The 242,557-nt window shown below is 33.9% G+C and overlaps 40 protein-coding genes, 1 non-coding gene and 5 pseudogenes across 63 annotated transcripts; 36 read left to right on the top strand and 10 right to left on the bottom strand.

The window, feature by feature from the left end:
* The first annotated feature begins 9,024 nt into the window (after positions 1-9,024).
* On the top strand, positions 9,025-14,034 carry LOC8280937 (UPF0613 protein PB24D3.06c). The gene is made up of 9 exons (XM_002517106.4): positions 9,025-9,463; positions 9,556-9,632; positions 9,884-9,989; positions 11,312-11,404; positions 11,520-11,585; positions 12,154-12,299; positions 12,822-12,930; positions 13,294-13,358; positions 13,573-14,034. Exons 1-9 carry the CDS (start codon positions 9,218-9,220, stop codon positions 13,718-13,720), a joined length of 1,056 nt encoding a protein of 351 aa, XP_002517152.1. The 5' UTR covers positions 9,025-9,217; the 3' UTR covers positions 13,721-14,034.
* Positions 14,035-17,381: 3,347 nt separating this feature from the next.
* LOC8271560 lies at positions 17,382-20,685 on the top strand. Of its 3 annotated transcripts, none has more exons than XR_001535080.3 (3): positions 17,382-17,646; positions 17,883-19,967; positions 20,254-20,685. XR_001535080.3 is itself a non-coding variant. In XM_015718056.3 (2 exons), the coding sequence occupies exon 2, from the start codon at positions 17,892-17,894 to the stop codon at positions 19,806-19,808; it is 1,917 nt and encodes a 638-aa protein (XP_015573542.1). In that variant the 5' UTR covers positions 17,382-17,646; positions 17,883-17,891; the 3' UTR covers positions 19,809-20,193. The 3 variants fall into 3 exon arrangements, 1 of the variants encoding a protein (XP_015573542.1); XR_001535081.3 differs by having other exon boundaries at positions 20,240-20,685; XM_015718056.3 differs by lacking the exon at positions 20,254-20,685 and having other exon boundaries at positions 17,883-20,193.
* A 1,029-nt stretch (positions 20,686-21,714) lies between these two features.
* On the top strand, positions 21,715-21,787 carry TRNAE-CUC. The gene has a single exon. It is a non-coding gene; the product is annotated as a tRNA-Glu (tRNA).
* A 770-nt stretch (positions 21,788-22,557) lies between these two features.
* On the top strand, positions 22,558-27,330 carry LOC8259105 (TVP38/TMEM64 family membrane protein slr0305). Its single transcript, XM_002517108.3, has 9 exons — positions 22,558-23,087; positions 23,763-23,824; positions 24,083-24,137; positions 24,444-24,542; positions 24,832-24,918; positions 25,074-25,190; positions 25,801-25,893; positions 26,016-26,046; positions 26,905-27,330. The coding sequence occupies exons 1-9, from the start codon at positions 22,908-22,910 to the stop codon at positions 27,087-27,089; spliced, it is 909 nt and encodes a 302-aa protein (XP_002517154.1). The 5' UTR covers positions 22,558-22,907; the 3' UTR covers positions 27,090-27,330.
* Positions 27,331-27,451: 121 nt separating this feature from the next.
* On the top strand, positions 27,452-29,378 carry LOC8271562. The gene is made up of 2 exons (XM_002517109.4): positions 27,452-28,532; positions 28,611-29,378. Exon 2 carries the CDS (start codon positions 28,622-28,624, stop codon positions 29,072-29,074), a length of 453 nt encoding a protein of 150 aa, XP_002517155.1. The 5' UTR covers positions 27,452-28,532; positions 28,611-28,621; the 3' UTR covers positions 29,075-29,378.
* Positions 29,379-30,325: 947 nt separating this feature from the next.
* Positions 30,326-33,554, top strand: LOC8271563 (probable E3 ubiquitin-protein ligase LUL4). Its single transcript, XM_002517110.4, has 3 exons — positions 30,326-30,999; positions 32,201-32,711; positions 33,220-33,554. The coding sequence occupies exons 1-3, from the start codon at positions 30,488-30,490 to the stop codon at positions 33,331-33,333; spliced, it is 1,137 nt and encodes a 378-aa protein (XP_002517156.1). The 5' UTR covers positions 30,326-30,487; the 3' UTR covers positions 33,334-33,554.
* Positions 33,555-34,915: 1,361 nt separating this feature from the next.
* LOC125371037 lies at positions 34,916-38,153 on the bottom strand. Of its 2 annotated transcripts, none has more exons than XM_048378794.1 (2): positions 37,852-38,153; positions 34,916-34,967 (listed from the first exon to the last, which is right to left on the bottom strand). In XM_048378794.1, the coding sequence occupies exons 1-2, from the start codon at positions 38,151-38,153 to the stop codon at positions 34,931-34,933; spliced, it is 339 nt and encodes a 112-aa protein (XP_048234751.1). In that variant the 3' UTR covers positions 34,916-34,930. The 2 variants fall into 2 exon arrangements, with proteins under 2 accessions (XP_048234751.1, XP_048234752.1); XM_048378795.1 differs by lacking the exon at positions 34,916-34,967 and adding an exon at positions 35,909-35,948.
* Positions 38,154-38,189: 36 nt separating this feature from the next.
* On the top strand, positions 38,190-40,409 carry LOC8271566 (heavy metal-associated isoprenylated plant protein 32). The gene is made up of 3 exons (XM_002517111.4): positions 38,190-38,331; positions 38,556-38,631; positions 38,816-40,409. Exons 1-3 carry the CDS (start codon positions 38,302-38,304, stop codon positions 40,270-40,272), a joined length of 1,563 nt encoding a protein of 520 aa, XP_002517157.2. The 5' UTR covers positions 38,190-38,301; the 3' UTR covers positions 40,273-40,409.
* Positions 40,410-56,208: 15,799 nt separating this feature from the next.
* On the bottom strand, positions 56,209-58,003 carry LOC8271567 (transcription factor MUTE). The gene is made up of 3 exons (XM_002517114.4): positions 57,881-58,003; positions 57,375-57,773; positions 56,209-56,573 (listed from the first exon to the last, which is right to left on the bottom strand). The coding sequence occupies exons 1-3, from the start codon at positions 57,974-57,976 to the stop codon at positions 56,481-56,483; spliced, it is 588 nt and encodes a 195-aa protein (XP_002517160.1). The 5' UTR covers positions 57,977-58,003; the 3' UTR covers positions 56,209-56,480.
* Positions 58,004-60,871: 2,868 nt separating this feature from the next.
* LOC8271568 (dual specificity protein phosphatase 1) lies at positions 60,872-64,462 on the bottom strand. Of its 7 annotated transcripts, XM_048379648.1 has the most exons (7): positions 63,767-64,189; positions 63,166-63,342; positions 62,948-63,083; positions 62,357-62,477; positions 61,438-61,583; positions 61,202-61,235; positions 60,872-61,077 (listed from the first exon to the last, which is right to left on the bottom strand). In XM_048379648.1, exons 2-6 carry the CDS (start codon positions 63,271-63,273, stop codon positions 61,210-61,212), a joined length of 537 nt encoding a protein of 178 aa, XP_048235605.1. In that variant the 5' UTR covers positions 63,274-63,342; positions 63,767-64,189; the 3' UTR covers positions 60,872-61,077; positions 61,202-61,209. The 7 variants fall into 7 exon arrangements, 6 of the variants coding, with proteins under 6 accessions (XP_048235605.1, XP_048235606.1, XP_048235604.1 ...); XR_003078847.2 differs by having other exon boundaries at positions 61,202-61,583; positions 63,767-64,184; XM_048379649.1 differs by lacking the exon at positions 63,767-64,189 and adding an exon at positions 64,351-64,462 and having other exon boundaries at positions 60,872-61,235.
* A 198-nt stretch (positions 64,463-64,660) lies between these two features.
* On the top strand, positions 64,661-66,156 carry LOC8271569 (probable aspartic proteinase GIP2). Its single transcript, XM_002517116.4, has one exon. It carries the CDS (start codon positions 64,790-64,792, stop codon positions 66,023-66,025), a length of 1,236 nt encoding a protein of 411 aa, XP_002517162.1. The 5' UTR covers positions 64,661-64,789; the 3' UTR covers positions 66,026-66,156.
* Positions 66,157-70,066: 3,910 nt separating this feature from the next.
* On the top strand, positions 70,067-71,818 carry LOC8271570 (probable aspartic proteinase GIP2). The gene has a single exon (XM_002517117.4). It carries the CDS (start codon positions 70,099-70,101, stop codon positions 71,506-71,508), a length of 1,410 nt encoding a protein of 469 aa, XP_002517163.3. The 5' UTR covers positions 70,067-70,098; the 3' UTR covers positions 71,509-71,818.
* A 1,143-nt stretch (positions 71,819-72,961) lies between these two features.
* LOC8271571 (probable aspartic proteinase GIP2) lies at positions 72,962-74,458 on the top strand. Its single transcript, XM_002517118.4, has one exon. The coding sequence runs from the start codon at positions 73,014-73,016 to the stop codon at positions 74,313-74,315; it is 1,302 nt and encodes a 433-aa protein (XP_002517164.1). The 5' UTR covers positions 72,962-73,013; the 3' UTR covers positions 74,316-74,458.
* An 837-nt stretch (positions 74,459-75,295) lies between these two features.
* On the top strand, positions 75,296-76,838 carry LOC8271572 (probable aspartic proteinase GIP2). Its single transcript, XM_002517119.4, has one exon. The coding sequence runs from the start codon at positions 75,356-75,358 to the stop codon at positions 76,658-76,660; it is 1,305 nt and encodes a 434-aa protein (XP_002517165.1). The 5' UTR covers positions 75,296-75,355; the 3' UTR covers positions 76,661-76,838.
* Positions 76,839-77,791: 953 nt separating this feature from the next.
* Positions 77,792-79,596, top strand: LOC8271573 (probable aspartic proteinase GIP2). Its single transcript, XM_048378893.1, is given in 1 exon segment — positions 77,792-79,596. A coding segment is annotated over 1 exon segment (1,281 nt). The 5' UTR covers positions 77,792-78,182; the 3' UTR covers positions 79,464-79,596.
* A 488-nt stretch (positions 79,597-80,084) lies between these two features.
* LOC107261110 (probable aspartic proteinase GIP2) lies at positions 80,085-80,694 on the top strand. The gene is made up of 2 exons (XM_025156993.1): positions 80,085-80,233; positions 80,328-80,694. The coding sequence occupies exons 1-2, from the start codon at positions 80,085-80,087 to the stop codon at positions 80,692-80,694; spliced, it is 516 nt and encodes a 171-aa protein (XP_025012761.1).
* A 2,857-nt stretch (positions 80,695-83,551) lies between these two features.
* LOC8271574 (probable aspartic proteinase GIP2) lies at positions 83,552-85,075 on the top strand. Its single transcript, XM_002517121.4, has one exon. It carries the CDS (start codon positions 83,675-83,677, stop codon positions 84,980-84,982), a length of 1,308 nt encoding a protein of 435 aa, XP_002517167.1. The 5' UTR covers positions 83,552-83,674; the 3' UTR covers positions 84,983-85,075.
* A 2,468-nt stretch (positions 85,076-87,543) lies between these two features.
* Positions 87,544-88,798, top strand: LOC112534550 (annotated as a pseudogene).
* A 3,617-nt stretch (positions 88,799-92,415) lies between these two features.
* On the top strand, positions 92,416-94,011 carry LOC8271578 (probable aspartic proteinase GIP2). The gene has a single exon (XM_002517125.3). It carries the CDS (start codon positions 92,517-92,519, stop codon positions 93,828-93,830), a length of 1,314 nt encoding a protein of 437 aa, XP_002517171.1. The 5' UTR covers positions 92,416-92,516; the 3' UTR covers positions 93,831-94,011.
* Positions 94,012-95,280: 1,269 nt separating this feature from the next.
* LOC112534551 lies at positions 95,281-96,070 on the bottom strand (annotated as a pseudogene).
* Positions 96,071-103,098: 7,028 nt separating this feature from the next.
* On the top strand, positions 103,099-104,765 carry LOC8271580 (probable aspartic proteinase GIP2). The gene has a single exon (XM_002517127.4). It carries the CDS (start codon positions 103,237-103,239, stop codon positions 104,656-104,658), a length of 1,422 nt encoding a protein of 473 aa, XP_002517173.3. The 5' UTR covers positions 103,099-103,236; the 3' UTR covers positions 104,659-104,765.
* Positions 104,766-106,111: 1,346 nt separating this feature from the next.
* On the bottom strand, positions 106,112-107,616 carry LOC8271581 (probable aspartic proteinase GIP2). Its single transcript, XM_002517128.4, has one exon. It carries the CDS (start codon positions 107,587-107,589, stop codon positions 106,252-106,254), a length of 1,338 nt encoding a protein of 445 aa, XP_002517174.1. The 5' UTR covers positions 107,590-107,616; the 3' UTR covers positions 106,112-106,251.
* A 1,149-nt stretch (positions 107,617-108,765) lies between these two features.
* LOC8271582 (probable aspartic proteinase GIP2) lies at positions 108,766-110,310 on the bottom strand. The gene has a single exon (XM_002517129.4). The coding sequence runs from the start codon at positions 110,277-110,279 to the stop codon at positions 108,894-108,896; it is 1,386 nt and encodes a 461-aa protein (XP_002517175.2). The 5' UTR covers positions 110,280-110,310; the 3' UTR covers positions 108,766-108,893.
* A 1,206-nt stretch (positions 110,311-111,516) lies between these two features.
* Positions 111,517-113,414, top strand: LOC107261111 (annotated as a pseudogene).
* Positions 113,415-114,150: 736 nt separating this feature from the next.
* LOC8271585 (probable aquaporin NIP7-1) lies at positions 114,151-117,409 on the top strand. Of its 2 annotated transcripts, XM_048379020.1 has the most exons (6): positions 114,151-114,422; positions 114,545-115,986; positions 116,078-116,302; positions 116,385-116,576; positions 116,674-116,735; positions 116,827-117,409. In XM_048379020.1, exons 2-6 carry the CDS (start codon positions 115,795-115,797, stop codon positions 117,050-117,052), a joined length of 897 nt encoding a protein of 298 aa, XP_048234977.1. In that variant the 5' UTR covers positions 114,151-114,422; positions 114,545-115,794; the 3' UTR covers positions 117,053-117,409. The 2 variants fall into 2 exon arrangements, with proteins under 2 accessions (XP_048234977.1, XP_002517178.1); XM_002517132.4 differs by having other exon boundaries at positions 114,151-115,986.
* A 9,491-nt stretch (positions 117,410-126,900) lies between these two features.
* LOC8271586 (stem-specific protein TSJT1) lies at positions 126,901-130,344 on the top strand. Its single transcript, XM_002517133.3, has 5 exons — positions 126,901-127,219; positions 129,084-129,324; positions 129,426-129,546; positions 129,716-129,825; positions 130,047-130,344. Exons 1-5 carry the CDS (start codon positions 127,017-127,019, stop codon positions 130,080-130,082), a joined length of 711 nt encoding a protein of 236 aa, XP_002517179.1. The 5' UTR covers positions 126,901-127,016; the 3' UTR covers positions 130,083-130,344.
* Positions 130,345-132,487: 2,143 nt separating this feature from the next.
* LOC8271587 (nuclear transcription factor Y subunit C-9) lies at positions 132,488-134,600 on the top strand. 3 transcript variants are annotated; one of them, XM_015717992.3, is made up of 3 exons: positions 132,488-132,698; positions 132,862-132,909; positions 133,544-134,600. In XM_015717992.3, exon 3 carries the CDS (start codon positions 133,585-133,587, stop codon positions 134,323-134,325), a length of 741 nt encoding a protein of 246 aa, XP_015573478.1. In that variant the 5' UTR covers positions 132,488-132,698; positions 132,862-132,909; positions 133,544-133,584; the 3' UTR covers positions 134,326-134,600. The 3 variants fall into 3 exon arrangements, with proteins under 3 accessions (XP_015573478.1, XP_002517180.1, XP_015573477.1); XM_002517134.4 differs by having other exon boundaries at positions 133,541-134,600; XM_015717991.3 differs by having other exon boundaries at positions 132,489-132,909; positions 133,541-134,600.
* Positions 134,601-134,847: 247 nt separating this feature from the next.
* Positions 134,848-138,983, bottom strand: LOC8271588 (ATP-dependent (S)-NAD(P)H-hydrate dehydratase). Its single transcript, XM_002517135.4, has 12 exons — positions 138,789-138,983; positions 138,377-138,657; positions 138,196-138,272; positions 137,976-138,085; positions 137,751-137,865; positions 136,890-136,952; positions 136,596-136,759; positions 136,184-136,245; positions 135,894-135,960; positions 135,460-135,525; positions 135,238-135,366; positions 134,848-135,150 (listed from the first exon to the last, which is right to left on the bottom strand). Exons 2-12 carry the CDS (start codon positions 138,636-138,638, stop codon positions 135,123-135,125), a joined length of 1,143 nt encoding a protein of 380 aa, XP_002517181.1. The 5' UTR covers positions 138,639-138,657; positions 138,789-138,983; the 3' UTR covers positions 134,848-135,122.
* A 6,250-nt stretch (positions 138,984-145,233) lies between these two features.
* On the top strand, positions 145,234-149,456 carry LOC8271590 (protein trichome birefringence-like 10). 3 transcript variants are annotated; one of them, XM_015717987.3, is made up of 5 exons: positions 145,246-145,702; positions 145,826-146,107; positions 146,831-147,220; positions 148,126-148,284; positions 148,699-149,456. In XM_015717987.3, the coding sequence occupies exons 1-5, from the start codon at positions 145,665-145,667 to the stop codon at positions 149,066-149,068; spliced, it is 1,239 nt and encodes a 412-aa protein (XP_015573473.1). In that variant the 5' UTR covers positions 145,246-145,664; the 3' UTR covers positions 149,069-149,456. The 3 variants fall into 3 exon arrangements, with proteins under 3 accessions (XP_015573474.1, XP_002517183.1, XP_015573473.1); XM_015717988.3 differs by lacking the exon at positions 148,699-149,456 and adding an exon at positions 148,457-148,691 and having other exon boundaries at positions 145,234-146,107; XM_002517137.4 differs by having other exon boundaries at positions 145,245-146,107.
* A 1,889-nt stretch (positions 149,457-151,345) lies between these two features.
* LOC8271591 (NEDD8-activating enzyme E1 catalytic subunit) lies at positions 151,346-156,015 on the top strand. Its single transcript, XM_002517138.3, has 9 exons — positions 151,346-151,546; positions 151,668-151,831; positions 152,112-152,314; positions 152,668-152,900; positions 152,987-153,049; positions 153,135-153,191; positions 153,468-153,589; positions 154,589-154,706; positions 155,344-156,015. Exons 1-9 carry the CDS (start codon positions 151,445-151,447, stop codon positions 155,629-155,631), a joined length of 1,350 nt encoding a protein of 449 aa, XP_002517184.1. The 5' UTR covers positions 151,346-151,444; the 3' UTR covers positions 155,632-156,015.
* Positions 156,016-158,388: 2,373 nt separating this feature from the next.
* Positions 158,389-159,545, top strand: LOC8271592. The gene is made up of 2 exons (XM_002517139.4): positions 158,389-158,862; positions 159,012-159,545. The coding sequence occupies exons 1-2, from the start codon at positions 158,752-158,754 to the stop codon at positions 159,246-159,248; spliced, it is 348 nt and encodes a 115-aa protein (XP_002517185.2). The 5' UTR covers positions 158,389-158,751; the 3' UTR covers positions 159,249-159,545.
* Positions 159,546-161,128: 1,583 nt separating this feature from the next.
* On the top strand, positions 161,129-163,604 carry LOC8271593 (3-dehydrosphinganine reductase TSC10A). Its single transcript, XM_015718014.3, has 4 exons — positions 161,129-161,865; positions 161,977-162,124; positions 162,215-162,505; positions 163,151-163,604. Coding segments are annotated over exons 1-4 (1,050 nt in total). The 5' UTR covers positions 161,129-161,256; the 3' UTR covers positions 163,153-163,604.
* Positions 163,605-163,737: 133 nt separating this feature from the next.
* Positions 163,738-165,936, top strand: LOC107261114 (annotated as a pseudogene).
* A 92-nt stretch (positions 165,937-166,028) lies between these two features.
* On the top strand, positions 166,029-168,908 carry LOC8271594 (somatic embryogenesis receptor kinase 1). Of its 3 annotated transcripts, none has more exons than XM_025156971.2 (5): positions 166,029-166,305; positions 167,059-167,154; positions 167,233-167,592; positions 167,679-168,073; positions 168,391-168,908. In XM_025156971.2, the coding sequence occupies exons 2-5, from the start codon at positions 167,106-167,108 to the stop codon at positions 168,703-168,705; spliced, it is 1,119 nt and encodes a 372-aa protein (XP_025012739.1). In that variant the 5' UTR covers positions 166,029-166,305; positions 167,059-167,105; the 3' UTR covers positions 168,706-168,908. The 3 variants fall into 3 exon arrangements, with proteins under 3 accessions (XP_025012739.1, XP_025012740.1, XP_015573499.1); XM_025156972.2 differs by lacking the exon at positions 166,029-166,305 and adding an exon at positions 166,323-166,897 and having other exon boundaries at positions 167,236-167,592; XM_015718013.2 differs by lacking the exon at positions 166,029-166,305 and adding an exon at positions 166,324-166,897.
* Positions 168,909-169,611: 703 nt separating this feature from the next.
* LOC8271595 (peroxiredoxin-2F, mitochondrial) lies at positions 169,612-171,483 on the top strand. Its single transcript, XM_002517142.4, has 5 exons — positions 169,612-169,958; positions 170,068-170,097; positions 170,233-170,391; positions 170,618-170,712; positions 171,158-171,483. Exons 1-5 carry the CDS (start codon positions 169,743-169,745, stop codon positions 171,261-171,263), a joined length of 606 nt encoding a protein of 201 aa, XP_002517188.1. The 5' UTR covers positions 169,612-169,742; the 3' UTR covers positions 171,264-171,483.
* A 4,877-nt stretch (positions 171,484-176,360) lies between these two features.
* On the top strand, positions 176,361-178,291 carry LOC125368597 (glucose and ribitol dehydrogenase homolog 2-like). The gene is made up of 5 exons (XM_048379252.1): positions 176,361-176,691; positions 177,020-177,150; positions 177,244-177,533; positions 177,825-178,090; positions 178,269-178,291. The coding sequence occupies exons 1-5, from the start codon at positions 176,361-176,363 to the stop codon at positions 178,289-178,291; spliced, it is 1,041 nt and encodes a 346-aa protein (XP_048235209.1).
* A 1,478-nt stretch (positions 178,292-179,769) lies between these two features.
* Positions 179,770-181,767, top strand: LOC8271597 (glucose and ribitol dehydrogenase). Its single transcript, XM_002517144.4, has 4 exons — positions 179,770-180,139; positions 180,470-180,846; positions 181,107-181,465; positions 181,565-181,767. Exons 1-4 carry the CDS (start codon positions 180,014-180,016, stop codon positions 181,585-181,587), a joined length of 885 nt encoding a protein of 294 aa, XP_002517190.2. The 5' UTR covers positions 179,770-180,013; the 3' UTR covers positions 181,588-181,767.
* A 3,519-nt stretch (positions 181,768-185,286) lies between these two features.
* LOC8271598 (glucose and ribitol dehydrogenase homolog 2) lies at positions 185,287-186,811 on the top strand. The gene is made up of 4 exons (XM_002517145.4): positions 185,287-185,528; positions 185,680-186,056; positions 186,151-186,509; positions 186,624-186,811. The coding sequence occupies exons 1-4, from the start codon at positions 185,400-185,402 to the stop codon at positions 186,644-186,646; spliced, it is 888 nt and encodes a 295-aa protein (XP_002517191.1). The 5' UTR covers positions 185,287-185,399; the 3' UTR covers positions 186,647-186,811.
* A 4,476-nt stretch (positions 186,812-191,287) lies between these two features.
* LOC8271599 (glucose and ribitol dehydrogenase homolog 2) lies at positions 191,288-192,911 on the top strand. Its single transcript, XM_002517146.3, has 4 exons — positions 191,288-191,625; positions 191,768-192,144; positions 192,256-192,614; positions 192,723-192,911. The coding sequence occupies exons 1-4, from the start codon at positions 191,497-191,499 to the stop codon at positions 192,743-192,745; spliced, it is 888 nt and encodes a 295-aa protein (XP_002517192.1). The 5' UTR covers positions 191,288-191,496; the 3' UTR covers positions 192,746-192,911.
* Positions 192,912-194,405: 1,494 nt separating this feature from the next.
* On the top strand, positions 194,406-195,724 carry LOC8271600 (annotated as a pseudogene).
* Positions 195,725-207,234: 11,510 nt separating this feature from the next.
* Positions 207,235-210,563, bottom strand: LOC8271601 (E3 ubiquitin-protein ligase RHF1A). Its single transcript, XM_015718057.3, has 8 exons — positions 210,164-210,563; positions 209,625-209,671; positions 209,432-209,494; positions 209,176-209,287; positions 208,762-209,069; positions 208,270-208,371; positions 207,817-208,177; positions 207,235-207,569 (listed from the first exon to the last, which is right to left on the bottom strand). Exons 1-8 carry the CDS (start codon positions 210,365-210,367, stop codon positions 207,558-207,560), a joined length of 1,209 nt encoding a protein of 402 aa, XP_015573543.1. The 5' UTR covers positions 210,368-210,563; the 3' UTR covers positions 207,235-207,557.
* A 2,954-nt stretch (positions 210,564-213,517) lies between these two features.
* On the top strand, positions 213,518-216,869 carry LOC8271602 (DEAD-box ATP-dependent RNA helicase 58, chloroplastic). 6 transcript variants are annotated; one of them, XM_002517149.4, is made up of 10 exons: positions 213,518-213,924; positions 214,016-214,109; positions 214,192-214,305; positions 214,410-214,511; positions 214,597-214,701; positions 214,861-215,019; positions 215,122-215,190; positions 215,379-215,468; positions 216,056-216,196; positions 216,554-216,869. In XM_002517149.4, the coding sequence occupies exons 1-10, from the start codon at positions 213,632-213,634 to the stop codon at positions 216,815-216,817; spliced, it is 1,431 nt and encodes a 476-aa protein (XP_002517195.1). In that variant the 5' UTR covers positions 213,518-213,631; the 3' UTR covers positions 216,818-216,869. The 6 variants fall into 6 exon arrangements, with proteins under 6 accessions (XP_002517195.1, XP_025012746.1, XP_025012745.1 ...); XM_025156978.2 differs by having other exon boundaries at positions 213,553-213,924; positions 216,540-216,696; XM_015718025.3 differs by having other exon boundaries at positions 213,835-213,924; positions 214,196-214,305.
* A 272-nt stretch (positions 216,870-217,141) lies between these two features.
* LOC8271603 (glucose-1-phosphate adenylyltransferase large subunit 3, chloroplastic/amyloplastic) lies at positions 217,142-220,833 on the bottom strand. Its single transcript, XM_002517150.4, has 15 exons — positions 220,318-220,833; positions 220,029-220,142; positions 219,729-219,902; positions 219,519-219,611; positions 219,245-219,328; positions 219,072-219,127; positions 218,885-218,978; positions 218,694-218,806; positions 218,523-218,595; positions 218,362-218,442; positions 218,153-218,239; positions 217,952-218,056; positions 217,734-217,840; positions 217,570-217,630; positions 217,142-217,388 (listed from the first exon to the last, which is right to left on the bottom strand). Exons 1-15 carry the CDS (start codon positions 220,573-220,575, stop codon positions 217,287-217,289), a joined length of 1,602 nt encoding a protein of 533 aa, XP_002517196.1. The 5' UTR covers positions 220,576-220,833; the 3' UTR covers positions 217,142-217,286.
* A 963-nt stretch (positions 220,834-221,796) lies between these two features.
* LOC8271604 (uncharacterized GPI-anchored protein At3g06035) lies at positions 221,797-224,422 on the top strand. Its single transcript, XM_048379446.1, has 2 exons — positions 221,797-222,082; positions 223,709-224,422. Exons 1-2 carry the CDS (start codon positions 221,986-221,988, stop codon positions 224,209-224,211), a joined length of 600 nt encoding a protein of 199 aa, XP_048235403.1. The 5' UTR covers positions 221,797-221,985; the 3' UTR covers positions 224,212-224,422.
* Positions 224,423-224,682: 260 nt separating this feature from the next.
* LOC8271605 (peroxisomal adenine nucleotide carrier 1) lies at positions 224,683-227,981 on the bottom strand. Its single transcript, XM_002517152.4, has 5 exons — positions 227,444-227,981; positions 226,517-226,748; positions 225,974-226,120; positions 225,421-225,581; positions 224,683-225,238 (listed from the first exon to the last, which is right to left on the bottom strand). The coding sequence occupies exons 1-5, from the start codon at positions 227,905-227,907 to the stop codon at positions 224,959-224,961; spliced, it is 1,284 nt and encodes a 427-aa protein (XP_002517198.1). The 5' UTR covers positions 227,908-227,981; the 3' UTR covers positions 224,683-224,958.
* Positions 227,982-229,196: 1,215 nt separating this feature from the next.
* LOC8271606 (mitogen-activated protein kinase kinase kinase NPK1) lies at positions 229,197-234,689 on the top strand. Of its 2 annotated transcripts, none has more exons than XM_025157001.2 (17): positions 229,197-229,773; positions 229,871-229,912; positions 230,106-230,171; positions 230,251-230,361; positions 230,466-230,546; positions 230,630-230,707; positions 230,792-230,874; positions 230,971-231,052; positions 231,179-231,279; positions 231,480-231,514; positions 231,900-231,964; positions 232,049-232,095; positions 232,180-232,405; positions 232,487-232,717; positions 233,259-233,593; positions 233,686-233,753; positions 234,295-234,689. In XM_025157001.2, exons 1-17 carry the CDS (start codon positions 229,498-229,500, stop codon positions 234,396-234,398), a joined length of 2,031 nt encoding a protein of 676 aa, XP_025012769.1. In that variant the 5' UTR covers positions 229,197-229,497; the 3' UTR covers positions 234,399-234,689. The 2 variants fall into 2 exon arrangements, with proteins under 2 accessions (XP_025012769.1, XP_015573431.1); XM_015717945.3 differs by having other exon boundaries at positions 229,199-229,773; positions 231,480-231,519; positions 231,905-231,964.
* The last annotated feature ends 7,868 nt before the right edge of the window (positions 234,690-242,557 follow it).

The raw sequence follows: 242,557 nt of genomic DNA, 5'->3' as shown, positions 1-242,557 counted from the left end.
TGCTCTTTCATGCTTTCTTGAGGTTCCAGAATCCACATCCCCTTCATATTAAATATGATTGGTAATTAATATTATCAGAAAATTATATTTTAATTACCGCATGTAAGATAAGCTTTTCTTAATATGACCCTCTTTTTATTTATTTATTTATTTTTTTGTAATATAGCTTAAAAAAATGAAAAAAAAAAAAAAAAAAAACTGGATAGACACTTTTGTTCTGGTGGTGTTTTAACGAATAACTGACCAGAGAACGAACAAAGTTTGTTTTACATGAATATAGCGACTCCAATTAGAATCACATAGATGTAGAAAATAAGCACTTGGATATAATTCAATATTAGGGACGGTGGTAAGAATCTTGGAATCTAAGAAAATAACTTTTGTTAAGTTCAAGAATTCTTTCTTCTTCTAATTGTTTATGTCTCTTTTTCCTGTCATTCCATATTCTTTTCTTGAAAATTGGCCTGTATCAGAACTACGGACACTGCTGTAAACCAAGCAACTGGGTTACATAGGACGAACAGCAAATGGAAGTGGTCCAAGGAAGAGGAAGGAAAAAAAAAAAAAAATCTACAACTTGGGTAATATGCCAATTGACAAATAGATAGACACTATTTTCTTTTGAAAACATTATCATCGCTTGCAATGTAAAAAAACAAAAACAAAAACATAATCTTCCAATAAATAGTTGACTATTTTATTTGACCTCCTATTCTCTTCATAAAGGTGATGGTATGCTTGCTTAGTGTATACCATTATTAAATAAACTGTCCCTTTAGTGATGGATATTTCCGCCGTTGAATCGCCGAATTCTATTACTATTTGGGTTCAATTTTTATCTCTAAATTTTAATAATTTAATATTTATTTGTTTCCATATTATACAGTCGGTATTTTATCGTTGATTAATGATAGATAAACTCAACACTTATTTCCGAATAGTGTTTTCACTTGTAATCACAGTTAAGTGTCTTTACTGCATAACCGCCATTGATAGATCGATGATACATCAGCATCACTATGATTATGATGCTAATAAAAGTCTCCGTTGTTGCTCTTGGTGATAAAATGCAGTACTTGGAGATAATAAATTTAGATCACGGACGAATAATTTAATTATCTAATAATTTTCCTCTTCTAGGATGTGATCATTCTTGGCTTTACTGGTGCGAGATGGTGGAGGTTCTCATATTGGAAATAAATATCAATATGAATGCTCAACATTATAAAAATGCAGCAAGTGGGTAATACATATTGAAAAAGGTAAAGGATTTTGAAAAATCTTTTGGCCTGTTACACACATGACCTCAAGTGTTTGATCTCAAATCAAAAATCAAAAGCACCATTGGCATTGATCGCCTGGGGTGTTGATAATAATTAAGAAGAAGAGCATAAATATTTAACATTATCTAAGGCTCCCCAACTTGACAAATAATATTAATATGATCAGGGTCGTACCAGAAAAATGCTATATTGTCAAAAGGACCTCGAGCTATATTTTCATGATAAGTCATTAAAGTCAGCTAGGCATGGATCAAAACTTATGTTACATATTATAATACTAATTGTATATAAATCAAACAATACAAAATTTGCTTTTGTAGTGACTATGATGGCTTTGAAGCAAGGCGTGCGTGGGGCGCAGGAAAAGTCACTTTGAAAGGTAGTTAGCACTTAAGATTAATGATTGATAAAAAGGACATCCACAATCTTTCTTTTTCTTTTTCTCTCTTAGCCAAAGTTTCTTGGTCTATCTTCCATTTAGTTAATGATGAATATTCTAATCATGAATCATCCCTACTAACTAATCATTATTTCCTTAAGAACATCATTGGGGCGTGAACTATAATTTCTCATATCATTGTTTTTTTTTTCTCCATAGTTTCTTATTATTTCACGATGAATATACAGAAGAAGATTAGCCATCAAAACCCTATTGTCATTTCAATCACAAAGTTCACAATTGATGTAATTAAATTACTAATATTTCTTTTCTTGAAGAGAAAAAAGAAAGAAAGTTTATTGTGGTTTTTATGATTTGAAGATCGCCGTAGCTATAGAGCTCTTTCTTTTCTCTCTCTTTATTATCTCATCGCATGACAAGAAAAGAAAACTAAATGCAATCATGGGGAAGTCAAAATAATAGGGTATAATAATAGCATACTTTTTCTTGATAGAATCTAAATAATGATAACTTCATTATAATATAACACTATGGCTAAAGGAAGGCCCTCTCGGGCAAAAACCTTACCTTTGAACTTAATGTATGCATATTTATAGAACACAGAGACTTTTTATAAGAAGGTATAGTCATATATTTCTTAATTTATTCAAGGGTCGTTTCTCCTTCTGAGCCCACATCCTTTTCATAATTTTATTTGATTCCTCTGTTGACCCCATTACCTCTTCAATGCATTTTTTTAAGAGAGGAAAAAAAACAAAGAATTAATTTATGTGGGTCTGAAACTTAATTATAATTACAGATATATTTTAATATTTGAACTATTAATTGTGATTATATTGTTCTGTGGATATGGAGATTATTTTCCATTGGCAAGTAGCTGGTTTGGAGTAAGCTACATATATATATGTCATTACATTCTTGAGTCAACTAGAAATGGAAAAAAGAGAGAAAGAAAGGACTTGTGAAGTCTATAGTTTTTCAACTCTCAGTCATGTCTTATTCATCAATGGTTTTGTCATATATATAAAATTCTTTTTTCCTCGAGTGCCAATCCAAGAATAATGACGGATTTTGGAATTCAAAAATACAATTTGTTTGCATATATATATATATTCCTCAACAACCAAATAAGGACAAGTGAGGAAGAAGTGTGTATCCAACTAGTGCATATCACATGATATATGAACACTAGTAGAACTCCTTTTCTATAATTTTAAATGAAAAAACTGGTAACACTGTCCAGTAGGTATTCTCCCTCTTACTGATAACTAACAAAATATTACTGGAAAAAACTCAGTTTTGCAAGAAGTGTCACAAAATCAGAATGCCCATTTAACGAAACACCCAAATAAGTAGCTTTTTCCCTTCCAACCAGCAATTCCCAAATGGGTTACTGCCTTTCCATTCAAAATTAATTGGATGGCGACTATGTTGAAAGAGTATGCTGTTGCTAGCATTTTCTGAAAAGTTGAAGAGGTTAAAAGTGCATTTTGCCGTAAGGATAATCTCAAACTGTAGGTGAAGAATGGATAAGTTGGAGGCCTATTTGTGCAGTCAGGCTCATTCAAATATGAATTTCGGCGATTTCTGTCATTCTGAAAGATCATAATAAGATTAGACAGAACATTGAATACGGCTACTGTAACAACAGGAAACTAGTTCATAGCACACCACATACAAACACAAACAGAGTCTCTTTTTTCCCTCTTCTTTTTCTTTTCTTCATAAAGCTAAAGGATCAAGATTAGACTAGAATAGTCCTGCATCATTATATCAAATTTGGGTTACAGGTGAAGAAGAAATATACGATTTGTAAGCGACTCAATTTGAAAGTTTTTAAATTCTTTCTATCGCTATCAATGAAAATGGTATTCCAAATTTAAATTACTTAGAAATAGTATTTTTCTCTTTAGAAATCTTATACTTAAGTCTTTCTTCTCTATTAAATGTATTATAAATAAAAAAAAAATATTAATAAAATAACTATTTTTACTGTGCAGTTAACAATTCATAAAATCTCCAATAAAAGAAAAATGACAACAATATAATAAATTCTTCCATCTAGATGAAGAAGACTTGCTCCTAACCATTGTTAGATAGGGAAATAAAATTCAATGAAAAAGATGATTAATTGAATTGAAATATCATATCCACGAAGAATAAAAGCGTATATGCAAAGAATTATAATTATCATATAGTGCTTCCTAAATTTGGTAGGCCACTTTTTTTGGGGGGAGTCAACAGTTTTGACCTACTGCTGGCAGTGGTACCTGTAAGTTTATTTCCCATTTGGTCCTATAATTTCTAAATTCTGAATGCCTAGTTATTGTCCCCACACCCACCCCATCTTAATAATAAAATGAAATAATTACTATATCTTCTTAATTAATAAATTATTTCAATCGAATCAAATCATATCTACCAAATAAATTGTATGTTTTATAAATATGAATCAAATCAAATTTAATCTTGTATATAAGAGATGTGAAATTAAACCGAATTATATAAAAACTTATTTTAAAAATTAAAAATTATATATATTAAAATATTTTTTAAATAAGCAGCGAAAAATGAGCTGATTGTGAAATTAAAAATGAAATGATTACTTCTTGATTAGATTTGAACTTTTTAAGTCTAAATCTAAATTCGATATGATTACAGGGGCTTAATGTTTTTGAGCAACCTAGTTCGTCATAAAAAAAAAAAAAAATTAAACATTTCATCTTATAATTTTTGAATTAGATTGAGCTAATATTTTCTCGCACAGTCTAAAAAATAATCAAACTTTTTTATAGGTTGAGAGCAGACTTAAAATAAAAGATATATGCTCGAGCCTAAAACATTCTCGGATGGTTTGAGCGGGCTGGGCGAGTACCCAAATCACCAACAGGTCTATAGACAACAAATGAAAACTAGCAAATTTAGCGATCCCCGTCGAGGCCCATTTGAAGTGATTTTTTCGTTGGACGAGACCAAACTGGCCCAACGAATCTATTATGTTCCTTAATTCAGTGTTGAAATGAATTCTGGTTTCAGCCATAATCACAGGGAAATTGTAGGAATAGTTTCATTTAGAGTCCATGGGCTTAGCCATATTCTTCACTGCTAAATTAAACTTCTTCTTTTTTTCCTGAAAAGCACTAGAATATTAAACTTTAATTTATCTCTTAAGGTTTTAAAACAAAAATTGTCTCTTAAAATTCTTCAATTTTTGATTTTTTTCTTTATCTTCCAAGTTCTTATCATTCAATTTCATTATCTAATTAGAAAACTCAGCATTATCTATTTAGAAAACTAATTGATTATTAATATATTATTTTTTAAAATTAGAATGAGTGTTTAATTAGGAATATACAAAAAATTACACATAAACTTAAATTTTATATATAAAAAATAGTACACATATCAAAAATAATATTTTATGTACATGTGTCAAAAAATTCAAATTTCAAAAAAAAATAATAATAATATATATATATATATATATATATATATATATATATATATATATAACTATTTTTGAAAAATATTTTTCTTAAAACATTTAAAGAAATCTTTTTTGCATTTTCCTTTGCAGATAGGGGAAGGTTATATGAGATTATACTCAAACTGGTTGCAAAAACTACCTAGTTCTTGCCTAGTCTTCTTCATTTCCCATTTGAGTTGTCTTTGGAGTTCAAGGTCATGGAAAATCTTCAATCCTTCTTTCTGGGTAAGGCTAACTAATTCACCATAAGTGTAGAAATCATAAGGGATCTGGCCATTATGGGCTTCTCTTATGGTATTCCTAACTCTTTCACCTAGTATCTTAGGTAAACCAGCTAATAATTTTTCTTTCCAGAAAGGTTGGTTTGAATCTTCCCTAAGCATGACTCTGGTCAAGAAAATATCTTTATAAGCTTGGAAATTGCTAAACCTTTTACAGGTTAGATTGCTGAGAAGCTCAACATTCTTATCTTTTAGAAGAGAAGGGTCTCCTATAAAATGAAGGGAAATCGTCAAGATTAAGGTTGACACAGTATCCTCAATAGGATTTCCTAGCTCATCTAAGATGGGGGTCCCTTCTATGGTGGTTTGGATGGCACTTAGGATTTGAAGCTCTTTTGCTTGTGTGAGATGGTAATCCCACCATCTTTTAAGCTGGCTAGAAAATTCAGCTATAAGGAGCTCAGCAATGGCTCTATCAGAGGTACCGCTTTGGGTTTTATAAGCATTGGCTGCCATGGTCATCTATTGTAAGAGACCAATGATATTGTATTATGACATTCCATCTACCATTCATAGACGGAAGAGGCATTGAATCTAGATTGGGTAAGGATATTATTTCTATTTTCTATTCCTAGATCTGGAGCAGTATTCCTAAAAGTATGTCAGGTCAATCTAGGGGCTTGCCATCCTAATCTGTTAATGTTGGAAGGTTTTTTAGTGACACTTTCAAGCTCTGAATCATTAGATTCATCGCATTGAGCTTGGTCTATAGCACTAATATTCCTACTGCTTTGAGGAGTATCTGGTACTAGGTTTTTAGAGGACTCAGAAGTGGCTAATTTGCTAAGTTGTTCCCTGACTGCTCTTGCAAACTCAGTTTGCTTCTGAAATTGGTCTTGACTAGGCTTTAAGATTTGGTAGAGTTTGAAGACTGGATTTTTGAGCTTTTCTGTTTGGCTTATCTCTTTTGGATGACCAGTATTGGGAATTGGAGAGGTGAAGACTGTAGGAGGTTTTTGAATTTGACTTTCTATCCTAACAAGCTGCTTCCTTATTGTGCTAAGATAGGTATTCGAGAAATTGTTCTGCTGAACAATATTCTTGACATTTTTCTAAAGCTCTTCTCCTACTAATTTGTAAGGTGTGGCTTCTATTTCGTTCTCTCCATAAGGAGTGGTTATTTTCCTTAGGGGAGGATGTTCAGACTGGATGGTTTGGTTTTCCCCGACCTTCCACTCTGGAGTCTTGTTCCTTACAGTAACAGGATTAATAAGTTTTTCTTTGAAAGGATAAAGAATACTATTTTCTTTGCAATAAATCTGAAACCAATAAAAAATTTGATTTGGATCTTGTTTTGTTTGCAAAATTGGTAGTATCTTTCTTGGATACTGTCCTTTTTTTGTAAAAAATATTTAAAAAACTAAAGTTTTTTAGAATGGTTTTTCTTTGAATAGAAATCTTCATTTAAAAGCTTTTTATTGATTTGAAAATCTTTTGAAATCATGTTGATTTCTGCTTTTAGATTTTGAGTTATTGCAGATGGAGATGGTGAAGAGAGGGTAGAGACAGACTCTATATATCATCTTTCTTTGGTTCACTGTAAACGGGTCTAGGGATATTGCTTTGGTAATCAACATTTTGTAATATGGTGCTTGAGCTTAGTATATCAGATGTTGAAAATCTTAGTTATGTTTGTGATGGGGTTGGTTCTTTGTAAGAGGCATAAATAACAGAAGGTATTTTTGATACCCTTCCAATATCTATGGTCGACGTTGAAGAGCAATCATCAGAAAATCTAGAAGAGGTTGATTTCTTGTTGAATTTAAGCTTTACTTTTCCATCTGGAAACCGGGTTATGTTTCTGAGATTTGTATTTGGCTTTGTTTGCTTTGGTGATTCAGGTGGAGCTGCACCTTCAAGGATCCATTCTTCTGGAAGAGTGATATCCTTCCATTGAATGGTTTTTGGAATATTTGCATTGCATTTGGAAATATCTGTTTAGAGGAATAAGGTTTCTACTTTTGGTGAGTGGAGCTTGTGTTTCGAACCAAAAGCAGAAATCATGGCTTTGTAATGTATTTTGAAAATCAATGCTATCGGAATAGATCCTTCAAGCATTTTGTAATTATGTGTCTTTATTTGAAGAACAATGCTCTTTAAAATATTTTTATCATTTAAAGATATTATAATGTTTGGAAAACAGTTGAAAGAAATTGGTCCTTTGTTAAGGCTTGACTCAACAATACCTAATAAAGAATCATAAAAATTTGTAAACCTAACATCTCTAAGGACTGCTAAGATGGAAGTATCTAAACCTTCTCTGGTAAGGGGCTTTATTCCTACCTGGACAATGTCTATATGAATGTACTTATAGTCTTTTTCTCTATGCTACTAGAGGGTCTTTGGATTCAAAAGATAAATTTCTTTAAAAGGCTTTAAAATTTGAATATCGCTTTCTTCAGTTTTGATAGTAAAATCAGTTTTGAAGAGAGGAAACTTTGAAAACTCATAGATTTGCTTCTTTTGAACCTTGAGTATTTTCCAATCATCAATATGCTTTGAAAAATCTTCAATAGTGATTTCCTCACTATTTACTAAACCTTTAGATATTGAAGACTCAGAGGTAGAAGAGTTTGAGAAAAAAGAAGATCTCAGAAAAAGGTTCTAAATTCATTTTAAAATAAATCAAGATAATTTTCTAAACAAACATGAACCAAACCACCAGATTTGCTGCCCTTACACCAGACGGGACTTACTACTGTGCATAAATGAACAAGTTTGTTTATGGGTGATATGATGCAGATTAAAATGATTTTAAAATCTTCTGTTATGCAGATTATCCTTTCTTCCCTGGAATCCTGTAGGCTCTGATACCAAAATTTAGAGACTAATAAATTTATTTCATTTATGAATCCCAAACAATTCGATTTGAGGTCAGTACACAAAGATTTAAAGTCATTTCTTCAAGTTGTTCTCCATTTTTAAATTTGTAGCCTTTACAGTAGATTCATTAATATTACCTACCAAATAAAAGACCTGCTCAGGTAGACTATCTAATTCTCTGGAAATTATTAATTTAAATCCTCTAATAGTTTCCGCTAAACCGACGTATTTTCCAGGGAAATTCGCAAATATTTCTGCTACGAAAAAGGATTGTGACAGGAAACGCTCAATTTTTCGTGCTCTTGCTACAGTTAAACGAGAGTTTTCTGTAACGTACTCTAACTCAATAATAGCTATAATATCTTAAAATTTTCTGAAACGTACTCTTTGTGCAGTTTTATAATGTTCTTCACCAACAATCTGAGGTTGGAGCATAGTTAATATTAATTAATATATTAAAATATTATTATTATTAGTGTCTAAAGTATTTTAGACTACAAAATGTTAGGAACGGATTTACTGTATAAAAGCAAGAAATTAGGGGTAAAACTATAAGATGAATATATTATATTAACATATATTTTTTTCTTTTTATTATTATTTATATTTCTCAGTAGACATATCAAAGGATTTTCGAGTTGGGATAAAAATATTATTTTCAAAAGTACATGGACGACATTGCGTAATTAAGAAAAAATCCGAGGGAGGGTTTTCGCAATTAAGAAAATAATTATAAAGAAGTTTCTTTTATTCGTCTTCTTCCTCTGCCTTTCTTCTTTACAATTACAAGTGACAATTACACTTCGAAAACTACAAATCCAAAGCATAATCTCTAATCTAGCATAATAGAATTGAAAGTTCAGATCTCCAAACGATAAACAAAACAAAAGCAACAGTTAGCAAAATTCTCTGACTTATAATACTAACAATTACAATTTGATAAATGAATCTCTCTCTATCTTCTTCCACTCTCTCATCCTCTTCCTCTCCATCCGCTTCTTCTTCTGCTTCTGCTTCTTCGAGTTCTTCAGCGACTTCGTGGTTCTCCGGCATTGTTCGCGGCCGCTCTGACCGATCTAGCAGTCTCAAAATGGCTGCTAATTCGTCCAGTTCTGATAACCTCGGTCCAATCAAGGCTAAAAACCAGTTCCGTGGCGTTCTCTTCAAGTACGGACCTAAGGCTATTCAGGTCATTTCTTAATTCTATTTTAATTTTAAATTCTTTTTAAGGTTAAATTGATTTATTGATTGAATATTTGGTTGCTTGCTTGCTGCCTGCAGGTTGCATTTAAAACAGGTGAACATAAACAACAAGTGGTTTTTATTGGTGGATTAACTGATGGATTCCTAGCTACCGAGTATGTAAAATATTCTGTTTCGTTTTTTTTTTTCTTCTTATTTTTGTTCACTAGACTCCTTTATTCTAGCTGCAACTTGTTTATACATACATTCTTATACTGTTAGTTTGCTATTTTTTTGAATACATTATAGATTCAAGTTTTAATTTAGTGTAATTTTCTTCTTGCAAAATTATGTCACTAGTGCCAGAAAATATTCATAAAAACCTATAGTTCTTAACCTCATCCTTTATTCTTATTTTGATATTCAGATACTTAGAACCTTTGGCAATTGCTCTGGATAAGGAGAAATGGTCACTTGTTCAACTACTTATGTCATCATCATATAGCGGATATGGAACTTCCAGCTTGCAGCAAGTAACGTGCTCTTCCTGTCTAAGTATTTGTGCTATGTGGTGAAACGGTTTTAATATTGTTGGGTACTTGTTATTTTCTTTTATGACCCTGTTTGTGTCGCCGAATCATTCTTGAAACTTACATTTTTCAAAATTTATTGACGGAAAATGTGAGTTTCTAAAACCGTTGAGCAAAAATTAAATTTTCGAGTGGGAGAAACAAGCAGATGTAACAGGTTTCTGATTACATCCGTGCAGCTTATTCAAGAAACTAATGCAGGAATACACTTATGCATGAATTATGGTTAATTGGTTGTTGTCAGCAATGATTGTAATTAAAACAAGTCAAGAGACCAATACATAAGGACAGGCGTAGTGTGGAGGTTCCAATGAACCTGGTTATGATGACTGCAGACAGATATGAATATGATAGCACATAACTCATGTGTTGCATTGATGTGTTAATATCTTTAAACTGTTGCATTTAGCAACTTAGTGCATTGTTAATTTAATTGAAAATAAAATAATGTGGCAAGAACAGTACATGAAATTAGGAGTCCTGTAATACCCAAAATATAAAGAAAAGAAGTTTGAGAATTTTTTTTTTCCTTTAGCTATATCATTCGACTTTTGTCATAATTTCTTATTTCAGTAATCAGTAACTATTTCTCTTGATATTTGAGTGCTCTGACTTATCCACTCTTCTCCCTTTCTTCTTTTTCTTTTTTCCTGAAGATTTGTCTTTTACTAATCTGAGAAACTCTTCATACCAACCCAAACTTAACGTTTAACATCGTGTCCCCGAGGCTTTCTTTTGAAATCCTAGTCCTAAATTTTAGTTCATCACTCACCAATAATAATCCTAAACTCCTACTTATTTTTCCTTTCTACTTTTCTTCTGATGATATGCTCTTTACCGACCTGAGTAACTGTTTGCACCAACCTTGTTAGATTAAAACTTGGACATCCTAGCCCCAAGTTTTAGTGCACTACTCACCAGCAATAACCCTAAAATGCTTTAGAAGTTAAAATTTATTTTAAAAATATTTAACAACCCAATCTTGTGATTCTGGACCATTAAATAGCCAATTTTTTCATTAACAAAATATACATCATTCAGCTTGTAAATTGTACTTCCAAACTTTGACACCTTCTGCTCTAACCATAAATCTCTAAGCTCACTAAGCCTTGGTTTATCACAAAATGGAGAAAGCAAACTTAAATTTGTTTCCTTACATTGTTCATAATTACTGTTATTGTAAAAACTTCTTGTCGTAGTTTTCAATTATAAATCTTGTCTCTCAAACTTTAAAAAAAATTCTATTGCACCTTTTTATCTTGAAGGATGCCATGGAGATTGATCAGCTCATAAGTTATTTGATCAATAAAGAAAATTCTGAGGGTGTGGTCCTACTTGGGCACAGCACTGGTTGTCAGGTGAGTTTTGATGGGACTTTGTATTTGTATTAGGTATGAAGTCTAACTTCATAAATCAGGTTTAATTTTCCTACAGATACAAAATTAAAATGCTGTTGTTGCCACATGAATCTAGGATATTGTGCATTATATGCGTACCAATGCTGCGTGCTCCCGAGCAGTTCGTGCTGCCATTTTGCAGGTAATAATTTATATGTGTTTAACTATTTTCAGTGTAGAATTTTAACATCAGTAACTTTCCTAAATGCAACCTGCAACTTCTTGTGTCTTTGAATGTGACATCTTATATGTATCTTTGTGAAGGAATAACTTTTGGAAAATATTAAATCAAGGTATGCTGGGTCGGTCCTCCTAGTTTACATCAAATAATTGGTTAGCCATCGTATAGTTGGAAATCATGATGACATTTTATAACATAATGTTAGATGCTTTTCTACTTGTTTTATTGGTGATTCCACAGGGATATTTTGGTCTGTTTTTCCTTAGTGCATACTTCAGTTTGAGCAGATGATACCACTCAGATGTTCACATAGAAGTTGTATGAGTCTAGGATGGGTGCACTATTTGTTAATAAATGGTGGTATACAACCATTTGTTATAAGTGATATGCTTGGTCATGTCTAAAGGTTGAGAATGCCTTGTAATATAAAACCTTCCTTGTTTGTAGCAACATTTCATTTACTGCACTTGCCTAGATGCTGTAATATTCGCTTTGCAGCTGTGGTCATAATTCTAATTGGAACATTCAGGCTCCAGTTAGTGATCGGGAATACAATGCAACTCTTCCTAAAACAGCTGCTATGATTGACTTGGCTTCAACTATGATAGCAGAAGGTCGAGGATCAGAATTGATGCCTAGGGAAGCAGATCCATCTTCCCCAATTACTGCTAGTAGGTGGGCAATTTATCAAGATATAATCAACAATTTAGTAATCTTATGTTAAACATTATTTCCTTTGGCTCACTGGGTGTGTTGAATCCATGTTGTTGTAGGTCTAGACTAAACTAGTTGCTCCCATTATATAATAAAAATTTATGACTTTAGTTCCTTCGGTCCACGATTCTTTTTGTCAGGCAGCATAGTTGTTTCAACACCTCTCTTATGCTAAGAAATTTTTTGCTCAGACATGGACCTGATACTCTTATTTTTGATACTTTAAAATTACAAGAAGAGGAGGGAAAATAGTTAAGTTCAGTGCTTGGACTTGTATTTTTATTTTAGATGCTCATCCCTAAAATATAGGCAGACTTGTAAACCTAAAAAATTTAGGCTGCTTTTATTTCATGTACTTCTACTTCCAAACACGAGATATTATCTATAGTGTCATTATTTTATCTTTAATGTATCAGAAATTTGCATGGTTGAGAACTGGGATATGTTTTTATTTTTTAATGTTAATAAACACTCTTTTTGCAGGTATCACTCCCTTTGTGCCTATATGGGGGATGATGACATGTTCAGTTCTGATCTTACTGATGACCAACTGAGAATGAGACTTGGGCACATGTGCAACACACCTTGCCAGGTAAAGAATACAGATATTCTTGCTGCGATATTCTTGTTTATTGTTTCAAATGTTCATAATGCATGTTATGGGAAGGGATTCCATGGAACACATTTGCAGCTTAGACTGAGGAACTAGGTCACTTGTGTCAGTGACATGATAACTTCATCAAATTTACTGTAGGAATTCACATTGAAGGAAAAATATCGAAGAAGAAAATTCTACATGGATATTAATACAAACTGCAGCCAACATGTTAAGCTCTAGTGGCTCTGTCTCAAGCAACGGGCATATTGTTTTATTGCCTCAATACTGATTCTACAAGGATTCCATTTTCTTGTTTTGTGCTTTGTTAACAGCTACGATTTTCATATCTATTTGCAGGTTATCTTTTCCATGGCTGATGAGTACATTCCAGAGTATGTTGACAAGAAAGCATTGGTTGAAAGGTGAAAATTGAAAATTGAAAATTGAAAATCTTCGCTTGGATGTTTTTTCCATCAAACCTTATCACATTGCTTATAAACTGCATATATACAAAACTTCTATTGGGGTCTTGCTCTCCATTTTATGCACGTGTCTTTGTGCGACTGGGTGTGAGAAGGAGAGGCATGTGTTGTCACTTAATCATTTGATTGCGTTTGTTCCATGTACTTCTTCCAGATTGTGCAGAGCAATGGGTGGTGCGGAGAAAGTTGAAATTGAACATGGGAATCACTCCGTCTCTAATAGGGTGGGCGAAGCAGTGCAGGCAATAATGGATTTTGTTAAAAGAGAGGGACCTAGTGGCTGGGATGATCCGTGGAACTAATATGGTGCGATTTTTCGTTTCTTTGCATTATTTATTTCTTTTGCTTTTATCTCTCTTCTATTTCTTCATATTGTTTTCCCGCATTGGTTGTCGCTCAGCATCAGTGTGGGCTTTTTTATTATCCTTATTCTAGAGGCTGGGTGCGTTTCCCAATCTATCATTTTGAAGTTATGATTTTTGTGGCACTGTGATCTTTGTGGAGAAAGAGGATATTCCTGTTGCTTCTCTTTCCACACGTTTTAGCCCTAATTGGCATAGCTTTCTAGAGCAGAGATTATGATTCTTTTCTAAATATATTTTATTTTTGTTTTGCATTTCAAAATTATTTATAAGAAGTTTTATTTTTGAATCCTTTTCTTTTCTCTTGAACTTCCGAAAGAAGTTAGACTTGCTAGCGATTTTCAGAAGCTAATTTTACAGAAGCAGATAACTAAAATTTAAAAAGGAAAATCAAAAGAAAATTTTTAAAAAATAAAACCAAAAGGTGTATGGAAAAACTTAAAAATGTAACCATTATTAGATCACTGTGGACGACAATGGTAGACAGGCTTTATTTGTTCTTCTCACCCACATTTTTCCGACAACCCAAATCCTGACTTTTCTTAAGAAAAGGAAAAGAAGTTATTCTAGTTTACTTGTAACCATGTGGTGATCATTGCTCGTTCACCATTAAGCCAAAATACCGGGCCTGTGTCAAACTAACCCAGATATTGGTGCTAACTGCTCCTAATTACTTGAAAGGCCAGATTTGCAAGTTGCTTTTAGAATTTCAAATGAAAGACAACAACAGAAGAGTTTTTTAGTTGCAGTTGGTATTCTCATCATGACTGCATCTTCATGGTAAGAATTTCGTAGCAAATGCTAACTACTTGTCGTGAAAATGAAAGGTTTTGTTGAGCACTTAGCAAATTTTGGTAGTTGGGGTTGGTGGCCGGTACCACACCACCCAACAACATCCTCCATTTAGTGACAGACAGGGTCACAGGCATTGCCGTGTTGGATTTTCCTATTTCCACCATGGAATTATCGAACAAATTTCAACGTGAGCGGTTAGAAAGTTTAAACTGAGTGTCCTTTTCAGAAATATTCAAGATTATGATAAAAGAGCTGTTATTGTTTCAGCAACATATTACCTTTCTTTCTTCTTTTTATTTTTTTTCAACACTTGGATCTCACTATCACTTTGTTCCCCATTAGAGATCACAACTTCTAAGACGAGTTTTGACGGTTGGCACACGTTATCTTTTGTTGACGAATAAAAAGATTTAATCTATACTTGCAATAAAATATGAAAAGAAAAAAGGATGTTGTCCATAATATCCTTGTTGACAAAAACTGGGATGCATCCTTCATTGGTTTCGCATAGTGAAACTAAGAAAATCATGCCGTACATATTATGGTCACGTGCATCTCACATGACGACCTTAACAATTGTGGTTGGGCCATATGATATGACGAACAAACAGGGAAGAATTGGAATTGGAATCTCACTGAGACAAAGGTCAACAAGCATCAATCAAATAGCATAGAAGACCTGTTAGTGCGCATTTGTGTGTTTTCACTCACATGCAATGGGTATCTATAGTGTTATTATATGTAAATCCAAATTAAAAATTGTGTAATAATAATAACAATGTTGTCTGTCTTTGGAATGCGTACCCAGCAGCAGCATTAAATCCTCTTCTGTCAACACCCTCCGCCCTCCTGTTGTTGGCATTGGCAGATGAGAAACCCACCCATCTTCACTTATACAATTAATTTACACCTCTTGTTCCCTCCTTTTATCTCCATATGCTTTCCAATTATTCACACCCTTTCCTCACCCATTTTCTTTAATCATATACTCTTTTTCTTTCTTTCTTTCTTTTTCATTCAATTAACCGTCTCATGGACGTTATTTAAAAATAATGTGTACAATATATACATCAGAAAATAATCTGAATTGTAATTTTTCTTTTTCTTTTTCTTTTTTCTTTATTATGAAAAAACAGAGTTTTGATAGAAACTACTATCCTGATGTAAATTTGTCAACTGCTTTGACAAAAGACCATAACCATTGAAATTTGTCTAATTAATGATTTTGGAAAAAGAAGAAAAAAAGAAAACCCCAAAAAATGTCCTTCTGTTTCAATTTTATGGATGGCCATGCGATGTGGATGTTTCTTTCGGGACGCTTTGGCCGTCCGATCAAAAACATCTCACGTGATATCCACCCACCATGTTATATATATATTCTAAATATAATGATTTGAAATGACATCAATACCCCCACCGACGATTACGCATAATAACTCCTGTGTCGGTGGTGCCACTTATCACCGATGCTTCGTACAGCTTGGCAAGGGCAGTACAGTCGTTGTATTAATCTTGCCCGTTTCTGTTCTAACTTTTTGCGCTCAGATTGGATTCCCTCCCATTATTCGTTTTAATTATTTTTCCACGGAAAAAGAAAAAGTCGTTTTGTAATTGTTTTAGAATGATCTTGAAATTATTATTTTTAATTTTAAAAAACCGATAATATTGAATTTGAACCTAACTTCTCGTAGAGATTATCATGCACAATCACACCAATTTTCTTTTTCTCTCCCTTAGTAATACTGTTATATTAAATTCAAAATTTTACTATTTTAAGTTTTGTTTTAATTCAGTCTACATTCAGGATTTTACTCTTTCAGTATGACAAACTAATTTTGAATATTAAAATTTAGTTAATTTTTTTAAAAAAAATTTATTATATATATTTACTTATTAGACTCTTTTAACTAAAAGATCCATATTAAATTATTTTTTTATATATAATTAATTGTATATCTATTCGTTGTCTTATAACTGTTATTATTATTTTAGTTATAAAATTTAGTTAATAATATAATTTAATAATTTTTTAATATTTAATATTTAATTAATAATATTTGAAATATAATAACAAACTAACTATATTTAAACATTCTCTTTAATATTATTTTAGAATTTTATTAGTATTAATAATAAAAAGATTATTTTTAAGAATATTTATTAGTTAATTTTAGTATTATATAAATTAATACTATCAGTATAATTAATTTTTTATTTTTTAAAATTATAAAAATTATATATTCAAAATTTTTATTAATTATTAAATATAATATTAAAAATTTTATAATTAAATATAATTAATATGCTATTTTTAAAATAAAATTAGTATTATTATCTAATTAAAAGTTATTTATTAATTAATATAATATTTAATATAATTAATATTTTATTTTGTGAGATTAAAATCTATATTTAATTAAAAATATAATTTATTAGTCAATAAATTAATAGAAAAACCTATAAAATTATCTATAAATTTAAATATCAAATGTAAAAAATAACACATATATCAAAATAAAAATTTTATGTGTAAAAATTAAGCACATATAAAAAAATTTAGATTTTAAAAATTAATATATATATATATATATTTGTTAATCTAAAATTATTTTTGTATAATTGGAGAATGATTAAATTCACAAGGAAACTAAAAAAAAATAATTGTTTTAGTGAAAGATAGAAAAACAAAAAATTAAAAGGAAAAAGGAAAATGGATCCTAGTTTCATGGAAATGTTCCACACTAGATTGAGTCATTCAGATAATTGCGGAATTTATTAGACTTCCTATCATTCTATTTTACATAAAAGTTTCTTTCAAAATAACAGAACAATTTCAAACAGTTTTAACCAAAAAAATAAAACATAAAGAAAAGCAAATTCTTGGAAAAAGAAAAAAGAATTTTGTTTTCTGTACAGCAAACAGAAACAGAAAGCTGTAACCTTTTTCCTGAGAAACCACAAAAACAAGGGAGGAGATATCAAGAAACCAAAACTAATAGAATTTATCATCTTTATATCAGCATTTCCTTTTAATCTTTCTCTTTAAAGGAGAATTCTTGGAGCTTATACCAGTAAGTACTTAGCCGCCTGTTTTTGTTGTCATTTTATTTTTATGTGTTTTTCTTAAGGAAATCAAAAAGCTTATTCTTTTACAAGAGAAACTTTCTTGAAATTGGCTCTTTTTCATTTTTTGCTTATTATCTCCATAGAACATGTTACTTTACTTTTTTATTGTCTAATTTGCATTTTCTTGGTCCTTGTGGGTTTCTTGATGTTATTAATTCTGGGATGTGTCTTCTTGTTTTAGTTTCTTGATATGCCAGAAAAAGGTTTGAGCTCATCACCATCACCAAATCATCAATCATGGCTATTCAGGTCAAGTCCTTTGCTTCAATGGAGGTTTCATATTCTTACAGCTTTAGTTTTTGTTGGTATGGTTACTGTTTGGAGCATAGACGGATGCACTATAAAGAATGTTATTGAATCTTGGAGGTTCAGGCAAGAAGAGTATTTGAGAAAAGTTACGTCACAGCCTTCAAATGCCACAAATCTAACCCAAAGCAACACCACTGATACAACTGAAACTAGCAGTTCCAGCTATAATATACTCAACAACGATAACTCTAGCTATGTTCCTGCTTCTAATTATTCAGACGGGTTTCTCGAGAAGCCACTGGAGAAAGAATCAGAAGAAGCTCATGCAAAGTGGGTATCAGCTGATGTGCAGCAAAATATAACTTCTCATCAGAATCTTTCAGCTGGGTTTCTTGAAAAGCCAATAGAGAATGAATTAGAAGCTAATGTGAAGTGGGTATCAGCAATATTAGAGCCAGATTTGACCCCAAATCTTCTTTCAAGGTGGCTTGCTCCTGGAGGTGAGCCATGTAAAGATTCACGTACAGTGGATATTGTAATTCCTGGATTGGATGGTCGAAATTTAATTGAGCTGACTGCTGGGAATAGTCATGAATTTATTTTTCAAGCGGTGGACGAGTTCAAGAATCCGCTGTGTTTAGGTGGGGATTATTTTGAAACTGATCTTTCAGGGGAAGAATGGAAGTCTAGACCTCTAGTTCGAGATTTTGGAAATGGCTCTTACTCAATTTCCCTTCAAGTTCATCCTGATTTTGTCGGTGATTACAATCTTACTGTTATTTTGCTTTTTAGGCATTTTGAGGGTCTGAAATTTTCACCATCAAGATTTGTTTATGATAGAGAATTGCGGAAGGTTCAAATCAGGTTTGTTAAAGCTCATTATAAGTTGCCAGAGCTACAAATTTGTCAAAAATCTGATTTTACTAAAGACCTTTGGTTAGGGAGGTGGACCAGGCATGGAAAGAATGATGGTTGTGAAATTAGTAATGATGGGAGGTACCGGTGCCTGCCATCAGATTTTCCATGCCAAAGTCCATGGTGTAATGGTTCTTTAGGATTGTTAGAGAGTAATGGTTGGGTGTATTCTAGTCACTGTTCCTTTAGGCTGTTTTCAGCAGATTCAGCTTGGAATTGCCTAAAGGGTAGATGGATTTTCTTTTGGGGAGATTCAAATCATGTTGATACTATAAGGAACATGCTCAATTTTCTCTTGGATTTGCCAGATATAAAATCTGTTCCTAGACGTTTTGATAGAAATTTTTCAAATCCAAAAGATGCATCTCAATCGGTTCGGATTACGAGCATTTTTAATGGTCATTGGAATGAGACGCAGAATTACCTCGGATTGGATTCTTTGAAGGATGAAGGATTTAGAAACTTGTTAAAGAAATACTTCTCAGAAGACACTGTGCCAGACACTATAATCCTGAATTCTGGTTTACATGATGGCATATATTGGAAGAATGTTAGGAGATTTTCTGCTGGAGCTGATTATGCAGTGTCATTTTGGAAAGAAGTTGTAGATTCTGTAAAGCAGAGAGGATTAGTAGCTCCAAAGATCTTTTATCGGACCACAATTTCCACAGGTGGGTATGCCAGAGCACTAGCTTTTAATCCATACAAGATGGAGGTATTTAATTGGGTGGTGTTGGATAAATTTAGGCAGTCAGGACTTCTTTCTGGAGTGATTGATAACTTCGATATGACTTTTCCATGGCACTATGACAATCGTTGCAACGATGGGGTACATTATGGCAGAGCTCCAGCGAAGATGAAATGGAGAGATGGCGAGATTGGACACCAGTACTTTGTGGACCTCATGTTGGCTCATGTGCTGCTAAACGTTTTGTGTTTATGATAGCAAATCAAAGGAGGTGGCTGGATTATTCTTTTGGGATTCATTTTAGGAGCACTAGCATATCGACTTTGTGAAACTGGATCTCTCCATGAATTGGAAGCGAGGCTGCTTTGCTGTTGAGTGGAGTTAGATGGAGGAATCTGGAAGCAAAATTAAGAGGTAGTGACTTTTACATATTAGCTCATTTCGTTCTTTCAGCTTGAATCATCATTCTTTATTTGTTTATATTATTACCATATATGGTTTTTGATACTTGTAGATTATGAGAGATCCTTCAGTTTATCATATCTTAATGTAATTATGCCATACGCTTGATGAGGTTTACGCCTTTTCTTCAAGTTCTCCGGCTCATTATATAGTTGCAATTTGCCAAGCATCTAAACTAGGATGAGTTTGTTTCATTGCCTGGATTGATATAAACGCGATTTCAGTGATTGTGTATCAGGTGAAAATGTTCTTTGATTTGATCAATTTCTAAACGCATCTCATGTGCTTTATGGAGGCAAACATTCAGATTCTGTTCCTAGCGTTACCTTGTATCAATTGGTTCAGAGGCCTTAAAATCTTTAAAGAATTTGAGGGGTCAAAAACTTGCTGACGGAAAATCTCCCATGCTTTGAAAAATGTCTTCAGAAAAAGTTGTATGCCCTCCCCATTTTATCTTCTTCATAAAAAATGTCATGATTACTGCACCCTCCTTTCTATAGCATGATCTTGACACCAGTTGCTTTTTCACTTTTCAGCATGCATCACATATGCTTATCAAAATTAGTGGGTGTTTCTTGATTCAATACTGGTTACCAATTGTTGTATCATGTTCAATATCATTATATTCCGAGTATTGATTAATATAAGAAGTTTCCATATTTTGGTTTTATGTATTACGTTTGAACTTTCCACTTATATATGCAATACAGTATCATGAAGTTTTAGATGCATTTAGCAAAGTTTTGAGAGGGAAATGGAAATGGCGACCATAATTACATACATCTCCAAAACTATGCATATTACTCATGTATACTTTTTTTGTTGTATTCTGAAACGTGGGTAGTATTCTATGCTTCCCATATATTGCTGTTATAATTTATAGAAAGCAGACACTTTTTCAACAGAAAGCAAACTAAACTATGTAAGAACTGTTAGTTCAAATAAAAGAGAGACCTTAGCAATTGATGGTTCTTGATTCTTTACTCAAAAATTGCTTTTTTTTGGTCCAAGTTTAATTTTACTTTATAATGATTATGGATTTGGGGTAAACTTGATAGACGTACAGTAGCGGCATGATAGTTTAATCATTGTTTTGGCTCTTTTGGGTGGCATCATAATCATACTTTGAGAGTCGCCAGCAGGCAGCAACACCAAAATGGTATGAAGAACAATTGAATTGAGAAGCAATGGCGCCAATACAATATTTGGGTCCTAGGACAAGTACAGAGCCAACATTCATGAAAGAAGCTTTTAAAACCCGAACTGAGAACATTCCTGTTGAATTTTCTAGTCCCCAGTGGGACATTCCACCAATTTAAAGTAGAAATCTCTATCAGGAGAGTTTTAAGTTTGAATTTGATAAATTATCTACTTCAGAAATGAAACATCAGGAGCGGATATTCATTATTCAGTACTGAAAAAAATGGTATGAATTTGATAAATATACAAAAGGGAAAATAAATCATACTATAAAAGTTACGGGGTAATGACATAAACTATAGTAAAGAGAGAGAAAATAAGGGTGTGTGTCAATGATAAATAGCAATTTTCTGGAAAATGTTATCTTCTTGTGATTACATATATCTCAGTTCTGTTTTTGGTCATTCCTATCAAAATAACACTCAATTTTTATATTTAGGTCTAAATTTAATTTTGTTTAAAAGAAGATAAAATAGAGGTTCAGTGCTCAAGCATGTAATCCGTTGTAGTCTAGTCGGTTAGGATATTCGGCTCTCACCCGAAAGACCCGGGTTCGATTCCCGGCAACGGAAATCTTTTTTCCATCAGACTGACACAAATTATTTTAAATTTAAATTAAATGATTAATTTTATAAATTGTATTAATATGAAAAGGAAGTTATAAAACGTGAAGATGAATTAAGGAGCTAAAATTGATAAAATAGTTAACGAGAAGTTAGTAAATTACAAAAATTAATAAACAGCAAACAAAGGGTGAGGAGTTCTAAGATTTGATTAACTGAGGCAATGGGATTAATTAGCTAATGGAATAAACCTATAAATAAAATTCATGATGTTTGACTAATAACTACAAAGACTCTTTTGTGGAAGACTTATAGCTGAGATTTGTCTGGTAGATAATTTGACTTTTGTAAATTCCTTTGTGTTTAACTGTGAATTTTAGCACATTGCTTAGCTTCCACTAACACTCACTTCCCTTTTAGTAACTTCCTTTTACTTCTTTCTCATTCTTCCAACATTATTTCCATGTCATTTTATCTCTACCCAGTCTTCAATTTGGACTATAGATTATGAATTCGGCTTTGGGTTTCATAATTATATGCTTTTTGAATGAGCTTAGCCCCAAAACTATTTTAGATGAAAACACTTCTATTAGTTAAGTGTTAATTCAAAATAGGATAAAAATGGATAATAAAGTAAATTTAAGAGGTATTTTGTAATTATTATTGTTATTAATTACAGTTGAGTTTAGTCGCGCGATTGGCGTGTGCATTTTTTACGCTTCTCAAAATATGACGCTGACGTATAAACAAAGTATAAAATGGAATGAAATTTAAAGAAAGAAAAAAAGAAACGGAAATAAGGAAAGAGAGAGAGAGAGAGAGAGAGAGAGAAAGGAGCAAAGCAAAAGTTGTATGTATGTATGTATGTACCCATTATCCAAACACCTTCCTCTCTCCCTATCTTTCTCAAGTACATTATTAACCCTAATCACTTCATTTTCCATACCTATTTGACTGTTTGCTACGGGACTTTTTTTTTTTTAATTGTTTTCTCGATCAATTATTTGATGGGCTAATATAAAAATCAAAACTTTATCCGATCTGCAATTTCTTTTTTCTTTTTTGAGAGGTGGGGTTTTGCAAAACCAATTCCAAAAATCTGGCAAATCTTGGAGGATTAAGACCGCGTATGTGCTTGAAACAATCAATATCGGAGTACGAAGACAACGAGGAAGAGTGTAGGCCTTGGCGCCGAAAACTATCTTCAACGATGGCTTCAATGACCTGGGGCTCTGCTCTCAGGATTACTCTCCTTTTTCTTCTTATTGCTGCTGTTGTTGTCGCTTGCTTCACTCTCCCTGTTGAAAAGGTATCGTCTTTATCTGGGTTTCTATTTTACTTTTTGTTTTTCTTTTGTTTAGTTTATGGGGTTTTGATTTCAGATTTGATTTTATGGCGCTTTATATTATTGAATTTGAGGATTCTGGGATGTGGGTTTTTTTTTTTAAATTGGTTAATATGTTGTGGTTTTCATGTATTATCTACGTGATGATTTGTTTTTTTAATTATGGAAAAGTTAGTTTTTTAATAGTTTTGGCAATGTGATCATACTTCAAATTATATACCATTCATTTTAGGTGTATACAATGTTGAAGTAAAATTTGATTATTCATTCAGTGTATAAATTGATCCGGGTGCTGGGATTTCTTTCTATATTGTTGGCTGCAAAGATAGGAAGGCAGCTGCTTAAATTAAGCTCTATTTGTGTTGTAATTATATTGTCAAGATACAGATTGAAGTATATTTAATGTGTGAGTCTATTATCTACTATGGAATCTCTCTGCTATTATCACTGAGATATGTGGTAATATGGTAGAACTTAATTTGTCATGTTTCATTATTTTAGTTTTTTGATTGTAGCAGGAGGTTTTTTTTTTAATTACCTTGTCAAAACATTTACCATATTCCAAGATGATGATTGATGGCTCTTTATGAGGACGAGTCTCGCATTTTTGTTTAGACTAAAGCAGAAGTTTCCCTGCAGATCTTGAAGGACTTCTTATTATGGGTTGAGCAAGATCTTGGGCCTTGGGGGCCCCTTGTGCTGTAAGTCGATTTTATCTTCTGGTGCTGCTAGCTTTTTCTAATTTACTTAGGATCAAATTAGTTTCCTCTCTTTCCCCCCTCTTTCATGAGTAATGTGATTCTGAATCATTGGAATTGAACTATGACAGTACATGTCAAATTTTAAATCTATCACTTCTGTGGAATTACTTTCTGTTTCTTTAGTCATTTTATCAGTCATAGTCTGATTGTATTCTGGAACTGGTTGGCTCATCTATATTGTCCTTGGCTTATTTGCAGGGCTGTTGCATACATTCCTCTAACGGTCTTGGCAGTTCCAGCATCTGTGCTTACTGTAAGCCTTGACAACCTCTCTGATATTGTTGCCAATCTAGCCACCATTATGTTTCTACAATTGATGAATTCTTAATCTTGTAAATTCTCTGGCTTTATTTCATTTAAGTTTCTATTTAACGCGTCACATGAGCAATATTAGGTGTATTTTCTCTATTGTGCTGTGGACAGTCTAAATAGTTTGAAGCAAATTATTGCATGTGGAATGCTTTGGTGCATCTTAGTGCTTATTATATGTTGTTTCAATGCTGGAAAAAGTTTTATAAACAATGTCAAGTTCTCTACTAACTTGGTTATGTTCTATCAGCTTGGTGGTGGATATCTCTTTGGATTGCCTGTCGGCTTTGTTGCTGATTCAATTGGTGCCACTGTTGGAGCAGGGGCTGCTTTTCTCCTTGGAAGAACGGTAGGTTCTTAGTTACTTTTTTATACTAGGAAAGGAAGAAGAGACCTTTTTATTGTTATTCGTTCTGTACTCTCTCTTTATCTCTCTCTTTCTTGAAGCTTATATTCATTGGCCTATACCACGAGACAGTTAGAAAAAGAGAAAGGATGTTTCTTTTTATCCATGTTCCATCTCTTTTAGTATTCTATATCAGCTACTCAGCCGGTATAGAATCTATGATTAATATAATTTGGACCTATTTTGTCTTTTTTTTTTCATTTAAATTTTTTAATTTTGGTATGTTATCCAGATTGGTAGATCTTTTGTAATTTCCAAGTTGAAGGACTATCCTCAGTTCAGATCAGTTGCGATTGCAATCCAGAGATCCGGCTTCAAGGTTTGTCTATTTGACTTTTGGTCTTTAAAATCTCCAGTGTTGCTAATATTTTCAATTATTAGATACATGCTTCTTGTTCTTGTCCATTATTCCTTGTTATAAACTTTCTTTGTTTCTTTTTTAAACTGTTTGAATTTCCTACTTTTGTTTTGCAGATAGTTCTGTTGCTTCGACTTGTTCCCTTGCTTCCTTTTAACATGTTGAATTACCTGTTGTCCGTGACTCCTGTTCCGTTAGGAGAATACATGCTGGCTTCCTGGATAGGAATGATGGTATGCTTGTCCTGCACTATCTGGTTATTTATTCTAACAAGTGATATCTTGTGATGGGATGTGGAACTTCTGGTTTTTATGCATTGGACATGTTTTTAGATATATATGGACTCAAAAGATGGGTTAGGTTTGATAGTTTGGTCACACTATGATATGTGGTGTGCTTGTGCCACATATACGTGAAAGCATGCTTCTAAACTACTGTTCGTTGCTTGTGTGGTTGGATGGAGTTGTTGCTGAATAAGGACAATTAGTTACAGGGGTGGCTATTTTTTTTATCTCCCAGATATGAGCCTGCAGGCATTTAACCATGTGATGCATGTGTGAACTCTCTGTCTCGAGCATATGTCATGTTGAGTCTCTGAAATTTAAAAAACATGATAGTAATATTGATGGATATATCTCAATTTGTAGACTAAATGACTTGATTACTTGCTTGCTCCTATATGAATTCTGCTGGCCAAAAGAAATCTGAAAATTTTTGCTGTTTGATTTTCTTGTTCTTTTGAAGAGGTATGACTGTTGTTCTGTATAGTAGATATGCATATGAGAACCAGTGCAAGAGTAGTTGGTTACATCTTACTGTATCTGACTTCTCATCTTCTTACAGCCAATAACTCTTGCACTAGTATATGTTGGAACAACTCTCAAAGATCTTTCTGATGTGACCCATGGATGGAGCAAGTTTTCAACTACTCGTTGGGTAAGGACATTATCATACCCTTGTATGTTTAAGGTCTCTTTTAATCTTTTAGCTTTCTTATGTGTCTCTCTCTGATACGAGTTATATCTGATTTTTGATGTATTTTCGCTCTTTTGATGCAGGTGTGTATTGTTTTGGGCTTTGTTGTATCTGGTAAGTTATAGAACACTATTCTGCTATTTTCTGGCTTCTTGTATGAAATTGTTAGCTTGTTAACTGCTTAATCACAACTGATTCTAGTTCATAGTCAACTTTTTGAATAGTTGGGCAAAGTGTTTTGGAGTTTTCATTATGTATTCATATTCCATAATTTGAACCGAGTTAAAGGGAAGTGGCACACTGGATTTTTTGGGGCATATGCATACATTTCTCCACTGAATTGATAATTGTGAATTTATCAAAGTAAATTGAGCAAGTAGGAAAGACGTATTTAATTAAGTCATGCGAGTCGTAGTGAGAAAGCGAGCAGCAACATGTCATGTAACTCTGAGCTTATATTATTTTCATGCTGATATTCTAGGTTGAAATTGTATTGTGGTAGTCTTTTAAACTTGAGTACACTTAAATTAGTGATGCTTACAGGAACTGCTGTGTAAATTAAATGCATCTATGTGACAGTTACTAATGGAACAAATTGTTTTTCATAATTAAATTGAGAACTCTACTTCAGAAGCTATACAGCACATTGAGATACAGGAGGTATGAATAGTTATTTCTATAAAGAATCTAATAGACAGTTGTGGAATATGAATTTTTGACAGGCATGTCTCTCTATACTTTGGATCTTTACAATAAATTCAGCATCGCCTTTCCGTTTTGAAACACATAAATGTTAGAACAGTTGTATTAGGAGAAGTTGACTTAGAGGAATAAAATCAGGCATTGCACTTGCAATATCTTCTGGGATTGCAAATCGAAGATGAATGGCATAACTTTTCTTTTTGATCTCATTAGTTTATCTTAACTTTGAATGTTTGGATTGCTTAATCTTTTTCTTTTGGCTTTGTGCAGTGGTTTTAATGTTTTGTGTTACCAGAGTTGCCAAATCTGCTTTGGCCAAGGCTTTGGCTGAGAATGAGGATATAGATACCATTTTATCTACACCTCAGTTACCAATTGTGGGCGATCCTTCCGTGGACCTGAATCAACCTCTCATAATTAAGATAGATGCACCTGAAGATGACCATGAAAAATAAAATTTATACTTCTAATGTAAATTCTCTCCTTGCATCTTTTGAAGGCTATGCTTTTATTTGTTGTCTTAGCATTCGGCCTTGTAATTTGCAATCTGTACAGTACAGTCATTTTACCAAAAAAAAAAAAAAGAAACGAGTAGGTTTGGATAGAAGTGGCTGATCAACATTCGAGATACTGTATTTACAGTGGATTTGACTCTTGGAATGGAATTCAAATAAATACTATAGAATCCTTGGGTTATTGTTTGGCGTACATAATGCCTAGTTACCCTTAATATGACTTTTTATCCTTTCACTCTCTCCCACACTTATAATTGTTGGCATTTCAGTATCATTAACGAATGAGATCTGCAAAATAATTGTAGCCAATTATAAATTATAGGTAGATGGGTCTCCAACTTGGAAGAAGCACGTGTGATGCAGAACGTGCTTAGTTGTACTAATTCTTATCTTTGTCCGTAACTAGTTGTAAGGTGGTGAGTCCGTCTTGTTAAAATTTCCAAATCATCAGAATGTTGAAATTAGGATCTTGACAGCAATGCTATGATTCTGCAGGAGTTACCAACTTGCCATCACCCTTGCCCTTCTGAAGTTTCATTCTCTAGTATTCATTTACTTTTCGTGACCAAAGATTGAAAGGAGACAGAATTTTCATTCTTTGTTGATATAGTGCGGTTGTTGGATATGATCCACATACAACCAAAGATAAAGGAAAAAGAAATCAAGTAGCAGGAAATTGTGGCAGTTGGTGAAAAAGAAACTGAACAGTAACTTGGATTGTTGACTTGTATCTATAATATACCATGGTTCCTCCCTATTGTGTCTGTTTAAACAGCAATCGCGTAAGGTCCTGAGTCCTAACCAGCATGTTAATGTGGAGGCCAAGGTCCACACGCACTAGATGGTGCGATCCAAAATTACAGGCGTAGTTTCAACATATATATTTAAAGTTGGGTTGGAAAAGTTTGTTCAGGACTTGAACAGGAGGGCACTGAAAAGTGATTCCAATGATGAAAGGCGAAGCAAAATCATAGGTAGTCTCATTATGATAAAATTTAAAGGCACTTGAGGAACCAAACGCATTGGCTTTCCTCTTCTTCTTCTTTTTTCCTTTTTTTTTTTTTCAAATACTTTCTCAAACAAACAAAAGAAAAGCCAGAAGCTACCATTTTTATACGTTTTGTTGCCCTTTTTCACCTTTCCCACTGTCTTCTTGTGTGGAATTTAGGGTGTTCGGGTCCTACCATTTTCCTTAGTGAAAATGCCTAAAAATTCTATCATAAAACACATAGATTTTACTATCATACAATCTCATTCTTCAGCAGTTCTTGTTCTCATACAAATGATACAACCAGGATCGTGCAAACCATTCTAGAACCCACCATATAATCATCACAGCTATCCATACAAATACTAAAAGGATACAATCAGTGACAGGTTTTGGTGCGTATCTTCTTATTAGCTATATAGCACATATAAACTTCTATAACTAGCTAACCAAATATTCTGTTCTTTCATAAGAAAAAAGCAAAATGCGAGGATTCAGCATTTTTCCTCTTGGAGGTTGCTTTGATGGGTGCCGAGATCATACACAAACATCAGGATTTGGCAGCAGGATCTGGAACCTGAGCGACAGATCCATCGAGCTTCAAGTAAGGGTAGGCTCAATACTGAAAAAGGTTCATACACTGAAGCCAGGATCTTCCAAGAGACTTAAATGTAAGAGCATATACAAAGCCTATATGCCTGGTGGTAGAAGTGGCAGCGGTAGTCATGGAGGGATGAAGAGCATATTGTATTACTACGACGAAACCTGTCATCCTTACATTTGGGTTCATGACACTGGTGGTGATTTTTCCAGGATGGTAAAGCAGCAGTACATCAGTCTTGAAGACCTGAGGGATTATTCTGAGATCAGAATCTTCAGGGATCATCAAAGAGGATGCATATCGGTTCGCAAGAAACCTAGGCCAGATCTTTGCTGATTTTTACCCTAGAATTTTATTTCCTATGCTTATGTTTTGTGTGGTTAATGGCATTGAAGTTTGTTTGCTTCTCCAGATTTTTCTCAGATCATCTTTTTCCATCTTTTGTTATTGTTCCTGGGTTTGGGTGTACCTGAAGAATTCATCAGAATGTACTGTCACATAGCAACATGTATGCATAAGAGAATGAAACTACAGACTAGTGTAGCTACACTACTGTATATGCTTCTTTAAACAGTTCAGCTGCATGTGTTTATTGTTTAATTGCATGTTAGAAATCTAATTTTCTATATATTCTTCTCAACACTTGTCATGAAAAGGATCACATCAGATGCCATTACCATAACATCAAGAAACAAGAATATAAGCGTCACTTTCTCAATAAGCATCTTTTAAGGCACTCCTAATTTTTTTATGGTTTCATCCAGGGAAATTAATTAGCATATATATATATATATATATATATGAGGAGTATTTGTTGCTTGGAGAGGGTATCTCAAAAATTGACTGAATCAAAAGAAGAAAAAATGAAAAGAAAGGAGAACAAGAAAAGACATGCTTTGGCTACAAGAGTTCAGCTTGATTATTTACTGTAGATAATTTGCTCCATTAATCCTCTAAGCTTGATTAGTAAGCAATGTCATTTGGGAGGCAAGTTCAATCAGAAACTGAGGTGGTGATGGGAAATAATATCAAATTACTCATTTGCAAGTTGGGGTGATAATGTTGCTTACGTATTAAGCAATGCTCCTCCCTACTTTTTTTTATTTTTTATTATACTTTATTAAATGCCATTTGTTTCCATATCCGATTAATTTTGTCTATAAATTATTTGATATACTAAAATCTAAAGAATTATATTGTTTTGAAAGAGAGATGATCACAATTCAATATGCAAAAGAAAATAGAAATAAAATTTATTCTCTTTGCTCTAAAATGATAATATCTCTTCTAAATTATGGTTTATTTTTAAATTATTTAATTTAGTAAATAATTATTAAAAACATTTTTTGTTAATTATTATAAATATTATCACATATACTTAATCTTCTATTTTATATTTTAAAATTGTAGTTTTTTTTTTTTGTAAAAAAATTGAATAAAAATATTAATAAAGTACTACTATTAACTAAAAAAAGTAGAATTCAAATATAGTTTTCTTCAAAGCAACTAGAAGTTTCTTTTCTCAAAGTCTTTAATTTGGTCTATATTTATATTTAATTAATTAAGATTTTGGTGGGAAAATAACCACCAATAAAAAACAGGTAAAAACTAGAAGGAGAGAAAGTCAAGTAGAGACTTTCTTAGTGATTTCTTCAAGAACACTCAACGCGCGATTTTGCAAACAAAACGAAGAAAAATTCAATTTTTTCTTCTTCCTTGAAATCTTTCAATCATTCACTGTAAAAAAATATGGGAATTTCATTTAGCAGCAATAGAAGAAGAAACAACAATAGTCACCCTTATTACCATCATCACCACCACCACCCTCCACCACCTCCCCCTTACTATTACTCTACAGAACCACCCATTTCCCACCCTCCTCCTCCACCACCACCGCCCCCGCCGCCACCACACCAAAATTACTTCCCTCCAACAACAGCAGCAGCAGCTCCTTATCCTACCCCCCCACCTACTCAAATTCACTCTTATTATAGTCACCCTTACCATTCTTGCAATTATGCAAACAGATTCAATTATCAACCTTTTTATTATTCTAATCAGGCTAATGGGTGGCCTCCTGTTAGGCCTAATGTGGGTTCTGGTCAGCAAATTGAGCCTGCTCCTTATATTGAGCATCAGAATGCTAAGAAAGTCAGGAATGATGTTAATGTGCATAAAGATACTCTGAAAGTTGAAATTGATGACCAGAATCCTGATACTTACTTGGTTTCTTTCGTCTTTGATGCTTTATTTGATGGGAGGTTAGTATTTAATTTTGCCTTATTGGTTCTTGTTATAGTTGGATTAGTGACCTGAATTGTGATTGGATGTGTTTGCTGTGTGTGAGATTTTAATTTGTGGGTGTTGATCTATTAGTTATTTGTTAGATGATTCTTGATTTGGGTACTACTGATAGTGTGTTAAAGTAAGAATCTTTAATCATAAAATTGAAGAATTTGAATGAGACTCTTTCAGGGTTGTCTGGGTCGAGAATTTACAATTTCTGACAATATTAGGAAAATTGAAAGCATGTGCAGAGTTGAAATGTAAGGATTTATCATCATGTTTAAAGACATTCATTTGCCAAATGTTACTAAATTCTTGGTTTGGGGCTTTGGGTGAGAATATAGCTTTCATCTTTTATGGCCTTTCCGTGGGTAGGAAAGGATTTAGTAGCATTATACAATGTGACCTTAATCAGAGCCCTTTTACCTCTTTTATCCTTCTGCCTAGGCAGCATTTAAATATAAGATGCATTAGATCATGAACGGCAGTTGTTTATGGGCCGCAAGTTTATTATCTTAACCTAATTCCAAAAATCAGGCTACTAGCATTACGGAACCAGTTCAAAACTGAACTGGATTAGTAAAAAAAGATACTGCAGTAATGCTAAAACCATGATTAAAATATCAAGCTGTTTGTAACATATGCCAATTTTAGAGACTCTATGCTTAGGTCAATTCTACTAGCAAGCAATTAAAATGCAACATTGCATAGGTAATTGATATAAGTCAAATTGTTATGCACACAACACCAGGGATCAAGAGGCCCTCAATGTCTTGATTCGCATATGTTGGATTTTATTTCTGTTACAGATATCATCCAGATCAGCATGATTGCATGATAGTCCACAGATATAATGTAGATTTTGTTTTGTTTATCTTATTTAGCATTTAAGGATGTGTAAGCATAACAGTTCAAGCAGATGCTCATTTTCATGTTAACCTATGAATTCGATGGATTTTGTTTTGTGATCTATCTCTCTTTCAATTATATTAATCTGTGCTGGGAGCTTGAGTGGATGAGTGAGCTATATGGAAGATGTTCTCATTATGTGTGTTTATATGTATTTATCTTCTAGCTATAAAATTAGTAACTTAAAAGTTGCATGCCATTATGATGGTTTTCAAATTCTTATTTGTTTTTTCCCCCTCTAATATCATTCTTTTTCCTATATAACAGCATTACGATTTTCTACTTTGCCAAGGAAGAGGCTAACTGTAGATTTATTCCTGTATTTCCTGAAGCCCATACACCTGTGAGAATACCCTTCCAAAAAGGTCTTGGCCAGAAATTTTGTCAGCCTTCAGGAACAGGGATTGATTTAGGTTTTTTTGAGTTGGATGATCTCTCAAAACCATCACCTGGGGAAGATGTCTTTCCACTTGTTATAGTTGCTGAAACATGTTCGGCAATTCTTTCAGCAAATGAACATGTTGAGGATTCTGGGTCAAACACAACTAACCACATGCAGATTACTCTAGCTGTTCTTGAGAAGAAGAACAATGATCCTTTCCAAGTGAGAGTAATAAAGCAAATCTTGTGGATTGATGGAGTTCGATATGAGCTGCGGGAGCTATATGGAATAGGAAGTTCAGCAGCTGAAGACTTCAACGACTGTGATCCTGGGAAGGAATGTGTGATTTGCATGACAGAACCTAAGGATACTGCTGTGTTACCTTGCCGACATATGGTCAGTGCCCACCTTTATTTTTCCAACTATATTAACAGAAGATAATCTATGAGGTGTATGCTTCTAATTGAAGTTGTATGATGTAAAGAGACACTGGTAAAATAGATTTCAGAAAGGTCAAAGCTCTAGTGGTTAATTTATATGCTTGAAAGATGCATGGTTTGAACTCCAGGGACATGAGTATAATTCTGTTTAGAATTAAATCCTTTTGAATGGATTTTTCTCTCCCTCTCTCTCTTAACCATCCATGCAACCAACATCGAGAAGTGTATCAAATTCTAGACAAGAAGTTATTGATTTCTGGTGTTGTGTACTGGTTTTTCTTACAATTATAGCAAAAATAATTCTTAGTGGGGAAAATATTTGCTTCTTCCTCAGTAAAAAGGAATTACTTTTAAGTAATTGTCTCTACAGTCTTAAATTTATAGAACACTCTTTTTTTTCCTTTTTGCTCTTAACACCTGTATTGCTTTGTTCTGACGTATGACATGCTGCATCTTTTTTCCAGTGTATGTGCAGCGACTGTGCAAAAGAATTGAGGCTCCAATCAAATAAGTGCCCCATATGTCGTCAACCCATTGACGAACTTATAGAGATCAAGATAAATAATGGTGATCAATAGAAGATACTTTGTTTTGTTACCATTTGGATTTATGGTAAAGTTGTCAACCCTTTTTTCACTGTATCTGTTTCCCTCTGAATGTCAATGCTAAATATTTTGTACATTTTCGAGTCTTTATCAGTTTCTCAACTTTCTTGTGGCATTGTATAAAGATAACCATGTAGATCTAATCTTCCAGGGATATTATTTATAAAGTTCAAAATTGATTGTGCCTTTGGTCATGTTTATTACTTTCTTGTTTTTGGCTTAAAATGCCTATCACCTTGATCATCTAGATGTTGCAAGAAATTTGTGATTTTAAATTCTGGTGACTTTTATTTCTTTGATCAGCACCCTTTTATTTCTTTATTCTCTTGAATCTCTTTGATATGGTCCATAACCAAACCCATCTGTCATTGAATTCTGTTTCTCTTTGTATGTATGCACATGTAAAGTAGACATATTCTCTGATGAGTAAGCTTGGACATGAAAATTTAAAGGACAAGAAAGAGAAGTTGTAAAACAACTGGATTGGGGGAACCTACCAACTCTACAGAAGTAGAGCTCTTTTCCTCTAGGCTAACAGCCAAAAAGAGAGAGAGTATGAGTGAGAATATTTGCCACTGAAGTAAGCACTAAAGGGAACAAACTGAGAATCTCTGAAGTTTGTATGTATTTTTAGTGGATGTTACCTTTGAATGGATGAGGATATAAAAGTTGTGCAAGGATACTAATTACCCTTTGGAATCATATTCCTTGCCGGTGAAGGACGCGGAAGTGATTTCTCGTTAATTGCAAAATTATGTATGCATTTCTTTTGCTTTCATTTATGGTTTTCCTTTTGAATTGCTTCTCAAGTTCTGAGAGTCCATTATACTTAATGATCCTTTGCTAATTCAGTTGTGGAATAGCTCCTGAAAACTGTCCATTATAGCAAGAAACAGTAGATTTCAGTTGTTGATGGAAGATATTATTGCTTTTTCTGGGTTCAACCGTCTTCATGCAAACTTTTATATGATAAAGGAAGCTGTAGAATGACAATTAGGCATTACAACGGTGCATTGGGAAGAAAGTAAGTATCTGTGACAGAACATTCACAGTACTAGAGCTGCAGCAAAATGGGTATGTGGAAGAAAGTCCTTGTTGAAAGGCTCATTAAGAGAAACCCAAAAGGTGAAAAGGAAAATAATGAGGTAGACCCTAGAACAAGCAATTATTTTTATCCTATAGTATGCATGCTTTGGACGGTTTTGTATTTGGAATCCATGGATTGGTCTTTTTCCTAGTGAATGGGCTTGAACTGAGTTCGAATCCTATAATTTCATAAGACTAGAAACAACTCCAATTCTAGCAAGTGATTGTTTAATGATAAATTGAACAGCATAGAGCATCATGTCTAGCTTCTAGTAAGGAGGAAATAAAAACAAAATTGAGAGTAATGATGAAGGGCCTTTCCATAGTAGTAAAAACTTCTCAGTATCTATACCTCTATATTATTACTTTCTCATGCAAACTTAGGTAGCAGAATAGGTACCATGTGATGATTCAATTCCATCTACATCCTCCATCCCAAATAAATGGCATCCCTACTTGGTCCAAATTTGCACCTTCTCTTCTCTCATGCATTAATCGCTATCCGCGTACCATGTGATACCCTGAATATAAATGGCAACGACTGTACAAACTTGCTCAAATGTTTCATCTTAACAACAATACAGACAAAACAGATGTAGATTCAAAGCCAGATATGGGTTATAACCCCTTCAATTTTATTAAGCAAGATTAAGGAAGTGTGAAAATATAATTAGGCCATTCACATTATCGATTGGTGTAATAATGAATGACTAATTAGTAAAACTTTCAACTGTGGTTAAGGCAAGTGTCTTGTAGCTTGATTATCATATTGGGGTATGAAAGCCAATTTGGTTTAAGGTAATTTGTCTCCATTCGAGAGCCCTTTCTACAGGTAAATTAAGCTCTTCTTCTAGAGGAAAAAGAAAGAAAGAAAGAATAAAAGGGGGCACAAGGGAGTTTCAGTTTCTAACACGGTTTAGGCTTTTAAGGAAGACGTGAATAATTTGCGTGGAAAAGAAGGGTTCATAGTTAAAAGAGAATAGCCCTACTAACGTGATTTTCTTATGTCTATCTTTAGGCAATTCTCGAGTTGCTTTCTTTACCTAATTATTCCTAAAGTGTGAGATATGATTTAAACCCAAGGACCTTCTTTCTTTTCTTTTTTCTTTTTTCTTTTAAGTTGCATTGCCACTTTGCCCTTCTTCTTTACAAAAGTTCTTCCATGCCTCTCTCTCTCTCTCTATTCTTTTATGTCACATGATAGGCCAAATTTCTTAATTTAGTCTATATAATACCACTCTTTTCAATCGTGATGTAGCCATTTTTCCCAAATTAATTAACAATTCTAATCCTCCTTTTTGTTGACTCAACTCCCACCTCTGTTATGAACTTAAAGAAAGATAATAATAGTACTGAATTTGTTTTCAAAACCGTGAGTAAAAATAAAATAATTGAAGATAAAATTAGGCTTCTTTTTTCTTCTTCTTCTCAGCAAGTTCCATTTAAAGTATGATCTTCTGATTCCTCCAGACAAAGGTTAGTGCATTGATAGCCCATTTTTACTGGGTAATGAAAAAAAGAAAAAAGGAAAGATATTAATGACCTAATAGCTACCCGATGGCCCAACATGGCCAGAAGAATAACACAAGCAAAAGTTATGAAAGAAATGCAAGTGCAAGAGTTTAATAGAATTAAAAATTTAGCAATTACAATCATCAAGCTTTTTATATACCATGAATGGATGTTATAATTTAGTATCTCAGAACCAGCACAGCAACACTTACATTGCTAATGGTGCCCCTGTTTTTTGGTCTTTAGTGAAAATAAATGCAGACTGAATCTCAATTGAATTAAATGTGAATGTGCTTTTCAAAATAATTAAATGGGTATAAAATCTTGCGTTTTTCTTTTTCAAAAGCCATGTTCATTATACCTTATCTCAATTTTTTTTGGATAAATTTCAATTTATTAATGCATGCATCGAACGTATTCTTTATTACAGAAAATAAAAAAAACAGAGACAAAGAACATAAATTTGTCGAGAAAGAACTCATGAACGAGCAAACCGGATAGAGTCCCTGTCTGTAGATTCATGCATAACTACAGGCATTTAATTTTCTTTTTCAATTTTCCCTAATTATGCAAATACATGTGCTGATGTTTCTCTGAATCAAAGAGAAGTTAAAATTGGAAGTTAAAAGGGTTGGCTCTTTGTCGATTCAGGATAAATAATGGTCGTCTCCATCAATTTTCTTTTTTGGAGGGTTTTAGAGATGATGTTTTCATAAATAGTCGTGTGATATTTCTTTTTTGATCAAAGTCATGTGATAATTCTGAATCAATTATTAGAGATATGACACATATAAACTTTAGGAGTTCGATAAATTGAATTTATTGGTACTTGTTCACCCATTATGTTAGCCCTAATTTTGAGCTTTATATCTCTTTGTTTATTTGTTTAAAGAAAAAGATTCATTTAAAATAGTCAATCGGCTGAATTAGTTTTTAAAATACATTTTAAATATTTATAAGCTTATATTCTCTGTAATTATAATTCGGTTAATATTATTCAAACCATAAATTTGACCGTTGAAATAATATTAATTTTGAATAAAAAGAATACTAATAATAAAAAATAATTTGGGTTTGTAGTTTGAATAAACAATAAACAGCAGTGGTGATTCAGGGGCGACACTGAAAAGAAAAGGGAAAGAAGTGAAAGCGCGTGAAGAATATTGTTTTCACAAGAATAACAGTAGGTAGCTATAATGAATGTGGGGAGATAGGTAGAGAGAGAAGAGGATAAATTGGTAATTTGAGAAGACAGGTCCACATGTGGTAAAACTGGCATTGGACCAAAATCAGTAAGCACTTATATTAATTACTAGTGATTTTTGTTACAAGCCAAACATAACCTCCTAAATATATTTAATGTACCCATCTAATTTTGGGAGAGCAAATCTGACACCAGATCACTCACTTCTCATCATTCAAACCTAAAACAATAATTATTTAAATATTATAATTCCAATTTTTTCCAGTACAGTCTTACTAAATTAAGGTGCAAATATTCTTAATAATTCTAAATTATTTTAGCTTTATTTAATGGAATTTAAGAATTACGGTCCATTTTTTGTATATCTTTTTATAAATATATACTTTGAAATATATGATTTCTTAAAGAATATCCATTTAGAAATAAATAAAACTAAACTAGGAAATAAACGAAATTACAGGCGCAAATTATTTCATTTTTGGTAGAAGATTTAAAAAAAGAAAAGGTTAAAAGAAGCCAAGCCAAGCCAAGCCAAAAGAAAACCGTCTGACAAGAAAAATGGCTCAAATGGCCAAGTGAAGTGAGTAGGCAAAAGATTGAGTGTGAAGTACCAAAACCTAAATTAGTAAATGTAAATTTGTTTAGCAAAATTATACCAATAAATAAACACCTTATAGAAAGAGTGATACCTTGCAGCTCCATACACTCTCTCTGCCAGTCTTTTATTTGCTGCTTCTTCTTCTCCTTCTTCTTCTCCACCACCCTCTCTCTCTCTCTTCTCACCCTGAAATAGGGGAAGCAGAGTAACAGAAAAAAGAAAAATTAAATGTATGCCTATCAGCTCTGAATATCTCTCTCTTTCTCTCAAGGTTGAGTCTTGCTCTTGTGCTCGTTCTTGTCTTTTCCCTGTGCTCAGAGACTGAGACAGCACTTGTTTCCCTTTCTGTTTCTTTACCAAATAACCAAAAGAAAGAACAGAGAACAGCCCCATTGTGGTTTCTTTGTAATCTATATATATAAATTTATCTTCTCTCTAGTTTTCTTTAGCAGCCTTTTGTTTCTTCAGATCTATTGCCCACCCATTCATTCCCTCTTTCTATTATTGGACTCTTGTGCTTGTTTCATTTGAGTGAGAAGATATGAGTAAAGAAGAGTTCTTGAAGATCCAGGTATCCTTTATTTCTTCTCACTTCTTTATCCATTTGCTAGCTCTGCCTCATTTGAGCTTAAAGTTTTTTTGGGAGTTGGTTTTGGAAGTTCTTTTTTGTTTTGTTTTAATTATCTAGAGTCTCATTCTTCATGTCAAGCTTAACTTGGTTTCAATTTTGTAAAAATGATCTCTTTCTCACTAGTCATTACTTGGCTATCTTTTTTGGGTTGCTTGTGCATGCAGACTTGTGTTCTAAAAGTGAACATACACTGCGATGGATGTAAACAGAAAGTGAAGAAAATCTTGCAGAAAATTGATGGTATCTTTCGGGACCTCATGTTTATCTTGCCAAATCTTTTTTTAAATTTAATTTTAATTTGGAAGTCCATGAAATTTGCATTCTTTACTTCCTACTTTTTTTTTTTTTTGTGTACCTAAACAGCTTTTCTTTTCATTTCAATTTATAAGTCTGTTTAGTTGATTTTCTTGGTATTCTTAAACAGGAGTTTTCACTACCAGCATAGATTCAGAACAAGGGAAGGTAACCGTTTCAGGTAATGTAGACCCAGCAGTGCTCATAAAGAAGCTTGCAAAGTCAGGCAAACATGCTGAGCTATGGGGAGCCCAAAAGACTAACAACAACCAGAATCATATGGCCAATCATTTCAAGAACATGCAAATTGATAGTGGCAAAGGTGGCAACAACAACAACAACAACAACAACAACAACAACAACAACAACAACAACAACAACAAAGGCCAAAAGGGCAACAACAACAACATCCAACCTAAAGGTGGCCAACCAAACCAGAACCAACAACAGCAACTCCAACAGATGCATCAGATGCTGCAACAACAGCAACAGATTAAAGCTATGCAAGATCTGAATAATAAGATGGCTCAATTGAAAGACATGAAAATGCCTCCTAATAACAACCAGAATCAGAACCAGAAAGCTGTGAAGTTTGCTCCCCAGCCTGAGGATGAGGATTTAAGTGATGATGATTATGATGACGACTACGATGATGATGATTTTGATGATGAAGATTTTGATGAGTTGGATGATCCTCAACATCCATTTAATAAGATGAAACCCGTCATGCCTAATGGTAACATGATGAATGGCATGCATCCGCAACTTATGAATGTTCAAAAGGGTGTTCCAAATGGAGGTGGTAATGGCAAGAAGCCTGGTGGTGGCGGCGCCAATGGTAATGGACCTGTGCCTGTTCAAGTAAATATGGGTGGTGCAAATGGAAATGGTGGTAAGAAAGGTGTTGGTGGAGGTGGTAATAATAATAATAATAATGGAGGAAATCAAAATCAAGGTGGCAAAAATGGTGGTGGAAAACCACAAGATGGCAAAAATGTGAACAATGGCGGTGGTGGCAATAACAAGAATGGTAACAATGGTGGTGGTGGTGGTGGAGGAAATGGTAATAATATGCAAATGAATGGGGGCAAAAAGGGAAATAATGGTGGAGGTGGTGGTGGTGGTGGTGCTGCTGTTAATGACGCACTTGGGAAGATGGTTGGACCCCATGGCCCCATGGGTCCAATGGGAAACCTGAACATGCCCATGGGTCAAATGGGCAACATGCCCATGGGCCAAATGGGTAACATTCCTGCAGTTCAAGGACTACCAGCGGGTGCTGCCATGGGCGGTGGCGGCCCCGGCGCTGGTGGTAATGGGTATTTTCAAGGTGCCGGACCGGATCTGATGCCCGGTAATCCATACCACCACCAGCAGCAGCAGCAGCAGTACTTGCAAGCAATAATGAACCAACAGAGAGCAATGGGTAATGAGAGGTTTCAACCCATGATGTATGCTAGGCCCCCGCCAGCAGTCAATTACATGCCCCCATACCCATACTCTTACGCGCCACCACCACATCAAGGTTCTGACCCGTATACCAACTTCTTCAGTGATGAGAACACCTCAAGTTGCAATGTGATGTGAAGGTTTCTTTTTTCTTTTAATTTTGCATGGAACTTGATGCTAGCTACTAGAAGTTTGCTTAGCTTGTGGTGGTTCAGTTATAGAGTTCATGGGGACTTGATGCCATAATATACATGGAAATGGGTTTTCTTTCTTAATTTTAGTATAACTTTGATCTTTGATTTTTGATTTCCTTTTCCCTTTTTCTTTTTTTTCTTTTCTGGGTCTGTTGAAATTAGGGCTTTTAATTATCATAGGATAAGTATCTATATAGATAATATAATTAAAAGTTTTTAGGAGTAGTGGTGGGCTCTCTCTTTTTATGGACAATGTTTATATGTGTTTATATGTTGCAAAACAAAAATAAAATTTAAGGGAAAAAAAAGGTTGAGGAAGGGCTACTAAAAGCCCATCTCTCTTGCCCATTTCTCTCCATATTTTCATTATCTCCTATTTTTAGATCTGCTTGTGCTCATGTGCCTTCATTTTCTTTTCTTATTTTTTGATTCAGATATGCCTTCAGGTTTTGGTTTCTTATTATACATTTATATCTCTATCAATACCTATCTAATCTTCTTCTTCTTCTTTTGAATGCGAGTGTTATGATTATTACCCACTTAGTGAGAAGTGGGTCTCACAGTGTTGTGTAAGTTAGGTTATTGGAAAACTGGACCCTCCAATTCTTAATAGGTGTGTTTGGTTAAATGGGTTGTATAATGGATGATGACCCTACCATCAAAACACTACACTAAATTATTAACCAAACACTGTGCATTTCATTATTATTATTGAAGCACAGTACAACCATGCACGAACACTGTTCCCCTTAATACCGCTGCTTACTAGTCACTACCCACTTCACTATAGATGCCAAAGGTTCTCTTTCTCGCTTTGCATTTATCAAAGAGCAAACCAGAGAACATATTGACAAGGACAAGCTAACTACTTGTAAAAGAAAATCTGGGTTCATATATTGAAAATACAGATATATTTTTCTTAGCAAAGTCTAACGGGGTTGACACTTTGACACGATTCTGGTAATCTGTATGGTCATATCATCGGCAAAAGGAGCAGGGCTGGGCAAGAGCATCAAAAGAACCAAACGCAACCCCAACTCTCATCATGGTATTGGATTTGTCGCACTAAGATAATCTACGATCTTGAATTCTTGATCATGATGATAATAAAATAAAGAGAAAGTAGGGTCATGAACAACACTCTATCTCTATGTTCATACACATCTGTCTAATCAGAGACAGTGATAGATGCGGGTCCCTTTCTTTTTCTTCTCTCACTAAAAAGTACTTCTCTGTTTTCTGGGGCTTACTTGACATTGTTATCAAGAAACTAATATTTCCAATATTACAGAGTGGGTTACTGATTAAAACACTAATCTAAATCTTAAATTTTTGATTTAGCATATAAACTAAGGTTTATGAATTCATAATAAAGTTTGTGGGTTTATATTTTTTCTTGATCTATACTCTAGGCGTAACTTGTATATTTTCAGACTTATACGGTCGCATGAATGCAGTGACTCCAGACCCGACAATTAATATTGGAAAGCTCGAGATCCAAAATTTAAACGAGTCTGTTTGGTGGCGAGTGTAGCAATATTCTTGGGTTGGGTTGGTTTTGGTTTGGCTAAGGGAGGTTTATCATCTATTATGAGTTTGCCACCTGGCAACTATGCAGACCGACACGTGGAATTAGAGTAACATCCAGAGAGTGTAGACATGTGAGGAATATAAGATCACATGGAGGGTGCATGGGGATGAGGGTTCTTAGTTGTGGATTGCTTTGGAAGCTTATGTTAAACTTGAACCTAACATCTTTACTCTGCAATTCTACATTTGTCTTTGCTTATTCTGCTCTGCTTCTTCAACTTCAACAAACTATTTAATAGTTTTTCCTTTTCTCAACAACTTTGACCCTAAATTATAAGAACAGTAACATTTAACCCAAAAAGAAAAATATAGAAAGATTACCATTAAAGCATAAATTTGCAATTATGGGTCATTAAGTTGTGACTGCAATCTTATGGCATGTTGCTTAAGAAAACCTTTGGAATTGGATGATGAATGTCATCTAGTTTGCGCAATACATAGGCTTAATTTACAATAAAGTTGAAGCTTATTTTGTGGGAGAGCGTTTTGAGTGAAGAGAAGAAAGAGGGGGGAGTTACTACTAATGATGACCAAAAAATGACAGAAGCAGCCCTCACTTTTCTAAACTTTAATTTGTCCTTTTGGGCCCTAAAATTTTGACTAATAGGACTAAAATTGAAAATTTCTACAACTTTCATGTGGGCCCTTCCCTTTCTTCTCTTTGCTCCATTGGCTCATTTCACCCTTTTTTTCCCTCTTATGTCACGCTTCAAATATGGGTTTGCCTTCGTTTTACATGCTTTCTGCTTCTAACGTGTTTTAATGCATGACTTCCGATTTTGGTTTGCCTTTGCTGTTCCAGTTTATTAAACCTATTCATTAATCTCACTTCAAGATTTAACTAAATCTCTTATATTTAAAATTGTTGGAATCGATTTTACTTTGAATCTCTAATAAATAAATAGATAAATAAGTTATACTGTTGTAAGTTTTTTTTTTTTTAGATAACTAGACTCTTAGAAAAATTTAAATTATAATCACATTATTCAAAATATAATCATTTTAATTTATAATACAATCTAGGAGGTTCACAAATTACATAATAAAAAATAATTAAAAATCATCAATTTATTTCAAAATTCATATATATTGAATATTGAAGTAGCTGTAAAAAGAAAGTTCCATGATGTATCAGTTTCAAATTTACAACCTTTTATCATTATATTGTCTTTTTAAAGATACTTTCATAATTTATGCCTATAAAGCAATAGTGTGAAAGTAAATTCAGTTTCATGCTTCATTTCATGGAAATTTATCATTTTAATAGTGAAATATAAATCTCAAAAGAAAATATAATATTTTCTTAAATTATCTTTCAAAATTTTATTATTATCATATTATTATTCGGTGGAACATAATGAAATGAATTGTCATTATACTACATAAACAGTTAATAGCTATTTTTAAATAATTATAATAAAAATATTAGTTAATAATAAATATTATTTCTGATATTTACAAATGAGATATTTTTATTATTTTTTTGGTTACTTTTACGTATTGGTGTTAAATAATAGTTAATAAATATAGCCCTATTTCAACTTGTTATTTGTTTTATTGTCCTTCTAGTAACAAAAGAAGCGCAAAAAGGACTGTATAAAAATAGTATGTCCTTATTAGCAAAAAAACAACTCAAACTTTAGCCGTATAATCCTGGATGATTTACCTTTTTTAAAAAGAAATTATTGTGGTGAAATTGTCAAAACGGTCGCGTTATGGACGTAAATAATTTTCTATTATAAGATATTAGAAACCAAAAATCATTAAAAAATAATAATAATAAAAGAAAAGAGAGAAAAAGTAGGTATCCAAGAATTTTTGAATAATCTCACTGCTAAATGGCAATAAAAGTCCAAATTGTTCTCGACCAACGAGATAAACGGTAGACCCCACCGAGTTAAATTTTTCGTCGCCTTATCAGAAATATCCATGAGAAATGGGTCCCGCCGAAGGGTCCGAAAAAAAAAACAAAAGCTCACCGTTGCAATTTTATTTTTGTTAAAAAGATAAATGTCCTTAAAAATATTAAAGAATAATATGTATGGAAAAACTAACGGAAGAAACAGACGGCGTGAAGCGTGATAATTAGAGATTAATTTTTAATAAAAAAATAGGTGTTAGTTTAAGGGAATAATAATTAGGGGCGAGGAAAAGAGAAACAAATCGTACCACTGGAAAGAGAAACAAATCATGGCCATTCCCATACAAATCCATCGAACGGCGGAAAGCGATTTTCCTCTGTTCACACATTATGCTCCCTCGAGCCTCACGGGCGTGAATTTGCTGTTTTGTCCTCACTATTCTGCCACTATAGTCCATATATAAGTGTCACAAGTATTACCCTGGATTCCTATTTCGGGAATTAATATTTAATATAGAATTCTTTTTGCTGACTGGATGGATAGCTAAAACAACTTTGAAAGATTGTAATTTTAGTTGCTGGGCAAGTTTCGTTGCCCCCCTATGGATCTGTCTGTAAGACTTTTGACTCGAGAGATTTAATAGAATGTAGTATGCATGTCTGAGCATAATGGCAAATTGGCAAGTGAGAATGAGAGTGGTTCAGTTGTCTAGTCAAGCTGCACTGAATAATCTTTGTCTACTTATAGATTATGGCAAAGAAACTCTTGCAAACGCATAGGAGGTTGTAAGGTAAATGCAATCTTGAGATTTGATATCTCACTTGGCTCTCGAGTAAGAAGTGGGTGTTCCACCACCACTCTTCACGCCTGAATACTCTTAGTAGAATTCAACATTTCCACTTTCAATAGCTCGAAAGGATCCTTATCAACAATAGTCAATACCATTCAGCACTTCGTGGCTACAGCCAACTTCTCCACATCTCATACACTTGCGGCTTTTCTTTTTTTTTTTTTTGTCCATGTCGATACGGATGGTTACTCCTAATCTCGGTTTTGATTCTAATCAATTTTAGGTTCGTTAAATAAAAATATTTTTTTTATATAAAAATTTATTAAAAATTATATAAAACTAATTCATATAAAATATTTAAAAAATATGCTGCAGCTCACGGATATATTTTTATTTTTTAGTTTAAGTTTACTAGTATCAGATAAAAAAGTTAATTTTATATATTTAAAATCTAATTTCAAATTTTGAAAAAAAATAATAAATCAAAATGGTGCGATAAATTTATTAAATTAGAGAAACATGTAAACAGAAGTTTGGAATGAGACTGAGTCCTAAGGTGTTTTTGATTTCATTTACTTTCTATAAAAGAAATACAATTACATGCTCAATCATTTCAACAATTGCATGTGATTCCTTCGCATTATGCCCAACTTTATATTAGCCTCCACCTCTCCTTAATCACGGGATTAGCTTGCTCATTCTTTCTATACTTGTATTTTATTAATCTCAAACGCCGTCGGCCTTTGAATTTACTAAGAAATAAAAATATAAATTATTAGAATATTAGATGATCAACACGCTTTAATTATCTATTATTTCCGCAATCAAAGAAACCCAGATGATCTGATTTTTGAAACTAAAAGTTTGCAAACAATATGTGTATATATATGTATAGGGATGAAAGTGGAGTTAGATGGAAAGCATAAAACCGCACTTCCATTAATGGGCTACATAAAATCAGGGTCATTGAATTTGAAGAGAAGCTAGATGTTGACTCAAAGCAACTCCTTTTTTGACTTTTTCTTTTTTTTTTTTTTTTCCTTTTGCTATTTCTATAGGGACTTGACAATACATATGTAGAAGTGGGTCTTGTTGCTTTTTAGTGTTTTGAAATAGAAGAGGTTAGATAATAGATTTAATTAGTGAACACTGCCACTCCCCTTTTTCCATTGCATTGCAGTGCTGAACTAAACACCTTTTGTCAAACACCTTTTACCATTATTTGCTACAATATTTGTTGAACCAATACAAACGCCATTTCTTTTATTCCTATGCCTCTATCTTCATGGACAGACTCAGAATCAAGAAACACGAGTGGTTAAGGTGTTTCTTTCCTCTCCTTTTTTTTCCCCCAAAAAGAAAAAAGAAAATTAAACTGCCCATAATTGAGTCTCTCGTTCTTTTGCATTACAAAACAGGAATTAAACTAATTAATTATAAAACAAATTAATGAGGATCGAGTGCTAGCAAGTATTCCTGCGAGAAAAAAACAGAATCAGAAATGATGCTGAGAGGTGGTTGGGTAACACTGCTCTGATCATATTTCTTTGCGAGGAGAGAGAGAGAGAGAGAGTAGGTGAAAGACTTTTTTCAAAGTTTTTGTCATTTATAGTTTTAGATTGATTTTGTATATCCATTTGATAGTCACATATCAATTATTAAAAAATTAAATTTAAAGCAATACTATTTTAAGAGTTATATTATAATAGCACATGAAGATAATAAAATAGGTTTTTACTATTTCATTTATATATTTTTAAATAATTAGAGTTATTTGAATATGTTCAATAATTGATGTGCACCCAACTCCTTCATACAGTACTCTTATTTCAATTTTTAATTTTAATATATATGGTTTTTGTGAACTAACTTTACTCCATTCTATTTTCGCTATTTGACAAAAGAAGAAGCAACTCCATTGATTTTACCCAAAATTGATTTCACATGCATCAAAATGAAAGAGTCATTGTATTGAAGTTGCCAATATATATATATATATATATATAGATAACTCTTTCCCATGATGAACATGGCCACCAATAACTCCTTTTCTTTTAAAAGAAAATTAGGAATGTGTTATTATCTAAATTGTTTTTACTATTGGTAACTACTCATGTTGAGTTGAGGCATGAGGTATGAGAGACATTCTGCAGCCTTAAATTTTAAAAGACAGATTGGACTTGTGATACAGAATGATTACTTTGAGTTGAGTTGTCTTAAAAGTTGATTAAATTCCACCAAAAATAAATTTTAAAACAATACCAAAGAAGAATAAAAAGCTGCAAATTGTAAGCTGTTCATTTGATGACTTTCTTTTCTTTTCTTTTATTTCTCAGGAGTTGAAGTATTAATTTATATTCACGTGGCAGAGATCAGAGATGCCATGTAAAACAATCATTATGATTTACTTTAATTTGGTAAAGAAACCAACTAACTCACTTGAACAAGAATAGAATCATGACTTTGATCTACTTTTCTTCTTCTCCAATTTACTGCTGCTGCAGTGATCAAGAAAGAAAGAAAGGAAAAATAAAACAAAAAACCTAAAGCACTTGTTGCTGTTTAATCACTTTTTTCAAGATTTCTCATTTGACAAAAGCAACTAATTAGGATCTTGTTGTTTTCATCTTTTTGTTCTGTTTCATACCCATGTCAAATTCCACCCCTTCTACGCCATTCTCCTGTCCTATATTATATTTATAATAATAAAAAAAGGGTTTTGTTCCTTGGGTTAATTAATTAATACATCCTAATCAAAATTAACTTAAAGTTAACCTCTTGTCTTTTCTCCACAGTTAAGGACTTGGGTAGATCGGTTAGACTCCTACCAAAAAGATCCATTTCTTCACAAGCAATTCTTTTCTTTTTACAAGCATTCTTCTTATAAAAGAAAATAGAAAATCACGACTAAATATGGTTCTAATTGATTTCTTATAAAGAAAACCAAAAATAGAATTGTGCATTAATGGGTAGACTTGTGTGATCAACCGGAGTGTCAGTAGCACAGGGTGAGAATGGCAGAATTTGCAAGGTTTGGGTGATAGGGGGGGGGGCAGAGAATATAGTGGGAAACTAATGTATTAAAATGCTTGAAAATGAAATGAGACCAGTCCTTATTAAATGATTGAAACAACTATCTACACTCAGTGGTTTTAGTGGCAAAGCACCTATGTTTGTTGGATAGCTTATGAATTAAAAAATTTCTTTATACATGTCACCAATTCATCGTCATTTTTAATACTATCTCAACCTCATCACCTTTTGTGTAAAATATAATCTATCAAGTGTTAATCCACATAATATACTATACTTAACTCATACCTCATTATACTATTTTAGTATCTCAAATATGCTATCTAGTTTTATCTCAAGATCAAAGATTATTTTATTTTATTTCCCTTTCTCCTTTTAGTTTCGTCTCCAATACAAATTGCAATCTCTCCTACTTTTTTCAAATCGTAAGAATTAGAAAGCTGCTACGAGACATAATCTAAGAAGATATTCATTCTATTGTTGAATAAATAAGTTACTAATAATGTAATAAGGATTGAAAAAAGAATTTTGAATTTAGATTATTTTGTCATCTTTTATATAACTAGTTTATTGTGTGGTCAGCACTCCTTAAATCTGGAATGAATATTTAGTTTAAAAATTTATTATAAAAAAAATATATATATATATATATATATAATTTGATACTAGTGAAGAAATCAGGTATAAACAGAATTATGAAGCATTAATAGTAATAGAGAGAATTAATTAGTGGGTCACTCTCAGGCTTTCAGCCAAAAATTATGCTTATAACAATCATGCAAGTGAGCAATCATATATTTTACTCAAATGCAAATGAGTGGCGCCGTCTGTTTTTTTCTATCTTTTCTTCGCTGTGCAGTTTTCAAAAATGAAAAGGATTGGCGATGAAGTTGATTGTTAATGTAAGAATATAAATATATATTAAGTGCCTTTTTTTATGGGTAAGATTAAACAGGGTGCTCATTGTTATCCCCTTTACAAGGCAAGAGTAGTCAAGAGAAAGTGATATGCATGGCCCCTTGTGAGCCACATTTGAGCAGTTCATTTGAGAAGAAATGATAAGTTTTGAGTTTTTAATTCGTGTCTTGTCAATAATATTAGTAAATTGATTTACATGGCCCATTTTAATATGGTAAGTTAAAAGATTTATATAATAAATAATACTGTATGTCATTATATAATTAATTTAATTTAAAAATAATAATTTTTTACACTCATTGCATAGTGTCTGTACAAATAGTAAAGTGAGTTGAAATTGTTGCAAGAGTCAATAACCTCGATCTCTCCTGGAATATTCAGTTAATTGACTAGACAAATCAAAAAAGGAAAAAAAAGAAAAGGTGTTTTGATTTTGAGGTCCATTTCTCAAGCCATATGAAATTCTGTCTCCTGGGTCCTGCGGGCAGCACCAGCAGCCTAACTTGCATGAAATCTGCTTAAAATCTCATGTGATATGTCATGTCTTCATCCGGATACGACATTTTATTTTAAACCACAAATATGCTGCAGCATTGCCAATCTGATAAAATTGTACCCTTTTAAACCTTTTTTTTTTTTTTTTTTTTTTTACATTTGAAAATTAATAGTATACCATACGTTAGTTTTCACAACCACACACATTCTTTCTATTACACGAGATGGAATTGATATAAGGCATAAATGTAATCAATAAAATGATAAAAAAAAAAATTAATTTATTAAAAATAAAATAAATTTATTCTTTACCCCTAGTAAAATTAAGGGGAGGGTAGAAGACCTATAAATGTGTGAGAATAACAAATAGAATAGGTAGGAGTATGTAATGGAGTATTGGAATTGGTGTGCAGAAGAAAGAGTTAAGCTGCAGCCACAATCACTGACTTATGCAGCCACTTCCCACTTATATATAGCCACCTATCTATAATACCATTTCCCTACCCTATTACTATCATTTTCCCTGTATAGAAGACAATCAATGTAGAGTACCTCAATTTTGATGTCTTGTCTAAATAAACTGCCTTTCTTCTTTCTCAAACACAAGGAGTTAATACTCACTCCCCCCCTGCTGCAACATTTGTTTAATACAGAATTAACAAAAGTCAAAGCGATGAATTCTACGTTCAAAGCACTGTGTTCAAGACATAATTAACTTTTTAATTAATTAAAGATCAGTAATATCACATGGGTGCCATGTTGTTGGCCACTGGGCTACTGCCCTATCCCATCCTCTCTCTCTCTCTCTCATGTGAATGGACGACCCTGAACAGATAATTTCTTTTAACATTCTTTTTGAAATGACTCGCTTACAGTTCTACAGTTTCTTTCTTAATGGTCAAATTCAGGGTAATTGGATTTACTTAATCACATAATACTCATCACAAAAAATCTCAGTTCAAAGCATTCAAATAAGTGAGACAAAAAAAAAATAAAGAAAAAAGAAGAAATCGCAAGATTGATTCTTTTCTTTTTGCAAGACTGATGCTGGCCTCGCAAGTCTTTGGATTTCGGTCACCAATGGTTGACAATGGGTGGCCTGGCCAGCTGCTGGTGGTGGTGGTGGTGCGGATGCTTGTTTTTAATTATAATAATGATCCATATTCCTATGTATTAGGACAATGGGATTCTGTTTGCTTAATTTTCCAAGGAGTACTAGGCTCCCTGTCTATGCATGTGGTGCTGTTACACTGCTTACTGTCTCTTTCATGGGACAGAATTTCCTAAGGTATGAATTTTTATTACCTTATCTATCACTAGCTACAATAAGTGTCCACTTTCTGACATTTTCCTCTTTCTTTTTTCCTTTTAACTTGAAATAATTCATTTCATGAAATGTGTTCCTTCTGCCTAACAGATACAAAAGGACACGGTTCTGATATATTTTAATTGCATTAATAGTGTATTTGTTCAAACGTAAATATCAATAGATGGATTAGCAGATAGTTAATCATTTAATCCATTGACTTATTAACTAATGTGACAGCATTTTTCTTCGGTTCAATGAATATCTCCTGTTCCCTTTGAATGCCCCAACATGGCTGAAACTAGAGCAGTTCCGTGTATACATACTGCATCATTAAGGTGTTTATTCTTGCAACAAAACCTGACTACTTATGTTTATCAACTGAGTTGTAGGAATGCTAATTAAAAATAATGATATAATTTAATTGATACTTAATATTGTCGGTTGAATTTATTTAATACAATTACGGTCCATCTAGTTCAAAAGGGAAAATTATACAGTAAAAATATTGTCGGTTGAATATAAGAAATAATTCATATGCTTTGTCTTAATTAAAAAGTACATGTTTAATATATAGTTCAGGCGTAGGGATAATGATTTATAGGAAATATTTGGTAGCTAATGATGATACGGATATGGCAAGTAATAGACAGCATGAATTCCAAAATCAAATCGTTAATAGATTGTCGTAATTATGTCTTCCATTATTTTTTCAAGAGGACAAAAGCCCTTTCTTTTTTATTAAAATAAAATAAAAAAATATATATATATATATATATATATATATTGAATGTATTGTCTTCGTCATGTAAAGAAAAAGGCGGGCCATTTGTCAATGATTCATTATTTTCAAAGGATTTTATGTATATATTATTTTCACAGTGTATGTGCAAATCCTGCAACAAGTCAATGTTAGACACTGCGGTCCAAAATATTTAACTTCCAGTTTGTCCGTAATTGTTTTTGTTTAGCGGTCCGAAGATCCGTTGCTTACAAATTCATTGGAAGGAAATTCAGTTAGTACTGAAGAGACTTCAGATAGTGATTTTCTCGACCTTATTTGCTTAATTATGGGCATAAAGAAATGATTATCATATGGCTATTAGGGTTTCGATGAATAAAAAGATTTTGAAATATTGTTGGGACATCCCATGGACAAACTATCAAATTGAAGCCATGGTTGGGGTTTCAGTGAATAGAGTCACCTGCCGGCATGCCACCCACCACCTTGCCAGCTATTGCATTTAAGTGGGTAGGAGAAGGGCTTTTCCCCTTCTTAATTCCATCTTTTGGGGCTTTTCCGGCCCACTTACTTGGCAGTTTTTAGTGCCATTGGGTGTTGGAATTAAAAGCATTCGACCTTCTCTTATATTCAAATAAAACACGTAGAAGTGTTAATTATTTTTTATTTGAATTTTTCATCCACCCAATTAAGTAGCTTTTCTGTTCTTTCTTTTTTTACTAAGCAAATAGGCCGACACCGTCCTTAATTTCATGGTCCATGCTTTAAAAATTCAAAGGTCCATGCATCATACAGAGTGTTTTATTATTATAGTATTTTTACTAATTAATTGCCAAATTACAATAATAGTCCCTCCATGCATTCCACATTATAGCACTTCCTCACTGAATACTAAGTGAACTTCACCCACTGTGGAACTGTTTGCAAACCATCAAAATACGTTGATATGGCATTCAGACTGTACATTTACATATCCAAGTCACAGCAAATTAATTATTGATTCTATTAAAAAAATATAAAAAATTAATTACCGACTCATTCAATTTCAGTGGAACGATACATTTTAGTAATAAAATAATAAAAAAAAGGAATAAATTTTTGTTTTATAATTGCAAACAATTAAAATAAATTGTTACGGGTACTTTATATTCCCTCTGTATAAAAAAAAAGGAAAAAGAAATGAAAACCATGATGAATAGCTTCAAAAGAAAGTACTTTCACCACTCCCAGGCTGATCGCTATCTCTAAAATGATGCAACTTTCCAAGGTTACCCTTAAACGTACCGAATCAACAAGCAAGGTTGAGTTAACCCGTGCAAGGCTAGTTTTGTCAGATTTTGTACGGCTACATTTATAATCTATGACTAGGATTTTTAGGGCAAAGAAATATCTTACGAAAGATATTAAATAGTACAAAGAAAAGCTTACGATCTAATTCTGCGACGGACAGCAGCTTATTGTCTGCTCATAATTCTATTCTTTGACCTCTTTTAATAATTTCCTTTTCTTAGGCTTAATGTTTAATTAGTGCGTACCTCTTTTTAAATAATCACCGAATCGGCTGACGAAGCAATCTCAGATTTACTTCACAAAAAAAACTTTATATTATATAGTCTTATGCTATGTCTTTTCCTTTTGTCCTACGTTAGCCCAATTCGACTTTCTACAAATAATTTTGCAAGTAATATGTGTGCTACTAGTAGCAGTACCTTATGTACGTAAATATTGTATGTTACAATGGCGAAATTAAAATAAATAATAAAAGGAAAAATTGAAAAGAAAATCTTCAAATTTGGTATCAAGTACAGAATCATGTGAGAAATTGAAGTACAAATTGAATTTTTTCTTAAACGACGAGTTGTACAATTTGACAAATACCCATTTGACGGACATCAATAATACTTGATGCAAATGCTTATTTATAAATATAATATTTTCTGACTTATTTGGTGGAAAATTCTGTTTATCTTAAGCTCTTTAATCAATTAATTATATTATATATTATAATTAAAATATTAATATATACGATAATAAATTACTAGTATTGAAAGATTTTATTAATTTTATAAGTTTGCTATTATTTGATGACCATGCATGAGTATAGCACATTAAAACCGGTCAATTTGGCATGTACAAAATATTTGGATCGATTGAATTAACAACTAAGAAATTACAAATTATGGATAAGAAACAAAAGCGAAAAAGAAGAAAAGCAAAGGACAATAAATGGTCAAAAATTGAAAAACAAATGAAAGTGAAAGAGAGAAAGTAAAAACATAAAGAAACCCGGAGAAGAAAAAAAAAAAAAAAAAAGGAAGTGAAGTCTAAATTCCGATAAACAAAAAAAAAACAGGCTTGTTAAAGCCGAGCGGAGCCGCTCAAAAGAAAACTGCAAATTAAAAGTAAAATAAATAAATAAAGAAAAATGATAGACGGAAGGTAATTAACGGCGGGAATTGGCAGTTAGCAGTAACAGAGAGCGGGAATCTTTAGCTGTACGGTTTTGGGTGTGTGGTGATGGGACCCACCTACTCCAAAATTAAAACTAAAAGAATAAAACAAACCCTACCCCACATCCCACGCCTCATTATTATTCACATCTTTTAGCCTCTCCCCGACGCGCATACGTAAATGTATTTTTATACATACATACATACCTTACCACTCTCTATTAATCTTCTACTCATATTATTAATTATTATTATTATTATTATTTTGGACAATATATTATTATACACAGCCAATATATATTTATATACACAGAGACACAATATTTTATATTTTTATACATGAGAGAGAGACACAAATTCTTCTTTTTCTTTTTTCCCCTGTTTGTAATCCTACGTGTGGCTTCTTGTACTTGTAAGAAAGTGACGATATTGTTTGCATCAGTCCAATCCCAAATTGATTTTCAGACCACAATTTTGAATTTCTATCCTCCAAAGAAGACTACAGTTTTTCCAAATGTTAAATTCCCTAATTCACATGATATATCATAAGCTTTATATTATTTGGCTAAATGATTAAATACCCAGAATTTTATATGATGAGCCAACTTTGTATTTATATTTCATTTAAAAACAACCAACCCACATTCATGATAAAATAGATACAGTCTGAAGTCAAATTATGGAATGGTGGGAGGTGTGCTATCGAATTGATGGGTACTACAAGGGTTTATATAAGTAAGAAAAGAGAGGAGTTGATATTGAACATAACTTGGCAGCTAACTATTGGTAGTTATACACAATGTCAATTTCAAAGGTGTTAAAACATCATCCAGTTGCCAAGGAAATAGTTTATCCCTGCACATAGCCCTAAATTAGCATATCATTGAGGCCAAGATATGTATATATACTTTATTTGAAATAATGTGTTATCATATCTTATGATCCACATCTACCACTCATCAAATATGGTCAAAGCTTTGCTGCTTCTGTGTATAATGTGGAACATTTTGGTGGCTTTAAATATCTAATTAAATTCAAACCAAGTATTAAGAGATTCATTTTTCTTAAAAAAAGATAATCTACTTAATTATATTAGTACAAGAATCTCAACTTTCAAAACAAAAAAAAAGAAAAAGCAAACTTAGAGTTTCATATACATATATATATATTTGTTTTGTGAAATAAGTTCTTCACGGGGGCTCATGCTTACTTTAGTTAATGAAGTTGCATGTGGACATATAATGCAAGAACAAGAAAAATAAAAGGGCAGTGGACAGGGAAGCTGTGGTGAGCTAACAAATAGTGGAGGCGCAAGATTTGGATATAAATCTAATAATGTCTTAGGATGGACCCATGGCTTCAATTATAACGCTGAGGAGGGAAGCCAAGAATGATAATACTTGTCCAGGTGAATTGATAGGAAAGTGCTACGCCACCATTGCTAATAATTATTATATTTAATGTACAGCAGCTAATTTGCGGCCTTAGGGCTCCGCTTTTTCAACTTCTTGCAGTCTGTTTTCTCTCTTTATTGTTTTTGTTTTGGTGAGATATCCCTTTCAATCACCATTACAATTTGCTACGCCTTCATACTTGAACTGCAAACCTTGCAGGCATGTTTTGAGTTTTTGATAACCCATTTAGGATAGGGTTCTTTTATTTTTATTTTTTTTAAAAGATTGTTTTCTTGAGTGATGGACGGACGGCCCAAGGACATTATCTGCTTGGACTCGAAATTTGGGCTTGGGCAGGGCCAATCTTGCTAGCAGACCAATAGATTTTGCTAATCTCATAGCTTACAGAATCAGAACTCAGCAGTACAATAAGGAGCTGGTGGGCATTTATCCTGCCTATATATTTCCTTTATATGTATAATATGGAAAATTATATATATACATAATAAAAATAAAAATGATTGAAGTGACTTGTTTATAAATTTTCCCAATCAGCTTTTCTCTTTTTATTTTTAACTTGTTACTTTACAGGATTAAGTTGTTCAAAGTGATTCCTCGTTTACATCATACACACATGGACGATGAATACTGTCAACGAGTTGATGAAATAATGAAATATATACAATGCTACAACTTCAGTTCCTTAATTACGCCTTCATGAGCTTACATAATTTAGCTTTATAACTTTTGATTTTTCATTTAGTTGTAAATGCCACAGTAATTAGGAATATGAGCTTTCTGGAATGTTCCAACAAATTAATGTAATGCAATATCTTTATGTATACAGTATTTTTTAAGTGAAAGCAGCAGGTGCATTCGGGCATCCCAACTAGATTAGCATCCTCTTAGCACCTTCATCATGCAACTGCTCTCCAAATAGTTGATAACAGAAAAACAAAAATAAAGATTCTGATTACACATCCACAATATCAGGAATCAGAAGAATAACAATGCATACAGTAATGTATTTACGAGGACTGTCAATTGAAAACATATATCTATCTTGTGTCTAGCATTGTATAACTGACTTATTAGTGGATGGCATAGTGGATTATGCTTATATATGTTGATTTCTCTAATTGTGTCGATTTTGTTTTTTAATTTGTCACTCTGGATAGTTGATACCGAAACGATTTCTGTGCTAAGCCGTTGAATTCATGTAAAATCTTAAGCATGACGCAAATCATTAAATATTTGATTCATGCATAGATTAAAAAAAGAAAAAGATTAGTTCTCGATACAAGATGATCTCAGCTTTTAGTAAGAATGGGTTGCCACAGAGAAAATGCTCATAAACATTCTAAGAAAACATATACCTGTTCCTGTTCTTAAGATGGCGATGGAATTTTCATCAAAATGATTATATATGTTATTGTCGTTTCTCTCTTTTGCATATATCATTGCAACAACCATAAAAAAGTGCGTAATTTTATGCTCAAGCAATGATGATCACGTACATATCATTTCATTCTTGATGTACTAGCAACCATCAAAGTCCAAGCAAACTTAAAACTATGTCTCATTTGTATAATATGTTTCAGGGAAGAAGCTCTGTTGGACTTCAAGTGCTAGTTCCTCCACACTTAGCCGACATTCCAGCCCTATCTGCAACAAGAAATCATAATCAGGATTGAGATAAAGTATTTCACCAAGGCACTAGTGATCGCCTAGTAATAGAATTGCTATTGTATATTCCCATGTTGAATTTATCAAAAACAAACAAAAGAGAAAGTGTAAATGCGTTCGATGATCTAAAGAAAAGAATCCATGCATTACAATGACAAAAATTCTGATTACATATGATATTAATGGACAAATATCTGAAAGTTTACTTCTTCTCTATGTACGTAGAAGTAGTAAGAAGGTGATATATGTTCTTGACACGTATAAAAGTGAGTGTAAGAGTACGTGTCAACTACATGCTTGTCGCTTAGGGAATTAAGGTCAGCGGGGTCTACCATGAAAGTAAACCTAAGTGATTCTCATCAAATTCTGTGTCAAATGAAAGTGACACAAGTTCAACTGTTCAAGAACGATTCTCTCGCAGCGACTCCAGAATTGAATTAATTTTCAGTTAGTTACTTGTCACCATATTCTCAAGGATATCTACCTTGAGACCATACATGATCTAAGTTGCATCAGATCATGTCATTTATGGGAACTTATTAAGATAAAGCATCAGGCATCAAGAACTAGCAGAATATATAAAAGCTATTAGCTCAACACTAGCACCTCTTTTAGGATCATATGTGCATATGATTTCTATTCATTTTCTTTCCTTAATATAGTTTAAATGGATGTATTATTATGCCAATGGTCTTTGGCTTTTGGCTTAGTGTTAACTTAGTAATTTCCAAACTGACGGCCAATATATAGACACATTAGTAGAACGGTGGCACAGTATACCTTAACGACGAAGGAGTAGAGAACAGTATCTTCCATGCTACTGATGTTGAGATGAAGGACCTCAAAGGAAAGTCTTTCCAAAACATTGATTATCCTCACAGTTTGACCTGGAATTCTCTTTGAAATTACTTTCAAGATCACATTTGATCCTGATATCTTTGCTTCCACATCTGCAACTGAAGAGTTGCAGCAAGCAGTTAGTTCCTTAACATTTTCTTGGCCAAAAGGTGTATGATGATCAGGCTGAAGAGTTATTAGCTGCAGCGGCCTAGGGCTAGGGCTCGGACCAGGACTAGGGCTTAAACTCTTCCTTCGTTTCTTGGATTCAAGAGCTTGCAGAACTTGGTGCAGCTCTTTAATAAACTCTATTACACCACCTATTATGGATGCTTGGTCCCCCTAAATTAACCATATAAAATCGAGAACACCATCAACTAAAAATTAAGTATTGAAAGAAATAAAGGAAAGTGTAAAGAATAAATAGAGATATAAATTAAATCAAATACCCTTTTGATATAGAAACAAGGAGTCAAGGAGCGTAAGACTTTGAGATGCTCATTCATCTGTCTTCTCCTGTTTCTTTCTACAGCTATATGAGACATGTCGACTCTTCGTGTTCTTTTAGGTCTGGGTTTGATAATTAGGTTTCAAAAGTCTTATTATTTATAGGGAAACAAATTGAGAGAGAGAGAGAGAGAGAGAGAGAGAGAGAGAGAGAGAGAGAGTATAAACCAACTTTCTTTAGTTAGATAATAAATGCTCTATGTTGCACTCCCGTGAGATTCTTGATCACTCTCTCTCTCCCTCTAACTTCCTTTCTTTCTTTCTCTTTCTTGTAGAAATTATATCTCACGTTTATTACCTTGGGTCAATTACATGACCTGCGTCTGCGTCTGCGTGAGTTAAAAGAATTGGGGAAGGTGGGTGTTCCTTAACTTCCTCTATGTCTTCTTCATGCATATTCCCATCTTATAATAGTGTCTCCTTGCATGCATTTTTTTATGTGACTTGCAGTATAATTGTTTATTCTTTGAACAACTTTTATATATGCACTATTGACGTCCTTAACAATAAATTTAAGTATCATATATGCATAGCACACATAGTCAATAACAATTGCGCATTAATTGGAATTGCCTTTTCTTTTCCCTTTTAATTCGTGGTTTGTTTGCCAGTACTTGCAAGAATTCCTGAAGCTTATTATTCTCTAGTATGCTTAAATAACATACATATGAATAAGCAGTTGTTGAAGTGAATGTGATCAGGGTGAAGATCTTGGACATCTTCAATCTATTCACAGCCTGACTCTGGTGATCAGAATTCAGAAACCCACCATAAATTTACAACGAAAACTTCTAGTTTTTCTTGTGATTTACAACAGTTAAGAGTGAAAGAATTTTGCCAAGTAGTGACTCCTGCCACTTCACTAAATATGTAGATGGCCTTTTCTTCACAGTCCCTACGAAGTTACTAAGTACAGATCTGACCAACTTGCTGATTTTATAAAGGCTTGTTCCCAGTTTCCTTTGCAAACACAAGCAATCCACCAGAGCGTGCATTCCAATAAGCATAATGTTGTTAATTTACTAGGGGACTGGATGCTAGTCAGTTCCCTTCCCCTTTTCTTCTGTGCCAAAGTTTTCAACCTATAGCCGCAAAGTAAAATTCAGGAGGATTTATATCTACATTAATTGTTTGGCAACATGGGAAAATACAACTCCATACCCTTGCACAAGTCCTGTGTTAATTACTTACATTTCTTACTTAATTCTATTATGAAATTTATTAATTTCATTTGGTAATTTAACTTTTTTTTTTATTGCTTTTTTTTGTTGAGTAATTTAATTGTATACATTAGATAATTCATCTCTGATGCAATCCATGCTAGTAATCTTATTGTCCAATTTACTTGACTCTGATGAAAGTATGAAATATATAAGAAAAACTAAAATTAGGGGACCAATTTACGATTAGTTGAGGCAGAGAGGCCGTAAGGAAATGAAAAATAAAGGCAATGACTGTTGATGAAATTAAACCCTAAAACAGTCTTTACATGTGCTGAGCATCAACGGGTCATCTTCCCTCTCTCATCAGTTTGTGTTATAATGCCTTCATGGCTGGCTAGCTGGTAACCATAGAGCATACATGATGAAATAAATATTCAACACTTCAGGCATGACATTCTAACCCTCTTTCGATCAGGGAGATATTATCATAACATCATCTGTTGCAATCCTTGTGTGCTTTCTATAACATTCAGATATTTTAATTCCCTGATTCCCCATGATATAGTTTTCTCACCATAACAATGGAGAGCCTTGCAGCTATTGTCAATCTCCAAGATATACAATGCAGTCCCCATAATTAAAAACACTGTTGATTAGAACTATAAATGAGCCAAACTATTCTTTGAATTATTCAGAACTCGACTTAATAAAAATTTATTTGAGTTCGTTTAATAAACCGATTAAAGGCAAGTAAAAATAAAAAAGACCAATTAAGCTCATGAATTCACTTGTAAATTAATATACGTATAACTTAATATTTGACTATAAAATTTATATATCTATAGCAACACCATCTTCAACTTAATTATTAAAATAAAGTTATATATTTTATTAGATATTTTATAATTTTTGTTAACTAATGAATTGATAATAATTTAATTTTTAGTTCTTGAAGCTCATTTATATTTGATTAAATTCCTTTAAGTCAAAATGTGAAAATGAATTTTAGTGAATATATTTTGAGCTCGACTCTATAATAAATGAGTTAAACTCAAGCTGGTCAAAATACGGTTCGCTCGCGGGTTAAATTGCAATTAATGCATAGCCTTAAACTTTCAGGAGTATTGCAGAAAATTATAAAACTATTCGACCATTCCGCTCTGGCGCACACTAAAATTTATATACATGTTTCACAATTTTTAATAAATTTTGTAAATAATAACAAGTCAAACTATTAATTGAATAAAAAATGGCCTAATTACTAATTAAATTCTAAATTTTATATTTTTTAACAATTTTTATCCAATTCTTTCAAAATTTTAAAATAAATACATATTACTTTTAATTTATATTCAAAAATGCTTTTCGATAACAATTTTAAAATTTTACAATGAGAAAAATGACATAGCAAATCAATTTTGCTTACTAACACAAAAATCAGTGAGTTAATAAAAAATTTCTTACATTTAGATATAAAATATATAATTGAATACATATATATAAAATTTTTAATGATTATATTATTAAGTCTAGTATAAACTGTTTTTGCCGATTTATAATTGTTATTATTTTAGTAAGCTTAATCAATTACCGACATCATCTTTTTTACCTTGAAATTTCAAAAATTATCATCGGAAAGTATTTTTGAAAACAAATTAAAAGAATAGGTATGTATTTTAAAATTTTAAAACAATTGGTTAAAATTATTAAAAAATGTAAAACTCAGGATTTAATTTGTAATTAAGCCTAAAAAAAATCCAAACAATGAAATAGAAAAAATTAAAAAGTTAAAATATTAAATTTGTAATTTTTCATGAAAGTACTACATATCCAGCGAATTTGAAGATTCTGTATAGTTTGATTATGTTCTGTTGTCACAGTTGCAACATTTCTCCAATGAGTAGCAAATGATAGATTCTTCAATGCTAAGCCTTTGCAGATTCCTCTTCATCTTTGTTTGCACTATGATAGGATGCCTTGCAAAAAAAAAACAAGAAATCCAGAATTGGTTAATGATGACAACTCAATTGACAAATCACAGTAATAGCTTGGTTTGGTTCGAATGCAAATTTTTGGAATTAGAATATAAGGCAACCATACCTTTTCAATCAGAATTGGGAAGTCTGGATAAGCACTAATATGTTTAGAAACTTATCATCATGAAGTAGTTATTTAGCTTATCCTGGTTGATGCAGAATGGTATAACCAAAGAAATGGAATGAAATTTGTTTATTACAATGAAGCTAACCATACAGCAGTCTGTGCTATTTATGGTGACCGATTCAAGTTTAATTTGCAAATGGATGCATGTAAATAGAAGGATTACTGTGATGCACCTTGCTGGGTTTTCTCATAGTCTCGCAATTGTGAGATGAAACCTGAATTAGGAGCAGCCTGAGGTCGAGTACTCTTCACGTGTTGGAGAGCTTGGGTTAGGCTCAAGCCATGCTTTTTCATCAGATAGGCAACCACAATTGTCACACTGACAGGCAGAACAAGTAAAGTGAAATTAATTCATTACAACTGGAAGATTACATGCTGTTTCCAAATTAGAATACACAAATAATATAATAATTAGCAGCATATTATTTGTGGACAGGAATAATCTTTCGATCGGAAAATGCATGGTCATATAAAGTGCTAAAAGAAAATCATAAGAGGCATGGCTTTAAGGAAGTTCTTAGAGCATTAAATGAATATGAACAGGTAAAATGAAAAACTGCAAAGAAAGAAGATAATTTATCAGCTATTTTCTAGGTTCTGACCAAAAGAAGCTCACCCTTTTGACATCTCTACTGAAAATTTATATCGCAGCAAACCTGCTCCAACATGTATCACCACTAAATCCTTCCATGCTCAATTCTTTTCTTTACCATTCTCACCCACAGTTGATGTTATTTGCAAGTACCCATTAACATTACATGTTAAAGTGGAGATTACCACAATTGTAATTCAACAGTGAACCACAAGTGAACTCTAAGGTGCAAGAACAGGGCCAATCAAAACTAAGTATTAGGTGCACAATAAACTGATCAGTGTAGAACTGAAATATTGTAAGCCTCTCAGTGTGATGTCATTTTACCACTATTCTTGAGCTAATATCAGTTAAGAAGGAATTCCTGAGAGGGCCACTCTATTGCTTTTTGATGTCTGAGATCACTTTTTACCTTCTCTTAATGTGTGAGATTAGTTTAGCAGCAGAATAAGAACAGAGTCCTAGAATGCAAGTGACCTAGGTGGAGAGAGATAAATCACCTTCTGGATTTTCCAACAAAGCAATGGACCAAAACACCACCACCCTGTCTTTTAGCTTCATCGATAAAATTGAAACATTCATCGAAGTACTGTCTCAAATTTGTGTCTTCTCTATCAGCAACTACGTCATATAGAACACCAGAAAATTATGGCAGGGTTCAAATCTAGAACCTCAATATGGTTCTATGGAATGGCAAGCAACATGCATTTCCAAATCTAGATATTCATAATGTTCAAACACCATTAGAACTAGTAAATAGCAAGGTATAGCTGCAGCAAACTTTTAAGAAAATATAACCGGAATAAATTCATGATGAGGGGGAAAATATACAGCAATAATAGCAGAATACCCTCTTATAAAGCTGAAGAACAAGAATACTCAAGTGAAAGCTAGTTCCCAATGCTAGAATTGAAGTTAACCACTAACTGGTTGTAGAAAAATATTTTAAGAACAGAATAAACAAATAAATAAAGGAGAGCTAGGAAAAATATTGATGAAGAATAATAGATGTACAATATGATCAAATCTGATGCACTGGGTGCTCAGAAGGAATAGTATAGTTCATCAAATTAAAAAAGGTGGGAAGATACCTCCAATGATCTTATATACAAAATCATTTCGATGAGCAGGAGCCAAAGAATTAGCTACCGTTAGAATGTGTGTAATGTTCTTGCTTTTCAATATATCCTTGTTATGAGCAGCACCAAATGAACCCAAGAAGAGGCCCTGAAAGATTAGAAACGGAGGCTAACTCATCTGAGAAAACTCAAAATGCTAGACTTAATGATTAGACATCCAAGCACAATACCTCTTCAATTTTGCATGGGATATTGTCCTCCTTAAAGCATCTCGTGACATTTATAACTCGCATAAGTGCTGCTATTTGGTTCTTAATGGACCCATCAGTCTTCTCCATCACCAGGAAGAAAAAAGAAAGAAAGCAAGCTTCTCCTCTTGGTTATGTTTCTCCGTCAAGAAATCAATGCTAAGGAACACCAATAAGCACATTAAGATAGGCATATAAGTTTCAAGAAGAACATCAAGCATGACAAATAGGCAGTAGCTACATCAATAAGATTCCACAAAATTATAATCAAATTAAGTCTCACTAACACAGTAGCCAGTCAGAGATCATCTCAAGACCATTTTGTCGTTTCTAATAAAATTGACATATAAGCAACATTATAAATAGAAAATCGTTAATTGGAACAAGACTCAGGAACCGGACAAATAAACAATTAAATGCTACCCAGAATAAGTTGCGAACAAATTAGCCAAAAATAAAATTAAGATTTAAAATCTGGATAATTCCCAGAATTCAAGATCAAAACTTTATAGTCCAAAGAGAACCGAAAACAAGATAAAGAGTCAAAAGCTCCATTAAACTACTCTCTGATAAGGTCACTTACCTTAGAAGTTGTACCAGAATTCAGATATGGAACTATGAGTGAAAAGAAATGTTCTTGAGGATGTTATTTATTCTACTCTGTATCGTCCAATTGTTGCAATTTGATTCTCTTTTATGTATATTGCAAAGAAAAATACACAAAAAGAAAAGAATATTCTTACAGGGTCTCAATCTATCAGTCTTTCAGATGGGGCGGGAAAAAAAAGGAAGAAGGTCTCACCGCGGTCCAGAACTCTTTGCACTCACTGTTCTTTTTGGGCCTGGACTCGTGCCAAAATCTAACTCTAGCCCTTATGATTTATGTCAAATTTTTTATTTACATGTTTAATTATAAATTTAAGAATACAAAATTCTAAATTATAACAAAGAATGTTTTATTTACAAATCTAATACAAAACAAGAATTGAGAAGAAGTTCAAAATATCTTTTTAAAATAAAGTTTGTAGCTCCACCAAACTTGCAAAAGACCCTCAATTGGTTTTGGTACCTTCTTTTTCTTGCTTGATGATCAAAAGCAGAACATAGCTTGTCAAGATCACCTATGGAATGTTAGGCTCAAAACCCTAAAAGGAAAATGCATATTACCCTTTAGATGACTTGCTTGATGAATAGAAACTCTTACACGTGCCTATTACATCTTTAGACCGGGATGGGCTGCAGAGTGGTAGAAGATGCCCGGTCCTGGCATAACTCGGAGGAAGTTATCCAGTTGTCATTATGCAGAATTTATGATAAATAAATATAGAAAAAAGTCATGTAAATATTTAAATTTTTTATTTGGCATTAAAATCATGTGGATATTGTACACAAAAATCTAGTCAGCACTAGCGAAAAGGCTCCAAGGCCTTATCCATAAGCGGGACAAGTTATCCAGCTGCGTCGACCCACCGCATTTTATCGTGCAAGACATGTGATCTGTTCTATACATCGTACGTTGTCTAACTTCTCTGCGTCAAGTCTTCTCTTCTTGTTTTCTCTCCTTTACCTAACCAAATTATCTCTCTCTCTCTAATCTCCTTCTTCAATGGCTTCTCTTCACTTTCTTCTTTCCTTTCTCTTCTTTCTTTACCAATCAGTTCATGCCCAGATCTCCTCCTCACCAGATTCTTTTCATCTTCCTGTTACTAAAGATCTTTCAACTCTTCAATACATTACCCGAATCAACCATGGAGCTCTTCAAATACCCACCAATCTTGTAATTGATCTTGATGGCGCACATCTCTGGCTTGATTGTGCCTCTTCAGAACAAGTTTCTTCATCTTTACGTTTAATACCCAGTTGCTCAATTCAGTGTTCAATGGCAAAACCCGGCCATAAGAGTTGCAATCATCACTCGAGTTGTGATATTTTTACACAAAATGGCATCATTCAGTTGGTAAAGACAGGGGAGCTTGTAGAAGACGTGTTAGCAATCCCATCTGTTGATGGGTCAAATTCAGGTACAAATTTTGAAATTGAGAATTTTATCTTAGCTTGTGCTCCTGCGACTCTTTTAGATGGTCTAGCTAGTGGTGCTCAAGGTATGTTAGGCTTAGGAAGGAGTAAGATTGCTTTACAATCACAGCTTGCTGCAAGATTTGATTTCCACAGGAAATTTGCTACTTGCTTGTCCTCCTCTAATGGTGTTATACTATTTGGTAACGTGGGTAGTGACTCAATTTCTGACCCAGAAATTTTAAGGTCACTAAGTTACTCTCCTTTAGTCACCAAACCAGATGGTAGCTCGCTAGAATATTTCATAGAAGTCAGGTCTATCAAGATTAATGGAAAGAAACTGGCTTTAGGCCAAGAGGGCATCGGATTTACAAAAATAAGCACAATTGTTCCTTATACCACTCTGGAGAGTTCAATTTATGAAACATTTATTAAAGCTTATTTGAAGGCTGCAAATTCTATGAATTTGATAAGGGTGGCTTCTGTGGCACCATTTGGACTCTGTTTTAGCTCAAAGGGAATTGAAAGATCAATCTTGGGTCCAAATGTTCCTGCAATTGATCTAGTGCTGCAAAGCGAGATGGTGAAATGGAGATTACATGGTGGGAATTCTATGGTGGAAGTGAATGATGAGGCGATGTGCTTGGGATTCTTGGATGGTGGACTGGATCCAAAGAACTCGATTGTAATAGGAGGGCTTCAACTAGAGGATACCCTTTTAGAATTTGATTTAGGTACTTCTATGTTAGGATTTAGTTTGCCTCTTTTGCAGAGGCAAACTTCCTGTTCTAACTTCTTACTGGAATCCATGGTTGGGTCCTTGTAATTCCTCGGTTTTTGATTTTCCTTTTTTTCTTTTGTCTGTAGTAAAGTTGGTACGGGCTAGTACCGGCCAATCAGAATTTTGTTCAACTTTTATCCTCTTAAGATAATTAATATGGAATGTTAATCAAGTAATCCTATATCCAATTTATGTAAAATAACAAGTTCAAGTAAAGGAAAAAAAGAAAAACAAAATGGGTACAGGAATTGTATGGTTTGAAATGTTTATTAGTCTCAAGAATGGACAAAAGCACTGGCATGTTTCATGCGAGGCAGGCAGCATTCCATGGACGATCCTTTACTTTCTTTTTTTGGCTTTTCAGCCGAATTTGAGGCTTTTATATGACACAGTGTGATCAATATAAATACTCCTAACATCAGCATGTGCATAAAATTCCTAAAATTTGAAATTATGGCCCTAACATCAGGCATGTGCACAAAATTAATGCATCATTTAAAATAATAACATCTCTCCTTTGCAATAATAGGTGGTCTGCTCCTGTAGTTTATCGCCACCTATATGGACCTTAAGTGCCCGACTATTTTATAGATAGAAAAGACAATGCCAACCTGGACTTAAGAGAATTAAATAATCTGTCTTCACAATAATTTATTGCTAGAAATGCACATGTATTAATCTCTCGGCAAATGATAATCAACTGAAGTGCAGTGCACATGTATTTATCTTTGGGGTGGTTGCCTTCTGATTTGTACCCACCAGTAATAGTGATTTATGCTATACAAACAAAACCAAACAAAACAAAACAAAAAACCCCTCCATCCCTTGAACTCATTCTTCAAATTCTTACAAGTTATTATGAATTAATAAGAATATTTCAAGCTAGCTGTAATGATAAACTCCATCCATGTCATAAAAGATGAGAAAATGTGAGATTATGGATTTGGATGAGATCCGAAAGACAGAAAATGAAAAGATAAAATCAAAGATAGTGTTCAATAAAATATAGACCTAAACCATGAGATGAATTGATGTAAAGATTTTGAAAGGGGAAAACGACATGCCACAACGTATGATTGACGGATATTCTAAGTTGGAACCTTTCCTAGCTTTTTCTTAAATCTCAGTTCAAGTTTTGATTTCTTTTATATCAAAGACTCTTTGTTTCAGAATAAGAATGATGAATATCAGGAGTCATTTTGTGAATGAGCAAGACTAATTAAATATCTATAGAGCGGTAATAGTTATTTTTTTTTATCAATTTAAATCATTAAATTATATTTAAGGATAAATGATATTTTTTATTAAAATTGAGTTAATTTAATTAAGAATAGAGTTAAATGAATTAGAGAGAATTGAACTTGAATTTAATCATTGTCTTTATAAACTGAACTATTTTAACATTAATTGTTAATAAATCTTGAAAAATCATTTTGAAATTTAATAGTCTAATTAATTAAGAGTTTTTACAGCAATTCATCTTTAAGCATTACAAAAAAAGTTCTCTCCTATTTTCTTAAATTTTGTACATTGTTTAAAATTAAAATTAAAATTTGATAGATCAATAATTGTATAGCTTATTTGGATTATCTTTTGGATTATTGTAGTATCTAAAAAATCATTTTGATATTTAAGTTAGTATTTAAAATATATAAAAAATTGAAATTGTATTACTTGGTAAATAAAATTTGTTGTAATAAAAAGTGGTTTCTTCAAGCATTGTGGGTGTGTCTGCATATTACTTGAGATGGCGATTTAGTCATGAATATATATTAGGACGATTTGGACATGTAATGCCTAGTTTGGGAAATCCCTATTCAATGGGTATGTATCAATATCTATTTTGGAATCAAAGAAGTTAAAGAATTCAATTCTTTAGAGTTACTGAAAATGGCCTCTGAGATTGATGTGAAAGTATTAAATATGAACTACCTTGTGATCATGCTTGTGGTTCACTTCAAACCCTTGATCAACACAGTTGACCGTATGAGGAATATGCGATGCCATGGTTCGAATAAAATCAACTAAATCTTAATTATCGACTTATCTTGTCACACTTGACCTGTCAACATTTTATTAATCCAAAGTCTCATCTTGAGAAAACATCAAACTGAAAGACAATATTAATAAAAATGGAATGTTCCACCTAGTGCTTCCTTCTCTTTGCAAATTGCAAATTGCAATCTCGACGTACAGGCAAAATACTGCTAAAGAGGATAAAGTATCAATTTTCTTTTTCATCCAAATAAAGTAATAAAAATTATTAGATAGATTTAGTTTATCATATGATTGATTTCTTCAAATCATTGGTTAATATGTCACCACTTCATAAGCCGCCTATAAAGATTCATGCGTAGTCATACACAAAAATGTATGCATATTTCCACTATAAACAGGCACTGAGACTCATTGCTTCTGCACACCCATCAACTCTCTTTCCAATTACCCACATCTTAAAACAGCAACAATGACTCTCTCTCAATGATTCTCTTTTGTTCCTTTCTCTTCTTCATTTCCCCTTGCATTGCCCAGACATCATCCAGGCCAAAAGCACTACTTCTTCCTGTAACTAAGGACCCTTCAAGCCTATTTTGTACTTTACCCAATTCAACCAAAAATACCTCTTGTGCCTGTATTTACAAATAATTTCTTTTATTCTCTAGAAATTTGTATCTCTTATATTCAATTCCTATCAACATTGCCAAATTATATTATTAATTTAATAGTTATAATATTAATTGTATATTTTATGTATATCCCCCACTCAGTTCAAATCTTGGATCCACCTCTAGTTGTAAGTCTATCTTTTTGATTGAAAAATAGCGGTCATGCATGATTGCTGGAGCTTGTCTCATAAATTAATGTAATAATATGTGCTATATCTATAGCCCTAAACAAAATATACTTATTATATATGTTGCTTCTTTTTTCTTCTAAAATAGAAATTCTTGCTGTAGTGTATCTAGCAAGTAAATTACATCATTCAAATTTATATTTTGAAAATTTTCGTAAACTATCTATGCAATTAAATAAATAATAAGGAATTATTGATAATTCATTGAAATTGAAAGTGACACTATATTCATATTTAACGAAAGATATGATAATTTATATTATCAAGAAAACATACACGATCTATTAAATATATATATATATATATAACTAAAGGGTTTGTCAAATTTATACCGTCCACCCATGAAGAATTACCCTGATATTATCTACATTACAAAAAACAATGTTCTTTAATGTTAGATATGGACAATTGACTAGAATGCTTTCGTATCAAATATTATAATATTAAATCTGCTTCTCTGATTAAATAATAATAATAAAATAATTAATTAGCTATAATTTTTTCTCAATCATAAATCGCATAAGCAAAAAATGAGAGTATTTAATTATAGAGTAATGTTGTATAGCTATCTTTTCTTATTTCATCTCTTGCTTACCTGATGTGGTATTTATTATTTTTATAGAATTATTTTTAAAATAAAAATAATAAATGTCATATAAGGTGGCCAATATGTAGAACAAAATATGAGATTTTACTAAAATACTATTGTGGCATTCTATCATTATAAGTCTATTTTTTAATTATAGACTATTAATTATTATTTTAATTAATTAATTTATTTATATATTCTTCTACTAATATAAATTGTGAATAAATTTATATATAATTTTTAATTATTTATACGAGTCAAAATTTTATGGTTGAATCTTATAGTTGTCAAGTACCACTAATTAAATTCTAAAAATAAATAAAAATAATATATTCAATTGATCAATAATTAAATACTATATATAATTGACTAATTTAGTATTTAATTATATTAATAAATTATTAAAATTAAAATAATATTATTATTTATAGATTTATATGATACTAGAATGACTCCAAAATGCAATGGAATATTTAGCATTTAATTCAAATCCAGCAAATTGTGAATTAATTGATAAAGTAAGATCAAGGTCAGTTTTGTTGATAAGCTGGCATGCATGTATCCTGTAGTTGCCATCGTTGACGAAACCTACAGCCACATTTGCTTGTTTATCTTTTGTTAATAATCACAATCAATCGTTAATTAAGAAAACAAAATGACAAAAGAGGAAATGTGATGGAAACAACAGAAGGATGCAAAGGAACTATTATAAATAGAGCATTTGCATCTTTCACTTCTTCACTACTTCCTCTCACCTCTTCCTTAACATCATCAACAATGTCTTCCTTATTTTGTAGTTTCCTCCTTCTTTGTTCTCTTCTCTTCTGCATCTCTCCTTCAACAGCTGAAACAGTACCTTTTCGTCCAAAAGCTCTAGTTCTTCCGGTCTTTAAAGACAAATGCACTAACCAATATATCACGCAGATCAAGCAAAGGACCCCTCTTGTGCCAGTTAAACTAATTGTTGATCTTGGTGCAAGATTCATGTGGGTTGATTGCGAAGAAGGTTATGTCTCTTCTTCGTATACGCCTGTAAGTTGCGACTCTCTCCTTTGCAAACTTGCTAATTCACTTGCTTGTGCTACTGAGTGTAATTCAACCCCAAAGCCAGGCTGTCACAATAATACATGTGCCCATTCCCCTGAAAACCCAGTGATACGCCTTGGGACTAGTGGTCAGATTGGTCAGGATGTTGTCTCTCTTCAATCTTTCAATGGAAAAACTCCTGACAGGATTGTTTCAGTCCCTAATTTCCCTTTCGTTTGCGGTCCGACATTCTTGTTAGAGAATCTTGCTGATGGGGTTACAGGATTGGCTGGCTTGGGAAACAGTAACATTTCTCTTCCGGCTCAATTTTCTTCTGCTTTTGGCTTCCCGAAAAAGTTTGCCGTTTGCTTGAGTAATTCTACAAAGTCCAATGGCCTGATATTTTTCGGCGATGGCCCATATTCAAACCTTCCGAATGATCTTACCTATACGCCACTTATCCACAACCCCGTGAGTACCGCAGGGGGTTCTTATCTAGGCGAAGCTTCAGTTGAATACTTCATTGGTGTGAAGTCTATCAGAATCGGTGGAAAAGATGTTAAATTTAATAAGACTCTGCTGTCCATCGATAGCGAAGGCAAGGGAGGGACCAAGATCAGCACCGTTGATCCTTACACTGTCCTGCATACCTCTATTTATAAAGCTGTTGTGAAAGCTTTTGTAAAGGAAATGGATAAGAAATTTATCCCCCAAGTGCAGCCACCTATAGCACCATTTGGAGCATGCTTTCAATCAATCGTTATTGATAGCAACGAATTTGGACCTGTTTTGCCATTCATTGATCTTGTGTTGGAAGGGCAGGGTAGTGTGACTTGGAGGATTTGGGGTGCAAATTCAATGGTGAAAATCAGTAGCTTAGTGATGTGTTTGGGATTTGTTGACGGTGGAATAGAACCTAGAACCTCCATTGTGATTGGCGGGCGTCAGATAGAGGACAATCTTCTACAGTTTGATCTTGCTTCTTCAAAACTTGGGTTCAGCTCTTCTCTGCTTGTTAAGAACGCAACCTGCTCCAACTCCAAATTTATACCAGTCTAATGCTATTTTAAATTCTTCCCTTATCAATTAAGCTTGATATTGTCAAAAAAAAAAAAAAAAAAAGAAGAAAAAGAATGTGGATCGTGAGAGCTAGCTAGCTGCTTGAGCACGTAGGATCATGAATTCTAGTTGAATTTCCTTATTTGGAATAAAGATAAAATTATATGCACGTGTATATAATCTAAGCACTTAAAAAGTTTGATGAGGTTGGCTTGGATATTTTTGTGCATCAAATAATGTAATGTGTGTCATGTTTACTTTCGGTGGAAATTTGCAAGTAATGTCAAAGGGGTTATAGTTGGATTTGAAACGAGAATGATTTGACTTACTTCTTCTGTCTCTTCTGCTTTTGATTAGCTTTGACAGGAAATGTGCCATTTTGCTTAACCTCTTTAAATGGCGAGTTGTTGTATTATCCAGTGTTGAGCCTTGTTTCAGTAGGAACCCAACATAGTTGCAACCTAAAAATAACACACCCCTATAGATACAGCAAGGTTAGAAGTTAGAAGCAAAAGAGTTTCATGGGTCTAATGGAAAATATGGACATATAAAATAAGGGACATTCAATTCATTGTTTAATGTCTGCTATATATATATATATATATATATATATATATATACTTCTTTTCACATAATTAAAAAAAAATTATCCTATACTACTTCCATGTGAAAATAGAAAATATGAATTATCTTCTAATCATACTCGTAGTTCAAAGAACTGACGTAGGCATGTCCTATATGGTGATTACAATAACAATTATCTGATTCTTTAATTATTGAGATCAATGAGGATAACAGAATTTGACTTGTCAACAATCTTTTGGTCTAAAGTCTCTTTGGAATAATGTTTGGAGAATACGTGTTTGACACTTGTCCCACATCAAATGAGTAACGTGATTTGTCTCTTATTAATAATAAATAAACTCCCAGAAAATCAATAGATAATAGATGAAGACTCTTAAACTGAGACCAACCTATTTTCTGAAATGCGAAAATACATCAAAACCACTGCTGACTGGTATTAAACACAGTAATATGATTTAACCAAGCAACAGGATGAGAAGGGCCCAGCACACAAAGAGACAGCAGCCTGGAACGAGAGAGAAGTCAATACAATAAAGCAGAGGCTTTACTGCTGTCCAGAGAACAATAGATTGAGCCACCCAAGTGGAACAATTCGCTGGAAGTGCCATTCTAGATACAAAATTATACACAAAAAATGAAAAAGATTTCTTTGCACCTTCAGTTCAACCTGATATTTCATATCCTTTGCAAATTGCAATGCATCCGCAGAAACAAAACACTCTGCTAAAGTGGATAAAGTCTCAAATTCTAGTAAAACAAAAACAAACTAATTAAATAATAGCTTTTTCAAGTCATTGGGTCAATATGGAACCACTTGACGAGCCGCCTATAAAGATTATCCGCATACTTATAAACCGATATTTCTACTCTAAATAGGTATTGAAACTCTTTGCAATTACCCGTATCTCATAACAACAGCAATGGCTCTCTCTCGCAATCTCATTATCCTTTGTTCCCTTCTCTTCTTCATTTCCCCTTGTATTTCCCAAACATCATTCAGGCCAAAAGCACTGCTTCTTCCCGTAACTAAAGACCCTTCAACTCTTTTGTACTTTACCCAATTCAACCAAAGAACTCCTCTTGTGCCTGTACATACAATTCTTGATCTTGGTGGTCTCTATCTTTGGGTTGATTGTGACAGAGGCTACGTCTCTTCCACATATAGACCCGCACGTTGCAACTCAGCCCAATGCAACCTTGCCAATGCAAATGGCTGTATCACTGCCTGCTTTGATGCTCCAAGGCCAGGTTGCAACAACAACACATGTGCTTTGCTTGTTGACAACACGGTAACAAATATTGGTACTGACGGTGAGCTTGGTCAGGATGTTGTCTCACTCCAATCAACTGATGGATCCAATCCTGGCAGAGTCGTTTCAGTTTCTAATTTTCTTTTCGTATGTGCTCCTTCATTTATCTTGAATGGTCTTCCAAGTGGTACTGAAGGTATGGCTGGTCTTGGAAGGACTAAAGTTTCCCTCCCTTCTCAATTTGCTGCTGCTTTTAGCTTTAACAGGAAGTTTGCCATTTGTTTAAGCTCTTCTAAAGGTGTTGTGTTCTTTGGTAAGGAGCCTTATATTATTCAACCAAATATCGATGTCTCGAAAATTCTCACTTACACTCCATTAATAATCAACCCAGTAAGTACAGCAGCTGCTTTTGTTCAAGGTGATCCTTCTTCTGATTACTTCATTGGCGTTAAGTCCATCAACATCAATGGAAAACCTGTTCCATTGAATACGACATTGCTATCAATCAACAGTCAGACAGGTTTCGGTGGAACCATGATTAGCACTGTAGTTCCTTACACTGTAATGGAAACTACAATCTACAATGCTTTCGTTAATGCTTTTGTTAAAGAACTTGTTGATGTTCCTAGAGTGGCATCTGTGGCACCTTTTGGGGCTTGCTTTGACGCGAGCAAGATTGTTGGCACTCGCCTCGGGGCAGCGGTGCCTTCTATTGATCTTGTGTTGCAGAGCAGCAATGTATTTTGGAGGATTGTCGGTGCAAACTCAATGGTGCAAGTTAATGAAGATGTGCTATGTCTTGGGTTCGTGGATGGTGGTGAAAATCCAAGGACTTCAATTGTTATTGGCGGGCATCAATTGGAGGATAATCTGTTACAGTTTGATCTTGCTACTTCAAGACTTGGGTTCAGTTCTTCATTGTTTTCCAGACAAACTACCTGTGCCAACTTCGACTTCACCCCTAAAGCTTAGATGATCAGATGTAAATGCCCATTAATATTTTTATTTTATTTTTGCATGCTGTATTATTACTGTTTGTTGTAAGTTTTTATATTTGATTGCAGAATAATGGCCATGCATCATTCCTAGAGCTGGCCTCACCAATTAATGTCATGTTATGTTGAATTCTTATAATAAAAACACATTTAAAAAAAAAAAAAATCTCTATATATTGTCTGCAGCAAGCAAATTACATAATCCAAATTCCTTTTTTGATAAATGCACATAAATAATCCATGTAATTATATAAATAAAACATAATTGTTGATAATTAATCGAAATTGAAAGTGACACTATTTTTATATTATACAAAACACAATCTTTTTTATCAACAAAACGTATATAATCTCTTAAATATAACTTTGTCAAATTTATATCGTTCACGCATGAAGAATACCACCCTTGCAGAGGACGTGGCATTATCTACATTTCAACAATAATTATTTTTGCTTAAATTAATATCATGTTCTTTATTGGAGGGTATAGAGAATAGAGTAGAAATGAAATAATATAAATGAAATGACAAATGATTAAATAATCAATTGGATGCAAGTTATCCCTATCCAAAATTGAAATTAGCGGTCAGTTTTAGCCATAGCGTCTAGAGGTTTATTTTGTTTTGTCCCTGGTTTTGGTCTAAGCTATAATTTAAATGATATTAAAAGCAATCCGTCAAAGCAAGAGATTACAAAAGATTTAATCAGATCTCCTGAATTAATTAATTTGGAAGACAGTTAAATTAATTATTGAAGCAAAGTCAAGGTCAATTTTGCTTCCAACCTGGCATGTATCCCTTAATTAGTCGCCATCTATGACGAAACCTGCTGTCGCATCAACGTATTATACAACTTTTTCTTAAATGCAAACTTAATCCAGTGCTCTTAGTCATTAAAATAACTAAGAACTTGAGAATAATTAACATATATCACATGTACAATCCAAACCCGCTATAAATATACATTGAAACTCATCACATCTCTGCACAAAAGCACTTGTTTTGCAACCCATCAACAATGGCTAAACTTCTTATTATCTTCTGCTCTCTTATGCTCTTCTTCGTATACCCTTCAATAGCTGATCAAACATCTTTCAGACCCAAAGCTCTTGTCCTTCCAGTATCAAGAGATCCATCAACTCTTCAATATCTTACTTCAATCAACCAAAGAACCCCTCTTGTTCCAGTCAAATTAACTCTTGATCTTGGTGGTCAATATCTCTGGGTTGATTGTGACCAAGGCTATGTTTCCTCCTCCTATAAACCTGTCCGTTGCAGATCAGCTCAATGTTCACTTGCCAAGTCAAAAAGTTGTATATCAGAATGCTTTTCTAGTCCAAGACCAGGATGCAACAATGATACGTGTGCCTTGCTTCCTGATAATACAGTAACACATTCTGGTACCAGTGGTGAAGTTGGTCAGGACGTTGTAACTGTTCAATCTACAGATGGATTCAGTCCAGGTAGAGTGGTTTCAGTTCCTAAATTGATTTTCACTTGCGCCACGACATTTCTTTTGGAAGGTCTTGCTAGTGGTGTAAAGGGTATGGCTGGACTTGGCAGGACCAAGATTTCACTCCCTTCTCAATTCTCTGCTGCTTTTAGCTTTGACAGAAAATTTGCCATTTGCTTAACCTCATCAAATGCCAAGGGTATTGTGTTCTTTGGTGACGGACCTTATGTTTTTCTTCCAAATATTGATGTTTCTAAGTCTCTTATTTACACCCCATTAATCCTTAACCCAGTAAGCACAGCATCTGCATTTTTTAAAGGTGACCCTTCGTCTGAATACTTCATTGGAGTCAAGTCAATCAAGATCAATGGAAAAGCTGTTCCATTAAACACATCATTGCTATTTATTGATAAAGAAGGAGTTGGAGGAACCAAGATTAGTACTGTAGATCCTTATACAGTACTAGAAACAACCATTTATCAGGCTGTCACTAAAGTTTTTATCAAAGAGCTAGCTGAAGTACCTAGAGTCGCACCTGTATCACCTTTTGGGGTCTGCTTCAACTCGAGCAACATTGGCAGCACTAGAGTTGGGCCAGCAGTGCCTCAAATTGATCTCGTCTTGCAAAGCAGTAGTGTTTTTTGGAGGATTTTTGGTGCAAATTCAATGGTGCAAGTTAAAAGTGATGTGCTATGTCTTGGATTTGTGGATGGAGGATTAAATCCCAGAACTTCAATAGTCATTGGAGGGCATCAAATAGAGGACAATCTTCTACAGTTTGATCTAGCCGCTTCAAAACTTGGGTTCAGTTCTTCACTCTTGTTTAGACAAACAACATGTGCCAATTTCAACTTCACCTCCAAAGCCTAAATTAAGAATTAATTTCTCGATATCTTTCACCAGCATCATTTGTATTATTTAAGTAATACTATTTAATAATGTTGGAAGAATAATGTATACCCGCTAGTGCTGGACTTGCCAAGCACCATGGGATATGATTCCTTTATTCTTCTTCCAGTTCTAATAAATAAATGATAATTAATATTAATGATTGAATTATTCAAAATCTTAGCCGGATTTCCCCAAAATGGAAAAAAAAGAAAGAAAAGAAACTCCAAAAGTTCTTTTAAAACATGTGTTTATGTGAAGTTTTACATTTTTATGAGTGAATATTATGGACCAAAGTAGAATATAACATCTCAAGAATTTTGATATTGATCTCGATAATTACAGTACTGAACGCTACAAAATTTTGTGGGCACTTATATAAACAAAATGTTGCTAATATTTGAGAGATATCAATATCAATATTAATGTTCATTAATTATTTTCTTTTTTATTTTAAAATTTTAATTTGTTTCGTTTCTAAAATTTAATTTTAATGTTAGTTATATTTAGTCATATTGTATTGACATGTTATATGTTTCTCTTAAATTAATTTTTTTTTTTACTTGCTATTTTTGAGATATATTAATCTTTCATATGAGAATATGATTAAATTAAATAATTAAAATTAAATAAATTTAAATTTTAAAACAAAAAAAATAAAAATTTATTGTATTTAAGTACTTGAACGATTAAATCTAAAAATTTGGTAAATTTTTAAATATTTTTAATATTAAATGATTGAGCGAGACCTCAATATGCTTATATTTAGATATATTAAACACCTCAAACATGCATACAGTTGAAGAGCTGTACTTTATATTCCGCCAAGCCCCATTCGCACCAAATAAATGGGTATTATATATGACTTACTTTGTCATTGCCACTCTACTTCCTGCTATGTATTTCGTGCTCACCCCTTCTTAACTACGAAACGAAAGTCTCCTTCTTTAATGCCTCTCAGAAAAGTTAAATGTAATAAAAGATCTGGCAGAGGAGCACACAATATTAAAAGAAGGTCAATTTCTTTGTGAATAACCTGTGGGAGTGGGAGTGGGATGGTTGCCCCCCGCTGACTTAACCCACAGCTATATTCACTCATTTTTGTCAAATCTTTTTCCAGTTCAAACTTACGATTGTGTCTGATTGAAACTCAATAGGTTGAATGCTGCACGGACATAAGACTAGTAAACTATAATGTCAAGTGGATCATATCTTTTCTTTTGTTTTAGATTCTACTCCCATGTGCACATATTTAGTACAATGCCATCTTATCAGTCAAATACAACTAAACTAAATCTTTTTCTTTGAGATAGGAGTAAGAGTTTACAACTTTGTATTAAATCCGGTATATTGCTAAAACAAAATAAGTTTAAGTAATTAAATCAATGGCAAGTAAAAATTAATTGAAGCAAAAAAAAAAAAAGGGAGCAGAAGGCCACCTATTATAAATATAGCATTGCGCCTTTCAATTCTTTACTACTCCCTTCCAAGATCTTCTTTAACAATGGCTTCCTTATTTATAATTTCCTCTTTTCTTTGTTCTCTTCTCTTTTGCATCTCTCCTTCAGTAGCTGGAATAGTACCTTTCCGTCCAAAAGCTCTAGTTCTTCCAGTCTTCAAAGACAAATGCACTAACCAATATATTACCCAAATCAAGCAAAGGACACCTCTTGTGCCAGTTAAATTTATAGTGGATCTTGGTGCAAGATTCATGTGGGTTAACTGTGAAGAAGGCTATGTCTCTTCTTCATATAGGCCTGTAAGTTGCGACTCTGTCCTTTGCACACTTGCTAATTCACATGCCTGTGATACCGAGTGTTATTCAACCCCGAAACCAGACTGCCACAATAACACATGCGCCCATTCCCCTGGAAACCCAGTAATACACCTTAGCACTGGTGGTCAGATTGGTCAGGATATTGTTTCTCTTCAATCTTTCAATGGAAAAACTCCTGACAGGATTGTTTCAGTCCCTAATTTCCCTTTTGTTTGCAGTTCAACACTCATGTTAGAGAATCTTGCTAATGGAGTTACCGGTATGGCTGGCTTGGGAAGAACTCGCATCTCCATGCCTGCTCAATTTTCTGCTGCTTTTGGCTTCTAAAGAAAATTTTCCATTTGCTTGAGTTCTTCCACAAAACCCAATGGGGCAATACTTTTCGGAGACGGACCTCGTTCAATCGTTCCAAAGGATCTTCTTATCTACACTCCACTTATAAAAAATCCTGTGAGTACCCTAGGACCAGAGAATAATGTCGTACCGACAACATCTAGTGACTATTTCATTTCAGTAAACTCAATCAGAGTCGGTGGAAAAGATATTAAAGTTAACAAGACTTTGCTCTCGATCAATAATAAAGGCAAGGGAGGAACCAGGATCAGCACGATCAAACCTTACACGATGTTACATACTTCTCTTTATAAAGCTCTTGTCACAGCTTTTGTCAGAGCTTATGGTGTAATCCCTCATGTTGAACCACCATTTGGAGCATGCTTTCCATCATTTAGCGATGAATTGGGACCAAAGGTGCCTTTTATTGATCTAGTGCTGGAAGGTCAGGGCAGTGTGTATTGGAGGATTTCGAGCGCAAATTCACTGGTGAAAATCAGTAGTATTGTGACGTGTTTGGGATTTGTTGATGGTGGACCAGACCCTTTTACCTCAATTGTCATTGGCGGGTGTCAACTAGAAGACAATCTGCTACAATTTGATCTTGCTTCTTCAAGACTTGGGTTCAGTTCTTCCCTCCTTGCTAGGAACACCAGCTGCTCCAACTTCACCTAATTAATGTATTTTATTTTCCTTGTTGCGAAGTTGAATACTAAGGAAAAGAAAAATAATGATCTAGATCTTGAGATAGCTGTTTCGAGCAGATTCGATATCTGTAACTAAATAAATTTTATCTCCTTTGAGTAAAGATTAATAACTAGTTGATTTATGACAGCATGTGATTGGGTAAATAATTCCTTAGAAACCTTGCATAGTCAACCAAATCTTAGTTAACATACTATATTGGTTGAATACTTCGTTATACTTAAAGTCCATCAGAGTTGGTGGAAAAGAAATTAAAGTAAAAAGGCCTCTGCTTTTCATTGATAAGGAATGCAATGGTGGAAACAAGATCAGCACCGTTAATTCTTACACGGTCTTGGACACTTCTATCCATAAAGCAGTCGTTAAAGCTTTTGTCAAACAGATGAGATGTATCATTCAAGTGAATTACGACAACCGGACAGAAACATGTTATTCTAGATAGATTATTCTCTAAAGAATGTACTCATGAAATCACAGAGAAGCTTACTATTTGATTGCAATATATTAAGATATTTTTCCTTTTCAGATTTCTTTTTTAAAATTTATAGTGGTGTTTGATAGATAATAAACATTCTTTACAGAATTGGTGTTATGGTCCAGGATGTCATTTCACTTCAATCTATCAATGGAAAAAATCCAGGTAGGAACTTTTCAGTCCCTAATGTTCGTTTTGTTTGCGGTACAGGAGATATGTTAGAGCGTCTTGCTGATGGGATTTTGGGCATGGCTAGCTGGCTTTGGTAGAAATAACATTTCTCTTCCTGCTTATTTTTCTTCTGCTCTTGGCTTCCCATTAAATTTTTCTATTTGCTCGAGTTCTTTGACAAATTCCAGTGGCGTAATATTTTTTGATGTTGGTCCCTATTCAATTAATCTTCTCACCACTCATTCGCAATCATCCACTGACTACTTCATTGCAGTTAAGACTCTTAAATTTAAATTTAACAAAACCCTGTTGTCTATCGATAATGCAGGCAAGGGAGTAGCCAGGATCAGTGCCGTCCATCCTTACACTGTCTTGCATACTTCTATTTATAAAGCCGTTATTAAAGGTTTTGCCAAGCAGATGAAAATTTTCATTCAAGTGAATCCGGTTTATGCTTTCAGTCAACTTGCAATGGACATCAATGAATATGGACCGGTTGTTCCTTTTACTGATCTTGTATTGGAAAGTGAGGGTAGTGTTTATTGGAGGATTTGAGGTGCAAATTCAATGGTGAAGATCAATAGCCAGGGTAGAACATCATTGGTGGGCGTCAACTTGAGGATAATCTTCTACAGTTTGATCTTGCATCTGCTAGACTTAGGGGGTTCACCTCTTCTCTCCTTGTTAACTCCGCCTGACTTTTGTTTTTCGAAGTCTCCCTCTTACCAAGTTAGATTATAAATAATAATTAACGGTTTTTTGCATCTGACTTCTTTTTCTTGCCTTTTTACCTTTTTTCTTTCTATGGGCAGAAACTTCCATCCAAACTTCAGATAATGTTCTCACCGGGGCAAAGGCTTAGTGGTTTTCTTACATGATCAATGACTATTGAATAATTAGTTATTACAGTTTGATCTTGCTGTTCTGTTAGCCACGATTAATATACAGTTGAATTGCAATATGCATTAAAATATATTCTCGTTTCAGTAAAATTGAAGAACAGAAACTTATGCACACATGTTCCTCATCCAGCTAAAAGGGAAAATAAGATGATCAACACATATGCCCTATATCCTGACAATTCAGTAACACATCCTAATGAATAATTGTTCGGATACCTGGACATGTGTTTGATTTTTCATTTTTCCATGCTACATACTGCGTTACCTAACTTCAGGAGTGAATAGTATTAATAGGAAGGTCATACAAGACAAGTGATCATGTCAAAGGGGTACGGCTGGGGTTGGAAGGACTAGGGTTGATTCTTACGTAATTATTAATGCTCTGCTGCTTTTAGGTTTGAAAATAAAACAAGTCACAATCTCATCCAACTCCAAGAAATAAGGATAAAAGTTAAACGGAGTGCAATCAGACATTGAAAATGGCTTGGCCTTTTATAAATATTAAGATAAGGCATTATGGACCTATACAGATGTATATACTGCCCCCCAAGAAGCACATTATCATTATTATATAGTCAAATTGGCGCGAAAGGAAACAAAATGGCTTTCTCAGAGATCTGCTTTAGGCCTATTATCTTTTTTCGGTTTGCTTCCAACAGATGCTTTCCTGGCACGCATTAGTTTTCTTTTAGAACTTCAGTATTCTATAACCAATGAACCTTGTCGTATTATCACTATTATAATTAATGCCCTCTAACACTCTAAATTGAAGGCAAATATGATAAAGTAAATCCAGTTGGCTAGATTCTTGCTGGGTAAAATTATATATATATATATATATATATATATATATATATTTGTTTATTTGAAATAATTATAAAAATAATATTTATATTTATTAAAATTTAATAATTAAGTGTTTAATTTTTAAAAATTATAATTTGACGTTTGAGTATTTTTTATTTTAATATAAAATAACATTGCCATTTGTTTTCAAATATAAATTTTTTGGATAAATATACTGAAGATTAAGATTTACTAATAATTTTTCTCCTCCTTTAATTCTCTCTTTTAAGTTTTCACGAAAACATTATTATCTTTTTTAATTGAGCTTAAACTATATGAAGAAATTTAAATATGCTCTCAACCTTCGTTTTGTCATTTCAAATCTTCAATTTTGACGGATTCATTAGAACTTTTCCCAGAGGCAGTGTAATTTTCCAGGCAACCATTTTCATTTGGCAAAAGAACTAGCAAATGATAAGGACATATCAGCGACGAAAGAATACGTCTTTACACGGTCGCCAGATCTCTGATTCTTGTATTATGAGATTTCCCCATGTTTTCAATATATTATTATCAACAAATGCCTCTATTATTTTTTATCCGAAACATTCATTCTTTTACTAAATATTCACATTTCCCTTTCTAAAGGTTATTTGATTCATTCTTTTATTCTGAATTCTAACTTAGCAATTTGAAAGTTTAAATTTCATTGTAATGCTATCAAACCTATTATTAGCTCAGTAATTCCATCTTTGTAGCTCAACTATATCACGTTAATAGATAATTAGGTACCCTCAGCATACATGTATCTTTAAGCACTTTTCATTTCTTCTCTCATATGTCAATTCTCTACGCCCCCAATCTATCTTCTAGAGTATCGTACTAAAGACAATAACTATACCACATAATAACAAACCAAAAAAAAAAGAGAAAAAACCCTTCTGCATCTCCAAAACCTTTTGTTATCAACAAAAGAGCGAAGTAGATTTGAGTTCCTTTTTCCCTGAATTTGTTGTTGGCATTTGAGAACAAATGAAGTTTCTTCCCTACTTAAACCAAGGTCTAGTGCTCCTCCCTCTCACTTGAGCGATGAATTTCATGCGTATGTGGTAAATCCTATTACTCGTGCGTCTCATAATTCAATCAACTGAGAGAAAGAAAACTTTCAAAGTTAGCTGTATTTTTACTGTATTCCTATCCTACCTCGACAAAACAAGAACTTATTATATATATATTAATCACATAACCTTTACATCCAACCGATGCAAATTAATATCCCATGTGGTTATGAATTCCTTATTAAAATTTGAAGTGGCTTCGTGGGGACATCAGTCTATGAAATAGTATAAGTTAATAAAGATATAAAACTGGCAAAAGACAACCCTTTCCTATTTAATATCCATTTGCAGGCATTATGCTTTCCAATTAGGTCCAGCTTTTACTAATTTCATTATTGCTTAAATAATAATTATGTGCAGAGTAGATGGAGGAACTGCTTTTCTTTTTTCATCTTTCGCATCTTAGAATATATAATTCTTTTTTTTTTTTTCCTTTTTATCAAAGCATTGTATTCTGTGATTAGGAAAGAAAATAAAATTATTTATTTTCAGAGAAGAAAATTTTGGATGTATTTTTTTTATTTGAAGAACCATCGCTTGTAAAGGCCAGAAACCAAAAGTTAGTCTTGTTGTATAGTCAAGTTCGATGGGCTCCAAATGAATCCTAAGACACATTCATCTTCTACCATTTTGAAGTCGAATCTTTTAGATATTATAATGCATTTTTTGCCCTATAAATAGAACTTTCTACAATTCACTACTTCGCTACTTCATTCCATATCTTCTTCAATGTCGAGCATGGCTCCCTTACTTAATTGTTTTCTCCTCTTTTCTTCTATTCTTCTCTTCATTTCTCCATCTGCTGCTAGATCAGTGCCTGCTCGCCCAAAACCTTTAGTCCTTCCTGTCCTCAAAGATAAATGCAGTCACCAATATGTCACCCAAATCAACCAAAGAACCCCTCTTGTGGCAGTAAAATTAACAGTTGATCTCGGTGGCACGTTCATGTGGGTAGACTGTGACAACTATGTTTCGTCTTCATATACCCCTGTGAGATGCGACTCGGCCCTTTGCAAACTTGCTGACTCACATAGTTGTACTACTGAGTGCTATTCAAGCCCAAAACCAGGGTGCTATAATAATACATGTAGCCATATCCCGTACAACCCAGTGGTACATGTTAGCACTAGCGGTGACATTGGCCTAGATGTCGTTTCACTTCAATCTATGGATGGAAAATATCCTGGTAGGAATGTTTCAGTCCCTAATGTGCCTTTTGTTTGCGGTACAGGATTCATGTTAGAGAATCTTGCTGATGGGGTTCTGGGCGTGGCTGGCTTGGGTAGGGGTAACATTTCTCTTCCTGCTTATTTTTCTTCTGCTCTTGGCTTGCAAAGCAAATTCGCTATTTGCTTGAGTTCTTTGACAAATTCCAGTGGCGTAATATACTTCGGTGATAGTATTGGTCCCCTTTCAAGTGATTTTCTTATCTACACTCCACTCGTTCGCAATCCTGTGAGTACAGCAGGAGCTTATTTCGAAGGCCAATCGTCAACTGACTACTTCATTGCAGTTAAGACTCTTAGAGTTGGTGGGAAAGAAATTAAATTTAACAAAACTCTGTTGTCCATAGATAATGAAGGCAAGGGCGGAACCAGGATCAGCACAGTCCATCCTTACACTCTCTTGCATACTTCTATTTACAAAGCTGTTATTAAAGCTTTTGCCAAGCAGATGAAATTTTTGATTGAAGTGAATCCGCCTATAGCACCATTTGGTTTATGCTACCAGTCAGCTGCAATGGATATCAATGAATATGGACCTGTTGTTCCTTTCATTGATCTTGTATTGGAAAGCCAGGGCAGTGTTTATTGGAGGATCTGGGGTGCAAATTCAATGGTGAAGATCAGTAGCTATGTGATGTGTCTGGGATTCGTTGATGGTGGACTAAAACCTGACAGCTCCATTATCATTGGTGGGCGTCAACTTGAGGATAATCTTCTACAGTTTGATCTTGCATCTGCTAGACTTGGGTTCACCTCTTCTCTCCTTGTTAGGAACACAACCTGTTCCAACTTCAATTCTAAATCCGTCTAACGCTTTTTCTGTGTGTGTGTTTTGAGACGCTTTTTCTTAGAAGGTTGGATGTTTAAGTAATAATTAATGGTCTTCTGGAGAGCTGTTTTAGCACACTGGATCTCGATTTCTTGTTCTTGACTAATCCATGACCAATGAATAATTTATAAAACACAGTTCGATCTTGTCGCCCAGTTATCAACGAATTATATATAGCGGAACTGCAAATTGGATTAAGTTAATTATCATTTCAGTAAGAATCGAATAACTATGCGATTTAATAATGAAAGCATGCATGTGTACACATATTCCTCATCCAGTAAAAGCTAAAGAACAAAAATGATCAACACATATGCACACCTGCATCCTTGTTTCAGAATTAAAAATTCCATCTCTTACATTATAAAATACACATGACTATTAAATTATCTATTTTTCCACATGCTTCTCAAGTGATGGGCGTCGTATGTAGTACGTAATAACACTACAAAGAACACACCAAAATAAATACGACAAATAAACCAAGATGGGTCAAAGTTGCATATACATATTTAATATGACTCGAATTTTGATAGATATGAAGATAAGGATTGTTAACATTTTAATACTCACTCCTACTACTAGTGGAAACGATGTTCCATACTCGATCTAGTCTTGGGTTTCAACTCTAGCTTTTCTTCTATTAAGGAAGTCGACATGATCTAGCGTTAGATTTTCAGCTCTGTCTCTTGTTTTCAGGAATACAACGTGCAATAATACACCACTCTAATTAATGTATTAACCTAACCTATAGTTTACTATGTACACCATGAACCAACCACTAAAAATTGCGGTGTACAATGAATTAGCCGCTCAAATAAAAAACAAAAAATAAAACTAAATAAAAAATATACAAACATTTAATATCCTTATATATTAATATTTTTATATATTAACTATAATTACTAATTAAATAGCACTATAAATCAATTTAAAATTTACTATAATAAAATATATAATTCATGTTAAAATTTAATTTGATGAAAATAAAATTCATAATATATATAAGTATTTCTATGTAGATAAAAAATGGAGATTTTTATGTAGGTATGCATCACAATTAATATAAGAGTAACATGTATTTATGAATATTTTACGCTTTGGTATTGGATGATTGACAAATACTTCATTATTTAAAACTAATGAATATATGTGAATCATCTATCAGTTTATTATATAGATATATACATACATTAAGCCTAGAAAAAAAATAATATATAAATGAGAACATATACTAAACCTAAACAAAATTATTTTTATGAAAAAATATAATATTATATAGCTTACTCATTTATAAACTTATAAATATTATAAATTGCATGTATTATACTTACAAGTAGCATAATATTTTCTATATAGTTTATAAATCTTATTTGGTTATAAGTGTATTATATTAAAGAGTTAAAACTTTCAAAATTAGACAACGGTATATAAAATTTAAATTTAAAACTTTAATTAAACTACAACGTATAATACATATTTAAATGTTGACCATAAAATGTTGAACAAGTACTTCTTCACCGATTGACTTTGCAGCCATATAAGACTTATCCTGACTCCGTCCTTCTTTATCCAGACAAGTTGCTGAGGAGATGAAGCATGTGGGATAAGTGCAATTTATTACTGAGATAAACTACAATTTATTGTTGTTAAAAAAACGTACAATTTTTTATTTGGTAATTAAAACTTTTAATTAAAAGTGGAATAGAAGAACCACTCTTCTCTTTCTTATTAAAGAAATTCCTACAAAAAAATAGGGAAAGTTAAATCTCTAATCAACCTAAAAAGAATTGGGCGTTTCGCAAAAGAGTATTTATTTCATAAGAATTAAGGTAATAATATACTTTCTTAACTAAATAAATTACAGTATGTATTTAATTGAAAATAAAAAACAAGAAAAAAAAATATTAAATAAAAAAATGAGGAAATGTGATGGAAGTAGACTTCTTTATGATTCGCATATTCAAGTGAAATTTAGGATATCAATGAATTAGAGTATCATAATTACAGTGAGTTTCATTTTATATGTTTATAAAAAATTATAAAATTTAAATCAAATGTACATAAAATATTTAAATATGTAATTTTTATATACAATTATATAAATAGTTTTTATGTAAATTTTTTTAATATAAATTAATTTAAAATTTTATGCTTTTTATTCAATAAATCATAAAAATATTAAAAAGTCATATTGGGCTGACCAGATTATTTAGATAAGGTTAGAAATGTTATTTCTTTCCTGTCTATTCCAAAAATAATAGTAGGATGATTATATATTTTAATTACAAATTGAATATAGGCAATCAAACTCTTAAATCAGAATAGTTAGATCAGACCATATTATAATGTAAATTTGAAAAAGTTAAGTACAACCATTTCCGGCCTGCGCTTGTGCCCAGTCTCCTGGCCGGGCAATTGAACAGGGCTAGATGGAAGCAGACTAGAGATATTAAACAAAGCTTTGTACCAGTTACTGTACTTCCCTGCTTCCTTCCACATTTCTTTAATCAGCATCATTCAACAATGGCTTCCTTATTTGATTTGTTCTTCATATTTCATCTCTTTTCTTCTTCGTTTCTCCATCCACCGCTAAAACACCATTTCGTCCAAAGCTCTAGTCCTCCAGTCTTAAAAGATAAACGCATTCTCTATTATATAACCCAAATTAACAAAAGAACCCCTCTTGTGCCTGTAAAATTAACAGTGGATCTTGGCCGAACATTCATGTGGATTGGTTGTGAAGGCCATATAGGCCTGTAAGTTGCAACTCAGCCCTTTGTTTACTTTCTAAAGTCCCAAAGCCAGGCTGTTACAATAATACATGTCCCATCTCCCTTTCAAGTTTCAGCAAAGTTGTATATATCGGCACTAGCGGAGACGTCGGTCAGGATATCGTTTCTCCTCAATCTTTTGATAGAAAAAATCCTGACAGGACTGTCAGTTCCTGAAGTGCAACATTCTTGTTAGAGAATCTTGCTAATGAGGTCACAGGCATGGCTGGCTTAGGAAGAAGAAACATTTCTCTACCCGCTTACTTTTCTTCTGCTCTTGGCTTCCCAAAACAATTCGCTGTCTGCTTGAGTTCTTCTACAAAATCCAATGGCGTAATGTTTTTTGGTGCTGGTCCTTATTCGATCATTCCAAATGATCTTCTTATCTACACCCCACTTATCCTCAACTCTCCAGTGTATAAATTTATTGGCGAATCAGCAGCTGATTACTACATTGGAGTTAAATCCATCAGAGTTATCTGTTGTCCATTGATAAATCTGGAAACGGAGAAACCATGATCAGCACTGTTAATCCTCACACGGTCTTGCAAACTTCTACTTACAAAGCTCTTCTTCAAGCTTGTATCAGGAAGATGGAAATTAGATTTTTCTCTAGTGGTACCACCCAGTACCATTTGGAGCATGCGTCTATTCATGTGGAGGTGCGGGGATTGTCGAGGGCCAGGGCTCCCCGTCCCATCTAATCTTCCTTCTGGATAAAGGCCCGGTATGACCTTGACAATCTCGACCTTGACCTCGAATAGGTCTTCAGCCTCCATTTGGGCCTGACTTAGTTCAAAGTAGGCCGGGATTGGAGATGTAGCTAGATGTTCACACTTTGGAGAAGAGGGTAAAAAAGGCTAGCCCAACCGAGCCAGATCTGTCCTGTGAAGGTATAACTTAAGGAGAAGGTTGCATTATATAAGCGCTAGCTTCCCGCCTATCACTAGAAAGGAGAGAATATGTATTTGTTTCCCTTTCTATTTAAAATTTAAATCTATTTAAAGCTCTTATCGTCACCCTCTTTTAGCAGTAGCTTGCTGGGTTTACTCACGTACCACCCTTTGTATTACTTATCCGCACTCTGATAGAGCACTTGATAGAGAATTGGAAGAGGTGTGCTATCATAAGCACAATGGACTTGCTTTCTTATCTGTCATTTAGGAATCTCGATAGCAAGCTCTATACTTAGAGTTTCTCAATATCGTATTCGTTTAGAAGAAAAACAAAAATTACGATTTTATTATAGTCTTACAGAATGACAATTACTTAAATATGTTTGCATCGCTGTAAAAGCTAAAGGGTTAACAGGTCAGCTTTTACTACAATTACTTGAAATGTGTTTGGATAACATTCTTTTTCAATTGGGTATTGGCGTCAACTATTCCCCAAGCTCACCAATTGGTTAATCATAGAGATATTTTAGTTAATGATCGTATAGTAGATATACCAAGCTATCGTTGCAAACCCCGAGATATTATTATAGCGATGGATGAACAAAAATCCAAAGCTATGATTCAAAATTATCTTGAGTCATCTCCCGAGGAGAAATTGCCAAAATATTTGACTCTTGACTCATTCCAATATGCAGGATTGGTCAATCAAATAATAGATAATAAATGGATCGGCTTAAAAATAAATGCATTGCTAGTGGTAGAATATTATTCTCATTAGACTTAACTCTAACTAAAATAACAAGGGTGGCCAAATAAGGCTTAGCGGATCTTATTATTACAGAGCCAATGTGAATAATTATAACTTGACCCAATTTTAGATGTGGTCCGTTTTTGGCCATACAGATATTTTTACAAATAAACTGTCCCAGACTAATTATTGTGAAGCTTTCTTCACAATAATTATGATAAGATTGGCAGTGAAGAATCCTCTCAAAACCCCACCCTAGCCTATCTTGGTGTCTGCTATCGAAAGAGAGAATCGGTCTAAATAAGGGCAGCTCAAAACCAGCCCAACCTCTTCATGGTCACATCCCCCATTTTTTATGCTCTTCATCTTGTTGCATATGCCTTATAGTATCCAGATCTAGTCTTCTATGCTTCCATTACTTCTAAAAAGGCTAAACTAAATAAATAGATGGAAGAGCTACCCCAAGTTCATCCTTTTTCGCTTCTCTTTCATATAAGAATCGTTTCTTTTATACTAGTGTTCTTTTGCCAACTACTTTTTGCCAAACAATTTGAAAGATATATCCTTCGGGAGTTTAATTTATAATCCTTTTTTTGAACAGAAGAATTAATTTATTAAAGACCCAAGTGTGCAGCATAATGAGATACAAAATATGAAAGCATACATATTAGTGGAAAAAAAATAAAAAAGGAAAAGAGAGGAAAAATAATAATAATAAAATAAATAAATAAATAAATATAAAGCAGAGGAGCTCAGATTCCAAATAAACAAATTCAAACTTGAAAAAAAAAATTTATTGAGAACAATAAAAAAAGGAAAGTGTTCAATTAGAATATAACTACGTAACTGATTTGTTCTAGTTACTTTTTAGACTGGAGTGGATGAAGAAAGGAATTTCTCGAAGAAGAAAAGAATCTAATGACTTTAAAAGAATTGAACAGGAAGCCGTATAACTTTTATATTTTATATTTAATAATAATTATTAAATTATTTTTATAATATTAAAATATATAATATAATATTATAATATATTTATTATTTTATTATAATGTTATAAATATCATTATATATTTATTATAAATTAAATTTGATAAGACTCTGCTGTCTTTGATAAAAATAGCAATGGTGGAACCATGCTAAGCACTGTTAATCCCTACACTGTCTTGCATACTTCAATTTATAAAGCTCTTCTTAAAGCTTTTATCAAAAAGATGGTATTTTAGTGGTACCGTCGGTACCACTACCATTTGGAGCATGTGTTTATTCAAATGGGTTTTCTAGTAATGAAGAATTCCTGTCGTATATACCTATAATTAATATGGAGTTAGAAAATAAACAGGATAATTCTGTGTATTGAAGGATCTTGGGTGCAAATTCGATGGTGGCAGTCAATAGTTATAAGATGTGTTTGGCATTTGTTGACGGTGGATCGCAACCTAGAACCCCCATTATCATCGGTGGGCATCAACTCGAAGACAATCTTCTACACTTTGATCGTGCCAATTCAAGATTTGGGTTCAGTTCTAATCTTCTTGCTAGGAGCACAACCTGCTCCAACTTTTAACTTTAATGCAGTCTAATGTTTTTTTTTTTTTTTTTTAAGATTTTCTTTTTGGAGTCTTTCTCGTAAATAAGGAAAAAAACAATAACGATCTTATTAGTGAAAACTCTTCGAGCACACTAGATTTGCATTATTCATCCCTGGCCATTAATATTATAGTTGCAACTTGCATATGTTTATATATATATATATTTTTTTTTTTTTCTCATTGATATATGCTTTCAATAGAAATAACGATCTTATTAGTGAAATCTTGCAATATCCACTAAAAATCAAGGAAAAAATATTTCATTTTTTTTATATTTAATTTTTTTTTATAACATATCCTTTCAAATCTCATTGTGATTATTATATTATTTAATAAGAATGAATAATAATTATATTTAATTATTATAAAATCACATATTCATGGGTAAAAGAAAAACTCAATATACACTTTTAGTAACTTATTAGTTTTTTTTTTTTCAAGGGAGTGAATCTGTCAAGCAAAAGTACTTTGTCAATGGTCAAATACAATATAGAGAACACTTATGAACTCTCCAGTTGCGACTAAGAGGGGTCGAGTATCTTCACTTTGTAAAACTTTTGTTCAAATTTATTATATGGTTTAATCTATACATTAAATATGATTGATATATACAATTGATGTATTATCACATAAATTTCATTTGTTAATGAACTTGATGCAATAAGAACATGCATGATCTGGAACTCAGTTGGCTGTTAATACCTCAACCAAAAGAAAACTATATGAATAAAACAAAGTTATATTAAATCACGAAAGGAGCACATGACCTGAAAAGGTACATTCTATTTGCACAGTAAGTAAACTATAGACCCGTATCCAAACACCCATGTTATTGTTATCTTCTAGCTAGGATTTGAAGTAATCTTGGACATCTATTATTTATTTTGGCATGTGCATATAATGAATTGCAATCTCAAGAAAAGGTTGGGCACATATATTTTCTATTGTTATGGATTTATTCACATTTGATCTCTATAATTTATTTTGGCATGTGCATATAATGAATTGCAATCTCAATCTCAAGAAAAGGTTGGCGACATATATTTTCTATTTTTATGTATCTATTCACATTTGAACTGCACTACAATAATATTCCATTTTTTTAGCATATTATTTAAATATTTATTTATTTACTTCCATATCATGTGAGGCATTATTAGTTAGCATGAAAAAACTCTTAACGACAACTGCTTCATCACTTCTTTTTCTTTTCAATAAGCGAACTATATCTCTAATCACTGTGAAAATCCATTGTTGCAAAAGAATAAGCTTATTTACTAACACGAGAATTAAGGAGAGTTATATATTATATATACGTATAAATAAAAACGTGTAGTTAGTGGGGAATAAATAAAGAAATTAAAAAAATAAAAAGAAATCCGAATAAGAAAAGAGGAAATGTGGTGGAAACATGTAAAACAGAGGGAAAGAGGTTATTTATAGAGCTTAATTTCCATTCTTCAGTCTTCACCATATATACTAAACAGATTACTTCAGTATCATTCAACAATGGGTTCCTTATTTCATTGTTTCTTCTCCATTTCTTTTCTTCTCTTTCTCATTTCCCCATCCACAGCTAGAGCACCCTTTCGTCCAAAAGCTCTTCTCCTTCCAGTCTTCAAAGACAAATGCACTCGCCAATACATAACCCAGATCGACCAAAGAACCCCTCTTGTGCCTGTAAAATTAACAGTGGATCTTGGCGGAAGTCTCATGTGGATTAATTGTGAAGAAGGCTACGTCTCATCTTCATATAGGCCGCTCAGTTGCGACTCTGCCCTTTGTTCACTTTCTAATTCACAGTCATGTAACAAGGAGTGCTATTCTAGCCCAAAGCCAGGGTGCTACAATAACACATGTGGTCAGTCCTCCAATAACAGAGTTGTATATATTGGCACTGGTGGTGACCTTGGTCAGGATGTTGTTGCTCTCCAATCTTTTGATGGAAAAAATCTCGGTAGGATTGTTTCAGTCCCTAATTTCCCTTTTGTTTGTGGTATAACATGGCTATTAGATGATCTTGCCGATGGGGTCACAGGCATGGCTGGCCTGGGAAGAAGTAACATTTCTCTTCCTGCTTATTTTTCTTCTGCTATTGGCTTTTCAAAGACATTCTCTATATGCTTGAGTTCTTCTACAAAATCCAATGGTGTAATAGTTTTTGGCGATGGTCCATCTTCGATCGTATCAAATGATCTTATCTACATCCGACTTATCCTGAACCCTGTGGGCACTCCAGGGTATTCTTCTCTGGGCGAGTCATCAGCTGACTACTACATTGGAGTTAAATCCATTAGAGTTGATGGAAAAGAAGTTAAATTTGACAAGACTCTGCTGTCCATCGATAAAGATGGTAACGGTGGAACCATGCTCAGCACTGTTAATCCCTACACTGTCTTGCATACTTCTATTTATAAAGCTCTTCTTAAAGCTTTTATCAAGAAGCTGGTATTTAGATTCTCTCTAGTGGTACCGTCGGTACCAGTACCATTCGGAGCATGCGTATTTTCAAACGGGTTTCGTACGACTGAAGAATTCCTGTCGTATGTGCCTATAATTAATCTGGAGTTGGAGAGTGAACAAGGTAATTCTGTATATTGGAGGATCTTGGGTGCAAATTCGATGGTGGCAGTCAATAGCTATACCATGTGTTTGGCATTTATTGACGGCGGGTCGCAACCTAGAACCCCTATTATCATTGGTGGGCATCAACTAGAAGACAATCTTCTACACTTTGATCTTGCATCTTCAAGACTTGGGTTCAGCTCTAGTCTTCTACCTAGGAACACAACCTGCTCCAACCTTAATTTTAATGCACTCTAATGTTTTCTTCTTTTTCTTTAAGAATTTTGTTTTGAGTCTTGCTCTTACTAAGTTGCACCTAAAAATAGGAAAAAGAATAACAATGATCCTAGTGAAACCTCTTCGACCACACTACATGAAGATTTCTTTTCTCACCTTATCCATAACCATGAATAATATAGTTGGCTTGTAAACTTGAATATATTTATAGCCAAACTCTAGAATTCCGTAGTTACAGTGATATTATATATATATATATATCCAATAAACAAAAAATAAGGTGAAACTTTACCGTATATAGATTATCTATTTATATTTAAAATATTTTTATAATAAATCCTTTCAAGTTTTATTATGATTTTTATAAATATTAATACGGAATAATAACTCTTATTAATTACAATACGTTTACACGTTCATGGGTAAAAAGATACTCAATATACACTTTTAATAAGTTGTTATTATTAATATATTTTTTTCGCAGAGGAGTGAGTCTGTCAAACGAAAATGCTTCTCAAGCACTTATGAGCTTGCCACTAACAGGGAGTGAAGTATCTTCATTGTAAACAGACAGGTTAATGATGCTGAATAAAATCACTTGAGCAATTATGATCTTACCACTAACCATAGTGCATTATTGTAATTAGTGTAGTCGTCTTCTGTTAGTTCTTTGCTGAATTGAGAGTTTCTGTTATATATATTAGTCATTCCAAGGGCACAATACCTTTGACATCACTTACAAGTTACAATGGCCTTCCTGGAGAATGCTGTACCAGAAGCACAGGCAAATTTCAAATTAACCAGCCACTGAATAGACCAGGGCCAGGTGGTCTAGTGCTTAGGTCGTATTTATTTGACACTTACAGAAAGATAAAAGAGTGTTTGCAGCAGAAAATATATCTTTTAGTAAAATTAATTATTTTTAAGAAAATATAATTCAAACATTTTTTTTACAGTAGAACTGAACCTAATCGAATTGTGTATAATAATTATGTATTATCTAAGTTATATATATATATATATATAGTGATAAAAATATTTATTTTTTAAATGAGACATTTTAAATTCGAATATTTTCTTTCATATCAAAAATAAGTCCTATATAAAGACGGTGAACCATCAACCCGTACCCAAACACCCATATGAATGCTATCCTCTAAGATTTAAAGTAATCTTGGAGATATATAATTCATCTTGGTATGTGCACACAATAAACTACAATATTAAAATAGGTTTGCGAGATATATTTTTTTTAAATATATATAGATCTATTCATATTTAACATAAACTGGATTAATACTCTTTATTTTTATTTAGCTAGATATTTTAATTATTTAATTATTTTTATGTAAAGCATTATTAATTAATATGAAAAGCTTTAAAAAAGAACCGATACAAATACAACAATTAGTTTGTCTACAGAGATGATATGATGAGGTAAACTCTAGCTGAGAATTTCTTCATGCATTCATTAAGTGGAATCAAACTTAGTGGAGCCAATACCCATAAATTTTTCATCAGAATTTGAACACTCGACATCTTCTGAGTGAAGTGAAGAAGTAAATGCTAACCTAGAAGCAGCAAGATCAAACTGAAGAAGATTGTCCTGCAACTGATGTCACCTATGACGATTGATTGTGGTGTCTGAACCTCCATCCAAGAATCCTAAGCACACATTCTTATTATTTTCAAACACCAAAGTAATGTTAGGAACACTATATCCAAGTCTTGACATACCCAAGTTTCCTTTAGTATAGCAATCTTTAAAAGGTGCAAAAGGTTCCACCTTTCTTACCTTCTGAGTTGCAGTAATCTCTTATCAAATGCTTTAACAAGAGCTTTGTAAATAGACCTTTCAAGAATCGTATATGGTTGTATAGTGCTTATCTTTGAGCCACCAATACCTGTCCTGTGGAAATCAAGCAGTGCTGTGTATATTGGTATAGGCTTTTTGTTCACAAGAATAGAAGTAACCTTGACAAAGTACTCGGGCAACGGCTGTCCTAATTTGTAGGAGTTGGTGCTCTTTCATAATTGACATAAAGTCTTGTGTATTTAATTCTTGATGAAACATCAATGGATTTTAAAGTATTATGATCTGAAAAAGAAAATATAAGGAGAATCGCCAAGAAACAAAATACCCTTAGATTTAGGAGTTGAAGGCAAACAAATGGAAAATTTCGACGAAAACTTCCGTTGAAGGCCGAAACAATTTGGTTAGGTAGTGCAATTCTTTCCCTTCCTAAGCCAAGCATTCCCATATGTCACGCCCCGCCTCGCAGCTAGCAAGGGAAGGCTGCACAACACGGCCGTGTTGGATTTCAACACTGCCCGTGTTGAAAACACGCCCAAGGACACGCCCGTGTTGGTTGAATACAAATGCGAAGGACCTAGAAGCTTCGGAAAACACGGCCACAGTAGGTAACACGGCCAATTACCCAAAACCGTGTTTCCAACACGGCCTTGAGCACGGCCGTGTTCCCAACACGGCCTAGAACACGGCCATGTTGGCGGACAGGGGGAAAAAAGCTATAAATACCCCTTCCTTGTACCATTTGTAGATAGGAAGGAAGAGAGCTTGTAGAGAGAGAAAGTGTGCTCATTGTAAGTAGCTTTAGTGTGAATTAATCAATACAAGTATACACTTCCACAATTCTTGTGTCTCTTTGTGCCACTTTCGTGAATTTACTTCCGCTAGCGTATTTGCTATCATTCTGCCGGGTTTGGCAATCAAGGGTAGGCTGACTAGCTATCTTGACTTTCGAAGAAATCAAGCAAGCTAGGCCGCACGTGGGCAAGGTTTTGGTTAGAAAACAAAACTCACGTGATAGTTGGTATCAGAGCAGGTTCGAGACAAAGCCAAGTTTGAGACAGAGCAGGTTGGTATCACGCCACAGTTGGAAATATAGCGCGGATAAATTCTTTCGGGAGAATTCTTGCACGAGATAATGGCCAAGGTTGGTGAGCAATCTACCGCTCCTCCTACTCCAAGGGAAGGAGGAAAGGATAGCGGAAAGTACGGAGGGATAAGTCCCGCTGACGTGATTGGCGCTGATGGAGGAAAGGCTAGTCAGGTGGAGACTACCATGTCCGATTGGGGGGATAAAATCGAAGACATGGACCTACGACGTAGAAGCTAGAGTCCAAGGGGGACGACGGAGAGCTTCACGAGGAGATGCAAGGTGCCTTGAATGTTCTCGCCGAGCAATTTATCAAGGGACAATGAGGCTCTCAAGAAGTTGCTTGTCCAATGCCTAGAGAAGGTCGATAAGCTCGAGGTGGAGCTTAATTTGTGCAAGACCGCGTTGGCAGAAAGAGTGGGGGAGCGCGGCGGTCCACAAGGTCGATGCTCCTAAACCAAAAGCCTACGGTGGGGGGCGAGGGAATGCGAGGGAGATCGACAACTTCCTGTGGAACTTGGAGGGATACTTTGAGGCAGTGGGCATCGTGGGACGACACCACTAAGGTAAAGTCCGTATCTCTCTACTTGTGTGATATTGCTACCGTCTGGTGGAGACGGAGGTGCGAGGATGTGAAAAGGGCCTCTGCACCATTAATACTTGGAAAGATTTTGTTCGGGAGCTTAAAAGCAATTCTATCCCGACAATGCCGAGAAGGAGGGCGAGGTCAAGCTTGACGTCTCCAACATAGAGATGGTCATATTCGGAAATATGTGAAGGAGTTCTCCGAATTGATGTTGGAGATTCCCGATTTGGGGGAGAAGGAAGCTTTTCATGCCTTCATTGATGGGTTATCTCGGTGGGCTCAGTTGGAGCTAGAAAGGCGAGGTGTGCGGGACCTTGCCACCGCGATGGCGATTCTTAGAGTCCTTGATAGAGTTGAAGAGGAAGGACTCGTTTAAACCAAAAGTAAAGAAATACGAAGGAGGTGACAAAGGTGGTGGAGATAGGGGAAAATCTTTCACCAAGGATGGCAAGGCTTCATACAAGGATAAGGGCAAGTGGAAGAAGGAAGACAAGCGTAGTTCTTCCCCGAGAAAGCTTACACCGCTTCATGTCGACGGACCTCGTGAGTATGATTGTCTAAAGCGAGGAAAGCTTGGAGCGCTAGTGATCACCAAGAGGAAAGGCAAGAAGAAGAGCGAAGACTTGCTTCCCTTGACTTCTCAATGCTATCCAAGCCAAAGTGGAGCAAAAGCATCGTGGACGGATATGCGTGGAGACCAATATCGGAGGCGGGAGTATTCAAGCCATGGTGGACACTGGAGGTGACCACGGTATACATGGCGAAAGAGGTGGTACGACTCTATTAAGCTGCCTTCTGAGAAGGAAAAGGGCTTCATTAAAGGGGTGAGCGCGAAAGAGATTACCTATCATTGGCGTGGCGAGAGGAACTAACATCCGAATAGGCCAATGGCAAGGTAAGGTCGATATCACAATTGCTCCTATTGATGATCAACGGTTTTATCTTGGTATAGACTTCCTCGACATGGTAAAGGCATTCTTGGTTCCTTACGCCAACACCATGTGCATAATGGAGAATGGCCAACCTTGTGTTGTGCCGATAAAAAGGGAGTTAAGTCAAGATAAGATGGTGTCGGCCATGTGACTCTCAGAAAGGGGTAAAAAGGAAGGAGCCAACCTTCCTAGCAACCCTTAAAATGGAAGAAGGTACCCATGCTGGTGAGGTTACACTTCCAAGCCCTATCCGAGGCGTACTAGATGAGTTTAGAGATGTTATGCCACCAGAGCTGCCGAAGAAGCTTCCTCCACGCCGAGAAGTGGACCACGAGATTGAGCTAGAATCGGGAGCCAAACCGCCCGCCTTTGCCCCTTACCGTATGGCGCCTCCTGAGCTGGAGGAATTAAGGAGGCAACTTAAGGAGCTGCTTGATGTAGGCTATATAAGGCCGTCCAAAGCTCCGTATGGTGCGCCGGTGTTGTTCCAGAAGAAGCACGATGGGTCTCTTCGGTTATGCATTGACTACCGAGCGCTGAACAAGATTACAATCAAGAATAAGTACCCGATTCCTAACATTGCGGACATCTTTGATCAACTTGGTGGTGCTAAGTGGTTTACCAAGTTGGATCTACGGTCCGGGTACTATCAGGTACGCATCTCCGAAGGACATGAGCCAAAGACGGCGTGCGTGACGAGATATGGATCGTATGAATTCCTTGTCATGCCCTTTGGCCTCACAAATGCGCCGACCACATTCTGTACATTGATGAACAAGGTACTTGCTCCTTACCTTGATCAATTTGTTATTGTTTATCTAGATGATATTGTTGTGTACAGCAACACGCTGGAGGAGCACGTAGAGCATTTAAGGCTAGTGTTCAAAGCCTTGCGGCTTAACGAGCTCTACGTTAAAAGGGAGAAATGCTTGTTTGCCCAACGAGAAGTGGCGTTCCTTGGGCATGTCGTTGGCAATGGGAAGTTGAGGATGGACGGTTCAAAGGTGAAGGCCATCCAGGGATTGGGAGCCGGCCAAGGTGGACGGAGTTGAGGTCTTTCCTTGGATTAGTAAACTACTACCAGGAGGTTCATTAAGGGTTATTCTTCCATTGCCACTCCACGGATTTACTAAAGAAGGGTCGTGCGACTGGTCTACAAAGTGCGAAGCCTTCAAGGGGCTAAAGAAGGCGATTATGGAGGAGCCGGTCTTAGCACTCCCCGACTATACAAAGGCGTTCGAGATCCACACGGATGCTTCTGATTTTGCTATTGGTGGAGTACTTATGCAGGTGGGGCATCCGATAGCCTTTGAAAGCCGGAAATTGAATGACACCGAAAGGAGGTATACGGTGCAAGAAAAAGAGATGACCGCGATAGTCCATTGCTTGCGGACTTGGAGGCACTACTTGCTCGGGAGCAAGTTTGTTGTCAAAACCGACAACGTCGCCACTAGCCACTTTCAAACGCAAAAGAAGCTCACACCAAAACAAGCTAGGTGGCAAGACTTCCTTGCGGAATTTGACTATGTCATGGAGTACAAGCCAGGAAGAGCAAACCTTGTTGCCGATGCCCTAAGCAGGAAGGGGGAGCTAGCCGAAATAAGCCGTCCTGCATGCAACTTGGCGGAGGGCATCAATGAGGGGCTAAAGCATGATCCAATGGCCAAGAACTTCTTTGCTCTTATTCGAGAAGGTAAGACTCGAAGGTTTTGGCTGGAAGGAGACTTGCTTTACACAAAAAGGAGGAGGTTATATGTGCCGCTCCATGATAATCTAAGAAAGGAGATACTTAAAGAGTGCCACGACAGCAAGTGGGCAGGTCATCCCGGCATTCAACGGACAATGGCATTTGTGGAGAATGCCTACTATTGGCCTCGCATGAGGGAGGATGTGGAGGCCTATGTGCGGACTTGTCTTGTGTGCCAACAAGACAAGATGGAGCAACAAGCCCCGGGTGGTCTACTAGAGCCACTTTCTATTCCTGAGAGACCATGGGAGAGTGTCTCCATGGATTTTATTGTGGGGCTTCCTTTGTCAGAAGGATGTGCATGGATCTTTGTGGTGGTGGATCGGTTCTCTAAATATGGCATCTTTATTCCAGCTCCAAAGGCCGTCACCGTCGAAGAAGCTGCCCGCCTGTTTATGAAACATGTGGTGAAATATTGGGGTGTGCCAAAATCCATAGTGAGCGATCGAGACACTCGCTTCACGGGTCGGTTTTGGACGGAGCTGTTCAAGCTATTAGGCACCGACCTCAGGTTCTCTACGAGTATGCACCCCCAGACGGGTGGGCAAATGGAGAGGATCAATGCACTTCTGGAACTTTATCTGAGGCACTACGTGAGTGCCAATCAACGAGATTGGGCGAAGTTGCTTGATGTTGCCCAATTCTCTTATAACTTGCAAAGGAGTGAGTCTACCGGCAAGAGTCCGTTTGAGATAGTTACGCCAACAACCCTACACGCCGAGCACTCTTGCCTAGGACTGGTCAAGCGATCCACCCGCCTTTAAGCTTGCGAAGGAATGGAAGGAGCAAGCCGATGTCGCAAGAGCCTACTTGGAAAAGGCATCTAAGCGGATGAAGAAGTGGGCGGACAGGAAGAGGAGACCAATGGAGTTTCAAGAAGGGGATAAAGTGCTCGTCAAGCTATACTTGCATGGGAAAGCCGACGGACTTCATTGGGGGCTCCGAAGAAGGTATGATGGGCCTTTCCCCATTATTAAACGAGTGGGAAAGGTGGCGTACAAGGTTGAACTTCCCCAAGGCATCAAGATCCATCATATTTTCCACGTAAGCCTGTTGAAGCCCTACAAGGAGGATCATGATGACCCAAGCCGAGGCAAGTCTACGAGAGCTCCTTTGAATGTGCGGGCTCGGTATGACAAAGAAGTGGACTACATCATCTCCCACCGTAAGGTGCCACGATCAATCAACCTCCTATGACGGAGTTTCTAGTCAAGTGGAAGGGACTCCCCGAGAGTGAGGCAAGTACGGGAGCCAATTCGCGACTTGTGGCAATTTGAGGAGAAAATTAAAGCTTACGAGGGAGGCGGGGCGTTGCAGTTAGTGGGGGAGAATGTCACGCTCGCCTCGCGGTGAGGAAGGCGCACAACACGGTAGTGTTGGATTTCAACAACGCCCGTGTTGACAACACGCCAAGGACACGCCCCGTGTTGGTTGAATACAAATCGCGAAGGACCTAGAAGCTTGGGAAACACGGCCACGATAGGTAACACGGCCAATTACCCAAAACCGTGTTTCCAACACGGCCTTGAGCAGTAGTATTCCCAACACGGCCTAGAACACGGCCATGTTGGCGGACAGGGGGTAAAAAGCTATAAATACCCCTTCCTTGTACCATTTGTAGATAGAAAGGAAGAGAGCTTGTAGAGAGAGAAAGTGTGCTCATTGTAAGTAGCTTTAGTGTGAATTAATCAATACAAGTATACACTTCCACAACTCTTGCGTCTATTTGTGCCACTTTCGTGAATTTACTTTCGCTAGCGTATTTGCTATCATTCTGCCGGGTTTGGCAATCAAGGGTAGGCTGACTAGCTATCTTGACTTTCGGGGAAATCAAGCAAGCTAGGCCGCACGTGGGCAAGGTTTTGGTTAGAAAATAAAACTCACGTGACACATAGCACCACTAGCAAGCTCCCCTAAAGAATAAACATCTGCACAAGGAAAGATAAATCTGGGAATTGAAAGCTTGGAGCCATTTGTGGATTGAAGCAAGATTGTATCCAAGGCAACATCTGAGACTGAAAAAGCATTAAAGATAGTGTTCTTGGTCCAAACTTTGCAAGTATAGTTGTTGTTGCATTGGGGCCTAGGAGGCAAGCATTCACTAACACAATCAGCTTTAGCTGCAGAGCAACTTGCAGAGCCACAATGGGCGGGTGTATAAGTGGTTGAATTATATGCTCCATTATCGCACTGTATCCACAAATGGCGGCCTCCAAGGTCGAGAATAAGGCTGTATGGAAGAGAAGGGGGTGCCTATGTTGATATAGGTTATGTATTGGAGAGTGGTGGGGTCTTTGGAGACGGGTAAAACAAAATATTTGGGCTTTGACGATGATGAAGATGATTGAGTATGGGAAAGAGAGAGAAAAAAATGAGGAGAGAAAGAAAGAGGAATTGAGGTAAAGAAGCCATTGAAGTCAAGGGAAATATCCAACGTTACGGGCAAGAATACATACATATATATATATTAATGTGGAATTCTAACTTTATAATGGATTAAGGTTTCCATGCTTTTCTTTTATTTATTTATTTTTTATGTGCAAGCCTTATGAATGAAAATTGCTGTCATAACAACGTATTTAATCAATCTCTAAGGTTTAATTCGATAGAAAAAGATTTATTTACTTTTTATTTTAATATTCGAGAGTTCTAATTGCAAAGCTAAATCAGAGATGGTTCTTTCTGCAAATTCAGTAATTCTAACTTACGTGATTAAATTTTTTATTTAACTTGTTTGAATAATTAAATTTTAAAACTAATTATTACAATTAGAAAAATAATTGTTTAATAGGATCAGGATAACATATTCTATCAAAAAAGTGTAAATTGACCAAATCAATAGCCCACAATAGTTGGTTGGGTTAAAAAAAGATAAAAGAGTCCAACTAACGAAACACCAGACACCACCTTCTATATTTAAATCCAAATATAGAAATGTTAGACAGAGGAACACGTCTCAGATATGCTTCAATTCTTTAAACTTTAAACATCTCTAGAAGCTACTTTTCTCTTTAATATCCATTAACTATTTTAATGTATATATATAAATGTATAGATATAGATAATGATAATTTTGAGCAATAATTATTTTTATAAAATATTTATACGAGGGTAGATCCTTCCTTTAAGCTAAGTAAGAAGATTCAGTTTACATGGTTTTACTAGGGGGCCAGGCCGGGTCAAGCAGTCGCTGTACTATGGTCATATGTGGCGGCAATGCATGACACAGTCCGCATATATCCATGTGCTTCTTAGCTTATAAATGCCCATCACAATCTCGAAAATCTTTATCAGAAGTAATCTTTCCCAGATTTCTCCTAATCAAACAGTTTTAATGGCTTCATCATCAATAATTCAGTTCCTCCTCTTCTCCTTCCTCGTTTCCCTCCCCCTCTCTATTGCACAAGCATCTTCAAAGCCTAAGGCACTTATCCTCCCTGTCAATAAAGATGCCACAACTCTCCAATATGTAACCCACCTCAATATCGGAACTCCTCTTGCCAAGAAAGACTTTGTGGTCGACTTAGGAGGCGCGCATTTATGGATGGATTGCGACGATGGATCATATGTCTCGTCCACGTTCAGACAAAGTCTCTGCGGCTCTGCACCATGCTCGGTTGCTAAAGCTACTTGTACAGGTGGATGCGTACCTGGCCATCATAAATCAGGCTGCAGCAATGAAACTTGTTATGTACTATCCACAAACACAATCCAAGGTAGACTCGAAGTGGGTGTTGTTTCCAGAGATATAATTGCCCTTCAATCCACAGATGGTGCAAAATCTGGCTCGCTAGTATCAATCCCTGACTACATCTTTGCTTGTGCCAATGCGTGGGATCTAAAGAGTCTTGCTAGTGGTGCTAAGGGAATGCTTGGTCTTGGGAGAGAACAAATTGCTTTGCCGAAACAACTTTCTTCATCATTCGGAGGAAGCTTTCGTCGTAAATTCGCCATATGCTTGCCTTCCGACTCAAAATCCAATGGTGTCATGTTCTTTGGAGACTCTCCTTATGTATTCTATCCAAGCTACAACACATCAAAAGCCATTGACGTCTCATCAAGATTCAAACACACAAAGCTCTACATCAACACTGTGTTTACAGGATCATCCACCGTGATACGAGGACCCCCATCACCTGAATACTTCGTCAGGGTCACATCTATTTTAGTAAATAGAAAACCCATTCCCATAAATCGAGCATTTCTTGAATTCCATGCCAATGGAACCGGAGGAACAAAGATATCCACAGTAGAGCCTTACATTCAACTTGAAAGCACAATCTATAAGGCTGTTGTCGAGGCATTTGATGAAGAGATATCAGTTTGGAATGTCAGCAAGGTGGCACCTGTAGCACCGTTTAAAGATTGCTATAGCCTTGGAAATATGGGGATAACAGGGCTTGGGATTAGCGTTCCAGACATTGCATTTGAGTTTGAGAACAATAAGAATCTAAATTGGGGAATGTATGGAGCTAATACTATGGTGGAGGTGAGTCGTGATGTAGTCTGTTTAGCGTTTTTGGACAGGGGTGAGATGCCGCTTATTACAACGCCTATTGTAATAGGGGCACACCAGTTGCAGGATAATCTTCTTCAGTTTGATCTTCATTCAAATAGGCTTGCATTTACAGAAACACTTTTATGGGAAGAAGTTGAGTGTTCCAACTTCAAATTTGATCTTTAATTCAAATAGGCTTGCATTTTCAATATATTCAGTTGTTCAAACAAAAACAATGTAATAGCATAAAGATGGTCAAATATATGGAGACAAACAGAACTGATAGAAGACTAGATGATCACGGCGTTGCCTTTTTTAGGTGTATACGGACATAAAAGCCATCGTCTTTCCAAATTTAGGCAAAAAACCAATGATGCAAATTAAGTTAATATTGAAAGCGGATAACAAATGTCAATCTCAGATTAACAAAGGTTATCTTAGCTGGGGGGGATCGCCGTTTCCGCACCTAGAATGACATCCTGTTTATTGTTTGAGGCTTTCATTTAAATTTAAATAAACTATATGTTTATCGTAAACTGTACAATTATTATTATTATTATTTTAATTATAAAATTAAATTTATAAATATAATTTAATAATTTTTAAATTAAATATTAATTTATAATATTTTAAAAATAATAATAAATTAATTATTTTTATATATTTTTAATTTCTTAAAATTTTATTAATACAATAATATAAAATTATTTCTAAAATATTTATTTATTAATTCTAATATTATATAAACTAATACTATCAATATAATTGATATCACTATTAAAATTTAGTTTATTAACGAATATAATATTTAAAAATATTATTTTTGTTAATTAAAATTATTATATAATTAAAAATTATTTTATTAGTTAATATAATATTAAAATAAAATTAATATGCTATTTTTTAGAATAATTATTATTTAATTAAAAAATTAATTATTATCTAATTAAAAACTAATTTATTATTAATATGTTAATTTTTTAAGATTAGAATGAGTGTTTAATTAAGAATGTAATTTATCAATTAATTAATTAATAAAAAATCATAAAATTACATGTAACCTTGAGTTTCATGTGCCAAAAATAAATGCACATATCAAGACAATAATTTTATGTGTAAAAAATTAACCACATATATCGAAAAAATTTATTATTTTGAAAATTTATATATATATATATATATATATATATATATATATATATATATATATATATATAACCTGAACTCGATGCAAAAACATACAGCTAATTCATAAACTTTTGAGAGTAAATTTTTTTAATAATCATTGAAAATTAAGATGAAACTAGTAGTACAGTCGTGAATTGTTGCAATCATTTTAATTATTAAATATTTTTATCAAAATCAAAAAAAATTACAACTAAATTTATTTGATTCATAATACATTAAATACATATAATAACAAGTTAAAAAACTATTTTATATAACTAATTGTTAGTCTATTATTTTATTAAATACATTATTTTTAAAAAAATAAATAAATAGCTATAAATACTAGCTAGTTTTAATTAAAATTATTGTATATAAAAATGGGGACTAATTCATACTGTATTAGCAAATTGTCACGTCTCAATAAATTAGACGAACAACTTATATATATATATATATAAATATAAATATATTGGCAGAAAAGCTCGCACTTTGAATTGAACGGATATTTATCATTTTTCTTACATTAAATAATAAAAGCAGTAACTTTAAATCAGGGCTAAAAATTAGTAAAAAAAGGAAATACAAAAATCTAGGTAGGAATAAGCTTGTTCAGAATTTGAAGTTGGAGCATTCAACATCTTCTAACAGAAGTGTGTTAGTAAATGCCATTTTAGAAGCAGCAAGATCAAACTGAAGAAAATTGTCTTGCATTTGATGTGCTCCCATATCTATTGATGTTGTTGTCCACGTCTCATTAACTCCCCTCAAAAACCCTAGGCACACCACATCATTGCTTATCTCCACCATTGAATTAGCTCCATAAATATTCCACCTAACGTGCTTGTTCTCAAAAACAAAACTAATGTCAGGAACAGTAAGCCCAAGAGGTGTCATTGCCAAGTGTCCTTTACTATAGCAATCCTTAAAGGGCGTCACAGCTGCAGCTTTTTTGACTTTCCATGTTGCGATCTCCTTATCAAAGGCCTTAACAAGAGAATCATAGATAGATCCTTCAAGAATAGTATAAGGCTTTACTGTGCTTATTCTTGAACCACCAATACCTGTCCTGTGGAAGTCGAGCAATGTTGTGTTAATTGGAATGGGTTTATCGTTTACTAGGACAGATGTAATCTTGACAAAGTACTCTGGCACTTGTGCTCCTTGCAACCTTGGCGAAGCTGTTCTTTCGTAATTGGTATGAAGTTTGGTGTACGTGAATCTTGATGATATGTCAATGAGTTTTGATGTATTGTAGCCTGGATAGAAATGATAAGGAGAGTCCCCAAAGAACAGTACGCCATTGAACTTGGAATTAGAAGGCAAACAGATAGCGAATTTTCGACGGAAACTTCCACCGAATACTGATGAAAGCTGTGATGGAAAGGCAACTCTTTCCTTTCCAAGGCCAATCATTCCATTTGCAGCATTAGCAAGATCAATTAAATCCCAAGTATTAGCACAACCGAAGATGAAATCAGAAACAGAAACAGGCGGCCCAGCCTCGGAGCCATCTGTGGATTGGAGAGAAATTACATCAAGGGAAACTTCAGGGAATATACCACCTCCAAAGACACTGTTTCTGGCCAAGACTTTGCAAGTATTGTTGTTGCAACCAGGCCCACGAGGATTGGGGCATATGCTAACGCAAGCAGCTTTAGCCAAAGAACATGATGCAGAGCCACAGTAGCCTGGTCTGTAAGTGGATGACTGATATCCAGTATCGCAATCAATCCATAAATGCTGGCCCCCAAGGTCGACAACTAGGTTTCTCGGAACGGGAGGTGTTCCCAAATTGAGTCTGGTTAAATATTGGAGAGTATAGGAGTCCTTTGTAATTGGGAGGACTAGTGCTCTGGGATTTGAGGAAGATTTTGAAGGTGTTTGAGCACGGACTAGAGAGAAGGAAATAAAGAGAGACAGAATATATAACTTAGTTAATGCAGCCATTGTGGGTAAGTGAAGAAGATGAGATTCTCATGCACGAAATGGTTTTGTATATAAAGGGGAAGTGAATCGGCCGCCATAGATGACCACTTGCTAGTTGAGATATGCCATAAAGAATGTAGTAAGCTTTATTAGCTTTTGACTGGGTCAAGTGAGACTGCAGGCATTGAACCACCGAGGCATAGTACGAAATGGCAAGGGCAATTAATGCATTGGGATCTTAGTTTTCTCTTCGTCATAAACTTAGGACAACTGCCAGACCTGACTAACGTGGTCCATTCAAGCAGTATGCAAACTGCGTTTGCAAGCTGTAAGTTGTCAAGCAAAAACCAACTGCTCAAGACTTTATATTAGAGGAATGATTGGATGAAATGCAAGAGGAATGCAATAGGGATATGGCTCAATACTTGCATTGAAAAACTGTTGGATAATTACAAAATGTGGAAAACCTTAGATATGTTTGTAGAACCTTCCTCGATTTTAATAGCGATTAGTAAGTGAAGTTATATATGTTAATTTATTCTTTAGCTTTTCATCACCAGACCAAGGAAAAAGAAAGAAACAATTGACATAACCAGTCATTATATGAATGTAATTATTTATGATACCAACTCAAGGATAATTAATTAGTCATTTTGTTTACTAAACTGAATTATCACATCTATCATTATCCGTGGAAGAAATATCAATTACCATTTATAACAACAGGGCTATGTAAATCCACCGCAACATTAGTCTTCAACTAAACTATCTTATATAAGGCTCTTTCCTAAGGCGTGTTTATTAGGAGATTGCTGTTTGGAATGCGAGCAAGGTGGCACCAGTATCGCCATTTAAGATAGCTGCAGAATTAGAATTATGGAGGTGGCGCCGGAGGTCTTCAATTAATTTATTTGAACAACATTATATTGGGAAATTTCTAATTTTGTTTCACGTGTACTACATCCAATTATTGAATTACTGATATATATATATATATATATATATATATATATATATATATATATATATATATATATTTAGTAGTTAGGTGCTTTTCTGTTATCTGGAGTAAGTAGTTCCAAATTAGTGCATGGATATGGAAGGTAGGGACGTAAGGAAAGTCATCTCAAGTATGAGATAGAGAGAGGTCTTCTATATAAAATATCTCTGTCTTTCAAAAATCTAAACACTTTCTGATTACAAAATTCCAAGTCTAAGTTTTATTATAATCATCACGCAACTATGAAACCATATAAATAATCAAAAGACAAAACCGAGAAGAACATATTAGTAATACACAAATAACTAGCTACTAGTGAACATGTTCAGAAATTGAAGTTGGAGCATTCAACTTCTTCTAAGAGAAGTGTGTTAGTAAATGCCATTCTAGAAGCAGCAAGATCGAACTGGACAAGATTGTCTTGCAATTGATATGCTCCAATGTCTATTGATGTTGTTGTCCATATCTCTGTAACTCCCCTCAAAAACCCTAGACACACCACATCATTGCTTATCTCCACCATTGAGTTAGCTCCATACATATCCCAGCTCACATCCTTGTTCTCAAAAACGAAAGTAATGTCAGGAACAGCGAGCCCAAGAGGTGACATTGCCAAGTTTCCTTTACTATAGCAATCTCTAAAGGGTTCTACAGCTGCAACCTTTTTGACTTTCCAAGTTGCTATCTCCGTATCAAAGGCCTTAACGAGAGAGTCATAGATAGAACTTTCAAGAATGGTATAAGGCTTTACTGTAGTTATTCTTGAACCCCCAATACCTGTCCTGTGGAAATCAAGCAATGTTGTGTTAATCGGAATGGGTTTTCTGTTCACTAGAATAGATGTAATCTTGACAAAGTACTCTGGCACTTGTGCTCCTTGCAACCTTGGCGTAGCTGTTCTTTTGTAATTGGTATGGAGTTTGGTGTACGTGAGTCTTGATGATACGTCGATGGCTTTCGATGTGTTGTAGCCTGGATAGAATTGATAAGGAGAGTCGCCAAGGAATAAGACACCATTGGACTTGGAAGTAGAAGGCAAGCAGATGGCGAATTTTCGACGAAGACTTCCACCAAATAAAGATGAAAGCTGTGATGGAAAGGCGAGTCTTTCCTTTCCGAGGCCAATCATGCCATTAGCACCGCTGGCAAGACTAGTTAGACTAAAGTTATGGGCACAACCGAAGATAAAATTAGAAAAAGAAACTGGCGGACCGGCTTTGGAGCCATCTGTGGATTGGAAAGAGATTGTATCAAGTGAAACATGTGCCGTGGTACCAGCTCCAAAGACACTGTTCTGGGCGTCGACTATGCAAGAATTGTTGTTGCAATTAGGACCGGGAGGATTGAGGCATATGCTAACGCAAAAAGCTTTAGCCTGAGAACATGTTGCAGAGCCGCAATGGCCTGGTCTGTAAGTTAATGAATGGTAATCTGTGTCGCAATCTATCCATAAATGCTGGCCTCCAAGGTCGACAACAAGGTTTTTTAGAACCAAAGGAGTGCCTAAGTTGAGACGGGTCAGGTATTGGAGAGTAGAGGAGTCTTTTGTGATAGGAAGGACTAGTGCTTTGGGTTTTAATGAAGATTTTGAAGGTGTTTGAGCATGGGAGAGAGAGAAGGAAATAAGGAGAGACAAAAGGAGAAATTTAGCTGAAGAATCCATTGAAAGGATTAGTGAATAAGATGATGGAAAGATGAGATTTGCTTGCATGGAATGGTTTGTATATAAAGAGTGGTAACGAACGACTTAGGCCGCCATGGACGACCATTTTCCAGTGGAGATTACCATATAAAGATACATTAGGACTGGTCAAGTGAGGCAGCATCTATTCTATGCCGTGTTTTGGGCAAGAAAGTCTAATAGTAAAGTAGGTAGCCATAAAGTCGCAGTACCAAGTGGCAAACAATGCATAATGAGGGAAAGTTTATGCAATCTAATGGTATCTCTTCCTCATTAACAAGGACAACTGTGATGGAGAACTGATTGTGACCCATCAAACAGTTTACAAACTGCATTTGCAAGCTGGAAGCCCCCAAGATTGAAATCAGTACAACTACTTAAATTCAAAAAGTGAAGAACTTGAATGACCAAGTCCATCAGCATTTCTTTTTCCTTTTTCTACTTTCAAATTTTATAGGAAACAGCCTTGCCAGAATTGAATTCCTGACATATATTATGAATAAAAACTTAATCATTGTCAGGGATTAAACTGTGTTAACTTTCTTTACGGCAAAGTTGTTTGCTTATTAACTAATGGATACGGGCCAAGAAATTTCTTGGCTAACAGTTATTCCGCTCCTGAAGAAAGTCTTCACTCCTAAAATTAGGGTTAATTCTAACGTGGCCACATACAAAGTGTCCCTAGTTTCCTTTTATCCTAGCACATGCAAAAAGATTAAAATTGAATGACTTCCTGGGGATCAAGGTCAATCGTTTTCTATTTTCTAGCACATGTAAAAGATTAAAATTAAAGGAATCCCCTCCTGGGTCAAGGTCAATTATTATTTTACGACCTGAAGTCCCTGTTTTTGAGATTATACATAACTTTAATTTCAATCTTAACAATAGACAAGATCGATCAAATATTCTGCCAAATCTAATGACATGGGCACATGGCAAGGGAACAGAGGCAGAATCTAAATGAAATTTAAGGGGGCAAAGTTGAATTCTTTCGAAGAAACTGTAGATAAAATTAATAAAACTTTAAAAACTATTAGAGGCTAGACTGAAAATATTAAAAAAAAAAAAAAGAATCCTGTAATTTTCACAGGGGAATACAAGAGTACGATCTTACTCTTTCTTAGAGAAAATAAGCAAATTATTAATCTTTAAAAAAAATCACTGTAAAGGAATTTAACCTTCAAATATCATAATAATTAAAAAATTTCAACTCAATGCTCAGAAAAAGACGAAATAAGAGCTTAAATGCTAAAAAATTGAATTGATAAAGTGGCAATAACATTTATATATGAAAGTTAAGTACAATTTCTTTTGTTTGTGAAAATATCGGATACATTCCATCAGAAAAAAAGAAAAATATCGGATACATCTATTATTTGATACAATATTTTGCACGTCGATGCGACTGTCAGAAAACCTATCAATGTCGTAAAACCAATGAATCTTTAACGCACGATGGCGGAAAGGTGGTGGAAATAACATAAGAAGGAAAAGAACATCGTACCTTTCACTACTTTTGCCTACTTTCTTCAAAATTTCCTTTAGTATCATCAAGAATGGCTTCCTTATTTAACTGTTTTCTACTTCTTGCTTCTATTCTTTTCTTCATTTCTCCGTCTGTAGCTGGAATAGTACCCTTTCAGCCACAAGCTTTAGTCCTTCCAGTCCTCAAAGACAAATGCAGTCACCAATACATTCCCAAATCAACCAGAGAACCCCTCTTGTGCCACTAAAATTAACAGTAGATCTTGATGGCAGGTTCATGTGGGTTGATTGGGACGACTATGTTTCATCCTCATATAGGCCTGTAAGTTGCGACTCGGCCCTTTGCTGACTTGCTGATTCAGATGATTGTACTACTGAATGCTATTCAAGCCCAAAACCAGGGTGCTACAATTATACATGTAGCTACTCCCCATACATGGTACAACTTAGCATTGGCGGTGAAATTGGTCAAGATGTCGTTTCTCTTCAATCTATCAGTGGTAGGAATGTTTCAGTTCCTAACATCCCTTTTGTTTGCGCTTCAAAGTTCCCGTTAGAGAATCTCGCTGATGGGATTACTGGCATGGCTGCCTTGGGAAGAAGTAACATCTCTCTTCCTGTTTATTTTTCTTCAGCTTTTGGCATCCCAAGAATATCTGCTGTTTGCTTGAGTTCGTTAACAAATTCCAGCGGCGTAATATTTTTTGGTGATGGACCATATTCAATTATTCCAAGTAATCTTCTTATTTATACACCATTAATTCGCAATCCTGTGAGTACTGCAGGATCTTATGTCGAAGGCGAACCATCCACTGACTACTTCATTGGAGTTAAGTCCATAAGAGTGGGTGGAAAAGACATTAAATTTGATAAGCTCTGCTATGTATAGACAGAGAAGACAACGTCGGAACCAGGAACGGCACTGTTCATCCTCACACAGTCTTGCATACTGCTATTTATAAACCGTTTGTTAAAGCTTTTGTCAAGCAGATGAGAGCAATATTTATGACACAAGTGGAGCCACCGATAGCAGTATCATTTGGACCATGCTTTCAGCTGATTGATGGCTACAATTCCAATGAATATGGCCCGGTCGTGCCTTTCATTGATCTGTATTGGAGAGCCAAGGCAATGTTTATTGGAGGATTTGGGGTGCAAATTCAATGGTGAAAGTCAGCAGCTATATGACGTGCTTGGAATTTGTTGACGGTGGATTACATCCTCCTAGTTCCATCATTATTGGTGGCTGTCAAATAGAGGACAATCTTTTACAGTTTGATCTTGCTTCTTCAAGACTTGGCTTCAGTTCTAATCTGCTTGTTAGAAACACAACTTGTTCCAACTTTAAATTTACATCACTCTGATGATTTTCTTCTTTTAGCGTCTTTCTTTTACCAAGTTGGATCATTAAATTAAAATTCGATAATAATGATCTCAATTCAGGCAAGTGCAATTTAGTTTTGTTAGACGATCTTGGAATATGGCTGTCCATCTTGTTGCTTAGACTGCATGTTCTCTGTCAGGTCCTATGGAGTGGTTTTCACACCCTTCCCAGTTATTGCTTCTTAATTTCCTCTGAGTTTGATATTTAATATATTTTCTTCGTTTGGTTTTCAGAAAAAGAAATTATGATTTCCTGTTCTTGCTGTAATATGACCACGAGTAATATTAGTTGGTAAACCTGCATGCATAAGTTTTATATTCTACAATGATAGAATAACTATCATTTCATTCCACTTTTGCCTTGATCTTTCCTGATAAGCCAACTCCACTTCTTTCTCCAGGAATATCCATTGCGCTTAATTAAGCAAATTTTAGCACATCATTCCAAACAAAAGCAGAGAAAGAACAATTCGAGAAAAAATGATCAATGGTCTCCTTAAAGCCTTCCAAGTAGAAGCAATTGAGAAGGCACCATTCCTTGGACATTTCCAAGGAATAGAATCATTCACAGTATCAGCAACTTGGAAATTACTTCTTATAGAACTCCCAGATAGAATCGGTTGCATCATCTAATGGATCAGGAAGTTTGCAATGATTATGCCAAACATCTCTGACTTCAGCCTTCTTAGTCACATCTGCATCTAGAACATTAAGATGGGGAAGTTTATCAAGCAGAGCCTGTCCTTGAACCCAAGGCTCAAACCAGAATTGAAAACTCACCATTTCCCAGCCTGTTGTCAAAAGAGTCTTTTGCCTGCTCTCTAAGCTTAAGCAGATTCTTCCGTCTCCAACTAGCTATAAATGATTTAGTAATGCCCCAAAATTTAGCATTTTCAACTAATTCTCACTAACCCATTATGCTCATAAGGAACACTTCATCACTACTAGTTCCCAAATGTGCATAGTTACCTCAGCTTTATTCCAACAAGAAAGCTGCTTAGCACCCGAACTGCCCTCAATTTTCAACTTACACACCTCCTACTGTTTTATATTCAGCTATCCCATTCCACAAGAAATTCCTGCAGAGTTTATCTACACCATTAATAACTGCAGTTAGGAGAATGAAGATAGAACTCCAAAACAATTGCATGCTTTGAAGCACAGAATTAACAAGCTGCAGGCTATCAGCATAAAAAAGGTATTTACTAACCACAGATATTCTAGCAGTGATTCTATCTACCAGACTTTGACAATCAGTAGCAGACAACCTTTTTCTTACTAGAGGCAGACCTAAGTACATCATAGGTAAAGAGCCCTCCTGCTGGAACCTTTAGTATTGCTTGTTAATAAATTGAGAGGATTAGCTCGAACCCTTTTTAGTTTAGATGTAATTTGTAATGTTTACAAGTCAGTAGTTTAATTTGCAGTGAAGGTACTCTCTTTGTTTCAGACATGAAAAAGAAAAAAGAAAAGAGTGGGTTCGTGTAATTGCTTTATGTCAAGGAGTTTGGATAGCGGCTATAAGGCTAAAGTCCAGCGGATATTATGATCAGGGCCACAATTCGGACGACAGGCTTTGAAGGTCTCCAGTTTTGGGGAAACAAAACGAGGTTCCTGAACTTGTAACGCATATTGGAAAACTCATTAATGTGTCAACAAACGGATAGTTTCTGGGGCTTTTCTAATTTTAAGTAATTTGCCTTGAATTTCTTCGTCCATCCCTTTCTGCTTTTTTAGTTTGATAGATCAACAGCAAACTACTCGATTTCTTAGTACGATATGATGATACTAGCTAATGCCACACAAAAGTTTGTTTTTTGTTTTTTTAATGATTAAGCATTTGATTTTTATGTAGATCTCGGTATAATTCATATCTTTATGTGGATGCATGTTCAATTTATGCATTACTTTACGAGTTTCTACCATAAAAACAACTATCAAAATACAACTCTAACATAATGAGTAACCTTCTTCTTAGCGCACAGTTGTCTAGTATCTCGTACCATTTGTAACCCAAAAATTGTTGTACGACTACATACATGACACAACCTAAAAACTGAACACCCGCCCACAAACAGAAAACATCATCTAGGAAATGGAATTTGTTGTAGTAAAAGAAAAAAGGGGGCAAAAAGGAAGCTACTGGGTGCAAGATTTTATGAAAGGTCCAAGGTCATGACTCCCCTAGCTAATAGGTATTAAAATGGTAAAGAACAGAGTGTAGCAGCATTGGTAGTAGAAATTGTTTGTTAGGGTCATGTAACTTTAGAAAACAAAAATAAGGTTAACCAAACTAATATAAGATTCATAGGTAAATTATGGATGGCATCTTAAAACTGCTACAGTTAATAAGCACAAATAACACTCTTTAATTACTCCTTTTTGGAGGAACACATCAATCGTGTTGACAACATACACCAAGTCTAGGCCACCAATCTCAAACATCAATTAATCCAAACACTAAACAATTTATGTTTCGGATAACTAAACTCTTCCTTATTTAAACTGACATCTTCCTTTAAGCGGATTCCATGCAATGCAAGAAACATCTTTACTTTTCTACTCTACATGCACTTCGCATTTCTCTACCTTTCTTGCCAGACCATTAAAAACTCAGTTGCAGACCTGTTTTCGTGTTATTCGTTTGTGCTTTTTTATTTTTTTAATTTGTTAAAACATGAAAATGAAGCACTTACTTGAAGAGCAACCATCTCCTGATACTTTTATGAATGCATCCAGTAGCGATGCATCAAGAGATTGTAGTCAAGACACAGGCTCAAATGCATTGTCGACAAATGGAGATATTTTTGCTAAATACTCTAATTTTGGCTGCTTTCCAAAGGAACTGGATCTAAATCCTGCACGGATGGTAAGCAAACAGTAACCCCTTTTAGCAATTGCAGGATCTACGTAGAATTCATGTAAAATTTATAAGCTGAAATGCCACTAATAAAATGCAGGTGTTAGCAGAGTTCATGGGGACCTTTATATTAATGTTTTGCGTGTGCGGAATCATGGCAAGCACACAGCTAACAGGAGGACAAGTTGGTCTCCTGGAGTATGCAGCGACAGCAGGCTTAACAGTCATCGTCTTGGTTTTTGCCATAGGTCCAATTTCTGGTGCTCATGTAAATCCTGCTGTGACAATCGCATTTGCAACTTTTGGTCATTTCCCTTGGTCCAAGGTATACCACATTAATTAATTCCATATTTAACTAACTTTACTCGCATTGATATACAAATGCAAGCACTTAAATTCTTTTATAGGTTCCATTTTATGTAGTGGCGCAAACAGTAGGATCAGTACTGGCAACATATGCTGCAAAGCTCGTCTATGGCATCAAAGCAGATCTTATGGTTACCCGACCAGTTCAGGGCTGCAATTCTGCCTTCTCGGTAGAGTTCATTACAACATTCCTCATGATGTTCCTTGCTGCTTCATTGGCATACCAAGCAGCGGTAAGCAGAAATTGTCATGTAATTCTTAATTCTATAGCTAAAAATGTCCTGCAATGAATTATTTCTCAAATTGAATCCCTAATTCGCATATTTGCAGACAAGACATTTATCTGGATTTGTTATTGGACTTTCCATTGGACTGGCGGTACTTATTTCAGGGTATAAATGAACACCCTTCTCTTCTTACGCTCCTCGTTATTTCTCTAGACCTTTCGCGTCATGTTAGTTCTTCTCTGATCTGCTACTTCAGGCCTGTTTCAGGAGGATCACTGAATCCTGCAAGGTCGTTAGGGCCTGCAATTGTTTCCTGGAACTTCAAGGATATATGGGTATATATTATTGCACCAACAACAGGAGCCGTAGCCGGCGCTCTCATGTTTCATGTCCTGCGTATTCAACGCCCGCCGTGCAGTCCCACTACTCCCTCTCCTAACACTGGTCTGCTCGGTCACTCCATAAATTTTGCTAGGAGATAAATGTAGCCGCAGGTTTTCTTTTGGATTAAGGCAGTTCCTCTTACACTTATCTAACTTTCACGCAGCGTACATGGTAGCACCAAAAATAAGAAGAGGTGGTCTTCCTTTTCCTTTGAAATGTTGATTGTGAGGCTGCCATGGGACACGATTAAGCTTAAATGAAATTGTGAGATTGTAACAGGAAAAAGAAAAACAAAAAAAAAAAAAAAAAAACTGAATAATTATTTGTTTAGATAATTCTTGGCATATATTGCAGTGAAACTCTAGAAGGAGTGAACACCCATATTAAATGCTTCACTCTTTATCATCGTCACTCTCACATTTGACATATAGTAATTTGTTTAAGTTTTGTCTCAACATCACCATTAATTAATATTAATACTACCCCTAAATTAACTATTGAGTTTGTATTTCAGGACCATAGTTCATCTTACCTGGTGTCGGCAAAAATTACAAAAGAAATGGCAAGACAACCATTAGTCTCCAAAAGCATAAAAGACAACTCAACCTCATTACTCATTCTACCCATGTACAAAAAGATTTTAAGACCTCAAAAGTTTTGTCACCTCTAATTGGCGTTTTCCAATCTGTTCTTTCACTCTCTTTTGCTTTTAATAAATCATGGAGCAGCTGTGATGCAATCACTTGCTTCCTTCTAACATATCTTCATTAAAGAAAACACTCAATTCCTTAATATAATATATCAACCAATGGTTGCAGGATTACATCACCTTTCAGTCAATTTGGTACCGCTCAAACTATATATTCTATAAGAGTTAATCTTCAAAAAGAAATCAGCAAACCTACCAAAGGGAAATTATGTTGTGAAGCCATTCATCTGAATTTAACTGTTGATGATGAAAGGAATATACTTTCAGCAGAGAAGTCAATCTCCAGCATAAGCTCCAGTTTGATCATTAGCTCCAATACCCACTTCAACAAATGTTCATATAACGTTTATGATTTCGTGTATAACTTTCATTCAGAACCTCCAATCTAAAGTCCCAACCACAAATAATATGCATATCCCTGCAATTAATTAATTTCTTTTTTTTTTCCTTTAACATTTATATATTGTGTCCTTATATGCTATTGCTATATTGTTCTATTATGGCCTCATAATAACATGTCTCTAGATATTAAAGTACCTCAAGCTATTTGAACCACAGTTAATAAATGAATATGTTGCAGTGGACCCAAAAGCTTAGTATATATCTATAACCAATTAACCAATATGGGTACGTATTGGTATAAAAATCTTCCACCTTTTGCACAATCAAAGTTGTTTTCAATTTGGAAGGTCCCTGCCCCAAGGTCAATGGAAAAGAAAGGGAAAAAAGATAGACAAATGTGGCTGTCACTTTGCCTTAGCAAAATTGGTGTTTTTTAATAGTCTTTATCAGTAATAATATATAGTGGTTGTGGTCCAACCTCTATTCCTCTTGGCATAATGAATCTATATTTCTTGTTCAATGAAATTCACATTTTTTTTTTATAATTTTGATCTGATTCTCAATTTATGCATACATACATCACCAACCAGACCCACTGGGCAGGGCACCACCAATAATTTCGTTTCTTTTTCTTTTCTTTTTTTTGAGAGGGACCCATGAATCCGTCTTTACTTTATCTTCCTTTATTCTTTTTTTCTTTTAATTGAGACTTTAATGTATTTATCTTCGCATTGTAACACAAGTTCAAACAATGAATAAAAATCTTAACATTTATAATTAAAAGAAATAAAAGGAATGAGAAAGTATTTTTGAATAACTTGTATTAAATATTTTATTATGAGTATTAGTATTTTATATTTTGGAGAAAGTATGAAATTTGATTATGTGTTTAATTTTTTGGCATGAGAGGATTTGTGTCTTTCTTTTTTTAGCACTTTGGTACTATAATAATTTTATTATCGGTAATTTATATCCAAATTTATTCATTACCATTATTAATAGTTTTGGCAATTAAGTTCAAATAAAATTTATTTACTGTAAATTCAGTCAAATTCTCTAGTTTTGTTAGATTATTCAAAATTCATCTGGCTGACATTAAAAAAAAAAATGAATATCTTTTCTTTTTAAATTTTATAAAAATTGATACGGTTAGTTTTGAATGAAAGCTGAGTTAATAAAAAGTGAAATGATAATAGAATCACAAGTAATTGAAGTCGAATGAATAAATTATGGCTATTAAATTAACGATATTAATAAGTTTAGATGTAAAATATATTAACAATTTAACCCTCGAATATTAAAATATTATTAAAAAAATCACAAAACCTTTATGTAGAAAGTTTTACCATATAGTTAAATTTTGTTCTTATAAATGAGAAAAAAAGATTTAACTTTAAAATTTGCCTATATAAAATGATTGATTTATATGTCCAGTCATTTGATAACTAACTTTTATTGTCTTTTTGGGAAAAATTGATTTATATCAATTCATAATCAAATATGAAATGATTCATAAAAGGAAGGTGTTCGATTTCTCAAGAACAGCATGAATTGTATAATTATATCCTTTTAATATTTTAGTGGCAGATATTGATTTAAACGGTTAGAACAAATAATAATAATAATATAATGCAAGAAATTTATATATTTCTATGGTAATATTTATGTCGCCCCTTTTTGAAAAATATATATTTGAAAACGAATAAATTGATCTAATTGGACGAAAAGAAAATCTCTACATTTTATATATTAAGATTTTGTGAAAATAGTTCTTTTGCAATTTGAATATCACTCCTGATATTTTTTAGATAAAAGATTATTATTTAATTAGAAATTGAATTATTTAGTATGCTTAAATAAATTTCTAAATAAATCACAAAATTAAGATTTTTAATTAATATATTTTAGATAACTTGTTTGCCAAAATTCTATCTCTGCTATAAAGTGATCAAATTAGAATGCTCCTCTTTCTTTCTAACCTGACCTACCTTATGTTTTATTATTTAGAAATTCTTTTTCTGAATTATTAATGAAAGGATACTGGAATTTAATTCTGCAGCATTGGAACTCGAAAGTCAACTATTTGATACAATTTTATAAAATTGAAGATAAGATTCCTTGTGTGGAGTCATTTTAAGGTCCGAGAATCAAAATTCTTCAACTAATCACAATTAGAAGAGATTTATTTAAATGATTATTGATTAAAAATCTAAATAGAACTCTTATATCTTAAAGACTTAATTAAATTATAAGTTTTATATTTTTTAATAATTTTATATCATTATTTTAAAATTTTAAAATAAACATTTATATTTTTAATTTATTTTAAATAAATATTTATTAATAACAATTTATAAAATTTTATGATGAGAAAAATAATGTGGTATGTCAATTTTTTATTAATATAAATTTATTATATTTAAATATAAAATACATATATGAGATTTTTAATAATTATTAGCAAAGAGCTTCTTCCCACCAGATGGGAACCGAAACACCTTTCGAACTGAACTTTTTTCTCCTAGCCTATGACTGAAGTCGATTTAGATATAAAGTAGTCTGGTCGAAAGGAGTTCCGCTGATCAAGTTGTTGTTCCGATTCCAGAATAAGCTACTTAGCCAGTTAACAAGTAGAGTCAAGGTAATTCAACGTAAGCACGTTACCGAACGAAAATGTCATGGATATTATTAAACTATAAATTTATAATTATTATTTTTTTAGTAGCACATTCGATTTTTACATTATTTTTTATTATAAAATTTTAAAAATCTATTATTAAAAAATATTTTTAAAATAAATTAAAAAATACATATTTATTTTAGAATTTTAAAAACAATAAAATAAAATTATTAAAAATATAAAATTCGAAATTTAATTTATAGTTAACCTATTTTAAATGCTAAAAAGCTGAAATGAAGCTGCATAAAACAAGTTATATGACTAAATTTGAGATTGTTATATATTATAGATTTTAATAATTTCAAATTGTAGATACATAGAAAAACTAATACATATTCAGCATAATTATTTGGATTCCAATAGATTTGCTTATTTAAGAGATAATTTTCAAGTGGAGAAAAAGAAATTGCAAAGGAACGGAACCAAACCATGGGCCGAAGCAGAAACCGTGGGCGTGACTCATGATTTATCCAATACGAATAACTTACACGTCATTTATTCCTTAATTACTTTTGTTAATATTCTATTTAATTGCATTGTACGAATTATTGGTTTTTATCACTTTCATAATTTTTATTTTCACGTTCTTCCTTGAAGCTTCATCCTGTTCAGGTGAGAGTGGTCTCTCCTCCTTTTTGGACAAAGCGCCGTTTTGCCCCCTAATCTTATCGGAAAAAATAAACTAATCTGATTTGATTCAATTTCCAATTCTTTTGCATTTAATTTTATATTTGGTCATTAATTAGAGAAATGTGTTAGATGCTTGTTAATGGAAGAATAAAAATGCATAATGTAGAAAAAGACAGTTATTTGTATTAATTAATCACTAAAGCGTGTTTGGTTTATAGACTAACAATTTCATGTGAGATAACAATTTTAAAATTTGATTCCAATTTAAATAAGAAAATAATTATTATTCTTTAGTGTTGCAAAGTACTTATTATTTGATGAACTAAAAAGAATGATTATTTGTCTTATATGATTTTTTTTGGACAAATTTAGGGAGCAAAATGATTATTGGTGCTTTATCTTTTGATTGTTTGAGTTATATAAAAAAAAAAAACAAATAAAAACAAATAAAGAGAGCTTGAAACTTAAAACGTTCAATTTAGAAACATATCTACTAAAAATTAAGGGTGAGTATGGATCTAAAACTATTTTACTATTTATGGTATGGTACTGATTTTTTAGTAATAACTGTACCAAAACCATATTAAAACTGAGCTATTTTGTATTGATCCGTACCAAACCATAAAATCAAATTTTTTACATATATTTATTAATAATTATATAAATTATATAAATAATACCTATAAAATAATAACTATATTTCAATATATTTTGTATTTATAGAAAACATAATATATATATATAAGAAAATATTTGTTGTATAGTGTATATTATATTACTAATTTACTATATACTTAAGCTCTAATTTCTTTCTCAATAATACCATCTACTACAAAAGTCAGTTGTATGTCTCAAATTTCAATTCATAGATTTATCCTCTCATACTTAAGCTCTTGATTCACGGATTCTAAACCAATCCTATATCTAAGAATTAAAATTGTAATTATATTTTAGTGCAATATAAAGTTTACTATTTTTTATTTTAATAGTAGCTGTCTGCAAAATATAATTATTCTAGCAATATAATTGAATAGTTTATATTTGAACATTAAATTATTATATTTGTAAGTTGACTAAATTGTAAAATAAGTTGTTCTAAAATGTGATTGCAATTTTATCGAATTTCAATTCTCATACTAGTTTCATTTCGATGTCAATTATAGTGCTATAATGTATTTAATTAAAGATAAGATTTAAAATTGTGTTTTCTCTAAATGTTATAACTAAAAATAATATTAAACCGAATTATATTGCACTGAAAAAAATAGTTCAATTCAATATGGTGCAATTTATATTTGGTACAGTACTTACACTTTAAATTTTAAAAGAACCAAATTTAGTACGATACTGATGATTTATAAATAATCGAAGTAAACCGATCTGTAGCGAGTACTGTCTAGAATCATGTTAAGCCACCTTTAAATAATTATTGAATAATGGTCATCCACAGCAAATATCTATTAGCGTCAATAGATGGTATGAGAAGATATTCAATCTCTAAATTCTCTTGTTTTTATAAGTGAAATTTATAAATTCCAATTTCCTTATGTTTATGTTTTTGTTGTACATTTTCAATTTTTGTGGGCGAGGATGTCATTAAAAATACATGAAATTCCAAGCTTAACACTGTAAGACATAAGACTCATAAACAAATATAAGGCACATCCACATTCATATAGTCCACCTACTACTAAGGGTCCTATTTCATCTTCTTCTTTTTTTATGACAGGTATATATATTTCATATTTGTTTCTCTTTCTTTTCAAAAGATTATTAATGTCACCGATTCATTTCTTCTGTGAATCTTCACTGTTCAATGGTGCCGGGTGATGGAGTAGGACCCAACATCTTTAATGCTGTTCTACAAGCACCACACATTAGTACCCATTTGATTTAACTTCTGAAGGTGATTAGGGTATAAATTAATAGCTTTATTATAAATTACCTCGTCACATAATGCAACTAATTAAGATTTAAATATAATTTTTCATTCAGTTGGGCTAATCTGATATTAGTTTCATATATTAAAGAGCATAGATATTTTTAAATTTTTTTTTTTTTTTATAATCAATATTTAGTCAGGCATGACCTTTTCTTAGTATGTTGTAGGTAAGCCTTTCTTATCTTAGAACATGAACTCTTTGCAAAAATCACAATTGTAGGTTAAAAAGTGTTGAGCAATTCCATTTCTTTTTTTTCTTTTTTTTTTTTCCCTTATGGACACTTTGCTATGTTATTAACCCATGATATTCTTGGAACACTAAATTTCTGAAATCATAATGATGTTTTGTAGAAGAATATTGGAATCCAAGATTCTTGAAAAACAAGTATGTCCAATTGAAAAGGGGAATATTAATTAATTTTTTGAGTTTGGGTTTGGTATGACTAGGAAGAGCACTAAGTAAAATTGGATTGGGACATATAGCTAATGATATTCTATCCCAACATGTGGAATATATTGCCAGTTTGTTCCTTTTGGAATTTTCTTTTTTTTTTTTAAAAAAAAAAAAAAAAAGAAGTCTAGATTTTGTAACTTGTAATATAATTTTCTGCATTTAAATCCTCAACCTCTTTTCTTTGTTTTTTTAAATCATCAAGTTGCTATCAGAACACAGGAAACCTAAAACAAGTTCTGTGCACCTCTTGTTTTAGAATGCTACTAGCTTGGATGCCTTTTATTAATTGTCTAAATAATGTTCTTCTCTTTAAATACTTATTAGTTATTTATCCGTCATACGTTATTATTATTATTTTAATTATAAAATTAAATTGATATATATATATAATTTAATAAATTTTTAATATTTAATATTAATTTATAATATTTAAAAAAGATAATAAATTAACTATTTTTAAATATTCTTTTTAATCTTTTAAGATTCTAAAATTTTATTAATAAAATAATATAAAATTATCTTAAAATATTAATTAATTAATTTTAATATTATATAAATTAATACAATTAGAATAATTGATTATTTTTTAAATAAAATTATTATATATTAAAAAATTAATTTATAATTGAATATAATATTAAAAATATAAGTTAAGATGTTATTTTTAGAATCAAATTAATTTATTAGTTAACATAGTATTAAAATTATAAAATTATATATAAATATGAATTTCATATGTCAAAAGTAAATACATATTTCAAAATAAATAAATATACGTGTCAGAGCAAAAAAATTAAATTGGTATACTCCGTAACAAATTAAATTTCTTTTTTCTGTTGAGAAAATATTTAAAACGTAATTATTTATTAACAAGGAAATTTAATTGGTATTTCATCTGTGAGAATTGAGAAACACACCATCCATGAATAGTTAGCGTCTTTCCAGCGGTGAGTATGAAAGGATTGCTGCATTTCTCGTATAGTCTTTTAATAAATAAATAATTAACCCTAAAATGCTTGCTTATTAATAAACTCTCTAATTGGAAAGAAGAACGATGATGGCGACTTCATTTTCTTTTTTAGGAATGAGAAATAATGACTTCATTTATAATCTAATAATCACTCTTCTCCATACTTATATTAAACTGTTGGTATTGAATTACTTATTATTATTTTTTAATTCTAAAAATTAAACTGCAGATCAAATTCGCAGAAAAAAGTGCTCCCTTTCTTTTTTTCATATTGAGATAAAAATTAAGTTTTAATTTCAGAAAATATAAATAGAAAGGAGCTCAATTCTTTTCTTTATATAGTAAATAAAAATTTTGGAACCCCTTCGATTTTAGTAGCGTATGTCTTAATCCGGCACTAACCTTATCTTAAACAAACTAAATCTTATCAATAATTATTATTAAATGATTTAGTAAGGAAAACCATTAAATAATTAAAAGTCATCCCATTTTATGGTTAAAAAATAAAAAGTAATAAAATAATTACCATATACATGTAAACATATTTATAGTTTTAGACTGTCTCGAAAGAGAAAACATTTATTAGTGTTAGACAAATAGGGAATACAGATTAAGAGCGAGCTTGTATTTGAATAAGTGAGACAAATCAATGAATGGATTATATCAATAATAACGCTTCACCAAAAATAAATGCAAAAATTCAGGTCTAAATTAGTAAAGGGAAAAGTATAAATTAATAAGTATTATATGCAAACCACACACCCATCAATTTAGACTCTCCAAATTAAGCCTTTTAATTAACAACTTTAATTAGGAACTGAAAGATATAAGTGATTTTTTAATTTTTAAAATTTTTAATTTTTTTTGACACATGTGTTTAATTTTTTATGCATAAATTTTTTATTTTAATACATGAGATTTAAGTTTATATGTAATTTTATAATTCATTTCTATTCATTTATTGATTCATAAGTTATATTCTAATTAAATACGAATTCTAAAAAATAGTACATTAATTATATTCTAATATCATATTAACTAATTAATAATTTTCTATTAAGATAGTGATAATAATTCTAATTTAAAAATAATATTTTAAATAATATTTTGATATTATATAACTAATAATTATATAATAAATTTTTAATTCTAAAAGATAATAATATAATTGATATATTAGTTTACACAATTTTAGAATTATTTAATAAATAATTTTATATCATTACATCAATAAAATTTTATAAATTAATATTAAATATTTTTTAATTAAATTATATCTATCAATTTCAATTTTATATAACAACCATGCAACCGGTAAACGATTAATTATACATATTTACATAAAAATTAATCTTTACACTGTCTAAAAACAGAAAAGGTTAAAATATTTAAAAGATTAAAAATATTATTTTTATAATAAAAATTACTTTAATAAATATCAAATATGAAAATATTTTTTTATTTAGATTCAGTAAATATTTTTTTCTATAAATTGAAATAATTTAGTTATTTTTTATCTTATCAATAAAAAAATAAAAATTAATTGATGGTTTATCAAAATATAATTTTTTAAAGAATATTTGAAGATTTAATTAACTAAAAATAAAAGATAAATTTTAAAAACAAAATCTGACCTTACTTTATATTTGAAATAAAAAAAATTATTTAAATTTTTTTACTCTTTATAGTATAAAAATTGAATACTATGTTCTAAATAGAGATATATGAACAACACTAAATTAAACTGCCTTGTATAAAAAATATTAATATTGGTAGGCGAATTCCAAAAGTTATTGAATTACCAACCAGGAACTACCACGTTGGAGAACGGCGTCAGTTTAAAATAAAAAAGAGCTCACGACCAATGTAATCCGACGGTCATAATGCAACCATCACAAGATCAATATAATCAAAAAAATCTGGTTACTTCCACACTGGAAAATATCTCGTGCCGTAACCGTAGAAATTATAAGCCATCTTGACCTGTAATACACGGAAGATATAGACAAAAGGATGATATGGACCCCATACCCTCATCCCTCCACGTCTCCGTCTCTAACGCTCGAGAATTATCGACAGCCAATGGACCCCACACCCTCCCTCCCACCACATGCCTCCATTCGACAATAATAAAAATCAAAACAAAAAACATTAATAAAATTAAAAAGACGAATATGACCTCGCTGATTTCCCTATAAAATGAATCCCATCCTCCTCCTTCCCAGTCCTATGTTTTAGCTTAGCTCTCTCTGTACTTTCTAGCTGAAGCAAAGCAAGAAGTGCAATTATTATTATTTCATTTTGTTTTATTTCTGTTTCTTTAGATTTTAGGAAGATGTTGGGAGTGTTTAGCAGCGCAATTGTCTCCCCGCCGGACGAGCTGGTAGCAGCGGGATCCCGGACGCCGTCTCCGAAGATAACGTCGGATGCTCTGGTGAAGCGATTCCTTGACACCAATCCTTCTGCTGTGTCTTTACAGATCGGAGATAACGCGCAGTTGGCTTACACTCACCACAGCGAGTCCTTGCTGCAGCCCAGGTAAAATCAAATTAGAACACTGTGCAACAGTGGACTCGTTGCCACGTGTCACTTCTCGCTTCATCACAGTAGTTTCGTTTATCTGAGTTTAACATTAACTTAAACGAAACGAAATGAGATGATTAGTCTGAATCTGATCGGAATTTCTTGACCCTAGGATCTCTGGAACTTTTGATTAAAAGGAAAAGAATATAGTGATCAATACGTTGAGAATAAGAACTCAAGAGGGTATGCTCCTGGACTGAGCGAAAATATACAGTGGCTGATTTGGAAGTATCTTTGTATTATTATTATTATTATTATTTATTTCATCATTTTTAGAAAACCTTTCTGTTTTCTCAAATCTTTTGTTTTATTCTAATTTTTTTGTCTTTTATCGTTCTCTATATTTTTCTTTTCTTTTTTCCAGAAAAGAATTAGAATACTTTATCAAGTTTTAATTGATATTAATTTCTATTATAAGATTAACTAAAATTAGATATGTATATTAATTTTCTTTTGTTGATATTCAGATAGTGATTTGATTACGAGCCACAATTATTAGCTTTAGAGAATTTTTTTATATATAAATTAAGGTGATATTTTTGGCCCATGTCTGATCCGAGCCATGATCAAAGGAAAATTTGGTGTATTATGTGGGGTCAGGCATATCATAATTCTTGCATGAGTGCCACGTAGATATGCATGTGGGAATCAAGCCACTAGGATTTGAAGGACCCAATGAACATGAGTTAATCCTTAGCCATACACGTGGCGATATTTAGTAAAGGACTGGTACATGGACGGCGATTTCATAGTTTATGGGTCACTTGATTTGTGTCTGACCCCACCTTCTTTCAAATATACCACTGGCAAGCAACACGCAATTATAAGCCCATCAGAGTGATCTCCTTGATTGGTATAATTGGTATTATTGCATGGGAGAGTTTGCTAAATTTAAATTGGAGGTTTCCCTTTTCTTTCTTATATATCATCTACTCTTCTTTTTCGTGGAATTTATAAAATTCAAGTATAAAAAAAATAACAATCTTTTATATAGTCCACATCCATTTAATCCCAATAAACCAAATGGAACTATAAAAATTAAATAAACTTTTCTATTTACAGATTTAACCGTGTGATACTACTTTTTGAGTGTATTTTGTATAAACTCAAGCAGAGAGAACCAATTTTATATAAAAGAAGTATTTTATTGCATCATATTGCACAGTGATTTCACGATGTAAAATATGATTAAGTGAACAGAGTCCTATCTTCCTGAGTCTAGGGTTGGTGGTATTAGTTGCAGATCTCACAAAGAATGTGCTTTTATAGAAATGAAAATTATTAAAAATATTTCATCAATGAATAGTTACTAGCTCAATAATAATACTATTATTTTTAATTAAGAAAATAAAGGAAACACATGTGATGATGATGGCCATATTGCTATTTAATGATGAGACTAGTTGAATTTTAGGCTCAACTTTAATTTGTAAATATATTGTTTTTTTTTTTTAAAGAAAATGGTAAAGTTGAAGGAACACTTGTGGATTACACTAATAGCCTTCCCTGTCAACTTTTTTCAACTTTCCCTCGAGGCCTGGACTGGGTAAGGTAACAAGGGATCGGATAAGATAACACATCTTGGACAGGGACCCATATTGGTCCCCTACCATGGACTTGGCATGTAAATAAAAAAAGATCCATGCCTTTAGGTTGGTCATATCATCAATCGTTTTGGTCTAATAAGTTCCTTTCTTTGTGAAAATTAAACCAAGTTAGTAATATTGATATGACTAAGAGACGTGTGCACTTTAAAAACACAATTTTTTTTGCTGTACTACAAGAGCTCTTACTTGGACTTGGATGTTAAAAATGGCAGATCATTTGCAGTTAAGGATGACATCTTTTGCTTGTTCGAAGGAGCATTAGACAACTTGGGAAGTCTAAAGCAACAATATGGTCTAGCCAAGTCTGCAAATGAGGTGGTTCTGGTCATTGAGGCATACAAGGCCCTTCGTGACAGGGCACCTTATCCTCCAAACCATGTTGTTGGTCACCTTAGTGGGAGCTTTGCTTTCATTGTCTTTGACAATTCTACCTCAACTTTGTTCGTGGCTTCTGTAAGTTTTCACCAACCAAATCCCTTGGTTAAGCTTACTATAGATATGGTAAATCTTATATGTGTCTGACAACAGTTGGGGGTTGGTATTTATTATGACAGGATCAATTTGGTAAGGTTCCTCTATATTGGGGAATCACTGCTGACGGATACGTAGCTTTTGCTGACAATATCGAATTGCTTAAGGGTGCTTGTGGCAAGTCACTTGCTTCTTTCCCTCAAGGTTGGTGTGCTTAGCTAATCAACTAAACAATATGCATTTTAGAGTTTGTGCTGTCTACTTCATTTGTCACAAACAAGTAACTAGAGGTTGTTTTTTTCTAAAAATAATAACAATTAACAAGAAGCAATTAGAGGTTCAGTTTGACAATGTGGTTGAATTTAATCTGCAGGATGCTTCTACTCAACAGCAGTTGGAGAACTGAGAAGCTTTGAGAATCCAAAGCACAAGGTCACTGCTGTTCCTGCTAAAGAGGAAGAGATCTGGGGTGCTACTTTCAAGGTAACATCATAATGATGTTGACTTATTAATTCATTGCTACAGTAGGATCCAAAATGTACATGGACATATGAATTTTTTTTTTTTATTATTATTTTTTTATTTTGTGGCTATATGACCTTCAATGGTCCATAAATGCCAGCTCTATCTTAATTAAATATCAACAGCATATCATTTTCATTGTGCTGTACTGTTTGTCAATAATGGTGGGGATGATATTTCAGGTGGAAGGGCCAGCAGTTCTTGCAGCCAGAGAGTAGAGAACGTTTTATTTTATATATGGAGGAGTGGGGTTTAAGATGAGGAGGCTGCTGTACACTCGGCAAAAGGGGCCATGTGAATACCAGAGTACTGCGACTATTTGGTAGAATGTAGTAATGCATAATTAGTATGGTTGTGAAAAGCAGTTATGGCTTCTTTGTAGTAGGTGACTAGATTTATCCTAAGGCTGCTGTTTCTCTATGTACAGCTGTGTTTTCCTTTTTCCTTTTTTGTTTAATAAAACTTTGTTTGTTATCTTGACCTCCTTTTACCATATCTGCTGCTACTAAATTCAGTGCAGAATTAATTTTTAGAAGCATACTGCCATATACAACCAAACTCTAATAATTGTACTTCATGGATAAAAAAATTTATTAAATAATTTTATTAGTTTATTAAATTTATAAAATAACTATCCGGCTAATGTATTCAAATCAAACCACATTATACATAGATTTAAAGTTAATGAATCAATAATGCAAATTAAAAAACTTATAATTAAAAAAATTAATGCTCTAAGAATATTCTTTGCTCCAATGATAATCCCTGGGCAATGTTCTCTTCGGTGAGACTATATGATTGGGACTGGATTTGATGATGTTGCAATTGGGTGTAGCCCAACATAGTTGGGCCTTTAAGTTGGACTGCTCAAATTTATTATTTGTAAATCTGCTCATGCTTTAGCTTTTGAGCTACCCCAAAATAGTTGGACCAGTACTATCTGTATTGCCCTTCACAGCCGAAATCAACTCGTTTAGATAGAAAGACAATTACTAGTATACCTCTGATCCATTACTTGTTACATCTACTTAACATCCATTAGCTCTGTTGTTCTTATTGTTAGTTATTCCTTTTCTTTCCAATGATCTAGATATTCGCAACATTAGATGCTATTAAATGTCAAATATTCTACTCTACCTATCAGGTATTTGTTAAAATGTCTAAAAGAGATAGATTTTTGAAGAGAAAAAAGAAAAATGTAAAGGTCTTCTATTGTGTGATAGCTTTTATCGCGTGACTAAAATAAATGCTAAATCTATATGTGTCAAATTGACATTATGATAAGGAGAAATGAGATAGAGACAATTTTTTTAAATATGTTTTTATTAAATTAAGATGTCAGATTAAAAAAAGCAACCTTCCAAGAGAGGAAGAAAAACCCAAAAAGCTAATAAGAAAGGAAAAGAGGATTAAAAGAATGATACTTAATAATGGGGTCAAATAGTTGCTGGGGACCAATAATATAGAAACACGGTAGTGAAATACATGCGCAGTTGCTAGCAAGTGCGAGTCATTGTCAACTATCTAATTCATCCACTGTATATACAAATACTTTTTTAATTCAAGTCATCACACCGCATACATCATCATCAAACTCTCTTCCTAGCTTCTTGATCATGTAAGAGTTATACATTTATTTTCACACAATTTATTAGTGAAAAATGAAAGATAAACTCCCTTTTGTAAGTAGGAAGGTAGGCTGATCCTTGGCACTTCTTAAGAGTAAGAAGAAGATGGGCAGCATAAATTCATTTCAGTCATTTTTCTTTTCTTTAGATTGTGGCATTCATTCTTCAAGTGCTCCACAAAGTGCTCTCAATTTATTACTATATATATATATATTTTAATTCTAGAACATAGAAGGGAGATTTAGATTTAAAACTGAACTTAAATTGAGGTAAGTATTTAAAATTAAACTGAGTTTATGAATTTAATGTACACCAATCTCATAAAAGTTAGCAATTAAGTTTTTTTTATTTAATTTTATTATTTTTTATTTTTATTATTGCAAAGGATCAAAAAATAAATCATAAAAATTAGTGATGATGATAAATTATATAAATAAATAATATTATTTATAAATTTTGAGTTTGAGTCTTTTATCAATAATCTATTAACATTGATAGAACTTATTCATTCTCCCTAAAAAGATAGTTTACACATAGATTATGTAAATATATTTTTCGTAGTTGATATTATTATTTTAAGTGTCAACCATTCACATTAATTTTATTAAATTTATTATATTGCAATATAATTTAAAATATTAAAGTTCAAATAAAAAGATAAAATATTATATTATAACTCAAAAATATATTTAATAAACATTTATAACTCTAAAGCAAGAAAATTAAAATATAATCTTAAGTAATAATAAATAAAAATATTATTAACTATTAATTATTCAACTAACAATTAAAAGAAATTATTGGAATCCTTTTAGAATGGAGTAGCCTATGACTTAATGGACTTGCATTCTATTTGCCCTCTATTTAATAAAAATAAATAAATAAATAAATATTAAATTTGTAGATTTTATTAGAAAGGAAGGAAGGGTAGAATAGTAAGGCAGAAAAAAGGGTCAAACTGAAATAAGAGAAAGATATAGACTTAGAATCAAAGTGGTCCTTCTTTTTCATTTTCTTGTTTCTTTCTTTTCAAGTATAATGGAGTGGACACTGTGGAGTCAGTTTCATTGTTGAGAGAGAAAGTTGTTGTATTGTATCGACAATCAATAAACATATAAATCAATTTCACTTTCACCTTCACCTTCACCTTCTACTCTCCCTTTCTTTTCTTATTATATATAAATTTCCAATTCCCATAAACACAAGGTTTGATTTCAAAGTAGCTTTCTTTTTCGTCTTCTGCTGAAGATCATTCTGATTCCTTTTAATTAATTATTGTTTCCAGAAAAGAAAAAAGAAAACTTAATCTTTTATCTATCTCTGTAATTTTCACTTTGAAGCCACTTCAGTAATTTACTTTCTCCTTCAGGTATTAGTTTTGAACAGCATCAAGAATCAATCCAATCAGTCACCAGAGGTACTTCATTTATTTATTTTATCTATCTTTATATGTAATTTTTATTTTTGGCTTGGAGTACAGTTGAAGAATTGCTGCTAGTTAGTAAGTAAAGTTTGCATGTGTTTATTTTCTATTTTAGAATTGGGTTATGGAAATCTTTGTCGTTTATTATAATTTTAGTGTTTTCTTTTTTGGGTGTTTCTTACAAATCACGCACGCATGGTTTTGTGTGAGGTTACTATTTAGGATTTAGACAAAAATCAAATTTTTGGATGTTGGTTTCTCTTTTTGATGATTCCTTTGTTTCCTTTTGTTAGTTCTCTAAGAGTTTTTATGGATTTTGAGTTGTTGTGCTTCTAACCCTAAATTTTCACTTGCAAAAAGATGAGAAGAGGAGCAAACTGTGGTTGGAATGTGGAGTCGTAGGCTAATGGCAGTTAGGCTCTTCTTTCCCGATTCAATTTTACTAGAAATCAATGGCTTATAGGTTATTTTATTGAAATCGTGTTCTATTAAAGTGTCGACCCATGTGAGTTATTCTTGGTGGAGTGTATCTAATCGAGTCTATTGGAGTCGGTTTTTATTTTGATAGCAGCTCATCATTGTCTCTGTCTCGTATATGAATGAGATTGTCTATACTTTGCACTAGAAGCCGCAGGATAAAGAAAGTGTTCCAAGCCAGCCAACAACACCATGGATCAGCACGGGCATGGCCAGCCTCCTGCAGCAAGTGTTGTTGGGACTACTGCTCCAGTGCCATATGGCATGTCATCTTATCAACCCAACCAGATGATGGGACCTGCCACCACCGGATCACTTCAATCTGCCACATCACAATCTCAGCTTGCTCAACACCAGTTTGCTTATCAGCATATCCCCCAGCAACAGCAATTGCAGCAAGAACTACAGAGCTTCTGGGCTAATCAGTACCAAGATATTGAGCAGACTTCTGATTTTAAGAATCACAGCCTGCCGTTGGCTAGGATTAAAAAGATTATGAAGGCAGATGAAGATGTAAGGATGATATCAGCAGAGGCTCCCGTCATATTTTCTAGGGCCTGTGAGATGTTCATTCTTGAATTGACATTGCGGTCTTGGAATCATACGGAGGAGAACAAAAGGAGAACACTCCAAAAGAATGACATTGCTGCGGCAATTACAAGGACTGATATTTTTGACTTTCTGGTTGATATTGTACCAAGGGAGGATTTGAAAGATGAGGTGCTAGCATCTGTCCCAAGAGGGAGTCTTCCAGTTGGAGGCACAGCTGAAGCTATTCCTTACTATTACATGCAGCCTCAGTTTCCACCACAGGTTGTTGCTTCAGGGATGACCGCTGGTAAGCCTGTGGCGGATCAAATTCTTTATGATCAACAGTCTCGCCCTTATGTTGCCCAGCCGATGTGGGCGCAGCAGCCACCTCCAGACTCTTGAGAGCGGAGCTGTATGGCTGCCATTGTTATAACCTGAAGCACAAACGGAGTAAACGGATTATCACAGTTATTGTTTGGAAATTTAAAGTTAGATAGTTAGTCTTTTTATGGGAATTGCAAAATGCTTTAGGTTGGTTATATGGTTCTTAGATGCTTTTTTCTTCTTTTTCTTTTCTTTTTTTCCGGGTCAAGTCATATAATCAGGGATATGCGTTCGGGTCTTGTAGATAAATTACGATTGATGCAAAGAATTAAGATCCCAAGGTTCTTTTTTTATGTTATTCTTAATTTTGGATTTCTGTGGTTGTTATTGGTAGGAAAGAGTTAATTCTTTTTGCCAGCTTCCCGTGGTCTTTAGCAGTCTCCACAATGTAAGCCAGTATGCTAATTGCGTTGAAATGGATGATCGACTGTAGAACAAGTTACTGTTGTTTTGATCACTGCATAGATATCGGCAGAAGTCTGTGTGCATCCAATAGGTCTATTGTTTGGTTGCATGTCGGGAGGCATGCCAAACGAGACGAGAACAAATTAGAGGCGCTGCCAATTCTTCATTCTCTTTTATGTATAAAAATCTGGGTACCAAATATTTGACATATAATAAGTCCTATATTGCATATGATTTATTATATTACCAAATATTGACTAATTTCAGTATATAAAGGAGACATAAGCTAAGAGTAGATACTATTACAGCCCATCCAATATTAGACCGATAGACGCGCCAACCACAGGCTCCTGGAAGATCTAATTTGGAAAAGGTCGGGCGATTCCATCCATGTAGAATCCTTGCCAATATCAACAGGCTGGACAAATGTCCTCCAAACTGCAGGATATAATAAAGACAATACTTATATTCAATCATATTATTTTATTCCAAAAGACCACGTTCCTGATTATGAGCCATCATTACCTGCTTCCCAAGCAGTCGATAATGTCACCAGTGAGAGTCGATCTTTTCCTATTCTCAAAAGCAAGTGATGCAGCTTTCCTCAATAAAGCAGACCCAGCAATGCACCCTAACACTGTCGGATTTGTTGGGCTGCAGCAATTTCGAAGAACATAAAGTCCTCAGGAACAATTAGATACATCAAAACACTGACATTTACTGATAGCAGAGAGTTAATAGCTGAACCTCATGCTCAAATTCCCTTCAGCAGCTAAAACATGTTGGCGTGCCCAAGATAAAAATACGGCAACACTGGCACCAAGGAAAAAGGATGCATCAAAATAATCACGCCAACTTAATAATACATATTTTGATTCAAGGAAACTGAATGCTAAGTCTAGTTGCATCAGATTCTGACAAATGGGAAAAATATGCTGAATATATTGGTTTTGCAATGTAAAAATAACAATAGCTGTTTTAATTACAGCACAGACAAGGGGGAGAACAAAATTACAGAAAAAAATTTAATCTGAAAGCACAAGGATATCGAGGCATCAGAAGAAAGAAAATTAAGACTGGGAAACTAACTACTTGCAGAAACATATAACACAGATTTAATATCTTGCATGGTTATTTGAATATTTGATGTCATAAAATAAGGATTTAGAATAATCATTTACCTTCCAGAAAGGATATCTCCCTGGCCGCCACATCGCCTAGGTGAACCAAAGACGCCCACGGATTTGACTGCATAAATAAAAAAATGATTATCAAAGTGATCATGTGATTTCCAAAGCCTAAAAGGAAGGCATAATGCCTACAACAGTAACATTATATCCCAATTTTCAGTTCTCAAGAAAAATTATATATTATTCGAGAAAGTAACTTGGCAAATTAGCAAAAATTACTATCTGAAAAGACTAGAAAATGTAAAAGCAGACACCATAATAAAGTAAACTTTATTCCTTACCTGTCTCACCATCGCTGATAAGGTCAGATTTTCCTTTCCTTAAGATGGTTACACCACCAATCCTGAATGATAAACAAACTATGCATTACAAAGTCAGCACAACCTAGAATGAAACAATACAGTTTTTCACTCTTAATCACATCACATTCCAGAGGCAGAGAAGGAAATAGATTTTTAGTCCATTTTTATTAAATTCACTTTGAAATGATAATCAATATTACTTTACATAAACTAACTTTACATAAACTATCTAAATGCAGGCAGAGGAAAAGTAAGACATAATCCAATCACCTGGCTATCAAAAGACTAATTTGAATAGTTTAACCACAAGAGATTGTTATGCTTGATGCACATTGATAGTGCTAGAGAAACATTTCAGCAAAATTTTTACAAATTCGGAAGACAAATTTACCTTTTGGCAAGAGAAAGTAATTGGCCGTGAGCCTCTTGATCATTTACTTCACAATTCATAACTTTTTGAATCAGGCGCTTGTATTCGTTTATATTTGGTGTTAGGACAGCTAATGGATAACCACTAACAAGATCAAGACTGTTTGTTACAAGAAAGAGTCCGTCCTGGGAAATTTTCATTTGATCAGCATGTATTAGTAAAGATAAATGCCTTACTCTGAAGGTACAAGTAAACAAATGATAAGAACATATCAAAAGAAGATCAAATGCATCCTCCAGATCACTAATTACATACCCCATCCACAACAATTGGAACATTTGACCGCCTTGCCTGCTTGATAATCTTACTCACACAGTCCTGTGAAGCAAAAATAAGAGAATTGCAGAGCCAGACAAAAAGTACAACAATAAAGAGGTAAACCTAAAATGAAAGAGTATGTATGTGCATGCAGTGGTAGTGAGCATGAGGTAAAACTAGGTGGAAAGGGCAGTGTGCAAGCATTTGCAGATGAAAACAACCCAAAAGAACTTTTGATGCCAGGCAAGTAATTAAACAGTCTAGCAATTTTACTACTCAAAACAAAAAAACAAGAAGAAGCAGGACATATCATTTTTCAAGTCGACCTTACAAAAAATGAAAAAGCAGATTTAATAAAAAAGGACATATCAACAAAGAAGCTAAAGAACCAGATTTACTATGAAAAATGATGCGAGAGAACACTTCTCTCTGTGCTTTTGGGAAATAGGATTTCATCATTACAATTTTAACAAAGTTATTTTGCATGAGATGACTGAAGAGATTACGCATAAGGTTCACAGACAATCATTTGGCATATAAAGAGAAGAAAGGCAGTTCACAAGCCCATAGTCAGACAACAGCAAATATACACGACAAGAAAACAGTTCCAGCACTTATATGCATGTACTGTCCTGAACTTTCTCTAGGATACATATCGCATAATGTCTCTTGCATATTTAGCATACAGTAGAACACAGACTGAAACTAGAACAAACTCCTTAAATTCAAATACATAGCTCCCACGTCAACAATTAAGTTATATTTACATGGTTTATGCAAAACTCAGTTAGATATCAGGATTCGACAGTCAGCCAAGTACATATATAAATTAAAAAACTAGGCAAAGGAAAAGCACACCAGAAGAAATGGGTCCCTCCCAAGGCCAGGGCCAACAACAAGACAATCAAATCTCTGCATCCATTTATCAACCTCGGCAACAACCTTTCCTGATATGTACTTCATGTCCCCATCCCTAAATCGGATTTATTTCCACAGGAATCCAGCATTATAGTAGGCAAATGGTTTATATATCATAATGAATATATGGAATATACACAAAAGAATAAGATGAAGAGAAAATACCCAATGCTATAAGACTCTTCCAGAATAGGATGAACAATCAACTCAGGGCTGTAGCTTTTGATAACCGGAGCAGCATCTTTGGTACAGAATACATGGGACAAATCTGCACCCTGCAAAGGACATATTCCAATCATATCAATCCAAATCAGTACCAGATTTCCATAAATTCAGAAAGAATAAAATGAGAAAGAGAAATTTATAAAGGACACTAGGAACTAACAATTTTTAAAGCTGAAATAGCAGCAAAATAAGGAGCACCAGTGTACTCTCTGCACCCACCAATTACAGCAATTTTCCCTGAAAAACATACAAACCAATTCAAAAGGAAAAATAACGCACAATCCATCCGTATACAGGTGATAGAAACAATGACTAGAGGAGGCAATTATCAATAAACTTACCTGCCTGGCCTTTATGTTTAGTTTGGTCAAGAACTGGAGTAATTGCTCTCAAAATGTCCTCGGCATCAGCCTCCACATTATTAGTTCCACTCAAAGAATGAGTTTCTTGCATTATGTTCTCAATGCTATAGCTACTGTAACCTCCAACTCCAATACACCTTATCAAGAATTGCTGTCTTCTCCAAACAGCTAAGGAAGTTAATGGGCAAGTGCTTCTGCTGTTTAATGACATTAGCTGACTCATGCCATGTCTGATTAACATTAACAACCCACTACACACCCTTCAAGAAAACAAGGTAAAGATCAAAACTTTCTTTGAAAATAAAAGATGGGAATCACTGAATTATAGAAGTTCTAAACAGCAGAAAATGGGAATTTGCTAAAAAGAATAGAGTAGTTATAATAGGCTTACCTGCGATAAATGGCTCAAAGATCAAGGAAAACCCCACTGAGTTTTGATCAACCGATGATTCTGGGTAGTTTTTAGAAGGGATGATGGATTTGTCTTAAAGCAGCACGTGTTCATTCGATACCTGCCGCTGCATTGATCCACTTCAAGACGAATCTTTGGTCAGCACCGAATTGGCAAAGGTCCAACCTTATGAGGCCGCTTAACCCAAAACTGTTTTGGGTAGAGGATGAGGGCCATTCTCATAATCAATTTTCATAATTTAGCACTAAATATTATTTTGTGGCAGTGTAGCTCTTATATCCTTAAAAATAGTCAATTAAGCCCTTGTTGATTGCACACTAATTTTAATTTTTTATAACCTATTAAATTATTCCCAATAATTAATTTACCTTCTAATTTTTTTAAAATCAACTTAATTTACAATTTCAAAGTAAACCAGCTCCTTTTTTTCTTATAATTCTTGAGCCTTTAAATTTTAAAAATTTCTCCTTTTTATATTATAATATAAAACAGTAAAAAGAAAGAAAAAATGTCGCCCCTTAAAACTTGAAACAATACAAGAATGAAGTAGAAAAAGTGGCAAAGAGTAGGCGGAAGAAAAAGATTTAGAAAATGAAAATTATCTTGTAATTTAGGGGCTAATATATATATATATATATATATTTATGTGTGTGTGTATTTTAATGAAAAAACTTATGTTATGTCAACACCTTGAACAATCTGTTGAGGTACCAATCAATCCAAAATTAACTTTTCCATTATATACTTAATACCCTTATCTATTTATTTAGGGGATAATTAGTTTATTTTAATTTAAATCAGGAGATATTTATAAAGCAAGTCATATTTTTATTTTAATAAAATATATTCTGATGGACTCTGTAAAAATGTTTATTTGCCAAGAAAAATTCAAAAACAAAAAAGTTAAGTGAAAGGAGAAATTATCTTCATCATATGTAATATGTAAAGTATTGAGAAATTTTAAAAAATAAATTATTTAATCTAAAATAGTAAGCAGTGTATTACATGTTTAATTTTTGCGCCAAATTGTAGCAAATTGATGAATCATAAAATGTTTTGAGTAATTTACTTAGAAATTAATTTTCGGTGGTTTGGGCTTTAGCAGAAAGTTAAAGGGGTAAAATGCCACTTTAGCCAAACAGTTAGATCGACTGAAAACAAACGCGAAGGTCTAAAGTGGAAATTAGATTATAATTGAGGGGCGAGATTGAGCTTTATCGCGATCATCCCGATAGGTCGAAACGGGAATGATGAGAGTTGTGGAGGATTGTGTTAGAAGAAGGAAGAGAATGAATCCGCAGACAAAGCTGAACGCGATAAGATCAGGTATAGTAGTAATCGGTGCTTTAGCTTTCGGTTATTTAACCTTTGAAATTGGGTTCAAGCCTTTTCTCGAAAGAGCTCAACAGCAACAACATTATCACCAACGACAACTACAAGAACAAGAAACCGCTCATCAAGAAAATACTCTAACCCATGACTCCCAGTAAATTCCAGGTTAGCTTATTTCCCTTTCAATTCATTATTCGAAGCACAAAGTTTTCTACTTTGTGCACAAAAAGAAAGAATTTAAAGTCTGGTGCTTTTTAGGTTTTGTTGAATTCTTGAGGTGTTTTTTTTGGTTTTTATTTGAAGCCCGTTTCAGATTTTAATTTCGTGAGTCTAATTTAAGTTTAAGATAGGGAAAGAATCAATACTTGTCAGTTCTTGTTCAGGTCTAACTTTTGAGCTCTTATGTACAGGAAATTTGGAAGCTTGGTGCTTTATATATTTTCTTGATTTGTTGGGTTGGTATATTGTCTTTACTGTGAAACCCATTTTTGGGTATTCCCTTTCTTGAGCCTATTTCTTAGGTTTTATATAGGCAAAGAATCATCAGTCTTAACTATTTTTGAGCTTAAGTTTGCTGTTTGGAATTTGATTATTATTATACTTGAGCCTACTTTAGGTTTAAGTTGTGAGTCCTATTTGAATTTTTTTAGTGGCTGCTACATGAATATGGTGCGCGTTAAAGAGCCTAGATGAAATTGTTCTTACTTCTTAGTACTATCGGAAAGCCATTGCTAACACAAGTTCTCTTAATCGATAGATTGATGGTGATACACAAGAAAATAGACAAGAAGAGGATGAACAAAATTGGTGGGAAAATTGGGAACGAAGGCGGCGAATGGCAGTGGCTCAAGTACTTTGTTATGTTGTATATGCTATCTATATACTCCGACTGTATTATGACGTCCAATGTAATGAGTCTGAAATGTCAAGAAAAGATAAAAAACGGAAGGCTCGAACATGGGAGAAGAAATTTCTGAGCATTAAGGAGTCAATTAATGATGTTATTGAGGCAATCAAGGAAGGAAATGCTATAATTGACAGAGCTAGACAACACGTTTATTCAGAGAGAGAAGTTTATGCAGAGCTTGTGAAGATTGGACTTGAGCGGCACTTACGGTACACTGCCTATACTTTCCTTACTCAAGATCCAGTTAGAGTGAGGGCCTTCTTTGGTTACCCGGTTAATGAGCGCAAGGACTTTTTGCTACAGATGATGTATGGTCCTCAGGACCCATAGTGGTTTCATGAGGGAGTGCATAGATTCATGAAAGAGTGCATGTTGCTTCAAGGAAGTGCATGTTTGCTGCTTACAGGGTTTCTTTGGAGTCTGATATGCCTGGTTCGCTTGAACCTTTGTGCCTTCTGTTTTTTGATTGACAGGGGACTTCATTGTTTGCCATCTAATGAATTAACTTGCATCTGTTATCTGTGGTATTTGAAGCTTTATTCAGTCATGACTGGTTCTTTCTGGATTGGCTGGTTTTTTGCCTGGATACTTTTCTTGCCTTTGCTACAGAAAAACTTGTACAAGCCTCCTGCTGTGTTCTTTCTGATAATTTTGGAACTTACATTGTGGATTGTGGGTACAGCACAATGGTTGATGCTTTTTGTTCTTTCTATGTAATCGACTGCCCATGAAAGATTTACCCTCTATCCATAAAAAGATAGACAGACACAACTAAACACTACTTCTCTTCTCTAATCTTCTTCTTACCATTTTTAGATGAGCTATACAGCTTTATACTTGTTTCAAGGTTCAATGATTTTCAGGTGATGTTGCTGATGCTTCGAATTTGGATACTGAAATACAGCATCTGACTTGCTTTGATTGTATAAGATTTGCATTTACGGAAGATGATTCTTGAATATCAACTTGATGTTTTCTTCTTCCTATTCTCCTCGTTTCATTTTTGCTATACTGAGGTCCCTGGGCCACATGCAAAAGACGTCTATAGTCGTCAATATTTTAGGCAAATCCTCTTTACAATCTGTCCCAAGCAGATTCAGTACGCATTAATATGATATTTTCTATAAGACTGCAATGTCATTTCTGAATTCTGAATCCTGAATTATGACTATAATCTATCTTATTTCATACACAATCACGAAAGAAAACAGCTAAGCCGAACGTGCTTTTCTTGGAACACGAAGAAATTGGCTTCGGTGACCAATTTTACACATCTCTATTCTTGTTTATCACAAGACTGAATCTATGAGATTAATATTTTTATGCATCCCAAAAAATGCTTCTAATCTCAAGTCTTAAGAGTAAACCCATCAAAATTAGTATTTTCAATTTTTTGGGGCATCACAAAACTTCAAACCCAAAAAATATGGCCATGGAGGGTTGTGCGTTATGCTGGTTTGTGCCTTGTATCTCCCTAGACAAGTAGCATGTGATGCTCGTATCCTTCCATATAGTCCATTTTCTTCCCTTATTGCAACTATTCATACATGATTCTCAACCAACAAAACTATATATATATATATATATATATATATATATATATATATATATATATATATATATCAAAGTTTGATATTCCTATGCAATTATTGCTCATATTATTATCCATGTGCACCGTCTCTATTCTTCTAAAGTATATGAATAATTTAGTATAATGTGTAAAATGTGATCTATAAAAGAATTGGAAAAGTATCATCTTTCTATTATATGTTATACTATATTGCAATGGATGTGAAGATGATAAGGATTGTGATTTTTTATGGTATTTGATAAGTTGTTTGCGTCTGAAAAAGTCTAAATGAAGGACTAACTCCACACACGTCCACCTCCCACTATCCTCCTACCACTAATGATAATAACAGCAGCATCAACCCTTCTCATAATTAATAACCATTAATTCTTCCATTTTCGTCCCATCTTCAATGGCAGAATCAAATGCAATTACATTCATCTGGTTTGTTATGATTGCACAATTGACACCACCATCAATATTACTTGTACTTTGCGAAATCCACTAAAGAAACCTTCTTTTTTAGAAAAATAAAAAAGAAAAAAGAAAAATAAAATTTCATACATTATTTTACATATAATTTAATTAATTTAGTCTACGAGCGAGTCAATAATATATCTTTTTATGATAAGTTTAATTTTAGTTAACATCTCATTTTAACACATATGAAACCAGCTTGTAGTCTTTTTTTAGAATGTATCTCAATCAGAAGATAAATGAAATATTTTTTACGCTTGAATTAAAAATGAAAAAGCAAACCCTGAAACGAGAGTGGTAAGAACTCATCAATGGTGTTTGTTTATTTAAAGGTTAAATTGAATTGATAGTCTGATAGTGAAGCATCCATCTCATAAGAACGTGGAAGGGTGTGTTGAATTCTTGAATTATCAGTTGGTGTTAGGATGATTATAGTTATAACAACTAAAGTCTAAAGTTCAATTAAATACTTACAGGATTCGAACAAACTCAGTTGAATCAAAGCTTTTATGAATTTCATTATGATTAGAAAATGGATTATGTTATATATCTTCGGTTGAACAATTCCTTCCCTTTCTTTTGGTTGAGTAATATAAAATAAAGATAATTGATGATTCTGGACCCATCAAACCATCCCAACAGAAATAGCTAAATAAAAGACGAAAAATAATGGAAATAGATAATAATGGTTGATGCTGAGCAATTTATGTGATTTTCCCCATGTTATATCCTTTTCAATAGGATTAAAATAACATTTTAATTTCTATCAAGATTATCAAGACGTTCATGGAATTGATAATTTTGTGAACAATGTTGAATTATCAATCGCATTCGGATTGTGTTAAAATTGATGAATTATATATGATTGAGACTCTATAACCCTCATGAACTTTGCTCAAAACTATATTTAGGTACTGACTTAACAAATAAGGAGGAACAAAAAACATGTTTCTTATGTATATTTTTTGGGAAAAAGAAAACCTCGTGATTATGGAGCCAAGTTTGGACTACTAACCTCTGTTTACTTATGAGTTTTTTAAAAAAAATATTAAGTAAAAATAGAAAATAGGACTTTTTCTTTAGTTGTTATTTTTTTTAATGAAAATAAAAAATAATTTTTTATATTTTTAAAATTATAATTAAATTTTTAGAATTTTCTAAAAATAATTAAACATGCCTCATATATTTTTTTTTGTATAAGGAGTAATTTGTTTTTAAATAAAAATAATAAATTTTTTACTTCATTTATTCTAAGTTATTTTTATATTTAAAATATTATATAAATAGAAAATAAATTATTATACCCTTTTTTTTTGTCTGTTTTTTCTTTACTTTTAAAAAACTGTTATTAAAAAAGTATCCATGCAATCCTAATATTAAAATATGTAGTATTTAAATTCAATATTTATTAAATAGGTTGAGATGAATGAAATGGATACTCTGATTCCATAAACGGATTTTCATTATTAGTATGATTAGTAAATTAGTATCACAAAATAAAAAGACAAAAAGGGTATCTAAATAGCAAATTAGGAAAAACAGAAGAGCAGAAAAAGATTAATCAAATACCTAAATTTCCATCTTTACAGCCGTAGTTGTTGTCGGGATTAACAACTAAAATATGCATTTTACAGTAGGGTTGCAAAATTTCTATCCGTTATGATGCTTGTCAAAATGTCATGTCACTTTCCACTTAAACCCACAGACCCATGACTGAACTCTAACCCACAACACAACACGAAACAAACGCACTCATGAGACTAGCACACGTACGTCTTCCCACTTTCTCTCCCCAGAATAAAATAAATAAATATACAAAATCTCTCAAGTAATTGATGCTACCCATTTTTTTTATAATTAAGTGCACATTGAAGAATTTACCGTTTTTACAGTTGGATAGAGATTTTTCTCAGAAATTTTTTAACCCGGGTGGGAAAGAGGTGACGCAAAGTTCGTTTTGTTTACAATCTTAATTTACTTTTTCTATCATAAAAATTAAGCATGTTTTTTATTTTGTTTTTTGAGTTTCTTGTACCAGATTCGTATCGAAGATGTGGATTTATTATAGGCATAACTTGGCGTATCAGTTGGATTTAAGATAAGACAACATTTTATAGATTCTTGGTTTTGAAAACTGAAACCTCGTTACCATTAGCATACTCATACAAAATACCAAATTCTTTTTCTTTTTTCAAAAAAGAAAAACTAAACTAATATGAACCCCTCTCTCTCTAATGATATAAAGTAGTAATAACGGCAAAGAGAGAAAAGAGAAACTATTATAATTCGGCCATGAATGCTTCCTTGCTTTCTCTGCACCCATAAACCCATAACTCTCTTTCTTACCTTTTCTTTTCTTCTTTTAAATTCATTACAGTAACATAACTGATCTACCAAGCAAAGAAGCTCAAGAAAGAACAAAAATATAGCATACATATATGCCATGAATTTTATTTTTCCCTGCAAACTAGATTGCGAATATCTCTTTTTCAAATTCTCTGCATCGAAACTTAATCAATAGCGCCACAAGAACCACACCCAGATTCCAAAATCTTATCTTTTGGTTAAAATGTCTAAGAATCCATCTCAGCAAGAGCATGAACCCATGCAAGTATTTGAAATTTTCAAGAAATTCAAACGTTTGAGACTTTTTGAGCCTTCTGTAGGAGTTTTGGGATTCTTTTTGGTTACGGTTTGTGTGATTTGTTGCTTCTTTTACTTTGATTTCAGGGATGCGATTACTAAAGGGTATAAAGTTCCAGGTAAATCAGAGAGGTATATGTGGTTGCAGTTTAATGAGTCTAGTCCAATTAGAAGAGTTGAGTTTTTGGGACAAGAAGGTGATGGTTGTGATGTTTTTGATGGTGAATGGGTATGGGATGATAACTATCCTTTGTATCAGTCTAAAGATTGCAGCTTTTTGGATGAAGGGTTTAGGTGCACTGAAAATGGCAGGCCTGATTTATTCTACACCAAATGGAGATGGCAACCCAAGTTTTGCAACTTGCCCAGGTGTGCTTTTTGATCTTCTAGTCCTTGTTGAGACTGTTTGGTTACTGAGAAAGTGTGGGAAGCAACCAGAGGGAAATTAAAGATACTATTTTTTGTTTACTCTTTTTCTCATTTATTGTTATTAACAGAGCCCAGGAAGGATATGAAGGAGAAAAAGAAGAGTTCATAATCGAGAAAATCTAAATAATATGTTAATCTTACGTTTTCAGTTAAAAAAAAAAAGCAAGCCTGAAATGTCTGTTTTGTATACTCGCTTTTACATATCTAAGCGATCATTTATCTCTTTTTCTTTTACCCTTTTCCCCCCTTCATTTTGGGAGTTTCCTACTGGCTTTGAACTTTTTCACCTTTGTCCTTGGAAAATTAACTATCAAGTTTTAGTAATATATCCTTGCATGACAACGAAGACTACTTCTATCTATTTATTTCAGTGGCCATAAGTTGTCTCTTTTCATGTCTAAACTTTGCTTGCCTATTCAGTTAACAAGCTTCCCAGAAGAAAAAAGAAGAATTAATTTGAAAGTTCTAATTTGGCAGGTATCATTAGCCGCTGTCTAATTCCATGATATATTTCTGTCTCATGTTTAGGACTTCATAATTCTCAATATCATTGGTGTACTGATATATGGTATTATGGTTGAAATGAATTGTTTTCTTTTTTGTATGAACTTTTATATCATGAAAATTTGTTCAAAGTAGTGACGCAACCTCTTGTATAAACAGATTTGATGCAAAATTGATGTTGGAGAAACTACGCAACAAGAGGCTAGTGTTTGCTGGAGATTCAATTGGAAGAAATCAATGGGAGTCTCTCCTCTGCATGTTGTCTTCTGCAGTTCCTAATAAGGATTCAATCTATGAAGTGAATGGCAGTCCAATTACTAAGCATAAAGGATTTTTGGTATTCAAGTTTAGGGATTATAATTGCACCATAGAGTACTATAGGTCTCCATTTCTTGTAGTTCAAGGCCGTCCTCCTGCTGGTGTTCCAAAAAATATCAGATTAACACTAAAGTTGGATCAAATGGATTGGAACTCTGGGAAGTGGAGAGATGCTGACTTGCTGGTCCTCAACATGGGGCATTGGTATAATTATGAGAAAACCATTAGAGGGTTAGTTGATCTTTTCTAATGCTAGACTTTCACTTGTGCTATATTTATGATATTTAGTTATGTTTGTTCTCGATTTCATTGGATGAATACTCAGAAACTGGTAATTGTCAAAGGAGAGGCTGAATTTAATTCCATCACCCCTTTGATTTAGATGTTCATATCAGAAAGATAGTTAACCAGTGGCTTAGCGGAGTTCACATGATGCTTTTTTATTGTGACAGAGATAAACAACATGATCAATTGCTTCCTATGAGGAATTCTCATTTTTCTTTCATAGCATGTAAATGATAATAAAAGAAAACTCTATACAAGATATATATTTGTAAATACTAAAAAAAAACAACCGTGTAAGAGGGGTATATAACTAGTTTGGGTTATCCCAAAGCTATTTGGGCAGTGTTGAATCATAGGATATATGTGGTTTGATGGTCCACCAACTTAGCTTTGGTAAAGGGGGGTTCAAGTAAATTATTTGTTTCAGAATAGATACTTCAAATGTTATTTTTGCCTAACCTCCAAAGTCTAATATAATTTACTGTGTTTGATGTGGAAGTATGTACCATCAACCTTTAGTTTTGATTTGAGAGGAGAAGGTATTGAATGCCTTATCCTTCTGCAGGTGACTTGCTTATGGCTTTTCAAATGGTATTCAACTAAAATGGACTGTCGTGTCATTTTAATTCGGATTGTGATAAGATTTGCTTATATCTTTATTCAACCAATTAATATTGGATGTGACTTTTTGGTTTAACCTTCGCATATGCGAGTGAAGTAATTGGCTTGAAAGATTAGGCTAATTGTCAAATTAAAATTGCAGAATAATACCTGGTCTATTAGGACATAGATGATTTGCTTTTGAGTATTATCAGAATTGACTGACTATAACATTTCAATTTATTGCTCAGAGGTACTTACTTTCAAGAAGGGGCAGATGTGAAAATGGAAATGAATGTAGAACAAGCCTATAAGAGGTCCATTGAGACTGCGGTGCAGTGGATAAATGATAAAGTGAATACAAGCAAGACCCAAGTTTTCTTTCGTACATTTGCACCTGTGCATTTCAGGTATATTTCTATATCATTCCTCCTATTCTTGTTCTTTAATGTTTGGATGCTGTACAATGATAATTTTTCAATATGTTGTCAAGACTGCTAAAAAACTTGTCCGAATTCTCAAGCGGTGCTAGTATTCTTCTAAACTTGCTGGTTCCTAAGGTCTCATATTTTTACTTTTCAGATGCACAACCTCATCAAATGCTTATACTTGGTATAGAAGTTAAGTCTTTGTTTGCACATCATTCTCAATACAAGGGGATTAATGCAAGAAATCTCATGAACTAGGAGACCGAATTATTCTAAATGTGTTGCTTAGCTAAGTTTTAAGTTTGATGGTTGAGATTTTATGTCCCTTTAAACTGACCCTATGGGAAAAGGTGATATCCTTGCAATTCGAAATATCTAATAACCTCTACATCACAGGGGGGGAGATTGGAGGACAGGAGGAAGCTGTCACTTGGAGACCTTGCCGGAGCTTGGGTCATCATCGGTTCCATCTGAAACATGGACCCAATACCAAATAGTAACTGATGTTTTATCAGCTTACTCGAAGGAGAAGCAGGAAATGAAACTTGATGTATTGAATATAACCAGCATGACTGCACGAAGAAAGGATGCGCATTCATCTGTATACTACCTACATTCCCATCCTGCACCAATGCATCGGCAAGACTGCAGCCATTGGTGTTTACCTGGTGTCCCTGACACGTGGAATGAACTCCTCTATGCACTCTTCCTAAAGCGTGAAGCCGCAAAGACGTTTAACTTATCATCTTATACAGCACAGTTTTGATTAATAAAGTTCCTATTCATACCCCAATTCTGAAGATAGGAATAAGATGCATAGAGATGACTCCATGTTCCCCAACAAGGATAGAACATGTATAGTGATTTTTGTTACAGTTGCAATTAAAGTGGGGAAAGCAACAGGTACTAGAATTTTGTTGCTGATACGATGTCAGAGTGGAACTGGATTTTTGACTTGGAAAGAAAGACAGTTGATCAAGGGAGAGGGCAATTGTAGAAATATATTCATACAACAGGTTGTTGTAATTAGTGATTAAGAATGATCGGGTGGTGTAATTTCTTTGAGGTAAATGTAATTAGCAAATAATTATTATTTGTCAAACAATAACAATGGCAGAAAAAGCTATTCCAGTTTTACAAATTCTTTGACAGGATGAAGCTTTGCCCTTTTATCTCTCGTCTTCCATTTTTTTCTTCTTGAAATATAAAAGAAGGAATAGGACAAACAAAGGATTACATTTTGATGTTGACGACTAAAATTTGGGAAAAAATCCCTTTTTCTTTTTAATGATGATAAGAGAAGATGAAGTTCTTGCTGAGCTTAATCTTGTCCTTGTCTATTCTAAGGAAAATAGTAAAAGCAAAGCTATCTTTTCTAGAAATTCTAGCCACTTTAATCTAACACAACTTTCTTTTCTTCTTTCTTTTTTTTTTTTTTTTTTTTGGATAAGATCCAAGAAAGAATATTAACAATTTAGTCCTTTTCTACGTGCTAAATGTTAAGTATCATGACAATAGTTTTGGCAAAATGTAGTTAGTTTTGGTCAAGAAAACATTAAAGAGTTTTATTTTTATAGCATTTAAGTCATGTAATTGGAAAAAAGAGGTCCAACTAAAATTGGATATTTTATTTTCTTCATAACTTTATCTATTTTTATAACGAATAAAGGATTATAAAGATGGATCCAGTGTGGACAATAAAAATCTTTTACATGATTTGTTGAAAATATTTTTAGAAAAAAGTACGACTAAATATCATTAGTTAATTAAATACCAAATTCTCTAATATAAAAATTGATTTTTTTAAAATGTTTCATTCAGAAAGTGAAAATATATTTTTTAAAATAAATTCATAATCAATCAATATAAAAGATATTTTAATTTTATAAAAAAAATTACCATCATAAGCAACAACAAAAACCGTAATAGAAACTATAATGCAATATTTGTTGAGGAGAAGTGCCATGATTTTAATTTCAACAAATATGAATTTTGTTCTGATAATATTTTTTTATATATTCTTTAGAGATGCTAAAAAATATAAATAAAGCGTCAAATCGAAGCAAGTATATAAGTAACAAATTTCTATGTTTCCAACTTGGCCAATTTGATCCCTGAACTTTCAAGTTAGGTCACTTATAAACTTTTCTTTTCAATCAATTCAACACATAGTTTATTATATTTAAATCATTTGTGAACTCATTTTTATTTACTCAATGGATCTCGTATTATAAACCTAATTTCAAATGTATGAATAGAAAAATATAGATTAAATATGTGTTAAATAAATATTTATCTTTTCCAATAATATCTTATTCTTTCTTTTCAAAATAAATTTCAATATTAAAAAAAAACTTTAATCAAAATTTATAAATACTTTATGCAATGTTTGGTTGAAATTTATAAGAGAATTAATATCATTTAGAAAAAAATAAAATTTCTTTCAAAAAAATAAAAATAATAAAATTAGAAGAAATATTTTAGTGTCATGAAATATATTGCTTTACTAAAGTGAAATTCATTTAAAAACTATCATTTTGTTAGAATTTAATTTAGCTATAACCTATTTCACACAAATTTAATTACATAAAATTTTAAATTAACTTTTATTTCATTCAATATACATAAATTTTATAAATTTTAATCAAATATAACGATTTTTTTTTCTCCAAATTTGAAGCATGTGAGGTGTATAATTGGATCAATCACCAATGTGGATAAGGAGAATTGGACAATTAAAAAAGACAAATAATTTTTATTTTATTTTTTTAATTAATAAATTTAATTACTTATTAATATCTTAAAATTAAAATTAAAATATTAGTTTTAAATATATTGATGAAATATTTTTGTTTCTTTTTTTTCTATATTAATTCTTTTTATTTATGTATATATTTTTTCTTCTAATATTTGTGAGAGGCTGAGATGCACATTTCAGCTTTTGGATCTAATTGGTAAAGAAATGACAAGTTTTATGCTAAATTGGCTAGAGAGGTTAAAAAGGCTGAACAAAGTGACCCTGCTTAAATAGTTCAGGGTGCCAAATTGGCCTTAATTCTTTCAGCTTCTGGGCATTTGAGCTTAATAGCATAACCACTACAACGTGACAGCGCCGAGCGAGTAAAGAGAGAGCTGGAAATCAATGGCAGACTCGACGGTGCAGCCAAGTCGATCTAGAGACCTCGACAAACTACTTCTCAGGCCCGGAAATCTCGTCGCTCCTACCTTCGATCCCGGTGTTCAAGTAAGCAATATCTCTTAACTTATTTATTTTCTCTGCGACAATTGAACAAACAATTTGCTCACATTGTTTATTCATGTTGCTTTCTTACTAGTATAGATTTCTCTATTGTTAATTTCTGCAGTTAAGAGATGATCTTCAAGAATATGTTCGAATATTAGTGGTTGGAGCTGGTGGATTAGGCTGTGAACTGCTTAAAGACTTAGCCCTATCAGGTTTTAAGAATTTAGAGGTTATTGATATGGACCGCATCGAAGTTTCTAATCTCAATCGCCAGTTCCTCTTCAGGTTCTTTTTTTTTTTTATTGTACCTATATATATAATTTTTGAACTTAATCTTAAATTTATATGTATTTTTGTTCATCTATGTATATATCGAAGAAATTGCCATTTGATTGTATTTTGTTTGGTGTTTTCTTATCAATTAGAATTTACTATATAGCTCCCGAGAAAATATGAAAGTACTGGTTTTGTTGCTACATGTTGTGTTCATTATTAGGTAATTTGGCATTTAATCTTTTTTATTAATAGAGAATTTCTATTGATTGTAGTGTGTGTTTTATTACAGGCTTGAAGATGTTGGTAAGCCAAAGGCTGAAGTGGCAGCTAAACGTGTGATGGAAAGAGTTAGTGGTGTGAATATTGTCCCACATTTTTGCAGAATTGAAGACAAAGAATTGGATTTTTATAATGATTTTAGTATTATTGTGCTTGGTCTTGATTCCATTGAGGCTCGGAGCTATATAAATAATGTAGCTTGCAGTTTTCTTGGTTCGTGACTTTAACCTACTTGGTTCCATGTAAATGCGTTTTTCTTTTTTCTTTTTAATATCATTCGCTGAAGAAATATTATTTCTTTCTTTCCTTTTGGATATTGATATTCTTGCTAATTCCTCTGTTTTTTTTCTTCTCTATATTATTGTAGTATTTTCTAGAATAATTTGGAATGTTCATATATGCTTATTTGACTTGATTTCCTTTTGCAGTATGTCACTCTTATGTTTTATATATAATCTGTTCTTATTTAGAAGGTCCACAACGTTTTTACCATCTAAAAGTATTTAAAGTGTTTTTTCTTTGTCTTACGAGCTTATGTTTTGTGGTTATTCTTTTTGGGAAATTAGAGTATGATTCTGAAGACAACCCAAGGGATGATACAATGAAACCCATGGTAGATGGTGGGACTGAAGGCTTCAAGGGCCATGCTAGAGTTATTATGCCAGGGATCACACCATGCTTTGAGTGTACCATCTGGCTTTTCCCCCCTCAAGTCAAATTTCCTTTATGCACTCTTGCAGAAACCCCTAGGACTCCTGCTCATTGTATTGAATATGCTCACTTGATTAAATGGAATGAGGTAATTCATAAACCATCATTTCTCATTTCACAAGTGATGATTTTCCAGTTTACCTCCTGCTATTTTATGATTTGTTATTCATGTAGGTACACAGTGGAAAGGCTTTTGATCCAGATGACCCAGAACATATGAAGTGGGTATATACTGAGGTGAAATATTAGACTTATTGAATATTTTTCTTAACATTGATTTTATTTTCATCCTTTCAACTTATGCTTTACCTGTATCCTATAGGCCGTGAAGAGAGCTGAGCTTTTTGGCATTCAAGGTGTTACATATTCTCTTACTCAGGTAATTTAGATTTTAGGTAGTCAATTTTTCCAAGTCCATGTGATTACACTATCACAATGTGGTTTGATTTCTTCTCCTGTTTTACTGTATGAGAATGAGAGAGATATGTGGTTTGATTTCTTCTCCTGTTTTACTGTATGAGAATGAGAGAGACATCTATAAATGCCTGATTGAAGTGTCATTTATTAGTGGTTTCACTACATTATTTTTGTTTTCTGTTTTTCCCGCCTTCTCCTTCCCTATGCTAATATAAATGGATTTATCCTTTTCTTTTAGGGAGTTGTGAAAAACATCATACCAGCTATTGCTTCCACAAATGCAATCATATCAGCTGCATGTGCACTGGAAACCTTGAAGATTGCTTCAGGATGCAGCAAAACTCTATCCAACTACCTAACGTGAGTGCAACTCCTCTTTCCACTAATTTCTTAGTTTGGACCAAGTCCTGTCCTCAGTGATGCAAGTATATGACATTCTGATTGCTATTTTTGCACTCAAAAACATTTAGATAATGTCCTTCTAATGAATGAAATGGCATTGGTACATCTGGAGTTCATTTGTTTTCGTACTTCATTCAATAAGAGATTCGTAGAATCTTGCTAATGAACACTTGCGTAAGAATTGTTAGATACATGCTACTTTTCTATTATATTATGTTCTTGTTTAGTGCTCATGCGTTCTTAGGTGACCGCTTGACTCTTTCCTCCCCTAGCGACTGAATCATTAATGCTCTGCTATAATGGGAGTGTAATTAGGTTTGCTGTCTGCATTGAAATGCTGGGAGTGACATCTCATTTTATTCTGCATTTGTTTTGGTAAATCGGAATTGTCATTTCTCAGGACCTTGTAGTGTCTCTTATTCATTTGAAGGTCCCTGTTGATATTTGTTTAGTAAAGATATGGTAAAGTGACATGTGCTTATTCACTCTTCAAGCCCAATGGGTATTCGTCTGTAGAGGTGTGTTGAAAATGGAAAACTGTTCTTGGGGTTTCACCTAACAGCTTAAGCTTTTGGGTTGAAAGGTTCTTTAATAAGGTCTTCATGAATCAGATATGACCCTGAAATGTGTTCTGTTGTGGTCCTACAAATAACATCCTCTTCAATTTCTCATACTTTAACTATCAAAACAAAATTATTTGAAAGGTGGCTTTTCCATATAATATTCCTTGTTCAACAATAAACTTCATTTGGGAATTACCTAAGACCTCATAAATAATTGAATCAGGCACATGGATGTTACCGAATCTGTTCAATTCATGTTGAATTTTTAAAGTTAAGGTCTAAGAAAATGGCATTTTAATTAGTTGATTACTTGATTAATTAATGTATCTAATTTTATATCCTTGTTTGATAAAACTATTTTGCAAAATGCACTAAAAGGTTAAATCTTTTGTAGGTATAATGGCGTGGAAGGTCTCCACATTAAAGTAACTGAATTTGTGAAAGACAAGGATTGTCTTGCATGTGGTCCTGGAGTTCTTATTGAGCTAGACACTTCAGTTGCTTTGCAAAAGGTTATTGTCTGGTTCTTATTACCATAATCAATTTAGTTGGCTGGTAATGGAGAGTTGGACATGATATTCTGTCTTTTGCATTTAGTTGGTTACTTGTTTGCCCATAATGACTCATGATGCTGCTTGGTCTAGTGCAGCATGAAATTATCGATTCAGTATGATCCAACTGTTTTTGAATTCCAATAAGCCTAGTAGAATTTGATATATTTGGAAATTAGACATCATAGGAAAATCTATAAATCTCCTAGTAGGACAAAAGAAAAATATAAGTCTCTCCCCTACTCTTTTCCCTAGCTTTTCTTTTCTTGTCCTTTGAATTTCTTAAAGTATCTTCTTATATGGCATGCAAGCTGAAAATGCAGCCTTTGGATCTTCTGCTAGTAAAATGTTGTTATCCACGCATCTGTCACCAGCCATAGATTTATGGGCTTTCTCACTATGTGTCTACCTTTTTTTACCCCTTTCCCAGTTCCAATTTAGTTAATTTGGTTACCTACCTTGAGTATCTCATACTCATTTGCATCTGAAAAACCGCTACTAAATTTATGGGCTTGACCTGATAAATTTTATGTAAATCTCTGATTTTGTATTGTTTGTGGGATGCAATTCCTGATGGTTGCTATAACTGTGTAAACAGTTTATTGATCTGCTTGAAGAGCATCCTAAGCTGTTCTTATCAAGAGCAAGCGTAACACACCGCGGAAAGAATTTGTACATGCAGGCGCCTCCAGTTTTAGAAGAGATGACTAGATCAAACTTGAGCTTACCACTATTTGAACTTATGGGAAAAGTCCCAAAGGATATTGTACATGTGACTGGTATGACTGGCCAGAATGGCAAGAAAACCTCTTGTGTTAGAAAATTACGTGTTGTATTCAAGGGAATGGAGGGAATCACAGACATGGACATGGCTGGTGGGGCTTAGTTTTGCAAGCAGCACTAGCGTTCTCATGCCGAAATCTTAGCTCCAGGAAGATACACACTGAGTTTTTCATTACCGAAGGCAGGTGTTAATGAGCATTGTAAAATACATTTTTATGCGTAACAATTCTCAAGACAGGACTCATCAAAGGAAAGCAGTAGATGTGACATCATTACCATTGCAACAACGTTATTAACAAAGACTTTATTTTATTAAATTTTTGTTCATTTTGCAACCGAGAGTAAATCTTTATACAGTTAGATTATGTATGTCATAGGCATCTTCATGATGGGCAGTTGCAAATCTTGCTTGTTTGCAATTATGTTCATGTGCTTTTGTCCCATGTGGTTGGACATGATTAATTGTTAATCAATATTTACCTCAAAAGAGTGTCTGCAAAGTAGAGGAATCATTTGAAGGTCATGACACGAGACCATTTTTGTATCACTAGATCCAAGGTAATTAAAATAATAGTGGCTTTGGACTATGCTTCATATTCATGAAGATGTAAACAGTGGACTGGTGATTTGGTTTCAAATGTTTTAGTACAGTGATGCTTCTAAATATATATATATATATATATAATTATTCTTTTTCTTTTAAAATAAATTCCTTCGGATGCTTTTAGGTAGGGTTTTAAACATATAATCAAATGATCATGTTGTCATTTTTGGAGAAGGAAAGGGAGATTAGTCGGTGAAAGACAGGCTTTGATCAGGACGGTGGGAAAAAATTCCTTACTTTTGTCTAATTTCCTAGTCACTACTACTAGACATAGGCTGTGGTGGTTCAATATCTTATATTTTCAATTTTGTTTTTTGGGATTCAAGATGATGTCGATGATCTCTATTGCAAATTTGATCTCATTAAAACTTATAGCCCTATTGTAAATAAATAGTGATAATACATTATTAATTTTGGATTTATTGATGATGATTTTCACCCTAAAATTTTAACCTAACAAGAGGGAGTAGCATGTGCGTCCCGTCCCATATTTTTTCTTAACTGTTAAATTAAATTTATATATATAAGTCTTTTATTTATGTATTATATGAGTTATTTATTATTTCAATTATTAATATATTTTTTATTTAAATTTCTCACTTTATTTTATTGCTACAAATTTTCTTTATGAGTTTAGTATGAATTTAGCTTTTATTCATAAAGATGCATATAGAAAATAATAATAGTAATAATTTAAAATAGGTTAATATTTCTTAACCTAATATATAAAGTTTTCAGTATTTAAAAAATTCTTGTAATAGATTAATAAAAAATAACTTCTTAATCTAATATAAAGTCTAAATATTTTAAAATTCTATGATTACTGTAGAAAAAAATGAAACTATTTCATAATATGAATAAAAAATAATTTTATGACATTAATGAAATTAACTCATTTCGATAAAAAAAAATTTAAATAAAATGTGACGGAACACTTTTAAGAGTTAAATTTATATATGTGCATATGTCATGCATACATTCTCACATTACTATTTTTCCTAATAAATAAATAAGCATGCTTCCAACAAACCACGAAGAAATTTAGGATAATTAAACTCAAAAGATATTAATGTTCATGTTGCACTTGCTACCTGCAAACTAATGTCTTACTCCAAGACCAGAGGAAAACTAACTGCAATTATTTGGATGATGTCAATTTCAGTTGTATAATTAGGATCAAAATTTAAAAGCAGCATCATTTATATATGGAGGGGTCATGAAGATCCAGTGGTCTGATATCCATAATAATTTTATTCGTAAGAGAAGGGTCCCTTTGGCCAGCCAACAAACCGTGTGGACCAAATGACTTTGTATAATTTTAAGCACTTTTCTGTCTAACAAGAGTAAAGTGCATGATGAAGCAGCTAAAGCTATAAGAGAGGCTTAGACCCCTCTTGTACAAAGCAAATTGATGTTAATTTCTTCATCAGTTAAATGCAATTAATGGACTTGTAGGCCAGCAGCAGCACCCCTCCCCCTTCTCTTCTATTTACTCTTTTTTGAGCTTATCCTTACCCACACTAGTCCTTTCTATTCAGTCATAATGTACCAGGCAACAAAGGCATCTTCCCTTGTCTTTAATAATGTATCTCCTAAGTTAGTACTATGGCGAATCCCAAGTGATCACTTTTTCCCAGAGATGGTTAAAAAGAATTACCCGAGAGTAAATGGTTCCTTATATAGTTGTAGTTAATGGTCCATGGCTTTTCAGAATACGGTAGAGCTGGAGCAAAAGTTTCTCACTTCTTTTATGACTGCTGCTGGCCCTACCACAAAGTCTGAAGCAAGTGGCGATCGAACTTGTTTAACTGGCTTGTTTAATGTTTTATTTTTCTAACCTCAACCATGATAGAATTTGCGGTGTACAAGGACAAATCTTATTAGGTAAGGAGGTTTGATTTTTTATTTTTTTTAAAAAAGGACTAATTCTTACCTTGTGGATTACCTATGCTTTTGCTCCATGCCATCATAAAAGCAGACCATACACCCCGATATCATAGAATTTGCAAAGAAGTTAATTTACCTTGTTTGCATTTCGGCCCAGTAAGAATAAAAGCAAACTGAGTTGCCAAGTGAGCTTATTGACTATGAATTTTGAACCATACCTTGTCCTGTACTGTATGCAGGCTTTTAAGAGGGGGTATGTGAATGTGTGGGAAAGAGAGAGACAACTCCCATCCATTTACAACCAAGTATAGTGCTAGAGATTGAGGCTATCTTGGATTAGATATCTGGGTGTGGGCTGTTGCTTGCTGTTCCTCATCTCTTTCCCTCCCATTTGGATAATATCATAGCACAACTTCATGATTCTTGTGGGGCTTTAGCCAGATTGTCCAACTGCCATTCCTGACCCCACCATCCCACATGCACATACCTCATCTTGCTTTTACCGACTCCCTCTCTGGTTACCCTTTTCTTTCCCCTCCCTATTTATAACCCATACATCCCCACTTCACTGGAGAAAAGGGCAAAAAAGAGTGACACTGATTCAAAGATTAAACCTTAAGATTGATTTCCTTGGTTTTGCGCTCAACACATCTCCCCAAGTCTTGCTTTCAGTAGCCTATAGCAAACAGAGAGAGAGAGACTACTCTACTCCTATTACTAGGTGTAGTTGCTATGGAACTTGAAGATGATTTGTTCTTTGCAGACCTAAACAAGCAAATTTCTCTTCTAATCATGGATGATGATGAGGACCCAGTTGCAAGTTACCCTTCTGTTGCTTTCCAGGTTATTCACCATGTACATTTGTTTTTCTTGTATGCAAGAATTTTTCCATCAGTTCATGTAAATCTTTTATTTATATGCTTTTAGTAGTAGCTGCTGGCTATTCTAGCTAAAGCTGCAACTGAACTGGGATCTCACTGCAATTCTTGCAGAATTTCTCAAGAGGGAATCATCCAACTGCACCATCTTCATATACATATGAACAAACTTGCAGAAGAGAAAGCAAAGGAACAGGAGTTTTCATTCCAAGGTCATCACAGCCAAGAAGGAAACACAGGCAAGGAAGACATTCTTCATTCAACTCAAAAACCAATAGGCAACATGACAGTACAAGAATGGTTTCTCACCAAGTATCACACAACAATTCCTTATACCCCAAGAAAAGCTAATTAATAATGGGTATAATTACATATCAAAATATGGAATATATTCTACTAATTAATTTCTCTTATTGCCAAGCAAGGGTGGAGGCAAGTGTAGCATGGGGTTTATATAAGATCCATATGTTGAAAATGTACAGAGAAAAGCTGTTTACTCTGTTTCTAGCTAGATAGTAGGTCTTAGTGAGGTTGATCAAAGGAATTGAACCTCTCAGAATAATGGAAATGTATGGTTGTTTTTCAAGTATTGTATAGGGATAAGGTTGTGTTGCTACACTAATTAATGAGATTGATTATTTCATTTTATTTCTCCTCTTGCAAATATATGTAACTTACCCTGCATTTATTTAATTACTCATTACCATCTACCATACTTGGGGCATGAAGTTCAAATTTATTTACTTATAGCCTTAGTGAACGTTACTTACTCCAGGAAAACAATCACTTGTTGTCTAATTTGTCAAAAGATCAATCTTTACCAGTGACATGCTCGCTCTACCGGTAAGTACATATTTCAATTCGACTAATGTCTCGTATTGGAGTCCTTCTCTCTCTATTTACAATTAAAGAAAAATGAGAATATATGTGCAAAATTAGCTAACAACTTTGTTAAAATATCATTATATATTGGTGAAGTGTCAAATTGTCATCAACTTCTTTCTTTCCTACAATTTGCTATTTAGAGGAGCAAGAATGGAAAAGGAATAAATAGATGCATAAAACTGAAGTGACAGAGAAGCAATCTGTGTGCTAGTTGCATGCCAACCTAAAAGGACACCAAAATTATCAGTATTATAATATTGAAGCAATTCTGTTGAAAGTTGTATAAGGGGTAAAATGAGCTTTCAAATCATGACATGTTAAATCAAAAGCTTTTCTCCTCTTTAATCATTGCACCGGTTCATGAATCCATTAGGGTAAAGGTGTGTTTAATCAGATTAACATGGAGTCATCTCTCATCTGCAGTCTCATGTACCCTTTTCAATTTCCATTCCCTAAAGTTTTCACTTCCATTTTCCCAAACAGGAAACTCATCTCATCAAGTCACAAGACAAGACCACATCTGCCTTATTGATGGGCACCAACCCTCATTTGATTAGATGGCTAGCTACCATGGAGAGGGGGGAGAGGTGTTTCTGGACCTAACCTTTTGTTTAAGAGCCTTAAATCCATAAAGGGGTGTCCATAAAAATGTGACCCAATAATAAGAAAGCGATTGGATTAAGAAATATCGGAATGGGAATCTTCAGTTTGATATGTTATATAGGAAGAAAAGAAGATAGAATAGAAATATGATCAGTGGGTTTGAAATCTAGTACTTGCCAACTAGCAAAGATTGTATAGTAGAAAACATTCGGTGAATTATTAAATGAAAATAATGGATCTTGTGGGTTGCCACACATCTTGTTTTTCATACATTTCAGTCTCAATCAATATACTTTGTAAGAGATTGCTTCTTAAAGAGAACACCTTTTGGGCACATGACCACCACCTCAGTTTTTTAATTAAATGGAAACTTATGCGATCCATATATTCCACCATTCTTGAGATTGAAACTGATCCTTTAACAAATAAATTAATCAGATAAAATAAAAGCTTATATTACATGACAGCTTAGCTGTATGATCTTCATTACCACAATGCCTAATCACATTCTATGAGAAATGACTCAACCATTAGCCCCTGCGGGAATATCTGTTTCCTCTCTTATGTTTGGAAAAATTCAAATTATTATTGCTAATTGGTATTATATTAATTGAGATATATTTTATTTTTTCAATTATTTCTTTTAATAGAATCATAAAAGACTGTAAAAATTGAAAATTGATTATTCATTTACTCCTTCTCACTGTTATTAATATTAATTGAACCGTTTTTGCTCTGAACAACACAGACTACGTGTCGTTTTGTCCTTGTCGTTTCGAAGTTTAAGTCGTCACCCGTCGCAGGATCCGCCCGTTCTGTTAACCAATGCAATTGATCTTTTGGTCCGCATTTCCAAGAAAAGAAAAATGGAATGAATCTAGAATTACAAATTAAACGCATCACAACCGTCAATCTTCACTACCTTTTGGAAGCTCCATCAATGGCGACATATCTGAACCTTAGCTACCTTTACCTTCTTCTCCTCGTCCTTCCTCTCTCTCTCCTCGCTCTCTTAGCTCTGATCGTAAGGCCTCGCACAGTCAAAATCCCAATAAAAAACCGCCATGTCTTCATCACCGGAGGATCGAGCGGTATCGGACTGGCATTGGCTCATCGGGCTGTATCAGAAGGTGCCAGAGTCTCAATCCTGGCCCGATCCCTCGACAAACTGGAGGAAGCAAAGAATTATATCCGTCTTTCCACCGGCGTTGATGTGGCGATATTCCCGGCGGATGTTAGGGATTTTGAATCCCTAAAGAAAGCGGTTACTGAAGCGGGTCCAATCGATGTATTAGTTGTGAATCAAGGCGTGTTTTTTCCTGAGGAATTAGAGAAACAGGAACTGAGTGAAGTCAACTTTATGATAGATGTTAATTTAATTGGGAGTTTTAATATGATCAAAGCTGCTTTGCCTGTGATGAAAAATAGGAAAGATAGTGGGCCGGCTTCTATTGCTCTTATGTCATCGCAGGCGGGTCAGGTAGATAGATTTTCTTAACATTTTTTTTTTCTTTATCACAATTCAATGTGATTATTATTATTATAATTGCAATTGATTGGCTAATATATAAATACTAACTATGTTTTATAGGTTGGTATATATGGTTACACTGCTTATTCAGCTAGTAAGTTTGGTCTTCGGGGTTTAGCAGAAGCATTACAACAGGAAGTGATTGCATATAATATTCATGTATCTCTTATATTCCCTCCGGACACCGAGACTCCTGGTCTTGCTGAAGGTAAATGCTATTTAATTCATTCTCAATGTTATTGTATAAGATTGGAGATATTTCTTGTTAATTGCAAAAAGTCTGAATTCCTGATTGTAGAGAATAAAAGACGGCCGCAACTTACGAGTGTAATTGCGGCATCCTCTGGTGTAATGAAAGCTGATGAAGTTGCAAAAAAAGCTTTAGATGGCATAAAATGTGGTGCCTTTTTCGTGCCCTGTAACTTTGAGGGAATGCTATTGACTGTTGCAACTGCTGGTTTATCCCCTCAGAGATCATTCTCAATGGCATTTGTTGAGGTTGTTGCTGCTGGTTTAATACGTCTTGTAGCTCTTTGTTTCCAGTGGAATTGGTATGGAAGTATAGAAAAGTGGCACGCACAAAAGAAATGTAAGTGCAAAGTATTTACTCACTGGCTCGTGCAGTCTCTTTTCTATGTAATGAGTGAGGCATGCGCTTAGTCTTGTCTTATTTGGTAAATTAGTAGGGTAAGATGGGTTGAAATGAAAGTACTATTAGATTCCTGAACAAGACTTCATAATTGATTTAACCTACCGTACTTTCTGTAAACATGTTTTCTGAATAACATCAGTATTTAAATTGCATCGGATTCTTTATACTCATAGCAGAGTTATCGGTTTTGCTCAATTGGATAATGAAAACTCTAGACTTTCTCTTCTTTCTAAACACCCCTTCAAGTTTCCTTATGTTTTGATGTTAGCATTAATAACCTTATTCTCCATTTCATCTTATTTTAAAGTAATCTTTATGTTTGCTTTAACATTTTAAGCAGCAATGTTATGCAGTTACTTGTGCACAAAAACAACTGAGTGATGTTTGCTCTATGAGAGGGCTTTATTCATTTCCACAGTATATGGTCTAAGAACCTTATTTTTTCTGAGACCATCTCTGTTTATGAACATCTTTTGGTTGCTAAATTTCCTGCATAAATTAAGATACTTGGTTCTGGAGCTGTAAATACCTCTTGATGCGAAGTTTTTGTTATCTAAATTTCTTACTCTTTGTCTATCCTAGGAACGTACAAGTTGTTGGTGCTTGATGGGCAAACATATTTTTTGATGGAAACTCTCAATTCCTGGTGAAGATTCCCTATTTTTGAACTCCTGAAGTTGATGGGGATTTTGGGCTACCCAATTTTTCAGCCTCAGCTTTCCAGAAGGAAGTGGTCCGTCTTTGCTCCTTGTTTTTGTCACTGCTAACGAGCAGGCATTCAGTTCAAGCTTGTTGCAGCCAACAGTTTGGATAACAAGTTTGTTCAATTATCATTTCATGATTAACATCTAAATTTGGCGGACTGGTTGTATTCATGTATAATGTTTTATATTAGAAATTTTCTTGAATAAAATGTTTTAGCTGCATAGAAGATCTATAAGTTGTAGCTTTTTCCTGTCAATAACGTTTCTTGGAAATGTTTGCTGTTGAGACCTGTACACAATCTATAAAGGGAATGAAAGAGTTGTTCTAATCATCTGAAGTTCGATATTGCGGCACAGCATCCAACTATGAAATCAAGGGATTGCTACCCTCATACTCGACTAAACCTCCACCATTCTTATACTGGATAAATAAAATTCCTTGGAAAAGATCAAGTCATTGCATTCTGTTTCTATCTTGCATTCTTTCTCTCTCCCCGTTCAACATAAGCAAAAGAAATTTGCAATCTTCCATGGAACGAAGTTTGGCCTCTGCGAAAGAATGTTGCCCTGTGTATTTGTTGCCAGTTCAAATATCCAAATAGTGCAAAAGTCAGTTTAATGTAATGGATTTGCGGGTCCATTTGATTGACCAAATCAAATGTTATAAGTTTGACAAATATGACCGCATCAAAATTCTACAAAATCTCTTGAAGACAGTGTCAGAGTAAGTCATTTTTATTTCATTGTCTTCCTCCATATGGCCTTGGAAATGATTTAGATCAGGTGTTCATGGTTGCATCGTTTGTTTTAACTATATTGTTTGTTGAGAACCCAGAATTACAGAAAAATGCGAAAGACATCATGCAGCACAATTCTATTGCTGATATTGATATCGATTACTGACATCTTCTAATCTTTGTTCTACTTTGAAGCAGTTGGGTAATTACTGATAAGAGTTTCTTTTTTATTTTTTTTTATTTTTTTCCTTATCTTTAGTAGATTGTTTTAATTTTTCTGCTTTGCGAAGCTTCAAGAGGGAGTCACCACAGATCCATTTCTGGAAGAGTTCTTCCAGATTGATTTTAGATAAAAGCTCCTATGATGGTCTTTGCATGTTGGTGTTGGTGTATCAATAAACCTCGAAAACTGCCCTATGGTTGATATTTTTGCTGGAAATCTAGTGGAATTTATGTTTGATATGCTAATTATCTCTTCTTTAAGTTTCCTTGCAGTGAAAGAGGATACAGGACATCACCTGGGCAAGTTTAAGTTGTTCTCATTGCAGGAATTACAGTTAGCAACAGATGGTTTTAGCAATCGACACATTCTAAGCAGACGTGGATTTGGGACATTTGTAAAGTCTACAAAGGCATTTTGGAAGATGGTTCTCTGGCGGCTATAGAAAGACTGAAAAATAAGGATACCCCTGGCGAAGACTTTCAGTTCCAGAAAGTAATAGTGATGCTTTGCATGGCTGTGCATCCGAATCTCCTTAAATTACATGGGCTATGGATCACACCAACTGAAAGGCTATTGGTTTATCCCTACATGGCCAACGATAGTGTTGCATCACGCTTGAAAGGTACATCCTGCAATCAATTTATTTTTTGTTAACTAGGCTCTTACTACTGGGTTTGGAACTAGTAACCTCATAATCCTGGAGTTCCCTCCATTTTCATCGATTTAGAACTCATTGGTACCCTGGTATCAGTTTAGACATATGAATTGATTGTTCTGCTTCAATTGTAAGAACCTTTTCTTCCCTTCCCAAAATTTTCTATAAAGATAGTAATCATGTTTTGATTGAGAAATTTGCCTGGTCTTAACTGTATACATTGCTAATGCATTCTTGTAGATCGACCTCCATCACAACCTTCACTTGATTGGAAAGTCAGAAAGCGAATTGCATTGGGATCTGCAAAGGGTCTTTCTTATTTGCATGAAAATTGAAACCCACGGATTATTCACTGTGATCTGAAAGCCTCAAACATTCTCTTGAATGAGGATTTTGAGGCTTTTATTGGGGACTTTGCCTTAGCTAAATTAATAAATTGCAAGGATACCCATATCACTACTACCGGATGCGGCACAATTTGGGCATATAGCCCCAGAATACCTCTCTAATGGAAGATTTCAGAAAAAAATGATGTTTATGGTTATGGAATTATGCTTCTAGAGCTAATTACTGAACAGAAGGCCTTTGACCTTTCTCGACTTTCAGATAACGATGATGTTATGCTGCTTGATTTGGTATGCTTACTGGACTATGTTTCCTGTGTTAGAAAATGCATTAAAAACCTTCAGTTTATACATTTTAAGCAAGATGAGTGTTTTTACAGGTAAAGAAATTTATAAAGGAGAATAAGTTAGAGTTGCTGGTTGATCCTGATCTACAGAACAATTACGTAGAAGCTGAGATGGAGCAGCTGATCCAGGTTGCACTATTTTGCACAGAAGACTCACCAGATTATCGACCTAAGATGTCAGAAGTAGTGAGAATGATTGGAAGTGTTGGGCTGGCTGAGAGGTGGGATGAGTGGCAAAAAATAGAAATTCCTGTCCAGGAGTTGGTACCTAAGTATCTTAGTCCTTGTTCTGCTTCCATTTTTGACTCTACACTGAATTTACATGCTATTGAGTTATCCGGTCCAAGTTAACTCTTCCCAGTTCCCATGCATAGTGAAGAGAAGAACCCTGAATCTCGAAGCCTCCTAAAGTTGCTCATACAGGGGTTTTGGCCTGCATAGGGTTTTTTTTTCTTTTTCACCATAGCTCAGGTGCCGTTCGGTCAGCTTTAGGCGGTTGTTGCCTAATCCACCTTCGGTAACACGTCCAAGGGTTCACCTCCACGCTCGGTGTTTGCATTCATGAATTACCCCATGAATGCTCGCCGACAAAATTGTGCTCAGGATACCAGACCGGGGAGCAAACTCAATTACTAGTATAGTAATCAGGTTTTGGCGTTATCAGAATGCAGTGCTCCATCTACTAATCTTATTATCCATGCAGGCATTCGGTCCAAGGCCATTTCAGGTTAACGTGCAAATTCAACTTGTTTGGCATTCCACCCTTTTCAGAACTAGAAATTATGCTTTTAGAGGCCCAAAATGGAAATATTGTTTGAATAAAGTTTTTCACGTCATATTGACACGAATATTATGTGTTTGAGAAGAAGCCAAAAGAAAACCCTATTTAGAAGGAAAAAAACAAAGAAAATACTCCCACATCACGTAATTTGACGAATTATGCTATTGAATGGGTATGGGAATGCAAGAGTCAAGAAAGAAGAAAAAAGGAAAATAAAAAAAGCATCGTTGAATTCAACAAAATGAAATTCATCAGGAAGAAGAAAGGATGGTACCTTGCATTGAGTTAAAAAGATAAATTCCCTGCAAGTGAAAGCTGGGGGTCAAAGTCTATTTCTAGTCTTTATGTTCCCATCATTAACGTTTCAAGTTTTCGTGCTTTATGGTTTTTCTTGGACTTTTCGAGTTAACAATAAACAATAAATACCTGGACCCTTTGAGTCAACCATAAATATTAGTACAAATTGCACCTCAAAATCTGAATTGTGAAGGAGCACAGCGTTAGAGCTGACGGATGCCATATAGAGATTAGAGTAGTGGTAATTTTAGCATTCTTTATTGCAATTTTTGTTTCTAATTTCTATCAAAATTTTTGAAGTTTTCCATCTTTCTTAGTTACCAGAAGAATTTAGTTAATCCCTGTTCATTTCTCTAAACTATTACAATTATTTTGTTGCATCAAAATCTTTTATGGACTCAGAACAATTGCTGGAGGAGCTGTTACCAGGTGCATCTCCTATCTCTGCAATGGCTTTGTCATGTTGGTGCTGTAGGGGGCCTCGAATACTGTCTTTTGGTTAGTCCATTTACCTGAAAGTTATGTGGAATGAAATATATTTGATGATTGGTTATCAATTCGTTAAAGTTTTTGCAGCAGAAGGAGATCCTAAAGTTCATCCAGATCCTGATTCTGATGTGAGCCAACTTAGAAGATTTTCACTGGAAGAGTTGCAAATTGCAACAGATTATTTCAGCAATGAAAACTTTCTTGGTAGAGGTGGATTTGGTAAGGTATACAGAGGGCAATTAGAGGATGGTTTGTTGATTGCTGTAAAAAGACTGGAAAGGGAGCCTACACCTGGTGGTGAACTTCAGTTTCAGACAACAACCGAGATTATTAACATGGCTATGCATCGAAATGTCATTAGACTATGTGGATTTTGTATGACACATTCTGAAAGGCTACTTGTTTACCCCTACATGGCTAATGGGAGCGTTGCCTCGCACTTAAGAGGTATATTTTGCAATCATTTCTCAGGTTTACAGCCATTTTCTTGCTGCATTAATGCAAGCTATTATCTCACTCATGCATTATTGTAGAGCGAGCTCCATCACAACCCGCACTTAATTGGCCTACCAGAAAGCGAATTGCATTGGGATCTGCAAGGGGTCTTTCTTATTTGCATGATGAATGTAATCCAAGGATCATACACCGTGATGTGAAAGCTGCAAATATATTGTTGGATGAGGAGTTTGAAGCTGTTCTTGGGGACTTTGGGCTGGCTAAATTAATTGACTACAATGATACCCATATCACCACTGATGTATGTGGTACGGTAGGGCATATAGCTCCAGAATACCTCTATACTGGGATATGTTCAGAGAAAACTGATGTTTTCGGATATGGCATTATGCTTCTGGAGCTAATTACTGGACAGAGAGCTTTCGAGCTTGCTTGGATTGCAGCTGGAGATGATCTTTTGCTGCTTGATTGGGTATGCATACTGAACTCTGTCATGAGCATCATTTGTCTAAATAAGTTCTCAAGTAACCAGTGAGATTGTTTCTTTTTCTTACTGTTTACACAACAGAGAATTTAATAAATCAGGTGCATATGCCATTAGCATTTGTTTTCTGGTTTAGCAATGGAGGAATTGAATTTAACAGTAGTGAGACTTGAACCTAGTGCCAATAATAACCGCCATGACTTGTATGAATTGTATTATCTGAATGAAATCATCTCTTCCTATCCTTGAGAATACATGCATAACCTTAAAATTTGTGTGCAGTTAATCAAAGGTGTTGTCTGCAGGTAAAAGTCCTTCTAAAACAGAACAAGTTAGAAGAGCTGGTTGATCCTGATCTCCAGGGAGATTATTCACAAACTGAGATGGAGCAGTTAATCAAAGTTGCACTGCTATGCACACAAGGCTCCCCATTGTACAGGCCAAAGATGTCAGAAGTAACGAGAATGCTTGAAGGGTACGGCTTGACTGAGAGGTGGAATGAATGGCAGGAAACGGAGAGTTCTGATATGGAGTTGGGACTTTCCTTTCAACCTGTTTCTGATTACATTGTTGACTCAACAGAGCTTCTAGCTGCAATTGAATTATCTGGTCCTAGATAACGATCATTCCAGAGATCAGGATTGATCTGGGTCACCTTCATGTTCGATCAAACAAAGCTACATTATAAGCTTTTTGAATAATGGCATGCCTGGGAAACTAAAGCATGATTGTTCTTTTGAATAAGTTTGCTTGGATAATGGTAATGTATGTGAAATAATCCATGTAATCAGGGAAATTAAGAAAAAGAAAAAAAGGCAAATTATATGCTTAGGTACTTTATATTTAATTAGATTAACTCAAAACTAATTAGTATTTTAGAAATTAAACTAATTAGATATTTAAGATCAGAAATTATAGATTTTGATCTAGTAAATTTTGTATAGATTTCGAAATTATATAATTAAAATAATAATATTATCATATTATGAATATATATTACTCCACTGACATAAATTTTTAGATCTGTTCATATTTAGATGATTGAGATAGAAAAATAATTTTAGTTGATTTGGAGCTGATAAAAAAAGGTTAGAGGGCAAATTCTTCATAAGTAAAGCCGGTATCAATATTTCTACGCAACTAATTGACAATATGTCTATAACCAAAACAGAAAGAAAAGCAATTAATTGACTACAAGATTATATGACCAAAGAAAGATAAAAAGACAAACTGGATTAAGCTTTTGAATTTTTGATTTGATTTTATTGAAATCTTCTATTTTGAAGGTTAGATTTCAACCAAAACAATAATCTTTGCTTATTAGAATAAATAAAAAGTGTCTGAAAAACTTTTCATTTAAAAAATATTGAAATTAATAAAATATAAGAAAAATTAAAAGCTTATTAGAATAAAATTAAAAAATTGAGCTCAGAAAGGAGCAGAAAAGGCTGCATTGCTTCAAACCGGCCCATGGTAGAATAAGAGATCTTTTTAGATTTTAACTTTCGGGTCGGGCACCCAAATGGCTCAAAAAGGCCATCATCCCCAAACCTCAATTTCCAATTTCCAGAATCAGCCGAGAGCAAAACGGGAAAAGAAAAAAAAGAAAGAAGCTAAAAGGAAAAAAGTTCAGTAGAAGCAAGTGCAGTGCAAAGCCATGGCATCTGCAATCCTGAGGCAAACACGCTCTTCGGCTTTGAAATCAATGTTTGATAATCTCCGAATGGGAGGGTCATCGATGTCATACGCAAAACTTGCAGTTGGTACAGACATAGTATCGGCTGCACCCGATGTCTCTCTCCAGAAAGCCAGGAGCTGGGACGAAGGTGTCTCTTCTAAGTTTTCAACTACTCCTCTTAAAGACATTTTCAAGGTTCTCCAAATTTCCCCCTAATATCTAAATCAATTCTTTAAAATTTATCTTTCTTTTTTTTCTCTTTTGGTGTCAGTGTGCTTATTTTTCTCGAATTTTACATTTCCAGGGCAAGAAAGTTGTGATCTTTGGTCTACCTGTAAGTTACTTTTATTATTTATATATATTGTATTGTGCTATAATATATGCGTTTGAAATAATATGGCTTTTGTAGATATATGATAATTGAAAATGGTTTTGATGGGTTATGAATTGAGTGTACTATTATTTACAGGGTGCATACACAGGAGTTTGTTCACAGCAGCATGTTCCAAGTTACAAAAAGAATGTAGATAAGTTCAAAGCTAAAGGGATTGATTCAGTGATCTGTGTGGCTGTTAATGATCCATATGTGCTTAATGGCTGGGCTGAGAAACTTCAAGCCAATGATGCTGTGAGCTATCTCACTTGAATGCGTTCACTTAAAATATTTATCTCGCCAAGATAGCATTAGCATATTTGAACAGAAAAAGTAGTTTAGTCACAATTAGCCCTTTAGTTAGTTGCTGCAGTTTATTTATTTTGGTATTGCAATGAAATGCTACTGATGTTTGATGGCTTTCTGAATTGATGTTATTCGCCTGTTTTCCATTTCTCACTTCAGTCATTTCCCATTACAGATTGAATTTTATGGCGACTTCGATGGGAGCTTTCATAAAAGCTTGGAGCTTGATAAAGATCTCTCTGTTGCTTTGCTCGGATTTCGCTCTCATAGGTATAATTTTATTGGCTGCTCATTTGCTTCTTATTAGGCCTGCTTGACAATGCTGTGGGAACCTGCTTTTGATTTTTATATTATTATTATTTTTTTTTTTGCTATTCCTTTTTTTTTAACCTGCTTTTGGAGAAAGCATGATGTATTCAGCTTCTCCCAAAAGTCAGATATAAAAAAGCAGTAGCAGTTCCAAATTGGCCTTTAGTATTTTGTTTGTTGATTGACATTGTTTAGATTGAGGAAAATCCATGGAAAAATTGTGTTTTATCTATAGGTTTGGCTACTTTGAGTAATGGGCTTTGTAAAAGTAAATTCAAAGAGATTTCTATGCATCCTCTTTCTCTTCTTAGTTTAAAGCGCAAACGTCGAGCTTATATACCAACCATCTGAGAGCAAAATGATAAATCTTCTGATTATAAATTCCCATTTTGTTTGACTTTTGTAGATGGTCTGCCTATGTGGAAAATGGAAAGGTTAAGGTCCTTAATGTGGAAGAAGCTCCATCTGACTTCAAGGTTTCTGGTGGTGAGGTCATTTTGGGACAGATCTGATGCTGCCATCCTTTACATTTCTAATCCACAAGAGCATTATGGTTTTGCTAGCACGCCTTTGTATGTAAAATTTCCTTTCAAACTTGAGACAGCATAGTTAATAAGATCAACGTTGCTGATGTTATGTTAATTTCAAAGCTACTGGACATGCAATACCTGTTCCATCCACATAATTTACCTACTTGTGAATAAGTTGAGAAGTGATTGCGATATTTGCCAAGTTGACCTTGACACCTTTGTAACTCAAATTTGTTATTGCTATAGTTAAGTACTTCATTCTGACTGTTCTGTTCCTCTTATTCCTTTTGACCTTCTCTCTGACTGGAAATAAATAAGTCCCATGTCACAGGTCTTCATTTTCCGACCTCATTCATCGGTAACAATTCCAGTGGGGTTGTTCCCTGAACTAAATGAATTAATAGTAAAAGGTAAGGAGTTGCTTAAATGGACTAAAATAACAAAAATTCTCTCAACTGGGAGGATTTTTTATGCGAAAGTATCTTAAAGTTTTAGCACCAGAATAATCTTTAAACAGAAGATTTTTGAAAGTCCGGAAACAAAAAAACAGTATAATTCACGTTTTATTTTGGCTGTCAAATGGGATTTGATACGGACAACTCTAGCTGGTTGGATGTTCGTAGGTACTACGCTAAGAAGCAGAAGCTGGATAACAATTCAAAGCTTGATTTTCCGAGATAACAAATCAGGACAGGTTCCTAAGTGCAAAATACCATACGAGTTTGCGAAGGGGGAATAGATATTAGCATATGCTCATCAATCTGTTCGGCCGTATTCATTAAAAAGAAAAGAAAAAATTAGCTCATTATTATACAAAAGAGGAAACAAACAAATATCTCAAACTTTCACGTTTCAAAGGGGTGCCCTGCAATGATTGACTAATCATGCAAATGAGTGGAGGAAACATTACTGGCTAGGACAAGGCTGCAGAGCGAGGATCTTAAGATTCATATTCTTATATGCATTATCCGTATAAATCCTTTTGCATACCCTGTTCTAAACAGAAGCACGAATTTCCTGGCTTCTCTTACGCACTTCTTGGTTGTAGTTTAGGTAAAAATATCTATAGTTATAGCAGGAAATGGCCCTATTTGATGGACTTATTCTTCCGTAAAATTAGTTAACTTTGAACTAATTTTATACAGTTGCTATTTTCTTTCTGTTTAGTTAATAAAAAGACCTATTATTCAGGTCTGAATAATATCTTTGATTATGTTTTGTTAGACTCTTAGTAGGTGAAAACCTAACGTCTCCTTTAAATTGTAAAAGGCTATTTAAGCCAAGTATTCCTTTTAATCTAAGTGAAATCCTTTTGCTCTTAGCAAATACTGTGTTTGCATTTTATTGTGTAAGTTCTAGCTTCTACAATTGGTATTAGAGCCTCACCAAGAGATCTGATTTCAAGGGTGAAAACAGGAGTGAACTTGAGAGTGAAAACTAGAGTGAGAAGAAATGTCGAATGAAGGATAGAACTTGTTGAGTATCCCCAAGTTTGATGATGATTATGATCACTGGAGTATGCTGATGGAGAATTTACTTCGTTCCAAGGAGTGGTGGCATCTCATTGACCCAGGATACGTTGAGTTGGGAGCAGATGCAAAGGAGAGCGATGCCCAGAAGACAGTAAGAGCAGAGCTGAAGTTGAAGGATCTGAAAGTCAAAAATTATCTATTCGCAGCCATAGATAAGAGCATTCTGAAGACAGTCCTGCAGAAAGACACATCTGCACAGCTCTGGGAATCAATGAGAAGGAAATATCAAGGAAGTGAGAGGGTACAAAGAGCCCAATTACAAGCTCTCAGAAGAGAATTTGAAATCCTTGAAATGAAAGAAGGAGAAACCATTGTCGAATATTTTTCTAGAGTTATGATAGTGGCAAATAACATGCGCAACAGTGGAGAGGCAATGCAAGACACTCAAATTGTGGAGAAGATTCTGAGAACTCTCACTGAGAGATTTAATTACATAGTTGTCTCGATAGAGGAATCAAAAGACATAAGCTGCCTCACAGTTGATGAAGTTCAAAGTTCACTCATTGTCCATGAACAGAAGTTTTGAAGAAAGATCAATGAAGAAGAACAGGTGCTCAAAGTGACTCAAGAGGAGAGAAGCGGAAAAGGAAGAGGCAGGAGCACGTTTGGAGGGTACCAAGGACGAGGACGGGGGAGATCATCACCAGCTTACAAAGCAGCAATAAAGTGCTTCAAGTGTCACAAACAAGGACACTTCTACTATGAATGTCCAGATTGGGAAAGGAGGGCCAACTTTGCTGAGTTAGAGCATGAAGATGAGCTGCTACTCATGGCATATGTTGAAGAAAAGAAAGCAACAAGAGAAGAAATCTGGTTCTTGGACTCGAGATGCAGCAATCACATGAGTGGAAATAAAGAGTGGTTTATAGACCTGAATGAGGGCTTTAAGCAGACAGTAAAATTGGGAAATGACAGTCGTATTGCAGTGATGGGGAAAGGAAGTGTGCGGTTGTGTGTAAATGGCATCGTTCAGGTAATCACCAATGTTTATTATATTCCTGAACTCAAGAATAATTTGTTAAGTGTTGGACAGTTACAAGAGAAGGGGCTCACCATATTAATCCAGAATGGCACCTGCAAAGTATTTCATCCTATAAGAGGACTAATCATGCATTCAGATATGAGCGGAAATAGAATGTTCTATTTCTTAGCAGAAATGATGTCAGCTCTACCTAAATGTCTGCAAGTTGAAACTGATGATAAATCACGACTATGGCATTCACGATTTGGACATCTCAACTACAAGGGACTCAGAACTCTTGCGTATCGAGGAATGGTTGAAGGGCTGCCTACTGTGAAAACCCCACAAAAGCTGTGCACACATTGTCTCGTCGGAAAGCAACACCGAGACCCTATTCCTAAAGGAAATCTCTGGAGAGCAACACACAAACTGCAGCTTGTGCACTCAGACATTTGTGGCCCTATTAGTCCAATTTCCAGCAGCAATAAGAGGTTTATTCTAAGTTTTAGTGATGACCTTACACGTAAAACTTGGATATATTTTTTGAATCAGAAATCAGAAGCATTGGAGGTATTCAAAGGATTCAAAACATGGGCTGAAAAGGAGGCTGAAACAAGCATCAAATGTTTGAGAACGGATAGAGGAGGCGAGTACAACTCGAAAGAGTTCACAGATTTTTGCAGTATTCATGGAATCACTCGACAACTAACGGCAGCATACACCCCTCAACAAAATGGTGTTGCTGAGCGAAAAAACAGGACGATCATGAATATGGTGCGCTCAATGCTGGCTGAGAAACAAATGCCGAAGGAATTCTGGGCTGAAGCAGCAAATTGGTCAATTCACATCCTCAATAGATGTCCAACAGCAGCTCTTGAAAATATGACTCCACAAGAAGCATGGACTGGCTGCAAACCAAAAGTGAATCACTTCTGAATATTTGGATGTCTTGCTCATGTACATGTTCCAGATCAGAGAAGAAGAAAGCTAGATGACGAGCAGAGCACACATATTTCTTGGGGTGAGCAAGGAGTCCAAAGCATATAGACTCTTTGATCCTATTACCAAGAAAATAACAATCAGCAGAGATGTAAAATTTGAAGAAGATGCATGCTGGACGTGGGAACAAAGCAAAGGAGAAGTGCAATCAGATGTACTGGACTGGGAAGATAAGAACTCTGATACTAACAAAGAATTAGAGTTAGAAGAAAATTTTAGCTCTAACAATACAAGTAACATAGCTTCACAAACAGAAGGAAACTCCTCCACAACCTCATCAGGCGGAAGCGAACCAAGCTCACCAGAAGAAAGATCTCGAAAAGCTCTGGATGGATGTCAGAATACACAACCGGAGAAGGACTCTCAAAGGAGGAACAAGAAGCAATGATGATGATAATAGCAGAAGATCCAATTACATACAATGAAGCTGTGAAAGAAAAAAGATGGAGAGAGGCAATGGCTAAAGAGATTGACTCGATAGAGAAAAATGGCACGTGGAGACTCACAACCTTGCCGAGAGGAGTCAAAGCCATTGGAGTTAAATGGGTTTTCAAAACCAAGCTTAATGAGCATGGTGATATAGAGAAGCACAAAGCAAGATTGGTGGCCAAAGGCTATGCGCAACAATATGGGATTGACTACATATAGGTGTTTGCTCCAGTGGCTCGTCTTGATACAATAAGACTTATCCTGGCAACCGCAGCACAAAATAAGTGGGAAGTATATCAGTTAGATGTCAAGAGTGCATTCCTTCAAGGAAAACTTGAAGAAGAGGTGTATGTACAACAACCTATTGGCTTTGAGAAAAAGGGAGAAGAAGAAAAGGTATATAAGCTAAACAAAGCTTTATATGAACTGAAACAGGCTCCACGAGCATGGTACAGCCGCATAGAATCCTACTTCATTAAAGAGGGCTTCAAAAGGTGCGCATCTGAACATACTCTTTTTACAAAAGAGAAGGAGGGAGGTAAACTCCTAATTGTCAGTCTTTACGTTGATGATTTGATTTATACTAGGAATAATAAAGGCACGTGTGAGGAATTTAAGATATCAATGATGCATGAATTTGACATGTCTGATTTGGGAAGGATGAGATATTTTCTTGGCGTGGAAGTCATACAGAATTCGAAGGGAATATTCATGTGTCAAAGAAAATATGCGAGAGAAGTGCTGGAAAGGTTTGGCATGTCTGATAGCAAACCGGTTGGAAATCCTATTGTGCCAAGCACAAGGCTTTCCAAGGATGAGAAGGGAACCAAGATCGATTCAACCATGTTCAAACAAGTTGTTGGGAGCCTGATGTACTTGGCGGCAACTAGACCAGACATAATGTTTGGAGTGAGTTTGATTAGCAGATATATGTCATCTCCAACTGAGGAGCATTGGTGCGCAACAAAGAGGATATTAAGATACATTAATGGTACAGTTGAAATGGGAATTCTTTACAAAGGTGAAAGCATCACAGACTTGGTGGCATACACGGACAACGACTTTGCAGGAGATCTTAATGACAGGAAAAGTATTTCTGGGTTTGTATTTCTTCTTGCAGGAGGAGCAGTTTCTTGGTCATCAAAGAAGTAGCCTGTGATGACATTATCTACCACTGAAGCTGAGTACATTGCCGCAGCTTCTTGCGCGTGTCAATATATTTGGCTCATGAGGTTGCTCGAAAAACTTGGGCATAAAGGAGAAGAAGGCAGCCTAATGTACTGCAACAACAGTTCAACAATACAATTATCGAAGCACTCTGTGTTCCATGATAAAAGTAAACACATAGATGTGAAGTTTCATTTTTTAAGAGACTTGGTGAATGGAGGAACTGTGAAACTAAGGCACTGTAATACTGAGAATCAGATTGCAGATATTATGACAAAACCATTGAAGAAAGAACAGTTTATCAAGCTTCGAGAGATGATGGGCATGATGTCTACAATAGAAATAAGCTGATTTACTTACAATATTCGGCTTAAAGAAGGGATTGATGGACTTATTCTTCCGTAAAATTAGTTACCTTTGAACTAATTTTATGCAGTTGCTATTTTCTTTCTGTTTAGTTAATAAAAAGACTTATTATTCAGGTCTGAATAATATCTTTGATTATGTTTTGTTAGACTCTTAGTAGGTAAAAACCTAACGTCTTCTTTAAATTGTAAAAGGCTATTTAAGCCAAGTATTCCTTTTAATCTAAGTGAAATCCTTTTGCTCTTAGCAAATACTGTGTTTGCATTTTATTGTGTAAGTTCTAGCTTCTACACTATTAAGCAACAAGCAACATTTTCCACCAGAGACTCAAAACCAACTGCCAGGCAAACAATATATCGTGCACCCACTTCCTAAGTCCATAAATCCTGACTACAAGCCTTCCAACAAGCTCCAAGTACGCATAAATTTTAATTTCTCTTGTTCTTGATTTTTTTTATTTTCACTTGAATTTCAACAATCGCAACTTAAAGATTGTGATTCTTAGCAGGGGAAGATAGCACTAGCGACAGGAGGAGACTCGGGTATAGGAAGAGCAGTATGCTACTATTTTACAATAGAGGGAGCAACTGTTGCCTTTACATACGTGAAAGGTATAGAGGATAAGGATAAGGATGACACCCTGCAGTTTCTTGACAAAGCGAAAGCAGCCGATGCTAAAGATCCTATTGCCATTGCTACCGATGTTCAATTCGAAGCAAACTGCAAGAAGGTTGTTGATCAAGTTGTCAGTGAGTTTGGAAAGATTGATATTCTAGTGAATAATGCGGGGGAACAACAGTATACCACTAGCATTTAAGATATTACTGAGGCTGATCTTGAGAGAGTCTTCAGAGCCAATATATTTTCTCAATTCTTCATGTCCAAGTAAACAAAATTTCACAAATAGATTTTGCACATCATCTTGCATTAATATCATTCCTGTTCAAGCTGAAGTTTTGATTGACGATGTGCTTTTACCTCTATATATGATGCAGGCATGCTTTGAAGCACATGAGAAAAGGGAGATGTATCATCAACACAGCAACTAGTCTAGCCCTATGTTGGAAGCGCAGAATTGTTAAACTGTAGCTCTGCTAAAGGAGCTGTTGTCACCTTCACAAGGAGTCTGGGCCTTCAGCTTATAAACAAGGGAATTCGTGTCAATGCTGTGGCACCAGGTCCTGTCTGGACGCCATTGCAACCAGCATCTCTACCAGCTGAGAGGGTAGCCACCTTAGGGAACGAGGTGCCAATTTTAAGGGCAGCACAACCTTATGAGATTGCACCTTCTTACGTCTTCCTGGCAGCCAATGAGTGTTCCTCCTATATCACTGTCCAAGTTGTGGATCCTAATGGTATGTTTGACAATTCTAATTTTATCATTAGTCTAATTAATTGTTTAACCAGTGCCTGTCTCGTAGCGCAAACTCAGCAGTTTATTTTTTTTATAAAAAATGTTGAAATACCAAAAGGAAAACTTTGTGTGTCTGAATATGTAGTGGCTTCAGCTGTTTCACATTTCTTGTAATGCAGGTGGTCTGAATGTTAGTGGTTAATCCTGCTTGGGGGTTCTTTGGCATATTTCATTCAATCTGGCTTGGCAGATATAAGTTATGGTTGTTTAAGTATTAGAGATAGGGGATTGATGATCTGGAAGTTGCAGTATGTATGTACTAATAGTGGTGAAATGATGTCCATGTCTGAGGAAATCTAGCTAGAGTCACTATTATCTCGTTAAATAACTGAAGTCACATATGTATGTTTTCATTTCTGCACTTATCAAGTTATTTATCACCAGAAATAATTGCAGTGAACTGTGTTTATTGTGGTAAATTCTCAGGCTAATACATCCTGCTATGCCCATTGTCAGTGAATTGGAAAGAATCAATGGACGGTCGTTAGCATATAATCTTATTTAAATTTTAACACATTAATACAACTTGTAAACTCTATAGAATTTTTATTTTATACGAGGTACAAGATTAGACTTGAGCAACAACGACGGAGACAACAATGCATAAAAAAGAAAAAAAGGAAAAAAATTTGTTTGCCTCTCTATTTGGTATGCGATGATGATTTCTTCTTCAAATGTAACTTTGATATCAATTAATGTATAATAATCTGCACGGATTTTTCTAGAATGTAGATAGTTATTATTTGAGAATACATTCACAAATTTAATGAGTCGTAAATTTTGATGTTTGACAATGTAAAGGATTATGCTTGATTGACCATCCAATGTTTATGATGGCCATAAGGTGAAAAGAGGAGAAATGGCTGTCCTTTGTACTTTTTGTTATATATTTCTCGCGTATACACTAATTTAATAAAATATTAAGATATATTTATATATACGTATTTAAAATATCAAAATATAAAAGACTTATATTTTCGCCTAGTAGATAAGAGATACTAATTTAAAAATACATTCATTTGGGTTTTCAAAAGTAATCAAATATGTTTGCTAATATTTCACCCAAAAAAAAAAAATGTTTGGTGATAGTGTAATCAAATTGAATTCCATTACTATGTAAACAATTTCTTCTTTTAATAATTTACTATTTTTAAATATATTTAGACCATGTTTCGTAACAGTAGAATATAAAGTAAATAAGTATATAAAATGTAATGTAATATAATATAATATAATTATCATCTTATTACTATATTGGTTACAATAAAAAAATACATATATTGTAGCATCTAATATATTTATAGGATTAAGTATAAAATAAAAGATAAAATTAAATGCTAAAATAGATGAATTAAAAAGTATTACTCTCAATTGAATGTTTGATAGCACTGTTTTGTGGACAATTCTCAATACCAGAATAGCTGGTTCCCCTTAGGCTTAGATTGTAATTTTTTCTCTAATTTATGATTGCCGTTTCCGTTTAGTTTTAAGGAAAAAGTCTAATAAACGGATGTAATACTGCATGAAAAGGAAAAGAAAATTCAACACCATTATCCTGTAAGAAATGTGGCTACGTTTTCTAGGGCAAGAACTTTCTAACCAGTTACGGGGGTAAGAAAATCTGCTAAAAGTTTTCGTCTTAAAACTTCTTTGCCCAAGATGCAAACGTGGTACGTTATAACATTTCTAATTCGTGGATAGACCATCATGATCTATTATATAAATCCCTCTCTACCCACTTTCACTGCACAAAACAAAACCAAAGCTAGCTCTCTCTGTTCTGTAATTACTTTTCTACTCTTTCTGATCCCCTTTGGTTGTACTTTAGTTGAGAAGCGACAATTCTCATTTTCCGGCAGAAGAGATGGCAACTCGCCGTGGCTACCGATTTCCACCACAGAGTCAAGATAAGCAACCAGGCAAAGAATATCTGATGCACCCTCTTCCAGAATTCATAAATCCTCACTACAAGCCCTCCAACAAGCTCCAAGTAAAACTGTTATAATATGCGCCATTAGTTCAACTAAATATTGGAATGCCTGTCTTGCAATGTAGGATAATTAAATGTGAGGGTCTCTGTCTTGAAGTGCAGGATTTGATTTATATTATAAATGCTTGGAAGTCTGTCTTGAATTGCTGTGTTTAGTTAAATGCAACTTAACACTCGAGAGTTCTGCTTTTTAGTTAAAGGACTTTAAAATAAAAATATGACACCTTTCTTTTTCTGTTAGAAAAAAAAAAATGAAAATTCTTACAATAAAAAGAATTGTTATGTGAATGTCAATGATCTAAAATATATGTTGTGAAAAATTTCTGTCAGGACAAGGTAGCCCTGGTGACAGGGGGAGATTCTGGAATAGGAAGAGCTGTATCATACTATTTTACATTGGAGGGTGCAACTGTAGCCTTTACATATGTGAAAGGTCGGGAGGATAAAGACAAAGACCACATCCTGAAGATTTTACACGAGGTGAAGGCAGAGGGAGCAAAAGATCCTATTGCCATCCCTACTGATGTTGGATTCGAAGAAAATTGTAGGAAGGTTATTGATCAAATTATGAGTGAATATGGGAAGATCGATATTCTAGTTAATAACGCAGGTGAAGCGCACTACAGTACTACTATTGAAGATATCACTGATCCTATGCTTGAGAGGGTGTTTAGAACCAATATATTTGGTCATTTCTTCATGTCGAGGTAAACCAAAGCGAAATATAATTGTTCAAAGATTTTCTAAATATTTTTTCCTCAAGAATGACTTGTTTTCTTTCTTCCTTTTTTTTTTTTCCTTAAATTTCTTTAATTGGGCTCAATTTGGAGTTGGAAACCATAACCTTGCATCTTTATAGACAACTTCATTCATACCAAGAAATGTAACTAATTTTTTCCTGATAAAGCTAGGTAAAGTAGGAATTACAATTGGTCTTAGAGTATTTACGGAGTATTAATATGTGCAGGCATGCTTTAAAGCATATGAAAGAAGGGGGCTGCATTATCAACACCGCATCTGTTGCAGCTTATGCTGGCTTCTCCTTTATGGTAGACTATAGCTCCACAAAAGGAGCCGTTGTAGCTTTCACAAGGTCTCTAGCTCTGCAGCTTATAGACAGAGGGATTCGTGTGAATGCAGTTGCACCAGGTTCTGTCTGGACACCATTTCAACCGTCAACTTTATCAGCCGAGCAGGTAGCACAAGTAGGAAGTGGAGTACCAATGGACAGGGCAGCGCAGCCTTATGAGATTGCACCTTCTTTTGTCTTCTTGGCTTCCAATGACTGTTCCTCCTACTTCACTGGCCAAGTTCTGCATCCTAATGGTATGTTTTAGAATACTTGTAACAACTAACTATTTGTTTCTGAATTCTGCATATATATTCACTTAATAAATATTTGCTCTTCTTCGATCCTGAGTGCAGGCGGTTTGATTGTCAATGCATGATCCTGGTTCTGGGTTCTTTCTGCCTACTTTCCAAGTTGCAGTAGGGCGTTCAATATGTATTTTCCATTTTATTGTGCTTCATAAATAAGGAAAATGATGTGTATCGTTATAGAATAATATCTAGCTGTTTATTGATGTACTTATCAAGTTAAAATCAAAGAAATGATTGCATTATAAACAGTCCTAGTCAATGGAAAAGGTTCATCGGACGATCTAACCCAATAATTTTTCTTTGATCCAATCTTTATCCGTTGTTATCTCCAAAATGATAACATGGAAATATGAACGAGTCAAAGAATACAAAACTATGAAACTTAGCTACTGAAATTTCTTTGCAGTTGGAAGAAAAAACATGGGAAATTTTTTAAAAATGTTTTAAAATCAACAAAAAATATATTTTTATTATGTAAATAATATTTTTATAAATATTATTTTTCTAACTTTTTTAAATTTAAGGGACGGTTATTTTTTAATTTCTTTTCTGTTGTTTTTCAGTTGTTTTGCAGCTAAAAATAATTAAAAGAATTAAAAATAAATACTTTTAACAAGTTAAAAATTTTATTTTTAATATTTTAATACAGTAAAATTGTAAAAAAAAAAAATGTAAGTATTTTTTGATATCTTTTCAAAAAACATATCAGCAAATGAAAAACACAAGATGGTACATTACAATACATATTCTTGTATTAGATAAAAATAAAAATCATCAAAACATAATACCCATTTATTTTATTATTCATGAATTGCTAATTATCATTTCTTAGAGACGACTGTGTACTTATGGACCTTCTAATCAGTTATCAATCTTAAACTAAGCCGTTCAGTAAGCCTAAAATTAATTTTAATATCTCCAAAACACCCATAATCTTAATATCTCCACTACACCCTCACGTGCTTGTGCTATTAGAATTGAAATATGAATAACAGTAATAGATTTATTATATTTTTTGTTCAAGTTACTGAGTAATTAAATAGAGTGGCCAAAAATCAAATTGTAAACCTTTTAATTTTGGAAGCTCTCCTACCGTATCAAGAAATTATTCTATATAAAAGTTTAAGTTGCTGGGTTTAGTAAGAACTCAATTTTTATTTTAGAAAAAAAAAACATTAAAAAATGCAAAAAGCAAAAGAATGGAAAGAAACATACAATATGGAAAGAAAATGACAGTTTTAGCATGGAATAGGAATATGTAGTGCGCAAACATGGGAGCTCGCCTAGGTAGATTCGGTCTATCACTTACTAAATTAATTATATAGTAACACATAATAATTATTATTAAATGTAATAATTACATTAATTAATTTACTATTAACCATCTATGATTATAAACTAATTAATATAATTAATATACCTAATAAAAAATGCAACGAGTCATCATGTAATTGATTTAATATATGAATAAAGTAAATAATCTCTCTATTTTCAAGATAGAACAGATGGATAGGATTTTATTTGTATTATGAAAATTAATTAATAGACATATACTCGATACAGATCTTATCTCTACTATTTTAGGTCATAGGCCAATAATTCTTATCCAAAAAAAAAAAAAAAACATACGTGCATGTAAGATTTTTGCATGAATTGGTACATATCTCTATTTATATATAATTCGTTCATATTTATTAATTTTAAATAATAAAATATATATTAATTATTTAATATTAAAATATAAAATATTTATAAATTTATTTTTTTTATTAATTATTTAGACAAAAGTTTATTAAATAAGATATATATATATATATATATATATATATATATATATATATATATATATATATATATATATATATATATATATATATATATATTTACTATCAGACTTTACCGGTGAGTGCAACAAAACTTTTCTAATAATCAATTAATAAGAACTTAACATTGTATTTGGTTGAGCTGACTTCTTAAATAGGCACGATGCATATGAAAATATATATATATATATATATATATATATATATATATATATATATTTTGAGTGCTACTTAAGCATCAAAAGCCTAAAAGAAATTAAACTATTTTAATCACTTAAATTAATTGCAGTTTTCCTGGTTAACAGACAAGCTTGCAGCTTGTGTAAGAATATAGTTATTATTTTGGAAACAATAAAAATGAAACAAAGAGAACTTAACGTTAGGCGAAGAACGGAGCAATCACGAGGTGGAGAATGGACAGGAGTGCCTAATCATCGTCTTCAGATTATTCTTTTTCTTTATAATTTTGACTAAGATATATTAATTGATTATATATTATACATTCTTTTTATGTCGTTATTTGAATCAATAATGCAATATTTTAGTTTTGCTGATTTCCTAACTCAGTGATGTTTTATATAACTTTTTGTTCAATTCTAAAACTGGTAAGCAGTCATCTCCGTGCAAAATCACGGTAGTTTTTTTTTTATTTAAATTAAGTATGCGTTTGTTTCTATATACTAAGTCGATACATAATTAATATATATTTATTAATTTTAAATAATAAAATATATATCAACTATTTAATATTTAAATATAAAACACTTATACATATATAATATTTTTTATTAATCATAATATATGTAAATTTATATATATTTCTCAATTTTTACAACCATAAAAGAATCGACTTTCCAAATTAGAACATAAAAAGTCTTACAAGAAAACATGCATGTTTGAACATAAGCTTCTAAAAGGTAAAAAATGTGTGTGTGTCGTATAAGTTATAAGTATCGAACAATAAAAATTTTAGAAAGTTTTAATGCTAATTTATAAACCGGAATTGTAGTGATAATTATAGAAAGAAAAAACACAAATTTGATAAAATAAAAGCAATAAATAATTAAAACATTAAAATTAAGTAGTGGTTATCAATCATCTAATTTCATAATTATTATATTCAACTATATATACATATGAAAAATTCTCTAATATTTTGTATTATAAATATTATCACAATTCCGTGTGATGTCTTGTAACTCATTTTTCATTTTTCTTTTACACTACGCAATGTAGCAATTATAACTCATAAACTTTCTCATCATCCACGTAGCCACATCTTTATCAATTAGATATATATCATTTTCTCCTCTCTTTTCTATTCTTTTAATTTGGTAAATTCTAGAGTGTTATAGTTATAATAACTTTTTAATACTTTTATATAATATTAAATAAAAAATTTAAATTTTAAATTAATTCACATAAAAAGTCTTCTTTTAAAAAAATCTAACGCAAAAATATTTTAATATGTAATTTATATGAAATTTACATATTAAAATATTTTATATAAATTTAATTTCAATTTTATATTTTTTAAATAAATATATAAAAAATATTAAAAACTATAATACTCTAAAATTATCATAATAAGTTTACATTAAATATCATAATAATTAAAATTAAAATTAATTAATTATTTTCTCCAATTGAGACCACTCGACCGATCTCATCCACTTGAAAATTTATATAATAGTTGGTAATTCTACTTTCTAACTACCTTTCCCATTTTATGCCCATTTTATGGGTCAAGATAAAATATAATAAGTTTAAATATATATAAAATGTAAAATTAATTAAGTTGAGTAATAAACTCCGAGTATTAGATTAGTTGGATATTATTATCGAGGGAAGCAACGTGGATTATGGGCTAGTTGGACATTAAGGGCGGCACGGAATCAATTCCACAACTTCAGTATAATGTATATAAAGTCTTCCCCTATTATTTCATTAACAAAACATCATTTATCATCTGTGTTTCTTTTAATTATTGCTTTCTTCCCAGCATAGTTCAGGTGATCAGAAGCCAGTGTTATTTAATTTGCTGATTCTCGCAAAAAATGGCATGCCATAACCGCAGGGAGTACTTTCCACCACAGACTCAGGACCAGCAGCCTGGTAAACAATATGTCATGCACCCACTTCCACACTCCATAAATCCTGATTACAAGCCTTCCAACAAGCTCCATGTAACGCATTCTTTCTACCTTTCTCATTTCGCATGATTATTTCACTTATTATAGTATCATTATTATTAGTATAACCAGAGTTCCAACTTGTAATATCATAAATCCGGAGATGGTTGATCTAATACTACTGAATACTAAATTTTAATGGCAGGGAAAGGTAGCTCTGGTGACAGGAGGAGACTCCGGTATAGGAAGAGCTGTATGCTACTACTTTTCATTAGAGGGTGCAACTGTGGCCTTTACATATGTGAAAGGTATAGAGGATAAGGACAAGGATGACGCCCTGGAGATGGTTCGGAGGGTTAAGGTAAAGGATGCAAAAGACCCTATTGCTATAGCTACTGATATTAGATATGAAGAGAATTGCAAGAAGGTTGTTGATGAAGTTGTGAATGGATATGGGCGGATCGATGTTCTTGTAAACAATGCTGCTTTGGAGCACTATACTTGTTCTATTGAAGAAATTACTGAGGCTGATCTTGAGAGTTTGTTTAGAACCAACATATTTTCTCAGTTCTTCCTCGTCAGGTAACTACAAATATAAACCATAGGTTTCTTGTAGCGATTAGCTTTGGAATTGCGTCAGGGCATCATCTAATTAATGGGTGTGCATGCATTCCAGGCATGCTTTAAAGCACATGAAAGAAGGAAGCAGTATCATCAACACGACATCTGTCTTAGCCTATACAGGCGACCCTAACTTGCTGGATTATTGCTCTACTAAAGGAGCGATTTTAAGCTTTACGAGAGGTCTATCAACGCAGCTTATAGGGAAAGGAATTCGTGTCAATGGTGTAGCACCAGGTCCTATATGGACGCCACTGCAACCGGCATCTTTGCCTGCTGAGGAGGTTGCTATCTTAGGGAGCGACACGCCAATGGACAGAGCAGGACAGCCTTATGAGGTTGCACCTGCATATGTTTTCTTGGCATCCAATGAATGTTCCTCCTACATCACTGGCCAGGTTATACATCCTAACGGTAATTATTTAACACTCAATTAATCCTTGATTATTTTTGTCCGTGGTTTCTTTTCTACAGGACTTATATGGTGCATCAGTTAATTGCTAATTTGATGTTTTCTGTTATTCGCAGGTGGTATGATCATCAACGCTTAAGTTGGCCTGCTCAATGGGTGCTTCTGAACTATTTTCTTTTCTTGTATTTGTTTTGCTAGTGCAAAATGTATACCTATAAGTTTGTACTGGTTGATAAATAAGAGGTAATGAGTTCAGTAACTCATTTCACTGAATAATAATACAATGACTAGTTTATAAATTTTATTATTGCTTTTAACTCCTTTAGTTTTTATTATGTAAATATGTAATATTACAGTACTATTTATGGTGATTAGTTGTGACATAATCATTTCTTATAAATAAATATTATTTATGCGATTTTTATCAATACAATCTAAAAGGATGATAAAAGAATATGTGCGCCGTAGTTGAGTTATAAATAATATTCTATTACCATATTAAGAATCATTAGTTTATAAATTAAACTAATTGTTATTATTAGTATGTTACATTAGCATTGAAAGTAAAAGAATATTGAAGATATAATTTATTATTAAATATATTTAATTTTATAATACTATCTTTTATAATATAAATTAATAAAAATAATTTATAATAATTAAAAATATTGTAATTAATTTAATTTAATTTAATTTATTTATTTTACAAACAAAGAATAGAATTTAAATTTTACTAATAAAAGAATTTATGATTTTATATGTTATAATTATATAATCATTATAATTATTTAACTATTAAATATAATTTTAAAAATAATTATATTACTTGTCACGACCCTACCCGTGGGCCCGTGACCGGCACTAGGGAATGGGTAGGCTTAAGGCCACCGAAACCCGTAGTAAGCCTGACACTCACTGATTTAAAAAAATCTCATCTCAAATTAATATTATTAAAGCCACAATTTATCCTAACAGTTACACTTTACAAAAATACTTCGGTCTGCTAGAAAAAACTAGGCGAGACCTGAAACTCAGAAAATTTACAACTGATACATCTACTATTACTACTGCGGAGAATCTAAGATTTACCAATTTACATACCAAATCAAATACATCACTCGATGATGAAGGAGTCGGGTTACTGAATAAGAGTAGCGAGAGGACTAACAGTCACGAATCTGAAAAACAGTAAATAGAGACTGTCAGTCTCGAGAGTGAGTTAAAATCATATATCTATAACAGTTTCAAATATCTCAATGTCACCTTATTTAATTTTAAAATAATTAATAAATCACGCGAACCATACGTGTCATGTTAAAACATATGTGTCATGCCATACTTAAACAAAATTTATTCCACATGCAACGGGACGGAGTACTTCAGTAGAACTCTAATCCCAACTCTAAAATCTCGATTATTTCAACACTTATGTCTCAACTAACCTCAACTCTATCATCTCAACCTCTCATTCCAACAGATCGGGGCAGAGCAAGCTCGACCAGTGTACCACCTCCCCCAGGTCACTTACCTCCATCAGGTCCACAACTCTCGGCCTTAGCCTTTGGCTCTCTTATCCAATAAGACTGGCCAGAGAGCTTAGCTCGACCAGGGACCTTACCTCCAGTCCTAGTCACTTAAATTTCCAAATAAGCCAGAGCAATACTCGACCGGGGACCTTTACTCCTGGCAACCACACTCTACTAAGCCCTGAGAGCGATGCTCGACCGAGGCAGTCCTAATCTTTCTTTCTTAAAATTTTTTACCTCTTTACCCTTTCCCTATCTCTCTCAGATTATATTGGGACACTCATCCAACTCCTATGTTCTACTGCCGTCCCATCCTGAGTCATCATGCAATATTAAAATTGGTAATAAAGGAAAATCATATTTAAATAGTAATTAAAAGCATCATGCAAATGATAATAATAATAATTAAATGAAAAATTGAAATTGCAAATAAATATTCACAGTAGCAAATCAAATTTTATGCATGACACGTGCGTAAGCGATATATGACTTTAACTCACAGGTTTGGCGACCTCTTAGCTCTGCTCCGGTGCCTCGGTAGGAGCGAGCTGAACGAACTGACAATCTAGTCACGGAAAACAATTTATCAAAACGATGAAACAATTACAATAGATCCTAGGTCTAGATTCCTGGGGATCGACGTAAGAATCTCGACTCAGAACTCAAAGTGAGAATCTCCCCTACAACACGAACATTACCCCCGTAAAAACGGGTCCGGGACTGCCAGGAAAAACACTCTAAATATCCAACAATTTAAACAACGGGAGTCGGGTCCCCAAACTTCACTATTTCCGACTCGCCACACAACACAAAATACGAGGCGGTAAACCGACAAACAATTATTTTTGACTCACAAATATCATCAAGTACTCAATATAATCCAATAGACACAATTAAACCAAGAATTTCTAAAATTAACGGGCCAAAGAAAATTACCGAGACGCTCGATCGCCGGCCGCTTGGGAGTCCGATCGACGATCCGAACACACCATCGAACTCACAACGACGCTACCAAGACGATCCCCGCTTCCGATTTTTCGATCCGACACCCGATCATCCGGGAGAAATTTGCGACGATCACGTCGATTCGCAACGAAGCCCGATCGCCACGAAACCGTGCCATCGCGAAGCTTAATTTGAGGAGAGTCGGGATATGTCCTCCGATCGTCCATCCTCCACGGGATCTCGCCGGGAAAAAACCAAAAACGCCGGTACGCCACCATTTTCTCTCTCTGGATCTTGGTTTACACTGCCGACCACCGCCTAAAACAAAGTCGGAGGCCGAGAGGAGTCGATCGGCACTAAGATCATGCACCACCGAGGAACGCCCACACGGCAAGGAAGCTTCACCATTTTCCTCCTCATTGCGAGAGCTGCCCGTGATGTCTTGCATTGGCCACGTGGCGCCCCGGACAGACTGACCCGTGCCAGCCTCCTTCCTCCGGGTGCTCCTCTCTCTCCCCCGACATCTCTCTTCCTCCCTTCTTCTTCCCCGACTTCCATTCCTTTCAATATCGACATTAGGCCCCCGAACTTTTTCTTATTGCAATTTGGTCCCTCAACTTTCTTAATTACTTACAATTTCATCCTGCAGAATTCCAATTTGACCCCCAAACTTCTTTTTAGCCTTTCAATTAAGCCCCTAACTATTTAATTTGGGCCAAAACCGAATTATTGAAAATACACAATTACAAAAATACCCCTGACCGACATATTTATTTACGAAAATACCAAACTCACAAATTTCCATTAAAACCCCATAAAAATAAAATTATACTTTCAATCCTTATTCCAAAATAAATTTCCAATTTAGTCCTAACACACAATTAAATTAAATAATCAATTTCCAACTTAAAATTTAATACTACTAATCAATTATAATACCAATTTTCCCAAAATTCTTTTAAAAAAAAATCCTTTATAATTTCTTTCAAAATTTTTCAATATATAATTTTACTTATATAAATATGCATTTGGAAAAATTTTGAATAACCAAAATATAATCATTTCTCAAATAGTTTACTTGAATAATTTTTTAAAATTTCAAACTAATTGGGTATAGAAAATAACTCATTTATTTATCTAACATGAACATTCAAAATTTGTATTTAAATCATTCCAATTAAACCGAATAAAAATAAAACTAAAATTAACTTAAATAAAAATTCATTATTAAATATATAAAAAAATTCCGGGTGTTACATTACTAATTATAAATTAATTATATAAGATAAATTTAAAATAAATTTTTAATAAAAATAATATTATTTAAATAAATAAAATAGAGATAATGAAATCAGCAATTGATAGAAATTAAATTAGCTATTAACGGATAAAAAATTATAAAATAAAAATAATAAAATTAATCATTGATTAAATTAAAACCAATTAACTAAAGTGTAATTAGCATTAAATGAAAATACAATATCATTCCAATAAATTAAACAAATATTTAAAAACTTAAAACTTCAATTTATTCTTCACTTACAAGAATATCAAAATGCTCATCTCGGGAAAAGAAATCTTAATCAAAAGCAAAAAAAAATTGCATATTAATCATATGACATAATTTATCGATTTTTTGTGATGTATATACACTAAATGCAAGAGTTTTCCATTTTTCTGTTCTCGTTATCGAAATCCATGCCATTTTGCTACAACGGCAGAGAAAGATAGCTTTGTGACAGGTGGTGAATCTGGTCGGAAGGGCTATATGCTACCATTTTGCACTAGAAGGTGCATCTATGGCCTTTACTTATGTTAAAAGACGTAAAGGAGAAGGGCGAAGACGACACCTTACAGATGTTATACAGCGTGCAAGAGGCCCTATTGCGATACCTATGCTGATCTTGGGTTCAATGGAATTTGCAGAAGGGTTGCTGATCAAGTTGTGAGTGAATATAACCGGTCGATATTCGAGCCAATAATGCAGAAGGATATTCCGAAACTGGAAACAGACAAAAGATCTTTTACAAGAAACATGCCATATATATTAAGCATATGTTATGACAGGAGGAGATTTTGCCTAGTTTGCCTAAAAGGAAAGCAAATTTAAATTATAAATTAACTTCTTAAAAAAAACATTTTTACCAATTTAACTTTTCAACGGTATTTAACGTGAAACAAATACAAATTAACATAATGTAAATCTTTTAAAAAGAATTGAATGCAAACGTAGCTCCAACTAGGTGGACGTACCACCAACTAGTTGGACATTATTGGCGTCGGAAGCAACGTGGATTACCGACAAGTCAGAATGAAGCCAATCAGCACTCACCGCCCACACCGCTAAAATGTATATAAATTCCTTCCCCTATTGCAATCACAACACATCCCATTAAAGCCTGTAATACCTTGCATTTATATATCATCTGCTTTTTTTTTTCTTTTATATTTTCCTGACATAGTTCAGGTGACCAGAAACAAGGGTTATTTAATTTGTAGTTCCTGACCGTTAGAAGAAATGGCAAGCTGCAACTGCAAGGAATACTTTCCACCACAGACTCAGGACCAGCAGCCTGGTAAACAATATGTCATGCACCCACTGCCACAGTCCATAAATCCTGATTACAAGCCTTCCAACAAGCTCCATGTAACGCATTCTTTCTTCCTTTCTCATTTCGCATGATTGTTTATCACTTGTTATCGTGATGATTATTATTATAAACGAAGTCCCCGCTTGTAATATAAATCTAGAGATGGTTCCAATACTGAGTATCCCATTTTAATGGCAGGGAAAGGTAGCTCTGGTAACAGGAGGAGACTCCGGCATAGGAAGAGCTGTATGCTACTACTTTTCATTAGAGGGTGCAACTGTGGCCTTTACATATGTGAAAGGCATAGAAGATAAGGACAAGGATGACGCCCTGGAAATGTTCCAAGAGGTTAAGGCGAAGGATGCAAAAGACCCTATTGCCATAGCTACTGATATTAGATATGAAGAGAACTGCAAGAAGGTTATTGATGAAGTTGTGAATGAATATGGGAGAATCGATGTTCTTGTCAATAATGCTGGTCTGCAGCACTACACTTACTCCATTGAAGAAATTACCGAGGTTGACCTGGAGAGTTTGTTTAGAACCAACATATTTTCTCAGTTCTTCCTCGTCAGGTAACTACAAATATAAACGGCATGTCTCTTGTATCGATTAGCTTTGGCTTAGTGGTACGAGTTGTGTCAGGAGGACATTATTTAATTAATTGTCATGTAAATGCATTGCAGGCATGCTTTAAAGCACATGAAAGAAGGAAGCAGTATTATCAACACGACATCTGTTTTAGCCTATACAGGCCACCCTAACTTGCTGGATTATTGCTCTACTAAAGGAGCGATTTTAAGCTTCACGAGAGGTCTATCAGCGCAGCTTATAGGGAAAGGAATTCGTGTCAATGGTGTAGCACCAGGTCCTACATGGACGCCACTGCAACCGGCATCTTTGCCTGCTGAGGAGGTTGCTATCTTAGGGAGCGACACGCCAATGGACAGAGCAGGACAGCCGCACGAGATTGCACCTGCATATGTTTTCTTGGCATCCAATGAATGTTCCTCCTTCATCACTGGTCAGGTTATACATCCTAACGGTAATTATTTAACACTCAATCCTTGATTATTTTTTTCTAAGGTTTCTTTTCAACAGGAATTATGGTGCATCAGTCAATGGCTAATTTGATGTTTTCTGTTATTCGCAGGTGGTATCATTGTCAATGCTTAAGTTTGCCTGCTCTACGAGTCCTTCTGGGCCATTTTCTTTTCTGGTATTTGTTCTGATTGTGAAAAGTGTATGTGGTTGATAAATAAGAGGTAATGAGTGCAGTAACTCATTACAGTGAATGTAATGAAAATAATGATTATTTTATACTTATTATTGCTACAATTCATTGAGATTTAATTATGTGCATATTTAATAATTAATTAGTTATTACAATAATCATTTCTTATAAATATTTTTTTTTGATGGAGGAGTTTGATACATGTGTAAATTAGATGGACAGGTTGGCTACTCCAAGATGTATCATACTCAAATCATTGTCTTGCATGTTTTAACGCTTAAGCAATGAAAAAGTGATACCTATTTATAATTTTTATGATTTTTTTCATAAATGTCACTCTTTCAATAATAAGTTGTGAGTAGCAAAAAAAACCCTTAAAAATTGTTTGATCCTCTTACACATTATATGTAATTAAATATTATTTATACGATTTCTAAAAAGTCAAGTGTAAAAGGAGGAACAAAAGATAGGCTTAAATGCCGGAAAAGCATTGACATATGAGTTTAGCTAATTGTTAAAAAATCACATATTTTCGACTTTTTCTTAAATTTAGTAAACTTTATTTGTTTTATATTTTCTAGTAATATATTATGATAATATATTCAAATCTAATTTTCAGTGACATACATTGATAGCGAGAAAAATTATTAATTAAAAAATTTATATAAAAAGTACCATTTAGTATCATCCAACTTTCTTATAAATTCGTCTCTCACAAATCTTTTTTTATTAATTCAGATTAGAAATAAGAAATTTTATTATTTTTGAATTATAAAAAAAGAATAAAGATGTGAGTAGGTTGAGAATAATATATAAAATAAGAGTATTTTATTTAAATTATTTGGTTAATAATATTATTATTATTTTTTAATCATCATTTGTTTTCAGTGTCAACTCAATATTTCTTGAAATGTTAGTAACTAAAAACTAGATTTCAAATAAGTGTTATAGTATAAAACTAAAATAGATAAAACAAATAGTACTTTGCAACATTTAAGAAAAATTCCAAAGTAGATGGTTTTTTCTTTTTTGATAATTAAGCCAAATCAATATGTTAATATTTTTTTTGTCAAAAAAATTCGTGTGAACATTTTCATATATTAAATTCGTCGGAATATTAAAATTAATATAAATATTCTAATTTATGATTTAAGTTGATAAACTTTATATTACATATTAAATTTGATAAAACAGTAAAACTAGATATATAATAAGATAATTAAGCCTAAGAAAATATGATGCATTGTAGTAGAGTTATATCCCCTCGCCAGATCAACTGAAGTCCAACTGAAGGCCTTTTCAAGGATCAAACACACACATACACACGATATTTATTCTCCAATGACAACAATATCAACATGCTAATCTTGGAGAAATCAATCTTAATCAAAAGTAAACACTACATATTGGTCATATCACATAATTTTATCGGTTTTTTGTGATGTATGCGTGTACACTGAGTTCTCCATTTCTCTGTTCATCTGTGAGCTCGGTATCCAAATACATAAGCTGTCAAAGAAAGTGTCTTGTTCATCAGCAAACTGCCACATGGGTGACATGCAGGCAAACGTGGCAATTAACATAGCACTAAGAGGTAACCAGACATGTGGCCGTGTGCCTGTATCTCTATCTATTTGGTGCCATATTGTTGCCTGTAAAAGTCCCAATATACGTTGCAGGCAAAGGTATAGTAATTCTCTCGGCGTCTGTTAATTTGACTTCGTTTCTGCACATGAAAAAATGGCCAGCGGTGATGAGGAACTGTTCCCCCCACAGAGTCAAGAGCAGCAGCCAGGCAAAGAATATGGGATGCACCCACTTCCTCAAGCCATAAACCCTGACTATAAACCTTCCAATAAGCTCCATGTACATACTCGTCCCTTTAATTTATCCCTTTAATTTCTTTTCGTTTATAGACAGGGACCATTCAGATATAACTGTTTCATGCATGTTAATAATGGCAGGGAAAGATAGCTTTAGTGACAGGAAGGACTCTGGTATAGGAAGAGCTGTATGCTACCATTTTGCACTAGAAAGTGCAAGTGTAGCCTTCACTTATGTTGAAGGCATAGAAGAGAAGGACAAAGACGACACCTTACAGATGTTATACAGTGTCCAAGCAACCGGTGCAAGAGATCCTATTGCTGTACCTGATCTTGGATTCGATGAGAATTGCGAAAGGGTTGTTGATCAAGTTGTGACTGAATATGGCCGGGTCGATATTCTAGTCAATAATGCAGCTGAACAGCACTTAACTAAAAGTATGGATGATATTACAGCACCCAGGCTTGAGAGGGTGTTCAGAACCAACATATTTTCTCAGTTCTTCATGACCAGGTCAAAAAATCAGACAAGAATACCATATTTATCTCCTTGACTTGTGTTTCTCTTGTTGAAATCTTGAGTGGCACAGGCATTGTTTGAAGCATATGAAAGAAGGTAGCAGCGTCATTAACTCGACATCTGTTACTGCCTATACTGGAGGCTCAGAGATTCTGGACTATAGCTCCACAAAAGGGGCTATTGTAGCTTTTACTAGGGGTTTGGCTCTGCAGCTTGTAGGCAGAGGAATTCGTGTAAATGGTGTGGCTCCAGGTCCTGTATGGACGCCATTGCAACCAGCATCTATGCCACCTGAAATGGTAAAACGCTTAGGATCCCAGGTGCCAATGGGAAGGGCGGCGCAGCCTTACGAAATTGCACCTTCTTATGTCTTCCTGGCATCCAATGAGTGCTCCTCCTACTTCATTGAGTTTGACTTGGTTTAGAATTAGCTTGTTGTATATTGGTTAGCTTGTTGTATAATGGTTAGTTTGTTGTATGAGATTGATCTTCAACTGGATTTGTATATCTGGATTTGTATATATAGTCCTAACGGATGATCAATGAAAAGGTGAATCGGTCATAAGTTTTAGTCCAAATTTATCATGGTATTAGAGCCATCAGACCTCTGATTGGCTAAAAAAAAAATAGAAGAAGAGAGGAGAATGTGAGAGAGAAATACATCGATGACAGGTGAAAGCAAGAAATCTGTATACATCTTGTCATCAAATGATAATCCTTGATAATCCTGGTAATATAATAACTCAGGTGCAATTGAAGGAAAATAATTATGATGAATGGGCTCGTTCAATACGAACAGCATTGCGAGCAAAGAAAAAATTTGGTAATTTAGTTTTATTGATGGGACCGTGACAGAATCTAATGAAAATGACGAAAGCTTATAAGATTGGTGGACTGAATTCTATGATTGTATCATGGATAATGAATACAATCAGTCCAATAGTAAAATCTACTAGATCTGTGGGATGATATTAAAGACTGTTTTTCGGTGACCGATGGTGTAAGAATACAGCAGCTGAAAGCAGAACTTGCTAATTGCAAACAATAAGGATCATCATTGGTGAATTATTATGCCAAATTGAAGCAATTATAGAAAGAACTGGTCATTTTTGATGTGATTTCGTCATGCAAGTGTAGGGGTTGCAAGTGCAACATTGCAGCTGAATTAACAAGAAACGAGAAGAAGAAAAACTCCATCAATTCCTGATGGGGTTGGATGATGTATATGGAACAGTCCGTTCAAATATTCTGAGCTATACTCCATTGTCTGGTGTGAGTAAAGCTTATTCTTTGATGTGTCAAGAGGAAAGAATTAGAAATGTCTCAAAAGGCAAGGAGATCAAAAGTGAGACAGTCAACTTTATGGTCCAAACTAAAGATAAAAGTGTTGTCTGCACACATTGCAATCGAGAAGGGCATGATGCTGATGGTTGTTTTCAGTTAATTGGATACCCAAATTGGTGGGGTGGTCGACCAAAAACATCTGGTCGAGGTCGACAAAATGGAGGAAGAGGTCGTGGCAAGTTTGCAGGAAGAGGAAGAACTGGAGTGAGAGTTAATGCTGCACATGCTATTGGGCAATCCGTTGCAGAAACAAAGAATCCTGCAACTCCTGGAGATTTGACAAGTGAACAATGGGCAGCCGTTCTCAGTTTGCTGAACTCATGCAAACCAGGGACTGATAAGAAAATGACTGGTAAGAAAAATCTTACTTGGATAATTGACTCCGGAGCTACTCAACATATGACAGGAAATTCAGGCAATCTAATTAACTTAAAGAGGATATTAGGTTGTCCTATTGGTTTACCCAATGGGAATCAAGTGATGGCATTGCAAGAGGGAACACTTCGCATGGGAAAACAAATGCAATTAGAAAATGTTCTTTATGCTCCAGGATTACATTGCAATCTGATTTATGTGTCACAGTTAGTTGATGACTTAAAATGCGATGTGTTATTCACTAATGAGCTTTGTTTAATACAGGACCGCACTTCGAGGACGGTGATTGGAGCAGGTGAACGATGCAAGGGGCTTTATTACTTCAAGAAGGAGTTATCAGCTCAAGCACATCAAGCTCGGTTGATGAATTCATATGACCTGTGGCATAGAAGGATGGGACATCCATCTTCTAAGATAGTAGGATTAATCCTTGGCATTAAGAATAACTTAGGCGCGAATACAAATTGTGATACTTGTTTCAAAGCTAAACAAATTAGAGAAGTATTCGCTCAGTGGGAATAGAGCTAGTGAAATATTTGAACTTGTTCATTGTGATTTGTGGGGGCCTTATAGAGTCTCAAGTTCTTGTAATGCATCCTATTTCCTTACGATTGTTGATGATTTTTCCAGATGTGTGTGGACATATCTGATAATAGACAAGACAGAAGTAGGACGTATCTTGCAAAATTATATTGCCATGGTTCACAGACAATTTGACAATAATGTTAAAATAGTCAGAAGCGATAATGGAACTGAGTTCATAAGTTTGAAAAATTATTTCTCTACTAGTGGAATCATTCATCAGACTTCATGTGTGGGAACTCCACAATGTAGGCAGACGAGTGGAAAGTAAGCATCGTCATATACTCAATGCCGGCAAGGGCTTTGAAGTTTCAAGCAAATTTACCAATTGAATTTTGGGGCGAATGTGTGCTGACTGCTGGATACTTGATCAACCGAGCTCCCTCTCAACTTTTAGGAGGAAATACGCCTTATGAAGCACTGTATGGTAAGCCTCCTAATTATAACTACATTCGTACTTTCGGGTGTTTGTGTTATGCAAAGAACTTGAACAGGAACAAAGATAAGTTTGCTAGTAGAAGTACACGGTGTGTTTTTTTAGGATATCCATTTGGTCAGAAAGGATGGCGATTGTATGATTTAGAAACACATAAATTTTTTGTATCACGTGATGTTGTGTTCTGTGAAGAAGAATTTCCATATGCAGCTGATCATGTTCAACTCAGCAAGCATAAAATCTCATTTGAACAATTCCAAGTAAATGGATGTTCTGAAAATGAGGTGGAAGGAGATAGAATCAGACAAAATAATCTTGGCGCTGTAGAAGACGAGCACTTGGAATGTGCTGATGATGAAGGTGCTGAATTGAGGGAGGGAATTACAGATATAGAGCCCAGGTTATAATGTGTAGTTGAAGTAGAAGGTGAGAAAGAACTTGAAGTAGAAGGTGAGAAAGAACTTGGGCGTGGTCTTCGCTCAAAACAACAATCTACACGGCTGAAGGATTTTGTAACTTATTGCAAGACACTAGCCCCTCTGCATGTTCATCCAAACTGCATCGTCCTCGGGGTATGTCCTACGACTTGGCTAAATTTGTGAATTACACTAATTTTTCACCCAAGCATCAAGCTTTCTTAGCAGCCATAACAGCCAATGTGGAGCCCAAATTTTATCATCAAGCAGTGAAGAATGCTCTGGAGTGAGAGTTAATGCTGCACATGCTATTGGGCAATCCGTTGCAGAAACAAAGAATCCTGCAACTCCTGGAGATTTGACAAGTGAACAATGGGCGTTCTCAGTTTGCTGAACTCATGCAAACCAGTGGACTGATAAGAAAATGACTGGTAAGAAAAATCTTACTTGGATAATTGACTCCGGAGCTACTCAACATATGACAGGAAATTCAGGCAATCTAATTAACTTAAAGAGGATATTAGGTTGTCCTATTGGTTTACCCAATGGGAATCAAGTGATGGCATTGCAAGAGGGAACACTTGATGGGAAAACAAATGCAATTAGAAAATGTTCTTTATGCTCCGTGATTACATTGCAATCCCGATTTATGTGTCACAGTTAGTTGATGACTTAAAATGCGATGTGTTATTCACTAATGAGCTTTGTTTAATGCTGAGGACCGCACTTCCGAGGGACGGTGATTGGAGCAGTGAACGATGCAAGGGGCTTTATTACTTCAAGAAGGAGTTATCAGCTCAAGCACATCAAGCTCGGTTGATGAATTCATATGACCTGTGGCATAGAAGGATGGGACATCCATCTTCTAAGATAGTAGGATTAATCCTTGGCATTAAGAATAACTTAGGCGCGAATACAAATTGTGATACTTGTTTCAAAGCTAAACAAATTAGAGAAGTATTCTGTTCTAGTGGGAATAGAGCTAGTGAAATATTTGAACTTGTTCATTGTGATTTGTGGGGGCCTTATAGAGTCTCAAGTTCTTGTAATGCATCCTATTTCCTTACGATTGTTGATGATTTTTCCAGATGTGTGGACATATCCGATAATAGACAAGTAGGACGTATCTTGCAAAATTATATTGCCATGGTTCATAGACAATTTGACAATAATGTTAAAATAGTCAGAAGCGATAATGGAACTGAGTTCATAAGTTTGAAAAATTATTTCTCTACTAGTGGAATCATTCATCGGACTTCATGTGGGAACTCCACAATGGGCGGACGAGTGGAAAGTAAGCATCGTCATATCTTGAATGTGGCAAGGGCTTTGAAGTTTCAAGCAAATTTACCAATTGAATTTTGGGGGCGAATGTGTCACGGATACTTGATCAACCGAGCTCCCTCTCAACTTTTAGGAGGAAATACGCCTTATGAAGCCTTTGTATGGTAAGCCTCCTAATTATAACTACATTCGTACTTTCGGGTGTTTGTGTTATGCAAAGAACTTGAACAGGAACAAAGATAAGTTTGCTAGTAGAAGTACACGGTGTGTTTTTTTAGGATATCCATTTGGTCGGAAAGGATGGCGATTGTATGATTTAGAAACACATAAATTTTTGTATCACGTGATGTTGTGTTCGTGAAGAAGAATTTCCATATGCACCGGTGATCATGTTCAACTCAAGCATAAAATCTCATTTGAACAATTCCAAGTAAATGGATGTTCTGAAAATGAGGTGGAAGGAGATAGAATCAGACAAAATAATCTTGGCGCTGTAGAAGACGAGCACTTGGAATGTGCTGATGATGAAGGTGCTGAATTGAGGGAGGGAATTACAGATATAGAGCCCAGGTTATAATGTGTAGTTGAAGTAGAAGGTGAGAAAGAACTTGAAGTAGAAGGTGAGAAAGAACTTGGGCGTGGTCTTCGCTCAAAACAACAATCTACACGGCTGAAGGATTTTGTAACTTATTCGGCACAGTGCAAAGACACTAGCCCCTCTGCATGTTCATCCAAACCTGCATCGTCCTCAGGTATGTCCTATGACTTGGCTAAATTTGTGAATTACACTAATTTTTCACCCAAGCATCAAGCTTTCTTAGCAGCCATAACAGCCAATGTGGAGCCCAAATTTTATCATCAAGCAGTGAAGAATGCTCTGGAGTGAGAGTTAATGCTGCACATGCTATTGGGCAATCCGTTGCAGAAACAAAGAATCCTGCAACTCCTGGAGATTTGACAAGTGAACAATGGGCAGCCGTTCTCAGTTTGCTGAACTCATGCAAACCAGTGGACCGATAAGAAAATGACCGGTAAGAAAAATCTTACTTGGATAATTGACTCCGGAGCTACTCAACATATGACAGGAAATTCAGGCAATCTAATTAACTTAAAGAGGATATTAGGTTGTCCTATTGGTTTACCCAATGGGAATCAAGTGATGGCATTGCAAGAGGGAACACTTCGCATGGGAAAACAAATGCAATTAGAAAATGTTCTTTATGCTCCAGGATTACATTGCAATCTGATTTATGTGTCACAGTTAGTTGATGACTTAAAATGCGATGTGTTATTCACTAATGAGCTTTGTTTAATACAGGACCGCACTTCGAGGACGGTGATTGGAGCAGGTGAACGATGCAAGGGGCTTTATTACTTCAAGAAGGAGTTATCAGCTCAAGCACATCAAGCTCGGTTGATGAATTCATATGACCTGTGGCATAGAAGGATGGGACATCCATCTTCTAAGATAGTAGGATTAATCCTTGGCATTAAGAATAACTTAGGCGCGAATACAAATTGTGATACTTGTTTCAAAGCTAAACAAATTAGAGAAGTATTCTGTTCTAGTGGGAATAGAGCTAGTGAAATATTTGAACTTGTTCATTGTGATTTGTGGGGGCCTTATAGAGTCTCAAGTTCTTGTAATGCATCCTATTTCCTTACGATTGTTGATGATTTTTCCAGATATGTGTGGACATATCTGATAATAGACAAGACAGAAGTAGGACGTATCTTGCAAAATTATATTGCCATGGTTCACAGACAATTTGACAATAATGTTAAAATAGTCAGAAGCGATAATGGAACTGAGTTCATAAGTTTGAAAAATTATTTCTCTACTAGTGGAATCATTCATCAGACTTCATGTGTGGGAACTCCACAACAGAACGGACGAGTGGAAAGTAAGCATCGTCATATACTCAATGCGGCAAGGGCTTTGAAGTTTCAAGCAAATTTACCAATTGAATTTTGGGGCGAATGTGTGCTGACTGCTGGATACTTGATCAACCGAGCTCCCTCTCAACTTTTAGGAGGAAATACGCCTTATGAAGCACTGTATGGTAAGCCTCCTAATTATAACTACATTCGTACTTTCGGGTGTTTGTGTTATGCAAAGAACTTGAACAGGAACAAAGATAAGTTTGCTAGTAGAAGTACACGGTGTGTTTTTTTAGGATATCCATTTGGTCAGAAAGGATGGCGATTGTATGATTTAGAAACACATAAATTTTTTGTATCACGTGATGTTGTGTTCTGTGAAGAAGAATTTCCATATGCAGCTGATCATGTTCAACTCAGCAAGCATAAAATCTCATTTGAACAATTCCAAGTAAATGGATGTTCTGAAAATGAGGTGGAAGGAGATAGAATCAGACAAAATAATCTTGGCGCTGTAGAAGACGAGCACTTGGAATGTGCTGATGATGAAGGTGCTTGAATTGAGGAGGAATTACGGATATAGAGCCCGAGTTATAATGTGTAGTTGAAGTAGAAGGTGAGAAAGAACTTGAAGTAGAAGGTGAGAAAGAACTTGGGCGTGGTCTTCGCCAAAACAACAATCTACACGGTGAAGGATTTTGTAACTTATTGCAAAGACACTAGCCCCTCTGCATGTTCATCCAAACCTGCATCGTCCTCAGGTATGTCCTATGACTTGGCTAAATTTGTGAATTACACTAATTTTTCACCCAAGCATCAAGCTTTCTTAGCAGCCATAACAGCCAATGTGGAGCCCAAATTTTATCATCAAGCAGTGAAGAATGCTCTGGAGTGAGAGTTAATGCTGCACATGCTATTGGGCAATCCGTTGCAGAAACAAAGAATCCTGCAACTCCTGGAGATTTGACAAGTGAACAATGGGCAGCCGTTCTCAGTTTGCTGAACTCATGCAAACCAGGGACTGATAAGAAAATGACTGGTAAGAAAAATCTTACTTGGATAATTGACTCCGGAGCTACTCAACATATGACAGGAAATTCAGGCAATCTAATTAACTTAAAGAGGATATTAGGTTGTCCTATTGGTTTACCCAATGGGAATCAAGTGATGGCATTGCAAGAGGGAACACTTCGCATGGGAAAACAAATGCAATTAGAAAATGTTCTTTATGCTCCAGGATTACATTGCAATCTGATTTATGTGTCACAGTTAGTTGATGACTTAAAATGCGATGTGTTATTCACTAATGAGCTTTGTTTAATATAGGACCGCACTTCGAGGACGGTGATTGGAGCAGGTGAACGATGCAAGGGGCTTTATTACTTCAAGAAGGAGTTATCAGCTCAAGCACATCAAGCTCGGTTGATGAATTCATATGACCTGTGGCATAGAAGGATGGGACATCCATCTTCAAGATAGTAGGATTAATCCTTGGCATTAAGAATAACTTAGGCGCGAATACAAATTGTGATACTTGTTTCAAAGCTAAACAAATTAGAGAAGTATTCTGTTCTAGTGGGAATAGAGCTAGTGAAATATTTGAACTTGTTCATTGTGATTTGTGGGGGCCTTATAGAGTCTCAAGTTCTTGTAATGCATCCTATTTCCTTACGATTGTTGATGATTTTTCCAGATGTGTGTGGACATATCTGATAATAGACAAGACAGAAGTAGGACGTATCTTGCAAAATTATATTGCCATGGTTCACAGACAATTTGACAATAATGTTAAAATAGTCAGAAGCGATAATGGAACTGAGTTCATAAGTTTGAAAAATTATTTCTCTACTAGTGGAATCATTCATCAGACTTCATGTGTGGGAACTCCACAACAGAACGGACGAGTGGAAAGTAAGCATCGTCATATACTCAATGCGGCAAGGGCTTTGAAGTTTCAAGCAAATTTACCAATTGAATTTTGGGGCGAATGTGTGCTGACTGCTGGATACTTGATCAACCGAGCTCCCTCTCAACTTTTAGGAGGAAATCACGCCTTATGAAGCTAATCGTATGGTAAGCCTCCTAATTATAACTACATTCGTACTTTCGGGTGTTTGTGTTATGCAAAGAACTTGAACAGGAACAAAGATAAGTTTGCTAGTAGAAGTACACGGTGTGTTTTTTTAGGATATCCATTTGGTCAGAAAGGATGGCGATTGTATGATTTAGAAACACATAAATTTTTTGTATCACGTGATGTTGTGTTCTGTGAAGAAGAATTTCCATATGCAGCTGATCATGTTCAACTCAGCAAGCATAAAATCTCATTTGAACAATTCCAAGTAAATGGATGTTCTGAAAATGAGGTGGAAGGAGATAGAATCAGACAAAATAATCTTGGCGCTGTAGAAGACGAGCACTTGGAATGTGCTGATGATGAAGGTGCTGAATTGAGGGAGGGAATTACAGATATAGAGCCCAGGTTATAATGTGTAGTTGAAGTAGAAGGTGAGAAAGAACTTGAAGTAGAAGGTGAGAAAGAACTTGGGCGTGGTCTTCGCTCAAAACAACAATCTACACGGCTGAAGGATTTTGTAACTTATTCGGCACAGTGCAAAGACACTAGCCCCTCTGCATGTTCATCCAAACCTGCATCGTCCTCAGGTATGTCCTACGACTTGGCTAAATTTGTGAATTACACTAATTTTTCACCCAAGCATCAAGCTTTCTTAGCAGCCATAACAGCCAATGTGGAGCCCAAATTTTATCATCAAGGAGTGAAGAATGCTCGATGGAGAGAAGCTATGAGACATGAAATTGCTGCCCTTGAGAAAAATGGAACTTGGACACTTGTTGATTTGCCACAAGGAAAGAAAGCGATAGGAAGCAAATGGGTATACGAGATTAAGTATAACTCAGATGGAACTGTTGAGCGATACAAGGCACGATTGGTGATTCTTGGTAACAATCAAGTAGAAGGGATCGACTACAACGAAACATTTACACCAGTGGCAAAGATGGTCACAGTGCGTACATTTCTTTCAGTGGCAGTAGCTAAATGATGGGAACTTCACCAAATGGATGTTCATAACGCCTTTCTTCATGGGGATTTGGCAGAGGAGATATATATGAAGCTGCCCCCTGGTTTTCAAACTCAGCATCCTGAAAAACTGTGTCGCCTGCGCAAGTCTCTTTATGGATTGAGACAAGCACCTCGTTGTTGGTTTGCCAAACTTGCTAAAGCACTGAAACGGTATGGATTTGTGCAATCACATTCAGATTATTCCTTGTGTTACCTTGATTCAAAATGATGTGCAATTGGTTATGCTGGTATATGTCGATGATCTTATCATTGCTGGCAATAAGAGAGAATTAATCAGTGCATTTAAATCATATTTGAATCAATGTTTTCACATGAAGGATTTAGGTGCTTTGAAATATTTTTTGGGTGTTGAAGTTGCCAGAAATGGTGAAGGAATTTTTCTATGCCAACGAAAATATGTATTGGACATAATTAATGAAACCGGCTTGTTGGGAGCACGACTATCGAGTTTTCCCATGGAGCAGAATCATCATCTTGCACTTGCTAAAGGAGAGTTAATGGCAGATCTTGAACAATATCGGAGACTGGTGGGCCATTTCATTTATTTGAGTTTGACACGTCCTGAGTTGTCATATGCTGTTCACATTCTAGCACAGTTTATGCAACGTCCCCAGAAGGAACATTGGGAAGCAGCTTTGCATGTTGTACGCTACTTGAAAGGCAGCCCTAGGCAAGGAATTCTTCTCCAAGCTAACTCTTTACAGCTGAATGCTTATTGTGATTCCGATTGGGATGGTTGTCCACTAACTCGACGATCACTCACAGGGTATTTTATATTTCTCGGTGGATCACCCATTTCTTGGAAGACAAAGAAACAACACACAGTATCTCGTTCTTCGGCAGAGCCAGAATATCGATCTATGGCTGCCACAGTTTGTGAACTCAAATGGCTTAAGGACTATTGTTGTCCTTGGGAGTACATCATTCTAGCTCGGCAAAAGTTTTTTGTGACAGTCAAGCAGCCATGCATATAGCTGCCAATCCTATCTTCCACGAACGCACAAAACATATAGAAGTTGACTGTCATTTCATGCGTGATGAGATACAGCAGGGCGTCATTGATACAGTGTATGTTCGCAGTGGCGAGCAATTGGCAGACATTTTAACCAAGGCTTTGGGACGCGATCAGTTTGCCTTTCTACTTAGCAAGTTGGGTGTTCGTAATCCTCATGCACCAACTTGAGGAAGGGTATTCGATATATAGTATAATTTAAGATATAGTATATCTTTGCTTAATTGAATTGGTTATTGGTTATTGAGTTTGACTTGGTTTAGAATTAGCTAGATGTATATTGATTAGTTTGTTGTATGAAATAGATCTTCAACTGTATTTGTATATCTGAATTTGTATATATAGTCCTAACGGATGATCAATGAAAAGGTGAATCGGTCATAAGTTTTAGTCCAAACTTATCACTCCTACTTCACTGGTCAAGTTCTGCATCATAATGGTACTTGTGCTTCCCTTTCTCCAATTAACTAGCTAGTAAGTTTTGCTAATTTGTAAACATCTGATCCTTGTTTAAATTGCAGGTGGTGTGATTGTCAATGCTTGATCCTGCATGCAGCTTGCAGTAGCTTGTAATGTTCCTTCTGGTTTTCGTTCCACAACATACAGCGTGTACCAAATCTACATAAGGGTGGACTGAGATTAGCACATGAAAAAGGAGAGGATCATGCAAGTAATTGATGGATTTTGAAATAATCTGCGTAAAATTATATACATAATCTTGTGTTTATACTTCCATCAAATAAATAATTGTGCTTGTAGCTATGTCGGCTTTTCTGTTCCATGGCCTGTTAAAAAGGGAAAGAGTCGATCCTATGAAGATGAGAGGCATGTGGAAACAGAGCTATCATGTTATCTTTTTCTTTCTAAGATTCTATTGAGACCCGGTTGCTCTTTTCTTTCCCTTTTTCCCCTGAGAAAGCGAGAAAAGTTAAAAAAAGGGAAGCCGAAAGATAGTAGAGTTGTTTAATCCCTAGGAGGCCCATGTTGTTTATTACTTATTAGTTTCAAAAATGGTACTAAATTGAGATTAATAAAATTTTTAAGCTTTTATCCCTGTAAGGACTAAAATGTTCTATCTTGTAATAATTCACAGTATTTAATACTGCATTTACTTGAATTTCTCAACAAATTTGTAATTGAATTATACTTTAAATAAATTTCCTTTTTATAAATAAATATAATAATGTGATCTATTTTATATTTGATATGCCACATACTAATTTTAGAACTCATTTTAAACAAATTAAATATGAAATCAAATATAGTTTACGTAAGTAAAATAAAATAATAAATTTCCAGAAACATTCTGTGTTTAATTAGTTATAATTCATTTCACAAAAGTTTTAATCATTTTACAACCAAACAGATACATCAACTTTAAATTTTCAACTCAATTTGAAAATAAATTTCATAACGTTTATTTCGACCAAACACAAAATTTGCTAATAAATTCTTTAAATGAATTTAATAGAATTTATACATATTCAAACACAATAGATTTATTAATGAATTTTATAAAATTCGCAAATAGACCAATATAATATCACGATAAAACATAATGGAACAAATTATTATATTTCAAGAATTATGCTCCGATTTTATTGTTATGAGAAAATGAATAAAGAAAAGCATATTTTGGACCGAACTCATGGAAATTTATGTAATCAACGCAATAACATGGCATAATATAAATGGGAGATGCATCTACGCTCTCAAATCGAGCAGAATTGTGCAACCTTAGTAATTGGATTACAAGCAACCCGAAAAAGCAGAAGTAAGAGTGCTAGAATTATCTTCAAAGTTCAGCCTAATGAAAGACAACACACTTTGTTCGCTGAACAGTCATAAATAGGCCAATGCAGGACGCAAACCAACAAGCAGATTGGTTTCTTCAGAGCACGTCACTTGCATTATTTGCCCTCTTCTTATATAAACAAATTAAAATGCAGTTAGGCAGCCAGGTTTAACCTCTCCGTCATCAATGATCTCTCTGCAATAAGAGCAAAACGTAAGAAAAGAAGGTTTTTCTAATTAAAAGAAAAGGAGATACAAGCAGCTTTTCAGTTCAAAGATAAGCTATATAACCCAAAGAGATCAAGTTTAGTAGCCATGTTGTCTTGTTGTAGCATGCATTTATGCTGAATAATTCAGTGATGTGTGAAAGCAACAATAGTTGCTTATGCTTTTAGATGCCAGTGAATATTGACAATAGCAATTATGGCTTTATGTTTCTCCACCTGTTCATGGTGAACTTCCACTCGGCCTTGGACATTGTAGGAGACATGCAAAGGCACATCCATACTTGCAGCACAAGGGACTTCCTCACTTTTCTTGTTGAGTGCCTGTAGAATGGTATTCTCTTGCATGCCTTTTCCCTTCAAGGAGAGCTCTGAAGTTCCTTCCCTACAACCAGAAACAGGACTGGAGGCTCCTGTTCGTTTTGGGGTAAGATCAAGCCGCTCAAACATTCGCGCAACACCAGCAATTCCTGCACTCATTTCCCGTTGCACTCCTCTGCTGAGCTCCTTAACTGAATTATTGCGTGCAAGCAGTTTCTCCTTTATACCTTGCGTACTTTTAGAGATGGATTCCTTGTATCTATTGCATCACAGCCACAAACTTCAGCATCAGTTGATTAGAAGGAAAATACAAAAAATCAGTCTTCAAGGGAACAAATTATGTGCATCTACCTAGATGAAGCAGCAACCCATTTAGATTTCATAGACTCCGAGAAAGATAACCCTTCAGATGATGTTTGGGGAGCAACAGTTGATGGCGGTCTAAGAAAAACTCTGGATAAAGAATCATCAAGAAATAAGATGGAAAACTATAAATAAAGCAAGAGATAAGTAGATAACACATGCAAGAGGTGGCCACTGAAGAAGACTTTTGTGTGAAACTGCTTATCAAATGCAATTAGCAAAAGAAGAAAAACAAGCACTTATCCATGGTACACTAAGAAGATAAAAGAAGATTCAAAAATATGTTTAGGCACTCAATTCATAACTTCATTGATTCCAGTTATTTTATATTCAAGAATGCCAATCCACCTGCACTTGTGAGCCTAATATAAATCCTAAGAGCAAAAGATGCATGGACTAACCCTAGTAGGCCAAGAAAAAATCTATTTGACAGATAAGTAATAACATTTGTTATTATGACTTACAGTTTTAGGCTTATACCTGGGTTTAGAAGAAACATCTTTGCTGACAGCAGTGTCCACAGATGGCAGAGATTGTGATTCCAAAAGAGAAGTTGCTGAATTTCCCCGTGATGACCCATAATATACATCTTGGCCTTCTACTGCAGAGGTGTGTGTTTGCTGAGCACTAGGTTCATTGGTAGGAGAAGGAAAGATGAGAGCCCGAGAGGGACCCTGTCCAGAAGATCTCTGCCTCTCCCTTCTGCAAATATAACGGGCCCTGCTAGCAACAGCAGCTAGATGTTGCATAATACGCTCATCAAAATCAGAATCATCCGAGTAGGAATCCTGAAAAGTTCCATGTCACATCCAGTAAACAACAAAGAATAACTTTAAAACCCAAAAACGCATCAAACCAAGTTCTCAAAAGGATTTCAAAGAAGATCAACAAAACCTGTTCTACATCAATATCCTCATGAAAACGAGTCGGGTTTGAGAATGCAGCAGAAGGTGTGTTCCTTGACCTTAAACGCCTCTCAGTCTCAACAGCAGCTAAAAGTTCTTGGCTATGAAGTAGAAGTAAAAATGAAGGGTTACAAAATAAAAGCATTAGCCGATTAGTTTTCTTTTATCAGCATAAAACTGAACAACGTCTCCATGCCTTCGGAAGTTTAAGAATGCACATAAGAGACAGCATGTAAGATACTTACCAAGCGGGTTCCTGTAAGACAAGTAGCTGCCAACAGATTGGGCACTCTTTGCTTCTCTGTGACCTAAACAAGATAGAGATCATTTGAAAAAGAGTGTGTGTCAAAAATTTCCGCAATAAGTAAATGCTCCTAGGATGGGGTACAAGTATAGTTTCTAATCTACTAAATCAATATATTTTCCAGTGAGGCCTACCATTCTAAAATACATTGAAGATGGTATTCATGTTTGCAGCTGGTGACCTGAAACAAGAAACAAAGTTAAAAAGAAGGTTAACATCCATAACTGCAATCACTTGGTGAGTGTTCGGAAAGCCCAAAGTTGCTAAAACTTCAATGATTTCAAACTTTTTTGTACAAAAAGTGAAGAAAAGAAATCACGACAGTGAATGCTTGCTTATGAATTATTCCAAACAAGGCCTCACATATAACATCCGCAGGGAAAGAAAATATAAAACAATAAAAAAGACGGATCATACTAAAAATTGAACATCCTAAAATGTTCAAGTCAAATATAATTGCATATACAATGATAAAATACGCTAATAATAAATTGCTAAATTCACCAATTGCTCCAGACTTCGCAACCGTATAACTGATCAATTAACAGTTCACGTTGATGATTGCTCAAAACAATATAAAAGATTTTTTTAATTCAATTTAACAAAAAACTGGAAAAAGAAAATTAAGAAAAAAATCTCAGAAAAAAATGATGAACAAGAGTGACAGTCGTACAGTAGAAGGATTTTGAGAAGTGAAAGGCTCGAGGCATATACTGCAACAGTCCTCAAAAGAGTCGACGAGAATGGCTCCTGAAGAACCACCAGCACCATCAGCATCAGCAACAACAACGGCAGAAGCTGAAGCCGAAAAGAACGGAGGATCAGATAACAATAAAGAAGAGGGAGAAGAAGAAGAAGAGGAGAAGGTGGCCGACATCTGAGCTGATGATGGATAGTAAAGAAAAATGGAACTTGGAAGAGAGAATTTAGTAGTAGAAGAAGAAGAAAGGAACCCTAATTGCAATCCAAAAGGTCAAAGAAAATAATTAAAAAGGGAGAAACCCAAGGGGCGGGATAATCCGATTCAGACGGTTTGTTTTGTTTGATGGAATCAATCAAATCTTTCCCATTCTTTTCTTTTGACTCCTCCCTTTCTTTCTTTAATTTCTCAATCCATGCCCACCGGCTTCCTTGAAATTACTGTTTTACTCCCTAGTTTTATTGTCGTCTTATATGATCTCCCACAGTTTCCCTTGTCGTTTTTCATTTAATTAAAAAGAAATTAGAAGATTTAATCCTCATGTATAATGCATTAACTTGGAAGATGGGGATTTAGTCCAATACATGTATCTATTTAAGGTAGGTTTTTTCATTGTCAAGATAAGGATTGTGCATTGGATTCCTTAATTTTATAATATTTGGTGAATATATTTTATGTAATTGGATTGTGTTGTTTACTTATGTTAGATTGAATTGGATTGTGTTTGGTCCAAATATTCCACTTTGTTTTGGGTAAGAAATAGTCCCTAATTACCTAACATATTTTGCTACAAATGAATCATATAAGATTAATTAGTTAAAAGGAATACTTTTTTTGAGAATAATGTCAAAGGAATGCTTGATTGTGTTACCCAACACTTAGTTTTTCTCTTAACCAAGAAACTAAACAATTATCAATTATATTATTCTAAAGCATGATGGAAGTTTGAAAATACTTCCAAGTTGGGAAACCAACTCACCTAACACCTATAACCTTTTTTATAATTCTTAAGCTCCGTTTCTTTTTTACATATTATTTTTCTCACAAAATTGTATATTTTAAGAATATTTGGAAAATGATTCATTTTATATTATTTACTTTTATATATATAATACATAAATTACATATAACTATATTTTGAGGTATGAAGTATTTAGAAAAAATCAAAAATCAAGATTTTATTATTTTATTTTTATCTGAATCAAATATAAAATCAATAAAAATATGTTTAATATTACTAAAATATTGATAGAAGGGGAAACAAACGATGATCATTAATGATTAATATTTATATAGATATTTTTATAAGTTTATATGAATTAAAATATAAAATTATTTTAACGGAAGGAAAAATTTTTATTTTTATAAATATCTATAAAATATATTTATTTTATATAAAAATTATTTTTATTTAAGTAATATTTTAAACATAAAAGTAGATTTGAAGTAAATAAAAATGAATAACTTTCTATACAAAGAAAAATATAAAAAAATATATGTTAAAATTATTTTTTATTTTTATTTAGAAAAATACTATAAATAAATATAAATCCTATTTTTTATTTTTATTTAAAAAACTAGCATAAAAAATTATGAGTAAATAAGCCGTGCTTGCTACTTTTTCATTTCTCATAAGTCATGGTTGCTTTTTCTTTTTTTTTTTTTTTTTTTTTTTTTGATTTTTCATTCTAAAAGGATTTATAATTATTGCTGCAATTATTTCAACATAAAATGATAAAACAGGGCCCCACTAGATATTTTGAAATATAAAACTTATTTCTATAAATACGTTAAAATGCAAGGGCTTTCTTTGAGAAAATAGAATATATTTTATATATATTCACCGTTTGTCCCAACATCACCACCGTACATTAGGCACTATCGAATCCGAATGACATCAAAGATTCATATTTTTCTGAAATTTTTGGTAACTGAATTGATGATAAAAAATATAAGTTACAGTTTGATTCTATTAAGAATTCATATTAAAAAGACGCAAAAGATTAGGATGTCTGGTAAAAACCCAACCAACTACAAAGGAAAATACTCTGTCATTCAAAGGTAAAAGGTTATCCAATTGGTTATCCTATTACTCAATCCAATGTATAACCTTTTTGTTTAAAAAAGCTAAAACTAACATTATTAAGGGAGATGAATCTAAGGCGTATTTGCCTTATTGGTATTACTATTAGATGTAGTATTTATATTAATTCAGTTTTTTTATTATTATTACTGATGATTAAAAATTAATTAAATTAAATATTATATTTGAAAAATAATAAAATATGCTAATGTTTAGTTATAAATTAATTTTTTTTTAAAAAAATTCTTTATTACAAAATAATATGCCTTACATCCATTGACTTGGTTCGATTTAACTGTGTTCAATTAATAATATTAGAATTATAAGAGGCCCATTAGACGATGTAGGCTGCACAATAAGGATAGTCATTCCCTTATATTTATATTCGTCGTAAAAGTAAAATTTCAGCTAGTGAAGAACTAATAATATATATTTATATGAATATAGAATTGTAATTAAATAAATTTATTACATATATTTATCTAAATAAATTTAATAAAATTTAAAAGTTAAATAAAAATACTAGTTATTTACTCGTGCATTACACGACCGTTATTATTATTTTGATTATAAAATTAAAATGGTAGATTTAATTTAATAAGATTTATAATATTTAATACGAATTTATAAAAATTTTAAAAAAACAACAAACTAACTATTTTAGAATATTTTAAATTTTCTTTTAAAATTTTAAAATTTTATTAATACACTAGTATAAAATTATTAGAATTATTTATTAATCAATTATAATAATTAATATATTATTTCTAGGATAGAATATATCATTATCTTATTAAAAAATTATTTATTAGTTAATATAATATATGAAATATAATTAATATATTATTTTTAACATTAAAATTAATATTTAGTTAGAAATATAATTTATAAATTAATAAATTAATAAAAAATTATAAAATTACATACAAATTGAATTATATGTAAAAAAATTAAATATATATATCATAATAAAAAATTTATGTGTCAAAAATTAAACATAGATGACAAAATAATTTTAAATTTCAGAAATTAATATATATATATATATATATATATATAATTAAAAATATTTATTTAAAAAAATATATCACTAAATTTTTTAATTTTATTTTAATAAATAAAGTAAATTAGATATTATTTATATTTGATTAGATAAATTCAATTAGATAGCTCTTGAAAAATTAATCAACGTGTAGTTTACATGTAGAAGTGGAGCTGGCGTAATATTGTCAAAGTAATAAAGAGAAATACGTGTCCCATTGCCGACTGCTGTTTACAGAGAAACAGTATCCAAATTTTATCGATTAATTGCTGATTCGGACTCTGAAACTAAAGAGAGATCATATCATATCATATCCATGTTTTCTTCTACTTCGCATACGCAGCTTCTCTCCTTCTGCTTCTGTAAACCAAGTACACAACGACACCGTTTCTTGCTCCAATCAACTAGCAATGATAATCTTAATCTCTTCAAAAACAGAGGTTTACTCTCTACACTCAGTTTCAGCCATTTACAGGCTGTTCTAAACTCTTCTACTTCTCTAATAACCAAAGAAGAAGAAGAAGAAGAACAATTCGACCCTAAATCGAACCATTTCTTAACACTCCGAGAGCTTTGCCAAAATTACGTCCCGGAGCCAGTTTTGCACAGGTAAAGTTTCAATATTTGAAAAAAAAAAAACAAATTTGATCATTTTAATAGCTCTAACAAATGCAACATTTTTCTTTCAACCTGTTTTAAGGATGGAAGAAATTGGGTATGTGATGCCAACAGATGTACAGAGACAAGCTTTGCCTGTTCTTTTTAGTGGGCAGGACTGTATACTTCATGGCCAGGTTAATTTTGCCTCTTTTTGTAAATTATAAGTCTCTTTACAAAAGAAAATAGCTAATCTAGTTCTTGTTTTTGGATCCCTAGACAGGTTCTGGGAAGACACTTGCGTACCTTTTGTTGATATATTCTGTCATTAATGCTCAAAGGTCTGCTGTGCAAGCACTTATTATTGTGCCTACCCGAGAATTAGGAATGCAAGTGAGGATTCATTTTGGAATTTTTAAGTTTGAAGTTTTTTTTTTTTGTTACTATTGAATTGGATTGTTGTTGCTGTTGATATTATATTTTCTTGGGGAAATAAGGTTACTAAAGTTGCTAGGATGTTGGCTGCAAAGCCAATGGATGTTACTGTAATGGCACTTCTTGATGGTGGGATGTTGAGAAGACATAAGAGTTGGTTAAAGGTGTGGCATTTTTTTTATGTCATATGGCTTGTTAAGTCTTTTTGTTTGTATTGCTGATGTTAAGAGGAGAAAATATGACTTTCAGGCGGAGCCTCCTAAAATTGTGGTGGCAACAATAGCAAGTTTGTGCCAAATGCTTGAGAAACATATATTCAAACTTGATTCAATGCAGGTGCTGGTTATTGACGAGGTAATTCTTCTGGCTTTAGTCTATGTCATATGTTTTCTACATAACTAAAGACTGAAACATGAAAAAAGGCTTTTCTTTTGAGTAGACGTGCCGAGTTTTTGGAAAATAAAACTAAAGTGATCTGAAGGAATGAAACTTTATTTTTCATCCTTTCATTAGGTGGATTTCATGTTCAACTCTTCAAAACAAGTCAGTTCTCTCCGGAAACTTTTAACATCATATTCATCATGCAATAGCCGTCAGACTGTTTTTGCTAGTGCATCCATCCCTCAGCATAGACGATTTTTGTATGATTGCATACAGCAGAAATGGACCAAGGTTTGTTGGATATAGAAACAGTTATTGCTAGAAGGTTCTAATTACTGGGATTTTATACAATGTTGGAACCAAGGTTACTTCCATTCTCCGTATGATTTACAGAGTGATGCAGTTCATGTTCATATTAATCCTGTTCAGCCTATGCCGTCGTGCCTGCAGCATAGATTTGTAGTAAGAAATTTTGGATGATACTTAATCTATTATGCTTCCTGGTTCAATCACTGTGAGCAAATATTCACATTTTATATTGTTGCGACTTTATTTTAACCTGTTCCTGAGTATCATCTTTTCGAATATATATATATATATATATATATATATATTTTTAAGTGTGTTAGTAATGGTGCTTTCTTTCATAGATATGCAGTAAAAACCAGAGGCATCAAATATTGCTCTCCTTGTTGCAGTGTGATGCACCCAAGTCTGGCATTGTTTTTGTTGGCGAGCAGGTTTGTGCAGCATTCTACCTAAATGTACTAATTTTAGAAAATTGATAAAATCACTAAATGTTATCATGACTCATTAGGATGAGCTTAGATTCTGCTTTTAATTCTGAGTAATCTGTAATTTGGTAATGTTGCTTTCCCTCATAATGATAGCCAGAAGAAATCTCCTAGGCACTGTCACCAGTAAAACTGATTTTATATGAATCATTTGTGATCTTGTCTAGCCTGTCAGATAATTATAAGTCTGAGTCTGCTGACAAGCATTAACGAGTAGCATGTAGCAAACGCCAGGCTTTTCTTTTTGAACATCACAAAGGTCAAGTATAGTTGTATGTTAATTTTTAAATTCCATCAATCTCAGTCAAGCCTAAAAAGGTCTCTTCAGCTAGCCGACTGTGTCATTTGTTCCAAGTAATATAATTCTTTATGACAATGAATGAGGTGTGACTGACAAATAGAGTATATACATAAAACTTGTTAAATATAATCATATACTATATCAATATCCTGTCGAACTTCTATATTTCTTTCTTTATGTAAAAGGACAGGCTAGTGTAGTAAATTAATTCATATCATTTTGATTTCTATAGTCTGAGAAATCAAAAAAGGCCGGACATGCTCCACCAACAACTCTCTTGGTTGATTTCTTAGAAACTTCGTATAGTGATTGTTCAGATATCCTTCTTCTGGAGGAAGACATGAATTTCAATTTACGAGCAGCTTCATTATCAGTAAGCGCTATCCACTTTCTTAAGTGCCTGAATATTGATTGTGGCAATTGGCACAGATACCTTGTCTCAATCCATTATTTTAAGCCATTCAAATAAAAAAGTCCTTTCAAATTTTCATTTTAGTTTCTATATTATTTAATCAATTGTTAGAAAGTATTATGAACATGTTGCTAAATACTCTTAATTCTTATTAAGATCCATATACTCATACTGCATAGCATTGCAAAGAAAATACAAATAAAATTTCAAGAAAAATAAGGCGATAAACCATTGACTTGTTAGGGGTAAAGTCCACATTTGGTTGTTTTTGTTTATTATATTATTTTGCTTATTATTTTAATAGAGTTCTGCGTACAGGAAGTAAAGCAGGGAGGAGGCTATCTTCTTGTAGCAACTGATATAGCTGCAAGAGGGGTTGACCTTCCAGAAACAACTCATATATACAACTTTGAGCTGCCGAGAACTGCCGTAGATTATCTTCATCGCGCTGGAAGAACAGGCAGGAAACCTTTTTCAGATGAAAAATGCTATGCCACCAATATTATTACACCAGAGGAGCGGTTTGTTCTGCAAAGATATGAAAATGAACTAATGTTCAATTGTGAAGAGCTTATTTTATAGTTCCAGTGATGATTCAATTTATAATTTTATGGCTGCTTGCTTCTCTTTCCAACCTTCCAGTGTCTTATTCTTCATCTTATGCGATGAAACACATCAATGAGAATTCAGAAGCTCTTACAAAATTAATGGAGACTCGCATGAAAGGGTATCAATGAAAGTAAGAGGGACAATGAAACCTTACCGAAGATATACTATGAATGTTGATTAACTTGTGTAATAATCTCGGTTGAGTCCAAGAACTTGGGTAGGATCTATTTCTATTCCTAATGCAAATCGGGGTTCCCAAGGTATTATGAGAAAGTGCATGTATTGCTTGAAACTATATATCGGAAGTCGATGTCAGTGATTTCATTGAAAAGTGGGAAAAATAAAAGGGTTCTGTTGACGCCAATTCAAGTTTCTCTAACACTTTATTTTCTGGTTTCCATCCTGATCAACAAAAAAAAGGATGGAAGGATGAATAGAACAACTATATTACAAATCCATCTTGAATAACAGAGTTTTTTAATATGATGGTAACACCAGATCTAATGTAGAAGCCTTCTGAAGATCTATCAGCCTCTTGTATGCCCTGCAAAAGTTCAACAAAAAAGCAGAGATTAACAAGTTAAAACAGATTTCAGTCTAAGCTTAGGAATGAAAGGTCCGTCCTGGTAAACTTCCTTCTTTGCTTGTTAACAAGTATGTCTTGTCATGCAACTCTTTTATCATTTACCTAAAACATATAATATATTTAGTTTGCAAAACCATACCTCTGAGTTAGCAATAACTACATTTTTCCCTATTCTGGCATTCTTGTCGATGATACACTCCCTGTATAACATTATCCCACACGAGATGAGGAGAAGAATCCGACAAGAATATTTGATCTAGTGTATTAAGAAGACAGGCCAGGAAATTTAAGCTTTTCTAATACCTGATTTTTGTATTTTCACCTATTCCAATAGGTACTCTTCCTTCAGCTAGCAGTGCTGCTACTTCATCATCAGTTTCGTAGAAGTCAGCACCAAGCATCACTGTATCCTGCATTTGTTTGATCACAAGGGCATACCTCAATTTGCTATATAGAAAGAAAGTTCACGAAAAGACATAGGATTTTAAATTCTGAAGAACAACACTGATATTTCGACGAACCTTTAAATGGACATTAGAGTTTATTCGAGATCTGATACCAACAACACTGTGCTCTATAAAGGAGTTGGTTAGAAAACTTCCATGAGAGATGATTGAATCAACGATCTGCACATAATTAATTAGAAATCATGTTCAAAGTTTAAGAACATAAGTTAGAATCGGACAAATCAATAATGGGGAATTAAAGTGATTAAAGTATACCTTGCAATTTTCAATTTTTGATGGAGGTAAATTTCTTCTTGATGTATACATTGGCTTTGCTGCGTCATAGAAACTAAATCGCGGTGGCTGAAAGTTCCAAAGATACATATAAATAAAGATCATTCATTCCATACAAATAGACCTTTTACATCAGAAGCTCGAGGAATCCCATTGAAAACAACAGAAAAATACGCAATATTCTAACTTACATGCTCCGTGAGGGCAAGGTTTGCCGCAAAGAAGGATTGGATAGTTCCTATGTCTTCCCAATAATCATTGAAGAGATAAGCCTGCTCAAAAAATTCCACTTTGAACATTACTATAAATTCAGCATTGCACAACAGCATCAAAACTAAGAAAAGAAACAGACCTTGATGAAAAATTCTTTTGCTGAGGCTGGGATTATCTCTGATCCAAAGTCATTTGCAGTTGGAAAACGCCATCTGAAGCAACAACAACATCATGGTAGCCAGTAGTCTTTTATTTTAATTCCATGTTAGTGTTAAACCAAAATCATGAAATCACTTGAAATGATTGATACCTCAAAAGATTCAACAGTATCTCCTTCTTGAAGACATATACTCCCATTGAAGCAATGTACGGTTTCTTTTCAGCCTCTTCCTTTGATAGTCCCAAAACTGTTGTGTCAACTGCCTAAAGTGCGCTCAGAAGTTAGCATAACCATCATATTTTCTTCTGTTGAAAGAGGACTTGAACAAAACAGTAACTTACCATTGCCTTCAGGTCAGCCCCTTTAGGCTTTTCACTGAATGAAAGAACTCTTCCTTTATTATCTATGTTCATGAGACCAAAATCTGAGGCACGGCTATCATGAAACAAAGACAAGTCTCAAAAACAGAAAAATACACAAGAGTTACCTAAAATATAAGAAGCCTAATTCTAATAAACTTTGACCTACCTGTCATCCATTGGCAAACAAGAGATGGTGATATCTGCACCACTCTGCCGATGATTCTGATAATGCGGAAATAAATCTTAATGTCTGATAAGCAGTATATGAATGTATAGGCTGAATTCAGTGAAGTAGTGAGCTCAAACATGAACTTAATTGAAGTGTGCCTGTCCTCATACCTGCACAAAATCCATGTAGTCCATACGATACAAGTGATCTCCAGAGAGAACCAGGACATCGTCAATATCCTTACTTCTTGCATCCTACGACATACAAGTGCATTGTAAGAATATATGCATAGCATCCTTGTCCATGAAATTGTCGGATTCAGAAATCAAAGAAATGTAAGTGTGATTTCTTAGATGACATGAGGAAAGTTTAGAAAGGGTTTTGTATAACACATCTAGTACTCTGATGTGCCAAAGAAAAAGATTTGAGTAGCTGTAATGATACCTCGAAAAGCCAATGGAACTGTCTCACAGCATCAGCAGTGCCCTGGAACCACCTCTTACCTGCTTCTCCAGGGGTTTGAGTGGCTGCCAGAACCTAAAAGAGAGGAACATATTTACGCTTTCAGTAACTTTTTTAAAGGACCTACCTTCATGTCCACTTGTTGTTGTAAAATGTGCACTCTTATTCCTGCTAAAGAATTCTAAAAAGTACCTCAACGAAGCCATCTCCAAAATTGATTCCATTTCCAAAGTTATAAGCTCGAGCAAGATGCCTGTTGAGTGATGCTGAGTTAAATTGGGTGAGAATGTAGACCTTGTTGATTCCACTGTTAATGCAGTTGCTCATTGGAACATCAATCAGCCTGTATGCACCTCCAATTGGAACCTATAAAACAATGTTTAGCACCAAATTAAAGGGAACTCTGACTTGAAAAGAACTAACTGTTCCCAAAGTTCGAAACTGTTAAAAAGAGGCTAAACATTAAGGAAATTTTGACAAAAAGGAACTTACAGCAGGTTTGGCACGACGCTTAGTGAGAGGGAAAAGACGAGTACCAGCTCCTCCTCCTAGAATAATTGCCACGACTGTTCTTGGGTCCCTTTTTTCCATTTCTAGGTCTCTTAACTGCACATATAACGTATATATTATATAGAACTCATCAAAAGAAATGAAGTTAAAGGCTATACGATTAATAACGTTTCAAGATTAAAGTTACGGTGACTAATAAATGAAACATTGAGAGTCGCATTCTTTATTTCTTGAAGTATGTTTTAAAGACACAAGCTTAATTTCTACTGACCTTGTAATCTGCTGCTATATTAGTAGTGAGAGACATGGATACATGTTGCTTAACAACCTTGCCACTGCTGCTGTTACTGCTGCTAGTAGTACTAGCTCTCTGATGAAGCTGAGTTAGCTTGAGCTTACTTCCCATTAACTCTCCATTACCAAACTTGACGAGTCTTATGTTCCTTCCTCCGGCCAATCCTGCAGCACCACCATGAAGCTGACCGCCGGCGACTGAAAGGGAGAACCGGCAATCTGCCGATACTGCCATTTTGTTGAAAACTCCAGGGAGAAAATTGGAAAGTGAAGTGAAGGAAAATCTTGCATGTATAGAGCTGTGGAGTACTGGAGAAAGAAGAGGTGCAAAATTTGCTTAGGTGGGACTATAGTATTGGCGAGTCAGTGCCACGTTATCCAAATTCAATTGCATCCACCAATTTGTATGTGTCTGTATTTGTGAGGTAAATCATGTGATTCCTGAAAAGTACACAGCTGTTGTAACTAATTACGAATCACGGAATATTCTACGAGTTGCTGCTGCTCCAAGATTTTTCAAATATGCAATGCAAGAGAAGCCATACCAAGAAATGTAATATTCTATTGTGTAGGACAGTTAAAATTCTAACTGAAATCAATCCTAACTCATAAAATGCCATTAAAATTTCACAATATAAACTATAATAGTGATGACGTCTGCCGATGATGATCATGCTCTGATCATCATTTTATGTGTTTCTGGAGTGATACAGTCTTATTGTTGCTATCCAAAATGATTTCTATGATAATGTGGCAGTTATTGTCGTAGATATACGGCGGTGATGTGGAGGTGATTGGTGGAGAAGACGATGATGGGTCCAAGTGGATCTTAATAATTGTATCTTTTTTGGTTTTTATAACTTAATCAGCGATTTGCTCGGGCGTCGGGCGACTTGTTCGCGACTGTTAAATTAGATATTTCATTTATATGATATTTAATTAAATATATAATAATAATAATTTAATAAAGCTAATGTTAATAATATATGATAAGGATATGATAACTTTATTAGCTTATTAAATAAGATCATGATTATATTTATATAAATTGATATTAAATTTTTCATTAATATTTAATAGACTATTTTTATATTTATTATAAAATAATATCTTAATTAATGTTTAATATAATAATTTATATAAAAATATCAATTTCATACCAATAATTTATTTACGAAAAATAAGTGTTTATCAAGATTTTGTTTCTATATTTTAAATTTTTTTTATATATCTGAATATTTATATAAATAAAGATACATTATGATTCTTACTTGTTTACCTATTTAGATGTATCGTTTGTATTAGTTAATTCTTAATTATAGATAGTTAATGATAGTAAGTAATAAATATATTTAATAAATAAGATAATTAGTTTTATTTAGACTAATCCGGCCTTGTAAGATAAAATGCGCAGAACAGGAGAAAAGAATCTTGATGTAAATGTTCCGACTTTTATCAGAGTCCATAATACGTTATCGTTTTATGTCGGTTGGCAAATGCTTCTGAGTAAAGAAAATGGAGGCAGATGCACAGTAACTAACACTCAACCAAAGAAAGTAACAATCTTCCTAACTTCCACTTGAAAACCTATCACCCATTTTCTCTATTCTCTCCTCTTCTGGATTCAACAGCAAACATAATAATAATGGCAACTTCTTCAAGATTCTTTCCTCCTCCTCTTCTTCTTCTTCCATTCTTTCTCCTCTGTGTCATTTTAGTCAATCACCAAGTTAACTGTGATGGTAAGTAAGCTTTTTTCAATCCTTCACCCGTAGGCTCTCAAGAAACGGTTTATATTTTTTTGGTCTTGATATTCAGTTTTTCGTCTTCCGTATATCTGTCTTTTCTTTCAAGTGTTTTCTTGAAATGCCAAGTTAGATGAGATCTGATCGATAATAGTTGACTTGGGAGTGTTTGCTTTTGCTAATTAAATCAAATGTAGTGTCTTTTTTTATAGAATATGTATAGTTGGATTGTATAATAATCTGCGGTGGTTGCTCTTTTTCCTGCTAAAACTAAAGATCTATATTATGAAACTAGTTTACTTGTTAACAGAGTAGATTTTTGTATTATATTGTGAGTTCACAGTGACAAAATTGCTTGTGGGCTTAGTTCAATCCAACTAAGCAAAGATTTAATTCAACTACTTAATTTAAGTTGATCTTCATCTGGGTTTCCATGGCCTCGATTTGCAAATGCGAAACCTAGAATAGTATAATCAGAACCTGCAAACCAAATAGTTCCTAGCAAATTTATATAATGGTCAAGGCAATGCTTGTCCACTATTCTGACGTTATTTGAAACTTTGGGTCCTTAGTTTTGTTATCGTTTCTTTTTGTCTTTTTGTTTTTCAAAGTATGCACAAGAGTTGGATTTTGGACTGCTACAGTTGGAAATTCATATCTATTTGAACAGGGTCGTCTTTGTGCTCGTTGAGAGGAACAAAAATCTATGTTTATTTGGTTGACAGGCTACTCTATCCAAAAGTTTAGGCGATTAAAGTTCGAAATCGTATTGATTTGTGTTAGATTTGGCATTGGAGAAAATTCTCTTATATCCAGCATCCACATCCCAGTTGTTTTTACCACCTCTCCTGACTTATCTTGGATAATGTGTGACAAATTAGAACTGTCTGGTCATTGAGGCCATTGTGGAGGATTAGTGGAAGCTTTGAATTTGTAATTAATCAATAGCTGATACTGTAGTCACTTTATCTCATATCCAAGATTAATTAAATAACTAACCTGCATTGCAGATTCTGTTCCTAAAACCAAAGATCTGGCATGTCTAATCCCCAACCCCATAAAGCACAGCCATATTTAGGTAGATCATTTAAAGCTGTACCCATCTTATTCTAAGCTGTAAAAAGGAACTTCATGCATCTATTTCTTCAAAATCTTACTAGTTCATGATTTTTTTTACTTTAAATGTTTTAGAATTGCATTTATCTGACAAGTCTTTGGGACTTGATAAATTGCTGTTTGGAGGTTGCCAAGTTTTGTAAATGTGCTTTCCAAGTTAAGGGGAAAAAGGTATAAGTTGCTCAACTTGTGTGAATTTGGTAATGTTCATTTCTCTAACATATCTTTTTATTCTAAGTTTCTATCATAATTGCTCTTTCTAGTAATCCATTTTCTGTTATTGTTTTGTGGGTAAGTAAATGTCTGCTTGCAATGGTTAGTGGAGTAGTTCTCTTAAATCCACCATGTTTGCAGACTTCAGAGTACGAGTTAATGCATGTTGCAATAATGCAAAGGAATTGTAGACTGGTGCTAATATCCATTGACATTTGCTGTATTTGGTGACTTTCTGATTCCTATAACTGAGATCTGGAAACTAACCTTCCCATCTCCATGATTTTCCTGCAGAGGAGGATACACTTTTGGAAGGTATCAACAGCTACAGAAAATCCTTGAATTTGACTACTCTTACAAAGAATGAGAATGCAGAATGTCTTGCAGAAGAACTAGCTGATCAATTTAAGAATCAGCCTTGTACAAACACCACAGGCTCCAACACTGTGCCAGGCACTGAGCAGCAATTCCATAATTATGAAAGTCTTTTAGCTAAATGTCATTTAAATGTGTCTAACACAAGGGATGGACAGGCAATGCCAGCCTGTGTTCCTAATTTGGATCCAACCCTTGTACTCGCTAACTTCACAGGTAGTCAATACTCGAGTTATCTTAATGACACTAAGTATACAGGAGCTGGGATTGGTTCCGATGGTAATTGGATTGTCATTGTGCTGACCACCAGCGATCCTGAGGGAAGCTTTGTGACTTACAACGCAGCCAGCCTGACAATCAAGATGGGTGTCATCTCTCATCTACTGTTTTTGTTGGGGCTTTTGCTTATTTTTGTAATCTAAGTGGGATTACCATTGGTTCACCTTATTATCAATCAGAGGGCACCTTCTAATCATATTTTTGTTGCTCAGTGTGGGAAAAGATAAAAATACCACCGATGTTTACTTGCTATTAGCAAAATACTTATTTTCAATACCGCTACAGACTTTGTAATGTTTTCTGTTTTCCCGGTTTCCTTGTGAGACAAGTACTATAGAAAAGCTGTTTCATCCACGGCATCTTCTCTGTTGTGTGTTCTCTGATGTGATTTGATTTGTCAAGCATTCATGCTGACTCCGGTCAGCTTGTTTGTCTGTTTGTTTATATCCAATACCATAGCAGGTGCACCGTGATTTATGACCATGATAAAACGGCTAGAAGCCAATAACCTGCTTCTTGTTTTCTAGTTCTGCTGGTTGAGGAGAACCATATAGAGATTAGGACTATTCGATTTAATCATAAAGAGGAGTTTGAGAGATGCAATCCTATTCCGATGAGAAAAACAATGTCAGTTCTTTTACGTCAATGTGAATACACAAGTTATTCATCATCCATTATACATTATTGATTTATAGAAAGAGAATAGCAATAGTTTAGATTCCCTTTTTGCTACGAATTCAATTTTCCTCCCTGCGAAACATAACATCGTTTCCACTTTTCAATCATCTAGCATCCAGTGTATTTTACTGCATCTGCAACAATATTCCCTTCCAAGATGGGCATATTTGGAGGAGCCTATTCATTTACAATGTATTTGATTCTTATTGCTATTACACACTCTTTAGTCTGGTATGTGTGCTTACCAGATACTTTCTAAGTGCAAGGATTAGGACCCAAGTAGTCTTTGCAAGCTTCTCTTTTATCATCAGAAGTAAAGCCGAGCTTAATATAGTTTTCAGGTTTTGGGCTGGCAATCCTTTGAAGAAACCCCACAAGCCTTCCCTTTTCCAGATGGCACGCATTGCAGCTGAAATTGTCCTCTTTGTTCTCAGTTCAGTATCCCCAATCCCATTTTCATCTGAATCCGCAGCCTGAAGCATCACCTTACATCTGCAAGAACTCACATCTTAGTCAAGCCAACAGAATTGAACCATGTCTTGCATAAGAGGAATGTCCCACAAAAGAACTGTACATTCATTTAATGGAACATCTAACGATGTATTTGTGGATAAGAGACGTGTCAATGCATAGTGGGACACTTAAGAGTGTTGTGAAATGAATGGACAGCATACCTAATAGCTGGGTATGTGATGCATGTTGCAAAACACTTTGAAACTGCACCCAAAACAAAAGCAGAAAAGGCAGAAAGAGATTCTGGAGACAAATCTGTAACAGATTTTCTGCTGAGCTGCTGCTTCAACAGTCGTTGTTTCAACTGATCAAATGCAGTGTACTGTAAAGTAAAACAAAGATTCTCCTTTCAGCTTAATAGATAAGTTCAGAAGCTCAAGTAACTCTTACTTGGATTCATCCAAAAATGTAAACCAGAGATCTAGGCTAGAAAATCATAGGTAAAAAGACAATAGTCCTTCCAGGAAAATGATCAAAATAAGGCACCAGCCTACCCCCACTATCTATGGCCCCAAGGTGCTCAGTCCAAAAAGTCAGATGGTAATACCACGTTTTTATTCCCTGCACCTAAATACAAAATCACTTTGGAAACACAAAATCAACCCTGGTCTTTTCAAGAGATTGACAAGGGCAAAACGGGGTGCAAAAGACAGCCCTTCTTTCAAGTTCCTCCTTACAAACAATAACCTGATACCAAAAACAGAGTCAAGATACCTGAATGGCTGGATTTGATGTCAGAAGAATTGATATGCCAAGACCATCAAAAGCCTCACTCCAGGTGCCCTCGGAAAGAGTTTCCCAAAGTCCTTTGGATTTCCCAAATGCACTTGTTTGCATCCTTGAGGCTGCTGTATCCAGAGGCTACAAAATGTACAGAGACTAGAATACCTTATATTTGGAAATTTAAATATTTACTGAAAGCTGCAACAGATGATAAGAGAAAGTTGATACACCGTGAACTAGAATATAAAGTGATTTTTAGAATGATTGAAGAAAGGAACTATACACAGCTCTTAACCACAATGAATGTAAGCTTATGCCATTCACATTATTGTCATCAGCATTTTCATGAATCTTTAATGTCTAGTAATGAATATCCTCTAGCCACACTGATTTTCAGTTTAATATCTCAGCCGACAGAAGTCAAACACCATGTGATACAACAGAAACACCAACAATAAACTAGTTTAAGTATATATTTATTCTTAAAAAGCCAGAAAAGAAAAGGGAAAACAATGACATGAACATATGACTCACCTGAGTCACTATGACAGTACAAGCACCAGCAGCAGCAGCAACTATCAAGTTCGCCTTAGTTCCAATCCTTTTGTTCCCCGTTTTCTCTAAGTACCAGCGCCTAAAAAGGCTATACTCATAGAAATATATAAATGAGGAAATGAAGGACTGAAGATTCTTTGTTCCAAGGCCCTGGTACAATGAAAGAACGCGACCAGTAGAAAGTGCCTCCCAGAAAACATCAGAAACATTCCTGCGTAAAGCACAGCCATCTGTTGTTGGTGTTCTTCCCTCAATAGAAGTCTTCAAATAGCTAATTACTTCAACTAAAAGGCCATGTTATGGCACTAGAATAGGAGTGCATTTAGAATCCTTAGAACAAGATTCCATTGTTTTAATGTTGTTAGATATGAATGAGTTGGAATTAAGTTGAATCAACATCTATTTTTAAGACTAATTCTTCGGATGGTCACTAAAATTTATCTAGTTACTGATTCTTGGCATCTGGACATCTATTTCCATTCCCATTCCAATTTCTAGAGTAACAAACATGGCATTAGAGTTCAGAAGCCATGCCTAAAGTTAAGCAGATAGCATTTCCATGCATCGGTAAAGTAATTCCTTTGTAAAAGTGAGAATAACAATTCTCCTAATAGTTACCATTTTTAAAATTTCTCTACAATCCTGCATTAACAACAGGAGGATAAAACAACTCCCCTTATTCAAGTATGACATCTCAATTTATTGTTCAATAAGATAATGTAAAATAACATATTAAAAAATGTTGGAAAATATCCTTATTCTCCAACCAAATATTAATCAAGAATCAATCAGTATACAAGATGATTAATCCATGAACTGCACAAAAATAAATAAATGAATAAACGACACTGCAAAAAGATTGCTTAAATAACAATAAATGGGATCCAAGCCAACAAAATAGTGTACCTATACTTCCTTTGATGTTTAGCACTAAGCTCAGCTTGATATTTAGTTTTGCAGGTATCAAGAGGATACAAGATAGTGGTGCTAACTAGAGAAGCAATAGCTCCGGATGTTGCATCCGTCAGGGACTCCAGATCAAAAGCCATGTCCTTTTTCTTCGTTTCTTCACAAGTGAATTCCTCTAAATAAGCAAAGCCCAATACATAGAAATTGAAGAGTAAGGAGTTTATGCTAAAAACATTAAGAATTGGGTACGGTTGTGTTATTGGGCAGTGGAGTGTGGAAGAACTGAAAGTGACGCAGAAAGAAACAGATATAGAGATGATGTTTTTCTTGGTTTGGTGTCTATGTATCTTTTTGGGAACTGGAAACGTGAAAATGCTTCTCTCTTCGTTATTGTTGTTGTTGTCTTTAAACGGTGTGCTCTGGTTCAACTGTAACATCGACGGTCTTCTTTTCAATCTCATTTTTTACTCTGTTTCTGTTGATTTTATAATTACCTGATCTGTTCATTTGCAGGAAAGTTTAAAAAGGAATATAAGTTTTTTTTTTATTAGTTTCGTTGGTTTTTATTATTATTTCTCTACAATAATTTTATCAAATTTTTTATTAAAAGTAATTATTTATTAATAACTAAATCTATATTAATTAATAAAAGAATATATATCTGATAATCATTATTAAACTAAAAATAAAATAAATTATAATTTAGAAAGTATTAAAAGAATAAAAACTAGGAAAAGGTGTTGTATTTCATAATTATTAGCACTAGCTCCAAGTTTTAATACAACAGATTGAGATTGAGACTGAGACTGAGTTTTCTTATTTTAATTTTAGAAATGAAAGAAATTATTTATTTTGGATTACCATTGTTAATAACTGTCTGAGGAAAATATTACTTTTTTTAGAAAAATCTATTCTTTCCCAAACATCCTGAATTACAATCTAAATTTTATTTTCTAATTATCAATTTAGTACATAATGATTAAAATATCATTTATCATTTAAACTTAACTATTATTTTATGCAATTAATTCTATAATTCTTGACTTTTAAATTATAATTTTTGTATAAGATTTAATAAATATATATAAAAGATATTGATAGAACATCTCTCAATTTTGTATTTTAACGTCAAGAAATTAAATTTAAGACAATAATTTAGTGAAAAGTAAAATTACTAATATTAGTGTCAAAAATAAAAAGCAAAAACATAAAAAAAAAATTATATAAAAATATTTTAAATGTTCTTTTAATCAACAAAAAATATGAAGATATATGATTGTAATATAATCAAGTGTAATTATATGAATTTCTTTTTACTACGAAATATTCAAAAAAGTCTAACTTCATAATTAAATTAAAAAAATTGAATCAAATATAAAATTATTTTTATATAAAGTATAAACATCTAAAAAAAATTTTAATTACAATTGAAATTTAAACTCAAAATAATAATGACGTTTGCTTTCAAAATAAAAGTCTTAAATTTGATTTATTTTTACTGTGTTAGATAAATTATTATTTTTATAATATATATAAAAAAATAATTCTTCCAGTTTATGATAATTCACTTAACAAAAAAAAAAAAATCCAATTCCAATCCACGTCATGAAATAGCATAGCTTATTTTGACTTCACGTTGAAATCTTAGTTTGAGAAACTTATTATTGTGCATTAGACAAACAGCAACACGTATGCAAATGAAAAGGAAAAGAATAGAATAGGAAGGAAATGAAATAAATAAATCTAATTCGAAAAGAGGGGAATAATGCAAGAAATCACAAGAATCGCAGTCACAAACATGAAGAAACAAAAACTAGAGGACCATAAAGCAAACAAATCACCAATCATTTTATTAGATTTCTTTATTTTCAAAAACAGATCCCTCACTCCCCCTTTTCCCTCCCTTCAAATCGCACACACTCGCTCACTCTCTCTCTATCTAACGTCTCTTTTTTTTCAATTTCCTCTTCTCATTTCTCTTTCAAATCAAACCAAACAGAACCATAAACCAAAGCCGAAGAAAGAAAAACCCTAACAAAATCTGCCACTAAATGCAAGACCTCTTTGGATCGGTTCGCCGATCCTTAGTTTTTAAATCAACTTCAGGAGACGATGGAGGATTCACTGGTTTTGTTGAAAAGATCGGTTCCAGCATTCGTAAATCCCGAATCGGTCTCTTTTCTAAGCCGCCAGCTCTTCCGCCCTGTAAAAAGGATGATACGCCGCCGATCCGGTGGCGGAAAGGAGAGTTGATTGGTTGTGGTGCTTTCGGTAGGGTCTATATGGGAATGAATCTTGATTCTGGAGAGCTTCTCGCTGTTAAACAGGTTCACTGATTTTTGTTTTCCATGAAGTAATTAATTTTATTAATGTTTTTTAATTATATGATATTAGTTGAGTTTTTGTTGTGTTTTTCTTCAACAGGTTTTGATTGCGGCTAATAGTGCTTCAAAAGAGAAAACGCAGGCAAGTATTTTGTTTGAATTTCAATGTTCAGTGTATTTTTTTTTTAATGTTTTGATATTGCTTGTGAGAAATGGGATCTTAACTAAAACATTAGCTTGGTTTATTGAATTAGACGTAGAAGTTTATAGACTTTAGTTTTAGCAAGTGTTCGCACTGTTAATCGAGTGTGCATTTTGTTTTGAATGCGGAACAGTCTCACATGAGGGAGCTTGAGGAAGAAGTGAAGCTTCTAAAGAATCTTACACATCCGAATATTGTTGTAAGTCTGACATTTTAAGTCTACAGTGCTAGTGACTTTTATTATTGCTCAACTGATTTTATTTACGTCTCCCTGTTAGAGATATTTGGGAACTGCTAGAGAAGATGACTCATTGAACATTCTGTTGGAATTTGTCCCGGGTGGTTCCATATCATCTCTTTTGGGGAAATTTGGGTCCTTCCCTGAGTCGGTAACTGATTTTTTTTTTTTTTCTAATTATTATTTAGCTTTTGAATTTTAAATTCTGGGTAATTGAAATGTTGATTTTATTTCTTAAAATTGTTTACCAAGCAGGTTATACGAATGTATACGAAACAGCTGTTGTTAGGACTAGAATATCTTCATAAGAATGGTATCATGCATAGGGACATAAAGGTATTGTTTTCTTGTCCTAAGCACGTTGTATGTAGGATGCATTAAGATCGGAATCATCTAACATTTGGCATCTTTCACTTCAGGGGGCAAACATTCTGGTTGACAACAAGGGATGCATTAAACTTGCTGACTTTGGAGCGTCCAAAAAAGTAGTTGAACTGGTATACATATCATTCTATTTGTTTAAAATTTTAGTATGCTTTGTGAAATTTTTTTGGGTGCCATACTGAGGTTGCCATGTTCAGGCTACTATAAATGGTGCCAAGTCAATGAAGGGTACTCCATACTGGATGGCTCCTGAAGTTATTCTCCAGACTGGGCATAGCTTGTAAGAGCAATTTTCATTTCTTTTATCTTTCATGGAAGACCATGTGTATTCCTTTTCCATTGTTGGAGTATATTAATTTGATATTCAATTTCTAAGCTCTGCTGATATATGGAGTGTTGGATGTACTGTGATTGAGATGGCTACTGGAAAACCACCATGGAGCCAGCAGTATCAAGAGGTACTCGCTTGATAACTTCGTTGCATACTTTATCAGTTTGATTCATATGTAAAGAACTGCCTACACTACTCCAATCAGTACACTGTGCTCCATAATCTTGCAATCTAAGAATGGGTGTGTTTTCAGGTTGCCGCCCTCTTCCATATTGGGACAACTAAATCTCATCCTCCTATTCCTGAACACCTCTCCATCGAAGCAAAGGACTTTCTGTTGAAATGTTTGCAGAAGTACAGTCATTAAATTTATGCATTCCTTCTCTTCATTTTCTTTCCTTATCTTTTTGGTATTTCATTTGCTTCTGAAAGGATTGTTGACTCATTTGTTTTTATCTAGAAGTTGCAATAAAATTTTAGTCAGAAATTAATGCCTTTTTTTTATATTCAAATTTCACTATTATCATCTCATATAAATCGCGGCATGTTTGTAGGGAGCCAAATTTAAGGCCTACGGCATTCGACTTATTGCAGGTAACTATTATGAACATTTATTTCCTTATCAAACCTTTTTCTGATGAAGCTGCAATAAAGATCCTTTAAATTTTGAGTTGAAGTGAATGAAAAGGGAGACAAGGGATGAGAATTGTTTGATGAAGAGTGAAGAAAGTGAGGCAGGTTAGCGAAAAGAATTAATTTGCTGAGAAATAGATGCAATGGGAGCTTATACAAGATAAACATTTTACCTGTTTGTTATAATAATGGTTGGTCACTTTTCAACACGAGTCTTTTCTCAAACTCATGGATCCAAAGATTTTTCTGGAAAAATTTAAATTGTACCACTGAGATTTACCTTAAGGTTTTCATAACTCAAAAAATACATTTTTCACATGGTAGTGCTTTTCTCTAACATGTGCAGCATCCATTTGTCACTGGGGAGTATCATGAACCGCATTTAGTATTCCGCAGTTCTGTTAGGGTAAGTAAAATAAAATTAATTGATTTTACTTGTACATTTTCTTTTACCTTACATCTGTAACCATTGTGTTTTTGCTATCTTCAGGAATCTGGGAATCTGATGGCAACTACTGGGTTGAATATTAAGAACTCGTAAGCTATTTATTTAATTGTATACCGTGTTTGTCAGTGTGTTTGTATCATACATTGACGCTTGAAAATATATTGATGGTGCAGCGTGAACCCTGTGATTATGTCAGCCTGTGCTGGCTTGAAGGATGTTTGTGGAATGAGTAGTTCGAGGTCCTCAATTAGATACCCTAACAATATTACAAGATCAGGTTTCACCTGGGGCGAAACCAATATTGATGATGATATGTGTCAGATAGATGATAAAGATGATTTTGTTGTCAGTCCATCCGCTAGGTTCAAGTCTGCCTTTGCGTCAGCTGATCTAAATAAGGTGATGAATGCTCTGGTTTCAATCATGCAGTTCAGATGTTTGTATTTTACAATCAGCATAATTGATTTCTTTTTGGACTAGAGCTTCAATCCCATGTGTGAACCAATTGATGAATGGACATGCAAGTTTGATGAAAGTCCAAAGAGAGGTGGAATCAACTTGTCATCTAGTCAGTCACTCCATGACATTGCTGACATCCCTGCAGAATCTGGTAAAGAAGAGAACGACTTCACATTTCCATGTGGACCAGTAGCCACCGAAGACGATGATGAAGTTACGGAGTCAAAAATTAGGGCCTTTTTGGACGAGAAGGTACCATATTTGTTCACTAAGACCTTTCATTCTATGAATTAATGCTGGAACAGTCATGTCTTATTATTTTGCATGACTTTAAAAATCACAACTGGAATATGTAAGATACTGCAGTCAAAAGTGTGCCAGGCGTTCACCTGGACACTGAGGCATGGTATTTTCTGGTGCCTCTTAGTCCTCAAGGGAACTTCTCTAAGGCATTCACATTTAATGGCTTGGAAAAGGGCCCTGGATAAGGTAAGAGGTACTAGGGGCTAGTGATGCTGGCATGAATTTAACATTTCCTGCCTATGGCACTCTTTCCCATGTGTGATGTTGAAGGAGAGCTTTTTTCTCTGCATTCATTGCTTCAACTAGATATTGAAATTGGCCTTTGGTTGAAGGTGGTGATTCTGAAAACATCTTTTTAATCTTGAATATACCATAGAAAAGTTTGTCTAGTATTTTCTTATATTTTCATTTGGTAAAAATGTTTGTTAGCCTTTCACTAGAGTTGTTTGATAGAAATTTTAGTACTTGTTCTGTGAAACTTGAATAATAGGCTTTAGATTTGAAGAAGCTGCAAACGCCTCTGTATGAAGAGTTCTATAACACGTTGAATGCGGCGGGTCTTGCAAGTGCTGTTGGAAGTACAAATACTGAAAATATCACAAATCTACCTACCTTACCCCCCAAAAGCAGGTCACCTAAAAGGTTACCAAGCAGGAGATTCTCCATAATTGAAGCCGCCAACACCGCCAGTACTCGTAGTAGCAATAAACAAATATTAAATGACAGTAGTATCCATGATCGAGCTTTACAGGAAATTCAGCCACCTCAAGTCAATGAGTGGAAAGGGATGCTTCTTGATGCGCAGAAAGAAGCAATTACTCCTAGGTTGTTTGCTCTCACTTGATGTATTTTTAGGTTATTTTTGTTGAAGAATCATGTCTTTCTCATTCTTTATCTGAAATTTGTTTAATTTGCAGTGCAAGCTTCTCTGAGAGGCAAAGAAAATGGAAAGAAGAGCTTGATGAAGAACTTGAAAGAAAACGAGGCAAGTTATATGATCTTTACTATCAGAAATATTAATTTCCTTCTCCTCTGTGTTGCAGTAAAAGAGCAGTCTTACCATATACCAATTGCTATGGTGGCAAACTGTTTGGCTGAACTTTACTGATAGCATTTGATTTCTATCTTAATGCTTCAACACTTAATAGACTCCTTGAACTCTCCAAACTCAGCATGATTTTAACTGAATATTTGATGGGTGGATTTGCCTCAATAAGGTCACTTGGATGGATTATGTCGAAAAAGAACGTTGAGGCCCTAACTAGGAGAGATTTTCACGCAAATGATTAGTTGGAAAGACAATATAATTAGTTACAATGCAAATGTGCAAAGTAAATTTTAGGCCAAATTATAAGCGATAATCATAAAAGACATATTTACACCTTAAAACAAAGTGAAGTTGGAGAATGTCCAGCCTGTGATGCTGAGACTCACATGACTAAATATGGTTTGGTTCTTTAGTTTGAGTAAACCTAGATTTGATTCTCGAGTTCTTCTCATCGGATGACATTTTGTGCCTCTTGCAGAGATGATGCGCCAGGCAGGAATAGGTGCAAAGACATCTTCTCCCAAGGATCAGATCCTAATTCGACAAAGAGATCGATTACGGTTTGTGTTCCCTGGCAAATAAATATACACATGTACTTGTATTTTTATTATTGCACAATGGAAAAACTAGTGCTTTTCCATGATGAGTTTTTAATGTATGTATTTATATCCGGTGAAAAGAGTGTCTAATAAGATATAGTAGCCACAGGCAATCTTCTGCCTCATTGTATTGTGTCCTTGTGGTTCATCAGCTGTGTGTTTTTTTTCTTTTTCTTTCCTTTCCCTTTTCTCCTACCCATTTTGAAGTTAGTTAAAGTTGTAAGTTGCGAGATTCAAAATAGAAAGTATTCCTGAGTTTGTTTTTGAAGTGTAATTATGGAATCATTATATGAACTACAAAAAATTGTTTCAGCAAATAAGCTGACAAGATACAGTGTGGAAAGATATATGTTTGGTATGAGGAAGTCACTTTATAACATTTGTTACAAGAGTGGCTGCATACTGGTTGTTCATCTCAAAAAGTGTAATATAGGAGATCATTTGATTGGAGAAAGACATTGGACAATACAGTTCTGAGCCATTTCAAATCTGTCTCAATTGCATCGTTCAAAGAAGCCCTGTGCTGAGATTCATAGCCAGGCTCAGATAGATCTACCATACCATCACATTCACAGCTTAAGGTCACTATCATTCCAAGAATCATGTTACTTTTCTTTAAAGGTTCCTATTTTTATTTGTTGCAAGTTTCAGGCCCATGACTTAAAAGCTTCCAACCAATATAGAGGGCTGCTGCTGCTGATTTTCTCTACACGTGACTAGTAGACAGCCAATAGAAATTGGGCCATAGTGTGTTCTTTTCTGTTTGCGCTGTTGGATTTCAATTCCATCAATTAGATCGACCACGTAAGCGAGTAATTTTGGTCAAAAAAACTTGCGAATTTCCTTGCCTTTATGGTCAAAAAATGTCAATTTTCTTGCAACCGAAGAATTTGAATGTTCAAATTGAAAGCCAACCGACAAGAAAATTTTATAGATTGAACAAACCAAGCCGAGATTCGTGGAAGCCTTATCACTTGTTCAGAATAAGTCACGAGCTTCAAGTATCCACTACCCAGACCTTTTTTGACCTGCTGCAATCTTGATTGTATCTTACATGTTCACTTTTTTAGCTATTTCATTTCAATTTTATTTTTCTTCCCTTATAGGAGTTCTACTGCTCGTGGCACATAATATGGTAGTCATTCCAGTCATCTACTATAAAAATAATTAATTTTTTTTTTTATTTTGATTTTTGCCTTGTTGTTTAGATAATTCAATAAATAGATTTAATTTTTTGAAGGACTCATTTTTCTTTGAATTGCTAACCAAAACTATGCCTTTGGAAATCCGGTAGGAGAACATAGAATCCGTTTGAACGTTTGTCAAGCAATTAGAACATGGAAAAAAGTAGGAAATATGGTGTTTTATAATCCTTCATACATAATATATGAAAAATGTTTGAAGGGACTGGATGATTTCAGCTTGAACATGGCGTACTCAGGTGAAAAATGTGATTAGCAATTAATCCTAATTGAGACAAAAGGAACCGTATTCTAACCATTTCTTTCTTGCAATTGTTTAATATATTGACAACTAAAAACAAAAGAGAGCATGCACATAGCAACTTCTTGATTGTTCGCATCTAATCATATCAATTAATAACATCAATTATGTCTATCAATAAAAATGAATTGCTTCAATTAATAATGCTATATTATTTGTGGTTAATTGATTTTAATTTTTTTATTCATATTTATTTTTAAATTAAAATTGATTATCTCTACTGATGTAATAATTAATTAATGACCTGATAAACATAATTTATTTAAAAGTCTTTCCAATTAATTAAATTATTTTTAAACTAACTTGCGTGCACCGAATCCACACTCTTTGATGTTTTCTTTTTCGTCAATATAGTAGATATAATTTCATAATTGAAACATGTTCTAAAATGGGCTGTTAAGAAAACAAATATTATATTAATTATATGTTCGAATTAATTATAATAAAAGCAAAGAAGCATAATTAAGTTTGGTAAGGAATGTTTTATATAATGTTTTGTGCTTGTTTATCGATAGAAACAACAAATTTAAATAGATAGGTATTATCAATATAGCCACCCACCATTGAATTCTGCTGATGTTTCCTGTTGCATGTACAGGACAGGATAGAACCTGTCTTCAAAATCTCACCATGCAAAAACTTTATATCAAAGACAATCATCAAGAATCCCTAAAGCAATTCTTCTTGTTCCCTCATTCAAATTCAATGTAATCTACTAGTACAAGTTTTTATCAAGTTGGTTGGTGAGGTCAAAAAAAGAAAAGAAAAAGAACCAAAAAGTTGGGCGTTTTATTTCTTTCTGTTTTCTTTCTTGAATATTGCATGGAGGAAAGTATATATATTAATCAATCAATTAAACAGGAAAATAAAAAAGAAACTTTTTGTATTGAGAAGAGACAAATAAAGTTCATGAAAAGATGTTTGCGTGGAGATGAGTTGGGCATGTCTTTTTTTTCTTTTATTCTTTTTTTTATTTTCTTGCTTTCTTGTTATACATAAAGAGGGAAAGAAACCCTAAAATGTGAAAGACCTGGATTCTGGGAGATCAACATGACTAATAATTATGAAAAAGATGAAAGTAAATATCAGACATAAATCATCATGGAAATTAAAAAAAAAAAAAAAAGATGAAGAATTTAAAGGAGAGGGAAAAGACATGCACTTCTTTTCATTGTTTATATGCTATCTATTTGAGGGGCCATATGCTTAAAAATTTGCCCCCCATTCAATTAATGCTGCTTTTTGTGAACTCTTTTGGACTAAAGTAAGTATCTCTTCCCAGATTTCATCAAAAGCATTTTCTTACTGTTAAATTATCGATTTTTTTTTTCTTACTCTTGAATTTATTGCACCCTGTAATTAACAAAATAACATATATAAAATAGTTATAAATTTTTTTAAAACGTGCCATTGTCTAATTGCTGATTGAGCTCTAAAATACTCTATGATCTATTATTTTAATCCATCAACAATAAATTATAAAAAAAATGTAATACAGTGATAATAGCCACGTCATAATTTATAAATTAAATATGAAATCTATTTGTTTCTTAAACTGTTAAAAAAAATTAATTAATATAGCTCTAAAGTACTCTATGATGTGTTATTTGGGTCAGGCAATCCATTAAAGCCATAGGTGAGCTTATGAGAGCCATCTTTTTTCTTTAATTATTTTAAATGCCTGAATATTTCATGATTCTGTTGAATATTCCTTTGCGGGCATGCAAGATTAGGAATCTCATATAATTACTTTGATGTCTAGTGTCTGTGAATCTAACATCATCGTCCCTACCAAATACCAATTCTTTCAATTAAAAAGAAGAAGAAAAGAAACATTTATCTTTTGGCGTTGTTAGTAGATTATGTGCAGAAATGGTCTCGTGATTAATACCAATTATGTAGATAAAATACTGAATAAATAAATTATAAAAAATAGGACCATATTGAATGATATTAAACCGTCACATAATATGTGCTTGAATAATAACAATCTCATCACATAATATATATGGAAATTTCTTTGTTTTGATTTATGCCTATAAAATAATTGGCGATCGATATCAACAGTTTTAATGGGTTTCAAATTTTCATTTGGCCAGCAAAGAAATCAAACGAAATGGATAAGCACATAGAAACTCTAGTGGTCGTAATTGAAAACCCAGGTTATGGACTCTTTCAATTGGCTCGTATTTACAGTCCTTATCAGCTTCTTTCTTCCATTTGCAAAAGCACTTGCTTCCTATCTCTCTATCCAGCCAGCCAGCCAGCTCTTGAACAAGTACACACAGTACGTATACAGCCATAGCCATTAGCCATTAGCCAATAGCCAATAGCCAATAGCCCACCACAAACACTAATATTCAAATACGACTGACTTGTTTACTAGGCAACCAAAACCAATTTATGGGAATGAAAGGAAAGTGACAATTTGAGATGAGGTGGATGATATAGATGGCCATTTAATGAAAGGCCGGGGGATCAAAATTAAGAGTTGGGAGAGTTTTCCATTTGCTTTTATATTTAGGTTTAATTCTGTGGAGTGCAGCTTCAGCAGTTTCACCCCCATATATATAACTTATGGAAGGATTGTGACAAAATGATTTTGCAACCACAATAACACGGTAGCAGTCTGAACAATGAGGCTGTGTGTTTCCCCATGGCCGCTTGCATATATACACGTTTTCCCTGATTCACAACATATATTATATGTGTTCCTGAAACAAGGGTTATCAGAAATATACGAAAAGAAATGTCCCCGAACGATACCGTTTTACAAGTTTATATTTTGCCGACCATGCATAAAGACTTTATATTAGTTTGGCAGATATCTATATATTAAGGTATTGATAAGATTTTGTACGGAAAATCGTCGGTGAGGTACCTTCCTCTAAAAGGAACAATTATTAGTTTATATATATGTATTTTCTTTTTGAAAAAAAAAAAAATAAAGAAGGAGAAGAAGAAGATGATGATGGTACGTTTTCATTGTATGATTGAGAAAGAGGAGGGTCCTACTGTATATTTATCCATATATCCAAAGAATGAGTGGAGTAGTCAATTTCTGTGCATTGTTTGTGCTTTAACAATGGTGTTATTTTTGGGTGTGGGGTATTTCGGAGATGATGATCGACTACCTTTTCATGACTATCCTTTTGTTGGTGACGCCATTTTTTCTTCTGTTTTTTTTTAAATATATATTATATAAATTTAAAAACTAAAAAAACTCTCGGATTTGACATCTAATTTACTCAAATTAAGATATATATATATAATAATATTAAATTAATTTCTCCCTCAATTTATTAATTTATACCGAGACTCATTTTACTTCAATTTTTAATTTTATTTTTATCTAATTTATGATTAAATTGAATTTGAAAATAGCAATAATGAATAGTACTAATGTCTTATTTATCTTTTATCTTTTTCTTTTTGTTCTTTTGGCTCCTATAATTTATTATTTAATTGGAATATTGTTATGATTACGAAATATGTATTAATTCAAATCCACATATTTTATAAAGTTGATGTGTTCCTTTTAATACACTGCACGAAATTGCTAAGGTTCAACGTGCGATCCAATGAAATGCATGGCTTAGAATTACTGACTAATTAGCCACATAAAAATTGCATTCTTTTCTTTCTCTTCCTTTTCTTTTCTTTTCTTTTGTAGGAAAAAGACATTGGCATAGATTTTGATCAAATTTATAGATTCTTATATCCATTTTTTGATAGCCAAAACTTAACCACTTAGCCCATTCTCCAACTCCAGAAAAGGGCGGCTATATATATACATATATAACAATCAATTCAAAGTTGTTTTTCTAAATATTTGATTGAGAAAAGTAATACAATAAGAGTATTGGAAATGCACCCAAAAAGGGAAAGCAAAGGGCTAGAAAAAGAAGAAGAAGAAGAGCAAAAGGAAGCGAAAAAAGCACACATTTATTGAGTCCTTAACTACCAAGAAATCCATTAAAGTTAAAAGAAAATGGCACTCATAACAAATGGACCTCATTAAATACACATATATAAATAATGTTTACCTAATTTCTTACAAATGACAAAGTTCTAAAGTTATAGAGACAGGGTTATGGATTATATCAAACTTGATGGCTTCGTGGATTGCATACACCAATTAATATGGATATACTTAAAGTCCACCTTTATTCTCATTTTTAAGCTCAGTGAGGTTTAAACTGTAGCACTCATCAGCCATGTCTTTAGATTAAGGCATCCTTTTTTCTTCATTTTTTTATTTTATATTTTATATGCCATTTTATCCACTAAATTTTGTGGATGGAGATAGTCATTTCCTTTTCTGTTCTTAATTTGATTCCTAATTTATTTTAACATGTGCCTCACTCTTGACATGTATTTAAGTTTATATATCTAGGCGATTTATGGCTTTGCAAAATTTTGTTTTTCTTCACAAATATATGAGAAAAAGATAGCAAGAAAACAGATAATATTATAGTATGAAGCGGCCAAATAAACATTCCGATCCTTCCCTTTATTTCCTCAGTTTTAATCGAATTATGTCAGTGTTATAAAACTTTTAAACTTCTCTATTATATTTTTGCCATTTTGTTATAATTTTATATTAAATTCTTATTAAAAATGATAACCTTTTATTGCAGACATAGCATTATTTTATGCTCGATAGAAGTGAATGAAGTTTGAGATTCAAGAATAATATAATTTAATTATTCAAATAAAAATTTTATAAATTTTTTACCTTCTACATATATATATATATATATATATATATATAGAAAAATACAAATTTAAATAAAACGTAATTTAAGAGTAAAAACTTAATATCTAATTCAATTATCTAAATAACAACAAATATATATATCACTTATTTAATAGTTAGATATACTTATCAAATAATTTATTTTAGTTTTTGGTGAGTGTAACCTCTGTTTGCATTAAATTTGACCAATTCTTTTTGATAAAACCACTAAATAGGTTCTATTTGAATAAAAATAACAAATGATTGATAGAAAAATTCTCAAATAAACTTAATCTAACACGTTATTCGTATATAAAATTAATTACATATATGATATATAACATTATTTATTAGTTTGAATCCACTTAATAATTTCTCCAAATTTTAATATTAGCATTTCATCCGAAAAGAAAAGAAAAAGAAGCAAACATGCATTATTCACTTGTACAGTGAGCCTTAAATTAACGACCAGAAGTACGTGTGGTGGGTATATAAAAGGAAAATAAAAATCATATTATGCAACACTAATATTATCCTTCCTCTTTAAAAAAAAAAAAAAAAAAAAAGAAATTTTTGACCACAATCTAGCAACCTGTAAGAAAGTATTCACGTGTTCCCAAGAGGACCATATTCCCATATAACCTATATACTGCAAAAAGAAAATCAAAGTTAGATTCTTTTTCAGAACATTAAATTTGCCAAAAATCACCATATCAATAATACGGATCGTGAATACAGAATAGTACACAAAAATATATATTATAAATCTAGCGGCAGTCAGGTTGGCTGCATTTATATACATACTTTTATTTGTGTGCGTATATATACAGGTACGTACTGGAGATTGGAGAGAGTATTACCTTGCCCAGATAGCTACTAAACAGTACGACCATCCACATGTGATTTTGGCAGTGGGTTCGTACAAAACCAAGTTCAACTTGTGCTATAAAGTGCCACCCTTTTTCCCTTTTTCTCTTAGCTTTTGGTGTTAGGTTTTCATCGAGTTGAGCCTTTTTTTTTTTTTTTTCTTTTCTCGGGAAAGATGGAATATGGTTTTTGTTTAGGTAAAGATTTTTGTCAGGCTGTTTGTGTACGGAGGCATGTCTGTACCACCATACGAACTGCTGATTAAGGATACTTGTGTTTTTTCACTCCATTTCCTTCCGGTTCAAATCGAGTTGAAAATGGCATACAATAATACTGAGGAAAACATAAATAGATCAATTTTCTTCCGCAGTGTTTCAAAAGAAGAAAGAAATCATCTACGAAAATATTCATGAATTATTAAATTTAAATGAACAGTACTAGTTGAATTGCTGCATGTGAAAACATGATCAAATTTGTACTGACTGAACTGCTGATGTTTTTCTTGCATTGCATGTGAAAACATGATCAGCTCTGCTTCTTTTCTAAAACAATTTTAAGGGATTTAATTCATGAAAAATAGAATATTATTACCGGCAATTTTGAGTTTGCAAATAAGTTTCTGCGTCTAAACTCAAAACACTCGACATGTCTTGTGCTTAAAAGGTATTCTTTCCCCGACAAGAGTAACGGGAAAGGAAAAAAGAAAAAGAAGAGAAACACGTACCAATTATTGTACCAATAAATGTTCAAGTTCAGAGACAATACTGTTAATAGATTTGCAATCTTGAGTTTTTGATTCTTGCTATTGATTGAGAATGAAAACACGTTAGGTCAAACACGTATTTACAATAATTAAAAACATGCAAGAATCTTACCTATTTTCAGTCTATTGTATTGTGCTTATATATCTTAATTGGATTGATAGGTATCATCATGTAATTTTATACTATTTGTAGTTTTTTATATTTTATTTACAGTTTTGCACTATTTATTAGAATCTATTTTACATTATTTTCTAGTATTTTTTATTTCTA

The sequence above is a fragment of the Ricinus communis genome, chromosome 9 (genome assembly GCF_019578655.1).
Source record: "Ricinus communis isolate WT05 ecotype wild-type chromosome 9, ASM1957865v1, whole genome shotgun sequence".
NCBI classification, from domain to species: Eukaryota; Viridiplantae; Streptophyta; class Magnoliopsida; order Malpighiales; family Euphorbiaceae; genus Ricinus; species Ricinus communis.
The sequence above is the reverse complement of the archived record's forward strand: the minus strand, read 5'-3'. Positions and strand labels throughout refer to the sequence as shown.

Coding starts and splice junctions, on each gene's coding strand:
- LOC8259105 (XM_002517108.3), top strand. CDS start 22,908: ATGTGCTTGAAACAATCAATATCGGAGTACGAAGACAACGAGGAAGAG. Junction 23,088..23,762: donor TCACTCTCCCTGTTGAAAAG/GTATCGTCTTTA, acceptor GTTTCCCTGCAG/ATCTTGAAGGACTTCTTATT. Junction 24,138..24,443: donor TTCCAGCATCTGTGCTTACT/GTAAGCCTTGAC, acceptor ATGTTCTATCAG/CTTGGTGGTGGATATCTCTT.
- LOC8271598 (XM_002517145.4), top strand. CDS start 185,400: ATGGCATGCCATAACCGCAGGGAGTACTTTCCACCACAGACTCAGGAC. Junction 186,057..186,150: donor TCTCAGTTCTTCCTCGTCAG/GTAACTACAAAT, acceptor CATGCATTCCAG/GCATGCTTTAAAGCACATGA. Junction 186,510..186,623: donor CCAGGTTATACATCCTAACG/GTAATTATTTAA, acceptor TGTTATTCGCAG/GTGGTATGATCATCAACGCT.
- LOC8271594 (XM_025156971.2), top strand. CDS start 167,106: ATGGCTTTGTCATGTTGGTGCTGTAGGGGGCCTCGAATACTGTCTTTT. Junction 167,593..167,678: donor CGTTGCCTCGCACTTAAGAG/GTATATTTTGCA, acceptor GCATTATTGTAG/AGCGAGCTCCATCACAACCC. Junction 168,074..168,390: donor ATCTTTTGCTGCTTGATTGG/GTATGCATACTG, acceptor TGTTGTCTGCAG/GTAAAAGTCCTTCTAAAACA.
- LOC8271603 (XM_002517150.4), bottom strand. CDS start 220,575: ATGGCAGTATCGGCAGATTGCCGGTTCTCCCTTTCAGTCGCCGGCGGT. Junction 219,903..220,028: donor AGCGTCGTGCCAAACCTGCT/GTAAGTTCCTTT, acceptor ATTGTTTTATAG/GTTCCAATTGGAGGTGCATA. Junction 219,329..219,518: donor AGTTCCATTGGCTTTTCGAG/GTATCATTACAG, acceptor TGTATGTCGTAG/GATGCAAGAAGTAAGGATAT.
- LOC8271595 (XM_002517142.4), top strand. CDS start 169,743: ATGGCATCTGCAATCCTGAGGCAAACACGCTCTTCGGCTTTGAAATCA. Junction 169,959..170,067: donor CTCTTAAAGACATTTTCAAG/GTTCTCCAAATT, acceptor TTACATTTCCAG/GGCAAGAAAGTTGTGATCTT. Junction 170,392..170,617: donor AACTTCAAGCCAATGATGCT/GTGAGCTATCTC, acceptor TTCCCATTACAG/ATTGAATTTTATGGCGACTT.
- LOC8271605 (XM_002517152.4), bottom strand. CDS start 227,907: ATGAGATTGAAAAGAAGACCGTCGATGTTACAGTTGAACCAGAGCACA. Junction 226,121..226,516: donor GTACTGTCATAGTGACTCAG/GTGAGTCATATG, acceptor TACATTTTGTAG/CCTCTGGATACAGCAGCCTC. Junction 225,239..225,420: donor ATCACATACCCAGCTATTAG/GTATGCTGTCCA, acceptor GAGTTCTTGCAG/ATGTAAGGTGATGCTTCAGG.
- LOC8271604 (XM_048379446.1), top strand. CDS start 221,986: ATGGCAACTTCTTCAAGATTCTTTCCTCCTCCTCTTCTTCTTCTTCCA. Junction 222,083..223,708: donor TCACCAAGTTAACTGTGATG/GTAAGTAAGCTT, acceptor ATTTTCCTGCAG/AGGAGGATACACTTTTGGAA.
- LOC8271588 (XM_002517135.4), bottom strand. CDS start 138,638: ATGTTAATCAGACATGGCATGAGTCAGCTAATGTCATTAAACAGCAGA. Junction 135,526..135,893: donor GGAGATATCCTTTCTGGAAG/GTAAATGATTAT, acceptor CCTTGGTGCCAG/TGTTGCCGTATTTTTATCTT. Junction 135,367..135,459: donor GAAGGGAATTTGAGCATGAG/GTTCAGCTATTA, acceptor AAATTGCTGCAG/CCCAACAAATCCGACAGTGT.
- LOC8271602 (XM_002517149.4), top strand. CDS start 213,632: ATGTTTTCTTCTACTTCGCATACGCAGCTTCTCTCCTTCTGCTTCTGT. Junction 214,702..214,860: donor AGGTGCTGGTTATTGACGAG/GTAATTCTTCTG, acceptor TCCTTTCATTAG/GTGGATTTCATGTTCAACTC. Junction 215,191..215,378: donor GCCTGCAGCATAGATTTGTA/GTAAGAAATTTT, acceptor TTTCTTTCATAG/ATATGCAGTAAAAACCAGAG.
- LOC107261110 (XM_025156993.1), top strand. CDS start 80,085: ATGGTCCAGGATGTCATTTCACTTCAATCTATCAATGGAAAAAATCCA. Junction 80,234..80,327: donor GGCATGGCTAGCTGGCTTTG/GTAGAAATAACA, acceptor GACAAATTCCAG/TGGCGTAATATTTTTTGATG.
- LOC8271580 (XM_002517127.4), top strand. CDS start 103,237: ATGCCCATCACAATCTCGAAAATCTTTATCAGAAGTAATCTTTCCCAG.
- LOC8271606 (XM_025157001.2), top strand. CDS start 229,498: ATGCAAGACCTCTTTGGATCGGTTCGCCGATCCTTAGTTTTTAAATCA. Junction 231,053..231,178: donor GGAGCCAGCAGTATCAAGAG/GTACTCGCTTGA, acceptor GTGTGTTTTCAG/GTTGCCGCCCTCTTCCATAT. Junction 232,096..232,179: donor GGGTTGAATATTAAGAACTC/GTAAGCTATTTA, acceptor TTGATGGTGCAG/CGTGAACCCTGTGATTATGT.
- LOC8271571 (XM_002517118.4), top strand. CDS start 73,014: ATGGCTCTCTCTCGCAATCTCATTATCCTTTGTTCCCTTCTCTTCTTC.
- LOC8271568 (XM_048379649.1), bottom strand. CDS start 63,273: ATGGAGAAGACTGATGGGTCCATTAAGAACCAAATAGCAGCACTTATG. Junction 61,584..62,356: donor TTTGTTGGAAAATCCAGAAG/GTGATTTATCTC, acceptor TCTGCCTGTCAG/TGTGACAATTGTGGTTGCCT. Junction 61,236..61,437: donor CTATGAGAAAACCCAGCAAG/GTGCATCACAGT, acceptor TAAACATATTAG/TGCTTATCCAGACTTCCCAA.
- LOC8271597 (XM_002517144.4), top strand. CDS start 180,014: ATGGCAACTCGCCGTGGCTACCGATTTCCACCACAGAGTCAAGATAAG. Junction 180,140..180,469: donor AGCCCTCCAACAAGCTCCAA/GTAAAACTGTTA, acceptor AATTTCTGTCAG/GACAAGGTAGCCCTGGTGAC. Junction 180,847..181,106: donor GGTCATTTCTTCATGTCGAG/GTAAACCAAAGC, acceptor TAATATGTGCAG/GCATGCTTTAAAGCATATGA.
- LOC8271601 (XM_015718057.3), bottom strand. CDS start 210,367: ATGTCGGCCACCTTCTCCTCTTCTTCTTCTTCTCCCTCTTCTTTATTG. Junction 209,495..209,624: donor CTTCAATGTATTTTAGAATG/GTAGGCCTCACT, acceptor TATCTTGTTTAG/GTCACAGAGAAGCAAAGAGT. Junction 208,178..208,269: donor TGGGTTGCTGCTTCATCTAG/GTAGATGCACAT, acceptor GTGATGCAATAG/ATACAAGGAATCCATCTCTA.
- LOC8271591 (XM_002517138.3), top strand. CDS start 151,445: ATGGCAGACTCGACGGTGCAGCCAAGTCGATCTAGAGACCTCGACAAA. Junction 153,050..153,134: donor TGAAGTGGGTATATACTGAG/GTGAAATATTAG, acceptor TGTATCCTATAG/GCCGTGAAGAGAGCTGAGCT. Junction 153,590..154,588: donor ACTCTATCCAACTACCTAAC/GTGAGTGCAACT, acceptor AATCTTTTGTAG/GTATAATGGCGTGGAAGGTC.
- LOC8271586 (XM_002517133.3), top strand. CDS start 127,017: ATGTTGGGAGTGTTTAGCAGCGCAATTGTCTCCCCGCCGGACGAGCTG. Junction 127,220..129,083: donor GAGTCCTTGCTGCAGCCCAG/GTAAAATCAAAT, acceptor TAAAAATGGCAG/ATCATTTGCAGTTAAGGATG. Junction 129,325..129,425: donor CAACTTTGTTCGTGGCTTCT/GTAAGTTTTCAC, acceptor TTATTATGACAG/GATCAATTTGGTAAGGTTCC.
- LOC8271578 (XM_002517125.3), top strand. CDS start 92,517: ATGGGTTCCTTATTTCATTGTTTCTTCTCCATTTCTTTTCTTCTCTTT.
- LOC8271574 (XM_002517121.4), top strand. CDS start 83,675: ATGTCGAGCATGGCTCCCTTACTTAATTGTTTTCTCCTCTTTTCTTCT.
- LOC8271593 (XM_015718014.3), top strand. CDS start 161,257: ATGAATCTAGAATTACAAATTAAACGCATCACAACCGTCAATCTTCAC. Junction 161,866..161,976: donor TGTCATCGCAGGCGGGTCAG/GTAGATAGATTT, acceptor TATGTTTTATAG/GTTGGTATATATGGTTACAC. Junction 162,125..162,214: donor GACTCCTGGTCTTGCTGAAG/GTAAATGCTATT, acceptor TCCTGATTGTAG/AGAATAAAAGACGGCCGCAA.
- LOC125368597 (XM_048379252.1), top strand. CDS start 176,361: ATGACATTATCTACCACTGAAGCTGAGTACATTGCCGCAGCTTCTTGC. Junction 177,534..177,824: donor AATAATGCGGGGGAACAACA/GTATACCACTAG, acceptor GTTAAACTGTAG/CTCTGCTAAAGGAGCTGTTG. Junction 178,091..178,268: donor CCAAGTTGTGGATCCTAATG/GTATGTTTGACA, acceptor CTTGTAATGCAG/GTGGTCTGAATGTTAGTGGT.
- LOC8280937 (XM_002517106.4), top strand. CDS start 9,218: ATGAATCTCTCTCTATCTTCTTCCACTCTCTCATCCTCTTCCTCTCCA. Junction 11,586..12,153: donor TTCGTGCTGCCATTTTGCAG/GTAATAATTTAT, acceptor TGGAACATTCAG/GCTCCAGTTAGTGATCGGGA. Junction 12,300..12,821: donor TCCCCAATTACTGCTAGTAG/GTGGGCAATTTA, acceptor CTCTTTTTGCAG/GTATCACTCCCTTTGTGCCT.
- LOC8271587 (XM_015717992.3), top strand. CDS start 133,585: ATGGATCAGCACGGGCATGGCCAGCCTCCTGCAGCAAGTGTTGTTGGG.
- LOC8271582 (XM_002517129.4), bottom strand. CDS start 110,279: ATGCAAGCAAATCTCATCTTTCCATCATCTTATTCACTAATCCTTTCA.
- LOC8271570 (XM_002517117.4), top strand. CDS start 70,099: ATGGAAACAACAGAAGGATGCAAAGGAACTATTATAAATAGAGCATTT.
- LOC8271590 (XM_002517137.4), top strand. CDS start 145,665: ATGTCTAAGAATCCATCTCAGCAAGAGCATGAACCCATGCAAGTATTT. Junction 146,108..146,830: donor AAGTTTTGCAACTTGCCCAG/GTGTGCTTTTTG, acceptor TTGTATAAACAG/ATTTGATGCAAAATTGATGT. Junction 147,221..148,125: donor TATGAGAAAACCATTAGAGG/GTTAGTTGATCT, acceptor TTTATTGCTCAG/AGGTACTTACTTTCAAGAAG.
- LOC8271599 (XM_002517146.3), top strand. CDS start 191,497: ATGGCAAGCTGCAACTGCAAGGAATACTTTCCACCACAGACTCAGGAC. Junction 191,626..191,767: donor AGCCTTCCAACAAGCTCCAT/GTAACGCATTCT, acceptor TTTTAATGGCAG/GGAAAGGTAGCTCTGGTAAC. Junction 192,145..192,255: donor TCTCAGTTCTTCCTCGTCAG/GTAACTACAAAT, acceptor AATGCATTGCAG/GCATGCTTTAAAGCACATGA.
- LOC8271567 (XM_002517114.4), bottom strand. CDS start 57,976: ATGTCTCATATAGCTGTAGAAAGAAACAGGAGAAGACAGATGAATGAG. Junction 57,774..57,880: donor CTTGTTTCTATATCAAAAGG/GTATTTGATTTA, acceptor TGGTTAATTTAG/GGGGACCAAGCATCCATAAT. Junction 56,574..57,374: donor TCTACTCCTTCGTCGTTAAG/GTATACTGTGCC, acceptor TTCTTGTTGCAG/ATAGGGCTGGAATGTCGGCT.
- LOC8271569 (XM_002517116.4), top strand. CDS start 64,790: ATGGCTTCTCTTCACTTTCTTCTTTCCTTTCTCTTCTTTCTTTACCAA.
- LOC8271572 (XM_002517119.4), top strand. CDS start 75,356: ATGGCTAAACTTCTTATTATCTTCTGCTCTCTTATGCTCTTCTTCGTA.
- LOC8271560 (XM_015718056.3), top strand. CDS start 17,892: ATGCCAGAAAAAGGTTTGAGCTCATCACCATCACCAAATCATCAATCA.
- LOC8271563 (XM_002517110.4), top strand. CDS start 30,488: ATGGGAATTTCATTTAGCAGCAATAGAAGAAGAAACAACAATAGTCAC. Junction 31,000..32,200: donor GATGCTTTATTTGATGGGAG/GTTAGTATTTAA, acceptor CCTATATAACAG/CATTACGATTTTCTACTTTG. Junction 32,712..33,219: donor TGTTACCTTGCCGACATATG/GTCAGTGCCCAC, acceptor TCTTTTTTCCAG/TGTATGTGCAGCGACTGTGC.
- LOC125371037 (XM_048378794.1), bottom strand. CDS start 38,153: ATGGGGCTGTTCTCTGTTCTTTCTTTTGGTTATTTGGTAAAGAAACAG. Junction 34,968..37,851: donor AGAGTGTATGGAGCTGCAAG/GTATCACTCTTT, acceptor ATTTATATTCAG/GGTATCACATGGTACGCGGA.
- LOC8271592 (XM_002517139.4), top strand. CDS start 158,752: ATGGAACTTGAAGATGATTTGTTCTTTGCAGACCTAAACAAGCAAATT. Junction 158,863..159,011: donor ACCCTTCTGTTGCTTTCCAG/GTTATTCACCAT, acceptor CAATTCTTGCAG/AATTTCTCAAGAGGGAATCA.
- LOC8271581 (XM_002517128.4), bottom strand. CDS start 107,589: ATGGCTGCATTAACTAAGTTATATATTCTGTCTCTCTTTATTTCCTTC.
- LOC8271585 (XM_048379020.1), top strand. CDS start 115,795: ATGAAAATGAAGCACTTACTTGAAGAGCAACCATCTCCTGATACTTTT. Junction 116,303..116,384: donor GTCATTTCCCTTGGTCCAAG/GTATACCACATT, acceptor ATTCTTTTATAG/GTTCCATTTTATGTAGTGGC. Junction 116,577..116,673: donor CATTGGCATACCAAGCAGCG/GTAAGCAGAAAT, acceptor GCATATTTGCAG/ACAAGACATTTATCTGGATT.
- LOC8271562 (XM_002517109.4), top strand. CDS start 28,622: ATGCGAGGATTCAGCATTTTTCCTCTTGGAGGTTGCTTTGATGGGTGC.
- LOC8271566 (XM_002517111.4), top strand. CDS start 38,302: ATGAGTAAAGAAGAGTTCTTGAAGATCCAG. Junction 38,332..38,555: donor AAGAGTTCTTGAAGATCCAG/GTATCCTTTATT, acceptor TTGTGCATGCAG/ACTTGTGTTCTAAAAGTGAA. Junction 38,632..38,815: donor AATCTTGCAGAAAATTGATG/GTATCTTTCGGG, acceptor ATTCTTAAACAG/GAGTTTTCACTACCAGCATA.